General features: G+C 33.1%; 18 protein-coding genes across 75 annotated transcripts; 10 read left to right on the top strand and 8 right to left on the bottom strand.

The window, feature by feature from the left end:
- Positions 1–1,364: 1,364 nt before the first annotated feature.
- Pex14 (peroxisomal biogenesis factor 14) lies at positions 1,365–6,062 on the top strand. Of its 2 annotated transcripts, XM_080156291.1 has the most exons (8): positions 1,366–1,508; positions 1,694–1,792; positions 2,245–2,397; positions 2,613–2,702; positions 3,054–3,176; positions 3,961–4,061; positions 4,424–4,662; positions 5,235–5,388. In XM_080156291.1, the coding sequence occupies exons 1-8, from the start codon at positions 1,395–1,397 to the stop codon at positions 5,285–5,287; spliced, it is 972 nt and encodes a 323-aa protein (XP_080012417.1). In that variant the 5' UTR covers positions 1,366–1,394; the 3' UTR covers positions 5,288–5,388. The 2 variants fall into 2 exon arrangements, with proteins under 2 accessions (XP_080012418.1, XP_080012417.1); XM_080156292.1 differs by lacking the exons at positions 4,424–4,662; positions 5,235–5,388 and adding an exon at positions 5,662–6,062 and having other exon boundaries at positions 1,365–1,508.
- LOC145316021 (5'-3' exonuclease PLD3-like) lies at positions 6,060–14,125 on the bottom strand. Its single transcript, XM_080156290.1, has 14 exons — positions 13,978–14,125; positions 13,420–13,496; positions 13,073–13,196; positions 11,818–11,937; positions 11,361–11,419; positions 10,893–10,960; positions 10,488–10,590; positions 9,993–10,116; positions 9,492–9,640; positions 8,420–8,543; positions 8,088–8,311; positions 7,749–7,788; positions 6,825–6,964; positions 6,060–6,579 (listed from the first exon to the last, which is right to left on the bottom strand). Exons 1-14 carry the CDS (start codon positions 14,074–14,076, stop codon positions 6,516–6,518), a joined length of 1,515 nt encoding a protein of 504 aa, XP_080012416.1. The 5' UTR covers positions 14,077–14,125; the 3' UTR covers positions 6,060–6,515.
- Positions 14,126–18,774: 4,649 nt separating this feature from the next.
- On the bottom strand, positions 18,775–33,892 carry LOC145316019 (phosphatidylinositol 4-phosphate 5-kinase type-1 alpha-like). Of its 3 annotated transcripts, none has more exons than XR_013878264.1 (15): positions 33,766–33,892; positions 33,259–33,435; positions 32,391–32,575; positions 31,968–32,045; positions 30,677–30,794; positions 28,892–29,113; positions 28,044–28,593; positions 27,614–27,731; positions 27,155–27,289; positions 26,917–27,045; positions 26,299–26,594; positions 25,611–25,708; positions 22,082–22,171; positions 21,726–21,906; positions 21,236–21,367 (listed from the first exon to the last, which is right to left on the bottom strand). XR_013878264.1 is itself a non-coding variant. In XM_080156288.1 (14 exons), the coding sequence occupies exons 1-14, from the start codon at positions 33,793–33,795 to the stop codon at positions 21,850–21,852; spliced, it is 2,283 nt and encodes a 760-aa protein (XP_080012414.1). In that variant the 5' UTR covers positions 33,796–33,892; the 3' UTR covers positions 18,775–21,849. The 3 variants fall into 3 exon arrangements, 1 of the variants encoding a protein (XP_080012414.1); XR_013878262.1 differs by having other exon boundaries at positions 21,305–21,438; XM_080156288.1 differs by having other exon boundaries at positions 18,775–21,906.
- On the bottom strand, positions 33,781–46,504 carry Cog4 (conserved oligomeric Golgi complex subunit 4). The gene is made up of 20 exons (XM_080156289.1): positions 46,395–46,504; positions 45,869–45,936; positions 45,369–45,436; positions 44,919–45,039; positions 44,601–44,672; positions 43,779–43,920; positions 43,021–43,359; positions 42,578–42,646; positions 41,668–41,746; positions 39,042–39,118; positions 38,641–38,702; positions 38,122–38,191; positions 37,786–37,874; positions 37,438–37,519; positions 37,032–37,082; positions 36,545–36,691; positions 36,059–36,305; positions 35,669–35,815; positions 34,752–34,942; positions 33,781–34,307 (listed from the first exon to the last, which is right to left on the bottom strand). The coding sequence occupies exons 1-20, from the start codon at positions 46,473–46,475 to the stop codon at positions 34,242–34,244; spliced, it is 2,268 nt and encodes a 755-aa protein (XP_080012415.1). The 5' UTR covers positions 46,476–46,504; the 3' UTR covers positions 33,781–34,241.
- Positions 46,505–47,663: 1,159 nt separating this feature from the next.
- Positions 47,664–51,420, top strand: Cdc5 (cell division cycle protein 21). Its single transcript, XM_080156287.1, has 2 exons — positions 47,664–50,755; positions 51,083–51,420. The coding sequence occupies exon 1, from the start codon at positions 48,314–48,316 to the stop codon at positions 50,732–50,734; it is 2,421 nt and encodes an 806-aa protein (XP_080012413.1). The 5' UTR covers positions 47,664–48,313; the 3' UTR covers positions 50,735–50,755; positions 51,083–51,420.
- A 2,710-nt stretch (positions 51,421–54,130) lies between these two features.
- Positions 54,131–62,977, top strand: LOC145316014 (triokinase/FMN cyclase-like). Of its 2 annotated transcripts, none has more exons than XM_080156277.1 (18): positions 54,131–54,259; positions 54,844–54,940; positions 55,273–55,303; positions 55,491–55,634; positions 56,504–56,592; positions 56,909–56,966; positions 57,419–57,515; positions 57,821–57,879; positions 58,226–58,379; positions 58,707–58,809; positions 59,385–59,477; positions 59,657–59,794; positions 60,236–60,400; positions 60,739–60,891; positions 61,060–61,167; positions 61,387–61,425; positions 61,986–62,108; positions 62,765–62,977. In XM_080156277.1, the coding sequence occupies exons 1-18, from the start codon at positions 54,234–54,236 to the stop codon at positions 62,834–62,836; spliced, it is 1,749 nt and encodes a 582-aa protein (XP_080012403.1). In that variant the 5' UTR covers positions 54,131–54,233; the 3' UTR covers positions 62,837–62,977. The 2 variants fall into 2 exon arrangements, with proteins under 2 accessions (XP_080012403.1, XP_080012404.1); XM_080156278.1 differs by lacking the exon at positions 56,504–56,592 and adding an exon at positions 55,959–56,047.
- An 863-nt stretch (positions 62,978–63,840) lies between these two features.
- Positions 63,841–109,789, bottom strand: LOC145316015 (NAD kinase-like). Of its 50 annotated transcripts, none has more exons than XR_013878246.1 (15): positions 109,710–109,789; positions 109,304–109,395; positions 108,466–108,526; positions 99,556–99,639; positions 84,429–84,501; positions 83,799–83,889; positions 83,303–83,463; positions 82,128–82,211; positions 69,898–69,987; positions 67,831–67,947; positions 67,310–67,497; positions 65,603–65,711; positions 64,968–65,181; positions 64,526–64,846; positions 63,841–64,416 (listed from the first exon to the last, which is right to left on the bottom strand). XR_013878246.1 is itself a non-coding variant. In XM_080156284.1 (15 exons), exons 2-14 carry the CDS (start codon positions 109,374–109,376, stop codon positions 64,583–64,585), a joined length of 1,257 nt encoding a protein of 418 aa, XP_080012410.1. In that variant the 5' UTR covers positions 109,377–109,395; positions 109,710–109,789; the 3' UTR covers positions 63,841–64,399; positions 64,548–64,582. The 50 variants fall into 50 exon arrangements, 7 of the variants coding, with proteins under 7 accessions (XP_080012410.1, XP_080012411.1, XP_080012409.1 ...); XR_013878244.1 differs by having other exon boundaries at positions 64,531–64,846; XR_013878251.1 differs by having other exon boundaries at positions 63,841–64,396; positions 64,531–64,846.
- A 7,525-nt stretch (positions 109,790–117,314) lies between these two features.
- LOC145316013 (UPF0047 protein YjbQ) lies at positions 117,315–170,071 on the bottom strand. 3 transcript variants are annotated; one of them, XM_080156276.1, is made up of 7 exons: positions 169,911–170,071; positions 134,568–134,651; positions 132,751–132,878; positions 125,052–125,152; positions 123,890–123,971; positions 122,644–122,772; positions 117,315–119,415 (listed from the first exon to the last, which is right to left on the bottom strand). In XM_080156276.1, exons 2-7 carry the CDS (start codon positions 134,593–134,595, stop codon positions 119,329–119,331), a joined length of 555 nt encoding a protein of 184 aa, XP_080012402.1. In that variant the 5' UTR covers positions 134,596–134,651; positions 169,911–170,071; the 3' UTR covers positions 117,315–119,328. The 3 variants fall into 3 exon arrangements, with proteins under 3 accessions (XP_080012402.1, XP_080012400.1, XP_080012401.1); XM_080156274.1 differs by lacking the exon at positions 169,911–170,071 and adding an exon at positions 164,593–165,578; XM_080156275.1 differs by lacking the exon at positions 169,911–170,071 and adding an exon at positions 163,277–163,332.
- A 2,238-nt stretch (positions 170,072–172,309) lies between these two features.
- Positions 172,310–183,094, top strand: LOC145316012 (uncharacterized). Its single transcript, XM_080156273.1, has 15 exons — positions 172,310–172,410; positions 175,208–175,428; positions 175,846–175,914; positions 176,303–176,395; positions 176,907–177,006; positions 177,326–177,386; positions 177,824–177,876; positions 177,948–178,047; positions 178,319–178,413; positions 178,772–178,876; positions 179,167–179,231; positions 179,639–179,705; positions 179,982–180,031; positions 180,548–180,629; positions 181,324–183,094. The coding sequence occupies exons 1-15, from the start codon at positions 172,369–172,371 to the stop codon at positions 181,411–181,413; spliced, it is 1,293 nt and encodes a 430-aa protein (XP_080012399.1). The 5' UTR covers positions 172,310–172,368; the 3' UTR covers positions 181,414–183,094.
- Positions 183,095–184,025: 931 nt separating this feature from the next.
- LOC145316011 (uncharacterized) lies at positions 184,026–195,317 on the bottom strand. The gene is made up of 23 exons (XM_080156271.1): positions 195,175–195,317; positions 194,958–195,028; positions 194,594–194,693; positions 194,145–194,269; positions 193,576–193,741; positions 193,204–193,334; positions 192,528–192,621; positions 192,266–192,320; positions 192,002–192,056; positions 191,836–191,917; positions 191,320–191,459; positions 190,481–190,573; positions 189,364–189,432; positions 188,325–188,417; positions 187,226–187,337; positions 186,807–186,881; positions 186,503–186,579; positions 186,149–186,259; positions 185,809–185,933; positions 185,374–185,506; positions 184,920–185,076; positions 184,571–184,673; positions 184,026–184,276 (listed from the first exon to the last, which is right to left on the bottom strand). Exons 1-23 carry the CDS (start codon positions 195,181–195,183, stop codon positions 184,173–184,175), a joined length of 2,280 nt encoding a protein of 759 aa, XP_080012397.1. The 5' UTR covers positions 195,184–195,317; the 3' UTR covers positions 184,026–184,172.
- Positions 195,318–197,018: 1,701 nt separating this feature from the next.
- LOC145316008 (uncharacterized) lies at positions 197,019–206,631 on the top strand. 3 transcript variants are annotated; one of them, XR_013878215.1, is made up of 14 exons: positions 197,019–197,171; positions 197,635–197,730; positions 197,886–198,263; positions 198,361–198,472; positions 198,574–198,621; positions 198,769–198,856; positions 199,004–199,085; positions 199,398–199,507; positions 199,808–199,895; positions 200,542–200,688; positions 200,804–200,864; positions 204,600–204,763; positions 205,347–205,718; positions 206,168–206,631. XR_013878215.1 is itself a non-coding variant. In XM_080156269.1 (13 exons), the coding sequence occupies exons 1-13, from the start codon at positions 197,076–197,078 to the stop codon at positions 205,443–205,445; spliced, it is 1,569 nt and encodes a 522-aa protein (XP_080012395.1). In that variant the 5' UTR covers positions 197,019–197,075; the 3' UTR covers positions 205,446–206,631. The 3 variants fall into 3 exon arrangements, 1 of the variants encoding a protein (XP_080012395.1); XR_013878214.1 differs by having other exon boundaries at positions 205,347–205,930; XM_080156269.1 differs by having other exon boundaries at positions 205,347–206,631.
- On the top strand, positions 206,612–210,617 carry LOC145316010 (dynactin subunit 2-like). The gene is made up of 8 exons (XM_080156270.1): positions 206,612–206,745; positions 207,045–207,179; positions 207,309–207,386; positions 208,232–208,385; positions 208,505–208,584; positions 208,926–208,988; positions 209,804–210,112; positions 210,454–210,617. The coding sequence occupies exons 1-8, from the start codon at positions 206,656–206,658 to the stop codon at positions 210,610–210,612; spliced, it is 1,068 nt and encodes a 355-aa protein (XP_080012396.1). The 5' UTR covers positions 206,612–206,655; the 3' UTR covers positions 210,613–210,617.
- Positions 210,618–213,180: 2,563 nt separating this feature from the next.
- LOC145316006 (uncharacterized) lies at positions 213,181–215,530 on the top strand. Its single transcript, XM_080156267.1, has 4 exons — positions 213,181–213,372; positions 213,811–214,088; positions 214,419–214,582; positions 215,048–215,530. The coding sequence occupies exons 1-4, from the start codon at positions 213,191–213,193 to the stop codon at positions 215,528–215,530; spliced, it is 1,107 nt and encodes a 368-aa protein (XP_080012393.1). The 5' UTR covers positions 213,181–213,190.
- A 242-nt stretch (positions 215,531–215,772) lies between these two features.
- On the top strand, positions 215,773–216,573 carry LOC145316007 (uncharacterized). Its single transcript, XM_080156268.1, has 2 exons — positions 215,773–216,150; positions 216,441–216,573. Exons 1-2 carry the CDS (start codon positions 215,773–215,775, stop codon positions 216,540–216,542), a joined length of 480 nt encoding a protein of 159 aa, XP_080012394.1. The 3' UTR covers positions 216,543–216,573.
- Positions 216,574–219,732: 3,159 nt separating this feature from the next.
- On the bottom strand, positions 219,733–223,608 carry LOC145316002 (uncharacterized). The gene is made up of 2 exons (XM_080156262.1): positions 223,347–223,608; positions 219,733–223,053 (listed from the first exon to the last, which is right to left on the bottom strand). Exon 2 carries the CDS (start codon positions 222,701–222,703, stop codon positions 220,112–220,114), a length of 2,592 nt encoding a protein of 863 aa, XP_080012388.1. The 5' UTR covers positions 222,704–223,053; positions 223,347–223,608; the 3' UTR covers positions 219,733–220,111.
- A 77-nt stretch (positions 223,609–223,685) lies between these two features.
- LOC145316005 (uncharacterized) lies at positions 223,686–229,507 on the top strand. Its single transcript, XM_080156266.1, has 8 exons — positions 223,686–224,009; positions 224,365–224,457; positions 224,998–225,505; positions 226,489–226,548; positions 226,869–227,196; positions 227,384–227,470; positions 227,678–227,741; positions 227,964–229,507. The coding sequence occupies exons 2-8, from the start codon at positions 224,386–224,388 to the stop codon at positions 229,482–229,484; spliced, it is 2,640 nt and encodes an 879-aa protein (XP_080012392.1). The 5' UTR covers positions 223,686–224,009; positions 224,365–224,385; the 3' UTR covers positions 229,485–229,507.
- Positions 229,508–230,726: 1,219 nt separating this feature from the next.
- On the top strand, positions 230,727–235,754 carry LOC145316004 (uncharacterized). Its single transcript, XM_080156265.1, has 5 exons — positions 230,727–231,044; positions 231,165–232,736; positions 233,360–233,604; positions 233,820–234,031; positions 234,495–235,754. Exons 1-5 carry the CDS (start codon positions 230,810–230,812, stop codon positions 234,580–234,582), a joined length of 2,352 nt encoding a protein of 783 aa, XP_080012391.1. The 5' UTR covers positions 230,727–230,809; the 3' UTR covers positions 234,583–235,754.
- Positions 235,755–236,642: 888 nt separating this feature from the next.
- P5CDh1 (delta-1-Pyrroline-5-carboxylate dehydrogenase 1) lies at positions 236,643–251,269 on the bottom strand. The gene is made up of 12 exons (XM_080156260.1): positions 251,030–251,269; positions 242,954–243,173; positions 241,928–242,149; positions 241,354–241,481; positions 241,110–241,194; positions 239,877–240,064; positions 239,497–239,662; positions 239,010–239,105; positions 238,681–238,745; positions 238,004–238,190; positions 237,421–237,497; positions 236,643–237,160 (listed from the first exon to the last, which is right to left on the bottom strand). The coding sequence occupies exons 1-12, from the start codon at positions 251,068–251,070 to the stop codon at positions 236,926–236,928; spliced, it is 1,710 nt and encodes a 569-aa protein (XP_080012386.1). The 5' UTR covers positions 251,071–251,269; the 3' UTR covers positions 236,643–236,925.
- Between the last annotated feature and the right edge of the window lie 5,173 nt (positions 251,270–256,442).

The following is a 256,442-nucleotide window of genomic DNA, read 5'->3' as shown; positions in this document are numbered from 1 at the left end:
TTGGTGACAAATTCTCGATTAAAAGACATTTTGTCCCTGCACTAAAGATCAAGTGGACCTTATTCGTTTATCCATGTAGTGTAGAGTAGAACCAGAATATTTTTTTTTCAGTGTGACTGACAGACAAGCATCACACAAGACCAGAAAGCTGCAAAACCACTTTTCCTGTTTTCTTGGTGTTCTCACAAATCAGCCAGTTTTAAGTTAGCAAAAATATAGCTTATAATCCTACTATGCAAAGTGATAAGATTTAACATCTCACTAGCCACTGAAACGATTAATTCCTAATTTTAGGGATGCTTCACATAAGTCCTGGGATGGTTTTAGGCTATTTTTATGCCGTTTTCAAATAAATAGCCTTTGGATGCTAGGGGCACAATTTATAAAAAGCTACTCAATCACTGAGGTATCCCTAGTTTTATCAATTTCTTGTCTTAAAAAAATCCAACAAAGTTTTAAATTGAACAAAAGAATAACAGAGTTAAACGGATTATAAGAAATTAAAATTGCTTATTAACATAAATTTGTTCTACAATCGCGAGGAAATTAATCAAAATATTGCTGATTACTCTACATATAATTTACCAAATTTAGCTTCAATATATTTTAGTGGTTTTATTGAAACATACACATTTACTTTAGTTGCAAGCAGTATTGCTTGTGCAAGTTAATATTGACCAAAACATGAGAGATATTATTTATTCTCAGTTGAAGATAAGCGCACAATTATTTCATAGACGCAGTTCTCTTCATGTGACTTAAATCTTCTTATCTCTAGTATTATATTTTTTAATGAAAAGAAATAGTGTTAAAACTACAAAAGTTATTCTTAAATATTTAAAAAAGATTTGAGATTTATAAAAAACAAATTTGAGTCTTGATATTTTGGTATCATATGACTTAGTTATTTTAAAAAACGAGTTAAGTTGTTTGTCTTGACTTCTTATCACAAATTAACTTATGAAAGTTTATATTATCAGAATTCTATTACATAAAGTAGTAAGATTTTTTGTATGAAGCTTACGATTTATATGATTACTTGACCGATTGAGTTCTCCAGTTTAGTAAAGCTTCACATAGTTTCCGCCCGGGATGGTTTAAGCTATTTTAACTTTAGATTTAGGTGGTTGGTTAGTTTTAGGAAATTTTTAATCTTTAAATACGGGTCCTTTGGATGCTAGGGGTTTATAACTATTAAAATACAAAGAATTATCTAAAATTTCTTTATGGGGTTGTGGACCTAAAGATTGCAACAACAAAAATCTCCTAATTTTCGTCAGGCTAACATTCCCATTCGGCACGCCTCTCTTCCTATTAATGGTATATCCTTCTAACTTTCTCTGTTAAATTAATATGTTAGGTAAGAAAAAGAATTTTAAACTTCAGATATAAAAATGGGGACAACCATATCTGAAGGAGGAGAAGTTGGTAATGAAGATGTTACAAAAGACAAACTAGAGAAAGATGGTTCTATTGATGATGCACCAACAGTTTCAAGAGAGAATCTTGTAAGTAATTTCATATTTTCAGGGATCAAGGGAATTGAAACAAGAAAACTTAGCCTCGCGCTTCACCAAACTGCAGTATTTTGAGTCTACAATCACTACTTTCGCAAACAATAGACCACGCGCGCACACAAGAACGTACACGAAAAATGGTGTTCAGTATTTTTCTATTATCTGTTTTTCTTCAGATTGCAACTGCGGTAAGATTTTTGGAGAACTCTAAAATTCGTTCTACATCAGTAGAACTAAAGACAAGCTTCTTGAAAAAGAAAGGATTAACAGATGAGGTAAGGACAATGTTTGTCAAACACAAGCAAAAATCTGTTTTTTCCTTTGAGTGCCTTATTTATTACTTTTTGTCAGGTTTGGTTAGGTTACATTTAGTACTAGGTAGCCCTGCACGTTTAGGGCACTGCATTTTTAGACCTGGCAGGGTTATGTTTCTCCCCCCTCAAGGGTTAGGCACACAAAAAAAACTCCACAACCCCCTCAGCATTTTTTAAAAAGGGGAAGTGTTAGGTTCAGTGCTCGACAGGCACTTTTTTAAAAAGCACCATAAATCTTGTGTTATGTTTTTAGTAGGGCAGCTTCTTCATAAATTGAAATTATTCGTACTCGATATAAGAGCTAAGTCACTAAGAGGCCGTACTCCTTCAAGATAGATCCGAATAGCTATAATGGTTCCGTAACATACCGCTTAATTAACTTCAACATCCTTTTCAATAATATAACTTTTCAGGAAATCGCCACAGCATTTAAGCAGGTAAGAACACTTGAGGAGACACAATCAACCACAACAACAACAACCATGACAGAACCTGGCCTACCTGGATTACCTTTACATCCGAATCCTGGTTACCTGGCTCCATTCTTGCCAACAGCTATTCCACAGGTAGTTTCAAAAAAACATAAGTTACCTAAATATATTATCACCGTTTCATTTTGCTTTTTCTGAAACTTAGAAAATTGTTTTAATTAGATATATTCGTCAATCGAATTTTTTTATTTGTATGAAATAAAGTTTTTTTTGTATTTCTGGGCTTATTTCTTTAAAAGGTTTCATACAAGTTATGATTATGGTTCATAACTGGTTCATTTTGATTTTAGGGTTACCCAATATCCAAAAAGATTCGTGATATTTTGAACGTGGTCCTTTTGATTGGAGGATTTAGCTACGGGATCAACTATCTTTGGAGGGTAAGCATATGACTATAAATTTTTTAATGAAATATATTGTAAAGCTAATCAAAGGTTTAATTATATCAAAATTACAAAAAATGTCTTATTCTACAAAAGTCAAGACTTGGAGCAAATGACAACATTAGGTAACAAAGAACATTTCTCTTACCTAATTTTATCTTCAAAGTCAATTAAAGGCCCATCCAAAAACTAATTTATTTCCTTCACAATTTTTTTAAGGAATAAATGACTAGATGCTGACATCATATGATATTATAATTTTGCTGTAAAATCTACAAAGCATTTGAAAATGTGAATATAGCAGACACTTATTATTAAAGCCATTTCTAACTTGATTTTAATTGGCAGAAGTATATTCGAGCCTGGTGGTATGGAATTGAAAAGCCAAGTTCAGAAGCAATCCTGTTACAGACCAGCCAAACTCTTCTGTCAACAGTGCTCACCCTCAAAGAGGGCATGGAAAAACTACAGGTAAAGGGTGTTAAAATAAAAACCAATCGCTTCATTTTTTTCAATATAAACCTTACAGTTTTGGTCCAAAACTAATAAAAAATAATACAATTCATGCCCAAGCAATGACAATGAGAAAACAATATTGACTTTTGAATCGACTCACCCTTCCAGAGCCCTAGAGCTTAAGACCTAGCCCTTGCAGAGAAATTTGCCCTACGCCAAAAGTGGATATTTTATTACAAATTTGTCTTTTTAAAAACCAATCGCTCACAATTTGAACCACCGTAAGTACTTAAAATCTTGTAGATAGGCCCCATAATGTTTGTAAAGACCTTTCTTTATACACCTTAACAAGGTTTCTAACACAATCTTAGCCAATATGGCATCAAAAAGAAAGACCTGGCAATCAACAAGAACTAGGAATAGACAGAGCCGGCATGCCTCAAAGTTGGATGGGAATGTCTTTTTTTATGTCAAATTGGCATAGATTGAGTTATAAACCTTGTTAAGGTGTCTAAAGAAAGGTCTTTACATGCCCCATCAAAAACTCTAAACATTATGGGGTCTATCTCCAAGATTTGAAGTACTTATGGTGGTTTAAATTGTGAGCGATCGGTTTTTTTTTAACACCCTTTAAATTCCAGGATTATGTTTTACATTCACCTGATTTTGAATTAATAAAATAATGCTTACTAAGCGGCTTAATGGTGATTGCCTGTTCCTTTTATGACATACACACTAAGACGTCTCAATATTTTGTAAATATAACACGATATCATTATTAATAAAACAAATGTTTAAGGCTTCCTTGGATTCGATTACTGGTCATGAGACAAGGTCGAAGAATGAAGTATCCGACTTGAAAAAAGAAGTCATGTCACTCAAGGGTCTTCTACTCAGCAGGTAAGGAGAAATTTTTACACCCACTTACGATTTCAAAAACCTTAAAAAAAATTGGGTGGGGAAGGGAAGCTTTTAGAGTGGTGTAATGTTATCGTCAGGGGGTTTTGGCCTTGGGGTGTAAGACAGAAAGTGGTGTGTAAAACAAAATAGCCAATATGTTAACTAAAACAATTCTTCTAAAAATGCGGGAGGGGGGGGGGTGCATTTTTATAATTAACACCCCCTTGGCCGTATTCAGACGGTGTATACCTGTGGAAAGTAAGGAGGTTGACCCTAAGGGGGTGTATTTATGTAAAGCTAGTCAACTTTATTTTATACCACATGAAAACATACAACACAGAAACTGTTGTAAACCATTTCAGCCGATCCTTCCCTCAGAACCCTCCAATCCTGAGCTCACCTGGAAGCGCATCCATTCCCTCCTGGCAACTGGATGGAGCAGCAACACCCACTACACACAAGACAAAGTCCACCAAGAGCTCCTTGGACGAGGAAGATGAGGGCGAGGCAAGGGAGCATGGAGCTGCAAACTGGGATGGCAGCAGCGGTAGCAATAGAAGCAGCGGCAGCGAAATTGAAATGATTGGACACGAAAGCGGGGGTGAGTTCATTAAATCTAGTATACCTAAAATATGGTAAAATATATATGGTAGGTGAATTTAATAGGCAAAAATAACATCCTTGATAATCTGACTGTACTATGTACTGAAAACCTGATATAGAATACTAATTGGGCTTTAGAGTAATTCTGTCTCATTTTGTTAATAAATCACTTTTATATTTCCTTATAATAAAGTAATAGGATGTTTGTTTGTCTGTGTCTGCTTGTCTGTACCGAAGGATCTCGCTAACCGCTGAACCGATCTGGTTCTCCTTAACAGGGTAGCTTCTCATAGGTCCCGGGAAGGTTTATAACTATTTTGGGGGCGGGTACCACCATCTTAAGAAAAATCGCCCCTAGAAAAAATCAACCCCCCCCAAAAAAAAATTTCAAATCCAAAATAAAAATAAATGGGTTTTGGGATTCAACTCCCCCCTCTTCAAGTACCCCTAGAGGCATAGTCAATATGTAACTGAATACCTACAGTAATAGAAAAAATACTGTAATTTTTTCTTCAATCTTTGACCTTCTGTAGAAAATTTTTAACTCAAAGATACTTAATTTTTTTTAAGGCGAAGAACAAGTGCCAATGGAGAACAAGAATGCAGATGATAATTTGGATTAAATTCTAGACATAGTAGAATACCTTAACATGTGATAAATTTTGTATACATTGTCAATAATACACAATTTTAATTTTGTATAATAAAGATAATTGTGTATGAATAATTCTTAATCAAAGTGAAAAATAAGAACATAGGGATAACGGGGAGAAAAACCTTATTTTTAGATTCTTTCAAGGCTATGTAGTATGCAATATTGTACATATTGTCCAATTTTTATAGCTTAAACTTGCAAGAATTTAAAAGCATAGGATGTAAAGCTTGGAATATACGACTCGAATACGATTAATTTACGCTTGATAATATTTTCTTACGACCTGAAGGTAAAAGTTTCATAGAATTGATCTAGAAATTTTCTTGATAAATTTTGCTTAAGGCGCTTGAGGCCCCGTCAATCTCCCTCCACCTCCTCCTCTCTAATATCCAGAGGATATCTTGTGCAGAGTGAGCCCAGCACACCTGCCTACATGACAGGACTCTTCAGTCCATCTGGATCCAGAAGCCCTGCGGGGTCACAAACTGAAGAGGTCATGATGTCGCCAGAGCCTGAGTATTATGGCAATAATCCAGAAAAGGCAATGAAATTGATTGAGGATATTGATGATTAATCAATCAATAAGTAATAAGTTTGATTAATTGATTGATAAAAACAGTTGGAATTCCCTTTAAAAATGTGATTCTTTGTGAACTACTGTGATAATATAATCTCCATTTATGCTATTCAATTACTAGTGCATATGCCTCCATGCTATTTTATCAAATAAATATTAAAAATAATATTATGGTTTATTTATTAACAAGTTTTAAGACTTTATTTTATAATGAGTTGAATATATGTACAATAAATAAACAGAAAAATGTACCTACTAAATATTAGTCATAATGTCAATAATAAAAAACATAATTAGAGAAAAGGAGATAATTTTAAACGTGAATAATATAAGAAATTTAAAAAATAATGATATGTTTTATGGTATGAGATTTTTACTCTGATGATAATAATCACAATTTAGTTTTTTTTCTTCTCAGTAATATATTACTTTTATACGGTAGGAAAAAATATAAAGCCTTAACCTAAATCATAATTCTAAGGAAAAGTTTTAAAATATAAAAAATTTAGGTAAATAAAACTTTATGGATGAATGTGTTGGTTGATAATAATATATTTTACTCTTTGAAAAGTTCACAAAGTTTTGAACTTAAAAAATTTTTTTTTTCAAGTTAATATCTTTATTTTAAATCACTTGCATATGTACTGTTCCAATCCCTTTCAAATATATCCACCAGGTCTTGTCTGAAATAATAAAAAATATTTGAATTGTTTGACCAGCCCTATCATGTTAAGAATATTTTTAAGTGGAGCCTACATTGGTAAATGGTCAACAATTATGGGGTATGACATCTTTTAAAATTCTTCATTAAATGACTGATAACTTTCATGGGAAAAGAAATGTAAATGAAATAAATCATCATTGTCAGCTCCTTTACTGCTGAAAGTCAATTAAAAGGCTTTAAATTTGTGAACATAGAATTTCTAACCTGAGAGGTCCCTTGAAGACAAATCCAATGCCTCCAGTGGAAATAAAATAGTCAGCGGACCAATTCGAGGTGCCCACAAAACCTATTTGTTCAGTTACCAGGTACTTGTTGTGGTTCACTCGACCAAACGGAATTTTTGCCTAGATAATTAATTATTATGACAAGAAAATTATGTTTTACATTATCCAAAGAAAGAAATCAAAGTAAATAATAAGTTAGATAAAATATGGGGAGAAAGTAAGTTGAGTATGAAGAAAAGGAAGATTTAGCGTGAGTTCATAAGATCAGGACGTTAGTTAAAGATTTTACTTCTTGAGTAGATTTACATCAAAAACAAGGCATAATAACATTGTCTAACACAAAGAAGTTCAGTTTATGAAGTTTAGTATTCTCTATATTTTAAAGTTACTTGACTCTTCAACTTGAAACTATAAAATTTTAAGGACAATACATGGCACTATCATAAACAAAAAATTGTTGAAAAGTTTACAATAAGGATGAATAAGGATATATAAGTTGGAAGGAATTTTAATGTTAGAGGGATATTTAAAATCTGCATCAAATTTTAAGGATTTTTTATAAAATTCGTTTTTTGTATAATTTTTAATCTAAAAGCGGAAATACAATTTAAGTTAACTAATTTTGACCAATAGGATAGGTGGATTAGAAACTACCTGCGCTCTAATTGGGTGAATGATGTAAGACACTTAAGCTTCTCCAATAAGAGCGCAGATAGTTTTCAATCCACCAATCACAGATGTCAAAATTAATTAACTTAAATTGTATTTCCGCTTTTAGATACCTAAAGAATTATACAAAAAACGAATTTTATAAAAAATCCTTATGAGTTGATGCAGTTTTCAAATCTCCCCCTAACATTAAAATTCCTTCCAGCTAATATATCCTAATGAATATATTAAATACCTGGTCTGGTGTGAAGGAGGGAACTTTAAACAGTTTCACTCTAAAGTAAAGAAATAAATTATCTAAAACTTTTTACAAAAAAAACTGGTTAGCTAAGTTAAGACAGCTAAAATGAATATTCAATAACTTCACAACTAATCCTTTCATCATTAAATAAAAAAAAACTGTGCCCGATAATGATTTTAATTAGTAGTTTTCTGAAGAGCAAGGCTAGGCTTTCCTCCTTTTTAAACATATAACTCTGATTGAGCTTTTGGTGTCTCTAGTATGAAAAAAGCATTAGCAATGTGGTATAGACTGACTTGGACCAGGATAATCAGAGAGGGAAAATATACTTACTTGATGTTAACATGGGAGCTGATACCATCCAGATCCTGCAGAGATTTCAAATACTTGAACATGCTTTGTCTAGTGTGAGCCCACTCTGACATCAGTAACTCTACACGAACACCTCTCTCGATTGCGGCGCGGCGCAGTGCGTCATCAATTATTGGCCAAAATGATGTCTTCTTGTTATAAATTGTGGCGGGAAAATAGTCCATCACAGCAACTCTGACAAACTCCTAAAATAAAAGTTTTAGGTATCATATTTGCCTTTTTAAACCAATAAATACGGATAATAATCATGAAATGTGTAAAATAAAACCCCAGAAGTAAATTTAAGTTCCTACCTTAGCACTATTGATGGTATCCAAGATTGCTTGAATATCAGAATCTCTTCCATTAGGACAGAAAGGAGGTGGAGAGCTCGACAGAGATACAGAAAGGGAGGATTTCACCAACTCAATTGGAGTTCTGAAATATTTTTTTTTACAGTTAATTTTCATAAATATTTAAAGATTTTCTGGATTCATCTCTTAATTATACAACACGACATTGGACTGTTTCCATGATTAAGGGGGGGGGGGGGAGTTCTGACACATTTGCGTAAACTTGGTGTATAGGCTTTATCTTTGGACTGAGAGGATAGGTTGTTAGGGATAAAATCATTCTTATATGATGAATTTCCCCCAGATTTAAGATTTTTTGGATAAGCCTCCAGGTTCCGGAGCTCCAGGCCTCTAGGTGGTCTCTCTACAGGTAAAAATGAAAAAAAAAAAATTTTTAAGAGTTACATGTCAGCTTATGAGACAAAATGTGTATGCTTTTTCTTCAAATATGTGAATAACAATCAAAAAGAAGCATATTTTGTTTTATAAGTTAACCTCTAACTCTTCAAAAAAAAATCTTATTTTAAATTTTTACCTGTACAAAGACCACCTGGAGGCCTGGAGCTCCGGAACCTGGAGGCCTATCCAAAAAATCTTAAATCTGGGGGAAATTCATCATATAAGAATGATTTTATCCCTAATAACCTATCCTCTCAGTCCAAAGATAAAGCCTATACACCAAGTTTACGCAAATGTGTCAGAACTCCCCCCCCCCCCCCCCTTAATCATGGAAACAGTCCAGTTAATAACCTATCCTCTCAGTCCAAAGATAAAGCCTATACACCAGGTTTACGCAAATGTGTCAGAAGTCCCCCCCCCCCCCTTGATTTTGAGTACAACATTATATAACAACATAAAATACACTTTTCACAATAATGATAATTAAAACTGAAAAAGTATCATTTGTAATGTTATTTCATTACATAAAATATGACTAGAACCTTCAAGAAAATTAAATACCAATCTATCTAAAAATTATATTATAAACATACATAGGTAACTTGGTAAACTAAACAAAATTAAAAATCCTTACTTCATATTAATATTAGTTGAAAGTTGAGTTGGCCAGTTGTCAGGTATGGTTGCTCCAGGAGCTCCAAGATCCCAGTATACCTGCCAGATCTTGCCAATATCAGTTGCAAGACAAGAACAATTCTTTACTAGAACTCCAACTTCTTTTACCTTGAGAAAATAGAAAAGATCAGCCAATATTTAAATTAGTATCTTTACTAAAACGATTAGTAAAATATTCAAAAAACTCTTTCAGCCAATGAGAAATTAAGATATTAACGATTAATTTCTATCAGGGGAAAGTGAGCTAATTTAGAAAATACTTTTAATTACCTAAATAAAAGCAAACAGCACTAAATCAGCAATTTTCTTACTATAATTACTAAATTGTAAGATAGTGGAATACTTTTTCTCATTCTCTTTAGGTATACCCTACTTCAAACATACTTTGTTCTCAAACAAAGACTGTTTTAATCAACCAAGAGAACAACCAACTTGTATAAAATAATATATTCCTATTAACCTGCGTGAGTGACCGCCAGTCAAAATTTGCAGAGCCGACATAGAGATGCTTATTGTCAACAATCCATAATTTTGTGTGAAGGATCCCAGCTCCCATGAGGTACGTGAAGTTTAGGTTTCTCACTCTTAACAAAGATATTGTATTATTAAATCATGACTGTATTAGTTAAAATATTATCAGGTTAGGTTAGGTTACATTGGGTACTGGGTTGCCACGCAGGAATAGGCCCTGCAGGGGGCAGATGTTAGGGACTGGAGAAAAAAATACCAAACCTAACTTATTTTAAATTTATTTAAAAATAAGGGGGAAGTTTATCAATGCTCAATTGTTACTTTGTGTAAAAGCATCATACTTACTTTCTTTGCAGCAATAAAACAGAAAGAAAAGAAAATATATTTATGAGGCAGTATAAGGTATTTAGATACATCATCGTCACTTATCATAAATAAAAAAATGCTATAAAAAAAAGAATAGCATTATCATATCAAAACTTACTCAGCTCCAACAGTTTTTTGAAAGTCTTCAGTGTCTAGATTTGGTTGGTTTGGTGCAGGCTGATTCTGAGCTATTCGCAACTTTAACCCACGTTCTTTGGTTACTAAATAGTTTATTTATTAGATACTTAAACGCATTATTTCGAAATGGCAGCAACTGATGGACTTGTATCGCTTTTGTTCTCAGTTAAGCTGGGTCTGTGTAAGTTTTATATCTTTTTTTTACGGAACGCCACCTCCACCCTTCCTACATATATTATCCTTAAATGACTTCCTATACCATATAATTGTGCAAACACCATATTCTTTTTTCAGCTACAATGTTTTAAGATTGTTTTGCCTAGCCGCACTACAGATAAATCTTTCTAAATTCCTTAAGTTATACCTATCATAAAAAAATGCAAACCTGTTTTTAATTTGTTGAACACATTTTCTCCTTGATAGGCTGATGGGTGTTCATAAATATCGCTTCCTCTAAAATATCAAATTATTTAATAAATAACTTTTAGCTATTTTATATGATTTTTGTTTTATTAAAAAAAATTGCTTAGGTATAAAACTTGATGATCAATATGGTTATATTGGGCACTGTTTAACCCCGCAGGGTTTTAGCCCCCCACAGAAACTTAAACACAGAAAAACCAAAACCCCTCTCCAACTCCATCCCCATTGATTTTTTTTAATAATAATGTGGAATTGGGTGTTTAGATTGAGGGAAAGGAACAAAAAATCTTTTAAATATATACCCATAGGCATTCTATTTTTGTATTGAGAGTACGGGAAAACCTAAGGCAAAAAAAAAATAAGTGAAATCTTGAGGCAACGCAAGGAAAGAATTGGATATCTGTTCACTTCAGTATGTGTATATAATCACCTTAACGTCCAGTACATGCCAGCTTGTTCTATGCTTACTTCTGCTAGATCCATCAATTCCTTTGTAATAAAAAGATCAATATTACGAAAAATATAAACATTGTTTTTGAAAGCATATTATCTCTTGTACCTATAGATTTTTATCCATGTAAGTCTTATCTTTAATTTTTTTCAAGTTCAACAGAGGGAGTGGGGGTTTACTTAGAAATCTTTCGATATTAAGGAAATTTATTATTCCGTAGAAGTTTGGAAATACCCCTAGAAAGCTAAAAAAAATCTTTTCAACAGTAAATTAGTAACACCAGGTAAATTAACAAACTTTTTAATTTCTCAATTGTGAAGAAAAAAAATTGTATTTTTTTTACTTTTTAATAGCGTTAATGTAAAAATAATACTAAAAACGGATATTACGGAATCTCAACTTCCTTGATACAATGTATAAGTAAACTGTATCTTACCATCCAAGATTGATAGGTTGATTTTCTTGTGAAACTATTGTTGTACACCAGTCCTTCTGGTATTGACTCTACTAGTTCTATTTCGCATGTATCCATACATTTGGAGGATACTCCGCTCTTCTAAAATATACATAAGCATAAGATTAAGCAAGCACGTGGTGGTGGGAAGAAGGAATAGGGTGCAGATTAAAATTTACACTACTTAGATCATACCCTAAAGGGTTTATTTGCATGAGTGGGGGGGGGGGGGGGGTGCCAATTTTTCGGTCTAGCCAAAATTAAAGATTAACCAATTAAAATCCATTTAAGGATTTTAAAAAGGAACTGCTTCTTTACAGAGGAAAAAAATTATTTCATACCATTATCGTCTAAATAATTCCAAAAGTTATGAACATCAATATAGCTTACTTAATATAATTGAGTATAACAGGAAGGAGACTTTTGATTTTAAATTAATTATGATAGGTTTAAAGTTTTATAAATATAATCTCCTGATTTGTTGGCTAAAAATCTTAATTTTTCTATTTAATCTTGATTGGTTGGTTCTAATTAGCAGCGTCCAAACTTTTCAAAAAATAAGTTTAATTTACATAGAGTGTTAATTTTATGTATCATACTAGGGGATGCACATAAATATATCGTCAATTATTTTATCCCTTTAGATCCCTAGGATATAATAAGTTTTCATTTAGCTGGATTTGTCAAATCTCTGGCAGATAAAATAATGTAAGATTAATTATAACTACATATTATATAAACTTACATAAATTATCTTAATAAATTGTTTCCTAACTGCTTACCGTCTATCATCTAGGGGCATGGCATTTTAAGATATGCTCATAAAATAGAACAAAACCATACAAAAACCAATAGGAACGTTACAGCAGTGTGAAAGATCATTTGCTTGAAAAAAATAATATTACTCTTTTTGATAAATATCGTTAAGTCAAATGAAATCCCAAAACAAATTGAACGGGGCTTTCCCTCAAAGTGCATGTCGAGCACCAACCCCCCCATCAAAACGTTCATATTCTAAATTTAAAATAAGGGGAGCTAATTTTGATCTATGCCTAACCTTTCTGGGGCCTATGCCTGCGGTGCCGTAACACTGCAGGGCTACCCAGTACCCAATATAACCTAACCTAACTTCTAGCAATAAAACAACAAACGAAAAACTAGCCCCTCACCCCATTATTATTCAAAAAATAAGAGGGCTCAAGAAGGCACTATGAAGGAAAACGACAATAGCACTCACCGTCTGTTCATGCGCATTGTTGAATGCAAGCTTGTGGTTGACCAGGGGTAGCAGAACAATTATTACTATCAGGAGAAGGATAATAGAAATGGGGAAGTAGGACAACTTACACACTGATCCATGCCTGAAAAAAATATGATTCATTAAAATCAACACAAAATACTTCAATTGCCAAAATTTAAGCTTGTCATAATCAAAATTAAGAGTAGTACTTCTAGTCAGTATAGTACAGGATGTAAAACATTTCTTTGGAAATACAAGGACAGTGAATATAAATTATCCCATGTACAGTACAAATACAAAATATAAAGAAGCTACGCTACTTAAATAGGAAAATAAGTGAATACCTGGTATCAGTGAGACTAAATGTATCTTCCCATGTATCCATAGCATCCAGTGGTAGAAGACGATCATTTTTGCTCATCTATATAAGCAAAAAAAACTGTAATTATCTTTTACTAGACCAACTTGAAATTTTGAATAATGAAAATAATATATGGGAGTTTTTCAGTGCGTTATGCCTACGATTTTATCATAAAGGCTTAAGGTTTCGAACTCAAGCCAGGCTGTAACCAACGGCATTTTAAAAACCTTTAATTTTCATGATAAAAACTACAACAAAGCGTAACAAACTAGGTGTAAGGTACAACCACCAGTGAAATAAATCTTAAATAATATTTGGAGGAAAAATGGAGAGGTCGTCAATTTTACTATATGTTGCCCCACAACGACAGCTGAAAAACAGGTATAGGTTTCGTGATTTTTTCGAATCAATTTCGTTATTGGTATAAGCTGGTAACAAACAGTCATAGTGGGTGGGGCTAAGCTTAATAGAACATTTTGTTTGCTGATCAGCTTTTTTTGTTCAAATCGCAAAAATACTCCATAAGAATAAAAAAAATAACCTTTGTTGGAGAACCCTGATCCTTGGTGGTGGGTTTCTGAAACATTTTTCTTTCCTGGGCCAACATACTCTCCCCACCCACACCAGACTTTACAAACATTTCTTCCTATATTCTGAAACTAAATGGTGCAAATCAATATAACAATCACTGTTTATATCAAACTAACTTTAAGTAACAACATATTATTTCTATTTACAGAAGTAACATAAAACAAAATATGATAAATACAAAATGACTAAAAGTAAAAATAGATTACACGATAAGAAATAAGATAGTGTTACAAAAGATTATCGTTATCAAAACTTAAGATCGGGTTGGAAATAAGAAAAGGAAAATTTTTCTTAAAGAACTTCTAACAGCTAATCACATGAATGTGCTAACAAAAAAAGCCTACGATTATTAGGTATAAAGCCGAAAGTATAAAATAAACTTTTCTCGCTATGTTTTAACTAAAGTGCATAAAATTAGTCTTTTTTCGCGAGTATGCGTGCACTGCGCGCCACCAGTGCATTATTGAATCCTCCTACAATTTCGAATATTGATAGGCTTATTGTTATGGAAAGCAGTACAGCCAGTCGTTCAATAATTATCTAATGTAAAAGACTTTCCTTCATATTTCCAACTTGATCCAGAACTTGTAATAATTGCTTAATCCACAAAGTTTCGATAGTTCTACTTCTTGGAAAGACACCATGTCTGTAATTTATATTCTTAAAGCAATACAAGAATCATATTTTATCCAGAATACAAAAATGTGTTTATATCTACAGGTTAACAAAAAAGGTAGTGTCTTTCATTTGTACAGTAAAAAAAATTATTTAATGTCAGATCAAGACTTTGTTTAACATGTCACTGCGGTCATTAATCAGACTTTAAACTTTATTGTGATTAGAATCAATATTTTTAGCTCATCAAACTAAAAAAAACCTTTCCTGTAAACTAGTTGGAAAGTTATATATTACTAGATATTTGTATGTAAGTCAGGTTGGGAATGGACGATTATATTGTTCGACAGTCTTCTCCCCACAAATAATTAATAGCTAACAAAGGCAAAATTTCACAAACAATAATTGGAAGATGATTATTTTAGCGTCTATTCTCCTATCCCTGTATTTCTCATGCATGTAATTGTAGACACATAAATTATATTTATAGAAATTACTACGCATTTTAGTAATGATAACATAGATATTAAATATCTGCAGTACGCATTTGGTTTTACTACATTGACGCAATATTTGTAATCAGTCTATGTTAAGGGAAAACAGTTTTCATTAAAACAAATCAGCTCGTAATCTCTAAAAATAAGCCCAGAACTTATAATTTTAGTGTTTGGGGGATGTTTTACCCCACTAGCCCCTAGTAGGAAAGTGCCAAAATTCAGTTTTAACAGTTTTACCGGTAGATCCAATCATGTAAAATATTTTACAAGGATAATTAGGTTGATACTTATGACAATGAGCCCAAACATCCAGGACAAATTTTTAATCTTAATTTCATTTCCTGTAATTGTACATACTTACCTCCCCTCCCCCCTCTTCAATATAGGGTTGTGAATTCTTAGGAATGTTAGAGGGAGAAATTGCCTTATCCCAGGTTTTTATTTTGTTTTTATTAAAATGTTCTTATGTAGGTATAGTAATGAACTTTATTATCATTAATTACTTCAACACTTATTTTTTTAATTGTAAATATTTGCGTTTAGTTATTCTAGCTTGTAATAACAAAGCATTCTTTACCCGATAATAACATTACTGGGTTGATAATTATAATTATATTAACAAGGATAACTTTGTGCAAAAAGCACAGCCAAACTAGCTGACCAAATTTTAAGAAATATGCATATATTTACTTCTATAAAAAGAACAATAAACTACTAAACAGCACAATTAAAAAAAAATTTGTTGAGTATATGTTAGTTTAACTGGCAAATGTTAATTCAGTAAAGTTACTGTAAAAGTAAGCGTGTTAGTGTGGACTGGTCTGAAGATATTTATGTTCACAGTCCGCAGGATTATTCAGAGATCGATGTACTTTATAAACAAGCTCCACTTCAAACTCATAGCTGAAATATTCTTATAACAATTTTGAATAAATAATTCAGTAAGTTTATTTCTATTCGTAAAATAAAATTATGTGTTGTGATTGTAGGCATAATACATAAATAATTTAGGATTATAAAGAAAAGAAAATGATTTATGTGCATATTTTTTCTTTGGGTGGGTAGTAATTTTTATCATATCAATCATTTTTAATAATGCAGCTAAGATATTTATTAAGTCGGTCTAGACAATAAATCTATAAATATAGATGTATAACCCGATAACTTCCTGGATCCCCCTGTTGAGAACCTTTTTTCGTCAGCTCACAATTTGCTTTATGCACTTTTGTAGCGACTTAGCTGTGTTGATATTCCCGACGCTATTGGTTGATTTTCACGGACCCAATTGAAATTCGGCACAGGGTCCTTTGGATGGTGACATACAGTAATTTAACCCCTCCCAATCTATTGTTATACTCCCATGTCCAAATAGCTTGAACCCTGCTGAGACCATTATTCTGCTTACGTTATATCTATTGTCGTAGTAATAACTAACTTATCATATTACCTCGGACATCATCTAGAGAACCCAGGACATCATCTGCTAGTAATGTGGTAGTACGTTACTCTAGGATATTAGATTATGTAATATCCAACTGACAACCAACCATTTGATTGTACGACTTTTATCTTTAATTCCTAAAAGTGCATTCATGAAAGTTACGCCTGTTTACAGGCTAAGTCACTATAAGTGTCACGCGCCAAACATAGCAGCAATAGGTACAACACATTTTTTAACTTGTCTAGTATGACACGGTGAGGTCCAGACTCGAACCAAACACCCTTCGACAGCAAGCAGACACGCTAACATTTACGCGGGTTGTCTTAATCCTAATACACAACTTTGATCTGAAAGGGGTAGTTTCACGAAAGGCATTTGAACTTAATTTAGTGAACCGCATATTTTTTCCTGGTTAATTGATTAAACTACATTTATATGGCATATATTTGAAAGAATTTCAATTTTCTACCACGTAGTTTTTAAAATATCAAGACTTTAAAATCGTCTTTTTAAATTACACATATCACAAAAAGACGATTTTCAAGTTTTGATATTTTAAAAACTACGTGGTAGAAAATTTAAATTTAAAATACATGCCATATAAATATAGTTTAACCCATTAACTAGCAAAAAATATGCGGTTCACTAAATTAAGTTCAAATGCATTTCGTGAAACTACCCCTTTACTTTGTTAGTTTTGTCTAACCTAGTTTACTTAAGAAACACAATGTTTTTGTGTTAACTGTTATGTTAACTAGCATGTACTACTTGTAAAAAATATCTACTAGATAATTTGAGCTTAGTTATACGGGCCTCCAGTATTCCTTACTCTCTCTCTCCCCAGTGAACTAACATTACAGCAAAATCTATAATTTTGCCAAAAATTAAACTGCAGGAAAAATAATGTTAGTACCATTCTAAACTTATAAGCAGCAGGGTTTTAAATAGTCTCGAAATAATTTGCTGTGCTTTACAAACAAGCTTTATGTATGGCTATTGTCCTTTGCCCCTCTAACCCCCCCCCCCCCCCCCAATTATATATTTGGGCGAAACAATTGTTATATACTAAAACAGATTTGGACATCCCCACCCTGTTGCAAATTGTCTTTTTTATTTTCTATTTGATTGTGCTGTAAGAATAACAATGATTTTATTTGCTGTTTTATAAACCCTCCCCGTGTAAAAAAACAAGGATGACAACATCCATAAAAGCGAAGCACTGAAACGGTAAGACAAACGGACATTTACACTTGTATAGTATCTGAACTGAAAAATCGGAACATAAATGTATAAATGTCGAATCAAAATTGTAGGTAAATTTGTTGAAAAACTGCTTAAAAACAGGATAATGTTTATGGACATACTTACATTTTTGGACTTGATTATAGAGTTGCTTCGCTTATAATATTGTTCTTTGTTGTCCCAGGAATCAATATACCAAAAATCAGATCAAACGGATAATTAAAACACTTGAAAATTTGTTGTTAAAAAAAGTAGAAAAATCAACATGTTTAAAATGGACGTACGGACATTCTGGTAATGATTATAGAGTTGCTACGCTTTCTAAATCGTACCTAACTAGTACAGGAATCATCATGCAAAGTTTGAAATCGATAGGACAATTCTAACATGCCTAAATTAACGAATAAAAGCTATCTATCTCGGACGGACGTACGGACGGACGGACCGATCCTAATTATAGAAAAGCTTCGCTTTTAAAAAACTATTTTATCGACGGACAAGATGTGTATCTTTTGTACCAAAAGCAAACTTTATCAACTATAATAATGTTAAATACTTGAGAATGCAATGTATAATTAAAGCTTTCCTATAAACTGTGTCAGAATACAAAAATCCATTTTTGTTTTGCTTGAAAAAGCTAAATGCATTTTCTTATTACACATTAACGCAAAGCAAAAATCGGCAAGTTTATTTGAAGCAAAAGGAAAAGCAAGCGCAGTCACTGTTGTTCTGATTAGGGGTACAGAGATATATTAATTGGAAATAATTCAATCTCCCCTGTAACTAAAAGATTTTTCAGGGAGAAAGCTTAATACTAATAAAAAAATATGGATATAATTGCATTTTGAAGTTAAAACATTTTCATGTGTATGTAAAAAAGCTACAAAGAAATGGTATAAAGTTTAAATTTTTTATTAGTATACTACCTAACTATAATAGTAGAAAAGAAGAATTTGTTCTGGAAATAGACAATACTTTATTATTACACATTCTACATTTAACATTCTCCACAATGTCAATTTACTTTGCGCAAATTGCAGGGAAAATGAATGGAAATAACACAGCAAGAGAAACAGATAATCAGACAATAATCAGTTTATATAAATTATACAAAAGTAAAGCAATAACTTTATGGGAATCAATAAAGGAGTGAAGGGTGGGGGGCATTTCTCAAATAAAAGTGCCAAACTAAAAAATTTTCCTAAGTAAATAAAAAAAGAATTTAATAGAACTCAAGCATTTGTTCGTAGTTCTACAATATTTTTCTTGTGGTAAACTTATCGAGAAATGCTCCCCATTTTATCAATTTAAATATTACCTAATTAATCACTTTAGTTGACTGTTAAATACAAATATAAGTAGATTATTGTCAAGTATAAAGGATAGTAGATAGAAGACAATACTTGGTACATTAAAAAAAGAGTAAGTTATAGAAGAGATAGGACAATGAACGATAAATAAACCGCCATTTTCCTCTCCCTTCCTGAGTTTTGGTTAGTTGGCAACAAGAGTATTGAAAGCTTGCGACAGAGGTACCTAATAAATCATTATTCAAACCCTATCTAATAAAATTAAATTCAATGAGTATGTGTCATTTTCTGGTCTTAGCACAATTAATGTTTTTTTGTGCCTCTGTTTTTAAAATAAGTAGGTTTCAACTTAAAGGAAAATATAGTTATTATTATTTAAGAAAAGGTGATTTATGTAAAATTCTGAGTTCCATATTCAAAGGGATTACATGCATCTGAAGAATTATTTGTTGTATTTAAAAAATTCACATCAGTGACTGAAACATATTACTTGTACAGTAAAGTAGTTGTAATTTAAAATCATAATCAATTAAGCTTTAAAATAAGGAGAGATAAAAATATTTTTCTTCAAATGCAATATCCCTCAAATCCCGAAAATGGTGATTAGTGGCTTAGTATTTATTTTTTTTCCATTCAATAGATTCACAACAAACAAATCTGAAAAATTAAATTAACCGCGATACTTGATAAGGTGAGATAAAAATAATACAAACCCTAATTATTTAAAAGGATATGAATTATCACAGAGATAGCAAAAGAAGCATTATGTTAATGAGTATGAAAATATTTCCTTTTAAAGAGTAACTACCTATTTTAGCTCTTTAACAGAACTTCACTTCACAATCAATATATATTATTGAAGTACTGAAAAAGGCTTCTTGTAAATAATGTATATAAAATAAAATGGCTTCATAATTACACCCTAAAGATAGTGATTTCTTTAAAGATAGGACAAAAAGTTAACACAAATAAAGTTTAAAAAATACATATATCTCATACATCTACAAAATTGGAATATACGCCCAATATGAGCATTATAATCTTAATTAAACCTAAACTTACAAGGAGTATTCATGTCTTCCATTTCAATACTTTAAAACTAGGTTTTGGCAGTAAAAGGATTGTATAAATAAGATAGATAGATAATAACGAAGGATATGATTTTTGCACAGGTTTAGTTAATTCCAGTAAGGATAGTAAAACCTTAATTTTTGAGTTTAAATATATTTTTAAGTGAAATGAAATTTTATGGTTAAATCTATTCATTTTTCAACCAAACATAAAATTTTTACCTCAAAAAGGCTTGGACGTCATTCCTTGCAAATAAATTTGAAGAAATTGTCCAGTTCAAATATGAAAAACTGCTAAAAAGGTTTTACGTTCCAAATTCTTGGAAAAATGATTATATAAAAATATTTCTAATTTCATGATATATTATCTAATCTAAAGAAACAAGTTCAGCAAGAAATAAAAAAAAATACAACCCTCAACAAAAAGATTATTTTATCATATAATCTTACTTGAATCGTTGCATTGTTTTTTCCTAAATAAATATTATCAAAATTCTAAATAAATAAGAGTCTAAATAAAGTACAATAAAAAAGAAAAGTAGAGCAAGAAAGAAGAATATGAGACTAAGATTTAATAAGGTTAAAGCTTGAGTTTCTGTCTTTCTCACATTTTGGCAGAATTTAAATATTTTTTACACTAGATAACATGAAATAAAATCAAACTTATCCTTTAATTAATTTATAATAAAGATTGTTTAAGATTCAATTTTCTTACTTTGGTTTAAAATGTAAATAAAATAAAAAAGCTTACTTTCGCATGCTTTTAACTTTTATATCGAGAAAGTACAGATAAGTAGACATTATTTTTCTAAACAAACTAGCTGTCTTAGTTTTATACAATATTATTTTACAGTAATAAATTCTTATGATTTCTGAGGTTTATAACAATTAGGAACACATATTACACAGTTACATAGATACAGGGATTAGTCAATACAAGACAATTTATATAAAAATACTTTTTTTATTTCAGAGGAAGATTGATTTATGTACAATTTTGTTCATTCTGCTTTAATTTGAAAAAATATTAATTTATCTTTCATTGACCTATTCCTGCATTCCTGGTTACATATAATAATATAAATATTTGTCTTCTTTTAAATACTGGCAAGATCAATTGTCTATTGATACATGTGATAATACAGTTTTAATGTAAATTATCTACCTATTACATTTTAATTAAAATTTCTTTTTAAATTTTGTTGAGGACGAAATTTTCAGAGGTCACATCGGAAGCTCAAGAATAAGATGGGTAATATGTATTACATTATCTTAGACTATATTATAACTTTATTCATATTATTTAGGATTACAATAACAAAAAATTTTCTTTACACATTCTGATTATCAAGCTCATGTACTGTGTAAAATAAGCTTTTCTAATCCATTTGAAAAGAAGGTGTACTTAGTTTCATATTGACTAAGCCTTTTGAGACCGTTGTTTCCTTTAGTATGAATAAATTAGTCTAAGAATAATGCAATATTTTATCCTGTAAAACTTGGCCCATACTATGCTACGTTACCTTAGCTAATTACAGCTGATACAAATATACGCCGATAAAGGTGGCTCTCACAAAAATATACATGTTATCTTTTTTTCCTGCTCTATGTTGACTTGGTATAAAGGTTACAAAATATTTCTAGTTTCTACTGCTGATCCGTCTTCATTTCTATATACACTTGGGATATACTCACTGGTTCATCCTAGGAAAAATTTAATGTCAATTTCTTTTTGTTTCTTTAAAACTCGATTTCAGTTTAAAATAAATAATTTTTAACAATGTATACATGAAATAAATTTTGCTTTCAATTTAAGGCCAGCAGCAGCCTATCTACATCAAAATTAAACCTGAATTTGAGGCATACATTTTAATTTTACCTGTGAAGTGACTTGACTAGTTGTCATAGATACTTCCGTTTGGGCTAAAAATGATTCTTTTAATTCTGAGACGCTTTTTCTACTATCCATCTAAAAAGATATATTGGTCAAACGAAAAACAATTTATATGAAATGAAATATGAATTATATCATGCAGTTTAGTATTATCTAAATTGTCTTGTTTTGACTTTTGTTTTAATTAACATTTTTGTATTTATTCTTCAAATATAGTTTTCTATAGTAAGTCTTATATTTAGCACGTGTCCTCAAGCATAAAAATAACATATGGAAACAAGTAGTAACTTTGTACAAAATAATTAATGTACCTATATTATTAAACTAAAAGGGATTGTTGCACGAAGTTCACTTAACGAGTTGGGGTACTTGGAGTTGTGAACTTTTAAATGTTTTTGTACATAAATATAGGTAAGCATTGAAGAAAATTAAAATAAAACTTTCCACCAGGCGGTTTTTGAGTTACGTCCAAAAATGTCTAATACGTATGTATAGTTAAAATAACGATATCAAGACTTAATATTTTTTTAACTACGATGTAGAAAGTTATAATCCTTTGAAATATATGCCATTTAAATGTAATTAAAACCATTGAACAGGAAAAAATATGTGGTTCACTAAATTAAAGTTCAAATGCTTTTCGTACAACTACCCCTTTATATTTGTTACATCTTGATAGTATTATCCTTAAAAACTGTTGAGAATATATTTGTAAGACAATGGGTGGATGGGTTCGGCAGGCACATTACTTGATTCAGATTGTAGAAATAGAAGTATAACCCAGACAACTACCTGGCCTTAGTGGTGGGGACCTTTATCGTCTGATAGAAAATTGATTTCTGCTCTTTTAAAGCGACTTTGCTATATATATATTTCTGACGCTATTGGCTGATATTTAAAGACCTAATTGAAAAACAGCAAAGGGTCTCCAACCCGTGGGTAATGTTACATATAGCTTGTGCCTCCCCTATTCTTTTACTATAATATTGTATGGTTAAAAATAGAAATTCTAACCCATTTTGAACAAAACATTAGCTATGCTAAAGGTATTAAATTGAGTGGGGAATGAATACTTCACTCAAAAATATAAACCTGACTTTTAGAATGTAAGCGAGACTTTTGGTACATATACGATCAGACACCCTAACAATTGTTATAACAGGAAGAATAAAATCTATCTAATAATATAAACTTTTAAAATAATGATTAAGATTGTTTTCAATATGAACATAAACAACGCAAAAAAATTGTTGTGCAAAAAACTAAGCTATGTGCATGATTAGTTATATATTAACAAAATTTGCAATTATTGTCTAAACAGAAATATTATGATTTTAAGTTGAGCTGTCTAGTAAATCTCTATTTATAAAGCGAAAGAGGTTTAGTTTATCATAGCCCAAGTAAGATTTTTAACATGTTTTCTAATAAAATATTGAAAGATATTAAAAATAGGAATCTAATCGGTTCCAGGACAAACGCAGGAGTCCCAAACGTCGGAGTGGACAAACGCAGGAGTGTTAAAATATTAATTTTATTAAGTATTTCTATACAGATTAGGTTAGGTTAAGATATGAATGAACAAATAAGCCCCCCAGGGGTTAGGCATTTAAAAAAAACTTATAAGATGGTCTAAAATAGGTTAGGTTAGGTGTCCATTCCGACGTTATGTAAAGTTGTCATGGTTTTGTTATTAAAAGATCATAGTTTTATTATGAAAATAGACGAAAAGAATGGAGATAATTTTCTTTTTTTCTAAGAAATATTAAAAACAAGGGGTAACAAAGTTGAACATAACAATTTAACAGCAATATGTATTGTCATGGCAAGTGTTGTCTTGTTTAGAATATTTACCAAATATTTGTTAGTTAACATGATACTTTTGTCAATCCAGAAGAGGGATCATTGCTTCCATGTTTAACTACATGTTGTGGCGCCATCCCGACACTCATGTTTGTTGGCGGTTCAGGGTCCCCAGGACCATCAGATAAATTATCAAAGCAGTCATTTGCTGTATATATTGGAGTTTTACAATTTAAATAATCATCAAATTGGAAATTATTTTCTGTATCTAAGATTTCGAACTTGTTGTCTTTGGAACATTCTTCGTAAAAATTAATATCAACTTCTCCATTTTCATTAAATCCCATGAAATTAACTTCAATTTTATTATTGTTATCGTTGTTTTTATCACCTTTAACACTGTATAAAGGTACGCAAGTAGTGGTATTTGTAGTAAGCTGATTTTCATTAGTGCCAGTTTTGTCAATATCAACGTCACCTATTAATTCATCCACTTCTGGAAAAGTATTTGGATCTGAGTGTCTGTTTGATGAATTCAATTTAAAATCATTTAAGTTAATACATGAATTATTAAAATCAAAATATTCTTTTTTACATAAACTTTCTTTAAACCCAGGAGGAGTTTGATTATTATTTATTTGGTGAAGATTATTATATTCATTAACAATAGGAGTATTTAGCGGATCTTCTAAGAAATTGTTATAGTTAAACTTTGAATTGTTTACGCAATTGGCTTCTTTTGTATCAAAAACATTTTGTAAATTATTTTCTTTAAAATACCCGCTAGGACAAAGAACATTTTCATATTTCTCTACTTTGTTTTCGAAATTTTTATGGGTTAACTTGAAAGTCTTGTCTATAACTTTGATATAACTTTTAGATTCGAATTTATCGTCGATATTAAGACGTAATATTTTAGGAGGATTGTTAAAATTACCAGTAGGAGATGTCTTGTTTAAACTGCAGAAAGAAGTAGAAATTTGATTACTATGGCTAAGGCACAGAGATACAATAGAGCAGTCAATTTCAGAAAGTTTAGAACTTACGTCAGTGTTGTGAATCATACATTCATTATTTATAGAAATATTATCATCATTAGAATCATAATTAACCATTTCACAAATATCAAGGCAATTAACACCAGTAAAGCTCTGGTTAGCTGAAAAAGCTTGGTCGACCTCAAAAAATAGGTCCCGGGGACAAAAATTTGAAAATAAAGGCGTGTATTTGTGGCGGGGAGTTGTAACTGGCTGAAAATGGAGGCGTGGGCGTGGCGGGGTAGCTGTCAGGCGGGTGGCAAGGTATGGCTAAAAACATCAATACAGAATAAAAATAATAGCTCTTGACATTACTTTAATTAGCTATTGCAAGGTTCGGCAGCCGCATTCAAAGTCATTAACAAGACGACATGTAACTGCCGTTTGGCGGCTAAAAAAATATTACTGATCGTGTATATAAAACGGGGGTTTCGCGGCTGCTAAACACTGTCTTAATATTTTCTGTCATACTAAATTGATTTAATTCAAAATAGTTACTTCAAGGCTACACCTAATATGATTAAAAATCTGTTTTAAATCATCCTTTTCGATAAATGTATAAGTTAAAATCTAATATTTATTTCTTAATGTTGGTATACGACAAGCTTTATTTAGCCTTCATAGAAAATACTACATAAGTTATTAGTTAAAATGGCAAAAAAATTAAATTTGTTTACCTTTGAAGCGGTCTGTACAGAACTGATGGTCTCGTGATGACGGGTGTAATTTAACAACATGACTCCACTACGCTGACTCTCCCGCCCATCATGTTTACCTGTATTATTTATTTTCAATTATTGTTGTTTTAAAGGGGTGAGGCGGATGTGCCACTTTTTGAAACCAAAACTAAAAGACAACAAAGGAACTCGACTAAAAAAAGAGTTACAGGTCTGAGATTTTGCATGGCAGTTGCTATATAGGGGTACAATATGGAACTGTGAAGAAACGGCGGCGCAACCGCCGAAAACCGCCGTTTTCCGCCGAATTTTTTTTGCAATTTCTCGGCGGTTTTCGGCGGTTGCACCGCCGTTTCTTCACTGTTCCATATTGTAACCCTATAAAGCAACTGCCATGCAAAATCTCAGACCTGTATTTCTTTTTTTTAGTTGAGTTCCTTTGACTTTTAGTTTTGGTTTCAAAAAGTGGCACATCCGCCTCCCCCCTTTAAAAATGGTTGCGTGCATCACGACATAATAAGTCACTATTGTTACATTATTAGATGCCTGATATTATGAAAAGTTTGCATTTACAGTCGAAACAGTTTAACCAAAATTTCCATGAAAAGGCCTTGCAATTATGAGAATTAGCATGAGAGTTTTTAAATCGTGTAAACAACCAAAGAAAACAAGAAAATATTCTAATTACCTATGGTACTGTAGGGCGTAGTCTGCGGCGATGGCACATATATCTGGACCCGTTCATCACCACTCGTCACGCCGCCAATATCCGGCGGCGGCGTACAACTAACCGCCACAACATCGGCCACGTCCGGACGTGAAGATATCAAGGGCCGGGGATAATTGTCAAGCGGGTGGCTTATTGTTGTGTTTGTGTTGTTGCCATAGTGGTGGTGTATGTGTTGTGGTAGTTGAACTGGAGCTGTTGTAGAGGTTGGAGATGATACACCTTTAAAAGGGGTTGAGCTGATTCTTGGCTTGTCCCTATGGAGAAAATATTTAAATTATGGAAAAGTGGCAACTATGGTTCTTATATAAAAAATACTTTGGGTCTCCATAAAGCTTAATGCAATTTATCTAGTCCTACTTAATGTATTGACTTAGAAACAGCTAACACGCTTTTTAGTAAATTTTGTTGGGAAAGTACAAACCTTTAATAACTACCTAAACACTTCTAACAATAATTTACTTATGGGGTACATTTGTTTATCATGATTATTGGAAAACGTCCACTTATCGTTCCCTGTCTTACTTATTTATTTCTATAAATTATGAGAAAGCTACGCCACTAGAATTGGTCTTTTACCTGAGTACCGAGGGAAGTATGCCAACAGATTCCTCGCTATCACTGCCAATAGTGATGACAGTAACCCCTCCGGATCCTACGCACGGGGCTTCTCCCGTTGATTGGGTTCGGCGGGTAGGCACCTCGGCCCTGAAATTAAAAGAGTATAATGGTGTTTCATAATAACAGTTAGAATGTTTCATTTTTATGACGGAACCAAATACCACCCCCCCCCCCCTTAACCAAAAAAAGTATTTACCTGACTGGTGCCTTTGCTACTTCCTCGTCCTTGTTTCTAGAAATTCGTTTAGACAAGCTCCTGCGTACAGAGGTCGTTGGCTTCAACGGACACGGAGGTTTCTTGAACACGGAGTCAGACATGAAATTCTTAAACCTAAAAGAAGTGCTTTGTTGTAGCAAGAATCAAGAAATAAGAACATACCTTTGATAGTCAAATTTTAAAAAATGTTTGCATATTAGGTTGGCTTATTTTTATAACCGGCAAAAATAACAATAAAAATGAAATGCGGTGAAAAAAGTGTTTTGGCGGCAGATGCGTTTTCGCTTCCATTTCCCTACTAGTTCACATTTTACTACATTAAGGCAACTGATAGGTAGCAAATCTTTTAGATTTTTATAATTTTAAATGATTTTCAACAAGAGGCAACACGCCTACATATACTTAGTATTCATCTATCTTACTTTAAATATGCCTTACCTTGATGCATAGAATGATGGTCTATGAACAGAAACTGTATCCCCATCATGGATTAAAGATTTAAACGTGTGCTCAAGTTTCTTCGTTATTCCATAAGATTGTAATATATCGATGATACCTACAAAATTATATACTTAAATGTAAAACACTTATTTTGTTTAATCATCGATTTCCTCAAAGTGTCTGGACGAGCACAAAATAAAAATAACGGGTCCGGGAGTTTGGCGTGCGTAAGGTTAGGTTATATTGGATAGAGGTTAGCCCCGCAGGGTAAGGGCACCGCAGATAAAGCCACCTAGGGATAGGAAAAAACTACTCTATATCCTTTATTTTAATTCATTTCGGTGCTCGCCTAAAATCTTTAAGGGAAATTATTAAATTAACGATCAATTTTCAGAAAAATATTTTCAACAAAATAAAATAAAGTTACCTAGAAAAATAAGTAAATTGTCTCCATTCTTAGTTTTGGCAGGTATTCCTCCCCAGGTTGATATTTTATCTGCCTGTTCTGCCGTTCCATCCATAGAATAATGATCATCTACGTCTACTGTAATGGATTCAAGCGGCGTTGAATGGGCTATCAACCGTTGCTTCATCTCAAGCGGCGGTGGGTTGCGCCGTACACCCGCATCGGTGTTATAACCGCCACCGTGTGTCTCTCCGTTCTCACTATCATCAGTTCCGCTGGATCCCGCTGGATCATCACTGTACCCAACCAGAGAATCCACACCAGGTCCTGTCGTACAGATAGGAGCTGATGAGTCTTGACAGATATGTATGCCAAGTAGCAAGGAGTAGTCCATGATTCTGAGAGACTCGAGGGCCCTGCAGTCACGCTCTATTGTATCCATCAGTGCATTGTAGATGTCTGGATGTAGGAAAATGCCATCTGGATACATTTCTTTAAAGTCTAGGTCTTTGTAGGTGGGCTTGCTTTTTCGTCTCTCTTTTTTGTCAGCCTTACGACCAAATGTTGATCCCTTAATTATATTATATCATTAGGTATATATTTTATCATCAACTAAATAAGGGCTGGATCTTTAAATCATTTTAGTGGTGAGCCAGATCGGGGTGAGCCAACTTTCCACTAATGAGAGCACAGCATTTTATGAAATGCCGCGCTGTGATTGGCGGAAATTCGGCGCACCCCGATCTGGCTCACCACTAAGATGATTTAAAGATCCAGCTAAGGTAAATGATATCAAATCATTTTAATAAAATGGGTTTTATTTGGAAATTTATATTTTTGCTTATTATTAGAAGTTTTGTCTTATTTACCTTGAGATCAAACTTGTGATGTATTTCTAAAGCTGAGGGAATCAGATTTTTCATTGCAACTATTCTAACATTCTTGGTGTTACAAGAATAACAATAGAAGCCGAAAAATTTAGGTAGCAATGTTCTGAAATTCTGGTGAAGATTCAAATAATAGGCTGGTAAGATTTCTTGTAGGAATCTAGATTCTTTATGGGAAACAGTTTTACAGATTATCTCGTCATCCTAAATATTAATATTATTGTCTAAATAAATAGAATCTGGCTAACAACGCCTGAACGTCCTTAAAATGATTAAAATGTAAAAAAAATCACACACACAAACTAAAATTGTTCATCTAACCACACAAACTTTGTTTTATCCCTAAAGACTCATCATCGCATTTAATTTATTTCACAATTTAAACACCACAAGAAATCCAATACCTAATAACATAACTCTAGTGGCTAATTCATAAATTTAACCCTAAAGAATGATAGGGTAAAGCGGGGCGAACTCGGTGTTTTTTTCGGTTTTTTGAACCTGCAAATCGTAAAAATTATTTTTTTTAAATGGGACCAAGACCAGTAGAAAGATCTCGGAAAAGTCGATCAAGTCCTAAAAGGACGTAAACCTAGGACTTTGGGAAGTTTGTCAAAATTGATCTCTAAAACGGCACCGACTTCGCCCCGCCTTGAGGCGAAGTCGGTAGGGCATTTTCAAGCTTCGAAAAATCGATGACGTATTGATTTTATTACAGCATGCCCAAAAGGTAAAAGTTGCTAAATGTAATAAAGAGTATGCACAAAAAATTTTATTAAGATAGGTCAGTTTTTTCTACCAAAAAAAAAAATTTTTCCTAAGTACGCGAAATTTGACTTTTTTTTCAAAAAATGTTTGATAAAAAACATAAAAATACTACTAGAAAATAATAACTTTTTATGACTTTAAAGGCCTGATCCTTAAAATTCAGGCAATTTTGAATAGATTTTGCCAAAAAAAAATTAGTTCTATTAGCAAAATTTCCTAAAAAAATCAAGTTGAAAAAAAGAAAAGTTTGGCAAAATCTGTGGTCGATTTTCCAGCTTCAAAAAACCTATGACATATTGATTTAATTACAGCATGCCCTAAAGGTTAAAGTTGCTAAATGTAATAAAGAGCATTCACAAAAAAAATTATGAAGATCGGACAATTTTTTCTACAAAAAAAAAATAATTTTTTTTTAAGTACGAGAAATTTGACTTTTTTTTCTCGAAAATTTCACTTTTTTATATAAAATTGAAAAAGTTAGTATAAAAAGTGAAAAAACCGAATTCGCCCCGCTTCACTCTTAGTCGATTTAAGAAAAAACTATACAAGCTTTTTTAAAGTTTTAAACGGAAATGGATAGCCTGTTAGATTCTTAATAAGTCCCCTGAAGACGTCTAAGCTCTAGCTTACCCGTTTTTGTCCAACTTACCGTTTTTCCGACCGAAGCAAAAAAATCGAAAAAAAATTTTTTTGTCGTCCGACTTTAAGACCCAATAAGTACCCTAAAAATTCATCTCACAAAAATTTCATTTAATACTTTTTTGTAGGCAATTTAATAAGGAACAAATTTGATTTTATGTTTTTTTCTGTCAGTCGATTAGAACATGGAGAAAAATGTCATTTAATGAAGGTGGTCAAAAAAATACCGACTTCACCTCAAAACCGAGATCGCCCCGCTTTACCCTAGGTAACAAGCTTTTTAAAGACTAATAAGTATTATGGTTTTTATAACATACTGTCCTGCCACAACTACCAGAAGGATGAAGCAGCCAAGTTTACCTGCGTTCTGTAGAATATGGAGCCTGAAGCACCAGGATTGGATAGTTCTACCATAGGTTCTGCACACAGGGACACTAGAAACTTCTCTCGGTCGATTTCGAAAATATCTCGAAACTTCCTGTAAAATAGTCAACTTTAAGAAGCTGTGACATTTTAAGTCAGTCAAGGTATTTTTCTACATTTTGGTAAGTGTATTTTAAGTATTTTTAACTACAAAAGAGCGTTCAATCAGATTAACATTGCATGCTTTGTGTTCAATATACAAAACCAGCAACTAGTCGAAAGTAATCATTAAATGGAGAAAATGGGTATTGGAGAGAATCTAAGCATTGAAAGTTTTGCAGGGAGGAAGGGGACATTTGACATTAAATTATTATGAAACCCAAATTCTTAAATATTGATTAGAATTGTATTGAAAACTAGCAGTGTCCACCATACTTTCCACCAATTGTTTATCTTTACTACTAGCGGCTTCGCCCCTAGCCTCTAGGGGCTACGCCCTATACAGTTATGGGAAGTCAACCCTCCTTAATAGAAATATTCAAAAAAATTATTCTTTGTTTAATTACTCGGTGGTAAAATTAAACCCAGGTTGTGCGCTTTACGCACAAAAATTTTAATTTGTACAAATTAAACCCAAAAATTTCAATTCGTAAAAATTAAACCTACACAAAAATTAAAATAAAAAAAATATATTTAAATTTTCTTTGTTTTTTTTGGAGGGGGGGATTCGCCCCATGTTGCAGTGGGGTTCCCCCACCCCAATAACTGGTTTTTGTTTACAAAAATTTTGAAAAATAAAAAATTTTGGAAGTGGGGATTTTTTTATTTTTTGGGGGGTTGGGGTGTCCCACCCTCCAAGAAAATAGCTTAAAACCACCAGAGGACCAGTAGGTATATATTACCAGAAGGGTAGAGCCCAATTTGATCAGCAATTACTGAGATTTTACAAAAAATGAAGAAAAAAAAATTTTTGGGGGGTGGTTTTTTTTTATTTTTGGGGGGGTTAGGCGTGTCCCACCCCCCAAGAAAATAGCCTAAAACCACCACAGGACCAGTAGGTATATTCCCTGAAGAGTAGAATCCGATCGGTTCAGTGGTTACCGAGATCTTAAGGGACAGACAGACAGACAGACGGACAGACATCAAGCTACTTTGTATTATAGATAGTTTATTGTCTTATCCCCTAGGAGCCCTTAAAATTTCAAAATACACACAAGTTTATTGTAAACAGAGAGATATCTTGCTAACGATATGAAAAGATTAACGTATCGGATAACGTATTATTCACCTGAAAGCGAGAGGAGCATATGTTCTAAATTTAAAATTTGAATAATTATGAGCTGGAGTCTTGTGTTGAGATCCATCCCTGAAAATACAATGATTGTAAATAAAGGTTTTATAGGAATAGGAAAAATTTCTTACTGTTAATAAACTAACATTGAAAAGGTATTATACACACGTGACACTATAATATTTAACTCCTGCAAATTGGTCGATATTTTGTAATTAAAGTTCCGAGCATTTTAGACAGATTTCTAAAAAATCTTTGACATGCTAAAGGTGGCATTTGACCATTGGAAAAGAAACAATTCTAAGGGAAAAAAGACACAGAGAAAGCATCATGTGAATGATTTTAGACATCTTTAGATTCTCTAATTATTTTAAAGTTAGTAAGGAAACTCCTTTTTACGAAAGTTGATGAAATGTTTACCTGGAAAAGAAAACTGTCTCTATGGTGTAGAAGTCAGCATGCAACAAGTCTCTGTCCTCCTCCGAGTTAAGATTGCCCACACTGTTGTGTATGCCCAGCTGGATGCTTCCCATCAGCTGGGTAGTTTCAAACTTTTTGTACGTGACCTCACCGTCCTTCTCCCGCCTGTGTCCCAACTTCTTGCCCTAAAATAAAAAGTATTTTGTTGCATTGAAACATTTTTGGCATATCCAGTATTATGCTGTTTAAAATAACATCTTTTATTGACCGATAAAATAGAAACAAATCGTCAATTATTATAATTTTTTAACATAATCCTATCTTATTAATATGAAAAGCTATGAATGAATTTCAACTTTCTAGGATGTTTAAAGATGGACTACTTATACTTGGATTTTTGGATGAATTTTTCGAGTAGGTTAGATTCATTAAGGGTTGGAGGAACCCTTTGATCAATAAAACATGGTATTGAAAAAGAGGGAAAGGAGGAAGTATTGATGATATAACTAGTATTAAAATGAAAATGTCAGTTATTCTTGTCGGCGTTAAAAATATTAAAAATTCTAAGTAGCTCTAAATTCAATATTCATTCCTATTTCTATTTTCGGGTATAGTCCTTTCCACGACATCCCTCCATAAGGAGCGATTCTTCGTATTTTTAAAATGGCTTTTTATAGGTTATTTTAGGTTAGGTTAGGTTATATTGTGTTAGGTGATTGCCCCCACAGGGTTAGGTAATTGGCCCCGCAGGGTTAGAGCCCCCCGCAGGGGCTAGAAATAGGAGAAAAGCTACTGTGAAAAATACGAAGAATCGCTCCTTATGGAGGGATGTCGTAGAAAGGACTATACCCCTATTTTCTAGTCTTACCTTAGCAATTCCATCTCTGGTCTCATTGCCAGTATAGGACAGATGTGAAGTATTTCTGTTAAGGTTGAGACTTGCATCTGCCTCGGAGGCGGGATAATCCTCTTGGTCAGGCGGATCCGCCACGTTCACAGCTATAACCACGGTGTTCTCCGCCAGCTTATCAATATTCTTTTCGGGCTGAAATAGTATATAGAATAAAAATACCGTGCATTTTCTACATGTAAAAATAAAGCTACAATCCAATTAAGCAATGAATACGCAAAGATGTGTTACCAACCAACAATTATGGACAATCTAAGACAACTAGTTAAAGTTGTAGAGTAGCTTTGCTGCTAAATATTTCCATTAAATCTCATTTCTAGGCTTCTAAAGATAATTTTATAACAATTGGTTTATTAATCAAATTAAATAACTAAATCCGTGTTTATTGTTTGTTTAAAAAACAAAAAAAAACAATTGAATCATTCATCTTAAAAATATTTTGTTTTTGCCAAAATAAAATATTACCTCATGTTCAAACTGTTTAATTTCTTTCATTTTTTGTCATTTTTATCTGCAAAATTTATGCAATTATAAGACTCATTCTAAGCATCACCCACTTTAACAAAAATACTGTATAAAAGTTAAAATAAACTCATCCAAACAAAAACACTAGAATAAATAAAAACAAAATAGAACTCTGAAAAGATCACAGTAGTTAGGCACCAAGGAGAGATAGTTAATCTGTTTTACATCCAACTTTTCCGCCATTTAAACTGGATAATACAGCATATTTTTAAAATTACTTACATACCAAAAAACTAGATTTGAAATGTCTTTAAAATGAATTTGACTGGCGGGAAAAAAGCTCAAGCGAAACAGTTTATCTTCAGATGACCTATCACTCCCTGGTCAATATCACCCTATTAACAAGATATTTAATCACATAAGTTGACTTCTTATTGCCATAAACAAAAAATAATAAAATAATAATAATTTTATTACTATAGTTTTAGTTTTCTTATCTCCTCTTGTTTTAAATCCACTCGTAATGCTAGAACTTGTCGCACCTAAAAAAATAAGATTAATGCATTTTTATGAAAACAAAACTAAAGGGGTAGTTGCACGAAGTGCATTTAAACTTTATTTAGTGAACTGTATATTTTTTTCTATTCAATAGTTTAAACTACATCTACAGGACATATATTTGAAAGAATTTCAATTTTCTACCATGTAGTTTTAAAAATATCAAGACTTGAAAATAATATTTTTTGGATATTATTTGCAACATAAATCAAGTAGGATGGGATGGGGTAAAAGGGTGGATAGGTGGGGGAAATCGTTATTTTAGCCAGCTAAGAGTTTCACTTTTTTAGATAATCTGGTTTAAGATCCAAGTAATAATAAATACATTAGCGCAGTCGAGATACATTCTTTACCTTACTAATTTCTTTATATTATTAATATGATAATTTGATAGATACATGTATAAAAATCCATAGAATCCTCTTTACCTCTGCATGGCTGAGCTTCCAGGTACCACTTGACTGGCTCCCACAAAATTCAGTCACCTCCTGGACTGTCTCAACATTCAATATGGAGGCTATCTGGCTCACACGAGAAAACTTGTCCCTGATTGACCAGGTGGTCACAGAGGTCAGGAATGAGGTCAGTGACCTTAGCTCCTTGTCAAATTGGAGCCCGCCTGAAATAATTCCATTAGTGAAAAGAATGAAAATGATTGTTTAATTCGATCAATCAAAATAAAAGAAATTTTATATGGTTTATAATCATTAATTCATATTTTATCTGTTTAGAAAATTAATTTATACCCGCACCATGCACATGCAGACGAAATGAAAAAAACCTGTAAGGGGGGGGGGGAAGTTCTGACACATTTGCGTAAACGGTGAGTATAGGCTTTATCTTTGGACTGAGAGGATAGGTTATTAGGGATAAAATCATTCTTATATGATGAATTTCCCCCAGATTTAAGATTTTTTGGATAGGCCTCCAGGTTCTGGAGCTCCAGGCCTCCAGGTGGTCTCTGTACAGGTAAAAATGAAAAAAAAAAAATTTTTTTTTAAAGTTTCAGGTCAACTTATAAAACAAAATATGCATCTTTTTTAATATTATTCACATATTTGAAGAAAAAATATGCATATTTTGTTTTATAAGTTGATTTTTAACTTAAAAATTTTTTTTTTTTTCATTTTTACCTGTACAGAGACCACCTGGAGGCCTGGAGCTCCGGAACCTGGAGGCCTATCCAAAAAATCTTAAATCTGGGGGAAATTCATCATATAAGAATGATTTTATCCCTAATAACCTATCCTCTCAGTCCAAAGATAAAGCCTATACTCACCGTTTACGCAAATGTGTCAGAACTTCCCCCCCCCCCCTTAGTCAGTAAAAAAGAAATAAAGATTACCTAATCTACTAAAAGTTGACTTAAGAACTGCTTTCTCAAGAAGTAAAGTGACCTCTCCAGCCACAAGGGTCACAAATCTCTCATAGTTTCCAGGAGTAAGACCAGCCTTGAAGGTTTTCAATAATGTATCCAGGTTAAGAATCAGACCTGAAAATTATCAACAAAAAATAATTTCTCATGCAAAACAGAAAGAACTGCCTTTTATTAGTAAATTAATGCTTCTTTGTTAATATTAGATGGAACAAGCTTTTTATGTTAATTGGCCTAAAAGGGAACTTTAAAAATATGATTTTACAACAAAAAAACAAGAATTTGTAATAAACATTACTTTAATATTGCATTTCTTTAACTAAAAAATATCCAATTTTCTTTTTTAAACTTTAATGTTACCTTGTACAAAAGGATCATTAGCTTCATATTCAGCAAACTCAGCTTCGTTGATATCATGTGAGGTGGAGGAAAATCCCTGCATCAACGGTTTTAAACTTGGTTTCACTGCCGCTGTCCGCAGAGCGCCCATGCCTGTGTCCAGGACAATGCGCAGCTTGTCGGTCACATTAGCCAGGCCTGACACACAGCTCTCGATTTTTTCAGCCTGTCTTGGCTTTAACGATGATCTTAGATTACCAGTGTCATTCTGAATAAAATACAATATGCACTTCATTTTAATTATAACCAATTTATAAAGCTATATTCTTATTATCAAACAAAGATCACTTTCCTTCTATTTCTTTTTATTATCAGAAGGGAAAAAGTTGTAAAATTTATAGTATTACCCATAAGCTTCATTTGACACAAACAATTAAAGATAAAATATTTATATTTATATAACAGCTTTTATCATTTTAAGTTGGTGAAGTATCACGTATTACGTACCTGAATTGATGTTTGCAACCTGTTGAGGTACTCAGTGCCTGTTTCAGCATTGTTCAGATACGCCAGGAACAGCTGTCTTTGTTTTTCTGTGTCAGAGGCACCTCCTAGTTTACCCTGCTGCAGGGAGGATTGAATAACAGTATACGCCTGACAGTTTGTCGTATGGTTTATATCTTATTATAGAAAAGGTAGGGAGTTTGTGTATTTGAAACAGATGGATTGATTCCCCAACCAGCTAGTTTCAGTAGTCAAGAAATGAAAACAATATTTCCTCATTAAATAATATTCCATGCCACAAAACTATGGTTCTGTTTTATCTACTGCAACATTTAAAGGTGGCAATGTTAGGTGACTCCCTACAGAGAGGAGGCGAAGTTAAAAGTCATAAAATTTTCAATGAGATTTAACAGTAACATGATGGTAATACTAAACGTAATTAGGGCTTACTACATTAGTCTATTATGATTGAAAGATAAAAATAACATGCCTGATCTAGATATGTGCTTGGAAAGCCTAGTTTCATTTGATTCTGAAAAACCTAAAACAAATAAAAACAATTTAACATTTAATTGGAAAATGTTGCAGGTTGTATGGGAAATAATATTTCATTACAAAAAATATTTGCTTTACTCAGAGCACTAGCAATGATCATTTAAAGTTAAAAAATGAGCAACAACATGCTAGAAAACTAAAAGAATAGAGGGGTATAAGTAACTCTACCCACGGGGTGTGGACCCTGTGCCGACTTTGAAAAATGACCATTAGCGTCGGAAATATAAAAACAGCCAATTCGTTACAAAAGAACAGGAAGCAATTTGCTAACTGACGAAAAAGGTCCACACCTCTTGGGCCAGGTAGTTATACATCTATACACATTTATTGAAATATTGTACCTGACAGAATTCAGATTCCAGAAGTGTACATGCGTTGTTGATGACTGCACAGATAGCATCAACACTGTTGCTACTGATTGCCCTATAAACACAATGAATCTTATTTAGGAATAAATTATGAATAAGAAAACATCAAACAAACTTTGTTGATATTTTCTATAAAAAATTTATGAAAACCAAATAAGAGTTTAAAATATATGTCATCAAGACACCCAAGAAATTATGTTATAATATGACAATCAACTTAAATCAGAAAATATATTTAATCCCTCATTTTTCTTAATGACAAATCTTAGTCTTCGTGGAACTGCCTTTTAAAGAAGAAAAAAAAATAAATCTTGAACCAACCTGTTGACACACTTCTTGACAATGAAGAAAACGTCGTCCAGCATGGATGTTGTCTGCTGATCTGCCTCCATGGTATCAAGCTCAACAGCCTGAACAACAAATAAAAAAAATATAAAGGGGGATTCAAGCAAGCCCCCTTCCCCTAAAGAAACTAAACTTAAATTTTTTAATCTATTCATTTCTTGTTAGGTACCTACTGTTAAAATGAAACATTATTTTGGAAAAAACTAACGAACAAAATTATATTTTCTTCAGTGAGAATTATATTCTAAGAGGAAATCTTGGAGTAAAAAAAAACATTCTTCTAGTGAAAAAGCCCTTCATGATATGACCTACCTTAGAAATATTCTCTGACATAAAGAAGTGTTCTAGTAGTATATAATCACTCATACACTCTTGACATTCCCTAAATACAAAAATGGGTTTAAGAATTTCCTCATTATAGATGATTCATCTCATTGGACAAGGGGCAGGGCCGAGATTATAAGTGAAAATCTCCACAGCCCACTTCCTTTCTCCCTCCCCCCCCCCCCTTCTTACCCACTTTCCTTTAGTTTCAGAACAAAACAAGTTTTACGCCAACATTACGCAACAAAAATATTCAAATTTTCATCATTTCAAATGGTATTGATTTGCTGAATCACGGCCCCTGGATAAACCTAGCTTATTTCATGTATTATAATTGGAGATAGAATATGCCTTTTTTTGAAACACCCTAAAGTATACAAAGATTAATTTGTTAAATAATAAGGCACATGAAATTAAAATAATAGTTGATGTAAGATTAAGAAAGAGCAATAGGTTTACACTAGAAAAAATTGTTGAATAGGTACACTTCTAAAAAATTAACCTTACCTGTTAAGCTGACTTGAAATAAGCATGTTTTCAACATCTTCTAAATTTCCCTTCTCACTCACCTTAAAATATGATCATTCATATAATTATAATTCTGAAAATAAGATATATATTAGTTGGTTATATGCAGGTTCTTAAGGGATAGGACAAGGGGTGATAAACTGATATACATCCTCTACGATGATAAACAAAATTTCCTTTTCTGTAAATTAAAATTATTACCTAGTTGAAAAGTTTGGAAACGACCATTTACAATTTGAAATAGAAAATTTGTTGTTTATCAGTCCGTTTTAATGTTTACTACTTAAGGTCTACAAAAGGGCTTTATGAATCATTGATTATCTTTTATTATATTTACCCCTATCATCCCCCTTCCCCTCTAAAACTTCAACTATATTCACCTCAATATCCGCAGCACATCGTTTTCTTACAAATCTAAAATACATTTCCACTCTAGCTTGTAGCAAGGTCATCTCACCTGAAAAGAAACGTTTGTTATTAAATATATATACAGGTGGTGATTCTTCCAGGTCTGTGTACAACTCTTTAGGGGGAGAAATTATTAGGAAGGCAGTCCTACCATATTTCAACATTAAAGGGGGTGTTGGCACCCCCTAATTCACGCTTATGTATTTATTAGTTTTCCATTGCAAAAATATGTAGAGATATCTAGAGTAATTGGCGTTACATAAAGACAGACAGAACAAGACAGTTTTTTTATATTTTAGATTACACATATCTTGATAAAATCCGAAAACGATCTAAATAAAATGCATTGTTAATGTGCATTTCATCCAATTTAAAAACTTTTGAGGCATATAATTGGTTTATTTCTTTTTGCTAATCTATCATGAAGGTTGGGTTAAATAAAACCTTCTAATTTTTGCGTACACGGATAAATAACTGTCTGTATGAGATAAACAGACATTCTCATATTTTCAATTTAATATATTCTATTCATTGACAGGATTACTGATATGTTTCTCGGAGAAGAAATCCATTAAGACCTCTTAAAGCAAGAAAAAAATACATAGTACATGATAATGTTACTTAAACTAGAACATTCCAATGAAATTCCCTTTATTTTTAAAAACGAAGCTTTTCTATAATTAGGTCCATCAGTACGGCCGTCCATACCTAACAACGGTTAGCTCTTTTCGTTAATTTTGACATATTAGAATTATCCTATCGATTTCAAACTTTGCATGCTGATTTCTATAATAGTTAGTTACGACTCAGAAAGCGTTGCAATCTATAATCGTTACCAGAAAGTCCGTACGTCAATTTAAAGAAGGCTGATTTTTAACTTTTTTGATAACAACTTCGCTTTGCTTTTAAGGATTTTATCATCGTTGTCTTTTGTAGAGATGGATCACAATGAATGCAAATCTTCTCTAACTGATGTTGTAAGGATTCAGAGATAGTAATTAGGGAAAATGCAACATTATGTATTTTGTATAATAAATTATGTTTCTTTCACACGCAACCTTGTTCTAGTAAATAAATCAATATTAAAGGTTAGAATGTAAAATATTTTTAAGTTTTAAATTTTTGTAGATAATAGGTATAAAGTTGTTTTTTGTTCCACGATTTATATTATCATTTATTGCGATTTCCCTCAAATCTCATCTGGGTCACAAACGAAATTTTCAACAAGGATTTATGCTTATTTTAAATTAGAAAAGATTAAATAAATATAATTTAGAGCAGTCCTGCAGGTATTATAGCAACCCTGGCAGTCCAAAGTAGGTTTAATTTACGTTCATTTTTATAGACCTACTTTAACTTATTTAGGTAGTAACTTTCTAATCCTATAATATAAAGTAATAAGTTTTTTTGTCTGTAGCGAAGGATCTCGCTAACCGCTGAGCCGATATGGTCCTTCTTTACAATGAAGCCTCTTATAGGCTCTAAGATGGTTTTAGGCTATCTAATCATTTTTAAATAAGTCTGGGTATGGTTTTAGGCTATTTTTCTGCCCTTCGAATATAGAGCCCCTAGATGCTAGGGGTACAGCCGCTAGTATTAAAAAAATTAAATCAAAGAAAATTCATTCTTGAGTTAACACAAATATTACACAATTGAAATGGCAAATATCTTTCCTTTTCAAGTATCTATAAAAGATGATAAAATTTCTAGATAAAAGACGTTTACGTAAAAGATGCCTAATGAATAATTCTGAAAACTGCACAGCCTGGCTCAGTTAGGTATAGCAACCATCCATTCTAATCCTTTTAACAGATGGATTAGAGATATTGGAAGAATAAAATGCAAAAAAAAAAAGAAATATTGAACCTGTTTTCATCACGCAAATAGCCTTAATATTTTTAAAGATTAAGGTTTTTAGATTGATTAGTTAACATTCACAATTTTAAAAAATAATTTACATTCTATAAGAAAATACTACCTACTATTCTAATAAAAGCCTAATGTATTATATTACCTAGATATTATAAAATACTATTTTAATTTATTTAAATTTATGTATTTTATGTAGTAAATACATTTGGTTTATAGATATGTAAAAATTAATATTTGTGTAGTTGAATTATAATGCAATGTAGCTATGTTTATTATTTTATGTAACTGAAGAGTAAAGTGTATTTTCTTCCCTCTACAAGAATATTGGAAAACTTATTATTTTATTCAAATCTTATTCAACAGCTGTGCAAATCTCTTGTTTAAAGTCAAAACATCTAATTCTCTTTATATTGACATTATTCAATATATTTCAAATATTGAATTATCTGATACTTTACAAGGATGGAAATATCATAAATACGAAGATCGGCATATCAGATGGACAAACGAATATTGACCAACACAGAATGGCTACCTTTAAATTTATTTCAGGAATAATCATGCAAAGTTGGAAATAAATGGGACGATTCTTATTTGCTTTAATTTATTAACAGGGCTATATCCGTTACGGTTATAATCAACTAATCAACAATCTTCATAAAAAAAGTTTAGATGTATTTGTCACAACAAATTACCCCCCTCCCCCTCCCTTTAAAAAAAACTCACCTAACAAGGCATCGAGATCTCTTCCCTGTAGCTTGTGCTCCTCGGATTTTCCAAGTGAAATATCACGGATACGATTCACCTAAACACACAGGGTTTTTGATCTGGAAGTAAACCCTGCTACGGGGGGTGTATCCACCTCCTTTAATTTTGCCAGGGAGGGTGAATACAACCCCCTGAACCACCTTATGCACGCCATTACTCTAAACGTATTGGTTTAAACGAATGTATTTAACATGGTCACGGATCTCTAACTTACTAAAACATATGACAAATAAAATAATTTGATTATATTAATAATTTCTAGTTTGTTTTTGACGGCTTTCTCAAGTTGATTATAAAAATGTAATTATGACTCATTTTTGGTTGTGATTAGTAATCAATTCTACATGAAAGGATTTTTAATGACACATAAAAAAACTCAATTAAGTTCAAATCATTTTATGAAAGTACACATCCTATAAATAAAATACATTTTAGGAACTTAATATTGGTAAAAAAAATTAAAAATATTTATAGTCAATAATCAAAAGAACATTAAATGTCTTATTTTATACCAACAATCAGACAATTACCCCTTGCTTCAATTTTTTTTTGCGAAGAGAAAAAAAATTGAAAAATTTTGAATACATTCCAGTGAACAGCTTTAAAAAATCTTTAATACTTCCATTGCTCTTTAATTGCCTTTGGAAATTTTGAATCAGGTAAAAAAAAATTCATATTTTTCAACAATTATGCCTTATTTTTTACTAATGTAGATGATTTTTGAAATATGAATGGATTAATGCTATTTTACAAGTTTAATTAAATGATAAATGTTTCTTCCATCCCTACATAAAGAAGAAAAGCAACTTTATACAATCACAAAAAGTGAAGGAATTTTCACGCAATTATGTTATTAAAAACTACGTACCTTGTCTGCAATACCTCGTCTTTTCTTAAACTCCAAAAATATCTTACTAGATTGTTTATCACATTCTTCCTAAAAAAAAATATTTTCTTACTAACACAAGAAATAAGATTAATTCTTATGAACTTAAATCTACTAACAACCCAGCCTTGTCGCCAAAGTAGTTGCTAGATGCCGAAAAATTAAATCCCACAAATTGCTATTCATTTTAGTAAAAGCTATAAAAAAAAACATAACATAGAGAAAACATCCTATTCTTCATCTAAAATTTCAAAAAGAAATAATAAATAGTTTAAACTCTTTATTTTAAAACATTTTTATACTTATGTATTACTTCAATTCATAAATTAATTTCTTGAGGAAAGTGAAGATATACACGTGACTAAGAAGTATAAGCAGTTAAGCTAGCAATAACAAACCATAATATTATTTCAAACAACAAGTACCTGTAATAAAGTCATAACAGTTGGTATCCTACCAGGACCATAATACGTCTCTATCAAAGGTTGGTGAATATCTACAATTCTGGCAATGCCTTCAAACAGCAGCGTCAAGGTGTCAGCAAAGATAACATTGCTGCGCTTGTCTCCTGGTGCCGTGTCCAGAGCCTGTTTCAGATTGTCCTTGCTGGCAATGGCGAGCTTACTGCGCAGGTAGGACATAAACTTGTTCAATCCCTCGTCATGCATGTTGATAAGAGGGAATATTTTGAAGAACCTTTCTATTGATGCTAAATCTTCGGCCGCCACAGCTTCGTCAAATCGTCGGTTTACGATGCCGCGTACCTTAAAAAATAATCTATAAAACAAAATAGAATATATGTCCGTCCGTTTGTCCAATCCTTAGGATCTAGCAATCAACAGATAGTTTTCAGTCATTAACTTGTTCTTATTAAACAAATATAAATTATAATTATGTTTATCATGGTAATAAGCGTTGCATGTTTTTATAGTGGTAGGATAAAAATAAGTATAAGGGGGAGGTAAGTTGTGCTAAAATTCCGTAAACTCTAAAATTTGGTATGGTAGTTGCTCTAATGTAGTACACTATGGTACATATCCAGGTTATACCCGATTAAAGCAACTGACATGCCAAATTTTAGAGTTTTACTTCTATTAATTCTAAATTCTTAAAACTCACATTTACGGAATTTTAGCACAACCTACCTCCCCCTTTTTCGTGTATTATTTATATAAATTTTTACTTTATTAACAGCTTGATGAAGTGTAGCAATACTCTGATCTAGACTTGACTCATTGCTTGATTTGTTATCATCCAAACCGGTTTGTTCCTTCACCAACCCACGAGAAGTGAGACGCAGCACATTTTCGTCCATAGCCAGAAACCTATAAAATATTTGTTGAATTGGTAATGCATTGATGCAATACATACATGGTTACAATTAAACACACTAAGTTTTTGTTCAATTTCGTCCAGATTTTTTACGGAAATTTATAGTTTTCTGATTTTTAGCAAGAAATATTGCGATTAATTTTAACTACCTACCTATACATAGGTTAAAGGTAACAAACCCTTTTATGTAAAAGTTCAAAGTGCTTCTGGTTACGAAGCTAATTGGGTGTAATTGCCCCCTCCCAAATATTCGTTTAAAAATAATTGGAAGTGAGGTCAACTTTCACACCCTCATTCCGTCAAATGCATTATATGTTTAGGGGGTTTGTTTGGGGGTTTCCTTTTTTAAGGGGCCAACAAATAGGTACCTTATACTCAAGCTTAATAATGATTAAATCACTGGAGATTTTACTCTGAGTTATGTAATTACTATTAAAAAAAAACGTAACCCCTGGATAAGAAACATTTAGAAATTCTTCTTTTTTCGAAAATTAGTTTTGAACTTATTAAGGGCTGACACTTCACCCAGTCCAGGGAATTTGGGTGGGGCTAACAATCCTTCCCTAGAAAAAAACCTGCTCATGTTCAACCCGCACAAAAAAAATATATTAATGTTAGTTTGTTAACAATACTTTTTTATTCTGATATTAATAATATTAAAGATTTGTGGGACCTGTGAATATGAGCAGCAGCTTGTTCATAGTCTTCATCGTTTAGAGCTGCAACAACACCATCACTGCATCGTCTAAAAATATGTACAAAGTAGAACAGTGTCTGCCTCACCGTGAGTTGTCCTTCCGTCCGTCCGGATCAAGCTTAACAATAAAAAGTCATTTCATGATTATAGACTACTTTCTTGAGGAGTGGGACACACTTTCCGCTCCTCTGAAATCAAAATTAAAAGAAAGGAAATTATTTTAAGTGCATTAAATTGAAGAATAGTTTTCCATAAGATCTAATATCCATTAAAAAATTATATAAGTAATGTTACCTCAGGTCTATAAGATCGTGAACGCGTTGTTGACATTCCGCTACTCGACTCTTGGCAAGGTCTAGAACTTTAACCTTAGCACTGACTTTCTCTGCTAACAAAGCAGTATGACTGATTAATTCTAAAAAAGAAAAATATAGGTAACAATTGAATGTATTAGTTTTATGGAAATATCAGATACATTTTTTAAATAGGTACCTAGTCAATTTTTAAAACAAAAATAACAGTTAAATCCTTAGGTATAAAAAACTTCTATCAAAAATTTCTACTGTCAATATGTGCATTTTAAAAAACAATCTATCAAGAAAAAACTCAAAAGCACATCGTAAAAAAACTTTATTAAAAAAAAACAATTTAACCGAGGTATATAATGCATGAGGGAAAAGTTTTCCATATAAACCCCTACAAGTATAAAATGTTTTTTTAACAGTTTGAAGTTTGAAGTTCTACCTGATAATCTTTCTCCTTCAGATTTAACATCCCTGAGTTGCGGAGCTAGAGTGGTTACAGGAGCCAATCTAAAATTAATTTACGAATTATTATTATGAAATAAATACAATTGCTGTATATGTGAAAATCATTCAAACTTGTATTTTAAGAAGGTTTTGAATTGAAAAGATATAAGTTGTTTCGCCCCCAGACCTTGACAATTGTATCTACTATCTATACATGCTTTTCTGTAAGGTTAACCTTTTTTTAAAAGTATAGTAAGGTATCACCTACTTTACTTGAGCCATATATAATATATGTTCCAGTTGTGCTGAAGGCAATATTATCTGTGTACATGAAATGTCATATCAAACAACAGTTAATCGAATTATTTTACCGATGGAGAAACAAGGAAACTTACAAATGTACCTAATGAATTGTGAATTTATGTTTTGATTAATTCATAATGTTTCAACCTAAGTAGTCATGGAGTAGGATGAGAATGAGAAAATATATATTACCTGATTTCAAGTGGTGTCTGTTTATTGAGTATCTCATCAAGTTCCCTTTCCACTCTCTCCTCATCTCTTCAAAATTTTATTTTTGTTTATTTATAGTTTTAATTATCAAAGATTAAAAAGAATTATAGGGGATGAGGGGCACATTTTTAAAGTATTCTACACTGGGTCATTGAATGTTTAGACAGTGACATTGAGCACAAACAATTCAACCAATATGATTATGTAAAACACGATCTAATTCAAGACAAGATACCCCTAAAAGATCGAGTATAGAGAGGTTCCTTAAATATGCTTGCTACCATACCATTAAATCAAAACCAAGGAAATGGAGCATGATTCTAGATAAGGAGCAAGTGAAGGATATCTTTATTTACATTATAAAACAACATATCATCTACCCCATTTAGCTAAATTTTTGGCAAATTGGGGATGAAAAAAATTGCTTAATTACGGCCCCTGATACGTCACGACTAGGCAAAAATTTGTTATGCAATGATTTTTATAATATAAATAAAATATATTTCCTGCAAAGGTTGGCAAATGCAGCTTTAACATCTTGTATATTTTTCAAAGAATTTACATCAATCTGGGAATGTTTAGGCTGCATTTAATTCTGAAACAAAACAAAACACATCTATAATAAACAAAGAATTAAATAAATCCTAGGTATTCGAGGTCAACACATCTCGTAACAAATTGAAAAGATTTTAAAAAAAAAAACCTCTCATAATTAGGTATTAAATTGTAAAAAAATAGCTTAATAAATCTGCTTTATATATTGGGGAAAAAAATATAATTAAATTAATCTTAGTGTATATGGTTTTATTTTAGAAGTTGAATCTTATTAAATCTTTTGCATGCCTATAAAATCAAACAAAATAAAAAAATTACAGTTACATCTCTTATTTTACCTCTAACGCATAATAAGATAGAATTACAAAAAAAAGATCTGTTAGACGATATGAAAATTTCTGATATTGGTTATTATACAATACCTGTTGCTTTTCAGCATTAATAAGTTATATCTTTACTTGATATAAACATAAATATATACACTTATTTCAGCATTATATTAGACTTTTAACCTTTAAATACTAACATCTTTTTGTCACACTAATAATTAATAATTATTATTATATTCTTAAAATAATGTTTACATCAAATTCACTTTTAAAATTAAAATTCAAGAATTCCTTAATTTTCACTTTAATCTTTTTTACATGTTTTCACTTTTAAATACAATTATTAGGCATTTTTTCACTAAAATGATGTTTTAAAATTACTTTCAAAAAATTTCTTAAACACTTTTGGAATATCAAAATATTACTGATTTGATGATGAAGGTATATTTCTTTTCTGTGTGTTGTTGTAAGGACTCACCCACCCATCAACCTTTCAACTCTCTCATTTCCATTCTGCCTCCCTCTCTCCTTCTCTCTCTCTCTCTCTCTCTCTCTCTCTATCTTTCTTCCTCTCTGTCTATCCCACTCTCCTAAATAGAGCGAGAATTTCTTTCCCTTTATCCTTCTCTATTTTTCTTCCTCTCTCTTTTGTTTTGTAAACGGCTTATAGTAAACAGTACAAGGTAGAAATAATAAATAAAAATCTTATTTAGACAAAACTATTTTTCATTGTCAGATTTATTTTGGTAATTTATAGTATTCTTAGAATATTTTTTGTATTTTTATTCATTAAATTGTACATATTTTGATAAAAATATTTATTTATTTTTTTATTATTTACAAAATGCCATACAAATGAAAATAACGGCATTCGCGCAACAGCACTCCACAGCGCCGCAAGTTGTGATTATTTACCATTTTTTCATTAAAATTTTGTAATTATTAATTTATTAACGTGATTACTTTCGTTTCAATATCTAGGGATCTAAAGGGATGGGACAATAGACGAATAATTTATGTACGTCCCTCACGTTGATTAACAAAATTTCTTCATTTTTAGAGCTTGTAAAGTACGTTTGGACTTTTATAAAACTAATAGTAATTTTGTAAGTACATAAGTGGTTAAAATCGTTCAGTTTATCTAAGTTTTGAGATAATGGCTATTTATTTCACATTTTTTTATACATGTTTTCCTAAATTTAAATTCCCTATTAGAGTTAGGTATAAAATTGTATTGTTTCGCTCAAGTCGACTGACATTTCGATCTTTTGCATATTTATTACGAATTAGTTATTATTTCACAAACTTCATATAAATTGCTAATTGACATTTCTAACGTTTTCAATGTTTGTTAACTATAAGTTTTAATTTCAAACTTACAAACATTACATTTAAACTAATTAAATTCGGAGAGACATAATTGTGTTATTGCTACTGGTCGTACAAAGTTTGATTAAATATATATTAACTATTATTTACTGCCGTCTTATGATATTCTTACTTTCAATGCTTTTAAATTTCAGATACAACAAAATCCTTCAAGATGCCTCGTGTAATGATAAAGGGAGGTGTCTGGCGGAACACCGAGGATGAGATCATGAAGGCCGCTGTCATGAAATATGGTAAAAACCAGTGGTCACGTATTGCCTCGCTGTTGCACAGAAAGTCCGCCAAGCAATGTAAAGCCCGTTGGTTTGAGTGGTTGGATCCAAGTATCAAGAAAACTGAGTGGAGTAAGGAAGAGGATGAAAAGCTATTGCATTTGGCCAAACTGATGCCAACACAATGGCGAACAATTGCTCCTATTGTTGGAAGAACAGCCGCCCAGTGTCTAGAACGTTATGAACATCTGTTGGACATGGCACAGAAGAAGGAAGAGGGAGATTTGCCGGATGATCCTAGAAAGTTAAAACCTGGAGAAATTGACCCTAATCCAGAGTCTAAGCCAGCCAGACCTGATCCTAAGGACATGGACGAAGACGAGTTGGAAATGTTGAGCGAAGCAAGAGCTAGACTGGCCAACACACAGGGCAAAAAGGCTAAAAGGAAAGCAAGAGAAAAGCAGCTCGAAGAAGCCAGGCGCTTGGCTGCTTTGCAAAAGCGTAGAGAGCTCAGGGCTGCTGGTATTAAAACAGGACTTAAATATGGTACCAGGCGTAATAGAGTTATAGATTACAACAAGGAAATCCCATTTGAGAAGAAGCCTGCGGCTGGTTTCTATGACACCGCTAATGAAGTATACGATAAGAATGACCCAGATTTTAAACGTTTACGTATGGACCAAATGGATCTAAAGCGCAGAGATGAGGAGGAGAATAAAGAAAGAATTAAGGACAAGAAAATATTGAAAAATCGTAAAGAAAATGAGATTCCTCAAGAGTTATTGAATGACGAGGAGCCAGCAAGAAAACGTTCGAAGTTGGTCCTGCCGACTCCACAAATTTCCGACGTTGAAATGGAGCAAATTGTGAAACTTGGTCGGCACAGTGAAGCCGCTAGAGAAAGTGTGGTTGACGGTGACTCGTCTAAAGCTAGTGATACATTGTTAGCTGACTATTCAGTAACACCTGGAGCTAATCTCCGAACCCCAAGAACCCCCATGGGACAAGACAAGATCTTGCAGGAAGCCCAGAATATTATGGCTTTACAAAATACTGACACTCCTCTCAAGGGAGGATTAAACACTCCCTTGCATAATGAGGGGGGAGATTTTTCAGGAGTCACTCCACAAAGAGATGTTGTGGCTACACCGAACACAGTTCTCACAACACCCTACCGTACTAAAGATGGCCAGGTTGGGCTAACTCCCTCACAAACACCCACTGGAAAAACTCCTGGCATGACCCCAACACCCATAAGAGACAAACTTGCTATCAACCCGGAAGACTATGTGGATGATGGTATCCTAAACAGGAGTGAATATACTGCTGAGCTTAAGATGGGTCTTAGCTCCTTGCCTGCGCCCAAAAATGACTACGAAATAGTTGTTCCTGAGGATGGAGAGGACACTGTAGAGATGACAGATGATAACAATACCTACATCGAAGATCAGGCTGATGTAGATAAAAGAGCTGAGGAGATAGCTCGTAAGGCCAGGGAGGCTGCATTGGCCAAGAGAAGCAGCGCTGTTAAGAGAGACTTGCCAAGACCTGTCGAGATGAATCATACTGTCCTACGACCACTCAACAGCGATCCTCCTTTAAATGACCTTCAACGTGCTGAAGAGTTGATTAAAAGAGAAATGTTAGTAATGATGCATCATGATGCACTTGAAACACCCACACTAACCCAACAAGGCATGGGAGGAAAGAAAGGTGAGAGAGGTATTGTTGGCGAGGATGCTCACAGAGCATATCTTGAAAGACATCCTTACAGGGAATATGTTAAAGATGAGCTAGAGGAGGCTAAGCAACTATTGGAGGCAGAAATGGACGTTGTCAAAACAGGTATGCAGCATGGTGACTTGTCACTGGATGCTTATACACAAGTGTGGGAGGAGTGTTTGTCCCAGGTTCTTTATATGCCAGCAAAGAAACGTTACATCAGAGCTAACTTGGCAAGTAAAATGGAGAGGATTCAATATATGGAAAAGAGGCTGGATGTCAACAGGCAACACATGACTAAAGAGGCAAAGAAAGCAACAAAAATCGAGAAAAAGTTGAAGATTCTTACAGGTGGATATCAAAGCAGAGCTGCAGGATTAATCAAACAGCTGACAGACGCTGCCGAACAACTTGAACAGGCAAGACTCGAGCTTGATACCTTCAAGCAACTGAAACTGTCGGAAGAAGTTGCCATTCCCCGTCGTATGGAGAACATAAGCTCCGACGTGGAGAAGCAAAAAGAGCGGGAAAAAGAGTTGCAGTCCCAGTATAGGGACGCCGTTTTCAAGCTGGAGGAGGCCAAGCAGGGCAGATTCAGTGAGGATACAACTGGCGGAGATATGGAAATTTCAAATGATTAAATACTTTCGTTTAATACACAGGTAATATTTATTACCTATCACAATTAATTTATCATAATTAAAACTTTTTCTTTTTTTGCGATCTCGAACAATGAATTGAATTCAAACACATATTGGAGAAATAATCTAACCTTTTACATTAAAAAAATATTTATTTTACCTGTGCATTTAATATTTTGTGTTACTTTTTAAGTTTTAACCTTCATGTAAAACGAGCATTTTAGCATATCAATTTCAATTCGATAATTAATTTGAGAGAGCTTTTTTTCTTTATGGTCCTTTTTTAACATGAAATATCACTATGTAATTCAATTAAAACATTTTTTTAAAACTATAATTTTTTTTCAGATTTTACGGTTAATTGTTAAGTGGTGAAGAACTGTTCCATTGTTATATCAAATTAGCACCCTCACTTTTTATTATCAACCACCAATCTTAATACAAAGTTTTAATTCTGTTTTTTATAATACAAATCTTTGAGTGTTCAAGCATTTTTACGTCAGTTTTTCTTGACGTTAAGTCCTTTTCAAGTTTAACATATATTTGGTTTTTAATAACAGTCCTCAATCATTTTCTTTCATTAGTTTTTGTGTTATTATCATGAATATTTGAAATGAAGAAAAAAACATATTTGCATTGTATGATTATTGTTTATGTTTCTTTATGAAATAAAATATTGTAAAGACCCGGATTTGTTTTATAATTTTTTCAGATATAATAAATGTTTTTAAAATGGATTTAGAATATACGTGGACATAATTACAGGGGAAAAGGTTTCAGTTTAGGTTGCTAACAGGAACTCATATATTGGTCAGTTCGTTCATCTAGTAGGAGAGTTAAAGGGGTGAATAAGGGTTATTTGCCTGCTGCGAGATTCACTTAATTAGAGAACATGCAAATCTGGTGTAACATCCAAGTAGTAATAAATCCATACCTAGTTTTAAGATGATTTTAGGTGGTATGAAGATCTGTACCTAGTTTTTTAGTCCTTTGAAAAATAATGTCATACAGTTTTTATTTCTTTCAATTAGGTAAAAATTAACCTTTGAGTGTATGACCCTTGGGACCTCGATAACAGCAGTCTTAATTGAAGATAAAAAAATTTCATGACCTTAGGATGTAGATACTAGGGTTGGGCCGGATATCCGGTGTTGCCGGATATCCGGCCATTTTCAATATCCGGCCGGATACCGGATATTGAAACTATCCGGCCGGATATCCGGCTCTATAGTTTTTTATACTTTACACCAAAAATCTCTGCTTTTTAAAATCTTAAATGGCTATAATTTTCTTATTATTGAAGCTAGAAGAACATTTTTTCTGAATAAGTTTAACTTTATGTAAATTTGTATAAGATTTTTGAAGAAATTTTTTTTACTACTTTAATATCTGGTAATTTGGCCGGATATCCAGCCGGTTACCGGATATCCGGCATTTGAAAACAGCCGGATATCCGGTATCTGGCCAATAAAGTATCCGGCCCAACCCTAGTAGATACTATAGGTTTTATAATTTTCCATTACGTAAAATCCTGAAAAGGGTGGGAATATGCTATTTCAGGCGATTTATGCAGTAAAAGGATAAATGCCAAAGTAGTAGGATGTATGTCATCTGTCCAAATTAAATTTTGTGCCTCCTTTCTTGGGAATTTTTAGCAGATTTTCAGAAAATAATTTCTATATGTTCTGTAAACCTATAATAATATTTACATTAAAGTACAGTTTTTTTTTGCCTTTTTCAATTCTTCCGCCTATTAAAAAAAATTCCAATGCTTTTTTGTCATTTGTATGGCCTTTGGGACATTAAAACAAAACAATGGTCCCAAAAAAAGTTTGTCTCTCCGTTCGTTAGTCACGCTAATAGAAATACGCCACAAATAATCTAGAAACACACTCTTAATAATAATCAGCCAATAAGATAAGAAGCTAGAATTCTCTTATTAAAGAACTATGGGGTTATTTTATTCCAAAACGGCACCAGTTTTCAAGAAAACTCTTCTTGTTGTGGTATTGTTTTCATATCCAAAATGATGTTTGATATGATCGCACTTGCCTACCTTGTTAAGGCGGAAAATGCCCATACTTCATTTAATGTATCTTAAAAACTTTTTTTACATTGTTTTATGTGATACAGCTATCTTATTCATCTGGTTTTAAGTTACTGATTCCTAGGACTTTATTGTACAATGTTATAAGCGAAGCATTTCCATAGTCATTAATCAAGTCCTAAAAATGTATAACTAAGACCTAAAAGTTACTTACAATTTTGTTTCGACTTATGTTTGTTAAGTTTACACTCTACAAGTGTAAGTTTCGTTTTTTCTACCGTTTCAGAGCTTAGCTTTTATGAATGTTGTTGTCATCCTTGTTAATGTTGAGTTGTGAGTGTTATTTTAGTTATGATAAATAGTTTTATAAGTATAATTGCATGTATAGTCAGGGAGTACTGGCTTAAAGGGAATGTGCAAGAATTTAGCAGGTTCTGACTGACTTTGGGTACTAGTGCTTTTTTTCTTATTTTATAGTTTTCTAAATTTGATTAACATACCCTTTACAATTTTCTTCAATTTTTTTTGGATTTCATGACCTTTCAGTAAAACTCTTAAATTGAATTAATTGTCCCCTCCCTTACTCCCTGATATACAGTGTATGTTTGCATCTAAATAGGCAGTAAATCAGGCATGGGGTACAAACTTGTTTTGTTGGCAAGCACTTTATCAACATATCTTTCAATACAACAAATGATTATCAAGTTTAATAGCATATCAATCATATATTCTAAACTAGCGGCTACCCCCCCTAGAGGCCTCTTGAGGAGGGGGTAGTTGAATCCCAAAACCTTTTTTTTAAAGTAAAAAAAAGGTTTTAAAAATTTTGGAGGGTGGGGTCGACCCCCCCTTCCACCCCCCCCACCCCCCCCCCCGCCAACCATATATTTTTTTTTTTGGAAGGGGGGTTGGGTCATTTTTTCCTAGGGGCGATTTCTCTTAAGAGGGTTGTTATAAACCTTCCCAGGACCTATAAGAAGCTACCCTGTTAAGGAGAACCCGATCGGTTCAGCGGTTAGCAAGACCTTTCGGTACAGACAAAAAAAAACAAAGAGACATCCTGTTACTTTATTATAAGGATTATTTGTATGTTTTTGTATAAGAGTGTCTATATAATACGAATTTTATTTTTTTGTTTTAAAACAAAACATGAATAGGCCAGGATCATGCTTAAATAATAAACACTTTTTATGCAATGCCAAAAAGTCCATAGTGTTTGCTGAGTAATTGAATCCCAATAAAAAAAACTCAAAATATCCCATTAGATCAAATAAAGAATTTAATATTTTTCACTTTACGTGTAAATTTGCTGATATGTATTAACACGCTTTATGCGACAAAATTAAAACAGTTTCAATATACACTTCAAATATACAATACAAATTTTAGATATGGTTTGAAAAGTAAATATTTTATTGAACTTATTTTCTATCTTCAGATTTTTGTTTAAAAATGTCTGGCAAAAAGTTAATCAACAGGTATTCTACATATTTAAATTATTCATTTTTTAGTTTTTTCATGGATGACAAAATCCATGTAAGTGGAGCTGATTGTTAATTTATCTTAATTTTTAAATATGTGTTTTATAGTAACAAGGTACTTTAGTTATTGTTTTAGAGTTTTTATGCTAAATTAATTGTACCTACTATAATATGGACTAGCTTATTTTTATTGGCGAAGCTACTCTATAACCAACTTTATCGGCTTTATCCACTCGATTTGCTTTTGCTTTTCCGTCGGTCTGGACGACATTTGGATTCTACATTGGATATGTGATATTTCTAAGCTGTCATTAGAGATAGAAGGCTGTTTTTTTTTATTTCAAAGTTAGCTAACTGGTGAGTATCTCCTCTTAAGCTTGTTTGTTCCATCGGTACTTATAATTTTGTTGTGAATTCTGCTGACCCAAAAACTACTTTATAACTCACTTTTTTTGCGGCTGTTTAACCATCATACTGTTATCTTAGTAAATTGATGAGCTTCACTATTCATGGATGTTGTCATTCTTGTCATAAATATTAACTAACAAGAAAAATACAAAATTATACCTAAATACTTCTAGTGCTGAGAATGCAGTGGATGAAGCTTTGGATGGTCTGACTTTTATTCATCCTGGACTCAGAAGATTGGCAGGACACAGAGTCATTGTCAGGGAACAGGTTAGTTTTAATCTTTACTACTAAGTGAATCGTTGTCTGCTTGTATTTCTGGTTAAAATATAATATCTTTATAATTGGATCTGCTTTCTTAACAAAGGACTGCCATGAAAACATTCGACAAAAGTACAGTGATTATATTTTCGCCTTTGCAATCTAAAATCAAAATTTATGCTGTAAAATTCATTAAAAATAATTTTAAGTTTACTCCCCCTACCCCCATCAATAGTAATATTACATGAAAGTGACATAGGATTATTTTAGCTTCAATTTACTCCCTGCCTCCTCTGATAATGAAAAACTAAACACTGAAAATCTAAGTCTATTTTTTTCAGGTGGATAGAAGTAAGGTTGGCTTATTATCAGGTAAAAAAAATATCAATATTATATTAGAAAGATTTTAACAGATATCTCTGTTATATGAGATCTTACTCCCACCATACCCATTACCCCGAAGGTTTTTTTTTAAGTCAGGTACCATGCCTTTGAAACCCTTTTCATTTTATCTCTTAATGTAAAATTGTATGTAGTAAACCCTTATAAAAAATATTAGGTGGTGGCTCCGGACATGAACCTTTCTGTGCCGGGTATATTGGGTCAGGCATGCTGACTGCAGGAGTGGCGGGCAGCGTCTTTGCCTCTCCCCCAACCACATCTATCCTTGAGGGTATCAGAGCCATTGCAAAAGATAATAAAGGTAGAGTTAATTAAAAATATACTTTTTTAAGCTATAGGAATTACTAATCTTTAAACAAGTAACAGAATGTCTGTCTTTCTGTAGTAAAGGATCTCGCAAACCGATATGGTTCTCCTACACTTTTTAGCTTTTGATTACTCAACGGAAAGATCGACTCTATATAAATGTCACCTCGAGAGAGATTATGTAGTCCTTACTTCACAATAAAAAAAAGAAACCTTAATGTTTTCTCAGCAGTAAAATAGAGAAATATTTATTAAAAACATCCATAGTAATAAAAATCAGTAATAATGCCTGTGTGTAAATCTAGCCTTTTCTTTAAAGCTGGATGTTTTGTGATTGTGTTTAATTACACTGGGGACAGACTAACTTTTGGTCGTGCAGTTGAATCTGCTAAAGCTCAAGGATTAAAGGTAATGCTTAATATTTTTGTCTTGTACAATTGTCTTGGGATATGAGGTTTCTTTCTGGGTACTTTGTTTTGTCATGGTATTATTGTACATTTATTGGGGTTTATATAGTCTTTACTTTGCATGAAAATGTCCAATTTAAGTATGTCATAGGTAACATATTTCAAGTTTCATTTCCATGTTAATTAAAATTTACAAGGCTCGCAATTTCAGGCAATTAAACACAATCACAATTCTGAATGCTGTAACATAAAGTAGAAGAAAAAAGATTTTTTTTAAAAATCTATTTAATGTCGTTTTTTTGTTTGTTTAAGGTTTATATTTTGTGCACTTTTCTTATAACTTAATTTAAATCCTAAATTCGTAGTCTGCCTTTATTTAAAAAAATTCTACTGAACATTTACAAACATATAAATTATGAACAAGAAAAAGATAAAATTGTAATGAACCTAATTTCAGCTGGAGCCCTGATTATTGTGATAAATTATACTGGGGATAGAATTAATTTTGGACTGGCCGTTGAAAAGGCTCGTCATGAAGGAATGAAGGTTTGTGTGTGCTTGTAATTTTTTATATACCTATATATTTTTGAACATAAATTTTATAGATTGTGTTGCTTGTTTGTTTATGTTTTGTTCTTGTTCAATTTGAAAAAAGATGGGGGGGGGGGGGAATATGAGATACTTTTAAAATTGTTTAGATAAAAAATTCATCTTCATTTACTCAGCACCCGTAAATTATATTCGACTTTTGCAATGCATGAAAAATATGTTTATGTACATATTTTTTTAAAAATCATGACAAAAACCTACAGAACCAAATTATAGAAGAGCAGCTCTGCTAAAAATATTTATAAAAATTTAGGTTGATATGTTTGTTTGTGGAGAAGATTGTGCTCTAACCACAGCTGATAAAACAGCAGGTCAGAAAATAAAAGAAAAACTTTTCTACAAGTATTTTCTCCGTCTTTTGTACTTTTGATAAAGTATTCGGATTAGAAGTTTTTTTTATTTTGACTAGGTACAATTTTTACTTATCCATTTCCTTTTCTCTCCTATTTGAACTCAAGGGGGATACAAAATATTAAACAACTACAACCTTCCCCAAAGATTAACCTTTACCTGTATCCACCCGGAGCCTCATTAAGTAGCTGCTAGATTTAAATTCATCCACCGTCAGCCGCGCAGCCACTCTCTGCCTCACTCAGCTTAAAACATTTCAGTCGAAAACAAATGCAGTCACGCAGCTGCCTGGCCCGATTACAATTATAAAATAAAAGGATTCTCACTTCAATTTTTGTGTGAAACTAAATTCTAACTAGGTATAAAAGATAATACACATTATAACAAACATTACAGATTTTTTTTATTAAAGGGCGCCGAGGCTTGTGTGGAACAATGTTTGTATTTAAAATTGTTGGAGCTATGGCTGAAAGAGGCGTCTCTCTTGAAGATATTACAAAAACAGCAAGGTGAATTATCATTGAAAATTAAGTCTTTACACGCATCAAGCAGCCCTGAATTCGTCTTTTGCAGTTTACTTAAAGATAATGAAACAGTAAACACATTACTACTTCACGAATCTCATAAAATATAAAGTAATCATGTGTATTCCTCATAATTAGCATAAAAAGCAGGTGTACATCAAAGGGACTTTGCAAAAAGTTTTATATTGAACAGATTTTTTTTACTTTTTTTAAAATTTAATATTGCCTTTTCATATCTTTAAACCATAGACTAAACCTTAAAACAGTTTGTCAAGTTTTCTATTATTCAGAAATATTGCATCAAATATGGGTACCATGGGATTAGCTCTGGGTCCCTGCAGTCTTCCAGGTAGAAAAAATTATGATTAATTTAGTTTTGACTTATGGAAGATCAGCTGTTTTTACTGTCCAAATGTAATAAACTATAGCATGTAACCTTTTTCATTAAAAGTGTAGGATCATGGAAAGAAAACGAAGTAGTGGGTTTCGTCGTATATTCACAGTAGCTTTTCTCCTATTTATAGCCCCTGCGGGTCCAATTTCATAACCTAAAATAACTTATCAAAAGATACTGTGAAAATACGACGAAACCGCCTCTTCGTTTTCTTTCCATGATCCAATTTTTTTAGCCAGAATCCTAGTCTTTATAGTCGATTAACTATTGGATTAACTAATGTAATATATTTCCTTTGAAGGTCAGGGACCATTGTTCCAAGTAGCCGATGATGTGATAGAAATTGGGCTGGGTGTTCACGGAGAGGCCGGTGTTGGTCAGGCTCCTCTCTGCTCTGCACACGAGGCTGTCAAGAAGCTCTTGGATCACATGACCTCATCTACATCTGCTACAAGGCGAGACACTTTCAATTTAGACAGCCTCAAAAGAAACAATATTTATATCTTTTTCTGCGATATAAATATTTTTTCCTATTGTCTTATTAACTTTGTTGTTAATATGTTGATATTCCTGACAAACCTAAATATTTGAACTTGGAGCTTGGGGGAGTGGGGCGGTTCTTAACACTACTTTTCATTGAAATGAGCAGTATTGATCTAATTTTAGTACTTATGTTAGAAAAAGTGGATAAATTATATTATTATTTAGAATAGAAGTTGCTACCTTTTTATACTGTATTGAATATAGGAGTATTAGTTCCAATAAATTTGATTTTTTTAAAGGCTTGATATGGCACCAGGCGAGCAAATTGCGGTCATTCTGAACAATCTAGGAGGTACCAGCAAGCTTGAAGAGCTAATATTAGCCAGAGAAATTGTTTTACAGGTATAAATTTTCGTCTATGACTATTTTGCAGGAGAAAAGGCATACCTAGTAGTCAACTGAAAAAAATTAGAAAAAAAACACTTTCTAAATCTAAAATTCAGTTTCTGACTGTGAGTGTGCAGCTATAGTTTCTTAGTGTTTGGATCTAAGTAGTCATGGAGTAGGACGAGACACTTTTGTATAGCAAATATAGCTAGTCCAAGCTCTATAATCAAGCAATGGATGTAGAATATACGTGGATATTATGTGACAGGGGAAAATTTGCTACTTTGGTCAGTTCTTTCATACAGTAGTAGGGAAGGGGATGGGTTGAAGGGGGAATCGTTATTTTAGTCAGCTGCTTGTTTCACTTAATTAGAGAAAACATGAAAATCCGAAGTAAGATTAAAGCAATAGTAAATCCATATATCATTATCCATGCACATTATAATCTGACACTGTGTATTATGGGAGCTCCATTTTTTCAGATCAATCTCGCCGAGTTTAGTATTCTATTCATTTTCTCTATATCCTGACTTTATGAAGATTCATTGGAGATTATCCAATATTTTTGACCTTTCTAATTTTAATTTTAGTTGGAAGGACGAGGATTTAAAGTGATGAGATTTTACGCTGGACATATGATGACTTCTCTAGAGATGTCTGGAATATTGATCAGCATTTTGAAGGTATTAATTTCTTACTAGTGAATGATTACTGTACTACTAATCAACCATACAGTAAATGCCTTGCGAATAAATCTTTACAAAGGCCACAATCATTTTATCTTCAAAAAGACGACTAGAAGATTAGTGTTGTTTTGTTTTGAAAATGAATTTATGAAAATGCCAAAATAGTATCTGTCCAGGTGACACAAAATCCTGATTGGTTGGAGCTGCTTGACGCTCCCACAAGTGCCCCAGCCTGGCCAACACCCCTACACTCTGTTCTCAGCGGTCCTAACCGTTTTAATCCAGAGCCTCTACCAGTTGCCCCATCGGAACAGGTACAACATTTTAGCTTATATCAACGACTAAATTAATTGGAAAAAAATTACGAAACGTATATAAGTGATTTTCAGCTTTCGTTGGGGGTAAGACATAGTAGAATTGACGATTTTCTTACCTGTCCCCAAAATATTTTTTTCGATTTATTTCGTTTGTTGTCTATACCATAATCCAGACAATATTTAGCACTAAACAAGAATATGATAATAGCTTTATAATGGCGAGGTCGAAAGTGGTGCTTTTTAAAAACCAACACAAATAAACTTTGACTTTGCATTCTGGCCGTTGGTCTACATTGTATAGTAGGACTGTAAAAATGATGACTATTGTCAAAAGCAACTGCTAAAAATAAAGATTGCATTATCTCTCATTATAGCATACTCTTCTAGTGTTGTTTTTTAAGTAGCACTAACCCCAGGTATTATTTTTAACCATTTCAGGAAGCAGATTTTGCTATCAAAGGAGTTTCTCTATCAGACGAGGGAGCCAAAAAAGTAAAGAACATTTTATTGTCAGTAAGCAAGGCTCTGATTGACATGGAGGCTAAGTTGAACCAGCTTGATTCTGGATGTGGTGATGGGGACTGTGGGTCAACTCATGCCCAGGTACAAATGTATAAGTAATGTATAACTATATAATCCAGAAAACTACTTTGATCCAGGACCTTTTTCTGCTCTTTTGTAGCGAATTGGCTGTGTTAATATTCCCAGCGCTATTGGCTGATACTCAAAGACCCAATTAAAAGTCTGCACAGGGTCCACGGGGTGGGGACTTACAGTTATTTAACCCACACCCCCTCTATTGTTTTACTTTGATATTAGTACCAAGGAAGAATATGTGCTGCCTGTAAAACTGAATAGTAACGAAATATTAAATTATTTTTTTTAACCTAAAAAATACATTATTTTTTATTTTAACATATTTTTAACATTTGTTATTTTAGGGAGCAAGAGTCTTAGGAGAATCTTTAGAAAGTCTCGACACCGCCCACCCACGTGTTCTTTTAAGACAATTGGGGGTGCTGGCTGAAAAGATGGGGGGTTCTTCTGGGGGTGTCTACTCACTGCTATTTACTGGTGCTGCGAATGCTTTTATGGTAACGTTTTAATTGTGCATTTTTTTTCTACTGTTAAAAGCTATCCTATAATGCTTAATAGTCATTATTAACATTCATAAAAATCCCCAGTATACTGCCTATGGTTAAGAAAATTATTTTAAAACCTGTAGCTACAGTTTTCGTCATTCTAATTTTAATTGTGTAAAGGATCAAGTGAGCGGCGAGGTTGACCCCGAGGCTTGGGTTCGAGCTCTGCGCTATGGTCTGCAGACTGTTATGAAGTACGGGGGAGCAGAGCCTGGGGATAGAACTATGGTAATTATTTGAAAATTGAACATTTTTAAAAATCTTTTATAATTTACACTTTTTAAGCCAAATAAAACACTAAAATGTTCAAAAACTTACTGTACTTATTTGGTTAAGGATTTACTACTATGCTGAAATGTTAAATAATTTACCTAAATGCATATATTTTTATTTAATTTTCGTAATTATCCTTGACGAAGGTATTTAACTTTTATAATCTTTTTTTAGATTGATGCTCTGCACCCAGCTTTACTTGTTCTGGAAGAGGTAAACTTTTGGACTTGGTAACAACCTTTCTGCGCGTAACGCATCTACACCAACCCGCCCCCTTTACATCATCCTTAATTTTGTGCATTTTATTATTTAGGTTTTATTATCTGTTATTTATTGAAAAGCTCTATAGAAATAGGTTTTATAATATTTAAATTCATATGATATAATGGAGAGTAGTTCCATCTAACGAAAAAAAGTATTTGGTTCAAGTAGATATAAAGAGAAACTGCAATCCAACGTATTATAGATTTATGTATATTTTATAAATGTCCAATTTTTCTTTTTCAGCTTTTTTCCTTTGCATTAATTATAGTTTTCCTATATCTAGTTTTGCAAATATTTCTTCTTTTTTTCGGACAGACAAAACTTGAATTTATAATTATTGCTGTTGTGTTTTGTTTTATGTGCTTAACTAGTAAAGATTGGAGTAATTTCAGCCGCCATTCGCGACCAAACTTACCATTAATGTTCAATTAGCAGTTAAACAAAGCAATTTATTTTGTTTTGTTTTTATTGGTATTTAAAGACTTAAACCCTTCGCATGTTTATTAAAGGCTGGAGGAAACTTGAATGGTGAAGTGCTGAAAACAGCTGGCAAGTCTAGTATGGCAGGAGCCGAAGGAACAGTAACCATGCTTGCCAGAGCTGGTAGGGCTAGCTATGTAGACAGAGCTAAGGTAAATCTAGTATACCTGGAGGAGCTAAAGGAACAGCCACCATGATTTCCAGAGCTAGCTATGTAGACAGAGCTAAGGTAAATCTAGTAAACCTGGAGGAGCTAAAGGAACAGTCACCATGCTTGAAAGAGCTGGCAGGGCTAGCTATGTAGACAGAGCTAAGGTAAATCTAGTATTCCACGAGGAGCTAAAGGAACAGCCATCAGGCTTGCCAGAACTGGCAGGGCTAGCTATGTAGACAGAGCTAAGGTAAATCTAGTATACCTGGAGGAGCTAAAGGAACAGTCACCATGCTTGAAAGAGCTGGCAGGGCTAGCTATGTAGACAGAGCTAAGGTAAATCTAGTATACCCGGAGGAACAGCCACCATACTTGCCAGAGCTATGGTAAATCTAGTATACCTGGAGGAGCTAAAGGAACAGCCACCATGCTTGCCAGAGCTAGCTATGTAGACAGAGCTAAGGTAAATCTAGTATACCCGGAGGAGCTAAAGGAACAGGTAATTTAATTGCAGTAAATATTACTAGATATAAGTTTGTACCAAAAAAAAATTATTTTGAGCATATGAATTTCTTAGGTACCTTTCATTAATAAGAAATTTTGTTCGTTTAATTATAATAGGAATATGGTTGTTAAGAAGTTTGTAACATGTTTTAGGTGAATCAAGCTGACCCCGGAGCTATAGCTGCTGCCACTTGGTTTAACATCATAACTGATGCTCTGCAATAATAACCCAGTTCGAAGTCTGCTTGGCATTCTTTTACATTTTGACGATCAATGCAAAAATTTATATTTTTATATTTTAATAGATATTTTTATTTAATATTGACAATTGTGATTTTAAGCCTGAATAAATATTTTTTACATTTATTTACTTCATAGTATTTTCCATAGAGTTTTATTACGTCACAATGCCTTCGAAGGTGCTTTGACTTTAGTGTCAGAACCTAAATTGGGACATAGTGCATTTCATTACCCTAGGTTAGGTAACTTAATTTCACTTTTCAATAAAATCTAAAATGCAGCGGTTTTTGAGAAAATTAGATTTAAAAATTTCAAGATCAATTTTCACCCACTAGGAGTTACCGCATAATCATGACAAGAAAAGCAAAGATTGTTTATTTAAAATTTTGAACAACTTTGCTTTTATAAAGTCAGTCATAAAACCTCTCTATAAATGATTTATTTAAGGCTGAATTTCCGTGACCTTAGCAAAGCAATTGATAAAAATGGCCATTAATTAACTCACTTCAGGAGTGGTTTTATGAAGAACTTTATAAAAGCAAAGTTGTTCAAAATTTTAAATAAATAATCTTTGCTTTTCTTGTCATGATTATGCGGTAACTCCTAGTGGGTGAAAATTGAACTTGAAATTTTCAAATTTAATTTTCTGAAAAACCGCTGCATTTTAGATTTTATTGAAAAGTGAAATAAAGTTACCTAACCTAGCTAGGGTAATGAAATGCACTATGTCCCAATTTAGGTTCTGACACAAAAGTCAAAGCACCTTCATTTGCACTGTGACGTCCATTAAACTAGGTTGACAACATCTTTAAGTAGCAAAGAACTTAAAATATGTATAGACGAATGGGCAAAGTAAACAATTCTTTAAACCAAAGAATTTGTTCTTAAAAGTATATTTTACTTTACTAGGTATATTTATCGTATTCGCCTTCTATTTGAAGCTAAAACTTATGTTTAAATCTAGATTCTATATGAAAGAGAAAAAGAGATTATTTAGATTAACATATATTATAGATTTATAGAGGAATATAAAGTAAAAAATATACAATATATATTAATAATTATGACAAGAATATAAAAAATCTCATAGCTTGGCATTGGTACATACATATATAGTTGTCATAAAACTTTTACATAAAAACATTCTGTACAATAAAATTATAATAATTTTAAATTATTCATTCTTTTCAGAGGTCAAAATATGATCTAATAATTTGTGCCACAAACGGTCATAAAGTTGAAATATATTAGTCTTGCTTTAAGTTTGATATGAATGTGATAGAAATTTAACATGAAAATACAAAAAACCTTAAATTAGTATTACAGGTTCAAGTTTTTTATAATTAAATATATTTTAGGGTAATTGTCAAAAAAGCTCAACAAACATTTTTTAAAAATTAAAAATACTTCTTTGTATTATTTACAGCTAAGATTAATTTACAAAAACATAAAATTATTAATTGTGAATATCATTAATGTTTTGTAAGTTTTATATCACCTAGCTGTTATGTTTGGCACTATTTACAACACATTCTAGAATTCCTTCTTCTTTCAATTATGATCAACTATTTAACAAGAATTAATTTTTTTAAATTTAAACATCAAAAGCTTTAATACAGCAATATATGCTAGAGGAATGTAAAAAAAAAGACAATACAAGAATGTATTAAAAACCTTACTAAATAGTTGAATTTACACAGAAGTGTTATTTTTTCATGATTTATAGATCAATCAGTCATGATAAAATACTGGTCTAAACAAAATAAATATTAATAGCTAAAAAATGCAATGTTTATTCGAAAAAAGGCCCTATCTTTGGAAATAAAGGTAAATGTTATTGTGACAAAATTTTAAATTGGAATAAGGCACTGAATATTATTTTCTGAAGAAAAATTTAGTATATTACAAATTGAAATATATAGTTATATGGCCAGCCATGATAAAATTGTACTAAGAATTTTGTTTTAAGGCCATTAGTTTAGTTCTGCATATTTTCTAAGGCCAAATATGTACTATTTTGTATCTTAAATATCATCCATGGAATATGTGTGTAAAAAAGTTAAACTTAAAATGTAGTAAAGAGAAATTAAAAAAAAAAGAATATATATCAGAATACTTAATAGGCCATAAGAAACTAAAATTATAGATTTTAACATTATTTGTCATTGTGACCAATGCCGCGTTCAAGTAATTTGAGCAGACGACGACATCCAACCTCAAACTTACTTTCCATCAGTCAGATCGGTCAACTCGTCCAAATTCTTTTGTTTCTTCCTGACATTCCAGTGCAAACACTCAGCAAGAGAATCGAACCAGTCACTGATCTGATCCTGTATAACACAAAAATATAAGTTTAGAAAATCATAAATAAGTAGATACATTTGAACTTTTAAAATAATTATTTTATGAAATAACATTATCCTTAAAAAGGAGGTCATTTTTTGCGTGTTTTGGGAATGATTAATAATAATAAAAAAATTGGAAATTTGGAGAATTTATAAATAAATATCACAAAGGGGGTCATTTTTTTGCTTATTTTTTGTAGAGTTGTGTGTAACGGTTTAGTCAAATGCTCTTATTAAGTCACACTGTTCTTAACTATGACCAAACACTCAATATAAATTTGGTCATAATTAAGAACAATTTGACGTAATAAGAGCATTTGACTAAACCGTTACATATGTTTATTTATAAAATTAAAAAAATAAAATTTATCATTAAATATTCCCAAGAGACGTCGACAAAATTTACCTGTGCACAAATAGATGGGATAGGATAGATACTTGTGTTAACAATCAGACTGTCTCCATGACAAAGTTCCTGGCGCAATCTTCCATCAAATGACACCCAAGCTGTATTTCTGAAGAAGAAAAAAAGTTAGATTTTTAGTCATAATTTGCTTTACTTGGAATTTGAAGGAAAAAAAAGATTAAAGGGGCTATGCATATCATTAACAAAAACATTTTCAAACTTGAACTGTTTCTGTTTAATAAAGAACATAAAGTTAAGGTAAGAAATGTACAAACATAAATCATGCTATCGTTTGCTGAACATCAACTTAACCAATTGAAACTAACTCCCCTCATGATTATGTAATTATAAAAAGAGTGACCTTGCTAAATTAAACGTGTTTTTATTGAAAGCTATGATAATTACTTCTAAAAGGATCATGGCTGTTTCTAAGTCATTTCTATATTCGTAAACTGGCGGCTTCGCCCCTAGCCTCTTGAGGCTTTGCCCCAAGAGGTGACAGACGGACATCATTCTACTTTGTATTATAGATGAAGCAACTTTGTATATTGACTTCTTTTTGTTAAAGCATTCTATTTATTCTAACTATTACTAAATTCAGCGAAGTTAAGGGATTACAAAGGATTATAAACTTGTACATATAAATCTCTACCAATGATGATAAACAAAATTACATATACTGCAGATGAAATTAATGGTACAAAAGTTGTTTACTTCATCTAGCTTCATAATAATGTTTGCATAATACATTTGAGTAAGAACTGCCCAAATGTGTGAATTTCAAGTTAAAAATCTAGCGGTTTCAAAAATCAATTATTTTCTCTACACAAGGTAAAATTTAGTCATTGAGGTCAAGGACGTCCAAGGGAGGGAGGGGTAAAGGGGTGATTACCCCCAAAATATTTTTCATTTTACCCCCCCCCCCTCCCATTTCAAATTTACCCCTACCTTGGGGGTAATTACCCCCCTCTAAATAAAAAAACCTTGGACGCCCCTGATTGAGGTCCATATAAATTTATCTCCTTTGTCCTTTTCCTATTCTCTACAAGTTTGATCTATCAAATACATGTTTCGAAAGTTTGCATCCCTGTAATAACTATTTTTCAAGAAATATAATTCAAATCAATTTCCCACTTTTTGATTCACAGCCACTAACATTAGGGAACCTCCTTATTCATGTACAAGATGGAATAAAAGGATATAAAATTATTCTACCAAAAGTTTAAGATTCAGCCATTCCTATCTAGAAAACATGCAATTGAAATTGCTTTATTATCAATTTTGTTATAACTATTACATGATTTAATCTTATATAAAAGGGGGTTGGCTGTATTGATTACATATGTTGAAATTTGTGAGAATTTTGCAGTGATGATGCTTACATGATGATCAATTAAAATTTGTAAGCAAATCAGTTTCTATGTTTAGAAATGATTCCAAAGCACTTTATACAGAATTGTGTAAAAGCATGCATTGTTTATGTTTAGAAACATAAGGATTCCATGTCTTTAGAATTTAATTTATCTTAAGGGATAAGACAATGGCCGATTGATTGATGTAAAACCCCAATTACATGATACAAAATTCCTACATATTAAAATTACTGTTGCAAGTTCAATCAACCCAATCAAGATTTTTTTAGGTGAAATAATTATTTCTTTTCTGATTGAGGTAAATTTTGATTCCATTGACCTATCTTTTACTGACCTGCTGTCTGGGGACACTGTGACCTTGAGATCAATGCCAGCAGGTACCACAATAGGTCTGAAGGACAGGGAGTGCGGGCAGATAGGCGTGACCATGACCGCGGGTACACTGGGGTGGATCATGCTGGCCCCAGCGGCCACTGCGTAGGCTGTGCTGCCAGTAGGAGTTGACACTATTAGTCCATCACCCTGTTACAAAAATATATATATTAGGAAATGTTAAATTAATTTTATCATGTTCGAAGCTTCTAACATTTGTTACTTTTCAAGAGAGGACCAACACAATAGATGTCACGTGGCTTTGTATTGAAGTTAATTTGATAATTTTGTAAATACTATGCAATTGCTTTTAAAGTATTATTTTGATAGTACCTAAATTTAAATAAAATTCTTTTTCACTTTTTAAAAAGGCACTTAAAGGAAATACACCGCTAATCTTCTTTGCCGCTAATTTAATCTTTTAAAAGCGGCTCCATTTTTTAATGATTATTACTATAAACTTGCTCTAGGCTGGTGGCATACCTGGACTGATGTGATGAGCTTTCCATCCAGGTACAAGTCAATGTTGGAGAGGTAGGGGGAGGGTCCACGATCTATCACAACCTCGTTCAAAACCAACTGATTTGTTGCAGGGGTAAGCTAAAATATTGAAAGTTATTTGAGGAGTCCAATTTTTAAAATATCTAAATTAAATGAAAGTATTGCATTCAATTTTGGCTGCAAAAAATACCTAGAAAAATCACTGAATGGATTTTTTAAAGTATTCTAAATACTTTAAGTATTTCAAGATTTATTAAAAATTCAAACAATACATATATCTATCGTATGAGGTCCGAGGGTGCAAGCTTTTCCGCAGTGGACCTATCCGGGGAGGAGGAGAAGAAGATGTACACCCCCGGGCAAACCTGCACCAAACCACCTGTTCTGACAGCCATGTCTCCCGTCCGGGTTTCCCCCACGGGGCTGGCCTAAAGGGCTTTTAAGTCAGCCCCTGTCAGCTCTGGAGGCCTTGGAGGCCTTTCAACTCCAACCCTCCATAACCACATCCAACATCACCCCCCCTCCTCCCCTCATCCTCTCTGGCGACATCCATCCAAATCCTGGTCCCAAATACCCTTGCTCTACCTGCTCCCGCAACATAACCCGCTCCTCTGGTGCCTTCCTCTGTAACTCCTGCCAACTTTGGGTTCATCCTAAATGTTCCCTCCTCTCATCCAAATCCGAATACAATTCTAACTGGTCCTGTCCACCCTGCATCTCTGCCTCCCCTACCCCCTTCTCACCCATTTCCCCCCAACAATCAACACCCCCACCTAAATCCCGTGGCCCCAAATTTCCATGCCCTATCTGTTCCTTAGGTGTTACAAAATCCACTGGCTCCTTCCAATGTAACTCCTGCCTCCAATGGGTCCACCCCAAATGTTCCCTCCTTCCATCCTCCACCCACTACTCCCCCTTCTGGTTATGCCCCTCCTGCTCCCCCCAAAATTCCCCCCCTCCCTCACCCTCCACACCCAACTCCCCGTCTCCCCCACCTTCCCCAACAGCACCTCCATCACCACCACACCCTCAATCACCCCCACCCCCTCCTCCCCCCACCCCTGCCCCCCGCAAACCTCCTGGTAAACCTTTCATCCTCCAATTCAACTGTAATGGTCTCCTTACCACCCAAGATGAACTCCACAACCTTATTTCAACCCTTAACATCCCAATTACCTGCCTCCAAGAAACTAAACTCTCCTGCAAATCCAATCCTAAACCCCTCCCTGGCTATAACTTCATCAGGAAGGATCGACAAGACCGACCTGGTGGAGGAATAGCCTTCCTCATTGCCGAAGACATCCCCTTCACACACCTTAACCTCAACCACCTCTCCAATGGCCCCATTGAGGTTGATGGCATCCAAATTTCCCGCAATGGCTCCCCTCTACAAATCATCAACCTTTACCTCCCCCCACACTCCTCCTGCCCCCCACAATACACCCCTGACTTTAACCTCCTTTTTGAAAATCCAAATGACCTTATCCTAGTCGGTGACTTCAATGCCCACAACCCTGCCTGGAACTCCAAAAGCAGCCAAAACAACAACAACATCTATCGTATGTCATAATAGAATTTGACAGTTATCCGAGGGGAGAAAAATATAACTCGTATGGAATTTGTGTCAAACGATGCATATTTTTTTTTGCAAGATTTAGAACCAGTTTTTCAATGAAAATAAAGGGGGGAGGCGGATGTGCCACTTTTTGAAACCAAAACTAAAAGCCAACAAAGGAACTCAACTAAAAAAAAGAGTTACAGGTCTGAGATTTTGCATGGCAGTTGCATTATAGAGGTACAAGAAACGGCGGTGCAACTGCCGAAAACCGCCGTTACCCGCCGAATTTTTTTTTGCAATTTCTCGGCGGTTTTCGGCGGATGCGCCGCCGTTTCTTTACTGTTCCATATTGTAACCCTATAAAGCAACTGCCATGCAAAATCTCAGACCTATAACTCTTTTTTTAGTTGAGTTCCTTTGACTTTTAGTTTTGGTTTCAAAAAGTGGCACATCCGCCTCCCCCCTTTAAAATAAACTGTTTTTCCTCTTACATTATTTAGTTCTTCTTCTTTCTTGATAAGAATACACCTTAATCTTGAGCGGAGGGTGAGTGCAGCATGGCCCTCCAACACATGCGTTACCTAAATTAGACAGCTATTAAAGTTCAGGGTTTTATTTATTATAATCATAGTTTAATTCAAGATAATGTGTCCAAAAATGGTGATAAAACATACATACTAAGAAATTACAAAATCTAAAAACTAAATTCAAGTTGTAAGCTATTTGAAAGAAAGTAAAGGTTTAATATCCGTTGGGTGGCATCAAGGCTTTTGACCTTAAATTATTGATAAGTTATATAAATTAGAAGAGCGTACCCATCAAGTATCTTGCTCTTAACCATTAACGTAAATTGTAACGTGTTGGCGTGCTTTGGTGGTGTCGCAGCATACTAGAGACGTTAAAAATGGTATCTACTGCTGTTAGTCGCTTGTCGTGAATAGTAAGAGCAGGAAGGAATACATTGTGATATAGACAGACTTACATAAGTTAATGATAGAGTAGACTTAATGTTCAATTCAAAATGCAAACAGATTTTTAAGTATTTATTATATTGGATTAAATGCAGTTTTTGAGTAAATAAGATTATATATTGATACTATATTTAGAAATGATTAAATATGTTAATAAGTCAAAACTACTGATTATTCAAAGCTGGATAGTTCTGAAGTAGCAGGATGTCTGTCTGTATATCAGGACACCAAACAACAGGATGACTGTCTGTTTAATTAATACAATGTATTAATTAACTATGCACTTTGAAGGGGTAGAATATCTGCCTATGCAAACTATCTAAAGTAGTAGGATGTCTGTAAATAGCTGTATTGGTCTTAATAAAGACTCGAACCCAAACCAGATAATGTTCTGTGTTAGGACTCTCAATATCAACTGACTTAAATATATTTTCTCTTTATTCTTTCTGAGAGCAATTAAAGAGCAATTAAGAGTAACAATTAACATATGGTCTGCAAGCTTAAATATATGACATCACAACATAAATATATGACATTTACCCCCTTCTGAAACCATCCAGCTAAGCATGGTTTCACCATCCATCAGGTTGATCCAATAAACTAGGATCAATGTCTTCACTGGGTGAACCTACATCGAAATTAACCCCGGCCTCCAGTCCTTCCTCTCCTTCACCCACTGGAGGAGAAGTGTTCAGCGCCCCTCCACCAACCTCAGCCGAAACGCCCACTGTTGCCGCTATGACAGCATTACTCGCTGCAGCAGTTACAGGCCCTCCTACAGCCACCATCACAGCATCATTTACCGCTGAGGCGGTATCATTCGCAACAGCCACCTCTGCAGCAACCGCTGGCCCATCTGCCGACATTGCCACCTCCATCTCAACGCCACCAGTGACCTGAACACCTCCCGAAACCATCATCACTCCGTTGCTAGCCCCAGCACCGTCAGAAGTTCCAGCCTGCTGCAACTGCCAATATGACGCCGCCGGTAAGTCATTGTTTATTCTGCGCCGGATCTCGCTAAGCTCACTAAAAATATTGGACAGGTGCCTTTGCACTTCAGCCTCTTTCTTAGCCATCTCAGAAATAGCCTCTTGAACCTTAGTTCCCTGTCCTGCCAAAACACTTTCCACCTGTTGGCTCACCTGCTGTCCCAACTTGGCTGAACTACTTTCCCAATTATCAGTCATTGCTGTCTGTACACTTTGTACCATATAAGAAGTCTTTTGCTGTGCAGTAGTAGCCACCATTTGCTGCATCTCTGTATCTACCTTCCTTATACAATCCATTAGATCCCTCTTATGCGAGGCCAACATATCTTTAATCCGATTATGACTGTCCGTCTGCCAAAGTTTCTGTGCAGTGTTCAAACTTTTGACCGATTCTCTTACAGCTTCACGAATTTTTTCTTCAATCATAGGCTTTAGAGTCACAGCAACAGAATTACTGATTTTACCTATATCTTCATCACTGAGCGGCGCCAAGCCACGTTTGTCATTCTTGCGCTCAGCCTTATTTCTCTCAACCTCAGCACGTAAATCTGGTAACTCCCTCTTTTGTTTAGGCCCAAGAGAATCTGCCCCAGCAGGCCGCTTGACCACGCCCCTTCTGGAAGTACCTTCCCCAGCATCATTATAAGCATTGCTGGCTCCCCTTCTGGAAGTACCTTCCCCAGCATCATCATAAGCCTTGCTGGCTCCCTTAGACCTGACCGACCCAGCAGCCTGATTTGGCACAAACTTACCAAATCTACGCCGTCCCTCACCAGAACCAGTATCTGCCACCTTTTCAGGCTTGTCCGTAGTAGGCTCAGTCCAACTGTCTATCTCCGAACCACTCTGTTCACTGGGCAGACGATCCCTGGAATCAAGCTCAACTTCAAGACTCACGTTGCCAACATCGTCCTCATCATCATATCCAGGCTCATACCTGGGGGATTCCACATCATACTGCCTCCTGTCATCTCTTCTATACACAACATGCCGCCGATTAGATCTACCAGCTTCCAACATCTCAACAGACGGTTCACGCTCCTCCCGCCGACCAGACGGCCGCTGATACCGCCTTTCGTTTCCATCTCCATTTCCTGATAATAATCAATAATTAAATATTAACATTTTAATATTTTAATATTTTAACATTTTTCATATATAAGACGACATTCAAAACGAAATACTTTACATACATTATATTTATCAGGGATGCCAAATTTTAATTACTGTTTTCCCGATAACGCGAAAATTTGACGCAGTTACACAGTCTGCCTAGACAACCAACACACAGCAATCCAATAACCACCCCAGCAGCACCCATCACAGCCATAACAAAATGCTGCCAACTATTAGTCAACCAATCAATTGAGGAATTATACAAATGTACAAACCAATCTTCTGTCACCTCTACAACAAACGCATTTGAATTAGCAGCCAATTCCGAAAGTTTAGCCTCTTCCACAGACTCCAACACCTGTCCTTTCTCTCCCTTATCCAGCAGATGCTCAAAATTCAATGGTACCTTCAACCAACTATCCTCCAGCCGTTTAGTCTGAACCAGCTGCATTCCTGCCCCCTTATTGCCTAGATATAATCCAGGTTTAACTCTCACAAATACTGGATTTTTCCTACAGTCGACAACCATTAACAAGGAAACATTTTTAACTAATCTTGTGAATGGTTCTACAGCAACAATTCTATCATCCATAAACAGAGAAAAATGACCAAGATAACACGGCAAATTTGCTCCTATAGTCACATTCAACCATCTTTTTTTACATACAGACACAAGCTCCATCTCCCCCAGATGTTGTACCAACAAATTTCCGACTTGCTTGATGTTGGAATGAAACAAATTATTCTCCCAACACCCCTGTTCTGCCTGCAAAATCCTTTCCACTTGATGATAGGAAGAAGTTAACTGTAATAATAAAGCACCATCCTCCTCTTTTTTTCGCATCCAAGGAAAGAAATTCTTTTTAGCAGTTGTAATCCACAAAAATACATCAGGAACGTTGGTATGAAAATAATGCAAATCAGTCAGAAAGTCAGAAAACTCCACTTTTTTCCCCAGTTTTAATCCCAACGAAAACTGTGGAGAAATCGCCAACCAACTTTGGCCACCCTGATTATTAGCATCATCCGCCATATTAGAAAATGTAAACAAAGTTAAATTTACAATTTCAACAGTCCGAAAATAACTAAAATAACGTCTATCTTCCTGTGATCTATTGTGAACTATCACTCGATCAAGCCCAAGCCGCAGATCAGACTCCAGACAGTGTGCCCCAATGAACTGGTCCTCAAGAAAACAACTGTTATCAGGTAACATTGAAATTTGTATATTTTTCAAATAACTTGTAATCTGAACTTCTTGAAAAGTATTAGGCACAAAGGTATTATTTAAATAAATACCATCTCCTCTGCACTGAGGGTCAATCCCATACGTCATCATATCATCATACAGGATGGTACCATTTATGAAATAAGTCAGTGACCGGTCATAAAACGCTACAGGCAACCGTCGTCCATCTATGTCTAACACCCTCTGTTCCTCCATCCTTTTACAATCTTCACTAGAAATTAACTCATCACTACTAACAACAGCTGGTGCCCCTAAATGTAGATGGCTATATTTGCCGCAATACCAGGTGTGAACCGTTCTGTCGACGTGACATTGTACCGCGGGCAAAAATCTCACTCCAACTTTTTTTAACAGATGACCGCTGACTGTTCCATTAAACTCATGCTGACCAAATACTGTACATTCTGAAGCCCTCAACTCAGGACCGTCGCCAACACACTTCTTTACAAGCACAGGTATCACATCAGCACCACAGGGTAACAAACACAATCCCCAAATTAAAAAATATTTACCTGATTTGAATTTATTATTATGACCAGACATTATTAGCTGATAACTGTTCACCAATTCACCCGCAAATATCAACTGATTTAGCCTTTCATTGCAGGGCAACTTTCTACCTACTAGCTTTGTCAGCACATATTTGTTATTAAAATAATCAAATAACAATTCATGAACTCTTATTATAATATATTTTTTTTTTAAATATTTATATGTATTTTAATAATATTTTTTTCTCAAAAATAATTATTATCAGCTCTCCTTTCCCTACTTTCTCCGTCCTCGAGTTCCTATCTGAACATGTACCACAGGACCCCCTACCTGAGATCTTAACCTCCTCCCAGTGTCCCATAAATATTTCGCCACCCGTGATCCACTTTTCTTAATTGTAACTAATCTTTCAGGTGAAGATTGCGGCGGCGCCGTAGTCAAAAACGACTGTTCCGATGGAAGCTCAACCTCGTCAAAATTACCCTCAGCTACAGGAGCAGGCACCACAGATTCTTCTGTCACTCCCACCTCTACTCCTTCACCTACAGGTATAATTTCTCTATTCTCATTCTCTGAAACTCTGTCATTATCAACCTCAACCTCACTCTCCTTCTCCTGAATCTCGTCACTCTGTCTTTCCTCTGCCAACTCAAAACCATCATTTTCAGATGACAAATACACAACATCTTCACTCTCTCTCTCCTCTACAGTTTCTTTCTCTACAGGCATATTGTCAACCTCCAAAAATATCTCATCGGACGGACAAATTTCAGGTAAAGGAAAAACGTTAAAATTAACCTCCTCCCCTAGAACTTCCGTTCGAGCATGAATTTTTCGAATTTTATCCCTAGCTACAACCTGATTTTTCTTGATGGGATTATTCCCAAAAGGTGCCAACTCATACAATGCATCCGAAAATTTCTTAACTACAATAAAAGGCCCTCCATAGAAAGACTGTAATTTCTTGGACACGTCAGTTTTTACAATATTAAAGAAAGCATAACAAACATCTGTAACTCTTAATGCTTCCCTCTGTACTCTGTGTTTATTTTGAACCTCTAAATATAACTTGGATTTTGTAGAAATTCTCTTAATTACATCCTCCATATTTTTCAGAAATTCCAAATACGACCGCGAGGATGAAGATTCAACAGACGGGACTGGTGATAGAAAATCGAGAGGAATACGTGGCTGCCGACCAAAAACTAGAAAAAATGGAGAATATCCAGTTCTAGTACTCTTGGAACAGTTAATCACCAACGTAGCCAAAGGTAATTTTTTAGCCCAGTCCTTTGTTCCATGATTTTCATCTACTTTCAAAGCAGCATACAAACTTTGATTTTGCCTCTCTACAGGATTCGAATTTGGATTCCTGGGGGGAATTAGGACAGTATCCACCCCCAATCCTTTCATCACGCCTTTAAACACACTGCTTGTAAAATTTGTACCTCTATCCGATCTCAAAGCTCTAAATAAACCATAGGTAGGTACAAAATTTTCCAATATAGCCTTTACAGTTGTTTCAGTTTTAGCATCAACCAACGGACATGTAAAAACATATCTAGAAAATAGACAAACCATGATTAAGACAAATTTAACCGTCTGTCCCTGATGATAACATGGAGTCCAAGGTCCAACCAGATCTACGGACATATTAGCAAAAACTTCACTACTTTGAACAGAATGAGTTATAGGTGAAACATGTTTAGGATTACTTCCAGCCTTTTTCAAACATGTAATACAACTTCGTATTCTTGATTCCACAAACTTGTTCACGCCAGGCATAAAAAATCTCTCATTTATCTTACGTATTGTCTCCTGCACACCTCTATGTCCAGAACCATATCCACCATGAGCTGAATCAAATATATCATTGTATAAAGAAAGAGGCACTACAGGCCTCTCGACGAAACCCCCTTCGGCCAAAGGCTGTCTGAAAATTACAACCCCCTCTAGCACATACATATGGCCAATAAGATTGTACAATAATTCTTTTCTGCCCGATAACTCCGCCCTCTCATAAGACGACAACTGTCTCCTTTCCAATATCCATAACCTTATTTCATTTAGGATCTCGTCCTGCTGAAGACTACTTTGCCAGACAAACTCAACATCCGCCTCATCCTCTGCAGAATGTACCTGCATAATAGAATAGATTTGATCCAGAAATGGTGAATCATCCAGGTAAGGATCCAAAATTTTATTATCTGTCTCTCTACACTCCTGACAATCCTTCAGTCGATGATCCTTACAATCTAACTCAGTTCTCGACAAATAATCTACGTTCACATGCTTAGTCCCCTGTCGATGGATAACTGTAAAGTCAAAACTTTGCAAGAAAGTTATCCATCGATAGGTGACACCGTTTATTGATCCTTTAGCCCAACGTTTATAATGCACTAGTGAAATACTGTCTGTCCGAACCAAAAATTCACGAAACCTACAAAAGTGTAAAAAATTCTTTAATGCATATACTAATGCACCTAATTCTCCTTTATAGGAAGGATAATTTTGTTCTGCAGCATTACACTTTTTACTACAGACACCAAACACTCTCTCTACACCATCCTGTTCTTGCGAAATAATCCCTGCAAAATACTGAGAACTATAATCTACATCCACAATAAAAAGATTAGGATTATCCCATTGAGGATAGCCTTTACACATTTCAGTCTTGAACATTTCCATAAATTCAGTCCATACTCTGTTCAACTCTTCTGTCCACTTTATTATAGTGTCATTCCTGTGACTATCCAACATGCACGACCTCTTGGCATAATCAGCAAAATATCCTCTGTAATAATTAGTAAATCCCAAAAATTTCTGCAACTCCTTCCCTGTTCTAGGCTTGCCCCAATCCTTAATCCGTTCCAGATATGCAGGATTCATTTTCAATCCATCGGCACTAATAATATGTCCCAAATAATGGCATTCTCTAGTCAATAAATCACACTTATCTAAATTTAATTTCAGGTTGACCTGCCGAAGAACTTGAAACAGTGCCTGCAGATGCTCTACATGTTCCTCTGGACTTGATGAAAACACGATCAGATCGTCCAAGTAGCTGATACAGAATCCATACATACCTGGCAGGATAGACAGCACCTTATCCATCAGAGCACAGAACAGGCTGGGTGCATTACACAACCCAAATGGCAACCTGTTAAACAAATACATCCTGTTTGCTGCACTAAAAGCTGTCAACGGTTTAGAGTCTTCATCCATAGTCATCGAATGGTAGGCAGCTGTCAAATCAAGAGTACTGAACACCTTGCCAGAACCCAGCTTCGTCAGATTATCCGAGATCAGTGGCAGCGGCCACGCCACCCGCTTAGTCACGTTGTTGAGGTTGCGGAAATCGATGACAAACCTCAACTTAGCCTCTGCTCCAGGTGCAGCCTTCTTTTTCACAGCAAAGATAGGACTGGACCAATCCGAGAAACCCTCCTCAATAATGCCAGCATCCAGCCATTTGGTCAACTGTTCCTTCAATTTAGCATCGTACTCTGGATTCAAAGGAATATTTCTGGCCTTCACAGGTTTAGCTCCAGGTAACAATTCTATATTATATGTCATTAATCTACAATCACCAATATCTGAATCATTCATTGAAAAGATATCAAAATTTTCCAAACAAATTTTAATAATCCTGGGTTTCAATTCTGGATTTTCCTTAATCATCTGGTTTTCATCTAACTTCAATTTTTGAATAATAAACTGTACCCGTTCATGCATTTTTTGCCCCGACAACTTTTCTGGCTTATCCAATTCATTAATTGTTTTATTACAGGTAACATCTTGATTATCCATGATGAAACAATGCCCCATCTTCACATTTCTCAGCAAGGTAATAGGTTTTATTGACGCATTAACCACATTAACCACACAGGACCCATCTTTCCGTGGCTGATACACCCCCTCAATAATCATAATCCCATTGCCACTTGTCATCTTAGAAGAATTAGGGGACACGTACCAAAGCCCATCATTCTTTAATCCAGTCACATGCACCACAGCGGTAGATCCTCCAGGATAAAAAATAGTTTTATCCAGCAACTTCACATTATACTTCGTTGAATATAACTCTCCAAACCCACCCCCCTCCTTTATCCCTGGCAAGGTAGGTTTAGATGGAATTTCAGAATTCATTCGTCCGGACAAAATAGGAATTTTCTGTATCTCTGCCACCACCTGTTTCTGTAAACAGGAATTAATAGGAACAGATTCCCCACAAAATTCAAACTTATCTTCATCCAAACAAATATTAATTTTATTCTTTTTCAGGAAATCAGATCCAAGATTTACCAACCTACTCGTCACCTCAGGTACATAAAATATCTCCGTAAACACAGCTTGAGTTCCAGCAAATCTAAATTTCAACTCAACATATCCAATAATATTAACTTTCTTTAAATCTACTGAATATGCTGATAATTTAGCAGGACAAAACTCAACTCCATGTTTATCAAGAATTTCTCTAGATATCAAAGAATTAAAATTATTTCCTGTATCAATAATTCCTAACTCCTTCACCGGAATATCAGCCCCAGGCACAAGAAATTCTAAATCCGCACAAATAGGCATTTTCGTTATCTTCAAAAACTTCACAATCTCTTGAAAACACTAGTCATTATAATTAATATATCCATATATTTTAGATATACATCATTCCACTACACAGCAGTCAGCCCCTCATCTGTCACCAGCCGCCAACATACTGTTCAATTTATGAAATCCTGTACATCTCCCCGACTACCAGCATCACACAGCTACACTCCAAGCCTTTTTTTTTTATACAGGTAAGTATCTCTCGAAGTATTCAACCTTGCATAGGTACTTATCAAAATATAATATATAGTAGATATATATATATATATATAAACATATATATATAATGTTTTCATTAACACGATCACACCTTGACTGAAGAATAAACAAGACAGTAATGCTTTATAAAGTTGAAAGCAATAATGTAAATACAAAACAGCAAAATTAACTATTTACAGTACTATAGCCTATATAATGAATATGAATAAAAGAACGATCTATAAATTTCATCCTAGAATGAGATTTATACATCAAATCAATCATATCCATTACATAGGATATTGCTGGAAATTGTTTCTGGCTATGTCAGCAATCATAGCCTCATACTGTTTCTCATCTCTGCTCTTTTCAGAATCCACAACAGGCCCCACCTGATTGCCCCACCTATCCACAACAGGCCCCACCTGATTGACTGTCTTCTTCAGAAACTGCTCAGGTATTACCCTATTATTAGGCACTCCAGGACCCTCTTTCTTCTCGCTACCGGCTGAGAAAAACTTAGCTTTGGTCTTTCCTATGCGAGAATCAGGAGCTGGCGGCTTGCCATCTCTCTTCTGCCAGCAACTAGCCACTACATGACCTTTTTTCCCACAATACCAACAAATCATAGTTCTAGCCTTCGAATTCAGAGCCCCAATCACGTTCTCAACCTGATCCCAAGGAATATCATCATCCCCTTCAATCCACGCATTATTATCGCCACTCTCAGTCCTGCCCTCCATATCAGATACATGCACTTCACTGATTACAGGCCTAGCTTTCACCTCCCTAGAATCCTCTAGCCTCAACCCTTCCATAGCCTGAGAATAACAGGACGTTACATTTTCAGGTGATACGTGTCCAGAACGAGCCCAGCTTATATAATGCTGACCTCTGCGAATCAAATAAGTCAAGAAAGCACTGTAATCTTCCAGGTAATGCATAGATTCAATGAAATTAGCCATATCTCTAGCTAAATCAGAAAACAGCAAATTCTTAGCCACATTATTATAGAAATCACGCCAAGATTGTCTAGAAATTTGACCAGGATGCATAAGCCTAAACAGACGCAATTTAGCATTGAAAAACACATCCACATTCTGACCACTCTTTTGTTTCAGGGCGTAAAAGAATTCGGTAGCCGACTCTGTATCAGCAAAGGGTATCACCAACCTTCTTATCAACAGGTAATAACCTAAAGCACTTAAGGAAGCATTAGCCTCCGGCGTAATCAACCTCCCCATCTTCTTCCCTTTGCACTCAAAAATCCTATTGTACAGGATGTCCTTGAAAAGCATAGGATCCTCCAACTTTGCGAACCTAGCAACCCTCCATAAGGATAAGAAATAATCCTCAAAATCAATGTTTCCATCCCAAAATGGAGCATCCCGCACAAAATCACTATCCCACTTGACTCCTCTTACAAGACAAAACTCCTTAAACTGCTCCTCTACAGTCTGTTGGCTTACACTACCGCCGGCCACCTTTTTATAGGCCTTAAGCACTTCAGCCCTTTCCTCAATTAAAGGAAATATATCCAACAATTGATTTTCATATTCGGTCAGACAACTCTCACGAACATTCATCCAATTTCCATTCCCAACAGGACCTAAAAACTCAATCTGCGAAAACTTCAAATGTCCAGGAGCACTTTTCCCTCTTTTAGCCTCAAAATTTGTAGAATCCAATTTAGCCTCCACACTCAAACGATTAATGAAAGATGTATTAAACGAATCATCCCCCGTCGCCTTGACTGCAGATACACTAGCCCCCATACTTGTCTCATACAAAAAACCGCTAATATCCCCATCCACTGGCAATTGCGCCACCTTTTTCTTAATAGTAGCCAAATCAACATCATAACCTAACTTCTTATGCTCATCAGAGTTCTTAAACTCTTTCACCTTATTCTCCAGCCGTTTATTCGCCGCCGTTAACTTATCCACCTGATCTTTGACAGTCGTATGCTCCTGCAACATTGCCCTAACATATTTTTTTATGCTTTCAGGCACAACGTCATTCTCCACCTCGCCCAACGCCAACTCCACATTCGCATTGGCACCTGCACCAGCATCCTCAGCCGCAGCATCCTCCTCCTCCCAATGTTCGGGAGTTCCATCATCATCCTGACTGTCATTCTCCCGAGGACGTTTAGGCGGCCGTCCACGCTTGCCTTCAGTTTTACCCCGCTCTCCTTTTTCTCCATCAGCCATATCCGAGCACTGGAACTAGATCCGCCGTGAAATTTAGATCAAAAGAGTTAAAGAATGAAATTCCACAGAAACCTGAAATATAAATCAAGTTAGAAATATAAAAATTAAAACAAAACTGTGAAAAATCCGAGATAAAAAAATATCTCAAAAAGTGAGTGACTTCAAATTAAACACCACTTCCCCCACCCTTAACTCAGCAGCAGGTCTAAATAACACGTAGCACAATAAGACTGCGCCAAATGTGATATAGACAGACTTGCATAAGTTAATGATAGAGTAGACTTAATGTTCAATTCAAAATGCAAACAGATTTTTAAGTATTTATTATATTGGATTAAATGCAGTTTTTGAGTAAATAAGATTATATATTGATACTATATTTAGAAATGATTAAATATGTTAATAAGTCAAAACTACTGATTATTCAAAGCTGGATAGTTCTGAAGTAGCAGGATGTCTGTCTGTATATCAGGACACCAAACAACAGGATGACTGTCTGTTTAATTAATACAATGTATTAATTAACTATGCACTTTGAAGGGGTAGAATATCTGCCTATGCAAACTATCTAAAGTAGTAGGATGTCTGTAAATAGCTGTATTGGTCTTAATAAAGACTCGAACCCAAACCAGATAATGTTCTGTGTTAGGACTCTCAATATCAACTGACTTAAATATATTTTCTCTTTATTCTTTCTGAGAGCAATTAAAGAGCAATTAAGAGTAACAATTAACATATGGTCTGCAAGCTTAAATATATGACATCACAACATAAATATATGACAACATATTACCATACTTATTAGACAATGGTCACGAATCAAAGGGTCGGTAATCTGTCACTTAGGGTAATAAAAAAGGTCTTCATTAAATACTACTATACCTGTGTCTGGAAATCTTGGAATTTGAATGGTGTGAGAAAGCCAAGGGATCCCAGATGGAATGCCATTATAGGAGGTACTGACATCTAAAAAAATAATGATTATGGACATACTTACATTTTTAGGACTTGATTATATAGTTGCTTCGCTATTGTACTTTGTTGTCCCAGGAATCAGTATACCAAAAATCAGACCAATCGGATAATTAGGTCACATACAAATTTGTTGTTAAAAATGTAAAAAAAATCAACATGTTTAAAATGGACGTACGGACATTCTGGTAATGATTATAGAGTTGCTACGCTTCCTAACTCGTACCTAACTATTACAGGAATCACCATGAAAAATTTGAAATCAATAGGACAATTCTAACATGCCTAAATTAACGAAAAAAGGCTATTTAAAAAAGTAAAAAAATCAACATGTTTAAAATGGACGTACGGACATTTTGGTAATGATTATAGAGTTGCTACGCTTTCTAAATCGTACCTAACTACTAAAGGAATAACCATGCAAAATTTGAAATCGATAGGACAATTCTAACATGTCTCAAATAACGAAAAAAGCTATCCGTGACGGACGGACGGACCGACCCTAATTATAGAAAAGCTTCGCTTTTAAAAACAGGACAGGATTATTGTAAAGATCTCATAATCAAAGTATCTAGTGCATAAACTTTTAGTCAACAAAAATGTATACATTTCATGACATCCTACAAAGAAAAATTTTCTTATGAAAGTTCCTAGAAACTTTTCTCAAAAACAGAATTGAAATTAAACTCAGAAATTAAAATAAATCATAATAAAATTAAGTTTATTTCTTTTGTGCTTCTATTAACTGTTTATAGGGGGCAATATATTTAATTTTGTATAAACTTTATTCATATTGGTCACAATTAAAGCAAAAAAATAAGCGTTGAATGGGTAAAAGTAAAGGAGAAAGAATTGGGAATAGAATAAAAATAGGAGAAATGCTACTGTAAAAAATACGAATATCGCCCCTTAAGGTGCGTTGCCACGAAAGAGACTATACTCGAAAAATTTAATATAACATTGAAACATTAAATGCTATGCAAAGATCACTTTCTAAATCAAAGAAATATAACTGGAAATCCAAAATTCTTATTTATTCCAAAAAATTTTCTGTCTGTGTAATATAATCATTGATATGTCTTTACCTGAAACAAAGAACTGGCATACAGAAGAGTTCCATCTCCGCCCAGACAAACAACAAAATCAATCTTGTCAGTGAGGTCATCCTTGTTCTCTGTGAAGGTCATCAGCTTCTCCTTGATCCTTCCGAAGGCGGGATTGTTTATCAACAGAGGGTCGTCCATCACTTAAAATTAAGATTACAACAGATTACAGAGACAGACATCCTATTAGTATGACATCTTACAATAATTTACAATCAAATCTCCAGGCCAATTGCATGAAAACTTTAATACAAAAAGCCAAGGACTCGGCGGCCACAACAAACCACACTGATTCGAGAAATTTGGGCGTCTTAGATTAAGCCGCTCTAAGCTGTAGACACAAAATTTTAATTAAGCCGTAGCTACCCAAAATTTAATCAACACGAAGACGCACACGCAAATTTGCATTCAGCCGTGCGAATTTTTTTTATTCCTGCTGAACACCATGCAGCTTACCGAATTCAAAGACTAAATTTACCTGCAGATTCAACAAAGACGACCATACTCTTCTCAGATATAAACCATTCAACTAATTGAATAAAGGGAGGAATTACAGCGGCATCGCGCACCTAGACAGATATTTAAACTAATTAGGAAAGTACATACCTTTTTTTTAAATAGTTACATCGCTTGAAGAGTTTTGATTCTACAAGAAAAGGATATTTCTCCAGAAAGTATTATATTATACTAAATAAATTATAGTAATTGTTTAAATGTTCACAAAGAATTTGTGAAAACAAGAAAAAGCCAGATTTATATGTCAGATTTATTTTAATAAAATCTTGAAATATTCTGAATGATATGGTAAGCATCAAGGATCTCAAGGCATACGACACTTGACCATAAATCCTTATTTAATGATAAACAAGATAACATAACGCCTTGTGTAGATTTAAAAGATTGAGTTTATGAAATTGTGGCCATTAGTATAACTTACAGTCAAATGTATCATCCCTCCCTCGGTAAAAGTCGGAGGTAATTCCATTCTGTTCCTTTCCAAAAAAACAAAAACAAAAATTTTTCAGATTAGGCGTGTACAGGGAAAAGGCGTGTAAAGTCCATTTTTAAGAGAGTAAATTTTCAAAAACATAGAAGATGAAAGTTTTACCTTTTTAATGACAAGAACAGAAAGTGGGGGTTTGTACCACGTCAACCTCTGTGAAGCGGGATCTTGAATTGTCCTGGAAATACAAAATAAATCAGCTTTTCCTCCAAATGAAATTAATTTTTATATAGGGAGGGTGGGCAAGTAATTCTCACAACCGTTGTGTATTTTACACAAGGAATTAAAAAAAAATTTGAATTAAACAAAAATTCAGTAAGATCCGCATGCCAATTTTCGGGTATAGTCCTTTCCATGACATCGCTCCATATGGAGCGATGATTTTAATTGATCGCCTCTTATGACAAGGGGCGATGTATTGGCTCCTTGAAAGGAGCGATTTAATAGCCCCATATAACAAGAGGCGATGTTATGACTCCTTGAAAGGAGCGATTTAATAGCCCCTTGCCCTAAGAGGCGATTAAATGATCCTTTATCGCTCCTTTATCGCCCCTTCTAAAGAGGAGATGATATGTCCTCTTATCCCAAGGGGCTATTTAATTAAATATCGCCTCTTCATGGCCCCTTCACTATTATATATATCTTAGTCCCTTGATGGCCCCTACATCGCTCCTACATCGCTCCTCCATCGCTCCTTCTCCAAATTTATATTAGATTGTACTTTGATGGCCCCTACATTGCCCCTCCATCGCTTCTACATCGCCCCTTCATCGCTCCTTCTTCAAATTTATATTACATTGTACTTTGATGGCCCCTACATCGCCCCTCCATCGCTCCTACATCGCCCCTCCATCGCTCCTACATCGCCCCTTCATCGCTCCTTCTTCAAATTTATATTACATTGTACTGTGATGGCCCCTACATCGCTCCTACATCGCTCCTTCATCGCTCCTACATCGCCCCTTCATCGCTCCTTCTCCAAATTTATATTACATTGCAACTTGATGGCCCCTACATCGCTGCTACATCGCTCCTACATCGCCCCTCCATCGCTCCTTCATCGCTCCTTCATCGCTCCTTCTCCAAATTTATATTAAATTGTACTGTGATGGCCCCTACATCGCTCCTACATCGCTCCTTCATCGCTCCTACATCGCCCCTTCATCGCTCCTTCTCCAAATTTATATTACATTGCAACTTGATGGCCCCTACATCGCTCCTCCATCGCTCCTTCATCGCTCCTACATCGCCCCTTCATCGCTACTTCTCCAAATTTATATTACATTGCAACTTGATGGCCCCTACATCGCTCCTCCATCGCCCCTTAATAGCCCCTTACCTTAATTTATATAACAAAGCTCCTATATGGCCTCTCTATCGCCCCTTAATAGCCACTTACCTTAATTTATATAACATAGCCCCTACATAGCCTCTCAATCGCCCCTTAATAGCCCCTTACCTTAATTTATATAACATAGCCCTACATAGCCTCTCCATCGCCCCTTAATAGCCCCTTACCTTAATTTATATAGCATAGCCCCTACATAGCCTCTCCATCGCCCCTTAATAGCCCCTTACCCTAATCTATATAACATAGCCCCTATATAGCCCCTTCATCGCTCCTTCTCCAAATTTATATTACATTGTACTTTGATGGCCCCTACATCGCCCCTACATCGCTCCTCCATCGCTCCTTCATCGCTCCTACATCGCCCCTTAATAGCCCCTTACCTAAATTTATATAACAAAGCTCCTATATAGCCTCTCCATCGCCCCTTAATAGCCCCTTACCTTAATTTATATAACATAGCCCCTACATAGCCTCTCAATCGCCCCTTAATAGCCCCTTACCTTAATTTATATAACATAGCCCTACATAGCCTCTCCATCGCCCCTTAATAGCCCCTTACCTTAATTTATATAACATAGCCCCTACATAGCCTCTCCATCGCCCCTTAATAGCCCCTTACCCTAATCTATATAACATAGCCCCTACATAGCCTCTCCATCGCCCCTTAATAGCCCCTTACCTAAATTTATATAACAAAGCTCCTATATAGCCTCTCCATCGCCCCTTAATAGCCCCTTACCTTAATTTATATAACATAGCCCCTACATAGCCTCTCAATCGCCCCTTAATAGCCCCTTACCTTAATTTATATAACATAGCCCTACATAGCCTCTCCATCGCCCCTTAATAGCCCCTTACCTTAATTTATATAGCATAGCCCCTACATAGCCTCTCCATCGCCCCTTAATAGCCCCTTACCCTAATCTATATAACATAGCCCCTACATAGCCCCTTCATCGCTCCTTCTCCAAATTTATATTACATTGTACTTTGATGGCCCCTACATCGCCCCTACATCGCTCCTCCATCGCTCCTTCATCGCTCCTACATCGCCCCTTAATAGCCCCTTACCTAAATTTATATAACAAAGCTCCTATATAGCCTCTCCATCGCCCCTTAATAGCCCCTTACCTTAATTTATATAACATAGCCCCTACATAGCCTCTCAATCGCCCCTTAATAGCCCCTTACCTTAATTTATATAACATAGCCCTACATAGCCTCTCCATCGCCCCTTAATAGCCCCTTACCTTAATTTATATAGCATAGCCCCTACATAGCCTCTCCATCGCCCCTTAATAGCCCCTTACCCTAATCTATATAACATAGCCCCTACATAGCCTCTCCATCGCCCCTTAATAGCCCCTTACCTAAATTTATATAACAAAGCTCCTATATAGCCTCTCCATCGCCCCTTAATAGCCCCTTACCTTAATTTATATAACATAGCCCCTACATAGCCTCTCAATCGCCCCTTAATAGCCCCTTACCTTAATTTATATAACATAGCCCTACATAGCCTCTCCATCGCCCCTTAATAGCCCCTTACCTTAATTTATATAGCATAGCCCCTACATAGCCTCTCCATCGCCCCTTAATAGCCCCTTACCCTAATCTATATAACATAGCCCCTACATAGCCTCTCCATCGCCCCTTAATAGCCCCTTACCTAAATTTATATAACAAAGCTCCTATATAGCCTCTCCATCGCCCCTTAATAGCCCCTTACCTTAATTTATATAACATAGCCCCTACATAGCCTCTCAATCGCCCCTTAATAGCCCCTTACCTTAATTTATATAACATAGCCCTACTTAGCCTCTCCATCGCCCCTTACCTTAATTTATATAGCATAGCCCCTACATAGCCTCTCCATCGCCCCTTAATAGCCCCTTACCCTAATCTATATAACATAGCCCCTACATAGCCTCTCCATCGCCCCTTAATAGCCCCTTACCTAAATTTATATAACAAAGCTCCTATATAGCCTCTCCATCGCCCCTTAATAGCCCCTTACCTTAATTTATATAACATAGCCCCTACATAGCCTCTCAATCGCCCCTTAATAGCCCCTTACCTTAATTTATATAACATAGCCCTACATAGCCTCTCCATCGCCCCTTAATAGCCCCTTACCTTAATTTATATAGCATAGCCCCTACATAGCCTCTCCATCGCCCCTTAATAGCCCCTTACCCTAATCTATATAACATAGCCCCTACATAGCCCCTTCATCGCTCCTTCTCCAAATTTATATTACATTGTACTTTGATGGCCCCTACATCGCCCCTACATCGCTCCTCCATCGCTCCTTCATCGCTCCTACATCGCCCCTTAATAGCCCCTTACCTAAATTTATATAACAAAGCTCCTATATAGCCTCTCCATCGCCCCTTAATAGCCCCTTACCTTAATTTATATAACATAGCCCCTACATAGCCTCTCAATCGCCCCTTAATAGCCCCTTACCTTAATTTATATAACATAGCCCTACATAGCCTCTCCATCGCCCCTTAATAGCCCCTTACCTTAATTTATATAGCATAGCCCCTACATAGCCTCTCCATCGCCCCTTAATAGCCCCTTACCCTAATCTATATAACATAGCCCCTACATAGCCTCTCCATCGCCCCTTAATAGCCCCTTACCTAAATTTATATAACAAAGCTCCTATATAGCCTCTCCATCGCCCCTTAATAGCCCCTTACCTTAATTTATATAACATAGCCCCTACATAGCCTCTCAATCGCCCCTTAATAGCCCCTTACCTTAATTTATATAACATAGCCCTACATAGCCTCTCCATCGCCCCTTAATAGCCCCTTACCTTAATTTATATAGCATAGCCCCTACATAGCCTCTCCATCGCCCCTTAATAGCCCCTTACCCTAATCTATATAACATAGCCCCTACAAAGCCTCTCCATCGCCCCTTAATAGCCCCTTACCTTAATCTATATAACAAAGCTCCTACATAGCCTCTCCATCGCCCCATAATAGCCTCTTACCTTAATTATGTAACATAGCCCCTACATAGCCTCTCCATCGCCCCTTAATATCCCCTTACCTTAATTATATAACATAGCTCCTACATAGCCTCCCCATCGCCCCTTAATAGCCCCTTACCCGAATTTATATAACATAGCCCCTTAATAGCCCCTTACCTTAATTTATATAGCATAGCCCCTATATAGCCTCTCCATCGCCCCTTAATAGTCCTTTACCTTAATTTATATAAAATAGCCCCTATATAGCCTCTCCATCGCCCCTTAATAGCCAATTTATATAACATAGCCGCTACATAGCCTCTCCATCGCCCCTTAATAGCTCCTTACCTTAATTTATATAACATAGCCTCTCCATCGCCCCTTAATAGCCCTCCATCGCCACTTAAAAGCCCCTTACCTTAATTTATATAACATAGCCTCTATATAGCCTCTCCATCGCCCCTTAATAGCCCCTTATATCCTCCTTCAAAACAGTTATACACATTCCCAGGATCTATTGGAAGCTACCCTATAAAGGAGAACCATATCGGTTCTGCAGTTAGCGATCTTCTTTGATACATACAGACAATGATCCTGTTACTTTTTATAAGGATTAAAAATAAAATGGCCTAAAGCCATCTCATTACCCATAGGAAGCTTCACTGTAAAGGAGAACCATGTCGGTTTAGTGGTTAGCAAGGTACAGACAGACATACATACAGACAAAGATCCTGTTACTTTATTATAAGGATTAAAATAAAATAGTTATTAACCTCCCCAGGACCTATGAGAAGCTACCCTATTAAGGAGAACGATCTCAGGACCTATAGGAATCTTCACTGTAAAGGAGAACCATATTGGTTCAGCGGTTAGCAAGATCCTTCGGTACAGACAGACATTCATACATACAGACAAAGATTCTGTTAATTTATTTTAAGAAATACAGATAAAATTGTTATAAACCTTTCCAGGCCTAAAACCATCTCAGGACCTAATTTCTCGACAACTCGAGTTAAGTTACTATATTATTTTTACAATGTTTAACTTATCTGTTATTATTGGCTGACGAAAAGTTTGGGCAAAAAAAAAGATTTATTCTTCAATGAAATATCTCTCCAGTATAATTTTGGCAAGTGCTAATTTATTAAGAATAAAGTTTGCCACAAATTTACCAAAAAATCTCATTGTCATTTCGCCAGGGAGGATTGGGATAGTTCCCAAAGTGTTATAAGTTGGCTTATCCAAGAGTGCTGTCTAGTCTCCAAAGTTTTATAATACCGTTTTCTTATTCGTTAGATTAACAACCTTGGGGACTTTTTATTGTTTAGTGATTGTTTAGTTCATTAAGTTGAGTGTCTAAATGTTTCAACCACTAATTCTAAACTAAAGAAGGGGTAATTTTGTGAATCATCAATGGGAATAATTAATATATAAACATACATATATATAAAGTGTTTTTTTTATGAGAACATTTTTGAAAGCAATTTTACCCTACTTATAGTTATCAGAATTTAATGGCTTATTCTCTTCGTTTTTTATAACCATTAACAGAAAAGCAAAAAAATATTTCAGTTTTTATTTAAAAAGTACAGTAAATTCAAAATTTCAAAACATGGGTGTCAACATCTAAAATAGTTATTTCTCGCATCGTATTATAAACGGCTTTCCGCGGATATAGAAAGTACAATTATGAGATTAAAACTAGTTTTTTTAGCCCCGAGGTGCCGAAGGCACCGGCTAAAAAAACTGGGTTTAATCTTATGATTGTACATATCTATATTCGTAGAAAGCTGGATATAATACGATGCTAGACATAGTTTTTTCGTATGGATGAGAACCGGTTCCTATCCACCGGATTCAAATGAATACGAGAAATGGTTTTAGCGCATTTTTTTAATGCTCAAATCTTCTACCCTTTCCAAGAATGGAGGGAGTACATTGGGGGGCCAGTATTCCCTCCCTGGTTGAGATATGGCCTTCAAATTTCAAAATGTTCTAGTACATGTCACAAATAGTATCTATATAAATTTTTAGCTCTATATCTCAACTTTGAAGCGTTTTGCAGCCATTCTTGCAAAGGTAGATTATAAGAAAAATGCACTAAAACCATTTTTAGATGTTGACACCTAAGATTTAAATTTTTTAATTTACTGTACTTTTTGAATAAAAACTGAAATATTTTTTGCTTTTCTATTAAAGGTTATAAAAAAAGAAGAGAATAAGCCATTAATCATTAAATTCTGATAACTATAAGTAAGGTAAAATTGCTTTCAAAAAAGTTCTCATAAAAAAACACACTGTATATATGTATATATATCATTTTATCGACACTCGTCTTATCCCTGTAGATCTCTGATTATCAGAGCATTTTTGAAATATTTGCTGCTTATTTTTTGGCTGCCTTTGGCAAAATAATTTTTTTTCATAAAAAATGTATACAAAATTATCGTATTAATTTGGTAAATATATCATTGCACTTGAATTATTTTTAAGTCACTAACGGCTAATCCCATAGATGACCCTAGGAGTACTTTAATGAATAGATGTGGTGGAGAGGGGGGGGGGGGAGGGGGAAGGTTAAGAATTTAAGGGAAGTGATACCTTCCGGGGGCTGAAAGTGTTGGTCCCCTCCCCAAAATGAAAACTTTTCCTGCGAGTAAAATAAGCTTCAATGTAAAGGAGAAGCATATCGGTTCAGTTGATACTGATAAACATCCTGTTACTTTAATGTAAATATTAGTTTAAGGATAGTCTGTATAATCTCAGGGAGAAAGGAAACATTAGGCAATTTTTACAATAGTCTCCAAAGTTTTATAATGAAGTTTTCTTATTCGTTGGCTCAAAACTTTGGGGACTTTTGTCATATTTTGGTTGTAGTGTTGCAATTTTGTGTATCGTTATTAGGGAAGGATAAAAATTTATCGGCCATTGTCTTATTCCTTTAGATCCTCGGTATAATCAACTGAATAACAGTTCCAACAACAAAAATTAAGATATTGCTTCGCTTTTTATGGACAAATATCCTGTTATTTTATTATAAGGAAAAAAAATAAACTATCTTAAAATCATCTCAGGACTCAGCGGTTAGCAAGATCCTACGATATAGACAGACAGACATACATCATATCGGTTTAAGAGCAAACGAGATCCTTTGCTACAGACAAAAAAAAACTTTGTATATCGACTAGCGGCTACGCCCCCAGCATCTATTGGCTCTGTATTCAAAGGGGAATGAATAAAAGCCTAAAACCTTCCCAGGACTTAAAATAGAATAGCCTAAAACCATCCCTCGACTTAAAATAAAATAGCCTAAAGCCATTACAAGACAAATATTAAGCTTACCTGAAATAGAAAGCGCAATCTGTTTAGTAGTTATTGAGATCTTAAGTTTCAGAACAGAAAGCCTTACTAACGTGGACAAACGCAGGATATTTCGGACAAATGTCGGAGTGGACATTATATAAGTAAAACGCAGAAGTGTCTATAATATCTTAAAAATTAGGTTTCAACAACATTTGTTTAGTTATTTCTACACAGGTTAGGTTAGGTTAAGATATAAATATACAAATAAGCCCCCTGCAGGGGTTAGGCATATAAAAAAACATATTTGACAGTTGTAAACAATGTGAGAAAAAAATATGTTTTAGTTTAATGAAATGTTCTATCTGTTTCAAACCTTTGCCTTTCGATAGAACTTACCTACTTTGGAAAACTGTCAGACTGATTTTAAAATTTCAGTCTGTGAGAAAAGATATTCAAGATTTTTTTTTTGTTTTGAAAGATTTTTATCTTATAAATAAAATTAAAGACACTCCTGCGTTTTACATAAGCAATGTCCACTCCGACGATTGTCCCATTCCTAGGTTTGTCCACTCCAACGTTTGTTTATGTTTTACTACTTTATATAATAGGATAATATGTATTCTTCTTTTATATTTCTCTTTTCTTATTCACTTGCAGCTGCGCTCTTTTTAATGTAAGGAGGCAGAAAAATAGCCTAAACCAATTAGGGGCTTAAATCTGAAAATGAAATAGCAAAAAACCATCCCATGACCTATGTGAAGCTTCCCTTAAATGGAGAATTTAGTCAGTTTATGAAATTTTTAAGCTTCAGACCAAAAAAAATACTTTTTTTGTTAAAAGAGAAAATTTTCTACAATTAGGGTTAGTCCTTTCGTCATTGCTCTTCTCATTAAGTTAAGCATGTGGTTTTCTCTGCTATTGTTAAAGATAGACTGTTGAGATTTTTAGTGAATATTCCCATGACATATGTATATCCAGTCTATAAATTATTTTGTCTGTCTCTCAATTATGCTTCAAAAGACTTAGGTTTCGTGATAATCTTTGAGTAATAGCATATTCTCTTAAAGTCTGCTCTATAACTTACTTTGTCTGTTTGTCCATTATATGATCCTTATTCAATATTCTATTTAACTAAAAAATTTCATTCTCTTAGTTTATTTTTTTTTCTTTATTTCATTATGTTATTATATTATTTATATTTATTTTATTAATTCATTATATTTTCATTATAATTTTCCTTTTTAAATGCGAAACTTTTCTATAGTAAGGATTGGTTTGTCCGTACGTCCAAACGGTTAGACGACATTTTCTTTAATTTAGACATGTTATAAATATCCTATCGATTTCAAACTTTGCAGAATGATTTCTATAACAGTTGGGTACAATACTATATTCATTACTAGAAAGTATGTACGTCCATTTTTTTTGTATAATATCATTGTCCCATTCATCTGGGTTTTGGAGTAATGTTTCTTAGGACAACAAGGTTTAGTATTATAATCAAATACTAAAAATAAAATTATGCCCTTTTACTATATTCTATACTAGCAGATTCGCCCCTAGCCTCTAGGGGCTTTACCCCAAGAGGTGATAAAAAATTTTTTTGGCGAAATTCGTAATAGGACCAAGAAAATCTTCAGCAAAAAAAAAAATGGGGGGGGATTTTTTTGTTTTTGGGGGGGTTGGGGGTATCCCACCCCCCAAGAAAATAGCCTAAAACCACCACAGGACCAGTAGGTATAATCCCTGAATAGTAGAATATAATCGGTTCAGTGGTTACCGAGATCTTAAGGGACTGACAGACAGACGGACAAACAGACAGACAGACGGATGGACAGACATCATTCTACTTTGTATTATAGATTTACGCTAATTTTAACAAAATTTATGTTTGACCTCCTGATTTTAGAGCTTTGCTTTTGTGAATGTTGTTATCCTTGTTATCTTGCTTTTTTTTCCCTTTTCATAACCTATTATATAAAGTAGTAATCTTTTTTTGTCTGTAGAAAAGCTAACCGCTGAACCTATATGGTTCTCCTTTACAGTGAAGCTTCTTTTAAGTTCATAGAGGGTTTATAATTATTTCGAGGGAGGGTATCTCCACCCTCCCAGAAAATTCACCCCAAGAAAAATATTACCCCATCCCCTCAAAAAATCTTTTTAACTTTTTAAAAGCAAAGCTTTTCTATATTAAGGATCAGTCCGTACGTCCGTAACGGTTAGCTATTTTCGTTAATTTAGGCATGTGATTCCTGTAGTAGAAAGGTACGATTTAGAAAGTCTATAATCATTATCAGAATATCCGTACGTCCATTTTAAGCATACTAATTATTAACTTACAACAAATTTTTATGTATCAAAATTATCCGATTAATCTGATTTCTGGGATACTGATTCCTAGGACAACAAAATAGAATGTTATAAGCGAATCATATCTATAAACAAGTCCAAAAAATGTGAGTACGTCCCTAAGCATTTTCCTGCATGTAAGCAATTTCTCAATAAATTTACTTACAATTTTGTTTCGAATTTTAAATTTATGTTCTGACTATTCAGTTCTGACATTCTACATTATTAATGTTCATTAAACTTTTTTCTACCGTTTCAGAGCTTTGCTTTTATAAATGTTGTCATCCTTGTCATCCTTTTAAAACTTAAATTTAAAACTGTAGAGGGTCACATTCCTTCCTTACCTTAATGCCCTACCTTCTATAATGAAGGGGCAATACAATTACAGAGGCTGTACAGGAGCCATAAAGGGCCTATGTTATATAAATTAAGGTAAGGGGCGATGAAGAGGCTATGAAGGGGCTATGTTATATAAATTAAGGTAAGAGGCTATTAAGGGGCGATGGAGAGGCTATGTAGGGGCTATGTTATATAATTAAGGTAAGGGGCGATGGAGATGCTTTGTAGGGCCTATGTTATATAAATTAAGGTAAGAGGCTATTAAGGGGCGATGGAGAGGCTATGTAGGGGCTATGTTATATAAATTAGGGTAAGGGGCTATTTAGGGACGATGGAGAGGCTATGTAGGGGCTATGTTATATATATTAAGGTAAGGATTATATAAATTAAGGTAAGAGGCTATTAAGGGGCGATGGAGAGGCTATGTAGGGGCTATGCTATATAAATTAAGGTAAGGGGCTATTAAGGGGCGATGGAGAGGCTATGTAGGGCTATGTTATATAAATTAAGGTAAGGGGCTATTAAGGGGCGATGGAGAGGCTATGTAGGGCTATGTTATATAAATTAAGGTAAGGGGCTATTAAGGGGCGATTGAGAGGCTATGTAGGGGCTATGTTATATAAATTAAGGTAAGGGGCTATTAAGGGGCGATGGAGAGGCTATATAGGAGCTTTGTTATATAAATTTAGGTAAGGGGCTATTAAGGGGCGATGGAGAGGCTATGTAGGGGCTATGTTATATAGATTAGGGTAAGGGGCTATTAAGGGGCGATGGAGAGGCTATGTAGGGGCTATGCTATATAAATTAAGGTAAGGGGCTATTAAGGGGCGATGGAGAGGCTATGTAGGGCTATGTTATATAAATTAAGGTAAGGGGCTATTAAGGGGCGATGGAGAGGCTATGTAGGGCTATGTTATATAAATTAAGGTAAGGGGCTATTAAGGGGCGATTGAGAGGCTATGTAGGGGCTATGTTATATAAATTAAGGTAAGGGGCTATTAAGGGGCGATGGAGAGGCTATATAGGAGCTTTGTTATATAAATTTAGGTAAGGGGCTATTAAGGGGCGATTGAGAGGCTATGTAGGGGCTATGTTATATAGATTAGGGTAAGGGGCTATTAAGGGGCGATGGAGAGGCTATGTAGGGGCTATGCTATATAAATTAAGGTAAGGGGCTATTAAGGGGCGATGGAGAGGCTATGTAGGGCTATGTTATATAAATTAAGGTAAGGGGCTATTAAGGGGCGATTGAGAGGCTATGTAGGGGCTATGTTATATAAATTAAGGTAAGGGGCTATTAAGGGGCGATGGAGAGGCTATATAGGAGCTTTGTTATATAAATTTAGGTAAGGGGCTATTAAGGGGCGATGGAGAGGCTATGTAGGGGCTATGTTATATAGATTAGGGTAAGGGGCTATTAAGGGGCGATGGAGAGGCTATGTAGGGGCTATGCTATATAAATTAAGGTAAGGGGCTATTAAGGGGCGATGGAGAGGCTATGTAGGGGCTATGTTATATAAATTAAGGTAAGGAGCTATTAAGGGGCGATGGAGAGGCTATGTAGGGGCTTTTTTATATAAATTAAGGTAAGGGGCTATTAAGGGGCGATGTAGGAGCGATGAAGGAGCGATGGAGGAGCGATGTAGGGGCGATGTAGGGGCCATCAAAGTACAATGTAATATAAATTTGGAGAAGGAGCGATGAAGGGGCTATGTAGGGGCTATGTTATATAGATTAGGGTAAGGGGCTATTAAGGGGCGATGGAGAGGCTATGTAGGGGCTATGCTATATAAATTAAGGTAAGGGGCTATTAAGGGGCGATGGAGAGGCTATGTAGGGCTATGTTATATAAATTAAGGTAAGGGGCTATTAAGGGGCGATTGAGAGGCTATGTAGGGGCTATGTTATATAAATTAAGGTAAGGGGCTATTAAGGGGCGATGGAGAGGCTATATAGGAGCTTTGTTATATAAATTTAGGTAAGGGGCTATTAAGGGGCGATGGAGAGGCTATGTAGGGGCTATGTTATATAGATTAGGGTAAGGGGCTATTAAGGGGCGATGGAGAGGCTATGTAGGGGCTATGCTATATAAATTAAGGTAAGGGGCTATTAAGGGGCGATGGAGAGGCTATGTAGGGCTATGTTATATAAATTAAGGTAAGGGGCTATTAAGGGGCGATTGAGAGGCTATGTAGGGGCTATGTTATATAAATTAAGGTAAGGGGCTATTAAGGGGCGATGGAGAGGCTATATAGGAGCTTTGTTATATAAATTTAGGTAAGGGGCTATTAAGGGGCGATGGAGAGGCTATGTAGGGGCTATGTTATATAGATTAGGGTAAGGGGCTATTAAGGGGCGATGGAGAGGCTATGTAGGGGCTATGCTATATAAATTAAGGTAAGGGGCTATTAAGGGGCGATGGAGAGGCTATGTAGGGGCTATGTTATATAAATTAAGGTAAGGAGCTATTAAGGGGCGATGGAGAGGCTATGTAGGGGCTTTTTTATATAAATTAAGGTAAGGGGCTATTAAGGGGCGATGTAGGAGCGATGAAGGAGCTATGGAGGAGCGATGTAGGGGCGATGTAGGGGCCATCAAAGTACAATGTAATATAAATTTGGAGAAGGAGCGATGAAGGGGCTATGTAGGGGCTATGTTATATAGATTAGGGTAAGGGGCTATTAAGGGGCGATGGAGAGGCTATGTAGGGGCTATGCTATATAAATTAAGGTAAGGGGCTATTAAGGGGCGATGGAGAGGCTATGTAGGGCTATGTTATATAAATTAAGGTAAGGGGCTATTAAGGGGCGATTGAGAGGCTATGTAGGGGCTATGTTATATAAATTAAGGTAAGGGGCTATTAAGGGGCGATGGAGAGGCTATATAGGAGCTTTGTTATATAAATTTAGGTAAGGGGCTATTAAGGGGCGATGTAGGAGCGATGAAGGAGCGATGGAGGAGCGATGTAGGGGCGATGTAGGGGCCATCAAAGTACAATGTAATATAAATTTGGAGAAGGAGCGATGAAGGGGCTATGTAGGGGCTATGTTATATAGATTAGGGTAAGGGGCTATTAAGGGGCGATGGAGAGGCTATGTAGGGGCTATGCTATATAAATTAAGGTAAGGGGCTATTAAGGGGCGATGGAGAGGCTATGTAGGGCTATGTTATATAAATTAAGGTAAGTGGCTATTAAGGGGCGATAGAGAGGCCATATAGGAGCTTTGTTATATAAATTAAGGTAAGGGGCTATTAAGGGGCGATGGAGGAGCGATGTAGGGGCCATCAAGTTGCAATGTAATATAAATTTGGAGAAGTAGCGATGAAGGGGCGATGTAGGAGCGATGAAGGAGCGATGGAGGAGCGATGTAGGGGCCATCAAGTTGCAATGTAATATAAATTTGGAGAAGGAGCGATGAAGGGGCGATGTAGGAGCGATGAAGGAGCGATGTAGGAGCGATGTAGGGGCCATCACAGTACAATTTAATATAAATTTGGAGAAGGAGCGATGAAGGAGCGATGTAGGAGCGATGGAGGGGCGATGTAGGAGCGATGGAGGGGCGATGTAGGGGCCATCAAAGTACAATGTAATATAAATTTGGAGAAGGAGCGATGAAGGGGCGATGTAGGAGCGATGAAGGAGCGATGAAGGAGCGATGTAGGGGCCATCACAGTACAATTTAATATAAATTTGGAGAAGGAGCGATGTAGGAGCGATGGAGGGGCGATGTAGGGGCCATCAAAGTACAATGTAATATAAATTTGGAGATGGAGCGATGAAGGAGCGATGGAGGGGCGATGTAGGAGCGATGGAGGGGCGATGTAGGGGCCATCAAAGTACAATGTAATATAAATTTGGAGAAGGAGCGATGAAGGGGCGATGTAGGAGCGATGAAGGAGCGATGTAGGAGCGATGTAGGGGCCATCACAGTACAATTTAATATAAATTTGGAGAAGGAGCGATGAAGGAGCGATGGAGGAGCGATGGAGGGGCGATGTAGGAGCGATGAAGGAGCGATGTAGGAGCGATGTAGGGGCCATCACAGTACAATTTAATATAAATTTGGAGAAGGAGCGATGAAGGAGCGATGTAGGAGCGATGAAGGGGCGATGTAGGAGCGATGTAGGGGCCATCAAAGTACAATGTAATATAAATTTGGAGAAGGGGCGATGGAGGAGCGATGTAGGGGCCATCAAGTGGGATGTTATATAAATTAAGGTAAGGGACTACGGAGGGGCGATGGAGAGGCTATGAAGGAGCCATCATGGGGCTATAGTATAGCCTCTTATCATAAGAGGCGATATTAACGCCCCTTCAAAGGAGCTATTAAGAGGCCATGAAGGAGCTATAGCATAGCCTCTTATCATAAGGGGCGATATGAACGCTCCTTAAAAGGGGCTTTCACATCGCTCCATATGATAAGAGGCTATGCTATAGCTCCTTGAAGGAGCTATAGAAAATCATCGCCCCATATGGAGCGATGTCATGGAAAGGACTATACCCCAATTTTCTTTACATATGTAGCGCACTTAACAAATGCTTGTGTTTTTTAATTTAGAGAAAATATGGCGACAAATACTCTCCCTCCCCCCAACCCATTCTTTAATAAACTAAAAGGCAATTTTAAAAGTATACCTTTATCCTTTAATGAATTTAAATTAATGACAAATAAAATGCTGGATTATGTAATGAAAACAAAGTAACGGGTTTCGTCGTATTTTCACAGTAGCCTTTCTCATATTTCTAGCACCTTCAAGACGCTCTAACCCTGCAGGGCCAATTTCCTAACACAGCAGGCAATTCTTGACATTTACCTAACCTAAAATAACCTATCAAAAGCTACTGTGAAAATAAGACGAAACCCGCTATCTAGATTATTTCCTTGATCCAAAATGTTACTTACATGACCATGGCCGAATTCTTCATGATCCTGCCACAAGGGCCAAACTGCTGCACTGGACTTGGAGCATTCAGGGACCGAGTCCTCCTGAAAAATTACACAGATGTAAAATTTTATTATGGATTTACTTATTTCTGAAATAAATGAAATTATTTGTAACATATGCTATTACGCAATTTTATCATTTTGTATGATCTAAAAAGATCAAAAAATAAATTATAAACACATTTCCTAATTTAAAGAAATTTCATCATCAATATTAACAATCCAACGAATATCATATATTTCTACTATCTAGCCCTTAGGAAATTAACCTTTATGACGCATAGCTACCAAGCCTAACAAATAAAAATCTTTAACATAACCAAACATAAATATGTAAATTACTTTGTCTGTCTACTCAAATATGATAAAGAAACGAATATATGAAATATTTCAAACTAAACTGGGTCTAATAATGCATAAAACTCTTACTCTCTATGCCTTCTAGAGATACGAGTTATATCTCTCTGATTATTAGTATCAGTATTTCCAACCACTTCACTAATAACATCCTCATATATAGGTTTATCTAAGCTGATAAAGTCGACTAGGGAACAGTTGGCAGCAAAATTTACTTTGGAATCACTCGAACTTGTCTCACTTTTTATTACAGGATTTTAAACAAAATATTTGATTTTTAATACTTTTTTATTTACGTCAGAATGCTATTAATATAAAAATTGAAAGTCAACTTGTTGTGGTGTTGAAACTTACTAATATTTCACAACAATAAAATTGCACTGTCGGCATGTATCTAATAATTCAAAAACAGGCCCCAATTAGCTAAAAACAAAATTGTACAAGCTATAAATTTTTACAAAAAGATCAAATAAGTTTTTTTATATATTTTGTTTGTCTCTCTTCCTAACGTGTCTCGAGCTTTGACTATTATTTGTTTGATCACTGATGTCACAGGTTCGATCCTTCTCACCCATCTGAATGCTTGTTGCTTGGCAGAGTAGTTGCTACTGTCTCCAGTTCTCTCTGGAAGGCAGACAGCATGGTGATACTCTCCCTCTGGGAGGCAAACAATATGTTGTGTTTCTTCACTCCGACATACTGGGAGAAAGAGAGGGTTAGTTAAAGCGCTTAATTACTTGTCTCCAAGGTGTAAGGGATGTTGCGCCACAACTTTTTATACAATAGATACTTCTTTGGGGTCGTTTAATCAGTCTGTCCAGCGCAGAATAAACCAATTATCCTCAGTAATACTTATTTAAGACTAGTTTTAAAGAAAGCATTCCACTTGATTTTTGTACAAATAATTGATGTGACAAAATGTGCAATTATTTAAATGTAAATATGCGTTAATTTAAATGTTGAAAAAATATCCTTATATCCATGAAGTTGATCATTCACCGCAAACTTGATAACACTGGAAAGTCGCGCTTTAGTCCACATGAAAACCCTGGTCATTACAAATTGTGTCTGACTAATATTTAAATAACAGATTAGGTGTAAATAATTTGTTTTTAAACACAATTAAATTAATCAAAATAGAATTAAAACACATGCTTATAATAATGTAAATAAGGTTTATTTTCCGTAATCACTGATTGGAACTATTTCTATTCTTAAAATTTCAAAGAAAATTTACTAAAAAAAAATACCGCCATCGCAAAACTTTTGGTGTTTTTTTTTATTAACAAGGATGACAACATCCATAAAAGCGAAGCTCTGAAACGGTAGGACAAACGGACATTAACACTTGTGTAATGTCAGAACTGAATGATCAGAATGCGAATGAATAAGAGTCAAAGCAAAATTGTAAGTAAATTTGTTGAAAAACTGCTTGATACAGGATAATGATTATGGACATACTTACATTTTTAGGACTTGATTATAGAGTTGCTTCGCTTATAATATTGTACTTTGTTGTCCCAGGAATCAGTATACCAAAAATCAGACCAATCAAATAATTAGGTCACATACAAATTTGTTGTTAAAAATGTAAAAAAAATCAACATGTTTAAAATGGACGTACGGACATTTTGGTAATGATTATAGAGTTGCTACGCTTTCTAACTCGTACCTTACTATTACAGGAATCACCATGCAAAATTTGAAATCGATAGGACAATTCTAACATGCCTAAATTAACGAAAAAAAACTATTTAAAAATGTAAAAAAATCAACATGTTTAAAATGAACGTACGGACATTTTGGTAATGATTATAGAGTTGCTACGCTTTCTAAATCGTACCTAAATACTAAAGGAATCACCATGCAAAATTTGAAATCGATAGGACAATTCTAACATGTCTAAATTAACGAAAAAAGCTATCCGTTACGGACGGACGTACGGACGGACCGACCCTAATTATAGAAAAGCTTCGCTTTTAATAATAACGAACTACGTCAAGTTGAGTGTAATTAAGAATTTTTAAAATTAATCATTTATATGATAACTAAATTAAATAAATAAATCAAAAAGTGATTGTTTTAAGAACATGCAAAACTAAAAAGTTTAATGTCCTACAAAAAAGTGTTAAATAATAAAAAAAAATCTAACTACCTTACCTATACCTTTTACACTGATCTAACGACGCAGAGGTTCTAATGGATCTCCGGAAAGGTGGGCTATCCGCCAGCCCTCCAACCCCATTCTCACTCTCGTCAATAGAGCCTTCTTCAGAGAAAACTTTTAGGTGTCTTCCGACTGTTACAGCTTCACTTATTGTTACAGAGTTTCCTTGCCTGCTCGGGCCAGATTCATCTTCATATACATTCTCCGTATAGAGAGATCCTTCGGAATAAACCTTGATAAGCCTGGTACCGCTGGTGGATGGCTCATTGTGAGAAACGCTGCCACCAGAATTGATCCTAGTTTCGGAATGTTCACTTGATATCACAGTGGTTTCAAAATCATTTCTTAGGTCGTTTATTTCGGCAGGTTCTTTGATTATGATTGGTGTTTCAGCCTCGCTGTATTTTGGCATATTTCATAGAAATATTAAGTATAGCAATTATTAACATGAATAAGTTTGTAGCATAACAAATCACATCATTTTTGTTTGTAGAAAAGCTTAAATCTCAAGAATGTATTTGTACATGTATATATAATATTATACAAACTAATTTAACATTCTTACTACATTTTTTTCAGTATTTTTTTCATTTATATTTTTTTTATACAAGGGTTTGATAAGTATAACATTTCATGATTTTCATCTGCTATAACGTTCTCTTGATAAGAAAAGAGAATATTTTTGGTTATTATAAAATGTTTGTTTTTGTGTGATATTTATCCTTAAACAGATGATTACCATGACAGCTTTCTCATGGGCTTTCTGCAACAAACTCTATATACTACGACACACAAACATTCACAAAATAATATACACATACACACACTCATTTACACAAAATAAAACAGGACAATTTGATATTCATTCTACGTTAGGGCCTAACATATTAATTAACCTAAATTTGTTTTTTACTACATTAGCAGCTGCGTTTCTATCCTATTTAATGTCAGAGGGGCCGGAAAATAGCCTAAAACCACTCAAAAACCTATATGTAGTATAAACTAAATCGGAAAATTGTCGGATTCATATGTAATTTGCTTTATGACTCATTTAACACAATAAGGAAAATAATGTTCTAAAAGAAGCACAGCAAAATCAAGCAACTTTTTTGAGAAAAAAGAATAAGAATAATTAATATAAACAGAAATTAAGTTTCATGGTGTATTACAATCTTAATTGACAGGTAAACGAATAAGTCAAAATTTAAAAGAGCTTCGCTATTTTTTAAGTGCAAAGAAGACTTCTTGAAAAAATGAAATTAAAAATGATTCATTTAGCATCAAAAGTTTACCATCTTCATATAGCTAAATATATTTAATTTTGTTGCACTCAACGGCTGAACAGACATTTTTTTGTGGTTGGCACTTGATATAAATAATGAATATTGGGCTCAAGTTATCTGAACAATTTATCTTTTATTATCAACAACCAGATAGATTGTGCGGCGCCTGTGTATCATGCAACACTGTAAAATAAGCAAAGTACGTCTACAATCAACTTGAATTCATAATCATATTTAAGGGAAGAAGTTGGTATAACCCCGCATAAAATATTATGGGCCCTCCTCCTTATTTGAAATCTTTTTCTAGCCATGTATTGCGAATTCCTATCACTTTCGGCATGCGAGGCTCTCTCCGTTAATATCTTAACCTAATTAACCAAATAAAACATCTAACACAAGTTTTTTTCTTTTGATATATGTTTGTGGTCCACTAACTGTTTAGAGGGACATTGCAAGGTATTTATGAATCTGATAAAAATGTGGCTTTAAACCTGCAGAATCAATTTTATGAAAAACTTAAACGAAAAATGATTGATATAACTAGTTTTGAGCAATACTTTTCATTAGGTGAAAAATGAACGCATGTATTAATTGAAAATCTTCTTCCCCCTACCCCCAGAATTTTTTTTTAACTGCACAAAAAGAAATATTTAAAAAAAGGCGGCTTCCCTTATAGTGCCTAGACGAAAACACCTACCACTCCCTCTTATTTTGAAAAAAATTGAACATGAAGGGTAGGATTATTATTTACCTGAAGATGCTAGGTTAGGTTAGATAAGATAATGGGGAAGCAAGGTGGGGTAAGACACCACACGTATAGATCCCGCAGGGTTAGGACCCCCAAGAGTTAGGCTTAAAGAAAAAACTACCCGCTTAATTTACAATTTATATATAAAAAAATCAGGGGAGCCACTTTAATGGAAACCCCTTAAAAATATGTACTAATAAAATGTACAATGAAACAAAACTTTTGCATTTGGGAGAAAACAATTAGACCTACTTAAGTTTAGCTGGTGTTGTATCTGAGTGTCTGTGTGAAGGTTTATCTGAATGTCTGTATGGAATATCGTCTTCCTGCCAGCTGACTCCATTCATGGGCTCTGCAAACACGACTCCACTCGCCATGGCAGCATGTCAAATTTTAACTTTGATGGGTCTACTTTTGTAAGAAACTTTGGTATACAGAATAACAAGTGTAATTTTAGAATCAACACTACTAAAAAAATATAAGTGAAGAATATTGTTGCTCAATATATTTATTTCTATATTCATAACAATTTTACGTTTGCACAATTAATGCAGGAAAATAATCCATATTTTTCCAACTGTAGACAAAATGATAGCAGACCATCTCAAAAATTTAAGTTGAAAATAATTAGTTTCTATTCTGTATACCTTTTTTCCCTGAACTTTAATGTGAAATGGTGCCAATAACTACAACTTTTTCACAAATTCTTTTATACGATGATTTGAATATTCAAATGATTATAGAAATAATTCTAATGATATCTATTCACATAATTGGATAACCTTTCATTGATAATAACATTTTGTGACTACCTGTAACATTAGTATTTTCACAAATTATTATACCCACAATTCAATATTTCAACGAGAAAGCTGAATACAATAAAAACAAGGACAATTATATTAGCAGCGCAGCAATGGCTATATAAATTTTGTAATAAAAAAATAAAAGGTGTTTTCAAGTAATATGAGATCTTTAAAAAACGTGAAATTGATTTTTTGATTCATGTAATTTACTATTTTAGCCTGGGTAAGTGTGTGTGCCACTCATTTGTACAGATGAGGCATAAATTACATTTAAGTTTAGACTGACGGACTTACAGCATAAAACACAATTTATATAGTAGCTGCGATACTAGAAATTAACACAAAGTTGCGTACAACTGTTGATTGCACATTAAAAAAAAATAACACAGATGCAAATTTTAATCCAAACTGTCCCAATAAAGAATTACATAATACAGTTTTGTTTAGCTAAATTATCTAACATTTCTTGAAAAAGCTATTAAACATTTCTAAATAATTGTATTTTCTATTAAATGCTTGAACTTTGTGTTATTTTGGTGAAAGTTCATAAAATACAAATGAAAGAAAAAGTATACAGTTTATATTAATAAAGAATGGGATTTCCTATGGTATTTCTTTACGTTAGAAAACCCAAAAAACACTAACTCACATTAATTATCTAAATTATCAAAAAAATGTCAACTGTAATTTTTCATTTTACTTTAATAGTCACTACAAAACTGTTATATAAGCGATTATATAATAACATTTACAAAAGAAATTAAGCTGAAAAAAAACAAGATAAGATGTTGTCACAATGACAGTAAAATTGCAACTATGTGAGCTATCTGAAAGACCCAGTTTTTAAACAAGATTCTTATTAATAATTACAAAAGATTTCTTTTGGTTTATGTTTTTTTCTTTCAAATGATCATTTGTAATTTTAATAATTAAAAAATTAGGATTAATTTTCAAAAATGAAAAATCGTTTAGTTTAATTCGTAGAACAAATGAAGCACATCTACCCCTCCCCCCCCCCCCCTATTTTGAACTATAAAATGTGTCTTAGCCTCTATGAAAAGCTTTCACCCTGCGGGGCCCTGACCTTGCTTTATTACCCTAACCATTTCTTAACACTAAATAACCTCAACAGTACGTTTAGTTTTGTTTTTTGTCCCTTTTCAGTTCGAGAGATATTGCCAATTATTGCTTAACCAAACTATTACAAGCTTAGAAGACAAAAAACCAAATTTAAAAGTGTCACTGAGACATTTGAACTGAGCCCTTGACTTGGTGTAACTGAATTATCTCTCTGTAGACATGATCAGAAATATCATCAATCATTATAACAATGTCAACATTTTTAGAATTCCTAACATTCCAATCTATTTAAAGGCCCAGAAATATATGTATATAAAAAATCAAAGTACTTGGTGTCCTCAAAAAAACTTTAAAAATACAAAGAAAGGATAAATTGTAGCCACCTGTACAGCAGCTCCTTATTCTTTTTTCTAAAATATTTTCTCGTATTCATTCGAATCCGGTGGATAGGAACCGGTTCTCATCCATACGAAAAAACTATGTCTAGCATCGTATTATATCCATTTTTCTTCGGCACCACGGGGCTAAAAAAACTAGTTTTAATCTTATAATTGTACATTCTATATCCGCGGAAAGCCGTTTATAATACGATACGAGAAATAACTATTAAAATATTAGAAGTTATTTGTAATGTTCGGTTATTTTAATGAAAAGCTTGAAAAATCATAAAAGAATAAAAACGTATGAGCATGTTTAGTTATCCTAATTTTCAACCAGTACATATGTATAATGTATAATTACATGTATGAAGATGTAATTATTTATATTTGTGATAAATCAATTCATTTATTACGTTTTGCATGATTTGTAATGCAACTTATTTAGTGGACACCCTGTATGTAAGAGGCCTGACGAACCAGCCATACCAGTTGATGGAACAAGGCCCGAAACATGATTTTCTTTACAAAGGTGGATCTTGTCTATTTGATTGTGGATTTGTGTTTGTTGAAGAAAAAAAGTTCGTGTTTTTATTGTCATAAAATAACAAGGACAACTTTGTCCCTAAAAAAAGGCAGCAATAACTAACTGTAGATTTGGGGCGAAAATTGACAGTAGACTATTAAACCAAATTAATAAAAAGATATTAAACATATTTAGTTTAAAATCATTCAAGAAAAATAAAATATACACCCAGGGATCGAAAGGGATAAGACAATGGCCGATAAATTGATGTACATCCCTAATGATGATACACAAAATTACCCTACTGTAGATTAATATTAGTATTTTAAATGTTTGGACTTTCAATCTACTAAACAAACCAAATTAAATTTAATTAAAGTCCCTAAAGTTGTTAAGACAACGAATATGGAAACGTTATTTTATAACTTTGTGGACTAGTGTAATAATAGCCAAATGTCCACTCCCTCCCTGCTTACACCCAAGGTCAAAAGGACAAGCTATAAAGTTAGAGTAGCTGCGCAATTGTATTATAATCTCTATGATGTTGACTCATTTGTACTTTGTTCCTTATCTTTTTACATATTCAAAAATTAAAATCTTATTCAGGATTAACTATTCAGTTCAACAGTGGAGCTAATATCATATGGATACAAAGTACAATGTACAATATAGATTACAGTCTAATGTTCTCTCCTTTTCTGTAAAAAGTGTACCAGAAAGGATTACTTTATCTTTTATTTAAAAATCTCTATATCCCTGCGTAAGACTTTGACTACTGTTGCGGTTAATATAATATAAAGCTGAATTTCAACTTATTTTGAAAAAATAAACAACAACATCAGATATAGGTACAACTTTTTTTTTCATAGAATCCAAAAAGGTTTTTAATAATCAAATAATAATAAATCTGCGTGTTTATGTAAAAACATATAAAAACTTGCGAAAAAAATGAAACTTAATTTTTAGATGTATGTTAAATCAACAAAAAAAAACATTTATAAAGATAACAAGAAATAGCATGCTAGCAAAGTTAATAATTATTTACAAACAAAGTCTAAATTACAAAACCAATTTTATTTTTCACACCTTTACTTCTTTGATCTCACATGATCATTTTAACGTATTGTCCACATTATTCCAAACTTAAATCTTGAAATTTAAAAGATATGTTGTATTTTAATTTGATATTATATACCCAAGTAAAATTATTAGTTCAAAGGCTTACAGGTACAACTGTCTTCAGATTATCAATGAAAAACATCTTTAACAGCGACACCATAACCACCACCAACAACAATATTGAAGAAGCAGACAACATCAACACAGAAAACGGAATCGACCTTGCCATAAATCCGACAAACCAGTACCAATATCATACTTTTAGTTAGCATGTTCTAAATAAATTATCTGATTATTGGTTGAGATTTCTACTTAAACATCTATTAATTTATATCGACAACAAAACCTTATGTCCTAAATACTACGAGTTACATCTACTCTTACTCTTGATAAAAATTGTCCTACCTGAAACCTTGTATTTTATCTTGAAGAATTGAGGCATGAGTTCGTCCAGATTTTGGAGATCCTAAACATTTAAAATTATAACAAGAACAATCACGTATAATATGAGCAAAGCTTTCTATGCATCCTTTAATATAAAGTAGTATGAACTTATTTTTCTTATTGAAAGGATATCTATTTTTCGCTGATGCCTTAGTCCGTTCCTGTAACTGCAGTGGCATCGTCTAAAACATACAAATCACGTGACAAATAATCGTAAGGTAGCTTTTCTTTATGAACCAAATTATTTGGCTTGAACTTTATATCTAACACTAGCGGCTTCGCCCCTAGCCTCTAGGGGCTTTTCCCCAAGAGATGATAAAAAAAAGTTAAGGTGAAATTAGTAAAAAAAATAAGAAGGACCAAGGAAATCTCCTGCGAAAAAAAAAATGGAGGATGTTTTTTTTAGTTTTTTTGGGGGGGGGGTTGGGGTGTCCCACTTCCCAGAAAAATAGCTTAAAACCATCACAGGACCAGTAGGTATAATCCCTGAAAAGTAGAGCCCAATCGGTTCAGCGGTTACTGAGATCTTAAGCTTCAGACGGACAGACAGACAATATCTTATATCCACTAAAATTATTTAAATTTTAAAAATGCACAATATTTAGAGTAGGGGTAATGTCTTGACCCAAAACAGGTGCAACTCATTACCCTCCATAGTTACTATTTTCAGACAAAAGGGTCGTGAAATCAAAGGGTAGATTGGAATGTTAGTGCCTAGGGATTTGAAATAAAGGCTTTGCTCTATCTTGTTACGACCTATTATAAGAAGAGAATATCGGTCAGTAAATCGGTAATGTACCTGGTGGTGAGTCTGTGGAGAGAGAGGATTGTCTGGCCAAGGATTGAGCCAAAGCCAAAGTCTTCTCTTCCATTTTAGTTCTGTACGCCTATCTGAAAAATTTACATGATTTTAGGAAAAAATCAATAATATTCAGCGCGTGCACAAGAGATCGACTAGCGAAGGCATGCTACTTGGGTGTTGACATTCTCCCTATAAAACAAGCCATCTGCCTTAAGATACGAAATTAATATCATAGTTTTCCACAGTTATTTATCAACACCTTAAGAAACCCAAACAACCTATACTTTATAGAAAATACGAAAAATATGATTGTAAAGATATAGATTTTTACATTGAATATATTATTTCAAACATATTATTTTTAAAAATACATTTTTACAATCATGAGAAGAAAAAAACATACCATACGTTTGCAAAACACATCTTTAATGTTTTTGTTTTTGATCCTATGTCTTGAGTCAGCTGATTTTGCGTATATTTTGTACATAATGTATTTATTAAAAAGATAACTGTAATTCTTCAAATTTAGTATTGATTAATCGTTAAAAATATTTTTTAAAAAACATTTAGTATACCTTACAATAAGGTTTGAATTTTTTTTGTAATTGTCTTGGGTATGAAAAAAGCAAAGAGTTTAACGGCATAAAAATGCAAAGAGTACAATAAATCAAATTATGGTGAAAAATCTGCAAATTTCTTGTCAACAATAACAAAGCTGACAAAAAAATAGGTTAATTTTGTAGCTTCGGCATTAAGATAGATTCTGATTTATAAGTTACTTTTGGCTTAGCCCTTGGCCTCTAGGGTCCTTGCATTAATAATGGGGAAAGGGGTAGTACCCACATTTAAATGTATAGTTAAAACATTTCGAATTATTGTCTTCGTCTGAATCTTATTTTTGATGGATTGGGGTAATATTTCTTGAAGGAGGTGACGTTCACCCCCCTCTATCTTGTGATATCTAAAAATATGCTATGACCAGCAGATATTATTTCTGAATAATAAAATCCTAATCATTATAGCGTTTTCAAAGATATGAAGCTCGTCCTACTTTGTTTTATAGATAATTTTAACAGTTGGTATCATGAATAAGGTCGCATAAATTTACACTAAAAGATATATTAGAAATTCACACCTTGGTGTTACCCAGCTAAGTTAGATAGATATGCTAATGGGAGAAAAATAATCCTAATCTAATGGCATAATATTTATTACGTCACAGGGACTGGTTTTATCTATGAATGTTAAATAACTTTGCTTTAAGTTTAACATAGCAGGGCAAAGGCACTCACTTATAGCTTAAACATATATAACAAACGATTTTAATCACATAACTCGTATGATATTGTTCACCTAAATAACATGTTGTAAAAAATGAAATAATAACGAAACACATACGCCTTAAGACAAATTTTGAAAATAATATGGTTGATATAAAGTATATTGTACATTCATGTATTGTATAAAAGTTGAAGCATACATCACGACATGGATATCACACACCACTGCACCCTGCACACACACACACACACACACAACTGTGCTCGCGCTCTGACACGCGCGTACTTGTGTGAATAATATTAATGATATGTGTCTGTGGCAGGGCTGGTATACTAGTGGTCAATACGGAAGAAGTTGATAGGAATAACTGATGTGAGTGTGAATAGTAAATCCAACAACAACAACAACTTGAGTTGTGTTGTATGAAACTTGAAGGTAACCTTGCTGGGCATGTTGTTGTACATGTACAGTAGAATTATAGGAAGGCGCACCCTTCCTTCAACCCCACCAACAACCCCTTGAACCCCACGGTTGGTGTTTTACCACAGACATAAACTTACACCCCCTCACACAATCAAACTTTCTTGGAATTTTAAAGAAAAATATTAATCAGATTAATTTCAAACCCTTTTAAATCATTGGAATTTAGCATGGTAGTTCTGATATTGAATCTGTACCACAACCATACTTTTTGTGAAAATAACTTTTGTTATGCCTGTTTTAGGCTAGGTAAAGAACGGGTAGATCTTAATAAAAATAAGGGTAAGATGATGGAATTTTTTTAAACTAAATTAAATTTGTCATTGGTCAAAAATATGCTTGAGATTTTTTCTTTGATCTGCATTTATAATTAACATTTAACTGATATATTAATTTGACATTTTCTTAATTAATTGTTACAATGTTCAAATATTTTCCTTATAATTTCATTATTTTAACTTACTTAGGATTTAATTCAAAATTTACTTTTTTCTTTAAAAAAAAAATATTTTAGAAATATATTTTATTTAACTGTGTTTGTCCCTTCCTAGTTTAAATCTCCCTTTAGTTCTCATATTACAAAGACAACCGCAAACATTTTTTTCAGTGTTTGTTTATTATTGTATAGTGCAATACTTTTCTCAAATTTTTGTTAAAAGCAGTTGTAAATTTTCCAATAACAGGGTTGGGTAATTTTTTTTTAACTATTTATCTTAAAGAGATAAAAAAATGCATAATACCTACCAAAAAGATTCTATGATTGAAAGAACCAATTAACCTTTTGTGGTAATTTAAGGGCTTAAGAAATATTTTACGTTTTTAAGATAAAAGTACAAGTTGCACAAATATTATAGATGAATGTTGTATATCTGAATGTCCAAGAGCAGCAACTACATGCATATGTGCGCGTCTCTTCCCTTACAACATCAAACACCTACACCACCGCCGTTAGGCAGTTAAACAGCAACACGTATATTCCACCCACGGTCATGGAAGAGTATTCTGAAATTTCATATCAAAAATAAAAATTTGGATATCTCTAAAGATGTACCATACTTTTTAGTGAACTTGTGATTTTTTTTGGTAGAACTGTCCGGTAAAAATGACATATAAAATTATTAATTCCTGAGGGTAAAGGCGAAGCCTGTAAAATTGTATTGTCTGTGCCTCTAGCATCTATGGGGCTCTGCATTCGAAGTGATAGGGAAAGACAGAAAAATAGACTTAATCCATCTAATATCTAAATATAGATTTAAATCACACAGGGACCTCTGTGAAGCTTCTCTAAAACAGAGAACTCAATCGTTTCAGATGTTATCAGACAAAAGACTTATTTACTAAGTATATTTGCGATTACTTTTATTTAATGAAATCTTCCAATTTTTAACATGTACAAAACGGCCTGCGGTATTGCATCAAGGTCCATGACAGATCTATATAGGAAATAAACGTCTATAATCGAGCTCGAATCTTCCAAGCTTATGGTGTATAAAACTCATAGTGCTCCAATAATCCCTATTAAATTCTCATTGACCAGAACGTTAAGACCCATTATTCTATTTTTTGCATCATAAATGTATTTTTTATATTCATGTTGCTATTTAAATAACATTGATGTATTTGATTTGTATTCATAAAACAGAAATCTTAAGTTTATAATATAGTAAACGTAAGAAAACTTAGTTTTATAATAAATTGATTCGTGCGACACTCCCCGTAATGCGGTCAGATATTAAACTAATCATTTTAACCCTTTCAGGGCGAAAATTTGAAATGAAAAATATTAGGATTTTAATCTTTAAAAAATTATATAAAAATGAAGCAAAACGTTAAATCGTGTATTGTTACATTGTTATATAAAACATATTACTGAATAAATCAGTTCACAGATATTCTAATACGTTAAAGTTGTAGAAATCTTTACGTGTAACAGAGAGAGAGAGAGAGAGACAGAGAGAGACAGAGAGAGAGAGAGAACGGGGAGAGGGAGAGAGAGAAAGAAGGAGAGAGAGGGGGGGGGGAGAGAAAGAGAACGGGGGGAGAGAGAGACAGAGAGAGAGAGAAAGGGAGAGAACGGGGAGAGGGAGAAAAATATTTAGATTTTACCAAAAAGACAAGATATTTTATTTTACATACTAACGTCATGGTGATAGGGCAACTATGTAAAGCAATAGTAAAAAATTAAGATTTTTACTTTGACTTCATTGCAGGACATAACAATTTCAAGAATTTTATTGTAGAGTTTAAATTCAATAGGACAATTCTAATATGCCTAAATTAACAATCAGAACTATCTGTTAGAGACGTACAGATGGACAGACAAACCCCCACTGTAAAAAATTTTTGCTTTTAGATCATTAACAACATTATACAACCCTTTTACCAAATTTCCTTCCCTCTTACTGGATGAATGAACTGAACAATAGTATAGGCCCATACTGGCAAGCTATGTAGGGAATATTTACAGAACTTTTCAGCCATTGAATAGCAAATGAGAAAATCACATTTTCCTCTAATCATAGCCAACAGACAAACAGAAGGACATTTTGAATTATAGATAATCTTCGCTACTAAATGAAAATGAATTTTGCAAATGTGTCATTATAATCTTAATTAAAAATTTAAGCCATCTAATTTTGATAACATATGAAAAAACAAATATTTTAGCTATTAAAATATTATGTCTCGATCCAAGAGACTAATGGACCATGTGATTATAGAGTAAGAAGGATAGTTTCAATACCAAAATTTCGTTTGCTTAGGGAAGGAGGGGACATTTGACTGTAAATAACACTGTAAACCAAAGTTTAGTAACCACTTTGACTAAAAAACTTTATCTGTGTTTCGTCACTTCTAACAAGAACTTTCAATCAACAGAAGGCTTACCTTTATTTATCATCATCGGGGATGTAAAATAAATATAGTACATTATCTCCTAAGATCCCTGAGTTTAAAAATCATCAACAAGGATTATAATATCCACATGTAGCAACGTTCCTAATTGTAAAAGTAAAAACACAAAAGCAAAAAGAAGGAAAAGGAGCATAACCGACAGAATGACGAACAATGATCAGTGCAGTGGTCATACAAATCTTCACACAAAATATTAGCAGTCTTTGATATCATAAAATAAAGTTGTGTTTATGCAGTACTGATGATCGATGGTTAGGCGGGCAGAAGTGCATTGGTCTCAAAAAAATTCAATCTTCTATGTTAAAAAGCAGAAGGGAAAATAAACATTTCCCCCACATTATTTTTATTAATTCCAAAGCCCTATAGACAGAATAACGAAGAAGGTGAGGAATAAAACTTTTAGCAGATAAATAAGGATGACAAGATCCATAACTATAGAAGCTCTTGAATTAAAAAAATAAAAGGAAAAGCAAATGAAAGCAAAAATGGTGCACAACAGACAGACATAGTAAGTAATGATGCTTAGTGGTATTTGAATATTTACACAACATTTAAAAGTTTATCTTTGATAAAAGCTGAAAAAAAAAATATTTTAGAGTATTAACGATAGATCGACGGACAATTTTATTCATAGAGTAGAGGTGCTATAGGTCAGCAAACATAAAAAAGCCTTCTGTCTTATCCGTGAAAGATCAGGCCCTCTACGAATTCTTAATTGACCGGATTTTATACTATAATAATTGCATCAGCCTTCTACATTTTCCCTACAGATATTTAATGTTCTCAATAGCATTACAGACCAGCGAACAACGTGAGCTGTAGGCTAGTCTCTTTATATAAGAGAATAATGATGTTTGTTTGATTTACAACAATTCTACGCAATTAGATCTTCTTAGTTTTCATAGACCTGCTCTTAATCCCTGACACTTCCAGGGTGCAGGAGGAGGGTACCCGCGCCGCCGTCATGTAGGAAAAGAGTTTGATTTAGAGCAACATTAAGACTACAAACTTGCCATTCTTAGTTCTAACACGCCAAAAGCACTAAAACTAATAACCTGAAAATAAAATAATAATAAGCCAACAATATATGCAATTTTCGTTAACCATATTTAATTTGAGCAATTCCTGTTATAAAATTTTACAATCTAACGTACATCAGATGTTAGATATTTTTATATGTCATATCAAATATGTTGTAGAATTTTTTTAAAAAGGACGAAAAAAGGCTGTCCAGAATACTAAATAAGGACTTTGTCAAAAATCTGCTAAAATTAACTCGCTTAAATGATTGTATCTATCACTATCTTCTTACGAAATTCTTTTGCTATTGAGCATAGTTTGATATCGTGATTCTGTTGATTGCCCAAGTTAATAAAAAATATTTAAAGTCTATACACGTCGCAAGGATAAATTTAAAGATGAGAGGCATATAATTATCATACCAGGTCGTAGACTTAAAAAAAAACCTTCTTAAGGTTTCTCAGTTTTCCAAAAATAACCTGTCTAAATTTATTTCTTATGAAATCTTTTTGCCTATTGTTCAACCTTCCCCTTCCCCCTCTCAAAATCATGTTCTATTCTTTTATAGAAAATCTTTAAACGCTAAACATACAAAACAATTAGGGTTTTTCAAGTTAGGTTAGGTTAGCACCAACTTTGAGAATAGGGCTATACATATATCTTAGATAGTTAAGGGTCGCGTAATATTTATTCTTTAAATTTTGTTCTTTTATATAGTTGTCATAACACCTAACTAATGAATTTGCTTTAAAGAACACTAGGAGGAGGACAATACTAAAGCACCTTGATAATCTATAGTAAAATATCTATTGTTGTCACTCTATTTCTCACTCTCGCACAATTTAAAATGACCATTACACATATGGAGGGGGGGGGGGGAGGGGGAACCAACCTAAATAGGGTATTACACATTACATGAGGTCAAGCAAGCTATTTAAATGTATATTATTATTAAATTGTAATTAGGCTGTTTAAAGGACCAATTAATTTCACTTGACTGGTCACCTAACTGGTTTTATTACTGTAATAAGTAATTAGGAGAGTGAGGTTAATGTCATGTAGTAAGGGTCACGGACAAATGGATAGGTCAATAGGTAACAAATTAAGATATGTGTTGCATAATTTTAAATTTACAATATGGAAACAACATAATGTATCCTCCTTGAACAATCAAGATTTTAGAAATATAAGATAAACAAATGATTTTAATCATGATATAAAAGTAACAGGATATCTATCTGTCTGTCTTAAACAAAGGATCTCACTAACCGCTGAGTCGTTATGATTTTACTTTAGTGAATCATTCTATAGGCCCAGGAAAGTTTTAAAACAATTTTAAGGAGAGTAATTCTTCCCTTCACCCCTAATGAAAAGAGCTCCATTCACAGAAAAAAAATTCTTTTCAATTATAAAATAAAAGGTGAGGGTCGACTCCCCTTCCCTTAAGTGCCAATAGATCCTCTAGGTGCGTATCCGCTAGTTAATATCTGTAGGAAGCATTTATAGAAAGAAATTAAATTGGGCTCAATCTCCTATTCCAATCACTATTCCAAAAATCTAGATAAAAAGATAGTTACATAACGTATAATAACTAAAAATCTTAAAGTTTTAAGTCCATTAGAGTGCCCTGGGATACGCCATAAAGGTGGGGGTGGGGGAGGTCGTAAAGTCTCGTGGGAATAAGTAAAGGTGAAGGTTGTCTTCCCAAATCTCTCAAAGGAGGTAGTAGGACTGTTATTTTTTATGTCCTGTTTGTTGAGTGATCTATTGATGGCAAAAACCTACTGGGCTTTTCAGATTGCAGGAATCGTCATTTACATCTATACAACGATTTCAAAAGAACTATCCTTTACCAACCTTTCGCTTTTTAGTAAATTGACAACATCCGTAAAAAGGGGCTCTGAAATCAAACTGTAGGACAAATGAGCTTCAACAATTATCAAGTGTCAGAACTTAGATGCAGAATATGAATCAACAAGTATCTGCAAAAATGTACATAATTTGTTGCAAACTTAAGTAAATGAAGGATACTTTTAAAGGTTATACATACATTTTTAGAAATTAATTGTTGAGATACTTCGCTTTTAATATTGTGCCCTGTTGCCCTAGAAATGATTAGAAGTAAAGGTTAAAAATCAGAATTTTTGAAAGGTTCTTTATCTAAATCGTACCTAACTATTGCAGGAATCCTAATACAACGATAGAACAATTTAGCATGCCCATGATAACTGATAAGAGCTATCCGTTACGTACGTACGGAAGACACTTATTATAGAAAAGCTTTTTTTTTCAACAACAAAAAAGAACACATAAATTGCATAGTAAATCTTATATTTATTTATAAAATATTTTAGATGATCATTGCACATGAACGACCCAAGGGAATTACAATAATGGCTATTTAGTTAGTTAGTTATTCCTCTTTTAAATCAAAAGTTAATCCATAATAAATTTCTAAATAAGTTACAATTTTTGTATTTTGCTTTAATTTTGTGCTAATATGTGTTTGCGTGTGTTTTGTGTATATTAGGTGTTTTCTTGTGTTTTAATGAAGAGATAATAAAATTATAATTTTTCCTTGCTGAAAATATAATAATAAACAGAATCATACTGTATCACAGGCCAAGACACACATATTTCAAAGTTAAACGTTACAAACTTGAAAAATTAGTTTTTATAAGTTTTAAAATAGAAAGAATCAAAAATTTTTTTTAGACTTTTAAGTACAGAATTTGAATGGTCTGTGCGTCTGTAACGATAACTCTTTATACTGTATACTGCATAGTAAACAAATCACCTTCGCACTGCAATTTTAAACAAAGGAATAAAATGATGAAAGAAGATGTTGAAAATAATGCAAAAGCAAAACACAAATCACAAGAAGATAAAAGATTTTATAATAAACCAAGTTGTCATGTTAAACATCTTGTTAAAGTCCGGCAAGGAAAAATTAATTTTTGTGCATTTTCATCAAAGTTAAATTAATGTTCTTAAAATTTAAACTTTTATAAACATTTTTTTGAAAATAAATTGAAAGAGGCAATTTCAATATATGTTTGGAAAAAAGGTAAAAATCATTTTACAAGGTTTTATTTATGCATAGTTTTTGATATTTCAATTTTTAACTTTGATTAACTAGAATCTTAAAATTTTATGTATGTATGTATATAGTGTATCAAAAAAGGCCAGAAATTATTATCAACATGATATTTGTATAATATTCAAGAACATAATTATATTTTGGTTCAAAAGTAATTTTAAGAATGCATTATCAATAGTCAATATTTTAATTTCAAAGGATAAAAATGAAGGAATCGAATGTGTTGTTTGAAAACTTAATTTTTATGCATTGGCTTCAAGATGCCGTGTTTTTTTTTAACAATCTTTTATACAATTCAGAAATATTACATCATCTTACATCCAATATCAAAGCTTTTTAATATTTTCTATTCATATATAAAAACTGAAAGTTGCCGCATATACAGATTATTAATTAAACTATTTAGACTACGAGGATCATGTTTCATCTAGATGTTTAATTTAGCCTTGCTGCTTTACAAGTAGGCCAAAATAACAGAAAAGAAAAAAAAGGACCAATTGCTCTAAAAGTGGAAGCTTGTCAGTCACGAGCAAACAGGTGAATTTGTCACTGTCTTCATCTTTCAAAAAATTATTTATGATTTTAAGTGCAAAATTTGGTGATTTTAATGATTTATTTAAATAGAAAACAGGATTGATGAAGGGAAAAAAGGGAGTTTGATTAGAGTCATTTGTTTGTAAAGCACTTTTTTCGTAAACGTAAATTGCCTATGGTTTCATTTTTGAAGACAGGGCATATTCAAAATTGAATAGTAATGACATTTTTGTATCAATACATCATTCATAAAATAAAATTTGAAAATATTAATTTATAATTTCCAATTTTTTTTCAAATCTCGGTCTTCCCGCATAAAATTCCATCTGTTTCTCTCACCAAATAATCTTGCTTTAATTATGTTAAAGTTATTTGATCAACAACAAATTTGGAAGATGTTATGGAAGACGACTTCTTTAAGTGTCACTCCACTTCCAACACAAAAACATCAGCGGCATCGGTGCGCATTAGGTCACATTTATGCCGTGCTTTGGTGGCCATTTTTTTGGTTCTTCCCTGATAGTGATGCACCTGATTAATTTTAAAGGGTAAATGTTTTGAAGTTAGCACTCACAAGATGTACAAATCTTCACATACACCAATTTTAGTCAATTTTACTAATTGTTTTTGTTAAATTATCACTTTGGTCTTTTTAACTGCATGGTGCTGGTCTGGCAGCTGCGAGCTCGGGGCTCTAGCTGCTTGTTGATGCTATGGGTGAGCTCGGAGATAAAGGAGTTCTGTCAGGATCTTTCAAACAACCATTGATCGTCACAAGAACCTGAAATAAATTCATATATATAAGTAATTTGATGAAATACTTTGAAGTACACCAACGCATTACAGACAGACAGAGTGAGTTACAAAGCAGATTCTTTTGTTCTGCAGAATATTCACAAAAAAAAGTATATTTCAAATAGCAGCCGAGTTATTTTCCTTTTAGAACCGAAGGACAGACAATGTTAACAATAGAGTAGCTTCGCTACGAAAAACATGTATGAATATCAAGTAGAATAACCACGCAACCTCTCTAATATTTTCAGCTTATTTAAACAATAGGTCTATGTACATGACAAAGAAAAAGAATTTATGCATTGGTCTCTGTGCCAAAAGAGTTACTTTTCTCTCTTATATATTCAAATAATAGGAACGTAAGCTTCTGCCGTTTTAGAGTAATATCAAAATACTTATAAATATGAAATTTATAGCCTTAATTTAAAATTGAAATTGATCAAAGTAAAAAGACTGATTTAAATCAATTTCTCTTTTCCTTTGACTTTATTTCTTTTCATATTTTTATCTCTTTCAATTAAACAAACACACACACACACACACACACACACATTTTTCTCTCTCTCTCTCTCTCTCTCTCTCTCTCTCTCTTTCCTTTTCTTTTAGTTTTCTTATATTTAATAATAACAGTACAAATGGAGACATAGTATGGAGAATAAAAAGCAATACCAAATTAGAAGAGATAGGGAAGGATATTTGTAAAGAGAGAACGCATAAATTATCTGGATATCATTATTATTACTTCAGAGACATTAGACAGACATAAAAGCACAGCCAACCCTTACTCTCATGCTCTTGTTCTTAGATCCCTCGTTTTATCAAACATTTTTCTGGGTTTTTTTTCTTAATCTTATTGATCTACTTTTTAAAAGGTTAGGTTTTGTCATGTTATAATGGATACAGGTTAGCCCCGCAGTGTTAGGACTCCTGTAGCAATTAAGTAAATAGAAAAAACGACCCCTCCTTGTTTTACATTTATCTGAAAAATAAAGGGAATGGCTCTTCTGTGCTTGCGTGGTACTTTTATCGAAACCTTTTATGGGACACCCGCCTCATTCAATTCTCATTTCTAGTGAGACCCCAAATCCCCTTAGTAATGTCAAAGGGTGTTTTTTTTGTGTAAATTATAGAAAAAGTTTGGTAACCAAAGTTCTATAAGAATTATTGCGAATTTGCCACCAAAAAACAAAACACTTGATTTTTATTTGCCTAGATATTATGAGAACTGTATTAAAGTTAGGTATAGAAGACGTTAACTTGATAGCAAAACAAATTGTAGAGAAGCTGCACTATAGATAAAGACAGAGGAATGTGAAATGTATCTGACACTCACACACAAATAAATATGCACACACACACACACACACGGTCATGGAAGATTGAGAATTATCTAGAATCGATATTATAGCAGATATGTATCGTATCGGATACCTCCTCTCAAATCCCCTCTCTTATATTCCTTTATTTTCAAAAGATAAAGAAATATGTAATAGAACCAGAAATTCATATATAATAAAATTATACTAAATTATATTCATAGTTACAAAGCATTAAAATTGCTTATAGATTATTGAAATGAAGTAATAGTTATATCTCGCATCGTATTATAAACGGCTTTCCGCGGATATAGAATGTACAATTATAAGATTAAAACTAGTTTTTTTAGCCCCGAGGTGCCAAAGGCACCGGCTAAAAAAATGGTTTTAATCTTATGATTGTATATTTTCATATTCGTAGAAAGCTGGATATAATACGATGCTAGACATAGTTTTTTTCGTATGTATGAGAACCGGTTCCTATCCACCGGATTCGAATGAATACGAGAAAAAGATGTTAATATTTTTAAGATATACCTCTAATTCCCTTATCCTTGAGTTATCCTTCTAACTAGGGGAGCAGCTTCTCTTAAACTATTCTTGTCTGCATATAATCAAAGTGAATGCGGATCTCAACAATAAGTAAGACAATATTCTGTACTTTTCCTCAAACTACCTATCAAGCACTGACCCGAACCGCCACCTTCTCTATTTTGTTTTTAAAAAATAAAAATAACTCCACCAAATGACCATAAACTAGCGGGGCCTATACCTGAGGTGTCATAACCATGCTGGGCTACCCAGTATCAAATATAACCTAACCTAACCTGACCAAAAGTAAAAAAAAAACCGAAAACTACCCTCTAATTAAATTTGTAAACTTATTGGATTGTGTATTTAAAGATTTAAAAGGAACTAAAAGGTCCCTTTAACTCTATTCTAAATATCTTTTCTAAAAAGTATAAACTACTTGCCTTTAAGAAATAAACTAAATACTATAAATCATACCTACTTATATCAAATATTGTGTTTTCGTGACAAGAAATGATGAATTCTTAAATAATAATATGACATTATTCATATTATAGTTAAATAACTACCTTCTCAGTTCTTTAATTTGTAAAGAATTATTGCCTAGGGTAAAACTAGAATGATGTATATGCGCTTAAATAAAATGTTTGCTGTTAAGCAGGTATTATGCGGCATTTATTCCAACAAGAACAAACATTATACAAACAGACATAGCTATAATCCCAAGGAATTTTTGTGAATATTTTTCTTAGAATCAAAACTAATATTGAAAATTTAAAGAAACTTTAAATATCATTTTGTATTTTTTTTAGTTTGAGTGAGGAACAAATTTGAATTTAGTATGAACAATGAATTCCACTGCACCAAGCAAGGTACTTGTAATTACAATTCTCAAAATACAGTTTCATAACTAAAAGAAATTTCACATTTTTGCAAGGAGTTGACTACAAATCATAAAACTTTTTTTGTTCAATGTGTCTTTCTTCTGGACTTTTTAGATTTAATTTCATAGAAAATATAAAGCTTGATTTACATATTTAAACGTAAATAAGGCATATCGTTTGTTTTACTAAGGTCAAGATGTATGAAATTATAACTGAGAATTATAAAACATTGGAGCTTTGTGTTGGAACAATAACCACACATGGATGTCCAAGATTTTTTTAAGGGGGGCAAAGTGAGGGGTTTAAAAGATGTGATGGGGTAACTTTATGTATTTTTTAAAATCTTGAGGTGGATAAAATGAGGAGTACCCACTACCCACATATGTTTAAAATTATTTTTTTTCCGAATGGTTTTAAAAGTATGATTTAAAATCATATTGAAAAAGATCCCTTGCTTAACAGGTGTAGCATATTATGTTGTGTTACCTTTCTGGAACCAGCTCGGTCCCTGTGTTCACACAGCCAGACTCCCTGCCAGGTCCCCAGGTTCAGTTTACCATCGGACACAGGCACTGTCAGGTTTGACCCCAGGAAACAGGCTTTCACGTGGGCCGGCTAAATAAAAAATAAAAATTGAAAGGAATTATGAAAGGAAGCAGCTTGTATTGCCTAATAAAAAATGACGCATACAATACAAATGACAAATGATAGGCTAGTGTACATTGTAATTGAACAATTGTAAATTGTATAGTGGCCTTTCATGGTTATTTGTATTGTATGACGTCATTTTTACAAGTCACTATGAGCTGCTTCACAAAAGATCCACTTTATTTCTCCCATAGATGTACACATAGTTGGGTTGACAGTCTCGGTAAAGTTAAATTATATGAATGATAAAAATAAAAATCTAAAGTGTATAAAAATTCCACATTAAACTTCTTATTTTATCAGGGTTCTTAAGGGATAAGACAATAGACTTTAAATTTATAAATACTCTTTTTTATATCTTTTCAATTAGAAAAAAAACATTTTCATTTTTTAATTTACGACATTCAAGGGAAAATTAAACCTATTCATATTTGATGAGAGGAGTGTTAGTAATCATTTCAATAAAATAATACAAATAAAGTAAATGCTTTAAGCAAAATTTTAAAGAAATTGTTGAAAAAATTAGTCTATTTTCAAACCTTCTCAGTTTTAAAAGCTTTTAGTCGATATGTAAAAATACATTGAAAGTTTTTTTTATATCTGAAAGAAGTATTAACACCCATTTGTATTTTAGTCTGTGTGTGTCAGGCAATGATGTGGCTCATTATCGGATGCTGAGCCAATTATTGAAAAAATGCCAAGCAGAGGAAGAAAAAGTATTTTTCTCACCAATTATTATACACATTTTTATTATAGGTTATACAATAATAGGTTGTATAATAATTTGTTTCCTTCATTTTTCCTTTTTTTTGGTTATTTTCAATAATTATGCAAAAATCATCGAAATTACATTAAACACAAAAATTTTAAAAGTTTAAACAACAAATATTTGGATTTTAAAATCTAAAAATAGTTAAATTTAATATGATAAACCAAATGATATCTTTTAAATCTTCGTTGTTTGGATTATAAAGTTGATGTAAATGTGACCTAATCCTCGTATGTTGGAAATTCCTTTTTAAATTAGATGTATAACTGTGTGAGATTGATCATCTGGAGTAAATAATCTATTGTTTGAACTTACCATATCATCCGGTCCCTCGCAGCTGTGTCTGAAGGGCATGTCCTCGGGAACTATCCGGTTTAACATCATCTCCATATCATCCCTGAATATAAACAAATATTATAAGGAGTATATCATCCCTGAATATAAACAAATATTATAAGGAGTATATCATCACTGAATATAAACAAATATTATAAGGAGTATATCATCACTGAATATAAACAAATATTATAAGGAGTATATCATCCCTGAATATAAACAAATATTATAAGGAGTATATCATCCCTGAATATAAACAAATATTATAAGGAGTATATCATCACTGAATATAAACAAATATTATAAGGAGTATATCATCACTGAATATAAACAAATATTATAAGGAGTATATCATCCCTGAATATAAACAAATATTATAAGGAGTATATCATCCCTGAAAAGTTTGATCTCTTTTCATGATTAAATTCACATAAGATATAACAATTTATATAGGGTATATGATAAGTATTTGGATGTATCATGAACTTATTACAAAAGGTAAATATTTATTTAGAAATTATCAAAAAATGAACTTCAGTATTTTGAAACCAGACAACGTTATCAGAATTGGTGTAGAATGTACTTTGATATTATGCTAGGGGAAATATTGTTGCTAATTTAGGTTGCTATTTCACCATTTATTGGTCATTTCGTTTATCCAGTAGAAGAGATGGGAGAGGGATGAGGGAGTATTTTAGCCCGCTACAAATTTCGTTTTATTAGAGTACATAATCTGGTGTAAGATCCAAGTAATAGTAAATCCTTTGTTATCAGATGCCTTTCATTTCTTTATCCCATTTAAACTCAGTAAGGTATACTGCAATTAAATCTAATTAATACCTCTGGGGGCGATTGATAACAACGTAGGGCCAGACCTTTATATTAGTAAAGGAAAGTAATGGGATGCGCCAAAGGCAAAGACATTTCTCTTACTGTAACTATTAATGTCTTGCACTTGACATAGCAGCAGTAGGGAAACGTTCAACGTCTTTATCATTACGTGGTTTGGGCTTCTATTTCTATACTTCTCCTCTCCAATGAGTGGAAACGCTACGCTTTAGGCTACAGTGGTGGTTTAAACTGCCACTACAAAGAAAAACTATTTTGAAACAACCCTTTAAAATCTAAATGGTCACTTTACCTGACGTCAGGATCCCAGTTCTCGTTGATTGCGAGGCTGGCAGATGTGTGAAGTAGCTGGATGTGCATCAGACCAACTGCAAACTGGGATAGCTCAGGCAGCTGAAAAATAGATATTCATTAAATTTTTTTCACAAATATGAAGTTTATCGTGGTTGAAATTAAAGAAAATAGCTTGAACTGAAGTCTCTAAATTAAAATTGTGAAAACAGGAGTAAATTACAACCTCAACGGTCATACCTGAAACCAAATAGTACTTTAGGTGACCAGTTGTACACTAGTAAGACTTTAAAAGTCACATCTTTTAGATAGATAAAATAGATAGAAAACTAAATTATCAGTTACTGATCACTTAGGAAAGCTTCGAAGTGTCAATGGGTTGGTGACAACTCTTTATCGCGCATCCATATTAATAAAGAATTTCGTGTCGTTCTTTCTTTATCTAGAATGGTTGTTATTGTCCTTGTTTATATTAAAAATATGTATTTGCATATAAATGTTGCAGCAGCTCTATGTATAAATGTATAATATTATGTTGCATATCATATGTATATATAGAGCATTAATGTTGCTTTAAAATTAATGTAATTATTCATCCAGAGCTTATTTGTATGTGCAGAGAATATAGAAATTATGAGACATTAAGAATACCAATATTATACATATTATGCTAATGTTGTAAGAATATCATTTAGGCTTCTCATATATTTAATTACTATACCACTAGTTTTTAGTACTTTAAACTGAAATTAGATTTTATTGGAGATGGTAGTATAAATATACCAATACATATTTCTCAGCCATACTCAGCAGCTTAAGATTAATTCTTAATATTTTTTTAATTAGCAGGGTGGCAGGGGACAGTAAACTATAAACGCGGTCTTTACTCTTTACAAAAAAAATTTGAATCAATTCTATTTAATCTTGATTTGGGTGTACAAACCAGTAGTACTCAAATTTTTTTCTTAAATTATAGAAGTGATTATTACTACATCAATTTATCCATTTAAGTTACTCTAAAGCCCAAGGCAACAAATCAAGTAACACCTATCTGACAACAAACCGAAGTTTTTATCTTTTAAATGAAATTATTTTTTCTCATGACATTCCAGGTTATTCTTTACCCTTAAGTCTCTAAAGTCAAATCAATAGTAAAGTTACCTTTGCAAATTCTAAAAAAATATATCTTAAAAAATATTTTTTATATCCTAAAGAATTAGTCAGTTCAATATAATTTTGACATTATGCTAATGATAATAATTGGGCGCAGAGCTTAACCTTTCTCCCCCCCCCCTTCCCTCCCAACTCTCACAATCCAGACATGATTCTATTCTCAAGTATAATAAAGCATTTTGTAATGAATAGAATTAAAGTCCAATTACTAAATGTCCGTATTCCCCTTGATAGTATATAATTTCATGCAAATCTAGGATTACTGCATTGTGTGTATGGGTGCCTGGTAGTGGGTGAGTGGTGTGCCTGCCCAGCAACACTAAACTTAAACAGGAGAGGATTCTCCCCCCCCCCGGGGGGGGGCGGAAGTATCCTCTTTTTTTCTAACCTAACCCCCATTCCTTGATTTAGTCTCCCTGCGGACCCCTGAAGTTGCCACTTTGTATCCCCATTATGGCATAGTGTAAGGAAAATGCGGAATATAATATACTATAACTATTCCTCCCACCACCTCCCGAACTATGATGGTACCCTTCCCTCTGGCTATATATTTTTATATAAACAGGGTGCTTCTTATAAAATTGTCTAATTTAATGAGAGATAATGAAAAACTTGGACATTTCCTATATCGCCTACTAAACAAACTTTTTAAAAGGCCTATTTTAGGTAAGGTGAATTTCAGTTCCATAGGAATAATATTATCCCAAAGGGACCAAAACCCGCAGGAATAGAAGAGATAGAAACAGGGTTCTTTTCCACAGTAGTAGGGTGTTTTGATGGTTCATTTATAAATATAAATAAAAGCATTTAAAGTTTTACTTGTCTGACCTTTGAATCAATGTTAGGATCTTCCATGGTAAAGTTATAAGAAATGGTCACAGCCTCCAGGGTCCTCAAAATCCTCAGACAGCTGTGTGTTAAGGATTTGGATTAGATGCCTTTATTCCTGTTTTATAAAATTAGACAATTTATGTGTGTTACCCTGTATAAATATGTATATGTATCTGTATAGTTATACAGTTGGTTGGTGGTTACCTGGCTACAATCATAAAGTTGTAACTCAGGTTGGTTGATGGTTACCTGAATACAATCATATAGTTGTAACTCAGGTTGGTTGGTGGTTACCTGGATACAATTAATAGTTGTAACTCAGGTTGGTTGGTGGTTACCTGGATACAATCATGTAGTTGTAACTCGGGTTGATTGGTAGTTACCTGGATACAATCATATAGTTGTAACTCAGGTTGGTTGGTGGTTACCTGGATACAATCATATAGTTGTAACTAGGTTGATTGGTAGTTACCTGGATACAATCATATAGTTGTAACTTAGGTTGGTTGGTGGTTACCTGGATACAATCATATAGTTGTAACTCAGGTTGGTTGGTGGTTACCTGGATACAATCATATAGTTGTAACTCAGGTTGGTTGGTGGTTACCTGAATACAATCATATAGTTGTAACTCAGGTTGGTTGATGGTTACCTGGATACAATCAAATAGTTATAACTAGGTTGATTGGTTACCTGGATACAATCATATAGTTGTAACTAGGTTGATTGGTAGTTACCTGGATACAATCATATAGTTGTAACTTAGGTTGGTTGGTGGTTACCTGGATACAATCATATAGTTGTAACTCAGGTTGGTTGGTGGTTACCTGGTTACAATCATATAGTTGTAACTCAGGTTGGTTGGTGGTTACCTGGATACATTTATATAGTTGTAGCTCAGGTTGGTTGGTTGGTTACCTGGATACAAATCATATAATTGTAACTGAGGTTGGTTGGTGGTTACATGGTTATATATAGTTGCATGTCATGTACAGATACAGACTCAAATCTTTTTGTAGCTACGCTGTTAAAAATCATGAATGTTTAGGCTTGTGTCATAATGACATAATGGCAGAAAGAACAAAGACATGTTCTTCTTAAAGTGAGAAAAGTAATAGATTTAAGTTAACTAGAAGAGCATATATAGAAAAGAAAATCAATGGAACATCTAAAATAAGACCTGTTAATGGGGGATAGGTAAAGAAATTATTCCCCTCCCCCAAAATTTTTTTGGAAATATATTAGATATTACCCCTCCCATAAAAATATTTACCCACAAATAGGAGGATAAACCCCTATCATTATTGATTGAAGGTAAGGTAACCCTTCGTTACAAAAGTAATTAACTTATTATTTACCCTTTAGAATGCAAACTTTGAGGATATGATAGCCATAATAAACAGGGATCTAAAGGGAAAAGACAAAGGCCCATAAATTGATGTACATTCCCAATGATGATACACAAAAATACACATACAATTAATGGTTGAAAACTTTGGACACTCAACTTATTGAACCAACATATTAAAATTCAATGAAAGTCCCCAAAGTTGATAAGGCAACAAATGAGGAAACCTTATTATAAAACTTTGGGGACTGGTGTAATAAAAAGCACAAAGTCCCCTCACTCTCTGTATAACAGATAATTTTTTAAAGAATTAATCTCGAAATATATAAAATCTATTGTGTATGACCATGATGATGTAAGTTGTTCACCATCAAAACTAAACACAAACAAAAACTCTGCAGATAAACATGGCTGAGGATTCATCAAGGTTGCTATTAGAAAACAAGGTTGACAATATACATATATTAAAATATTGATTTGGAACCTGTTTCTAATAATATCCATTATCTTGATAATTAAAGAGAAAAAAAGACATTAATGATAGCAAAATAGAGAAAAATGAAGAAACTAACATTTCAGAAAAAAATCAACATTATTACATTATTAATCCATGACAGTTATCATGTGGTTGTAAATTAAATTTTATTTTCATAAAATTCATCTCGTTAAGATGAACAAAAGCCGTGCCGATTACAATACGATTTGTTTGTTTTTATAAATGGTCCAGAACCGATTTTTATTCATGGGAGACGAATCGGGTTCGGACAGGTGATAGAATAATGGTGGCATTAAAAGGGAAAATTTGAACAAAAAATTCTGATAAAATTTTGATATTTAATCTTTTTATCTGTTTCTGTAAGATGTTCTTGCATACCCTTGTAAAATGTTTCTCCTAACTGGCTAATATACAATCTACCCCCCCCCCCATTTTTAATTTACCCCCATCCCCTTCCCTAACCATGGAGGAACTAAATGACAAATAACTGTCTGAGGACTTTTTGAGCAACCTAAATTGGCGAGAAAAAAATCTCCTGTCACAATATCCACGCATTCTATATCCATTTTTGTAAGTATGCCTTGGGGCTAAATCGCATTAAACACCTTTTACACCCTAGATATAAATTTTACATTGAACACTATTAAATGCACTAAAAACTTAATACATATGTTTTTAAAAAGCTTTTCTCGTATTCATTCGAATCCGGTGGATAGGAACCGGTTCTCATCCATACGAAAAAACTATGTCTAGCATCGTATTATGTCCAGCTTTCTACGAATATGGAAATGTACAATCATAAGATTAAAACTTTTTTTTTAGCCGGTGACTTCGTCACCTCGGGGCTAAAAAAACTAGTTTTAATCTCATAATTGTACATTCTATATCCGCGGAAAGCCGTTTATAATACGATGCGAGAAATAACTATTCTGTATTTAGAATATGTACGGCAGTCTATCGACAAATAAAGGACAAATATTACATCTATGTAAATAGTTGATACTTCAATTTAGGTCTCATGCATTTTTATCCATCGAGGCACTAGATGGAATTGACAGATTTATAAGATATATTTAGTCTTCTTAGTTACAGTGTTGGTTATAAAAAATGTCCTAATTCAAACTACACTAATATATGATTTTTAGAATAAAGTTTAAATGTCAAGGTAAACTTGTTTCAATAAAAAAAAAGAAGTATGTCTTTAATGCTACATATTTTAAATAAATATCCACGTAATATTTTAGCTAAGCTATTTCAGACTGAAATGTTTGCCTTTAGGGTGTTAATTCTCTATAAATACGCATATGGAGTATATATATGTAATAGATAAAATTTGTACAGTCTCTAGTCAAAATTAGTTTGTACTGCAACCTTTATTTTTGTCTGTGGCTTAAGATCTCCGAAAATACTGGTCCGAATTGGTTGTACTTTTCAGGAAAGCTTTATAGATATCTTTTATAGAAGTGCCTTTACTGGATAATTTTCCGTTTGCCACATAAAACATTTCTAGTGGTCTTTACTTAACCTAACCTAAGCCATTAACAAGTAATGTGGACAAGTTAGCGGGTATGTAAGATTGAGATGTGCAAAATCTATTGAAAATATATCATGACAAAATATCCGTTTTGCAACCCATTTCTAAAAGTGTGTGTGTGTGTGTGTAGATGCAGGTTCAGGTACACAGGCAAGCACCAGAACATAATCCTCAGCAATTCTGGACGCCACATTTTAATCCTTATCAAATATATGCAATGCATTATTATCACCCATTCTATTTTACATCAATTGTGCGGTGTCTCTATAAAATGTAGGAAATATTAGGGCACTAAAATTAAGAAATATTGGAAGCACAAAAGTTGTAAAAAAAATGCAAAGAGAACACAAAGATTTTAAAGATGTTCATTGTTTGGTATAAAATGAATATTGAAAGTCACAACAAAATAAGCAGATTTTTATGTTTTATATTGATATAATCTTTAAAAAAGGTGTTGGATTTGGAAGTTATGAATAGAATGAATAGAATTTATTAACTAAAAGTTAAAATTTAAGTAACAATCTTTTTGGGCCTTCTACATTCCAATAGAACATTTTAGTTCTTTTATTAATCAAAATTGACAATATAATTATATAGTTTAAAAATATAAATAATTTGACAGACAGAAAGAGGTATTTTAAGATGGTCAGCAGAATTCAAATAGAAAATTTTAACCATCTTATCATTTATAAAAATGAAAAAATACCCTTTTCTAAATAAGCTTGAAGTCCTCTTTAATAATACATAGATTTCCAACGCTTTAAAAGAATTACCGACAGGTTGACGGATTAAGTAACTTATATACTATTAGCTCATTGGCAAGGGAAAATAAAAGCCAAAAAAAGTAAATTTTCCCCATGGCGTTAAGGACTGACGGACAGACAAGAAGTTAACAAGAGCAACAACATCTTATCCTTGTCATCTTATAACCCTTTCTGTATAGAGATACTAAATTGTTGGTTTATTGTTATAAGAAAAAGTTAGATCAATAATGTTAGTACACCTAAATATTTGTTGCATAAGATCTCTTAAATGTCTATATCTAAAGCTTTTATTTTATGGCAGGTTTTAAGCTACATCCTTTAATTCATTTTTCAACAAGAATATCTGTGAGCATCACAAAAAAAAAATATTTTTTTTGTGACAAAGTTATTTAATTAAGTCTGTGTGTAGTGTGTGTGTGTGTGTGTGTGTGATCTTGTCTGTGTATGGGTTTATTTGTGTGTGTGTGTCTGTGTGTGAGCAGTATTAATTTGTAGATTGTGATGCTGATATTATATTTGTGATCTAATGCGACCTACGAAGACAAGTCACAATAATTTTTATATTGGCGGATTAAAAAAAGGGTCTTCAAAATATATTTTTTGTATTTTGCTTCTAACCAGAAATCTATGGCCGATAGATTTATGTACATTGTACATCACCAATCATGATACACATAATTACCCATTCTGTTTATTACAATTAGTGGTTGAAACTTTTAGACACTCAACAAAATGAACCAATCCATCAAAACTCAATAAAAGTCCCCAAGGTTGTTAAGCCAACGAATAATAAAAGGTTATTATAAGACTTTGGGTACAAGTGTAATAAACAGCCCAATGTCCCCATCCTCCTTGACTTCTAACAATTCAGTATGGATAACGTAATTATCGGTAGCGCAGCAACATCAAGTTAACAACGTGTTTGCTATATATATGGAAGGTTTTAGTCCATATTCAGTAATCAACATACTCATAGTTTATTTTTTAAAATCTGTCTTTTTGTAAAAAAAAAAAAAAGAAAAGAAGTATACTTTGACTATTTTAGAGTGATTGTTTGTCAGACGGATGTACTTACAAGTACAACCCAAATTATAGAGAATATGCGTTATACAAAATAAAATTTAATCATATAAATGTTTTATCATGAAAAAAAAACCTAGTGCGACCATTTCACTCCGTCCAAATCTGTATAAATATTTGTGTGTGGTGTCTGGCCAAGCGTAAACATCCAATCTTTGATTAAATTCATCACATTTCAAATGTTGATAGGCTTCAGTCTTACTTTTTTTATAAAAAGAAAATGTTTTATGAAACTTTAAAAGTTTTATTTTAATGTCAAATTATAGTTAATATATCATCAAAAGTATGTTAAAATAAGTTAATTAACATAACGTTTTGACGACCACCCTTAATATGAAGTCAATATGATTAATATCAATGATGTAATTTGAACGGCAGCATGTGGATAATGTGTCAGCCATGATCACCTTAATTCCATCCCATTTTGTCAACATAAACCCATAAAATAAGTCTACCGGGTAAAAAAAGACTCACCCCTCTGAGTATTTCCTCAGTAACCAGGTGAACGCCTCTGTGTTGAGGTCTCAGGTGAACTTTGCGTTGAAGCCAAGCGTTCGGACCAACTATTAGTCCAGAGCCGTGCGATGACCCTTGGCCGGAACCTAAACAAAAGAATATAACAATAGGCTTTCATTAAAAGAAGCATGGCTTGGCAACCGCGAATAAGCCTACAATTAAAACTCGTTTGGATGCTTTGAAAACAGGGATTGCCATATCGGGCCTGGTTTATACTTCCAGCTGATTTATTAAAAATGTAAACGGTTAATTTCCCTAGGACAAACAAGCGGCTGGCGCGCAGCTGCCGAGCCCTGATTAGAAGGTCGTTAATTTAGAAACGTTGATTCAAACATTTAAAGGAGATTCGGTAACTATTTGGCATACACTAGAAAGCGTAGCAACTCATAAGGAGTTACTAGAAAGTCCGAATGTCCCTTATAAATATGATGACTTTTTAGATATTTTGACATACATTCTGATAATATGTAATTATAACCTTTTAATAAGATATACACATTATCACTTTAAATTTTTTTTTGCATTCAGAAATTTTTCACTTATGTAAAGTTTATCTTTATTATTCATAACAGGAAAAGATTTGAGTCTGTAAAAGTATAAAAGACTAATGTCTATTATAAATAATCAGTTAGCTTGCATGACTTATAACTATTATCAATACTCTTTACAAAATGATAAACACAATTGTTGTTATATTTTTAGTGACAAAGCTTTTCTAGAAATAGCATGTGTCCGTCCTACTAAAAATATGCGAATTTAACAGACCAAAGTTTAATGAACACAAAAAAACGCTTGCGATAGAGAGGTAATAAACAAAATTTTTGCCATCAATAATTTTCTACCATTTTCTGAACTAACATAAAATTTGCTAAATTATTATTGTACCACCATTGCATTGGCTATTATTTTCAAATTCTAAATTACTATTAGCTAGTTATTGTTACACTACTTATTATCATAATGTACTTGTTGTATATTATCCTCACAGAACATTACTGAAGCATATGTCCGCATCTTTTATATGCTAAACAATAAATAATAAACAAATAATAGAAAAAAAGGATTTCCTTTGATAACAGAAAATATGTCTTGGCATAGAAATGAATTTATGGTCAGTAAAATTGGTTACCAAAGATTTGAGTAACTAGTGTCACCCCCCTCCCCTTCCACCATCCAACAATCCTTCCTCCCCACCTCAAAAAATCTTTTAAATTGCTAAAACACCCAAAAAACATATTTAAAAAAAGATGGAGATTTAGAAAAATATTAAGCAGTTGTTAAATCAGAGTATCTTTATCTTTAAACTGAGGGTTCTAATGAGATAAGACAATAGCCGAAAAATTGATGTACAATGTACATCCCCAATGATGTGACACAAAATTACCTCTTATGTAAATTACAATTTGAGGTTGAAATATTTGGACACTCAACTTAAAAAACCATCCAATCAAAATTCAATAAAAGTCCCCAAAGTTGTTAAGCCAACGAACAAGAAAATGTTTTTATCAAACTTTGGGGACTAGTGGAATAAACAAATAGCCCAATGTCCCCTCCCTCCCCAGATAGAACTATATCAGCTTCCGTTACACTGTAAGATTAATCAAACACTATCATAAGGTCAAGCTGCTTCTTCATTAAAATTTCCTCTATTAAGTCTGATTATTTAATTTGCTTTGTAATTAATCTACATAGCTTTTAATAAGATTACAATTCCTGCATAGTGAATCTGACAGGCAAATTGATTGATAGAGTAGCTTTTTAATATAAAGACTTACCTTTACTATGTGTGGCGGAACAGGCCATGGATCCAGAAACCAAGCCAAACCATCAAGAGATACCACCCTCCCCCTTGAGCACACCTGAAAAAAAAACAATATCATATTATACAAAGGGTAGGTAGGATCATGGTTTATGTGAGTCTATCTTTTTAATAATTGTAAACAACGCTTTTTGGTTGTTATCATTTTGTCATTTTGACAAATTAAAAAAAAAATAAGTCTGCCCGTCCGTAACGGATGGCTCTGTTAGAATTGTTAGAATCATTTAAAACTTTGTATGATTCTTCTAGAAGTTTCATACTATTTAGAAAGCAATTCTATAATCAATACAAGAATCATATAAAGGCTTGTATCATAATTCCTCAAATAAGTACAACTTATTAGAATAGCAACACTATAATCAATACAAGAAAGTCGGTATGTCCATTTTAAACAAATTGGATTCCTCAGGCCATAGGTTCAATGATATAAGCAAGGCATCCCTATAATTAAGTCTTGAAATGTAAGTGCACAAAGCATCCTATATTTTAGTAATTTTGATTTATTAAGAATTTTTGTTTAAACTTCTAGAAAACAGTGGAGTTTAAGATACTACTCTCCATATAGGTTATTTAAAATATGTAAAAATATAAAAGTGTATATATAATCATTAACTATGATGGAACACCACATTTTATTTAGACATTAATATTTATTATGATAATAATATGTATCAATATAAATTTTCTTTTTCTGTTGTACATTAAGATATATGAAAAGGCTTGGCTCGTTCTTAGGCTCTATGGTATTTTCATTTGTATATGATGTATGCCTACAGTGTAAAATAGCTTTATGCCAGTTAGATTTAAAAGGCTTATGTATATCTACAATGTATAGAAAATGGGGGGAGGGGAGAATTGATGAGTTTCAATTACCAATATAAAACTATAACAAGAAAAAAATATATTATTCCTGATTTTAAGTTTTTAAAGAAGAAAGAACTAGAAAACTGTAATGTAGATTTCTAAATGAGAATTTATGTAGACAGAGATGAAAACATATTGAATAAAAACTTTGTTTTTCCATCCAATTTCCTTCTTTCCACTCCATAGTTTCTAGAGTTTTGATAATTTTAATATTTTATATTAGTTTATAATTCAATATTTCTTATTTGTAAATTTACTAGCAGCTGATCACCTAGCATTTAGGGGGCTCTGTATTTTAAGAGTTAGGTGACAAAAAAATAGCCTAAAACCACCCAGTAACCTTGTGTTATTGAAATCTTATCTTGAAACAAAAAACCTTAGTACTTTATATAATAGAATAAATTACTTTTTGCATAGATATATTTATGTGACCTCCCATCTTTTAAAGTTTAATTTAATACACTTACAAAATATGATATCTTCAAATGAATATATCAATATAATTTTTACTTCCTTGGTTGATAGATAAAGATAATATCCCCTGAATCCATGATACTAATAATCTAAGGCATGACAGCCGCCAACCAGCTGTCCGTTTTGCAGCTCAAATACTTGCAGCATTCAAATTAAAGGGTAAAAAATCTAAATGATTATTAATGAATAGATAATTTTTAAGATTTTATGGCGGTTTGTTGGCAGGAGTTGCATTGCGGCTGCAGATCCATAATCAATATAGTTTTTGTTTGGCAAGTGGACAACTAAAGTTTGACTCACAATATTATCAAACATTTGATTAATTGTTCTTACATTTATTTACTAAAGATTATTATTATACAAATATTTACTACATAGTTACAACTTATATTATATCATATTATCCAATATATACGTATTTCTATCTAAAAAGATAGGTTTAACTGTGTATATAGCTTGATTATTATTTACTGTTTTACATCTGGAATTTTATATGAAAGAGATAGGTACAAAACGTACGTATTATCAAAACGTTTGTAAATATGTAATTTATAACCTTTAATTAGGCATATTACATGAAGCGTTTGAATGAATAATATTATAGATAGTTGTCTATACTCTATAGGTAAATTTGCAATTGTGACGGTATAAAAAATTTATTAAAACAAGATTAGTTTTCATTAAAGCTGATGCATATTTGAACTAAAAAAAGACTGCCTACTGTACTTTCGTGTGAAGACATCCAAACCTATTGTCCTAGATTGATTAGTCTTAAGTTTAATGACTATAAAAGAACCGTAGTTATAGCCAAGTCAGAGTTTTTTGGACGGACTGACGTACAGCCGGACAGACGGCGAACGTCCGTAGTGTCCTATATTGATTACGTTCATTTAGACAATCTAAAACTGTATTTTACATCCTTTTTATAAATTAGAGTATTTTGTTAACTTACTGGGATGGACATAGAAATGGAAAGACATACAAACAGACAGGCGGCATAAAGAAATAGTGTTCACGAAAAGTAAATCATTGCCTTAATTGAACTAGATATGAAAGAAGCAGTCTTAAATTTCCCTATATGTGATGTTTGTAATAATTTTTAACCTGTCATTCATGCTCAAAGGAAAGTATTGTCTAACCTAACCTATATTTATGAATGGTCCCAGCTCCAATATTTCAGGTCTTTATCCATGTAGTGTATCTAGTTTTCTACTAAATTTGGTTAGGGCCATCATGACCATTAGTCACGGTCTTTAAAAGTAATCTTGAATAATCTATTTTGCCTCGAATTTCTTAACAAACTGCTTAAATTTCTTTTTACTAGAGTGAAAAAATTGAAGTGAAATGGTCTTAATGCATTAGAAATTTTAAAATATTTTTAATACTAAAATCTATTATCTTTCAAAATTATAAGATTCTTTCTAGGTTTTAGAAAAAAAAATTATCTTCAAAAAAAAATATCAACAAAATCTTTTAATCATTCCAAACATGGTGCAAATTACTATTCTATTTTTACGTTTGCCCAAAGATCCGAAAAGGTTTTTAACAATCTAGATTTTGTGTATGGTCATTTGAAATGAAGTGGATATTATTATAGGAAAGTGTGAAAGATTGTGTGTAACCTTGGAAAACAAATGGTTCACCCACTTCAAAACAAAAGAGAACTAGAGAAAGAAGCAGCACATATCATTAGGCAAGAACATCCTTTTTTTACAAGTATTTACCAACAAAAAAATCTGTTTATATACTATAGAGTGTAAATCATGAAAGTAAAGCTAAAATTTTACCATACATATGTATATATTTCAAATCTTTGTAGTTAGACAGGGATCTAAAGGGATAAGATAATGGCCGATAACTTGATATACCTCCCCAATAATGATACACAAAATAACCCCTTCTGTAGGTTACAATTACTGGTTGAAACGTTTAGACACTCAACTTACCGGACCACCAATCAAAATTTTATAAATGTCCCCAAAATTGTTAAGCCAACAAAAAAAAACTTTGGGGGCTAGTGTAATAAACACTCTAATGTCCCCATTTAATCAATCTATTATTTTTAGAGAAGCTTCGCTTTTGTGATTGGTGTATAAATCTTAAATTTGTATTGTTTGTTTATTTAGAGAGAAGTAGTAAGACAAATCAGGATTATAAGGATAGGATAATGAACGGTAAATTAATCTTCCTTGCAGTTTTTAATTGTATATTATGCTTGTAAATAATAGGGGTTAGTAATAATTCTATATAAATATACCCGACATTGCCCTCTCCCTCCCTGGAGGCAAATAAAACTGGGTCTAGACCTATCTGACTTTACAAACAATGCGAGCTTTTTATTATTTTACACGGCGGGGAAAGTAAAAGTTGAATTTGTTATTTTTTTGACGTGTTTTCAAAGTTAATTATTTTTTTAGCAAGTAACGCCTCCCCCCCAAAACCCAAAACAGGTTAGGTCCTCTCTGTCATGCATTTTATGATATATTTAAATGGGGTTGGATATTATGGAACGAGGGGATAAGACGTTATTCTACTAAATTAAACTAAAGTTAAAGTATACTTGATTTAAAAAGGTCAATGATGGTAATAGGTAACACAGCAATAACAAGGTAGCAAACAGGATTTTTTTTAAAAAGTCGGTGAGCCATGGATGTTATATACTTAAAAACACTCAATAATACTGGGAATGCTGTCAAGAGGTCTAGCTTTAATAGTTGCTGAATATATCTCATTTTCCCCTTAGCATTAAAGAATGACGGACTGGCGGGCGGACAGACATAGTGAATTATAGAGCAGCTTTGCTACTTAAAAGAATTTTTAAAACTTTCACTCGGTATGAGTAACGTAGAAACATAAAGACAGGTATTAATTATAAAGTAGTTGCTGTACTAAAAAAATATGTTGTAATATTGTTGAAAAATATGTATTGTTTTGCTGCATTGATTAAAACTATTCTTAATATTCCCCTAGTAATCTCTGTCTCAGCAATTTACCTTTTTTTGTGCTTATATAAGCATTTTTGTCAGATTTAAGTAGGACGTGCTCACATCGGGAAAGTCCGCACTTTACAACAAAAGTGGCTTACTTAAATCGGACATGTCGGACTAACGAGCCATTTTCGTAGGTTAATTGCTTACTTCAAGAACTATTATTGCCCTATAAACCCCTAAAAATCCCCAAAAATAAGGGTGGCTGATAAGAATCAGCCAAATCGGACGCTTTTGACGTAAATGTCTTACAGATTAAGATTTTAATCCGGATTATTTTTCCTCAAAATTTAATCCCTTCTCAGCCATTTAGGCTATATTTGTAGTTGATTGCTTACTTAAACAAGCCATTTTTGTGATTAATGTCCTACTTATATCTTCCATTTTTGCTACAAAATCCTTACTTAAACAAGCAATTTTTGTGATTAATGTTCTACTTATATCTTTCATTTTTGCTACAAAATCCTTACTTAAACAATCCATTTTTGGGGTTGATTGCTTACTTAAATCCTCCATTTTTGCTGCAAAACCCTTACTTAAGTAAGCCATTTTTGGGGTTGATTACTTACTTAAATCATCCATTTTTGTTGCAAAATTCTTACTTAAATAAGCCATTTTTGGGGTTGATTACTTATTTAAGTAAGGATTTTGCAACCAAAATGGATGATTTAAGTAAGTAATCAACCCCAAAAATGGCTTATTTAAGTAAGGTTTTTGCAGCAAAAATGTATGATTTAAGTAAGCAATCAACCCCAAAAATGGCTTATTTAAGTAAGGTTTTTGCAACAAAAATGGATGATTTAAGTAAGTAATCAACCCCAAAAATGGCTTATTTAAGTAAGGTTTTTGCAACAAAAATGGATGATTTAAGTAAGCAATCAACCCCAAAAACGGCTTACTTAAATCATCCATTTTGGTTGCAAAATCCTTACTTAAATAAGCCATTTTTGGGGTTGATTACTTACTTAAATCATCTATTTTTGTTGCAAAAACCTTATTTAAATAAGCCATTTTTGGGGTTGATTACTTACTTAAATCATCCATTTTTGTTGCAAAAACCTTACTTAAATAAGCCATTTTTGGGGTTGATTGCTTACTTAAATCATCTATTTTTGTTGCAAAAACCTTATTTAAATAAGCCATTTTTGGGGTTGATTACTTACTTAAATCATCCATTTTTGTTGCAAAAACCTTACTTAAATAAGCCATTTTTGGGGTTGATTGCTTACTTAAATCATCCATTTTTGCTGCAAAAACCTTACTTAAATAAGCCATTTTTGGGGTTGATTACTTACTTAAATCATCCATTTTTGTTGCAAAAACCTTACTTAATTAAGCCATTTTTGGGGTTGATTGCTTACTTAAATCATCCAGTTTTGTTGCAAAACCATTACTTAAATAAGACATTTTTGGGGTTGATTACTTACTTAAATCATCCATTTATTTATTTTATGCTTTCTTTAATTCAACCTTTTTACTGTGAAATATGTGCTTGAACACCAGCTATTTTATGTTTACTTACCTTTCTTTTGAGCTACTAAAACCTCACATAAACTTGCTCAAACATTTTTAAAAATTATTTTATATATTTATTTATAATATAAAAGACTCTGATGAAAATTTATTCAAGTTGATACAAATTAATTTGATGTTTCTGATTAAATGAAGTCTATAGGAGTTCCAGCAAAACCACTCTAACAACAGACTGAATTTAAAAAAACAACAATCTATTTTTAAAGTGATTCTAAATGCCCCCTATTATTTTTTCAGGTGATAAGTTTCTGTTCTTCACTGAAGTAATCTAATGAAAATTAATTACAGACAAACAAAATATATTCAAATGTACTAAATAGGATTACATAAAAATATTTCCTAACAATTTCCAATTAAACATTCAAGAATTTTTATCAACATTTAATAACAATAAATACTAATAAAATATATCAAATATAGAAACAAATAATATTCCAATGCCTGTTTGTTAATAAACCTGAATAAATTTCAAAAAAAGTATTTTAATCTAGGGTAGAACTTTTATAAGGAAACTTTTAAACATTTTGATTATTATTGTGCCTTGAATACCATTTTTTTCAGCTATTTGTAGTTTAGGAGCTACATTGAAAATGTGAGAGAAAAAAATGAAAAGTTTTAAGTAAGGTAAAACATTTTACCATGTAGCTCCTATACTAAACTTAGCTCAGGAATAGTTCTTACGTATCTAAAAACTAGAGCTTATGACAATTCACAAATAGCTATACAATTGAATGTGTGGTAACCAACAGTTTTTAGACTTAAGATGAATCAAATTTATCCAGAGGTGTATTGTACAAATCAAGTGCAAGTTCCTGCTTTGGTGTCAGATAAATTGCCAATATGAACCCACCCTTATAAACATAATGAACAAACTAACAAACAAACAGACAGACAAATTTTGAGATGTCCCAAAGACCAGACAAAATGACATGAAAGCATTGAAAAATATTTTAAATTGGTGGAATTGAAAACTTGGATGACTTTTTTTCTAAAAATTATAAAAAATATTTATTTACCTTACACAGAAAGATAAACAGACAGATGGACAGACAGATGTAAATATAGACAAACATATCAACAGACATTTAGATAGACTTTCAAACAGATAGTAAAACTGCCCCCCCTACCCCCAATTTATTAGTTAATATTCTTGTTTAAGAAGGTATGCTTGTTATGTTGCCCTACTTATATTCTAATTATTCTTGTATTGGAAGGTATAGCTTGGTATTGCTGCACTACTTATAAAATAATTGTTCTTGTTTAAGAAAGTATAGAATGTTATTTTGTGCTACTTATTGTGTTCCTTGGTATTGCTGCGCTACTTATAAAATAATCATTCTTGTTAAAGAAAGTATAGAATGTTATTTTGTGCTACTTATAAAATAATCATTCTTGTTAAAGAAAGTATAGATTGTTATTTTGTGCTACTTATAAAATAATTATTCTTGTTTAAAAAGTATAGAATGTTTTTTTTGTGCTACTTATTGATATAATTATTTTTGTTTACAAAGGTGTAAATTGTTATCGTTGCACTACTTAAAAAATAATTAATCTTGACAGAAGACTAACAGACAGACAGAAAAACAGATTAAATACAAATAGATGGACGGACAGACAGATGGACAAATAGATAGATGGAAAGACAGATGGATATGCAAATAGATGGACAGTTAGACAAGACTTCAAGAAAGATGGATAGACAGACAGAAAAATGGATAGAGTAACAAATAGACAGATGGACAGAGAGATGGTTGGACATATAGACAGACAGACAGACAGACAGACAACAGTCTGACATACAGACTGACAGACATGCAGACAGACATGCAGACAGACATGTAGACAGATTGTCATTTAGCTAGTCCAGACATACGGATTTACATATAGACTTACAAGAAGAAATAAAGAAGTGCAAATAAAAAATTGACAACATCCATAAGTAGTGAAGCACAAAAATTGTGGATGGGAATACCTACAAGTAGAAAGAAAGAGTATTCTTTAAAATCAAGAATAGATTTAATTAATTGGAGAAAATAAACACAAAACCTTTTTTTATTTTTTATGATGACTGACATACAAATGTTCAAAGTAAATTACATACTGGATATATGCTCAGAACAATAGGAAAAATTATTATGATACTGTCATCTTAAAAAAATTTGAAAATTGGACCAAAAACACCAAAGATATTGGGAAATATGTAAAAATATAAAAATAGCCAAAAACCTGCTAAAAAGCAGTCAAACCGCCATGGATCTGTGAAAGTTAATTATAATCCTTAGTGATGGGAATATTGTCATAAAGTTTCAGCCTTCTATCTGTCATAGGAGCTGAGAAATTTATGTTTTCCCACTTTTTCTCTGACAGACAGACAGACTGACAGACAAACAGACTGACAGACAAACAGACGGACGGACAGACATTTCGAATTATAGAGTAGCTTTGCTACTAAAAAGTAATCAGCTATCAATATCCAATTTATTAGGGTTAATATTTTTTTTTAAGAAGCTATGCTTGTTATTGTTGTCCTACTTATAATCTAATTATTCTTGTTTAAGAAAGTGTAGATTGCTATTGCTGCACTTCTTATGAAAAAAATATAAAGATTTAAAAAGGTTGAATTGTTGCCCTTCCTATGATCTTATTATTCTTGATTTAGAATGTATACTTTTCATTGCTGCGCTTCTTATGAAATGACTACCTATTCTTATTTGCTTATTTTTAAATTTATAACACAGGAAAAGGTTGTTTTGATGACAATTAATAGTGCATCAACACCATCGTTAAATGATATAATTTTCAGAACTATAGACTATTACTAACTCTTTCCATTTACATTTACTTTCATCATGCAACATCCTACTTAAATATTAAATTCATTTACAAAAATTTAGATTGCTAATATGACAAAACAATATTCAGAAGTGAAAGCCCACCAGAGTTGGGCATTTTTAAAATTGTCGACAGGGAAGTAACACAAAAATAAGAATGACAACATCCATAAGTAGCAAAGCACAAAAAATTGTGGATGGGAATACAAAGAAGTAGATTTAAAGTGTATTTATTAAAGTCAAGAATAGATATATTGGAGAAAATAAACACGAAACCTTGTTTTATTTTGTATGATGAAGACGGTTAAAGTAAATTACATACTAGATGCACATAAAAATGAGAAAAAATATTTTGAAACTGTTAATGCAAAAAAAAAATTTAAATTGGACCAAAAATACCAAAGATATGGGGAAACATATAAAAATAGCCAAAAACCTGCTAAAAGGCAGTTTGGCCACCATTAGTGACGAACCGGCTTTTAACGCCCGGTTCCAGAAAATGCCAAAAAAAAACGGTTCTCAGTTTCAGGATTGCATCATTCTCAGTATGAATCCCCCCTCTACTACCCTGGTTTTGGGCCAAATAACCGGGTATTTAGGACAAAACCGGGCTTTCCTGTGCATGCCACTAGAGCAAAACAAAAAAATTGGAATTCCGTTTTTACCATAACAAAGCTTCCCTGAAATTTTCAGCTCGATCGGTCCATAAAAGTGGCGCTCGGCACTAATGGTTTAAAACGCCAGAAATTTAATTTTAATATCTTTAACTCAATAATTTTTTTGAAAATTGGATTATAAACACCAAAGATATGGGTAAAAATGTGAAAAATATAAAAATAGCCAAAAACCTGCAAAAAGGCAGTCTGACTGTCATTGTTGTTTTCTTCAAACGACAGGAAATTTAATTTTGATATCTTTAACTGAAAAAATTTCGAAAATCGGACCATAAACACCAAAGATATGGGGAATAATATAAAAATAGCCAAAACCCTGCAAAAAGGCAGTCTGATTGTCATTGTTGTTTTCTTCAAATGACGGGAAATTGAATTTTGATATCTTTAATTGAAAAAATTTTGAAAATTGGACCATAAACAGCAAAGATATGGGGAATATTTGGAAAATATAAAAAATAGCCAAAAACCTGCTTAAAAGCAGTCAGACCGCTATTGATTTTTTATAGTTAATTGTGCTGCTTAATGATGGTAATGTTGTCAAAAAATTTAAGCTCTCTATCTTTTATAGGAGCCGAGAAAATCACGTTTCCCCCACTTCATTAATTACGGACGGACGGACAGACGGACGGACGGACATTGTGAATTATAGAGTAGCTTCGCTACTAAAAATGTGAACAAATCTTTATGAACTAAATTATGTGTTTAGCAGCCAAAGGTTATTTTATTGTGTTTGTTTATTATTTGTTTAGCATTGCTTAATGCAGGGATCTAATGGGATAAGAGTAAGACGAAGGCCAATAAATAGATTTACATCCCTAATGATGATACACAAATCACCAATTACAATTAGTGGTTGAAATGAGTGGACACTCAACTTAATGTATCAACCAATCCCCAAAGTTGTAAGGCCAACGAATAAGAAAACGTTTCTATTAAACTTTAGGAAATTAGTTTTGAATAACTCATGGTCCCAGTCTTCCCTTGCTTTAATAGATTTTATTTTCGATTTTAACCTGAAGGGATAGAACAATGGATGATAAATTAATGTAAGAACCTTAATTACAATCAACAATTTACTCATATGGTTCTAATGTATGTTACTCAAATAGTTTTAACAGTAATTCAGTTATAAGACAATTAATAATACGTTTTTAAATATCCCCAATGATGAGAAACAAGATTACCCTTCCATAGAGATTTAGTAAAATTACCCAAAGTGTTTAAGCAATCAAAATAAAACTTTGGGTACCAGCGTAATTAAGAGCCAAATGTCCGATCCCTCCCTGATATAAAAGGAGAGGAGACAATTGACTCTTTTTTACAATTATAATAAAGTTTACTAGCACGATTTCTCATTTGTTGGCTCTAAAACTTTGGGTAATTTTTAATAAATTTGGATTGGTTTATTCATTTACTTTCAGTGTCCAAACGTTTTACCCAATATTTTTTTTGTTTAAGAGGGTTAATTTGTTCATCATCATTGAGGATATATGTTCTGTATGATACCTTTAGATCGCTGGTCTTATATAAAGTCGACTTCAGATAAAAAAAAGATTATTTCAAATGATACATTATTTCAGTATCATAGACAGATTTCCACGGATAGAATAACATACACTAAGTTTATATTGTTTTAACCTTGACGGATTTAATTCAATTATGATTTTTTTTTGTGGTAAATTGCCTATAAGTCGACATGAAGGGTTGAAATACGATTCTAACACAATAGAAATAAAAACAAAACTGGTTTTAATATTCTGATTTTACATTTTTATATTCGTAGAGAACTGGAAATGATACAATACTTGCTTTTTTCAGTATGGCTTAGAACCAGTTCTAATCCAGCGGATATTAATCGGTTTTGTTGCCATACAGGAAACATATTTAACACCTTATTATAAAGTTTCAGTGTAAGTAAAATTGAATAATATAGTTATATATCGCAACGTATTATAGTCAGCTTTCCGCGGATATCGAAATGAAAAATTAAAACCAGTTTTCTTAACCCCGCGTGGCCCAGGCCAGGAAAATTTATTTTATGTTTATGATTTTTATTTTAATTTACGTGGAAAACTGTCTGTAATACGATCATATACATAATTTTTCAGTATGGCTAAGAACTGGTTCCAATCCAGTGGATTTTAATCGGTTTCAAAGCCATAATAGAAATTTCGTTTTAACTAGGACATTGTCTACATAATAATGCATATTTTTCAGGATACATAAGAGTCGGCTCAAAGATATGCATCATATAAATAAAACATTTAAGTAAAATGCCATCTCCCCCCCCCCCCTCCCCGCTTCTTTTACTACCTAACCTAACCTTACCCCAAAATTCAAGGTTTCAGTGCTCAACAATGTACTTCAAATGAAAGCGCCAATATTTTATTTTTAAGCATTGCATTTTTGGATGTATTTTTCTTGTTTTGATTGCAAACTAAATTTTCGTTTTTAATTGGAATCTTAAGGAATAAGACAATGGATGATAAATCGATGAAAATTCCCCATTTACGATAAGAAATTCATAAATTGTTGATCAAAAAGTTTTGACATTGATATTCTGGAACCAAGCAATCAAAATTCAATATAAGTACCCAAAGTTTTAAGGCTAACCCTTGAGCGAGAGTTTTTCATGGGCTGTTTATTACACTAGACCCCAAAGTTTCATAATATCCATTTCTTATTTTTTGGGTAAACAACTTTGAGGAATTAAAATTATTGAATTTTGATTAATAACTCTAGTTTTCAAACGTTTCAATTCCTAATTGTACTCTACAGAAGGGGTAACTTTGTTTACCATCATTGCCAATGTACATTAATTTATCGGCCATTGCCTAATTCCTTTAGTTTCCTGCGATAATAAAACTTTATTATACATACCAAAAGCTTTTGGGCCAAAAAACAAGATAACGTGGTTATTAAACATTGTTTATAAAACCAACAGTCGTGGTTCCATAACGAATCCGCTCTTCGTCGGGCAGGTGATAGATTTGTATCTCGGCCGGACACTGCGTCATAACTTAAGACGTTAAAAGTGTTTCCTACTGCTGCTATGTCAGGTGCGCGACATAAATAGTTAAAGTAGGGGGAATGCCGTGACCCATAAACAGGCGCAACTTGTTACCATGGAACACAGTAATAGTGTCTGACTGATTATGACGTAACAAAAAAAATTAGCCAATGAGAGGCCGTTTTTGACCAATGGTAAAATTTATAGTGGCCTCTCATTGGCTAATTTTTTGTTACGTCATAATCAGTCAAACACTATTACTGTGTTCGTTACCATGCACAGTTAGGTCTTCTCAGACAAAGGTTATGCAATCAAAGGGTTGGTTGTATGTAACTTAACTTAGAGTATCACATCCCATTACGTGCGTAGTTATAAAACTTTGGGTACCTGTCTCCCCACTCTTTAATTCTAATTTATAATATCCAAAGTTTCCTTCCTCATTTGGTATATATCTACAGGGATGGAACACTGGACGAAAAATGAACTAAATTCTGCCAATAAGAAAATGGGACAGATAAGAAAATGACAGTAGAATCATCCAAGGAGAGAGGGGGCATTTGGGCTGTTTATTACATTAGTCCCCAAAGTTTTATTATTCGTTGGCTTAACAACTTTGGGGGTTTTTATTGAATTTTAATCGGTTGGTTTATTAAGTTTATCAATTTATCCGCCATTGTCTTATCCCTTTAGATCTCTGATAAACATTAAAGAAGCAAAGATGACAACATTCATAAAATCAAAGTTCTAAAATGAACATTAACAATTGAAGAGTGTCATAACTTAATAGTCAGGATACTGTTTAAGAACATACTTATATATCATACGACATATATCATGAATATCGTGGCTTCTATTACAGCTAGAGACTTATAATTTTTTTTGGTAAATCCTTGAGCAATAATAAACTTCCGCGAATGGTAAGGTCATGACCGTTTGACAACTCCTTGACCAATTTTTTGACCGATTTTCTAATTCCTACCTGTAATTTTGCCGTTTGTAAGCTGCAAGCCGCTGAATTTCAAAACAGTTCTAGACCAGCCAATTTTTTATCTAGTCTCTTATTGTGATAAGAAACAGATAACAATATTAATTGGCGCCGCCAACCGCCGTTTTACCGCCGTAACCGCCGAACATAGCGGTTTCCGTTATTTGCCGTTTTTCGGCGAGGGTCAGAAAAAGTAATTTTTTTGTTATATAAAATAAAAGTTCGTCCTAAAATTTGGTTATCCTAGCTTTAAAATTGGCCGCTCTACAGCTGTTTTAATATTTTGCGGCTGGCCGCTAAAAAGCGGCTAAGGAGCGGTCTGACCGCTATGACTAGAAAAAGAAATTTTCTCTAAAAATATACATGAACCATCCGAAAAAATTTCACGTCTCTATCTGTAACAGGAGCTGAGATAGAGGGGGAGCTAAATTAGCCCCCCCGGCCCCCCCCCTGATCTATAATCTATTAAGGTGGGAATTTGGGCCCGATCTGTAAGGGTTAATCATACCTTATTGTTATACATAAAAGTTTGAAATCAGAATAACAATTATATCATGTCTAAATTAATCAAAAGAGCTAACCAATATGGACTTACGAATGGACGGACCGACTCCAAACATAGAAAAGCTTCTCTTGTAAAAATATATCAAATATCCAGAAGACTTTAAAACCGATTAATATCTGCTGGATTAGAACCGGTTCTCAGCCATACTGATTCATGTATAGCATCGTATGACAGACAATTTTCTATGAATAATAAAAAATAAAAAATCAATACCAGTTATGTTTTATTCTTCTGTATTTTTCATTTTAATATCCACAGAAAGCTGCCGATAATACGATGCAATAGAAATAAAACTTTTAAAAAAATAATGGTCTAACCTTATATTATTACCAGAACTGCCATATTTTCCTTTTCAATTGTTTGGCTTGCTTCATTCATTTAATGCGTAGTTTTAATTTAACTTTACGATTTTCTACAATTCAAATATTCTTACAAGTATTATTTAATAGTTAGAATATTGTTATTGTTGAAAATGTATAGTTAATACAAAATATAATTCACTTGAGAATGTTTCATTTTTTGAGAATTTATCAAAACACTTTCACTATAAATAAAAAGTACATTGCACATATACATAACAATGACATGTTTCTCTTCCAATCACCTTGGATGTACTGACTCGACGACGGATCAGCCTAGAGTTGACCCTCCTGCGCCTACCACACACACACACACACACACACACACACACACACACAAGCTTACACACACTCACAATTAAGCACTTATTCCCGCATTCAAAGTTTACTTGGGAGAGTGGAGTTAACCTTCTTCAAAACAAATAAAAACATTTGCGATAAAAAAGCTTCCCTGTAAAACAAACTTCGGTTCACCTGCGGGATTGTTTTTTACATACAGACATCCTGTTACTTTTGTATAAGAATATAAAGATCGTTCATAGTTTTTTATTTTTCCGCCCAAATGTATAACATTTTCAAATCAAAACCTAATTATTTTTACAGTACAAAATGACTTTCTAGTAGTGAAGCTACTCTAAAATGCACTTTGTCTGTCCGTCCGTAACACTATGGGGGAAACGTGATTTTCTCTCAAAGAAAAATGAGAAAGACAAGAAAAAGACAGTATAAATATCTAAGAAAAATTTTGGGTATAGTCTCATTTGTAGCAACGCCTCTTAAGGGGCATTTCGTCGTAATTTAACAGTAGCTTTTCTCCTATTTCTAGACCCTGCGGGGGGCTCTAACCCTGCGGGGCAATCACCTAATCTTACTTAATCTCTCCAAATCTACTGTGAAAATATGATGAATCTCCCCTTAAGAGGCGCTGTCATGAAAGGGACTATACCCAAAATAAATTTTCCATGGTCCAATCCCTTGCATAGTTTCTCTATGACTTCTGTTAATTCATAAATTTTATCATGTTATAGATTTCAAACTTTGGGTAAGGATTCCTGTAACAAAAATAAAACTTGGAAAGCAAAGCATTTCTATTATCGTTATCAGAAAGTCTTTATATCCATTTAAAACATATGGCAAAACTCTTTACATTAAAAATTAGTATAAACGTGGGTCCGCATATCTGGATTGGGTGTCCAAACTTTCAACCAATCAATATAATAAAAAGTAACAGTTTTTAGTAGCAAAGCTACTCTATAATTCGTAATGTCCGTCAGTCCGTCCGTCTGTCTGTCTGTCCGTCCGTCCGTTAGAGACAGAGTGGGGGAAACGTGTTTTCTTAGTAGCAAAGCTACTCTATAATTCGTAATGTCCGCCAGTCCTTCCGTCTGTCCGTCCGTCTTTTAGAGACAAAGTGGGGGAAACGTGATTTCTTAGTAGCAAAGCTACTCTATAATTCGTAATGTCCGTCAGTCCGTTCGTCTGTTAGAGAAAAAGTGGGTGAAACGTGATTTTCTTAGTAGCAAAGCTACTCTATAATTCGTAATGTCTACCAGTCCGTCCGTCTGTTAGAGACAAAGTGGGGGAAAACTTGATTTGCTTAGTAGCAAAGCTACTCTATAATTTGTAATGTCCGTCAGTCCGTCCGTCCGTCTGTTGGAGAAAAAGTGGGTGAAACGTGATTTCTTAGTAGCAAAGCTACTCTATAATTCGTAATGTCCGCCAGTCCGTCCGTCTGTCCGTCCGTCCGTCTGTTAGAGACAAAGTGGGGGAAACATGATTTTCTTAGTAGCAAAGCTACTCTATAATTCGTAATGTCCGCCAGTCTGTTAGTCTATCCGTCCCTCCGTCCGTCCGTCTGTTAGAGACAAAGTGGGGGAAACATGATTTTCTTAGTAGCAAAGCTACTCTATAATTCGTAATGTCCGCCAGTCTTTTCGTCTGTCCGTCCCTCCGTCCTTCCGTCTGTTAGAGACAAAGTGGGGGAAACGTGATTTTCTTAGTAGCAAAGCAACTCTATAATTCGTAATGTCTGTCCGTCTGTTAGAGACAAAGTGGGGGTAACGTGATTTTCTCGGCTCCTATGACAGATAGAAGGCTAAAACTTTTTGACAACATTCCCATCATTAAGGAGCATAATTAACTTTAACACAACCATGTCGGCCGGACTGCTTTTTAGCAGGTTTTAGGCTATTTTTGTATTTTTCACATTTTTCACCATAACTTTCTTGTTTATGGTCCAATTTTCAATTTTTTTAAGATATGGATATCTAAATTAAATTTCCTGTTGTTTAATGAAATATCTATGGGGGTTGGACAGGTTTTTGGCTATTCTGTATTTTACATATTTCTCCATATCTTTGGGGTTTATGGTCCGATTTTCAAAATTTTTGTAGTTAAGAATATCAGAATAAGATTTCCAGTTGTTTAAAAAAAATATCTGGTGATCAGACTGCCTTTTTGCAGGTTTTTGGCTATTTATATTTTTTATATAGTTCCTAATATCTTTGGTGTTTATGGTCTGATTTTCAAAATTTTTGCAATGAAGAATATAAATTTTTTTTATTTTACTTATTTAATACTGTACACTATCTTATCCCTTTAGATCCCTGAGCAAAATAAAAAATCATTTTTAGGACCAATTATTGAAAAATATTTTATTTCACACCCTAGCAGCCAAGATTAGTTATTATCGCAGCATTCTATAATTAGCTTTTTGCGGATAGTCAAACGATAAATTATAAGATCAATTCCGGTTTTGTTAGTCCTGAAGGGCCGAAGGCTTGGTCCAATGAAAACTGGTATGAATATTAGGATTTTAATTTTACTCTTCATAGAAAATGTCTATATTTTGATACGATACATGATTTTGCAGTATGGTTGGTAAACAGTTCTAATCCGGCGGATATTAATTGATTTTGTAGCCATACTGGAAAATCAAATAAATTACAGACTGAATGATGAGAGGCAGAAAAGTGAATCATAGAGTAGCTTTGCTTTTTATTCTTTCTTGGTTAGTATTTTTTTCCAGAGGGAGAGCGGAGACAATTGGCTGTTTATTTCAATAGTCCCCAAAGTTTTACAATAACGTTTTCTTATTTGTTGGCTTTGGAGAGTTTTACTGTATTTTGATTGGTTTATTAAGTTGAGTTTATAAACGTTTCAACCCTTAATTTTAATCTACAGAAAGGGTAATTTCGCGTGTCATATTTAGGGATGTGCATCAATTTATCGACTATTGTCTAATCTCTTTAGATCCCTGATTTGTTTCATAATTTTATTTTTTATCCTTGCTTAAGTGAATGCTTTTTATAACACGACAACAACATAAGTTTTAAGTATGTGTACTAGTGTAGTAACATATATTATAGGCTAACGTTAAACTTATTCTTGGAGGGATAGGACAATGGCTGATTGATTATTATACATTTTTACATTAAAATGAAACGGTTTGGCAAGGATAATTAATATTCCATCGTCCTTCTCCAATATCCCAATGTTAATTAAATCTACAGACCTTTGAATCTAATTAATTAAGCTAGGTATATGAAGTTTAAAGTTGAAATCTATTTTTTTCCGTTTTAAAGAATAATAAGATAATTTCTCTAATTTAAATGAAAACAATATTTTTTAATGTTTTGTCCTAATCCTCATATAACAGTAACAGGATGTCTGCCTGTGTCCCTGTATGTCTCTATGTCTGTCTGCAATGAAAAACTTTGCCAAAAGCTGAACAGATATTGTTTTCCTGTATGGATCTTTAATTGTATATTCTCATTGGTCCTAGGTAGGTTTATTACTATTTTATAAGGGTACCACACTCCTCAAAATATAAATAGTTCCTAGAAAAATCGTATCCCCCCTCTCTAATTTTTCTTACTTTTTTCTCTTAAAACTAATTAGGGGAAGGTCAATTTACCCTTTTTTCCGACTTCAAATTCATCTAGTGGCCTCTAGGGTAAGCCAAATAAGCAATAAATGTGATTGATTGATTGTAAGTAATTTGTGAAAAAATAACATGATCTGGTATATAAGCCAAATAAGCAATAATTTTCATTGATTACTTATAAGTAATTTATAAAAAAATTGCATGATTTGGTTTATAAGCCAAATAAGCAATAAATGTGATTGATTGATTGTAAGTAATTTGTGAAAAAATAACATGATCTGGTATATAAGCCAAATAAGCAAAAATTTTCATTGATTGCTTATAAGTAATTTATAAAAAAAATAGCATGATTTGGTATATAAGCCAAATAAGCTATAATTTTCATTGATTACTTATTAGTAATTAATAAAAAAATGGCATGATTTGGTATATAAGCCAAATAAGCAATAATTTTCATTGATTACTTATAAGTAATTAATCAAAAAATAGCATGATTTGGTATATAAGCCAAATAAGCTATAATTTTCATTGATTACTTATACGTAATTTATAAAAAAAATTGCATGATTTGGTTTATAAGCCAAATAAGCAAATATTGTGATTGATTGCTTATAAGTAATTGATCAAAAAATAGCATGATTTGGTATATAAGCCAAATAAGCAAATATTTTCATTGATTGCTTATAAGTAATTTATAAAAAAAAATAGCATGATTTGGTATAAAAGCCAAATAAGCTATAATTTTCATTGATTACTTATAAGTAATTAATAAAAAAATTGCATGATTTGGTATATAAGCCAAATAAGCAAATATTGTGATTGATTGCTTATAAGTAATTGATCAAAAAATAGCATGATTTGGTTTATAAGCCAAATAAGCAAATATTGTGATTGATTGCTTATAAGTAATTGATCAAAGAATAGCATGATTTGGTATATAAGCCAAATAAGCAAAAATTTTCATTGATTGATTGTAAGTAATTTGTGAAAAAATAACATGATCTGGTATATAAGCCAAATAAGCAATAATTTTCATTGATTACTTATAAGTATTTTTATAAAAAAATTGCATGATTTGGTTTATAAGCCAAATATGCAAATATTGTGATTGATTGCTTATAAGTAATTGATCAAAAAATAGCATGATTTGGTATATAAGCCAAATAAGCAAAAATTTTCATTGATTGCTTATAAGTAATTTATAAAAAAATAGCATGATTTGGTATATAAGCCTAATAAGCTATAATTTTCATTGATTGATTGTAAGTAATTTGTGAAAAAATAACATGATCTGGTATATAAGCCAAATAAGCAATAATTTTCATTGATTACTTATAAGTATTTTTATAAAAAAAATTGCATGATTTGGTTTATAAGCCAAATAAGCAAATATTGTGATTGATTGCTTATAAGTAATTGATCAAAAAATTGCATGATTTGGTATATAAGCCAAATAAGCAAATATTTTCATTGGTTGCTTATAAGTAATTTATCAAAAAATAACATTATTTGGTATATTAGCCACAAAAAAAAAAATATGCAAAAATTTAGATTAAATAAAAACCTTAACATTCTATTTCCAATTTGTAGACCAACCATTCCCATGGAACATTGATCTGTAAATTATATTTATACCCAAGGTGGGAGTGTAAATTTGACTGTATTTACACAGGTACCCAAAGTTTTATTACCATCCTCGCTCAATGGTTAGCTTAAAAACTTTGGGTACATGTAGTGCACTCGCTCGTCGTCAGGGAGGTGAAAGCTATATCATATCTCTGCCTGAACCCCGTGTCATAACTTAAGATGTTATAATGGTTCCTACTGCTACAATGTCAGGTGCGCAACAATAATAGTTAGAGTAGGGGGAATGCCTGGGCCCAAAACAGGGGCAACTCATTACAAAGGTTGTGCAATCAAAGGGTTGGTTTGGTTGACTGATTGGTGAATGGATGCTTTACACCAAACACATGAGCAGAGTATGTTTTAAGGTGTTTGGAGAGGTCTAGAACCCAAAACAACACCAAGCCACCTACAGTTTTAACTCTTACTTTCCTTAGGAGGCTACTTTGTCCGAGGCTACTTTGTCCGGAGGCTACTTTATCTGAGGCTACTTTATCTGAGGCTACTTTAGTTAATTACATTAATGTCTGAAACATCCAGCATAGAAGAATTTTTGGGGTCCCTTTCATGGCAAGCCTCCTAAGAGGTGTTTCATCATATTTTCACAGTAGCTTTTATAGGTCATTTTAGGTTATTGCCCTACAGGGTTAGGCAATTGGCCTCACAAGGGACAGAAATAGAGGAAAAGTTACTGTGAAAATACAACAAAATGCCCCTTAAGAGGTTGCCACAAAAAGGAATTTTCTTCTACAATTTCTATTTAACTATTGACTGATTGAATACAAGCCTATGCTCAGGTTTTTTTAAAGGGGGTGGGGGAAAGGGCATTTGCCAGAAAAAAACAGCCTAAAACTATACCTAAAGGTAAATTTGTAATTGCAGTAGCCTAAGGGAAACATCTCCAAAATGGAAAACTCAAATAATAATGCAATAGAATTTATCTGCTGAATGCATATAAAACGTCATTCAAGAGAAATGATTTAAAAAAAAACTTAATTATGCATAGAAAATAATTATGTCCAATTATTCCAAAGACATTTATCAAAGATTTGTGGATTTCAAGGTTGTGCCAAAATATTCACATTTTTAAAATTCAAATTGTACTACTTGTATTAATAGTAGAAAAATATTACTCATACCATTAGAATCCTCATAAGCTCTAGTTTTTGATAATATAAGGACCATTTTTGTGCTATTTGTAGTTTATGAGCTATGTTGAAAAATGTGAGAAAAAGGTTGAAGTTTTCAGTAATTGGAACATTTTACCACGTAGCTCCTATACTATACTAGCACAGGAATGGTTTTTATATATTAAAAAACTATAGCTTATGACAATTCTAACGATATGCATAACATTTTTCTACTATTAAAACAAACCGCATAATTTGAATTTTAAAATTGTGCTTATTTTTTTAACAACCTTTAAATCAATAAATCCTCAAAAATAAGGCCTTTGGAAAAAATGGTTTTTAGCGCATAATTTGATGAAATAATCCTGTTTAGATATTTGAAATGTAAATGTCTCATAATAGGTTTTCCAAATATATAAAGCATTTTACATAATTTTATTTTCTATGCATAATTAAGTTTTTTTTAAATCACTTCTCTTGAATGACCCTGTAATACAAAAGTTTTTTTAAAAAATCATTTCTCTTGAATGACCCTGTAATACAAACACCATAAGATTTTTTTTGATGAAAATTACTCCATAACACATATTACTTATAAGCAATCAATCACAATAAATGGTTATTTGGCTTATAAACCAAATCATGAAATTCTTTGATAAATTACTTACAAGCAATCAATGAAAATGATTGCTTATTTGGCTTATATACCAAATCATGCAATTTTTTGATAAATTACTTATAAGCAATCAATGAGAATTATTGCTTACTTGGCTTATATACCAAATCATGAATTTTTTTCATAAATCACTTACAAGCAATCAATCACAATATATGCCTATTTGGCTTATATACCAAATCATGCAATTTTTTGATAAATCACTTATAAGCAATCAATCACAGTAAATGGTTATTTGGCTTATATACCAAATCATGCAATTTTTTCATAAATTACTTATAAGCAATCAATCACAATGAATGCTTATTTGGCTTATATACCAAATCATGCAATTTTTTCATAAATTACTTATAAGCAATCAATCACAATGAATGCTTATTTGGCTTATATACCAAATCATGCAATTTTTTGATAAATTACTTACAAGCAATCAATCACAATAAATGCTTATTTGGCTTATATACCAAATCATGCAATTTTTTGATAGATTACTTATAAGTAATCAATCACAATAAATGCTTATTTGGCTTATATACCAAATCATGCAATTTTTGATAAATTAATTATAAGCAATCAATCACATTTATTGCTTATTTGGCTTATATACTAAATCATCCAATTTTTTGATAAATTACTTACAAGCAATCAATCACAATAAATGCTTATTTGGCTTATAAACCAAATCATCCAATTTTTTGATAAATTACTTACAAGCAATCTATCACATTTGTTGCTTATTTGGCTTATATCAGCCAAATCTTCTCTTTTTTTCATAAACTGCTTACAGGAAGGAAGGGATTAATTATTACTCCTCCTTTTTTTTCTTCAGTTCAACTTATATAAGCCACTTTTACTGTAAATGACTGAGTATTTATTTACTCCACCCTCTTTTAACTCACAAGTAAGACCAAATTGTTGTTGAATGCTGATATAAGTAAGCAATTAGTATTTTTATGGCTTATCAGTAATTTACCACAAAAATGGCACAATGGCACATTTAAGTAAGTCAAAAAAAATGTTAATTGCTTACTTACACGTTTTGAGATTACTAGGGTTCCCTTTCAATTATTACTTTCATTATACCTGTAGTCTTACAATTAGATACAAATAAAATAAATAAAAAAAGAAGAGGGAAAAAAATATATAAAGCTTTTTAAGGAGTTAAATCAATCACGATACGAGTTATTTTCAACAAAAGTGAAAGCATGATCAAATAGAAATAATATCTATTTGATATAATCGCTATAATCGTTCCCCTTTCCTACTATTTCTCAACCATGAGGGAGCTATAACCCCCAAAACATCACTTTAACTCACTTTTATTGTAAAATCTCTAAAAATCTAGAGATAACTTACAATTTTTATTGGAACCGAACAGGTTTTAGGCTATTTTGTTAAAAAAAACATTACAAAATCTTCTGCCAGCCGACTCCTTTTTTTTAAGTCAAAATTTTTAAAGGTTATGTTAATTTCTTTTATAAAAATTTGGGTATAGTCCCTTTCGTGACAACACACCTTAAGGGGCGATTTTTCATATTTTTCACAGTGGCTTTTCTCCTATTTTTAGCCCCTGCGGGGGGCTCTAACCCTGTGGGGCAATCACCTAACCCAATATAACCTAACCTATAAAAAGCCATTTTAAAAATACGACGAATCGCCACTTAAGAGGCGTTGCCATGAAAGGGACTATTCCCAAAAATATTTATATCACAGTTAAAGTTAATATTTGAATTAGAGATATTTTGACACTAACAACAATGTTGAAACAAAGTTTGTCAATTTGGACAATTTTCAACAAACTATAATAATATTTGTTAGATTAGAATAATTTAGTCCAACCAAAAGACATGATACTCATAGACTAAATTAAATATGAAAAAAAAGTAAATAATCATTAGAAATTTTTTCCATTAAAACTTGTGCTGTTATTATATCAAAATAGGACATAAGTAATAATGTTAACATTGGACTGAATTAGATGAAACAGTATTGCTTAAAACTGACCATAATTTTGCTGTAATTATTATTCCAGAAATGTCGGTACTTTTTCAGCCATTAAAAAACTATTATAAGATATCATGATAGTGTATTTAAAGTAAAGCTTAAACTTTTTCACAAAAAACCTTAGTCCAATTTGGTTTCTTTTTTAATCAATTTATCCAGCCAGCGCCCGGATGCACAGCCTGCACTGTCCTATGCCCAATTACATAACAATCCATTCAAGTATCTAACTGTCCTGTGCACACCTGTCCTTTTCTTTCTACCTATTTATATTCCACTCTCACACTATATCATGCACACAAATTCAAATTATGGTCGTACAAACTTTCAACAACAAAAAAATAGCATTACCTTAGATACAAAAATATTATTATGCTTATTTAGGTTAAATGTTATAAGCTACAGGTGAAGCATTTTCTAAACTATGAGGTTGTAAAGCCTTTTTTTTTGTATCATCAATGTGTTTTATTTTGTTGTTTTGTAAGGAATGCTCGACTCCTACCATGTGCTGAAACAACTTTTTTTTGCAAATATAACGAATAGAACAGGTAAAATGCAAGTTCTGAATGTTCGGGTAAAATAATGATACAGGAAAAAGATTCTATTAAATCAATGCTATAATGTTACTTTTTGGTTTATTTTGATTTTACACAGTGTCTTAATTCAAAGCTTGAATAAATAAAAATATTTTGAATCTGTGTGCAAGTGTTTGGAGTGTTTTGGCGTGTGTGTGTTTGTTTATGTGTGTGCGTGTGTGTGTGTGTTTTAGTGTAAGGTGTGCATATGTGTTTGTGTGAAGTGTGCAAACACACACAATATTCATTGAATGTGCATCTCCTGATTTATATCGTCTTTCAGTTTGTTTAATCCCCTTCATTCAACTCTTCCTCTTAATTTCATATCCTTTCTCTCTCCTTTTTTCCCATTTTCAACCCAAATTACTCCCTCTCCCATCAAATCCCATATAGTAACACAAAAGTATGCACGCCATGAAGGCAAAGTATTATTTTTCCTATTAAACTATAATTTTTTTATAAAAAATTTGCACAAATTAACTTTTTTCAATGATCATCCATTTGCTCATATTACATTCAAAATATTAAATAAAAAATGGAAAATTAAGCACATAACATTTTGGCCACTTTTTGAAAACACAAAAATTGAGGACAGGATAAGAATTGAAATGGTTTGGCACATACAAATTTTTGCAGCTGAGAAAGTAATGAACACTTGAAGCACAAATCATAAACTTGTTTGCAAAATACATTTTTAAAAATATTTTTAATCCAAATTTGGGTTAATTTTATAATATTTGAGTATAAATCCGATATATTATATTTCGATTAGTGCCGCTGGATTAAAACCAGTTCATCTTAAGAATTTGTCGTATTGAATAATAGATGTTTTTTTTCCATGAAAACATTTCAGAAATTAATGCAATGATATTCTACATAAAATACGATGCGATACTCATATATTCTTTCACTTAAAAAAGAATTAAATTAATATTGTTTCCAAAACAATGACAAAACTTTTTACCGGTCCTTACCTGACTAAATAAATCAAAATTACCAAAAATCTATTATGGCTAATTTGTTTGGTGGGTTTTAAATATCATTAAAATTCTAGGTATTTGATAATTCTATTTTTTTGTCTGAAGCTTATGATCTCAATAACTACTGAACCGATTGAGATCTCTTTTTAAGGTATGATTCCTGTGATGGTTTTAGGCTGTTCTCTTTTCAGATTTAAGATATTTTAAAGCCAATCTCTACCTTTTCGATTAAAGGGCGGCTAGAGGTTGGTGACGCAGTTGCCAGTATAAGTATATTATAATAATAAAGTTATAAGATGCCTGTCTGTCTGTTTGTTTATTTGTTAGTCTATTTGTACCAAAGGATCTCGCTAACCGCTGAACCGATGTGGTTATCCTTTACAGGGTAGCTTTTCATAGGTCCTGGGAAGGTTTATAACTATTTTGGGGAAAAATTGGGTTATCGAATTCTAGGGGCGTATCCGCTAGTGTACATTATACTAAGCCGTTTCATATTTTTTACCAACAATGTTAAAATGCAAATCATTTCAAGAATAAAAGTACAGGAACAAATATAATTGCAGAAATAAAGTGCAATATAAAGGATTATATAAATAAAGTACAAATATGAATACATGTACATATTTTGATTTCTGAGGCTTCTGAATATATTGCATGTAACACAAATACATATATCTAAATATATATAACTTATTGTGTATAAAGTGGTTAATAAAATGGCAAATGGCATGGCGAAATAACATTTTAAAATAAGAAAATACATTTTGGACTTTTAAAAATATTTTATTCCTTATGATAACAATTCCATTAAAGAACTAACTTGATAAATAAGGCGGGCTTTTGGGTGTCATACGAGTTATAATAGAAAACATTTGTCATAATAGGATTTAGGTTATAGAAAAAATTACTTTTAAAATCATAAGGAGGTTGAAAAAAATACTTTTAAAATCATAAGGAGTTTGGGGATAATCTCCCAGAGGTCTTTTAACTTATTACTTAGGTAGGATCATTTTAAGGATTAGTAAATAGATTAGTTGTTAAGTGATTAAATCATGGCAATTGTTAAATTAGTATGATTTGGAAAATTTCGTTCATCCTTAAAAAAATATTATAATCTTAACAAAAACATTTATTAAACTACAAAAGACCAAAATTAATATATATTGTTGTTAATTTTTTAAGGCTGCATTTGTTTTTTGAGTAAAACTTAGTTCAACAATAATGCCTTAATAAGTAATTAAATGTTAATCATATAAATCGTCAAACAATGTAATTTATGATATGAAATGAAAATATTGAAACACCTGGAACATTAAATGTATCTATTTTAAACCAGGAATATTAAATGTACATATACATTTTCAACCTGAGGATTACATTTGTGCAAATGAGAAATTTTATATGATATGGCTGCAATTTTACGAAAAATGTTGTCATCATCATTTTAATTCTTTCTTTCTTGGTCAAAATTAACATAGCATTTTAACAATGCTATAATTTTCTTTATTATTAAGTGTAACTGCATATTAGAGTACACTAATACGATGGCCGACAATAATTTTTTTTGTGATTTAGACTGGTGGATAATATACAGGCAAAATAGTTACCTCAGATTAATTATATTCTCATATTTACTTTTGTATGAATTACAGATATCTTAAAGGTCCATCGCGGTTTAGTAGTTATAAAATAGTAAACTCCAGACAAAAAAAAATTTATATGATATTGACTGTTTTAAATAAACACAACATTTGATAAGACTTCTAGTGCAAATTTTAGATTTGGTTACCTTTCATTTCACAATTTAAATCTACAATGTCCATACATTTACAATTCAATATGAATTATTTAATTGTAGCACAGTTACTCTTGAATTTGTACACTCCGTCTGTCCGTTTCAAGCTCTTATTAGACTTTGGCAAATCAGGAATGTGTCGCCTGGGAAGCATCTCATAGTGCCTCATAAAAAATGACGTCATGCGATACAAATGACCAATGATAGGCCAGTATACATTTTACCATCGGTCAATTACATTGTATACTGACCATTTGTATTGTATGACGCCATTTTTAATTAGGTACTACACGCTGCTTCGTCGCCTAGAGAAATTTTAACTTATTCCTTAAATAAAGTAGATAATAAATTTTTAAAAACTTTATAATATTTTTTTGTGTTGATAACAATTACAACATGCTTTGTTCATTAAGTTGCAGGTGATTTTATTTTGATCATTGAAAATAGTGATATTTTTTTGTCAAATGATAATTTTTTGAAATAAGTTCATCAAATTTTAATACTTAGTTTTTGAAAACATTCAAATTTCTAAAAACAAATTTTTTTATATGTATTATTTATCTAAAAGCTATAACTCGTAATAGAACCTATATGCCATAAATTTAGCTGAGCAGTTATGCCCTAAGTATACCGCATAATTGCTTTATAATTTACACAAATATTCCTGCAGCCTTAAATTATGCTTAGAAAGAAAATTTATATTTTCAAAAAAAATAAAAATCTGGGTTTTTTTTAGAATTAAAAAGGTTTTATATACAGCAAAACATTTTTTGTTGGGATCAAAATGAAATAAAATTTCTGTCCCAACTTAGGGTTCTGAACTGTTTCAATTTTGTGTATCAAGAAAAGTACATTTGAACAAGAGCAATTATGAACATAAGTAGCGCATCAAAGAAAGTCAACAAACGCTAGGATGAAAATCAACTGCAAATTGTTTTTAAAAAGAAAAGAGAGTTAAGACCATAGATGAAGTAAAATAATTGTTAAATGCTATCATAAGGTTAAGAATGCATAAATATGAAAATTAAAACAATATTTTTTCAAATGTGGTGATTAAATTCAAATATGTTTTTTCAATCGTAAACGTAAGTGTGACAGTCTAATAATAAGTATCATACATTTATTCTATATTTTACGCAAATAAGTAGAGTTTACAATAAAAATAGGTGAATAATAGAAAAAAATACAATTATGACAACATCCATAAGTAGAAAAGCTCATAAACCATTTTTCTAATATAACAACACAGGTAAAATACAAAGTTTAGTTTAGTTGTGCATCAAAATTCAGCCAAGTATCTTTTGTAACAGTGGAGAAAAATATATTTCTTTAAGTTTGATGTCATAAAAAACAATTTAGAATCAAAGAAAACTATAGAGTTGATGCTCGATGCTCAGTGAATCAGATTTCTTGAACAATTTCAAGTTTCATTAGAGCATTACAGACAGACCGACGGTCCAAGTAGTTGTATATGCTGAATGAACATTAGTAAAGGAATCCTTACACAAAATTACAACCGTCTATATAAAATAATAGCAGAGAAAATCAAATTTCACTTTTTTCGGACTATTGGGACGAATTAACGGAAAGCATTATAGAATAGAACGTCATTGTGTAAATACAAAATACAATTTTATTTTTTATTAACTTTTTGCTACAATACCCTCTTTATTTGTGGCTTCGCCCGTAACGTAAGTTTTAATAAAATATTTCTAACCTGATAAACATCCAAAATATACGTTTACATTCTTTTTCAAGACTACACTAATTTCTGAAGATATAGGTTTATAGTAGTAATGCATACTGGATGATGTTAACGTAAATATTAACTAAATCAAAGCATCTTAATTGATATGATATATCGACACTAAAATAGTAAGTTAAGTGCTTTTATGTCATCAGGGTTCTATACAGTGGCGTGCGGAGGGTTTTTCCAGGGAGGTGGAACTCTTAATTTTAAGGGGGGTTTGCCCCCTCTCGCATTGCCCATGGTCTCATAGCTTTTAAAGACACTTAAGATATAAATACAACAATTTTTAAATCTTTAAAAATCAAACAAAGGGATTCTATTCTACTTATGAGAAGTTTTTTTTTATATACTTGATGTGTATTATATAAATGATATATAAGCAATAGTAAGTGATCTATATGAGAGTGGAATATGTATGTAAGTATGCATTACAGTTACACACACATACAAACATATATCTGAGATAATATCACATAAAACAGATAAGTAGAACATAAGGAATATATATTAAGGATGAATGGATGGTAACTACCAGGAGTCAATAATAAAAAGGGGAAATCAAAGGAATAAACATCAAATGGGGAAAGACTAGGAAAAGGCGTTTAGATATAATATATTTACTCTTCTTAATATACAAGAACTAAAGAAAGAAAACAGAGAAAGAAAGAATGAGAGAGAGAGAGAAAGGTATTACTATATATCTCATGTCCGAATTATAACCACTACATGTCAAAATATCACTACACTTTTTATTTTTTTAGTTTTTCAAGTCTTACCTAATTGTATAAAAAAAATATTTAGTTTTGTAAATAAAAATATATATAAATGCGGGAAATGGTATGAAAAAGTACATAATTGGAACATCTCATATCAATCCAAGAGAATGTCCTTGATCTTTAACGTGGTGAATACATCCTCTGGATGTTTTCTATACTATATAATATATGAAATATATATGAACATATCATTCTATACTATATACATATATATATATATCTATATGGATATATCATTCTCTTTTATTCTTATCTCTTCTGCTATGTTCCCTATTCTCTGCAGGCCTTTCTCTTCTCCATCATGAAGAAGGTCTGTCAGATCACAGCATCACCCCCCCCCCCCCTCTCAATGAGACACCCCCTGCACCCCTGAACATTATAACACACACTCTTTTATATCACATTCAGCCGCAACTTCCGCGATATGCCGTACACTAGTGTACACACACACAAAAAAAATAATTAAGATCAGCTGCATCAGATTATTTACTAATGTACAGCTCGTACCTTTCTAGATGGCCGTACTGCACAAGGATTACATGCTAGCGCGGTGTACGGGCTGCCAGCTGTCAGCATTATATTATGTATAGGATATTTTGTGTTTACAGGGGGTTAGCATACACTTTTAGTCATAATAATAATGATGAAAACTGTATGAGATTCTCCGCCGTGTCATCACTCTGCCTTCCAGCACTAATAGCCTGGCCTCACTAACTAACCTCTTCTCTTCCTCTCAAATATTTCTTCTCTCTCTCTCTCTCTAGTTTCACTCCACCCTTACCCTTTTTTCTTTCTCCTTATAGCATGATTATGTGTTTGTGTGTACCTCCATCTTTCCTTATATCTCTATCTCTCTTCCTCTTGTCAAGATATCGGAGGCTGTCCAACTCCGGAGAATTTAGAATCCTGAAGAGACATGGAATATGCTCTCTCACTGGTTGAGGGAGAGATGTACAGCTGTGAGGGCGGGGAGAGGGTAAAGAGGAGATTGGTAGCAGGGAATATGTTTATGGAATAGAAAAGGAATTTGGATCTGTCAACAAATTTTAATCAATTTCAATAAAAATTATAATATTTTTTTTTATTTTAAATAAATGGAATTTATAACAATCTTAATTATTGTTTGATAACACTAAAAAAATTTTACATTTTTGTTTGGACATAAACATTGATATAAACTTAAAGGGATGAAGAGGGGAAAAAGAAGGAAAGGAATAGACTAGGAAATATATATGCAGAGAAAAGGGGTACACACAAATAGTTTCACTTGTCAGAGAGAAAGGAACAAAATTAAGAAAGAAAATGATACACCAAGTTTTATATATAGAGGGAAAGAGAATTACACCAAGAATGAGAGAAATGAGTAAAATAAAAGGAGAGTTATAAATAAAGAGAAATGTAGAAAAAATTGGAGATATAATGTAAAAAGGGGGGGGGGAGACAGATTAAGAAAAGAAGAGGCTTTACAATGTGACAACTACACTTAACAAACTAAAACTCATGGTGCTCTAAACCTTCTCTTTTCTTAAAAACAAAATACCTAAACTCCTTCACTTTTTCTTACCTCTAATAACATATTTCCCCCCTTCTTTCCTATGATGTCCCCCTTCTATGGAATGGTTATCCTTTCCAGCTTTATAGAAATGAGCGCGTTGGCTGTTTTTTTTTCTTCTTACCTCTTGCATAATCTGAGTCATGGTAGAGACAATAAAAACTTGTTTTTGCCGTCGCAAAAATTGTTGGATAATAATAATAAAAATTTACAGTTTTCCTTTTTTTAATCGATAATTTGCACCAATTTTTGCAGTTAACTTTTCCTTGATAATTTTCTAGCAATTGTACAATATTTCATCTCGTTGTTAAAGAATGATAATTTATAAAATAAATACTAAATCTATAATTAAATCAAGAGGAATAAAGATAATTATAAATCTAAAAAATGAAATACAGAAAACAATGCACAATGAATTAGAAATCTATAGATATTAATTAATTACCAAAATAAATTTTGAACATGGAATCAAATCTCAAAAATATAAATAGTTATAATGAAATTACATAGTTACTTAGTTACAGACATATAGTGAGAGAAGCGAGGCTTTATAGAAAACTATTTACTTATAGTAAGCAAGTCATGCCTAAATGAATGTTAAGGCGTTGATGAGCCAGTTAATACTCGAATCAAAATATACTAATATCCTAGTATATAAAGTAGAAAGGTTTTCTTTGTCTGAAGCTTAAGATCTCAATAACCACTGAACTAATTTGGTTCTTTCATTTTTTAGCCCATCTCTGTCCCTTAAAATACAAAGTCCCTAGATGCTAGAGACGTAGCTACTTGTAAGTATATACATGAAGAAAGAAAAATAGCAAAATGTTGAACAGGTCTAGTGTTTATGTTTGTATCATTACTATTCTCTAGGTGACAGGTTAATGCAGACTACTATGCAGATCATATTAGAGAGAATAAATAGAGTAATATTATGTTACCTACTATAAGTAATATAGACATGATCATATTTTAGAGATCATATAGAGTAATAATATGTTACCTTCTATGGTTTATATACAAGATCATATTTTAGAGATCATATAGAGTAATAATATCATATCTTTGTGAGGTATACAGGGTTAAAAACAATTAAAGCTAACTTACAAGAAAAGCGTTTAAACACTCAAATGCCATCTAAAAGAACAACACTTTCAAAAGTGAAAATAGCGCACCTTTTTTTGGTCTTAATGGACATAAAAATGTGTTGACATAAACACATACAACTTTGCATTTCATATTTGGTAAAAATCGTTTTATTTATCCTATAATAAAAACTTATAAGGTCTGAAGCTAATGATCTCGTAAATGGCTGCTCCGAATTGGTTGTACTTTTAATTTAAGCTTTATAAATATTTTGCGGGTGGTTACAAGCTAATTTGCTAAGCCTCCGCCTCCCTGCCCTAGAGGTTAGGAGCAAAGCAATATTTCAATAAGATCTAAAGTTCTAAACCTATCTATTCGTAATTAACAGGAAAGCTTATTAATGGTTCTTGCCATGTTAGCAATTATTTAAATGGGAAGTATGTAAAATCTGCTGAGTGAAATAGATCTAAGAAAATAATAACCTATAACCTTCTCAAAAAAGATTTTTCTATTCTTTTTTTATCAAATAAAAAGAAAGGTGAGTAGAGTTCTTCACGCTAGGGACGAAGCCACTTGTCCTTATAAAAGTGTCAATTATCTGTAAAGTAACTTTGTAAAGAGAACTTTGTATTAAATGTTAATTGATTGGCACTAGTAACAAGTCATTCATCTTATCTTAACAAAACTTTTTATCTTAGCAGTTTTTATTTCTCTCACCTTACACAACCTTTTATTAATATCATATGGATTGGAAATAGTTGTGACAGGAGCGTGCATGAGGGGGGAGTAGAAGGTTGGGGACACCCTTAATACCCCTTTATGAACACCGACAATTACTGTGCACTCGATTGAGAAATATATTGAGTGACATTTTTTCTTATAGGTTATTTACTAAATCCCCTAAAAATTGGTATTGTTGATTTATTATCTAAAATTTCAACCGTTTAACTTAAATAGCAGCAGAGAAAATCACCTTTCCCCATAAATGCCTGATGCCCTGAAGGAATGACAGACTGAGAGATATTTCGAATTTTAGAGTAGCTTTGCTACTAAAAAGAACATTTGTAAGAAAAATACTAAATATAATTTTACAATTAATCTTTAAAATCTGCAAAATAAATGTTCGGTCAGTCATACAGATGCAATGGCTTACTCTTATGTGCTTCTAAAAGTGGTTAATTTCGAAATTATAACAATTATAGATTCAATCGAACTATAATTAAAACTACCGATCTATGTAATTCTTGACTTAATTAAGCAGTTTTACTTAAAAGAAAAAAAACTTACTCTTAGATATACTCCTTCAATAGCGATAATTGTAATAAACTATTTCTCTTACATTTTTATTATTTTTAAGCTTTAGGGATATCTATCCGGTTAGTATTAAAAAAAAGGGCTCGGCAGCCGCAGCCACAGTTACTAACAGCCGCGCGGTTTTAAATACAACCCAAGATCCTCTGTTACAGACAGACGGACGGACTGAACATAATATTATAAAAGCTGCGCTATAAAAAATATATTGTTATAGATGTAAATATTTATACATAAGTGATAATACTACAACACAATGCGCAATATCGATTCTTTTCATAGGCAAAGCTTTTCTATAATCAGGGCCTGTAGGTCAGTACATCAGAACGGGGGGTGTAGTTAATTTAAAAAAAAAAAAATTGACATACATGGTTGTTTTTTTAAAAAGATTTGGACAGTTTTAGTGGCAATTTTACTCTTACAAAAACGTCTGTAAGTACATTTTAAGTCACGCACTTCTTATACTAGTTTGATGCGAAAAAAGTCTAGAGATTATTCTGGAATCTTTAGGGATAAGACAATGAACAATAAATTCATGTACAATGTACATTCCCATTATAAAAAAGACACGAAATAATCCTTTCTGTAGATCAAAATTATTGGTTCAAAAGTATAGACACTACTGCAACCAACTAATTAAAATCTTTAAAGGGGACCAAAGTTTTAAAGCCAACTAAGAAGATAACGTGGTCATACAACTTTGGGTACTCCATGGATTTTTTTAGGATTCTTGGTGGGGTTATGATTATATTTAATTTGACAATATATGGAGCATAGCTCCTCTATTGTTAAATCACATAGTATAATGTATTAAAAAACTGTCAATTAATAAAAATCATCAGATTTTAAGGTGTTCTTAAAAACTTGTACTAAATAATGAGTTTTAGAATTTATTTAAATAGTAGCCACTATTTAATTGTTTTTGATTTCTAATTTTTTTAGCTTCGCTTTAACGGATGTTTTCATGCTAGTGATATTCTTCACAACAAAAGAAAGCACAAATAGTGCAAAAAATTAGATTTTGTATTTTTTTATATAGAAAAATTTACATTTTAATATTTCCTTTGTGGAAAGCGAAGCTATCAGAATTAGCCAATATTACTATTCAGAGTATTTTTAAAAAGGATAATTTTATTCATAAGTAAAAAAGCAACGGTCTGAATTAAAAGTAATAACAGTTTTTAAAAATTTAAAAAGACAAAAATAATTTATGAAATGTAACCAATCTGTACATTAAAATTTTAAAATCCTTTAACAAACAAGGAAACAATAATTTTCTCAATTTACCCTAACGCTTAATGTAAATATAATAAAGTAACAGGATGTTTGTCTGTCTGTACAAAGAATCTCGATTACCGCTGAACCGACTGGGTTCTCCTTAACAGGTTAGCTTCTCATAGGTCCCGGGAATGGTTACAACTATTTTGGGGGAGAAAAAAATTACCCACCCTAAAATATTTTTTTTTCTTTTAAAATTTAAAACTTAATAAATTGGGTTATCAAATTTGACTCTCCCCTCCTCAAGTGCCCCTAGAGGCCTCTAGGGGCGTAGCCGCTAGTGTAAATATATTATATATGCAGTGCAGCAGTGTAATATAGATTAAATGTATTTCCAGTATGGCTTCGAAATAGCATCGTATTACAGAAATTTTCTTCGACATTTGAAATAAAAATCATAAGATTATTACCAGTTTTGTTAGTCTTAACAAAACTGGTTTTAATCTTATAATTTCCCATCATAATATCATCGGAAAGCTGTCTATAATACGATGCGATAAATAACTGATATAGCTGAAGTCAAATAATAACGGTTGCATTTGCCATGGATCATATAGACAAACAAAGTAAATCATAACAAATTCATAAGAACAAATTTTACCTTTCAAAAAAATTGTTACATCATCTTTTATTTTTTTAAATATTAAGCCTTTTTCACAATTATAAGCATACACTCTAAACTCTCGATATCTAACTATTTCACTATATTTTTGTTTTGTGTTGGTTTTCCAAATAAAACTGATCCATGGTTTTGCTTTCTTCATGCTTTCAAACCATAGCGTACTCAGGGCGGATGTGTGGAGAATTTTTCATGTAGAGGGGGTAAAATATCATGATAATAAAATATGATTTTAACTTTTTGACTGTTAGGGAATCACATAACATTTATTTGGTTTTAGAACGAAAGAAACATTTAAAAAAATAAGATTTTGAATATTTCTTAATATTTTGTAATGTATAGTATAAATGTATGTGTTACTCCCCCTAGTTTAAATTACGTAGTGTGTCTTATTTTAACATCCGGTGAGTAATTTCCCGTAGACGCAACAGGTATTGCAAGAGGTGGTTGGTAGTGGGGGGGGGGGGGGGGGTAGGATAGGGGTTAAAGTTCTTTTAAAAGGAAAACTAGAGTTATTGTAGACTAAACCCAACCACTTTTACCCTTTTTATAACTTTTATTTCTACATTAATTCAATCTTTTATGATGCGTTTAAGAAACGGTTCTTCATGTTCGCCTGTTGAATTCAAAACATTAAAAGGTAAAAATTACCTGCCAAAAATCCTAGTACATTTTAAAATAAATCATTTAATCTTATAATTTCATGGCATATACCGCCAAATACTGTTATTTTTTTCCTTTAAATTGTTAAAAAGGCTTATTAATGCGCTTCATACAGTTACCTCACTTGATTTGACAAATTAACAAATCTATTGTCTAAATAGGAAGTCCCCCCTTAAGATTAGGGGCTATAGGGACTTAAAGGTTGGTTTTGGTATGAAACCTATGGTAAGGGGAGGAGGGGAAGGGGTCAAAAGTAGGGAAAGGAGGAAGCCAAAATTGTCCGATTTAAAATGAGATTAATACCACTTCAATTTTATTGCAATCAAAAGTTCAAACCAAAGTCAATTTAATTTAATATTTGTAGATCGATTATGTAATACTTCTGGCAAACTCACGCGGGATTGCTTAAATTTCACATAATAGCTATGACATAGGTTAGGATAAGTTTACGTTAAGCTTTATCTACAGTTACGATTAAGATCATCCCCATGTAGTAGTTGGGCAACTGCAAGGCTCAACCTCTCCGTTTGGGCACAGAGCTGCCTTTAAGGTAGTTTTTGGGAGGAATTCCCAAACTATTATAAATAACATAGCCATTTGAATTCAGATCTTGCTTAGGTGTCGACACTTATAGAAACAAGACCGAAAACGGCCATAGATGCATAGATTAAATCTTAAATTTATAATATGAAATTCTAGGAATCGATCTAGCACCACAAAGAATAAGCAAATCTTAATGAACGAACGGACATTTCAAATTTTTGAGTAGCTTCGCTACTAAAAAACTTTTATACTAATGAACGTTTAAAATTTTATCATGAAATGTTTTATTCAATCATTAAAAAAACACTAAAATTTAGGTATGTCCAAATGTCCATTTTTCTCTCTTTTTTTCATTTAATTTTCTCTATTTCTTATTGTCTCTTTTTATCTATTTCTCAATTTTCCCTCTTCCTTCATCTGGCTTTCTTTTTATTTATCTCTCTCTCTCTATTTTTTCTTTCTATCTCTTTCTTCTTTCTTTATTTCTATCCCTCTCTCTCTCTCTCATATGAGAAAACATGGATTACAACATATCGTGTTTCAAATGGACGTATAAATTTTCTGGAATTAGTTATAGAGTTGCAACAGTTTAAATTTTTTTGTTTCTGGATAGCTCGTGCAAAGTTTGAAAACGATAGGACGATTCTAACACGGTAAATTATAATAAGTTATGAACATATGAATAAAAAAAACTTTGATGTTGTCATGTTGCAAGTCATTGTTTAAATTTCCCCTTTATCAACCCCACTCCCTTCTCTACCTCCTAAACTTTCCCCAACCCCTTCTATCAGGTGGTAAAAAATATCAGTGGTGTCAAACAAAACAGCAAAGAATTTTTAGATTCATATTTTTAATGAAAAAATAAGTGAATTTTTCACAAGAGTATTTTGTATTGATATTTTATAATGGATTTTTTTTGCTTTTTATAAATTATAAAATCTAAAATTTAAGGTAAAAGATGGGAGAGGATAGGATGCCCCTCAACACTTATTCTGTTTTAAATGGAAGGAATATTTTTTCAAAGCCAAGTAAGGTGATCTCTCTATCTCTATGGATGATCATTGAGTAGAAAATATATGAAAGACAAACTGACATACAAACTTTAGTGTTGTGGATGATTATTGCTAAGTTAAAATATAAAAATCTACTGTTTTTGTATGAAATTGACATGGTAACTAATTTCTCGTAGTGAACTTTCACATAGTATGATCACATATAACTAAGGATAAACAACATGAATTTACAATTCTTTTTAGTTCTGTGTTTTTCATTCAAAGTGAGGTTTTTTTTATTATTTTTTAATAAAATTGAAAGTTAGTTTCTTACAGCATGGACATAGTGATTATTTATTTTTTTTAATTGATGTTCAGAAGAATATTTTAAATGATTTAACCATGGGCTAGCTTTTGGATGCAGGGAAGCTCTTTATCGTGCCTATAAAAAGATGACGTCATACAACACAAATGACTAATGATATGCCAATTCACAGACTAAATTACCAATGGTAGGCCATTATGACGTCATTTTTTATAGGCACTATAAAAAGGTCGGGTGCAGGAAATTTATGTTTTGTCCGGTGGGGGGGGGGGGGGGGGTAGATATACCACACTTTTCTGGGATCTTGCTGAGTCAAGTATCAACTGTTGGGAATATCAAAGGATGACTCCATGCAAAATTTGAGCCGGATCCGGCCAAAACCGGCCGTGAATTTTATGAAAAACCGGTTTTTTCCGGTTTTTAAGGGGTATCTGTAAATCGATTCAGCTGGAGCAAAACCGGTTGGAGGTACAAAAAATTTTACTTCACATGAAATTTATCCAATGCAATTGCCTACAAAAATGTACTTTATCATCAACTTGATTGGACAACTCTTTCCCCTCCTAAATGTCCATTAAAACCTCGGAAACGGCAAAAATCGCCAAAAATCACGCCTTCGGCGGCGAATAACGGCTAAACGGTCAGCCAGAGGCGAATGAAACATAAATAAAGAAATGTCCGCCTCAAAAAGTTGTTCAACATCAAAGAGATGCTTGAAGTCTCTAAAACGACTCCTTCCCCTCCTTTAAGGGGATAAACTGAAAAAACGTGATTTTCAAAAGTATGCCCACTTCGTGGGTGTGGGGGGCACTGAACCCGTCACCCCAGGGTCACCAAATATAAAGTCTAGGCGGCCCACAATGCTGAATTTTCACCAAGTGAAAGTCTTGTGTCATTATCTCTTATGAGAAAAAAGTTATTAATTAATTAAAATTTCAAATTGTGATTTTTTGATGGATTTCTTTGATGAAATGATAGGCTGGTCAATTTTTAGGCCATTTTTTGTGGTTTTTGGGCCGTCACGCCCAAACGGTTTGAGATAATCTCACGGGACTTTTTGCCCGACCTAAGTCTGGTTATTTGTGAGGTCTAAGAAAAAAAAATCCCGGATTGGATGAAGCACACCATCGCTGTGCGCCGTCAAAAATCGCTGGTTGGCTCATTTTGCCCCCTCAAACCCTCACCTCGTGCCATTTTTCTGTGTAAAGATTATAATTATAATCTTTTGCATAAGTCTGATTTTTTTTCCTAGACCTCACAAATAACCAGACTTAGGTTGGGCAAAAGGTCCCGTGAAATTATATCAAACCGTTTGGACGTGACAGCCCAAAAACCGCAAAAAATGGCCTAAAAATTGACCAGCCTGTCATTTCATCAAAGAAATCCATCAAAAAATCACAATTTGAAATTTTAATTAATTAATAACTTTTTTCTCATAAGAGATATTGACACAAGACTTTCACTTGGTGAAAATTTAGCATTGTTGGCCGCCTAGACTTTATATTTGGTGACCCTGGGGTGACGGGTTCAGTTCCCCCCACACCCACGAAGTGGGCATACTTTTGAAAATCACGTTTTTTCAGTTTTTCCCCTTAAAGGAGGGGAAGGAGTCGTTTTAGAGACTTCAAGCATCTCTTTGATATTGAACAACTTTTTGAGGCGGACATTTCTTTATTTATGTTTAATTCGCCTCCGGCTGACCGTTTAGCCGTTATTCGCCGCCGAAGGCTTGATTTTTGGCGATTTTTGCCGTTTCCGAGGTTTTAATGGACATTTAGGAGGGGAAAGAGTTGTCCAATCAAGTTGATGATAAAGTACATTTTTGTAGGCAATTGCATTGGATAAATTTCATGTTCAAATTTTACATGGAGTCATCCTTTGATATTCCCAACAGTTGATACTTGACTCAGCAAGATCCCAGAAAAGTGTGGTATATCTAGGGGGGGGGGGGGGGGGGGGTAGGAGGGAGAATAGTACACCCTCTCTGAGACTTAATTTGCAAGGAAGGGTAATAATTTGCAGGGATTGAGTAAATATTTTTATTTGCCAATTTTCCTCCCTTTCCGCAGTCGAAATCGTGTGCACGCCCTAGAATTTATGAATCAGAGATTTCAACTGCATTTCAGCGGCTGAAGGACTGAAATACAGAATTTAAAATGTTATTACAAAAAAATATCGTAAGTTTCATATATAGGTTATTTTTAAAAGAGAAGCTTTTCTATAATTAGGGTCGGTCCGTCCGTATGTCTGAAATGGATAGCTTTTTTTCGTTAATTTAGGCATGTTAGAATTGTCCTATCGATTTTAAACTTTGCATGGTGATTCCTGTAGTAGTTAGGTACGATTTAGAAAGCGTAGCAACTCTATAATCATTACCAAAATGTCCGTACATCCATTTTAAAAATGTTGATTTTTTCCTTTTCAACAACAAATTTTTATGCGATCTAATTATCCGATTGATCTGATTTTTGGTATTCTGATTCCTGGGACAACAAAGTACAATATTATAAGCAAAGCAACTCTATCAAGTCCTAAAAATGTAAGTATGTCCAGTCCTTAAAAATTATCCTGCATCAAGAAGTTTTTTTAACAATTAACTCACAATTTTGCTTTGACTCTTATTCATTGATATTCTGATCATTCAGTTATGACACTATATAAGTGTTAATGTCCGTTTGTCCTATCGTTTCAGAGCTTCGCTTTTATGGATGTTATCATCCTTGTTAATTTGCAAATGTTATACTTCTTTATTTTAGGTGTTAAGTGAACAAATTGAAAATAATATCGAAGAAGATTTAAAACATATTATTGAAGAAGATTTAAAAAGTATTATAGAAGAAGATTCAAATACTATTATAGAAGAAGATTCAAATAGTATTATAGAAGAAGATTCAAATCCTATTACTGAAGAAGATTCAAATCCTATTATTGAAGATACTTCTAAAATCGACTTATCTAAACTTGAAGTCATTTCAAGGTAAGACGTATTCATTTTAAAGAACACTATTTATTTCATGCCTGAACCCAAGCGCATTGAAATTTAAACATTATTTTCATATAAGTTTACTAACCATTACTCCTCCCCCCCACCCCCACATCTATTTTTAAAAATGAATAGAAAATAAGGGGCGGTGAGTTTTTTTTCCCCTGTTTGTTTATAATTTAGGTCAGGGGTTAGATTAGCTGCTATATTGGGTTCTTGGTAGTAATGAAAGGTTAGGACACTGCAGGTATAAGCCCCGCAGAGCTGGGTTAGACAGTGGTTAACTGTGGTAAGACATGGATAAACTTTCCTACCCCTTTATAAAAAAATAAGAAGGTTGGAGTCTCAGTGCTCGACAGCACATTGATGGAAAATGCCAAAAGCTCGACATCTAATAAAATTATAATTTAGGACAATTCGACTTCGACAAGATCTTGGGTTCGAGTGCGAACACTTGAAAGAAGAGGAAATAATTTACAGGTAAAAATATAACAACAATCACATCATCCATAAAAGAATTAATGTATATCTAAATATATATCAAACTAGAGGCTATGCCCCTAGAGGCCTCTAGGGGAATTGAAATGTTGAGAAGGAAGGGGGAGGGGGGCTATTGATTGACAGACTTTCAATTTTATTTAGAAATAAAAAGATACAGAAGGTTTTTTTTCTAAGGACTATTTTTCTTGAAAGGGTTGAGGTACTCGTCCCAAAATACTTAAAACCCTTTCATGGGACTATTAAAAGCTTAACTGAAATGAGAACAAAATTAGACAGAAAAACAAACTTTTCCTTTCTTGTCTGTTGGCGCAAATTTACCATATTTTTTCAAAGTACATCTTTACTTCATACTTTTCCTACTACACAGGTATGATGCCCTGACAGCCTCTGGTGAGAGGGAAGAAGTGAAACTTGTGGAAGTAAAACAATTACCCGTAGAGGTTATTTTCTCCTCACTCAGGTAACAATTAGTTTTCCATCACCTTAATTCATCAAATACTTTTTACCTTCCCTAGGTTTGCTACGTCAAAGTGGTAGAACGACAAATAAATAAAGAAAATTCGACTACTATTTGAAAATCATAAAAATACTTTTCATAAGACAATTTTCTGTGCACGCACAATGTTCCCAATCGATATATTACTACTTGGATGTTGTGCACCAGATTTTCATTTACTCTTATAAAGGGATGCTTGCAACTGGCTAATTGAAGACCCCTCCCCTTCTCTACCCCATCCCCTCCTACTGGATGAACGCACTAACCAATAAATGATGTCCAAATAAGCAAGATAAATTGACAACAATTTTTTTCCTTTCAATATATTCACGTATATCCTAAATCCATTTTGTTTCCAAATTAAATCATAATAAGATAAATTAAATATCAATATTAAAGTAAATATACAAACAGACATTCAAACAAGTAAGAAGTTTGAAGTAACTGCGCTACTTATAAAATTATATTTTCTTAGTAATGTAGATGATCTAACTTTGGTTGGTAACAAGACCGTTGTTCCGTATTATAATTGTTTCACAGAAATGGACGATCCATACCTGCTGAATGAAATTGAGGTAAGCCAGACAGACGCCCAGAGGCTAGTTTTATAGTAGATGCGCTACTAACAGTTCATAATATATTATTATCTTAACAATTTGTTTTATACTAAATTTAATTATTAGTAGTGCAGATACTCTACAGCCACTCCCAAGACAATGTATGTCCGTCCATGAACAAATTGCTTTGACTTCATTAGCTACAAATCATTCCAGCACACGTAGCAGATTTACATCCGCACAAAAAAGCCTTTATCTAACCTGTACTAAATTTGACCTCAAAATGTATATAAAAATTAAGTTATAAGTTGGATTTTTGAGTGTTTCCTTTTTTAAGAAAATGATTTATCCACCATCCACAGAAGAATACAATTTCAAGGATTTGGATTATAATATGCGTAAGTAAAATTAATCTAAATAATTTATTTGGGAAAAAATATTCTAAATTGTATTTCTATATTTCTTAATTATAGGCGAGGGAGTGTATCAATTTACAACCCTTTCCTTCCCCACACAATCATAAATATCATCAGCAAAATTTTAAACACAATATTGGAATAAAAATATTATTTTATACCTCAATTTCTTTATAAATATCAGGTATAGGTCAATGAAAGAAAAATCTCCTAAATCATGTTGTATATTTGAATGAAATGCTCATTTTTTTTTAAATTTACCTCTCAATATCTTATGTTAAAATCTATTCTTTATTTCAATCTCTGATTATATGGATTCTCTATCAAAACTAGCTCCATGTTAACAAAAAAAAGTTAAGAAATCAAAGAATTTTAATTTTGCAAGTTTGTCTTGTTTGATTGTATTCGTCCTTGTCTAGATGGAGAGACAGATCATCCTGGTGACGTTGACAGGATTGTTTTCGGTGGACAGGTTAATTTATAGATCATTTTCAATAGCAAAGATAATCTACAAATCAATATATTGATTATTTTTTGTTTTAGTTGCGAAATGGATTCTTTATAGAGGCTGGGAGTGTAGACAGTGAGACATATAGCGACACTTTATATTTTGAAATTAAATATAATTGGACAGGGCTACTAGGTAAATAATATAGTGAGACATATATAGTGACACTTTATATTTTGAAATTAAATATAATTGGACAGGGCTACTAGGTAAATATTATTTATAGTCAGACATATAGTGACACTTTATATTTTGAAATTAAATATAATTGGACAGGGCTACTAGGTAATTAATATTTATATCCTTTTTTTTTTTTACATAAATTCAACATTTAATGATATTTATGCTTAGCACATTGGATTTCTGTAGAAGAATTGTATCTTATAAAATATTATTTTTATTTTAGTTGAACCAATGCCATTAGAGTTTGCTGAAGGTCTAAGAAAGCACAGAAAAGCCTACAGCATTCAAACTTGCTTTTCCACTGAAACTAAACCTCAGGTTCATTTTTGTAGTACAAACAACAAGAGGGGTGTCATTTTGTTGTTAGTTATGTGATTGCCCCCCCCCCCCCCCTCCTTCTAAATTAAGTATTTTTCACATTCTCTTTCAATTTAAGAGGTTGTAACTTTTTAACTTGGCTGTTTTGGGGAGTGTAGCCCAAAACCACCCCCTTTAATTCTACCAGTCATTTGGATACACTTTCCTTATGCACACTTCAGATTTTAAGATAACAAGGAACCCATAATCGCTTTAAATTTTAGCAAACCTAGCTTCCAATGTAAAAATTTTGCCTAAATACTATTAAACTGTTATTAACGAGTGTGCAAAATTAGTTTAATAAAAATCTAATTTTCAGATTGTTGAATTCGACCCTGAGGCAGTTTTACGCGATGCCTCGCATTCAGAAATACGGTTGAGTATGGGAGGGATTGTTCTGGAGCCTAGAAATACATCTGAACAGGTATGACCGCGGCATTTGTGCAATGGTAACAGTCCGGCTTGCTGTCGGGTTTGCAACTGGATCACTCTGCGTCATACTAGAGTAGGTAAAAACACCGAGTAGTTAACCGACAGGAAAGTTAATTTTAAACTTGAAGTTGTTTCGTATAGGAAATCTCTAAAACATATTGAGCCATTTACCTTATATAGCAGCTAAACAATTTTCCCCATGCCGTTACGCTTGACGGACAACGTAAATAAAGAGTAGCGTCCCTATTTAAAATCAAAATTTTATCCAGTTTTTTTTTTCAGTTTCAATGTATGCCGTTCTATTCTGTTTTACTTGCCATTGGAAATCCAACTGTTCATTGGATAAGGTAAGTTTAAATAAGCGAAGCAAATAGATCTCTGAACTAGTCAAATTCGACTACATCATAATCTTTAGGTCAAATTATTATCATATCAGCCGGGACCACTTTAATGTAATTATATTATTAGTCGATAATATGTCAGCCATGGTTGGCCATATTTATTTAAACCAACATAAGCCATAAAAATGTCGACGCAACTTTCCCTTTCTAGTTCAGTTGAAGTCACTACATTGAACTTATTCATAAACTCGTTTTAGTGTTAAAAGTGGCTTCCCCCCTTGTCCCATCTGGTCTAGTCGTTTCATAAATCCTTAAATATATTTACGGAAAAAATACAATTCCAAATACTTCTTTTTTATTGAGCTCAATGTTTTAGAATAGTTATAATCACATCTTTTATTTTTAAAATTCAGCTTAGATATTGAAGGTGCTGAATTTGCGGTGTTGAAAACTGTTCCATGGGATAAAGTTGATATCCAGGTAGGTATTATTTCAAGTTTAAAAAAATGAAAATACTTGCAAATAAAATTCTTAAAATCCAAATTTTGCTAGTCTTCAAGTAATATAGATTTATTATTTTATGTGCACTATTTATAAGCCATGGCATTCTTCCTACTCTGTTTATTGTTAATAGAATAATTTTAATATTAGTACATTTTAGTGTAGAACTTCCCTTGACACCAAATCCGCCGTTATATTCTAGGCAATATGATTTATTTTTTCATCACTAGAAACCAAATTATTTTATTTTTTTAGTCCATGACAGTTGAGACACATATGCTCGGATCAGTTTTTCCAGGGGACAGGTAATAGTTCCATCAATTCCTAGTTGATTGAAGAGTTTTTGTTCTGTTGATTTTTCCAGGTTTTTAAGGCCTTTATATATGCAAGACCAGTTGCTGCGATTGAGAAAATTATTTCTATTTGAAATTGGTGAAAAAAGAAGGGGGGGAAAAGATGAAAGTGGGTTGTGGGGAAATTTTCACTTAGAATTGTTTGTCCGAATCCTTTTCCCTTGTCCCTGTGCAACATTTTGAAGGGCTAATATGTCGAATAATAGCTAATGCCAATTAGAATTTTAAGTGCAGAAAATTAGCTTTTCCCCTTTATTCTCATCCCTTTTTTATCTTACCACTAATAAAACTAATGTCACAGGGACAGGGATTTTCATCTGACAGAACAAAAATTCCTCGAATTTTGCAATGCATCAACCCTTCGCCAGTTAAAAATATAAAAAAATTTTGTTTGCTTTATATAGAACAGCATTTGTAAGTATTAACAAAGAATGAAAATAAGACTTTTAGAATCGATTATTTTTTTAGAAAAGAATTTATAGCATACATGGATAGTGTGGGATACAGACATATTCAGAATGCACATCAAGGAACAAATGAACTTAGAGAGGTAATTAGCAGGGATTTCAAGGGATAAGCAAATGGCCGATAAATTTATGTACATCCCCAATGATTATACACCAAATGATTACAATAAGTAGTTGAAGCGTTTAGACACTCGACTTAATTAACCCACCAATCAAAACTAAGTCCTCAAAGTTATAAAGCCAACGAATAAAAAAACGTATAGGACTAGTGTAACCTCCCTGAGTAATTCTTGTTCTTTAGTAACATAACCTTTGTCTGTTTGCCCTAACAACATAAAAGGTCTGTGATTAGAACAGGATTGGGACATTTAACATTATTTAAATACATTGTCATGCCAACAGATTTCTAGTATATACAGATAACTCACTCTCTCCCTTTTTCGTCTGCTACCAAATTGTTTTCTGCTACTTGGCTGTGTTAATATATAATCAATGACCCAATTGAGAATCGGCATAAGGTCACTGCTATGGGTGGGGAGATACAGTTAATAAACCCCCCCCCCCCCCCTAGTGTTTTACTCTAATGTCATGCCAATGCAAAAATGTCCAAGTTAACTAATTGTTTACTAAATAATTCTTTTGAAAAATATTTGTAGAAAACCACAAATAAACAAATTTGATCCCTGAATTGGTCACCTTTAACTGATTTAAGCTGTGTGTTTTTTTTTTTTTTGCAAAATTTCCTTTTGTTTTGATTTAATATTTGAATATTTTTAGAAACTTGGAACAATTGATGATCTATTTGTAAGAAAAGATATTCCATTAGCAGAAGAGAGACTTTCTACTCCAGAAAAAACTGAACTTTAAATTTTACTAAAATATTCAGAAAATTTAGCTCAAGGTGTGATAACTATTTCTTTGATATGCTTAACAATTCATTTCCAGTATGGATTCGAAACCGATCAATATTCGCTGTGTTAAAAACGGTTCTAGGCCATACTGGAAAATCATGTATAGCATAAATTTTTTTTAGTAGCGAAACTACTCTATAATTTGAAATGTCCGTCTGTCCGTACGGTATGTCTTAGTTTGGGGGAAACGTGATTTTCTCGGCTCCTATAAAAGATAAAAGGCTGAAATTTTTGACAACATTCCAATTATTAAGGAGCCCAATTAACAATAAAACATCAATGGCGGTCGGACCGCTTTTTAGCAGGTTTTAGGCTATTTTTGTATTTTTCACATTTTTCTCCATATCTTTGGTGTTTATGGTCCAATTTCCAAAATGTTTTCAGTTTTAGATATAAAAATAAAATTTTCTGTCATTTCAAGAAAACAACTATGACGGTCAGACTGCTTTTAAGCAGGTTTTCAGCTATTTTTGTATTTTTCACATTTTTATCCATATCTTTGGTGTTTATGGTCCGATTTCCAAAAAATTTTCAGTTATAGATATATATCAAAATTAAATTTCCTCTCTTCAAGAAAACATCAATGGGGTCAGACTGCCTTTTTGCAGGTTTTTGGCTATTTTTATATTTTTCCTCATATCTTTGGTGTTTATGGTCCAATTTCAAAACTTTTTTAGTTAAAAATATCAAAATTAAATTTCCCGTTGTTTTGAGCATCCAGTATGTAATTTACTTTGACCGTCAGTCTGTTAGTCATAGTACTGATATACAAGTATTAAAAAATTAAAAATAAATGTTGAAAAGGTTTCGTGATTTTTCCCCATTATAAATGTTTTTGACAACTGATCTTTAAATTCTTATACATAATTTTTGTGCTTCGCTACTTATGGATGTTGTCATCCTTGTTTTAATATCATGTTAAATTATCTATGGTATAACAATAATACTCATCTATCACATCGTATTTTAGACAATTTTCCACGAATATTAAAATAAACTATTTTTGTTTTACCATAGACAATTTAACACGGTATTTAATTTTTTTTATATAATTTAAAAAGTATGTACCGTTTAGTTTTCTTATAGAATTTGATATTTTATACATTTGCAATTTATCCAACCGTTATAAAGATATTTACAAACACGGGTCATTATGTGTCCATCTTAATCTGACAATGCAATATGTAAAACTAGCGGCTATACCCCTAGAGGCCTCTAGTGGCACTTTAAATGTTTTTTTTTTTGGTTCAAGTCTCTACGATACCTATCTATGTTACTTTCAAGTCTCTACGATACCTAGCTATGGTGCATTGAATTCTCTCTTCGTAAAAAAAATTCCTCAAAATAGTTAAAAAACCTTTTCGGGACCTATGAGAAGCTACCCTGTTAAGAACCCGATCGGTTCAGCGATTACTCAGATCATTCGGTACAAACAAACAGACAGACGCACAGACAGACAAACACACATCCTGTTACTTTATTATAAGGATAGTAGTTAAAGAACAGTCAACTTTTAATAAATATTTATTAAAAAAATTAGAGATTTTATTAATTTTTATTTTATATAATTTGTGATTTAAACGCAAAAACATACCTACCTGATAATTTATTACATTAATAAAGTTATTTATGGCCAACATCTTGAATTTTTATTCCAGTATCGCATTTAAACCGATTAATATCCGTTGGATTAAAACCGGTTCTCAGCCATATTGAAAAATTATGTATAGCAACGTATTATATCCAGTTTTTTACGAATATAAAAATGTACAACCATACTAAGAATACAGCCAGTTTTTTTTAGCTCGTGCCTTCGGCATCTCGGGCCTAAAAACTGGTTTTAATCTTATAATTGCACATTTTTATATCCACGGAAAGCTGTTTATAATAAACAACTATTTTATAATTAAATACAATAATTCTAAATTGAATTCTTTCTTTTCTTAAAATCAAAATTGTGAAAAAAGTTTTTTAAACTTTCATCTATATTTTAATTAAATTCGCACTGAAAATCTTTTGTTTTGAGTGTAAAGAGGGAGACACCGTAGGTTATTTCACAAAAATAAAAAAGAATTCTAAAAAAATGTGTTACCTAATTTTGTATATATATAACAAGCAAACAGATTAATGTAACAAAACTAAAATGATAATTATAGCACTTCTTTGGTTACATAAAAATGACAATGTTTAATAATTTATAATAGCTGCCAATGGAAATAACAAAATTCTATTCTATATAAAAAAAGGAAGGGAAGAAACAATTCTCAAACTGTACAGATACAAATAAAAAGCAAAAAGGGCCAAAGAAAGACTCTCTGATAGCAGGTGGACAATACAACATGTCAGAGCAGAATTTCTAACTAAAGCTTACTCACTGTTACCTAACTCTGACCTGAATATTGTCTTACTATGATCCACCCTAATGAACTGAACCTACCAGTAATTAAATTAATAGATCTAAATTATGGTTAGGTAAACTCTAATAAAACCTCTAGAATTTTATTTTGGTACAATTAGTGAGAATTGCCCTTCCATTCTTTAAAAGAAAAGAAAATAATTCTATTCAGGGGTGGTTAAGAGCATTTCACAGGGTTATTGGGTCACAGGTGTAATTTAATAGTATTCCTATTAAATATTTAAAAAACTTTGGGAAAAAATCTGTAAAAACTACCTACCAAATTATTTGTGATGTAAAAAAAGAAATTTTAAAGTTATTTAAAGAACAATGTTTCTGATGACCTTCTCAACAGTTCTTTTACAGGCTGGACACCTGCGCTTCTGCTTCCAGATGTTCTTCCCACAGGGGTAACAACAGATCTAGTATCAACCATTTTGTCATTATCAATTATATATCAGGTTGACATAAATAAATGCAAGAAAGGTTTTCAATTCCAAATGAAACATAACTAAACAATGATATACATAGGTATTACACAACATACAACATATTATGATCTTAATTCTTTGAAGTTTAGTAAAACTAAAATTTGGTTTCTTGAGATAAATAAATCTCCAGAAATGAGGTTAATACCAATAAGAAGTAAGCTTTCCTGTTGAATAAGAAATATTAATGTTTTAGTAAATAAATATTAAAATTGGTATGACAAATTCCTGATGTCCGGTGCGTCCATGGATGAGGGAAGCATCCTTCTGGTTGGTGCGACAGATCAGACAAATAGAACTTGATATTGCTTCCACTGATCTACCCGTGTTTTCCTAAATCATTAATTACTTTAAAATTAAAGATATTGTTTTTAAATAAAAGGGGATGACAATGTTTTTCTGTTAATGGGATAGATTATTAGATACGCCATTTTACTATCATGAAAATATTCCAAATCCTACCAAAGACTAATATGAAGCGTTTTAAAAATCACAAGCCTAATGTTTTTTAGATATTTCGAAGGGAACTTAAGTAAATGAATTCGCAGATGAACACTGCTGTAATACAAAACTTTTTACCTTAGAAATGATATTAGTAAACTTGTGAGTCTCCTTTTCAACTGGAATCTCTTTGAGAATATTGTTATGTTGAGTGGAGCCACCATCAACTTCATCCACACCTTCTTTATCCTCTGCGTCATAAAGATCAGCTCTCACTTGCACAAAGCTGTTCCTCCTGATTAAATATTACAATTTTAAGTTTATAAACCATACAAAAAATAGAGTGGTTTTGGGGTATTTAGAGCTACTTGGCATTAATAAATTTCCTTAGGTAAATGAAGAAAAATAGATTTTACCATTATAGTAATAATATACAAAAATGTTAAAATCCAGTATGTATGTAAATTTTTTATTGTGAATGGAGATAATTAAAGCTAGGGTTAATCAAAAATGTATCTGATAACATTTGATAGGTACTATGATAATAACTTTAACAAAAGAATATAAATATGTTCTAAAAATTTCTACTTACCTACTATTAGCTGCCATATCAAAAGTATCACTGCACTGTGTTACTGTGGAACAAAATCCAGAATCAAGCTTAGCAACAGGTCCTGAGGTTGTCTCCAACCTCTGAGTTTCGGGTAAAATCTCTTCAGATTCAACTAAAATCAATATCATATTGATAATTAAGATTACTTAATATTTTGCTATGTACGTACAATGTTATAACTCAATTTAAGGCGGAGAAAAAAGAATAAATTGAATTCCCTTTTACACTGCATATTAGATTGCATTCCCTTTATATTATTATTTGAACACCTGCCACATTCCGTAGTAACAGCGCCAATAGTTGAATCAAACATCAGATAGAAAACTCAAGGAGTCAAGAAAACCCCTCTACATTGTTTATATACATGAAAACATTCGGTTATGTAAGTTATGAATAAAAAAATCAGGCACTCACCCGCAGTATCAGGAGTTGTGGGTCTCGCCTCAATATTATTTTCACTTGTAGCAGTTTTGTTGACAGTATCAGCATCTTGCTTCACATCTGAGAGATTGCAATCATCTGTCTGGTTGCTCTGAATCCTAGTAAAATCAATAAATCATCTATAAGGTTTCATAAAATAAAATACTCATCGAATGCTTAGGTACCTAATGCTAAATACTATTCCAGAAATGTATGAATCCTTACTCTAAAATCAAGTACGAAGTATAATTATATATTTTAAGACAGAACTTTGATCATTAGGAATGACTTAATATTTTAAATTACTTTAAATAGAAATTATAAAGTAAGTTACCCTTTTCTGGAGTATCTCCATTTTGGTTTAGGTCTGGCTGATAGCTGACGTTGGTGCTCTCTCCAGCAGGACAGGCAATACTTCATACCTGGTTTTATACTTCCTGTGCATCTAAATACATGTCATAAATATTAATATGTTTGGTATAAGTAGAATCAATCGGAGGCAAGTTCATATTCATATATTACTTGTTTGTTATAACGATGTATACATTTTTTTTAGTATTATTACCTATTGCTTTAAAAGTTGATAAATTAACTTTTTATCTAATTAACTAAAATAAAATAAAATTTAAATCCTGAATTTATAGAGTTCGTAAGTTATTTAATTGGCTAAATCGAAGAATATCTTTACCTATGACAAGTAGAAGATTCGTCAAAGTCGCTGCTGTCGTCATCACAAATATTCATTGCGGTCGTCGGAATTACATCCTAAATATTAACATCATTATTTAAATCAATTAATAGGAAAAATGCTTTACAAATTCATAAGTGTAAATGGTCAGAGTTAGAACATTTGAGAACAAATAAACCTTTCATTTGAGTACGTAAAGTTAAAAATCAGCCAAAGGTACATTAGAATAATGAATTTAGGCGTAGTAATTTACCCCACAAAATATCGTCATGACAAGACTAAATAACAAAAACTTAGGCAATACCTGACCACTACTCTCAACTTTTTCGTGACTTCCTCCATCAGAGTCCTCGTTAAGTGTATCCTCATCTGTTACACTCTGAACACAGATTCTTGATTTAATTTCTAGTTTGAAATTTTTTTATCGATCTACATTGGATAAAGGTACCTAGATTCGCCAGGACAAATGGGTATTTAAGATTTAAAGCATGTCTTAAAGAGTTCGTTTTTGTTAAATGGAGTAGGGTATGTAGAATATATCAAGGATGACAAATTCCATAAAATTAAAGCTCTAAAATCAGAAGGAAAACGATAAGTACAGTTTGCAAAAGCTAGTAGGTATTGGGTCACGCTATACAAAATAAAAAAAGATGGGGAGGCTGGGTAGTCCAATATTAGGTTTGAGGGGAAGCACAAAAACTTCGTTGACAAAAAATGTCTTACCTTGAGACAGATTGCTTTATTGGTAATTATTTTGGTAGCTGCAGTGTTACTGGAGGATTGTAAAATCTTGGAACAATTGGCCAACAGTTGTATAGGGTCTCTTTTATCAATCCTAGAATATGAAAGACAGCTGAAGACAGGTCCAGTATTAAGGGGGGGGGGGGGGGGGGGAGTTTGTACAGTTATAGGAAATGAAAATTCAGTATCAAATTTTGCCCTGGCCGTTTGGGCTTGTTTTTATAGTTATCAACCTAATTTTTTTTGTAAACTCTCTTATATGATTGGATCTACCTGTAAAACTTTGAAAATTGAATTTTGGGACTTTCCTTCTAGGGGCTAGTGGTGCAAAAGACCCCCTAAAACACTAAAATTTTAAGTTATGAGCTTATTTTTAAAGATATCGAGCAGATTTTTTAAATGGAAGCTTTTATTGCATAAATGAGTTGATTAGCCACCCCATATTTCACTTTTGCACTTTACTTCTAGGGGCTTTTGGAGTAAAACAACCCCCCCCCCCCCAAATACAAAATTTATAAGTTTTGAGCTTACATACCCCTAGAGGTAAGGTGCAGAAATGAAATATGGGATGGCTAATCAACTCATTTATGCAATAAAAGTTCCATTTAAAAAATCTGCTCGATATCTTTAAAAATAAGCTCATAACTTAAAATTTTAGTGTTTTGGGGGGTCTTTTGCACCACTAGCCCCTAGAAGGAAAGTCCCAAAATTCAATTTTCAAAGTTTTACAGGTAGATCCAATCATATAAGAGAGTTTACAAAAAGAATTAGGTTGATAACTATAAAAACAAGCCCAAACGGCCAGGCCAAAATTGGATACTGAATTTTCATTTCCTATAACTGTACAAACTTCCCCCCCCCCTTACATTTCTCAATAAAAAGTAAATTTGATAGAAGTTAATCCATATGTGTTAATTATTCATGATTTTAATTTTTTTCTCTCAATATTAGTAATGATCGACTGGCAAGACTGTTGTAAAACGAATCTAATCGATTTGATAAAATGACTTTTAAAGTTTAAATCCCATAAAGTAACCGAAAAGGGATAGGTATAAAAGGTTTTAATTTGAAATCCTCTTACCTCGGGACCTTAGCAGAATCAGTTTCAATGTCCCCAGAATTAGTTCTCTTTCTTCCAAATCTATCCAATAATTCAACAACAGACGGGGAACTCCTTCAAATATTTTTATTTCTTTATTACGATTAAAGATGTTAATGGCAGTATTTAATAATTTGATTTAATCTAGGAATCTATCTTGTGTTTATTTGCATTTATTTAATGCTTTGTTTTTAAAAATATATATAGTCACTAATAAAAAAAATTTATTGAAGATTTTCAGACTCCTTAGGACTAAAAGAACTTTTTATAGATAATTACAATTACCTTACAAAAAAATACCTAAGTATTATTAAGATCTTGCATGGCAATATTCCTTTTTTTGTTTACTTTTTGTACTTTTGTTTATTTATAAGTTGATAAAACTTTATCAAACTAGAATTTTATCTAAAAAAATAAACATCATGCAATAAAAACTGGGAGAATAATTTCGTCATTGTAAATCATTTATGAACATATACAATATTCATAACCTAACTAATTAATTCCTTAAGTATTGTAACAATAAAGCAGCGATTAAAAGAACAGTAAAGTGATATATAGAGAAAAATGTAACCATACAAAAAATAGTATTGATAGTTAGATTCTTAGCAGTCATTGTCCATAATTTAAACTGACATTTTATTACATATTTTTTCTCGTTTCAAGCAACCTATGTTTTAAATCTGTCAACGAACAAAAAAGTTTCACTTTATTTACTAATTCACTTGGCCAGATATAAGGACGATCTCTAGTTATGTAGTAGCTGCATTACTAAAACTAATACTAAGTTACAAATACATAAGGAGGTGGGGGACATTGGACTGTAAATTAGGTTTCATTAACATACTCTCTCATTTGTTGGCTGAAAACTTTGGGTGCTTTGTATCTTTTATTAAACTTGATTTGTTCTTTTAAACCACTTATTTTAATCTTATATAGAAGGTCAATTTGTATAACATCATTGGGGGTGAATATTAATTTATTGTTTATTGTCATATCTCTTAAGATTACTGTAAGTTACCTCGCTGGTAGAGAGATAGATTTGCTCAATCTCGGCGGTACAGATTCAGATTTTCTTTCAGTACTTGAGCTAAAATATTAGATCATTTGTGATGTAACAGCTTTATTAAAACAAGGATTACAATAACCATGAATACAAAGCACAATAAACTGGACTTTTAAAGATACTGTGGATTAAGCCGACTCAGAATTACCACTTTTTTAAAAATTCAATGGGCGCGCTATTCCAACCCATTCCTTTTATGATATAATGACCATTGATACCAAAAAAAGTGTTCTGGTAGCTTTTTTTCAGCAATATGTCAATTTTGATTTTCTTAAAAAAGGGGAAGGGTCCCCCCTGGGGGAGAAATTTTTTTTTCTATCAAATCAGGGCTTTATATACCTTCCTAAATTCGTCTTGAAGAGTAGATTCAGGATCAAAAAACGGTTTTTCAAAATATTGAACCTGGCAAAAGTTATCCTTTAATAACTGTCAAAATCAGCTGATTTTGCTAAAATGGCCAAAATTGTCAGTCTTTTGAGGATAACTTTTGCCAGGGTCAATATTTTTAAAAATCGTTTTTTGATCCGTAATGTACTCTTCAAGACGCATTCAGGAAGGTATATAAAGCCATGGTTTGAAAGAAAATAAAATTTCTTCCCCAGGGGGGACCCTTCCCCTTTTTCATGAAAATCGAAATTGACATATTGCTGAAAAAAAGCTACCAGATCACTTTTTTTGGTATCAATAGTTATTATATCATAAAAGAAATGGGTTAGAATTGCGCGCCAAAAAATTTTGCATTATGAGTCGGTCTACTGTGGATTAATGTGAATAAAACATTCCGAATTAAACATTTCGTCAAAATTTATGCACATATCTATAAAAAAATCAAAATATTTAAAATGTTTATACGGACTTAACTGTTCTTGAAACAGAGAGAGTCTTTAAAAAGTCAAGTTTCGCTGAATCGGCTATAGCAGCAATATCAACAAAGTTATTGTTCAACAAATCTTCCAAAGTTAATTGAAAATCTTCAAATCTTATATGTCAGTATACCTTCTCATGATTTCAAAACACCTCTCTTTAAATTTATAAAAAAAATTCTTTTTAAATTTTTAAAGAAAATAAATACCTAGATTCTTGTCCCATACAATTAGATTTGGCTTGGGTAACTGTTCTATTACTATCAGGCTTTACTAGTGTCATTGATTTACTCATAAACTTTCTAAAAATATACAATAATTTTAACAACGTAAACAAAGGGGGGGTTTTTTAATGCAACCATCTCGTAATCAATGATTAAATGGCACTTAGAATTCGAATTTTGATCTGAAATTTTTCATGAGTAATCCTTGGTAGGTCTAGTTTCCCTAAATCGAACAAAAAGTTGAAAAAATAACGGCTGGCGGCTCAGCCGTTTAGCCGTTTTTTGCCTATTTTCATTGCAAAATCATCATTAATTACTTAGGAATCAACTTTTTAAAACATATTTTTGGTTTAGTTCATGTTAAATGATAGCAATAACCATTTTTTATATTTCTAGTACCAACAGCTACCGGCTAGAACCGTTTGATAAGGTTTTTGAGCCACAAAATGTATTATGTGGAAATAGGTTTCGTGACTAATTTGCTTTTAAGATATCCAAAAAATGGCAAAACGGCTGAGTTGCCAGCCGTTAGCCGTTACTTTTCCAACTTTTTGTTCGATTTAGGGAAAATAGACCCACCAAGGATTATTCATGCAAAATTTCAGATCGAAATTCGAATTCTAAGTACCATTTAATCATTGATTACGAGATGGTTGCATTAAAAAAAAACCCCTTATATTGTTTTATTTTCAATATTTGCCATTTTTGATGTAATTCTACAAGCAAGTTTGGAAAAATATAAAAAATTTTTTTAATGAATTTAGTACACATATAGGTAATGTATTACAGCCAGTAATTTAAGACAAAAATTGAAATTAACTTACTTAAGCTGTGGTTGATATAGTGTTCTTGCTCCAAAAGCATCTGCCAGAATGTCATCTCCGAGAAGAAGAACTTCTGGATTGCTTTTTAATAAAAATTTATCCTTCTTCTGTATTATGTACAGTCGTAGGTAATTGTTAACCTAAAATTAATATAAAAAATTCAACATGTTTAAAACTGACGTACGGACATTTTGGTAATGATTAAAGAGTTGCTACGCTTTCTAAATCGTACCTAACTACTAAAGGAATCACCATGCAAAGTTTGAAATCGATAGAACAATTCTGACATGCCTGCCTAAATTAATGAAAAAAAATATCCGTTACGGACGTACCGAACCTAATTATAGAAAAGCTTCGCCTTTAAAAATATTTTTACAGATGAGTTTCAAATAATCAAACAAATGAAGCGTATTAAACATGAAAAGGATGATGAAATAAAACTAGGAAATACAAAAAATTTAAATTATGTAATATTATAGATTCTAAATGCACAAAAGCTAACTGTATAATATATACCTCTGCTACAGAAAATTCAGTTTTGTTGCTTATGTCAACCACGGCTGAAAAAACTTGTCGCAGATTATCATCCAAAGTAAATCTGAATATTACAAAATAAAAAAAGATTTTTAGAACACTATGCATAAATTAACATACAAAAATTTGTTGCTGCGTATTTTTGTACCTTGAATTTGGATTGCAGAATGCCTTAAATTTCTCAGCTGTTTCTAGATCGGTTACTAAAAATTAAAACAATAATAGAACTCAAATTATTACTGCTTTAATAAACAATCTTAAATATCTTATATTATCTTTTAGAAAAATCATATTTTTGTAAAAATTGAGTTATAAACATCACATTAATCAAATGTCAAATTGTTAAGTTAGATCCTGTGATGAAGAAAGATAGACCTCCTTAATCTTTATAATAAAAATCAATAATTAAAACCTGGATTAGAAGTAATTGGTGAACAAAGGTAAACTAAATCAGCCTTCTTGAAGTTCTAAAAAAATAAAAATATTTTTTATTTTTATGTTACCTATAAACACGTAAAATTAATCGGCCACAGAATCACCATCGCCTTTTGGTAAACTTTACAAAAAATATATTTCTAGCCCTAAATTAACATTGCCTACCCTTAACTAAAAAAATTCAATGAAAAAAGGCTATTCAGTGATTCGTTTGTGGTCCAAAGAGTTATATTCTTTACCTTTAAATCTTCTGGATGGATGAAATCAAAATTAATTTTGCCAGGAGAGTTACAGTTCAGAGGCTCCAACACAACACATCTCTTGATAACATTACTAAAACAAGAAAATATGTTTGTTTTGAATAATATTAGCAGCTGCAACACTAACCTCAACGAAAGAGGACAGTAAACTACAAGGGCACTAAGGGTTAAAATAAAGCTCCCCTGTAAACATGAAACCAATTGGTTAAGCTAATAGCAACAGATAGATACTTCTTACCTATGTCTATAATAATATTTATATATATTTTATAGATTTATGCAAAATATTTATGTGAATCATTGCGTTTGACATAACTTTTTCTTACTGTTGCATTGCTTAATTTTACTCAGAATATAAATTTTGAGTCAGGTCAAATCATATATATATTTGGAAATTCGATGACTTAAAATCTTTTTAAAATCCGTATTATTTTACAATAAATAAATCCTTTTATAGACATTCAAATTCAAATTTATTAGTGGAAAAGGTTCTTGAATTAGATTATCAGTTATTTAAAAAAAAAAAAAAAAAAAAAATAATAATCATTTAAGGTAGGATGGAGAATAAAAAGTTTTTTTAGTGTTTAATTAAGTTTATGTAAATAATAACCCTTTTTGTCTGACATCTTCCTAGATTATAATATCTATTACTTACCAAATCTGTGACACATGAAGAACTTGTTTATCTAAAGCTTTGAACAGATCATTGTTGCACGTGATAATACTTGGATTAGTTCGGTCATACATTCTTTCTCTTTTTATCATCTCCATAACTGTTTCAATTATCTGAAGAAAATATTTTGTTAATTGAAAATTTTTGTCCACAATTTACTGTTAAAACCATTCCAATAGAAACCTCAGCGCGACAAATTTTAGAGTGCTCAAATCTCCCCCTCTCTTAAAAACATGTTTATTGTTCCCGAGGAAACTCTTAACTTTAACCCTATGAGGTTGGTATGAACCCCTATTTTAATAACGATCCGCTGCATTTCGCCAAAAAATATAAATTTTACAAAAAGCAAATTACCTTTTTAAATGTCAGTGAGTATCCAAAAATGTTCTTTCCCAAGAATGACATGAGCCTTTGATTAATGAATGAAGATACTTTAGAATTCATATGTTCATCCTCCATAGTAAAATATGTGTCCACATTATCCCCAGCTAACATCACTATTTGTCCTTCCAGGTGACACCTACAAAAAGTAAAGGATTATGGAAAGAAAACGAAGTAGCGGGTTTCTTCGTTTTTTCATAGTAGCTGTCTCATATTTCTCCTCCACGGGGGGGCTCTTACTTACCTAACCTAACCTATCAAAAGCTACTGTGAAAATATGACGAAACCCGCTACTTCGCTATCTTTCCATGGTCCAAAATAAAGTCTATTTTAAAAAGATTGATATGTTCCCTCCATTCTATGTTGATACTGAAGCAGTATCGTGTACACGGATTTTTTCATCATTAAAGGATTGATTTTTGGGTATGTTCTGTTTAAGTCTAGGTTTTAGGCCATCTCTGGGATGTACTAGTATAAAAAAGTTACACCCCGCTTTTTCCATTTTTAACCAAGTTGAGAAAGATGAAATCAAAATAACTTACAACAAATCTTTTCTCATGATGGAGCTGCTTCCAAATACGCGTTCAAGTTTAGGTGAACATAGGAGCATGTCTGTCCCATCAGGTCCACAGTAACGGGTCAATCCTTCCCGTAACACCTTCCATATCTAAATAGAGTGAAAATTAGATTTTTATACAGAGATTGTTTATTTCTTTTTCTGAATTCTGTTGATTTTTACCATTTAGAATTAACTCATACAGTATCCAAAAATGAAATATGGTGAAAAAAGCAAATAAACTGTATAAAGTCTCGTAAATAATCATAAATAATTTTTCTTATCTCAAAAACAACAAATTGTAAAATACAGAATAAGGATTTCTTGTTTAGAGTTAAGTAGCAAATTGCTTAAATAAAAAATTAATCATTTCTAATATGGTACCTAAGTCTGGCATGCCAAAACCCTGCAGGGTATTCATAATAATATACTCGCCTCTTGTAAGCTAAACTCTGACATAGTATATCCATTACATTGCAAAAACTGAGCTAATGGAGACTCTTTAATTACTCCAAACTTTATGAATTGCTGGGTTCTATAAAAATTAGATTGTGTCATGAAAATATATCTACCTATACTTAAATAGATTTGATTAAAAATTTCAAGATATATATTTTTGCTATCAAAGTGTAATTTAAAGAGAGTAAAATATTTTGAACATACATATTTAAATATGATGATTAGCTAGAATGTAATAAAAACAAAGAAAATCTAAAAATAAATCAAGTAGGTAAATATGATTGTTATCTTTTAATAAACATATGTTTTATACTAAAAAATTGACACAATCTGTAAATGCCTGAGTCTTGCCATCACATCCTGCTGGTTAGCTGAGCTTGGCATAGATGTGCTCCGTGATAAATTTGGCCTGTTAGCATTAATGTGTGGTTTATTGTACATAAATAATTTATGTTCTAGAATATCTTTTTATAAATAAGTGTAAATATTTACTTTTATGTTTTAAATGAACGAAAATGAAATTATGAATAATAATAAATTCAATAAACCACTTTCCTCTGTTCCATATTGGAAAAATCAGGTACAATATAAAAAAAAGTTCTATGAGGTAGTTTTTTTTTACAAGTTGCAACTCATCATTCTTTTTCTAATATCTTATTAGGTATTGTTCTTTAATTTAGATTCAAGTTTTTAACAATCTGACATTTTTCAAACCAAATAAATGGCCTAAACACAGTAAAAATTGTTAATATTTAATATAAATAGAACGCAGTTGTCAAACTTATATATAGGTTTATAGCAACTGTATCGAATTTCGTAATGATTTTATTTTAGAAAATAACTAGCCACGCTATTTTAACAATCAAGTCTCCCTTTAATACACAAAATTGCGTAGTCATGGAAATTTACAATATTGTTTCCTATGGAAAATCTCTTAAAATGAACAAAAACCTAATTTCGTAATTGAACAATAGTGAGGTCCATAATATAGCCGTCTATTTTTATACCGAAGCAAATCTAAAATTTGAAAAGCTTTTTTTAAATTTTCTTCTGATAATTTTGACAATTAATTAATTTTGTAACGATTCCCTTGATCAATGAGCATCACGAAACCAAATTACTTTGAACGTTGGTCTGTCAAATTAAATATCAACACATTTAATTTCTAGATTTGTGACGATGGAACATTTGCCCTCTCTAAATCTTAAAATATCCGCATGTTCGTCTTTTATTTTTTTTTGTCTTTTGATATAATGTATAACCTGGGTTTGAAAGAAAATTTTTTCGGTCTATATATTCTTTTTGTAGTCTAAAACACACCCACTTTTTGTCAAAAACACAGTGGTTGTATTTTTGCTATTGGTGTAATAGTGGCACCACCCCTTAAATTCCACAATAAATCTATGTTTTAGTGTCAAATTATATTTATCCCTTTAAAGCTGTCACATTAAAAAATAAACGATTTATATACCTGTATAATATATTTAAAAAACGTTAAAATGGGTAAGTATGTAAATATAAATAGATATACATAAAAATACTAAGTATCTTCTAAAATAATATCATAGACACTTCGCACTAGCTTGAGGTAACTGACGCTTACTAGATTCAGGCAAAGACACACGCATAAAAAATTAGAAAGGAAATGTTCAAATTGAATTTCGTAATTACAAATATTGAAGGAGGGCTAGGACAAGGGGGAAGCGAAGCCTATTTTACTGAACAAAATCAACAAAACATTCAAGAATTACGTCACGGTTGCAGACGGATATTTGGTACAAATGGGGCTGCCAAATCTATGAATTTTCATTTTTCTAAAAAAAACCTGATTTCATTATTTCACTTTTTAAATGTTTTTATAGTGTTAAAACAAGAATAATTCTTGAAGAGATAGACAATATTACAATTTTTGGCAACTCTGATTTATTTCGTCATGTTTAAAATTAATGGCCAAATTTACGTTAAAATCACTTTAATGTTTTCTTTTTTTTGTTATTAAAGATACTTTTACTTATATTATCAGAATGATAATGTGTTTTTTAGTTCCATAAAGCTTCTAAAATATAAATATTTACAAAAATAACTTTTTTATTTAATAAGTTGGCAACCTTTAAAACATTTATTATAAAAAAGAAAAGTTGTCAACCCTAGTGCGCATTATTGGCAGAATGCCGCTAACAAATCTTAAACGGGGCGGCTCTACTCAGCCGAGCACGGTCGTAGATAAGTTTCGCCAATTTTTGCCAATTTTTGCATTTATTATTAAAAATAAAGAATATTATAATATTTTCTAGGAAATTAATTTAAGATTATGTGATAAATATAAGGTTTCTAGATGTTTTGATAATTTAATTTAGCCCTTTTGAATCGATATTGACCAGAGCCGGCAAGTAACTTTGTGTCGCGAAACTTTTTGAAGTTCAATTGGCGATAAAATAATTAATTTTTTCAGAATAGAATGGAGGGAATAGAGATCAATGGAAAGATTGACCTTGGCGTGAGGAGGCTTATTGTTGCTCATGTTGAAAATGCCATAACTTTTTACGGATATATGGTTAGTTTTACTCGATTAAAATTATTTTCGATTATCGATATGGATCGACAATCCTTATTTTGCGGAGCTCTTGTCGTACTTTATTCTTCAATACAAAAATTCAATTGAACTATCTTAACATTAGTTAAATTTTCAGCGTTTCATATAAATATCTTCTTCTAATTGGCTTGATTATAATTATTCAAATCCAGGAAAGCTATAACAATTCCTGAAATGACGTTTCATGTGTTAGCCAACTATAAGTTCTTTAAAGGTTTCCATATATCTGATATACCTGTCATCGTCATGTCTAATGTTTGTATATAGGCTAAAACCATTTGTAGTAAATCACATATTTGCTCGGACCATTTTTCGCCCGTACATAATTTATTCTTTACTCATTTACCTCACATTTGTGTTCTTCTAAAGTAGCAGGGATCATGTAAATTAATTTTAAGCTTAATATTTTTTGGGCCATTTTCAGGAGGAAGACAAAGATTATATGGATGAGATCAAACAGCAGGGAGCAAATCTTTGCAACAATAAACCCAATCTTACCGAGGATCCTAAAGAGGAGCAGGTTGGTTAAAAGTTTATTGTGTGATTAAGATTTCTTTAAGTTCCTCATTACTCAGTCTAGTACAAAAATTTATTTTTAGTTAGATGAAAAAACTATTAAAAATACTTGTATACCTACTTAGTTTGTAGATACTTCATAATTTTTTACTACTTTAGATGGTATGCTTTTTCAACAAATCTGACAACAGCTGGTATCGTGGTAGAGTTGAGCAACTCAACATGGGCAAAAACAAAAATGAATTTAGAGTCAGAACTGTCGACTTTGGCTGGAATGGCTTGTACAAGCTAGAGGACATGGTCGACTGTCCTGAAGCTCTGAAGGATCGTGAAGTTAAGCTCGAAAAGTACAAGTTTGTCGATTTACGTGCCAAAGGCCGTGATCATGGATACTCAGCTGATGACCGCCAGCGTGGCGGTAACTGGCTGAAGAAGACTATTGGTAACAGGATTGTGGTGGCATCATGCTACAAACAGAAGAACTATGCTGGGGGTATCATGGCTGACTGTATGGTTGGAGAAACTAATCTCAATAAGGTTACAATCATTATAAATTCCCTTAAAGAATACACAAAGATATTGAGTTTCTTTTTTATGAAAAGAATTATACAAGTTGAGATCTTCTTTATTTTAGGCATCTTTGAGTCAAGGCCATGCTGTATTCGCGCCATCAATTATGGCTGGATACATGAAGAGAGGACCTCAGATGAAACCCATGAGACCCCAATCCGCTCCATTCCCTCACGGTAATTGATATTCTATCTATTTTAAATTAGATAATTTTAATTCTATCAATTGTTTTTCGTTAGCAAATTTTTATCTGAATTAATTTCAATTAATAACTTAGGAGGTATGGGAAATGGTTTTGGTCGTCAAATGATGAATGGTAATGGTGGTGAGTTATAATTTATATTATTATCGGCGAATTATTTCAATTCATGATGAATGATCATTTTTTAATATAAAAAATGGCTCTAAATCCATCTATTTGACAAAAAGCAAACATAAAACTTTATTTTAGTTAACAGCTATTTTTTGATAGGCAAAAAGAAGCCACAAGACAAGAGAGACAACAAGAAGAAAACAAATCTTGATCAAGGCATCAAAGATCTTTCAAAGTTGCTGGATAGGTATTGTAGTTTTTTTTCTCATCATATTTGTAATTTTAAATAATTTTAATTTAATACTTATTTAATAATAACTGAAAATCAAGGAAGGCTTAACATTTTGTTGCTTCAATATTCTAAAGACAATTTTTATTAGCCAAGTTATTTCAGAGTAAACCAAGCAAGAGGACAGAATCCAGACAAAGAAGCCAAGGGAAACAATATTGTCAATTGTCTTGTTGGCGTTTCTCAGGTATTTTATGCTCATATTCATAATGGTTTACACAAATAGTATCATCATAAGTATATTTTTTTATAATATAACACTTTAATAATGTCAAAGTTCATTGTTAATATATTTTCAAGGTCTTTGGATTGGCAAACTAATCCTAGAAGTAAAAAGTTTTAGTATTCGGATTCCAAAATCCTTAACTTAATGACTGTTAAGTTGCATAGTTTTAGGTGTAGGATTTTCTTACAATGATTGAAATTGCTAGGAGGATTATAACAAGATAACCTTGTAGTTTAACGAACACAATGATTTATTATTAATATCATTGTTAAGACTATTGAAGAAGTATCCGAGGTAACAGAGAAGTATATGGCTGGTATTGAAGCAGTTAAGAATGTTCAAGAATCTGAAAGTGGAGATGTCAAAAGGGCACAGCTGAATAAGTAAGATTACAGGTTTCTTAACAATACGAAATAAATGTTAGATAAATTAATCTTTCTCCTAAAATGTTAAGCTGCCATAGAAAGAATCATGAACACACACAAATAGGGAATTTATTTAATGATAAATGTCTATGTGCTTGAAAAGAAACTCGATATAAAGAAATACTATTTGTCACATAAATACAAACTTCGAAGCTAAGATTAATTTGAGCATAAATAGGCTTCAAAATAGAAAACTTGTTTAATATTTTACTTAGTATTAAAAGAACGTAAACTTTGATATCATTTTATCTTATTTAGGTGCATCAACCAGTACAGAGATCTGTACAGTGAACAGGTTGTTGAGGATGAGATCAGCAGAGTAGCTAATCAACTCACTGCAATGCAGGTATTTATTTGAACTGTAGAAAATAGTGTCAGCCTCAGGTTATATTTGAAGACACAGGGAGGGAGGGGACATTGAGCTGTTACACTAGTCCTGAAAGTTTTATAATAACGTTGTCATATTCGTTCGCTCAACAATTTTGGGGACTTTTTTGTATTTTGATTAGTTATATCATTTAGTTGAGTGTCCAGACTTGTGAACCACTAATTGCAATCTACAGATGGGACAATATTGTGTATAATCAATGGCGAATAGGATGTATATTAATTTATCAACCATTGTCAAATCCCTTAGATCCCTAAATAATTTGAGTTAGTAACAGTTGTATTTTTCATAAATAGAGTCTGTACATTCAGAGAAAGTGAATGTTTGATCGTCTTATGGGTCTTGATTGATGCTAAATCTTAGGTGTTATAATGAGTGGTCACTTTGTAATTGATAACCCAACCTTGATATATAGCTTAACTGGCAAAGAGAATACAAACAATGTTCTTTGAAAATGTCTAGTGAGAGGTTAAGCTTCGGGTTGGAATAATCAAGTTGAAATATCTTCTGATATTGGGACGTTAGATTTATTACAAAAAGCATTCCTATTGTTGTATTTCAGTAAAATATACGGTAATACCACAAACAATACTTCATATTTTAGTCAAGCATTCCAAATGGGTGGAAGCTGCCCAACTTGAAGGTGGAGACCATTACTCGCGCCAACATGATGGAGGTGGCCGACAGTGTCAAGAACTGGATCGAGGGAAGTGTCTCCAAGGAGGCTGAACTTACTGCTAACAGCAAAAAGGTTATGATAACGTTTTTAATGCTAGATCTGGACAATGAAAAATCATTTTTATTCTTATAAAGAATAGCTTTGAAGAAAAAGAAAGAATATATTTCAAATCTTCAATTTATTTTAGGAGATGGAGTCTTTTTGCAGAAGCTTGGATCTTCTCTCTCGTTCTCTGGCTGCACGTGACGGTCAGGATTTATTAAGATTATTGTATTTTACACTGACTTAAAAAAAATATTTAAAAGATGTCAATTTATAATTTGTCTCTCTTAGTATGAATATAATAATATATATTAACTAGCGGCTTCGCCCCTAGCCTCTAGTGGCTTTGCCCCAAGAGGTTTGATTAACCAATTTTTTTTGTATTTTAGATTTAAAAAGAAAAGGTAAAAAAAAAATTTTTTGGGGGGGGGTAGTCGACCCTCCTTTTTTAATTTTAGTTTTAAAAAGAAAATTTTTTTTCGCGTGGGGAGTATTTTTCATTTTTTTTGGGGGGGGGATGTCCCACCTCCCAAGAAAATAGCTTAAAACCATCACAGGACCAGTAGGTATATTCCCTGTAGAGTTAAGCCCAATTGGTTCAGTGGTTACTGAGATCTTAAGCTTCAGACGGACAGACAGACATCGTTTTACTTTGTGTTATAGATAGACCTGCTACTGACGGACAACCTAACACTTGAGTAATTGGAAAATGTAAATGTTAAAGCTTCACTACTGAGACAAACAATGAAATATTACCTATAACTTAAATTATCTATTTGTTTTTAAAATACATCTAAAAAAAATTATAAGGGGGGGGGGGAAGTTTTGACACTTTCGCTTACTCCGTGATTATTGGGCTAGGTATTAAAGTTAGACTATAGGTTATTTGGGATAAAAGTTTACTTTTGGTTAGTACTTCACGGATTTTTAATCATTTTTTGGATAACCCCACCCCATAGCCCCCCGGGGCTCAAAAAAACCCTAAAAATGAACCTAACCTTAATTTTCTCAGGAACCATTTGACTAAAAGAGATGATTTCTTAAACTTAAGCTTTTATGCTTATAAACTAACTTCTGATTTAGAAGTCACCCCCCTGCCACCAACCCCTAGCCCTCCGGGGCTCAAAAAAACCCTAAAAATGAACCTAACCTTAATTTTCTCAGGAACCATTTGACCAACAGAGATGATTTCTTAAACTTAAGATTTTATGCTTATAAACTAACTTCTAGTTTAGAAGTCAGCCCCCTGCCACCAACCCCTAGCCCTCCGGGGCTCAACAAAACTCTAAAAATGAACCTAACCTTAATTTTCTCAGGAACCATTTGACCAACAGAGATGATTTCTTAAACTTAAGCTTTTATGCTTATAAACTAACTTCTAGTTTAGAAGTCACCCCCCTTGCCGCCAACCCCTAGCCCTCCGGGGCTCAAAAAAACTGTAAAAATGAACCTAACCTTAATTTTCTCAGGAACCATTTGACCAACAGAGATGATTTCTTAAACTTAAGCTTTTATGCTTATAAACTAACTTCTAGTTTAGAAGTCACCCCCCCTGCCGCCAACCCCTAGCCCTCCGGGGCTCAAAAAAACCCTAAAAATGAACCTAACCTTAATTATTCAGGAACCATTTGACCAACAGAGATGATTTCTTAAACTTAAGCTTTTATGCTTATAAACTAACTTCTAGTTTACAAGTCAGCCCCCTGCCACCAACCCCTAGCCCCCCAGGGCTTAAAAAAACCCTAAAAATGAACCTAACCTTAATTTAAATTTCTTATTTGTAGAGTTAGAGGTACACTTATTAGACCAAATATGCTTATTTTTGGATGTTATTGACATATCTCCTGAAAAAATTAGAATCGGCCTCCAAATTCAGGTGCTGCAGGCCTCCAGGTCCACTCAGGAGACAGGTAAAAATTTAAATTTCTTATTTGATGGTTTAGAGGTACACTTATTAAACCAAATATGCATCCTTTTGGATGTTATTGACATATCTGCTGAAAAAATTAGAATCGGCCTCCTGGTTCAGGTGCTGCAGGCCTCCAGGTTCACTCTGGAGACAGGTAAAAATTAAAATTTCTTTTTTGAAGAATTAGAGGTAAACTTATTAAACCAAATATGCATCTTTTTGGATGTTATTGACATATCTCCTGAAAAAATTAGAATTGGCCTCCAGGTTAAGGTGCTGCAGGCCTCCAGGTCCACTCTGGAGACAGGTAAAAATTAAAAGTTATTATTTAAAGATATGTGTTCTAGGCAGGGTCTAGGTGACCTCCAGGCGACTGCTGGATAGGGAAAATTAAACAAATTGTATTTTCTGGAGGCCTATTCTAATTTTTTTCAGGAGATATGTCAATAACATCCAAAAAGATGCATATTTGGTTTAATAAGTGTACCTCTAAACCTTCAAATAAGAAATTTAAATTTTTACCTGTCTCCTGATATGTAAAGATATGTGTTCTAGGCAGGGTCTAGGTGACCTTCAGGCGACTGCTGGATAGGGAAAATTAAACAAATTGTATTTTCTGGAGGCCTGTTCTAATTTTTTCAGGAGATATGTCAATAACATCCAAAAAGAAGCATATTTGGTTTAATAAGTGTACCTCTAACTCTTCAAATAAGAAATTTTAATTAAAGTTAGGTTCATTTTTGGTTTTTTTTGAGCCCCGGGGGGCAAGGGGTTGGCGGCAGGGGGGCTATTTCTAAACTCAAACTTAATTCATAAGCATAAAAGTTTAAGTTTAAAAAATCATCTCTATTGGACAAATAGTTCCTGAGAAAATTAAGGTTAGGTTCATTTTTAGGGTTTTTTTGAGCCCCGGAGGGCTAGGGGTTGGTGGCATGGGGGCGACTTCTAAACTTAAACTTAGTTTATAAGCATAAAAGCTTAAGTTTAAGAAATCATCTCTATTGGTAAAATGGTTCCTGAGAAAATTAAGGTTAGGTTCATTTTTACAGTTTTTTTGAGCTCCGGAGGGCTAGGGGTTGGCGGCAGGGGGGTGACTTCTAAACTAGAAGTTAGTTTATAAGCATAAAAGCTTAAGTTTAAGAAATCATCTCTTTTGGTCAAATGGTTCCTGAGAAAATTAAGATTAGGTTCATTTTTAGGATTTTTTGAGCCCCGGAGGGCTAGGGGTTGGTGGCAGGGGGGCGACTTCTAAACTTAAACTTAGTTTATAAGCATAAAAGCTTAAGTTTAAGAAATCATCTCTTTTGGTCAAATGGTTCCTGAGAAAATTAAGGTTAGGTTCATTTTTAGGGGTTTTTTTGAGTCCCGGAGGGCTAGGGGTTGGTGGCAGGGGGCTGACTTCTAAATCAGAAGTTAGTTTATAAGCATAAAAGCTTAAGTTTAAGAAATCATCTCTGTTGGTCAAATGGTTCCTGAGAAAATTAAGGTTAGGTTCATTTTTAGGGTTTTTTTGAGCCCCGGAGGGCTAGGGGTTGGCGGCAGGGGGGTGACTTCTAAACTAGAAGTTAGTTTATAAGCATAAAAGCTTAAGTTTAAGAAATCATCTCTGTTGGTCAAATGGTTCCTGAGAAAGTTAAGGTTAGGTTCATTTTTAGGGTTTTTTTGAGCCCCGGAGGGCTAGGGGTTGGTGGCAGGGGGGGTGACTTCTAAATCAGAAGTTAGTTTATAAGCATAAAAGCTTAAGTTTAAGAAATCATCTCTTTTGGTCAAATGGTTCCTGAGAAAATTAAGGTTAGGTTCATTTTTAGGGTTTTTTTGAGCTCCGGGGGGCTAGGGGGTGGGGTTATCCAAAAAATGATTAAAAATCCGTGAAGTACTAACCAAAAGTAAACTTTTATCCCAAATAACCTATAGTCTAACTTTAATACCTAGCCCAATAATCACGGAGTAAGCGAAAGTGTCAAAACTTCCCCCCCCCTTAAGATAAATAAAAATCTCTCCAGTTATTTGATAATGTTTTAATATTTTACAGGTGGTGAACTGACTGCGGAGATTCCTACAAGCCTGGATTCTCAACTGGGCTCCCTGCGCCAGGCCCTGGCCTCTGAACTGTCCTGCAGAAATGGACCAAAGATTACCAACAATGGGAATGCAAACAACAAGAAAAAGAATCCTAATACTGAGGATGCTGCTAAGGTGAGTTTTTTTGAGTAACAGGTTTAAGCCGCCTCGTCCATATTTATATGTTATCACGCCACTGTAGCGGACTGCCATTTACACATCCAGCAAATTTACAGTGGATGTGTATTTGCCAGTGCAATGGATGTATTTATGACAAACTGAATTTTTACTGTACAAATGACAGTAATAGTTATTTCTCGTATTGTATTATAAACAGCTTTCCGCGGATATAGAATGTACAATATAAGATTAAAATCAGTTTTTTTTTATCCCCGAGGTGCCGAAGGCACCGGCTAAAAAAACTGGTTTTAATCTTATGATTGTACATTTTTATATTCGTAGAAAGCTGGATATAATACGATGCTAGACATAGTTTTTTCGTATGGATAAGAACCGGTTCCTATCCACCGGATCCGAATTAATACGAGAAAATTGATTATCTTGCCATAAATACATTTTTTGGCGATTATTTGGCTAAGTCCTAAATTTATATTTTCAAGTCTCCCCAGAGGTATTAATCAGTTTTTATATTACACATTAAACCTAGTAGTTATTTTTAAGTGTGCTTATATAATCTTTAATGCTAATTACTATTTAGGTTTTGCGTTCTGCTTGGAAAGCATTGAACGCCCTGAAAGGCCAGCTCGAGATTGCCAAGACCAAAGCTAACGAGTTCGACGCCCTGCTTTCTGCATAATTTGTGCGTTAAGCGACAGTTTTCAACTTTAAAAATCGGATTTTACATGGTTGAAATTAATATGGCTTTTGGGTAAATTTGACCATTGTTATAAGAATGTTTTATTACATTTTTCACTCATTCTATTCTCTCTCGTTTTGGACTATTTATAAGAATTAACTTAACCAATAACATGAAGACACATGATCTAATCTTGATCCTGTTTCACTTTGATAACTTTTTTCACCGTTTTCGACAATTTTTAACGTTTGTTTATTTGCTTAGTCGATTAAGGTTAACCTTGAAAATTGTTAAAATGATTATATTACAAATAATTAAAAAGATGAAAATTAATCATGCTATCCAACTTTTTATCCTGTTTATTTCAATCCAAAAGCTGGATGTACTCGCACACATTAACTTGTTGTCTGTTACATCTTGTCAATATCATCTCGTCTTTTATTAATATGTCATTGCTGTTTTTTTTATTTATTTGATCAAAATAAGTCTGTATTAAAACCCTACATACATATTAGCTTAATAGCATTTTAAAAGTTAAAACTACTGCATATTTTTGTTTGACAAAATAGTTAGATTAGTTGACAATTCGCATTGTTAAATCCATTTTGTCAATCTTTAATTCGCAATGCTTAATTTTGATTCTTTAATTACAATTTAGGTTTTCATTCATTTTTATTCAGCGATTTCTTAGGTTAACATGTATTTATTCTTGTACTGAAAAGCTTGGTATAAGGAATGTTTTAACTTTTTCTAAAGTTAATCAACCTTACCTGCTTATAGTATTTGTTAAGTTAATTTTGTACGCATTTGTTTGAGTGTCATTTTTTAATGGGAATTATATTAGACAGCAATCTTGAATTTAGTATCTTTATTTTATTACTTGAAAAGAAATGTTTTTTTGTCTTAACTTTGCATAAAAAACTTTTCATATGCCTATAAAGTTTTGAGTCTTAAAAACATCAACCATTAAGCATTAAAACTTAAAATATGAGACTAATTGATCAAGTATGAATTTGTTAGTAGTTCAATAAAACAAATAACCTAGTCTTGGTAAATTCAAGTATATATATGTGATACCATTCTGTCTTATGTGTAACCCCTTTAATTATGTAAATGACACACTCGCTCTAAGTTATTATTGAGCTTTAGTTTATGTCTTTTGAAAATTTTTGATTTGTTTTGATAGTGTTACAGATTATTTAATAACAGAATGGCAGACCCAAAGTACGCTGGTCTTCCGGGGATTGCCACAGATCAGCCAGATTTCTATGAAACATTCAGCGATCGAGATACTGACCCGGTATAAACCTTTTTTAAAAAGTTTGTTGGGATGGAGGGAAGGGGGGCTTCTTAGGTATCCACAATCCAAGAAGAAGATTTTAAGACCAGTAGGCATACTCTTTGAAAAGCAGAACCCAATCGGTTCAGCGGTTACCATGTTCTTAGGCTTCTAACGGACAGACAGGCATCGTTCTACTCTGTATTGCAAATACTCACTTTCTGCATTATACACAACCCTTTAAAATCTCGATAAGTTTTTGTCTTGGTTCCTGATTTAATAGGAGACAAGTAACTTATTGATTATAAAATTGTTTTTAGGAGGATGAAAGTGATAGTGAACCCTCTGAATCCCTTCATATGTCCAGTCTCAGCTGTGTTGGTGGAGACCTGGAGATTGTTGAGCCGGGGGAAAAGGAAACACTTATACAAAAGTTTACACGCCTTCACTGTGAGGTATTATAAATTGAATGTTTATTTTATCAATAACATACAAAAAAAGAACACTACCACTTACTTTGATCTTATGGGACTGACACTGTAGTACTTTTATTACTAAAATTCATTCTTTTAAATGTCGTTTAGGTAAATGAATTTTCTGAAGATCTGAACAGTATGACCGAGTCAGTCAGGGATGGAAGTTTAACAGGTTTACACCTCCAGGTTAGTAGATATTTTCTTGTAGATAAAATACTCCCAAACTCGAGTACCCGTTTGTTTGCCTTTCTATCTAAGTTTCTTATGAATTCCGTCCCAAATGATAGAAAGAACATCAATCGGTTTATTTGCAAAAAAAAACCTGCTTTGCCCCAAATGTAAATACGCTATCGAGTTAAAAATGAGATCATATAGGATTTGAAATAAGTTCTTTCTTTAAAAAATAATGATCGAGTCCAGTATTTTGATATGAAACATACAAAAGTCTACCTATATCTTACAAACGGCGTTTTTTTGTCATCTGATTTTGATATATTTATCGCATCATATTGAAGACTGTTTTCCATGCTAACTTAACAGGAGTTTATCTTGTGATACTTAGTTTAACTGAATTTTATTTATTTATTCAACTATGGTTAATAAAAAAACGTCACTTGCTCCCTATCGTACATGGTACCCTTAATTTCCTACTGAGGGAAGCATTTATTTTCCACTTTGTCCGATCAATAGAAACTGAAATGGGAAAGGGGATAATTTAAAACCATCCTTTTATCTATGAATAAAGGGGTAGTTGCAAGAAATGCATTTAAACTTTGATTTAGTGAACTGCATATTTTTTCGTGTTCAATGGTTTAACTTTAAACTACATGCATAAGGCACATAATTGAAAGAATTTAAAATTTCTACCACGTAGTTTTAAAAATATGAAGACTTCAAAATCGTATTCTTGTGATTTATGCAATTGTTTGTTATTTATTGCAATACTAAATGATATATATTTGATGGTATACTTGAAACTTATGTTTTAAATCTTTTTTCTGAAATGCACAAATGCAACTATCCCTTTTCAGGTTGACAGACTTGGAGAAGAATTAGAAAGAATATCCAGTTCAGGAGAGCCGGGGCAGGCAGATCAAAATTACTCTGTCGATTCTAAATGTGATATCTCCAATCAAGCCAAAGAAATACAAAAATTAGAACAACAAATAATGAATCTTGAAAGGGGTAAGATTATTTTGATATGCATTTAAAAAACACGTTTTAAAAAGGTTTTCTTTCGGAGCATTAAGAAAAAACAAAAACAATAGTATGAATAAAAACAATAAAAAGTTTTATTTTTTTAGGTGATCCAAATGCAATACCATTAAGATATGATTTTTACTTGAGAAAATGTGGACCCCCTTCCGCGGAATCTATTTCAAGGAAATCAAAATATTGATAAATAAGATTACAAATTAATATTATTCTTTTCGACAACTTTACATTAAAAAAAATTCTAAAATGTAAAGAAGTAACTTTTTTGTTGTTTTCTTTTTAATAATATTTTGCTAACTGTTCCGATTGAGCTTTCACTATTATGGATGCACTCGGGTTGGGGTATTTTTTCAGATTAAATTCTTAGGTTAGCTTTGTTCTATAATCTTTTTACTTCTGATTTACAACAAACAAAAAAATAATCAACCTTATTTGCCAGCCATATTATATCTTTGTTATGGCGTCTAATTATAAGCATTTGTTAACTTATCATATTTTGATACTTGAAGGTTGGATGAAAGACTTGCAAAATTAGAACAAATAGTTGGTTCACAAGATCAAGTCTCGCACAAGGTTCGTAAATATATTTTTTGTACAGAAAATTCCAGGAAATATAAATGTTCAAAAGCATATGTTTAACCGAGAATCAGGGGTGTATATTTTGCACAAGATAAATATTTTTCCCCCTGCTGCAAAATATTTAATTTTTTCCCCTCCTAGCTTTTTTTCCCAGAAAAATGGGGGAAAATGGAAAAATGTTTCCAGTTCTCCTTATTTTATTAATTTTTTTACCCATCCCACATATATTTCTAGTTTTTTCCCCTCAAGGATGGGGAAAAATGTGTTCTGACCTCTTAAATTTTCATTTCTTTCCCCTTTTCACATATTTTTTTACCCCCCCCCCCCTCAGCATTGTCAAATTTACAGAATATACACCCACTCGTGAATAGTTTATTAAAATTGTTATGCGACACTAGATAAGTGAATGTCTAATTATCTTGATAAAAACTAATGTTCTTTTGTTAAAATGGGATTATAAATAAATGTAACTATTAGTTTTTAACCTACTAGTGGATGTGTCACTAGCATTAAGGAGCATTGTATTGAAAGGGGTAAGGAAAGCTTAAAAATAGCCCAAAACCATCAATAGACAAAACTAATACCCTATAACCGTAGCGGGATATATCATATGTGAAGCTTTCATTAAATTTAGAGCATAATAAACGGAGCAGTAGTTAGCGAAATCTTAAGCTACAGACAAAAAAATCTTAGTACTGTATATAATAACCTATAAAAGCAATTAACAGTTAACAATTTTTTTTTTCTTTTTTTGTTTTGTTAAAAATAAAACAAATAAAAGTTTAAGAACTATCTAGTAATATTTTTAGGTGCTTTCTGTTAAAACAGACAATCTGCCCCTAGTTGATGCAGTCCAGTACTTACATTCCAAGAAGCATAACCTAAGCACAGATCACCTCACCCACATTGAAGGTCGTCTGTCTGCCCTCACTACAAAGCTAAACTCGCTAAAAGAGCAGAAGGAACGGCTCAACACTGCCAAGAGTGCGTCTCAGGTTTCGCGCATTTTTAACTCGCTGGAGGCAAATGTGGGACTTATGTCTGTGATACCAGAAGTGGAGGCGAGGCTCAAGGATGTGGATAGTTTGAATAAACAGGCGCAACTCTGGAATTCAAGGAATCATAGCATATATATTGATGAATATTAAAGACAAGAAGATATTAGTTTAAATTTATGCGTTTGAGAAACCTTAGTCCGCTTGAAAAAATTGTTATCTACCATTTGCCATTTCTTGAATTATACTCAAATTATGTTATTTTTCACTTTGCATTTTTTAATGTTTTAAATACAATAAGATACAACCAGAATGGCTTATAATCGATTATAAAAGTGCAAATGAATCCGTTTTTAGTCATACTGAAAATCAAATAAAAATGTTGTTTTTTTACTTCGTAATGTCAAGGGTGCCTATAGACTTTTTTGGCATAAGTTTTATATTAATGCTGTGATGTATACAGGTTAACTGAGGTCAACACAGATCAAGAAAAAACAGAAACTTTATTAGCAGACAATTCTGCGAGGCTAGAGGCTACAAAGAAAAAGCTCGGTGATAGCCTTCATGGTGTTACAGCTAAATTAGATAAATTACAAGCTGATCTATTAACACTAAAAGCTTAGATTTTTAAGGAAAATATGTTTTTATTTTATTGCATTTTATTCATCTTTAAATTAACATATTTTCTCATGAAACAATCAAAACTGTTTTAATTTTATACGTAACACAAAATAACCAAATAGGCATAAATCTTTACCTTGTCATTTCATACCACAAGTTGGTTAAGATTGAAAAATATAAAAAATAAAAATTATGTTATATAGGTGTGTAGGTATTAAATTTGGATTCGCCATAAATTAACTTCAATTTAACTTTACAAAACATTTTCATTATTGTGTAATTTATTTTTGGCACCTAATTTTTATATTTGGATGAACTTGCCAACTAGGGTGCCTTGTAAAGGATCTTGGACAAAGTATCTTCGGACAAAGTAGCTTCGGACAAAGTAGCTTCAGGACAAAGTAGCTATGGGACATTTACTTATGAAAAGTAGCTTCCTAAGAAAAATAGTCTTTAATAGTAATAAAGATCATGGCCGCAGCGCTCGGCCCCCTGGCCTGTCTAGCCGCGGGCGCTCGGCCCCCTAGCCTATAACCTAACCTATGTTAGCCTCAGAACATTTATTTAAGAAAAATACCATCAACTGATAATACATAGGTGGTATAGAATTTCATGGATTTTACAAAAAGTGATTGGTAGGAGATTTTTACAATTTTAAATATTGTTTTTACGATTTTTAATAATGTTTTTACAATTTTTTGGTTAGGTTTGGTTAGGTTATAGGCTAGGGACCCGAGCGCCCGCGGCTAGGCAGGCCAGGGGGCCAAGCACTGCGGCCATGACCTTTATCAACAGTGGAGGCTAAGCTACTTTGTCCTGAAGCTACTTTGTCCAAGATCCCTAGTGAAGATTAAGTGCTGATTGGTTAATGTTATATTTGTTACTTATATTTATGTCTTGATTGTGTCTAGGGAAGGGCATGATTGTAACACTTTCTTCCATTCCTATTCATCTTAATATAGTTAGGAACTTGAATTAAACTCTTATAAAAGGGATGTTTATTATCAACTGAAATTTAAAATTTTGTAAATTATCATCTTTGTAAGATGGTTGCTGTTTCTGATCTTCTCTTTATCCCTTAACAATAACATTTTAATGACTACAAGATTAAGCAACATTTTATTTTCTTATATTTTAGTCGTTATAAAGGGGGAGGTAGGTTGTGCTAAAATTCCGTAAAGGTGTCAGTTTTAAGGATTTAAAACAACAGCAGAATGATTATATTCACTAAATATGTGTATTCCTTATTGAAAAGAACTATAGACAAAAACATTTAGTGAATATTATCGTTCTACTACTGTTTTTATGCCGTAAAACTCACACCTCTACGGAATTTTAGCACAACCTACCTTCCCGTTTTTCAATATACAAACAATGATTGTTTATCTTGAGATATTTCTCCTTTATAGTTTGGTTAAAGATTATTTGATGTGAGCTTTCTCACAACCTACACTAAGTGTATGCTTTATAAAAATATTAATCTAGCTTCAATTTATCATAAAATAAACCAGTTGAAATATTATATTTATCCTAATTCTTTATTATATTTGAATAAACTTGTATTGAAGAATGTTATTTTTTTATTATTTCATTAATGACAGTCTCTAACATCTACGGTATTTGAAAGGGTTATAAAAGGATAATTTTCGTTTAGGATAGAGAAGTATTCGAAAAGATGTTAATATTTTAAGGATAATATTTGATTGATCGATTGCATCTACTAAGCCAAACCCAACTATTTCACTGAAAATGTACGAAGTTTCGTGATTTTGTTGAAACCTGTATTTAGTGAAGAATCTCTCTATTATTTACGCTTGTAGGCATGCCGACATTTTCATTGACTTTATTATTTTTATCAAAACTATCATTTCATTACAGTGGTTTTATTATTTATTATAGGATAAAACTCGTCTATAGATTTTAAAATTTGCAAAGATATTAATTTAAATGTATTCTAAGTGATTTTTAGTGAGCTTTGTAACTATTAAAATTAGAAAGTGTTATCAAAGATATTTTAAAAAAATACACAGAAATTATCTCGATGCTTTAAAGTAAAGTATATAACCCAAACAAAAAAAATATTCTTTTATATCGGGTCTTGTTATCAAAAGACGTTAAGAACAAAACGTAGATTATTTTTTTGTGAGTTATTCGTTATGATTAAAATAACCTAAATTGTAGTTATAAAATGAAAACTATAGGAACTAAATATAAAATGTTGAAAACAATCACTCCTTTTACATAAAGTTTGAAGTTAAAAAACTTTCGCACTCATCTATTTTAGGGAAGTTATTAATAAGTCCCAGGTTTTAATTAACCTGCGCATGTATCATTAAATCAATCTAATTCTTGGGTTTTGCGTTATTTATCCTTTTATATCATTTGTATAAGGTTTCCTTTCTGTATTTTATTGACAGGGAGGGATATGCGTCACGTCGGATGCGGACAAAAAAACCTTTAATAAGTTTTAATAATTATTAAGTTTTACTTTTGAAGCTTAAAAATGTAAGTAGTCCTCTCTGCCAAAAAAAAAAACATTTTTTAAGGTGCATCGTTTTTTTTTCAGAAAATAATGTCAAAATGGACGCAGTCGACACGGAGGATTTTGCAAGTCTAGATGATATCAACCCAACTCTGCACGAGATGGCTGATCCTCCCGTACTCACACACACATTCCCAGATGCCGCCAAGTCCATACCGGACAGTTTGGATGAGATAACACAGTCGTTAAAGCTGCTGGATAAAAAGAATGATGAAGCTAGGCACGTATACTTAATTAACCTTCAAGTAATATTAAGATTTTAAAATGTTACCTAATGAAAATGATACTTGATTGGAAGTAATTTAATATATATACGAGTAAATGGTTAAATACAACTGTAACATTACTAATATCCATAATCAGCTTTTTTTGATTGGTTTTGTTCATTGTTTACTAATGTATGGTACGAAAGCAGTAAAAGTGTATGATTGTATTACAAGAGATTATAAATTTTGTCTACAATCGGAAAAAAAATTTTATTCGTACAACCAATGTAGGCAAGTCAATTACAAAACTCTTTCTTTCGAAGGCATAACAAAAGAGTATATAAGAAAAATGTACCTAGACAATGTATATATTTAAGATAGGTTTGATTTGTAATAAAAAACAAAATAAACTTAAAAATTTACAACATATAGTAATTAAGTATCTTGTACAGAGACTGTGAAACTGAGGCTGACCTGGACAAATCCCTGTCCACCATCACCATGGCCTTGCTACAGGACACCTCCAGTAGGTCCTCCAGCTCAGACGAGGACGATATTAATGATATTAGTTTTAATGAGGTCATCGGTGCGGATGGAACCTCGGCCCCGGTCACCATGGGCAGTGAAAGTCCTTTAAAAAGCTTGGCTGTCCCCGAAGATATTGAAAGTGTACATCCTCCCTCGATTCCAGCTCAAAACTTTACAGATGCACCTTTAGACAGTTTTCTAGGTATTGAAAATTAAACATGCATAGCTATTATATAACTAGATTATGTTTCAAATTATTTAATTGCTACTAGTTTAGGTCATTTCCTTATACCTTTCGTCGTCGCAGTCGTCTTTAATCTCAAATTTTACCCTAAAATATTATACTTTTTTTTCCATTAAAAATTTTTTTCAGCTTATATTTACTGCGCTCGCTACTTTGCTAGTAACTTTTTTAATCAAAAAAGCTTCCAATCTTTGTTTATCAGAAGCTTTACATTAATCTAAGAGATTACCTAGATATTAAACTTTTTCTTTGCATGATTTAAAAAAAAATAGAAATTATTTTTTTTAGATGTAACCGAAGCTCCTCCAGTAATGGTTGAAGAGGATAACTGTGATGAACCTAAGGACATTGAAATAGATTATGACGACACGGCGGAAGCTGAATCAGCTGAATCATCTCTGCAATGTCTCATCAAGAAATGTGGTGTTCTACTGCCAAATTTTACTTATGAGGAATGAATTCATGATTTAATTGAATGATTTAAGACTTAAAGCTATTAACTATACTATTTATAGCCGAAATAGTCTTACACTGAATTTTTACTCTTGAGAAATATTTCATATTTTTTTTTTTTTTTTAATTTTTCACCAGGTATAGGGTGTTCTAAGGTGAAAATCTGTCAATATAAAAAATACAAATTTGAAAAATTCCCATTCTTTAATTTAATACTAGCGGCAACGCTCTTAGCATCTTGGGGTTCTGTATTCGAAGGGGGCAGAGAGGGGCTAATAAATAGCTTATGACAATCTTAAATCATTAGTAAATTAGCCTAGAACCATATAGGACCTATGTCACGTGAAGCTTAACTAAAATGGAGATCCCAATCGGTTTAGGAGTTATCAAACTATTAAGCTATAGACATAAATACCTTTCTACATTATACAATATGTTAAAACTAATGAATTCATGTTTACCAGAATAAGCACACAAATAAAGCTGGAAGATTTTCAATATCAAAACTGTCTCAAAGTCACCCGGAATTTTTTAACAAGAACAAGAAAAAGAAAAAGAATGGAAACAATTTTGTATCTAAATCAATGGGGGGTGGTTTTAGCGCTAAGATAAAAGCACCTGCCGCTGCTAAATCTCCAACAGCTGCTAAATCGTTGACCGCTGCCAAATCCCCGGCCAAAAAATCCCAGGAAACCAAGGGTGGAAAGAAAAAGGGAAAGACAAATGACGTTAAAAAAGAAGAGAAAGAAAGTGAACCAATTGAGACGCCTAAACTTACAGAAGTTACCATCCGGGATTTACAAGTGTCTGTAGAAAGGAGAGTTTTTAATTTTATTCATTTAATAAAAAATATTTATAACATTAATACCAAAAACCTTTCATTTTTCATTCATCATTTTCTAGGTTTGAAAAAAATATCTAAAAATAGGTATATCTCAACTTCTTAAGTTGGTAATAAATTGAAAACTCTATTTAATTCAGATTGCATAAAAATATCGTATCTTTTAAACACAAGCAATACCTCGACTTCTTAGAATATCAGAAAAAGAAAAGTGAAGGGGACACAGTAGCCCCAGGAACTCCTAAGCAGCAAAAAGGAAAAGGACAAACCAAGACTAAAGAGACACCCAAGTCCAGCCTTAAAGTAGAAGAAACTAAGCAGACAAATAGCAAGGGAAAATCCAAACTAATGGAGAAATATAAAGATCTTCTTTCATCTGATAGCAGTGGTACAGATGATGAAGCGCCAACTAATACCAAACCTCCACCTGCTAAAGCTAAAGTTAACAAGAATGAACCTAAAGAAGTACAGAAAGCTGCCACAACTGCATCAACTGAAAGGAATGGTAAAAAAGAATCTAGAAGTAGAAGTACTTCATCTACAAAGGATATAAAGTCTGATGTTAAAATTGCGGCACAATCTCGTAGCAGATCAAATTCAACTGATGTCAAGTCCATAAAAAGTCCGGCTAGTAAAAGAAGAGATAGTCGCAAGTCATCGAGCGAAAGTGTTGGAGATAAGAAAGTTTTCCAGAATCCTTTGTGGCAAAATCAAGAAGAAAAGAAGGTACCTATGGTTTTTATTTTATTTACTGGTATTGTTCATCTACAGCTTATCCTGATTTCTGTTATAAAAAAGAGTTGCTTTCCATAAAAAAAAGTGAGGAGGATCAGATTTACATAAAGATCTTGTAATTCCAAAATTTGAATTTTTTGCTTATGTTTTTAAAAAAATATACTACGTTATCTTAAAGACATTCCAAGTCAGATTCTCAAAAAATGGAAATTTATTCCCTAAAATATTCAACTTAAACTACACTCATCATATTTTGGTAACTTTTATTTTTTATTTTTAAGGACGAACAGCATAGCGAAGATGTCAGAGAAAAAGATAAAGAAAAACTTGTTGAAATGTTATTTTCCCTAATCAAGGGATCTAAGGAAAGTTTCATATTTTAAACCTGGGATAATGGAGGTTATTGAAACAATTTTAATTAAGTTTTCTTTTTTGAAAAAAGATTAAATTACATAGGTAAATTAAGGGGGGCGGAAGTTTGTATGTACACTTATAGGAAATAGAATTTTAGTAAACAGTTTTGCCCTGGACGTTTAGGCTTGTTGTTATAGTTATCAATCTAATTCTTTTTGTAAAATCTCTTATATGATTGGATCTACCAATAAAACTTTTAAAATTGAATTTGAGCAATTTCCTTCAAGTGGCTAGTGGGGCAAAACACCACCCAAACACTAAAATTATAAGTTCTGAGCTTAATTTTAAAGATATCGAGCTGATTTTTGTAATAGAACCCTTTTTAACATAAATGAGTTCATTAGTTACCACATATTTCATTTTTGCACTTTACTTCTAGGGGCTTGTAAGCTCAAAACTTATAAATTTTTGTATTTGGGGGGGGGGGGGGTGTTTTACCCCAAAAGCCCCCAGAAGGATATTGCGTAAATGAAATCTGTAGTTACTAGGTACTTGTTTCAGTCATGTGAAAATAGTTTCAAATACAAAAAAATCAGCTCGATATCTTTAAAAATAAGTTCAGTACTTAAAATTTTAGAGTTTTGGAGGGTGTTTTACCCCACAAGCCCCGAGAAGTGCCAAAATTCAGTTTTTAAGTTTTATAGGTAGATCCAATCATATGAGACATTTTACTAAAAGAATTGGATTGATAACTATAAAAGCAAGCCCAAACGTACAGGGCAAATTTTTTTACTAAAGTTTCATTTTCTATAAGTGTACAAACTTCCGCCCTTGTCTCAACCATGACACTTTGGTTGAGCTTGACTTCCGAATTAGTGGGAAGTTCACGAGATCAGTTGGCGAACATACAAACCCCCAATACCAGGAACCATCAAGTTTCAACAGCAGGTTTGAATATAGATTTATTGATGAAATTATTTCAAAGACCTGAAATTACAATATCAATTAGTTCATAATTCCAGTTATTTATAACCACGTAATCTTATTTGCTTTTTAAAAATCATTTTTCTCTACGGTAAAAATCTTTGGAAACTTTGGCTTTAAAGGAAAATTATTTGGTTTAATAAATCATTGTTAAATGCAAAAATAAAGGCACATAAAAATTACTAAAACATATATTAATCATAATTAAGTTTCATGCTTAGCTGGCTAAAGCCTTTTTAAAACTACATATAATCGTCCTATACACCATACTTCCCAATAAAATTAACAAATTCTACCTGAAGCTCTTATGGTTTCAAATCCCTGGTATACTAGGGTCGTTCACACACTATGAGACCAATGATAGGCCCAATTTTGTTCTCCGAAATCTTCACACCCTCATGTCTCATTCAAAAGTGAAAAACGTGGGCGCATATAAACAATCCTTGCTGCGTCACTTTATGAAGGGAGAGTCAAAAAAGACGACATTTGCGCTTAATTCTAGGATTAATGATAAGGAATTAATTTCGTACTTGATAAACACAAAGCTTCCTCGAAAAGAGGTTAAGACACACCCCCCGTTTGAAAGTCAAATTAACTTCCTTAACGAGATTCAAGGTTTTTTTTGCGCTGAGCACTAGCAACATTTCTCACTAAACTCAACTCACCATAATCACATGAGAATGGCCACATCCCGAAAACGTGACAATTTTGCTCCTAACTAAATGAAACCCCGTGAAATGCATACACAATATTATACTCCTCACTAGGACTCATAATACCTCACATTTTAGGATAGAAGGATGGGATTGGTTTGTACCATACAACATTCCATGCACATGACAATCACAAGATCACATACACAAATCCTAAAATAGATAATCCTATTAATCATGATGTTGTAAATATAACAACTATACTAATAATAATCATTTCATAATCAATAGGTAATAAATCATTATTAATAAATCAATAAGTACCTACGAAATCAGGTTGAAATGTAAATGTAAACAATAATGGTAAAAATAAAACGAAATAAATCTTAGACAAGAAAATTAAGATTTATAGGTACTTAAAACTAAATTTGTTAAGCATTAAAAAGAGTAGTAAGAAAAAATTTTTCAAAATCCTTGGGCAGAAAGTTTTTCAAACCTAATGAATAAGAACTGTAATATCTTAATCAACAATAAAACTTTTTAATACTTAAGAATAGCAAAATAATAATATCTTTGTTAGAATTTTCATCGGAATTATAAAAAATACCAATTTTTCTTTGTAAAAAAATATGAGACTTTAAATATGAATTTTCAATCATTCCTTGATCTGAATAAAAATGTTTTGCTTGATTGAAATTCATATATAATTTTAAAAAAAATCTGCTAAAAAAAATACTTGATTTTTTTCTTAGAATAAATACCGAATCACGCAACCTCAACACATTTATTCTTTTTGTTAAACTTTTCAGGTAAGTTTTAAAATGAATTGTACTTTTGAAAAGAAATTAAACTCAATAAAATTAAATTTGAGCATATGAAATAGAATAAAATTTTATCGCATTTCATTTGATTCTTATTTTAGGCATAAAAATAGGCATATGAAAATGTAGCTTTTTACTAAAAAAAATGTTCTTAGTTTTCATAAAATAAGAATCAATTATTAATCATAATCTTTAATAACCGCTTTTATTTTAATATCTGCGATAAAAATGAAGGAAAGGTTAATTTAAAATATGCATAGTTTATCTTAAATTAATTCTGTGATATTCATATAAATAATAATCAATAATTTAATAATATCATACATCGTGTTCATTATTATAAATGCTTATCTCATAGAAAATAGAGTTTATATTTAAACATGAACGAAAATATATGTACCTAGGAAATAATTGCTATAAATACTTCTCAAGGTTTAAAATTGCCTTGTCCGAAATCGCTAGGTACATATATTACTACGAATCTCTGCTCTCGGAATGAAGAAAAAATCTTTACGCGTGGATTGTTAGGAATCCTTGCCTCCGGAGTGAAAGAAAAAACTTTATTTGCTTACAAATTAAAACAAATATCTTGATTTTTTGCGATAATCTTTTTAAAATAATAATAAGAAATATTTTAAACATTATCATAATAATTTTACATGTTGTGTTCTTTACTTTAATGCATTATCTCATACGAGAATCTGAGAATAAACATTTTTTAAGCAAACGTGAACCATGAAAAAAAATACATCGAAAAATAATTCTTAAAAATCTATTTTTCTCAATCTAAAAAAAATCTGCAAAATCACTTTGTAGTTAATACACACAGACTTTTGCTTTTCAAAATCATACTTAAGAAACAAAATCTTTTAAAATCTGCTTTAAAAGTCTAAACAATTTTGTAGAATTTTTGTGCTTAAATATGAACAATAAAATTAGTTGAATAATGAATACTTATTCTTTGCAGAACCTTTTTAGGTTCCCTTCACAACTTAATATACAACTTGTAATATTTTTTCTTTAAAGATCATTTTCACATAAATAGTTTATGTTGTAGATTAGATATGTGTGGTTTGAAATTTTTCAATGACTTTCTGGCGGCAACACCCGCCATATTTCCACCCGCCATTTGCAGGCCTCTTACCCTGTGTCGGGCGGCAAGGTTGGCAGCAGCCAAGTCGATTCTTGATTCATGACAACACCAGGGCAAGTAATAAAAGTGTGACTGTCATAAAACTTAGAATCATCTACTGGCTTTTGTCCGGCCGGAACCGAAACTCCCGTCGGCTCTTGTCCGGCCAGAACCGAATTTCTTATTGGCTCTTGCCCAGCTGGAACCGAAACTCCCGTCGGCTCTTGTCCAGCTGGAACCAAAACTCTGATCGGCTCTTGTCCAGCCGGAACCGAAACTCCCGTCGGCTCTTGTCCGGCTGGAACCGAATCCTTCAGCGGCTCAATACCCGCCGTAACAATATTCTCAACGGCTACAGTATCGTTACCAATATCATCAGGAATAACTGCAGCACAACTAACATCATTATCAACAGCTACGGCAGTACCAACCGGCTCATTATCAACAGCTACGGCAGTACCAACCGGCTCATTATCAACAGCTACGGCAGTACCAACCGGCTCATTATCAACAGCTACGGCAGTACCAACCGGCTCATTATCAACAGCTACGGCAGTACCAACCGGCTCATTATCAACAGCTACGGCAGCTTTATATGCAGATTTCTGCTGACCAGCTCCATAGTCAGCACTTGTACAGATAAAACCACTACCAAAAATGGTTCGCCACAACATAGACTGGCCCACTTTCTGGTAGGTTGATGGAAACACGTCAGGATGTGTATTTCCAATGATGATATCTAAGCCTCCACTAATATATGTAAATCTTTCTGGGGGCATCTTAAATATTTCGGCGGCGGTTTCCGGATGGACCGAGCGCATCTCGTTGCCACCTCCGAGGTTAGGCATAACAGCTGCCTCAAATTCTCTCAAGTTACCATCCCTGTCCTTCAGATAGAACACCACATTGCGGCAGGATGATTCACTACCGTCAGCAACAGAAATGTTTGTATATCTGCCGGTAGATTTCAGCTTCAACTTGTGGGACATCTTCTCAGATATAAGTGGTAGACTCGCACCAGAATCAAACATGACGGCGGCATGGCAGGCGCCGCCGCCAGGTGCTACAACTGGAACTATTTGCAGCAGGAAGGTACAGGTGCTAGGCGCAGAACTTGATTTGTAGACTGTATTCACACTAGCACTAGCCTCATGCAACATACGACTATGATAACCGTCGCAATTATTGGTGCCACAGACACCAAGCTTATCCGATTTATTACAATTGTCAGCAGCATGACCATCACACAAGCAGAGTTCACACAACTTATTCTGCTGGACAACTTTTTTTCGGTCAACAACATCCATCTTCTTAAATGTGGGACAACGGAAAATAGGATGTTTATCCTCGCAATTTTCAACAGGACATGCACTGTTCCACTTGGAAGCCTTGTCCTTTCCAGCCTTTCCATTCTCATTGTCACTGCGGCCAGACACTTGCGCGGCGGCAGCTCTATCACGATTTCTCTTGCCGGCGCCATTGTCATAGGACATATCACCGGCCAACATGGCACCCCTGGTCCTCTCCAGCAGTTCTACAATCTTCTGGATGTTTGGTTGGTTCATGCTACCTAGCTCCATCATAATTTTGTCTCTCAAATTTTCAGGGCACTTGTCTTTAAAAATATGAATAAGAGTTAGGTGATTGTAATCCTTAGCTGCAGAACCAACGATGGCTTCTACCTCCTGCATCATGCTCTTGAAGGTAGCAATTGCGCTAACCATGTCCACAGGTTTATCCACAGGTTTCATCTTGTTCAACTTAGTTAAAATCCTCATGAACCGGCGAGTGTTTGATAAAAACATCTGATCAAGAAACGCCCATTGTTCATTATGATCTCTAATCGCTGACACTTGCTTGCGTAGTTCCGGGTTGGTTATCACCTTCTCCATACACAACATCAGACTTAACCTCTGGTCAGCAAATCCATAACCAGAACATAGATCTTTAAAGACCTGTTTAAAGTTTGGGTAATCCGTGTCAGTACCGTCGAACGACGGCAACAAACTGTTGTCCCAGCGCCCATACTGCGGGTTGGAACTCCGAATATCCACGGCAGACATACTTCTGGAGAGCATGGCAGGTGTCCCACTCTCATCCAGGTTAGATGAACGACGTTCCATCTCTCTAAGCCTTCGGTACATATCACGTACTTCTTGGCGCAACTCCACGGAAATTTTAAGCACTCCCATGTCCATCTTCACCTTCTCAATGACGTCGAGGTTCCTGGCGACAGTGCTTGACCTCGCGTCGTCTGAATCATTGTCAAGCCAGTACAGAATTTTTGTACACTGCTCCAACGACGCATAAACTTTATCTGCAACAGATTTCTGCTCACTAGCTTCATCCAAATCACGCTTGAACTCGCGCAGCTCACTAGTATCCACGGCAGGTTTTAGACTTTTTACTAGGTCAGATTGGTCCTTGACCTCACTAAAAATGTCACGAATTGATTTTAAATTCACATTTTCACATGAACTAAAACTTTGGCAGGCTTTTAGATTTTCATAAAACACTTTTATCTGTTCGTCAAACACCTCTAGCCTTTCATTGCCAATAGCGATAGCTCGCTCAATTTTCTGCTTTTTAGTGAGCACCATATTGATTCACTAGGTAATTATTTCACAGAAAAATTGTCAATGTTTTTTCCATCAATACACTATATGCTATTGATTTATTGAAGAATGCTAACGCCTATTCTTCAGAACCATTTGAAATTGCTTGTGCAGCGCCTTCAACCATCATTCATTTGAAATTCGCTTGTGCAGCTCCATCAAACTTTAAGACTTTGAAATTGTCTCAACCATGACACTTTGGTTGAGCTTGACTTCCGAATTAGTGGGAAGTTCACGAGATCAGTTGGCGAACATACAAACCCCCAATACCAGGAACCATCAAGTTTCAACAGCAGGTTTGAATATAGATTTATTGATGAAATTATTTCAAAGACCTGAAATTACAATATCAATTAGTTCATAATTCCAGTTATTTATAACCACGTAATCTTATTTGCTTTTTAAAAATCATTTTTCTCTACGGTAAAAATCTTTGGAAACTTTGGCTTTAAAGGAAAATTATTTGGTTTAATAAATCATTGTTAAATGCAAAAATAAAGGCACATAAAAATTACTAAAACATATATTAATCATAATTAAGTTTCATGCTTAGCTGGCTAAAGCCTTTTTAAAACTACATATAATCGTCCTATACACCATACTTCCCAATAAAATTAACAAATTCTACCTGAAGCTCTTATGGTTTCAAATCCCTGGTATACTAGGGTCGTTCACACACTATGAGACCAATGATAGGCCCAATTTTGTTCTCCGAAATCTTCACACCCTCATGTCTCATTCAAAAGTGAAAAACGTGGGCGCATATAAACAATCCATGCTGCGTCACTTTATGAAGGGAGAGTCAAAAAAGACGACATTTGCGCTTAATTCTAGGATTAATGATAAGGAATTAATTTCGTACTTGATAAACACAAAGCTTCCTCGAAAAGAGGTTAAGACAGCCCTCCATATGATATTTTAATAAAATAAATGCCCAAAAATAATATATGGATCTTTGCTAAAGGCTTCTGTTGCAACAAATGATATTAAAACAGAAACACCCGCCGAACCCACCGTTAAAAGTACACCAGCTGAGAAACCTAAATCAGTGCCAACTAAAGCAGCTCTAAAAGAGACCCCTTGTCTCCCTAGTCAAGATAGTCAAGACTTGTCAAGCAAAGATGATGCAACTCCATCTGTCAGTGACTGTGATAACTCTAAAGAAAATGACAATGTAGATAAGGTTAATGATAAGGATAAGAAGAAAGATATTAGTGGTGATATCTTTGATCAGCTTTTGTCAGGAGAAAAATCAACGACTGAAAAAGAAAGTACTGCGGAAAATCAAGAGGTAAATAAATTATTAAATATAAACATTCTTAATAAAGTGTTATAATTTTTTAATTAAATACTTTCAAATTTCTACTCCTAGAATATAGAATATTATCTCTACCACCATTTTTTACATTAATATTATAATACACTTACCTAGATTTTTTAACTTTACAAATGTTATTTAAACTCTTGTGCAATTTCAACGAAACTTGCAACGCAACATCCATTTGATTACATAGAAAAGCTTAGAGTTGAGTATATTTAAGTTGAATTATAGGTACCTAGGTATTACTTTGAAATGATCTGTGCTGGAACTAAAGTTTTTTTCAATTTTTGTATTTAAATTATTTATTTATAAATATTTTTTATAGGATTCAAACCAAATTACCAGCATGCAAGTTGATTCAGACCAAGATGATATTGGTGGCCTTGACAATACTGACTCACACTCTATACATGATCAGGTAGTTTTTTCCTTCACAAACAGGGATTGTTTACAAATACTACTTGTAAAAGGTTCTTAAGAACATTTTATTGTTAGGACATTGCATCCTATTTTTTTTTTGATAAAATAAAAAAAAACCTGTAAATTAAGACAAGTAGGTAAGTAGTTAATTTGGATGCTTATTTACATAGGTATTAAACTTAGGTTGTCTTAAAATTCTTATATTTGAGAGAAAATATAAATATTTGTGTAACAAGTTGCTTCGAACCCTCCCCCCCCCCCCCCTCCCTATGCCTCTAGGGGCTAAGTCACATTAGATGAGAAATCAAGGAACGTTTCACCACTTGTTGTATAGTTGCTACCTACAGTTTTTATCTTTTTACATTTTTTCTTTTTTGGAGGGAGGTTGGCCTGTGGAGATTTAAAACAGCCGCAGGACCCGTATCAATATTCCTTGAAGGGCAGATACCAATAGGTTCATCTGTTACCGAGATATTAGGCTTCGGACAGACTGACAAACATCGTTCTACTTTGATTTACATAAATATTGTTGTTACAGGACGAGGAACCTGAAATATCTGTTGCTCCACAAAGCCCGCCAAAAGCTACATCAATAAATAAATCAGATCTAATAACTCGCCAGAAATCATTGCCATCGGATATATTTAAAGTAAACGATGACATGAAGCTGCTCCATGACCTTATCCAACAATTTGTCTGGCAGAAGAGAATCAAACCTGATACCTTGGGGGATTTAGAAGATCTTGTCGCAACAGCTATGGAGAATGTCAATAACATGCAACCCGATCGAACGCGTGACAAAGATGATGGTAAATTTTTAACAGAACATAAAATACTACGGTCTGTACGGGTAAACGTCAGTCATGCGCACAAACTAAACAAATATCGCGAGCTTTACGAATCTGCCATGAAAACCTATAATATGGAGGAATTAAGAGAGAAGAATATTTTGTATTGGAGGACAGAAAAGATGTTTGAACATGCAAATGAATGTCTAAAAGAAGTTAAAGAGAAGCACACAAGAGCAAGGTCTTCCAGCAGTTCAGGTATAATTAATTTTTTTAGTAGCACAGCTACTCTTTTTTAAGAGTATGTCCGTCGGTCCGTTTGTAATAAAAGTAGGTTGTGTCTGTCCCATGGTCCGTCACAATCAAATCATCAATATTACTGACTACAGTCACTACTTACATTTAGTTTTTACACAATCCCTTTTCTACTAGAAAACGTACAATGCACTCACGCGTTCACAAGCTTTTAGCAATTAAAGCATTTTTTTTTCATTATTGTATATCTTAATGGTTTTTATTGTTGTTTTTCTATAAAGCAAGAAGATAAATAAAGTTTCAATGAACTACTTATATTAACCAAAATATCTTATGATCCTTTATTGGAAACTAGCGGCTACGCCCTCCAGGGGCACTTGAGGAGTGGGGAGATGAATTCGATATCCCAATATTTTTTATTTTAGATATAAAGAGAAAAAGTTAAACGTTTTTTTTGTGGGGGTGGGTTTTTTTTCCAGGGGCGATTATTCTTGGGAGGGTGGTGGAAACCTCCACCAAAATAGTTATAAACCTTCTCAGAACCTATGAGAAGCTACCCTGTAAAGCAGAACCATATCGGTTCAGCGATTAGCTAGATCCTGCGGTACAAATAGATAGACATACTGATAATCTTCATGTTTATTAAAAGGACTAGCGGCTACGCCCCCTAGAGGCCTCTAGTGGCACTTTAAATGTTGCGTTCAAGTCTCTCATGTATTTAAAAAAAAAAAAAAATATTTTTTTGTGATTTCTCTTGGGAGGGTGGTGGTACCCTCCCCCAAAATAAGTTTAAACCTTCCCGGGACCTATGAGAATCTACCCTGTTAAGGAGAACTCGATCGGTTCAGCGATTAGCAAGATCCTTCTGTACAAACAGACAGACACACAGACAGACAGGCAGGCAGGCACACAGACAAACACACATCCTGTTACTTTATCATAAGGATATATGTGATATTTACCTTTCAACAACTCTATTTTTTTAGACGAAAGTCCTGTTAGAGAAAGGTTATCTAGTCCAAATCCAGTTGCAAGGAAACGAAAAGGTATTTTAGTCTTTATATGAATCTAATATTTTTATTTGATGAACGTTCATAAATATTAGCATTACTAGGCACCTTAGGGAAGGGGGGGGGGCTTTCAAAGGAGAAAGTTATTGAAAATTTGGGAGTGGGGTAATTTTTTTCTAGGAGTGATTCCTCTTGGGAATCACTTGTAGAATACTTGTAACACTTTTCTGGACCTATAGGAACTTTACATTGAAGGATAACCATATCGAATCCGCGATCAGCTAGTTTCTTCGCTGCACACATAAAAAAAGAGAGGCTTCCTTTTATTGTTATATAAGATCAACCCTATTGTTTAGGTCAAATAGAATCAGACTCTGAAGATGAAACCTCATCAACCCGGGACAAATCAAAAGCAGACAGAGATTCATCCAGCCACAGTCAGAAAGACAAACACAGTGATAAAAATGATCGTCATAAAGACAAGCGCAGCAAGGATAGTCATGACAGATCCAGAGAAAGGTCACGTGACAGACAGGATAAGCAGGGGGATAAATCTTCCAGGACACCCCAGATCCAGCGGGCAAGGGATGAGAATAGAAAGCCCAGAGATCCTAACAAGTTTGTTATTCCCAAGAAGGATAAAAGCCAAGAATCTTCGACGAAGCCGACTCCAACGAATATGAGGTAAGCGTGTTTCAGCAAATTAAGCTTGTTAATAGAAATTAAATACCTAAAGAAAATATGACGCTGGCTTATCTCATAAGTTGTGGAGTGGGTTAATTTTATTTCAATCAGGAAGGGTATTTATAGGGTCTTTACCTGTATGTCCGGGATTGTTTTTAGCAGTTTATATTTATTTTTATGCTTACAGGTCCATTCTTGAGGAGGGTCTAAAGAAAGCTTCCCCAGGAGGTTCTAACCAGAAACACAATCAAAACAGATACAACAATCAAAGCAGGTTTGTTCGATTACCTTTTTTTATATGTTGTATACCTATATTTTTGTACATAATATAGAATAGAAGTAAAACAGTGGAAATTTATAATTGAAATAATGGCATTGAGAAAACGCTAGTGATTAATTTTGGTTATAACGTTTTGAATTGTCTGTTTTGTAATTATTACAAACGTTATAAAATTGAGAATCAAGCTAATTTTAAATTAAGGTACCAAGATTGGAAGAAAGAAAAGAGAATTAAAGAAGCAAAGAAAATAGTAGATTTGAAAAAGGTAAAGAAATGTTTTTTTTTTAAGTTTTTGTGTATTTTTATTAAAAGTATTTATTTAATTTACCTTACCAGTTGGAAACTGGTACCCAGAAGTTTTGGTTTCGTCCTGTGGTATAGTAAGAATGTATGGTATAAAAAGTCACTTATTTTTAGCCTTAAATCTTTTATACACTGAAAATAAGATAGAAAACATTATATTTTAAAAATATTTTTCGTATTCTAGATTGAAGTGAATTGCGCAAATGCTCCCAACTTGGATTCAATTCTCAGCTCTATGGATCAGATCACCAAAAAGCCGGAGAAGAAACCAGAAACTGATAAAAAGGAGGACAAAAAAGATGGAGGGAAGCCAGGACCAAGCCAGGAAGAGCTCAGACGAGCACGTATGGAGGAGGAGGAGCAGCGGGCCAAAGAGAAGGCAGAGCGTGAACAAGAACGTTTACGTCACCAAGAGCTGCGCCATGCAGAGGTTGTCAATAATAGACTTACTGAAAACAGAGACGTTGATTTGGTGTCGGACGAATGGGGCCAGCCGAAACCAACCATCCCAGGAAAAATGGCAAGTTTCTCCATAGCAAAACCCAACCTAAAGCCACCAATTTTAGCACCATCAGTTGATGATTATGATGAACCTGCTCAGGATGATTATCTAGATAATAATGATGATGATGACGACGACGATGATTTCGACCTCCCTGCTCCAGTAGCCGCTCTTCCTTCTGCAGAGGACGAGCTTAAAGTTTCTCAGAAGATAGCTCAGGCACAACCTGAGCCATTACAAGAGGAAATAGAAGATAACTTTGATGATTACGGAGGAGGAGGAGATGACGCACCTGACAATTATTCTGATGATGATTTAGATAACATGGATCAAACTCAATCAAAAACACGGGATGAAAAATTGAATTCAAAAGAAAGGCCAGTTAAGGAAAAAAATGAAATTCGCAGTCGAACGCCAAGTCCGTTTTTGAGCACAAATCGTTATTACCCAGAATTTTATGCCAAAAAAGCAGAAGAAGAAAGGGCTGAGAAAGAAAAGGCAAAACAAACCAAATTGTCAAAATCAAGTCCGAAGAATGATAGCAATGATTCAGCAGAACATGAAAAAGAAGATACATCCAGTAAACATACCTCAGTTAAGCAACAACAATCAGAAGAATCCAATAAGAGAGATAGTAGAATTGATAACATTAAATTTTCCACTGATATTGACGAGCGGATAGCAAGATATTTCAGAGAACGTCGGTCAAAGAAGGAGAAAAAGCACAAGAAAAGTATTATTAAAGATTTTGAAATTGATCCTAATAGCTCGTTTCTTGATGCAGCTGCTAATAAAAGTGAGAATGCGATATCTCGCCTGACCGGTGACGGTTTAGGATTATTTATTAACAAAGTCATAACAAGCTTAAGTAAATCCAAATCAAGCCCAGATCCAAGCAGTGTACCCAAGCCGTGTCCACCTCCAGCACAATCCTCAGAATCGCCAAGCAAAATCCCTCTTCCAGTTGCAGTGCCTCAGCCTGTACCACCCCCACAACCATTTACGGGGTTAACGCCACAACCAGTTCCTCATCCGTCCGCGCCAAGACTGGGTATTTTACCTGCGCCTCCTCCCCCACCCCTACCTCCACCACCGCCTCCGCCAATAGAGGAAGGCGAGAAATTGCCTGTTGAGCTAGAGCCTGGCGAATTACCTGACTCGCCTCATCATTCACTTCTCTCTCAATCAGCTGAAGGAACATAAAATTTTTCACTCTTTTGTATTGTCTAAACAAAAAGGGCCCTTTAATTAAATATCTTTGGTAATCTTATTCATAAACAAATGGGAAAAGTCAAAGTTTAATTCCGCGTTGTGGAGCCGGGGGCCGTGGAGTTGCAATATTTTGCTAAAGCCGTTATTTTCGTTCAAAAGCGGCTCCGGCTCCGGGTTAGCTTAAAAAAAGAGATTTTTACTAGTTATAATTTGGTAACTCTGTTGTGTCGTGTGTAAATGCCCCTTTTAAGTTTTTCAAGTTCATTTATATCAAAAATTGAACTTTTAAAACCTTCAAAAGTTAAAAATACACTTGGCAAAAAAATATGTTGAGTTTTTCTTGATTTTAGGGTGGACCCTGAGCCGCACCAAAATCAAACGCTGGTTTAAAGGGGGGGGGGGGGGTTAATGCAACCATCTCGTAATTAATGATTAAATGGCACTTAAAATTCGAATTTCGATCTGAAATTTTTCATGAGTAATCCTTGGTAGGTCTATTTTCCCTAAATCAAACAAAAAGTTGGAAAAGTAACGGCTGGCGGCTCAGCCGTTTTTGCCTATTTTCAGGGCAAATTCATCATTAATTACATAGAAATCAACTTTTTAAAACATATTAATTTTTGGTTTAAGTCATGTTAAATGATAGCAATACCCACTATTTTAATATCTAGTACCAACAGCTACCGGCTAGAACCGTTTGATAAGGTTATTGAGCGATAAAAAGTATTATGTGGATATAGGTTTCGTGACTAATTTCTCTTAAGATAGCCTAAAAATGGCAAAACGGCTGAGCCGCCAGCCGTTAGCCGTTACAATTCCAACTTTTTGTTCGATTTAGGGTAAATAGACCTACCAAGGATTATTCATGCAAAATTTCAGATCGAAATTCGATTTCTAAGTGCCATTTAATCATTGATTAAATCGTTGCATTAAAAACCCCTCCCTTTATTAGGTAATGATTTTTTCAAATCAATGTACTGAACTTATTAAGTAATGGAACAAACGCTACCGTCGTTTTTTTTTTTTTGTCATTTATCGCCACAATAAACCAGTAAAAATCAATTAAGATTTTCCCTTGATAACTACGCGTTATATTTCAAATTGACGAATTCAGTTAGAAATATAAAAAATGGTGACATCGGTCGTTCCAACGCCGTTATCTTCCCAGTTTTTAATAAACCAATGATATTCAATAAGGTAAAAGATGTTTACAAATAATGATAAGATAAGTGAAAAATTTATGGCTTATCTTAGATGATGATGACACCGCTAGTAACAGCACAATTAATTTCAAAGATGCGGATATTGATGACTCAATGATTCTTGAAATAGTAGCAGAGCTGGATGATACTTTGGAAGAAGAGGAACAGCTTGCCAAGGCCAAGGAGAAGCTAGCCAAGCGACTGCTCAAGAAAAAAGCGCAAAGTTTCCAAAAGATGATCAAATCCAAGCCAAGTCTTCAACCACCAGTTGATGTTGAGCCGCCTAAACCTGATATTGATAGGCGGCAGAGTGTTCGCAAACAAATGATGAACCAATTACCATATCCAGGTGCGTAATATTTTTGTTTCTCTGAAAATGTATGGAGTCGATGTAATTTATCGTCATCGTTATATCCCCGACTTTGTTTCCTTATATTAAAGCGAAATTAATGATATAAAACTATTTTAGATGATTTGGATCCATTCCAAGATAACGTGGTGCAGCCTCCCCCTCCACCCCCAGGACACAGACCCAACGCTATCCCCCCTCTTATGCCACCTTCTGTTAATTCATCACATGGGACTGAATCTTCTAGAGGAACTGAGTGGAACGAGAACTCGAAATTTGAAGCCAGCGGTAGAACTCCATTTTCTGATGAAAACCTGGGCGAGGAAGCGATCAATGACTTTGCTTCTGATTGGGGAGTTGACACTGGTGATAGTTACAACAATGAATCAAATGATTATGATAGGGATGGTCATAAGGAGGAGTATAGTAGTGCTTTAACTAAACTTCGTGGACAAAGAATTATGCCTGGCGGTCCAATTGACGGACATAAACCTTCTTCAATGCTATCGGCGCTCGAAAAATTAAGAAATTTTAATAAAAGAGGCTTTAATGATACAGCATCTCCGTTTGGAAATAAACGGTTTAAGTTCGGAAATCAAGATGGTCCGTGGTTTGGCTCTCGTGATAACTCTGGCTATGATGAAATGTCTAAGAACGAACAGGATGATATTAACAGTACCTTAAACCTGCCATTTAGGAAAAACAATGAAGAAACCTTTTTTAACCAGGCTATTCAAAATAACAGATGGAACTCAAATAATCTTGATCATGGCGTTCAAAATAATTTTAACCGATTTGATCGAACAACACCTGACAATCGGTCGATGGGTCCTGGTGGTTTTGATAGAACAACTCCAGAAGATAGATTTATGGGTCCAGGTGGCCTCGATAGAACAACCCCTGAAGGTCGATTTATGGGTCCTGGTGGCTTCAATAGAACTAATCCTGATGGTCGATTTATGGGTCCAGGTGGCGTCGATAGAACAACTAATGAAGGTCGATTTATGGGTCCTGAAGGCCACGGTAGAACAACTTCTGAAGGTCGTTTTATGGGTCCTGGTGGTTTTGATAGAACTACTCCTGAAGGGCGATTTATGGGTCCTGGTGGTTTTGATAGAACTATTCCTGAAGGGCGATTTATGGGTCCTGGTGGTTTTGATAGAACTACTCCTGAAGGCCGATTTATGGGCCCCGTAACCAATTTATCTGAGAATGACAATAACATGATGAATCAGCTGGAACCTGGAGAAGAGAGAGACGAGCCTGTAAACTATAAGGATGTTCCTGATAAGGACCTGCTGCCTATCTTGTTGAAGCGCAACATAACGACCGAGTGTGAACGATTGTACCTGGAAAATCTGGTGCAACAGTGGATAGGTATAGTTTCCACAGATTATGACAACCTTGCTGATCAGTTCAAGCGTAACCTGGCCGATAGAAGGGCGGACAGAAATCGTCGCCTGGATAGCCTAGTCGATCTTGGAACCCTATACGCTGATTTTAGACTCAACATGAAAGTGTACGATCTAACGTCAGGAGAGGAGAAATCTGTGTTTTCAAGTTTCAAAACTGATGGAATTATGATGTTTAAATGTGAGATTTGTTCCATCACTGTGAATTCAAAGAAAAACTTGGAGACTCATTTTATGGGGAAAAAACATGGAAACAAATTGTCAGAGTATTCTATCGTAGGTATGTGTAATTTTTTTTGCATCTAATTAAAACCTGGTATTATTTGTCTGTCTATGAGTTCAAGTATTTAATATTTCTTCATAATTATATTTTTGGTTTAAAGCAATTATGATTTGTCAATTTAAATTGTAAATAACACAAGATTTTTAAAAAACAACATAATAGTTATTTCTTTCATCGTATTATAAACGGCTTTCCGCGGATATAGAATGTACAATTATGAGATTAAAACCAGTTTTTTTAGCCCCGTGGTGCCGAAAGCTGGATATAATACGATGCTAGACATAGTTTTTTCGTATGGATGAGAACCGGTTCCTCTCCACCGGATTCGAATAAATACGAGAATAGTTATTTCTTGCATCGTATAATAAACGGCTTTCCGCAGTTATAGAAAGTACAATTATGAGATTAAAACTAGTTTTTTTAGCCCCGAGGTGCCGGAGGCACCGGCTAAAAAAACTGGTTTTAATCTTATGATTGTACATTTCTATATTCGTAGAAAGCTGGATATAATACGATGCTAGACATAGTTTTTTCGTATGGATGAGAACCGGTTCCTCTCCACCGGATTCGAATGAATACGAGAAAATAATTTCTATGCTTCAAAATTAATTTTGATTAAGAGGGTTCAACTGATCCTGTAGAAGAGAAGAAGACAAGCTTGCTGGATATGCACGAGACAAGTGTTCTCTCCCAGCTCCTGGAGAAGTACAGGGCCGCGGCTCTGGTGGGTCTAGAGTTTGCTGTTGAGGTCTGGTGGCAGGGAGAGAGGGATCCTAGACATCATTGTTTGTTGTGTAACTTTCAGTGCGGCATTATGGAGTTCATGTTTCATTTACTATCTGCTCAACACAGGCTTAATTATATGGTAAGATCCTCTAATTGGTTCATATTATTTGGATTATTATAATAACGTTTTCTTATTCGTTGGCTTAACAACTTTTGGGACTTTAGTAAATTTTGATTGGATGGTTAATTAAGTTAAGTGTCCGAACGTTTCAACCAATAATTTTTTTCTACAGAAGGGGTAATCTTGTGTATAATCATTGGGATGTACATAAATTTATTGGCTTTTGTTTGCAGGAACGATTCTTTCCGATTGCCCACGCAAAGTTCAACCGGGTAATGAACCGTGGCTTCTGGGAGCAGAGCACATACGACGGCCTCGACTTTGTCATTAGCAGGATTGAGTTCAAGTTTAAGAGGATGAAACCTCTGGTGTCCGACAATGGAGAGGACTTCATGGAGAATAATTCTGCCTTCTACAAGGCTGCGGAGTCCGTTCAACATGCCAGGTAGAAACATTTAACTCTTTTATACAACATATTAGGTACAAAACATTTTGTATAAGAAAAAAAATATTTCATGGTTTTCAACAAATTATTCCTTAAAAACCGGTTTTTCCAGAGCACCTTTTAAAAATGACCAATTAAAAGGTGAGAAAGGTTAAAAAGTTTAAAGTCAGTTGGAACATTTTACCACGTAGCTTCTGTACTATATGTACTGAATGGTTCTTTTATTTCCAAAAACTAGAGTTTTGGATAAGCTTTGGAAGCACTTTGGAAAAACCGGTTTTTAAGGCATAATTTCTTTGAAACCCATAAATTTTTTTCCTATACAAAATGTTTAATAATATGTTATATAAATGATTTACATATTAACTGTTTTTTGGACCTTATTTGAGCATTTACTTTATTTCAGTAATATATGATCATGCTGTATTATTTATATTAATCAAAACTATTTTTTTTCTTTCAGAGAATGTCCGTCGTTGAATTTTGCCAACATTGCGGATCCATTCAAAAATTATATTCACAGGTTACCAAGAGCTGTGATACGATCATAATTATCATTATTAATATGTTAAATCTGTGTTATTCTTTATTTACATGTTTCTATTTTCTCCTCTAGATTATTATAAGAAATTGTGCATAATGTAAAAATGCTCCAAAATTTACAGACATTTTTTATTTAAACACAAATTTTGTCTTGCGTTTTTGTTGCGTGATTGTTTGGATATATTACTAGAATTAACCTAAATTTAATTAAAATGCAACAACCAAGTCAGCAGTTAATATTATGTTCACGATTTTAGCCATATAGCATTTTTAAAACTGGAATAAATAACTTAAACAATCCTTAATACTTTTTATCAGGCCTTAGTTTAGCTTAGTTTGGAATAGAATTATAATAATGGATTTAGAATATACGTGAATATTTATTACAGGGGTAAAATTGTTGGCAATTTAGGTTGCTAACATGGACTTCATTTATTGGCCAGTTTTTTTTATCTAGTAGAAGGGGATGGGGTTGAAGGGGTGGGGCAATTGTTATTTTAGCCAGCTACAAGTTTCACTTTATTTGACTACATGATAGTCTGGTATAAGATCCAAGTAATGATAAATCCATTATTAAAGTTGATTTACAAATGGACAACGGGCGATTAATTTGTCTTGCTTAATTGCAATTCTTCTAAATTAGATTATGCCTTTGGAAGCTTATATTGAGAGGTATAAGGATGCTTCTTTTATCACCACACATTTTTATATTCCTTTTTACATACCCAATTTTTTGTCAAATATATCTTATTCTAGAAAACTCTAAAATCAGCGGTAGTTGGAGTAATGTTTGGAGTAGTTTTGCTTCAATTTAATGCGCAGAGTGTTAGCAAGGTAAATCTGGAATTAGTTTCTGGAGATGACTGGTTCTTATTTTTATTATTCTACTTTTAATTTGTATTAACTCCAATAATATATCGCAAAAATTTTTGTTCCTTTTTAATTTTTTAAGGTTTGCATTTAACAAGAAAATTCAGTGATTTTTTATGTTTTTTTTTATGAAGAGCTTTGTTATATTATCTCCAATACGAATAATGGCTAAAAATAAGCCTTACATTAGTTTTAGTCTTGTATGCAATATTTAGATATAATTGTTGATTATTATTTAACAACTTTTGAAAAGTTATGTTATTGTAAAATTTTTGATTCTAAAATTTGTATATCAATAAATAAAAAGAAATTGATATGTTTTTATTTCTTTCTAGAGGATTTTTAAAGTCCGGTTAAAAGTTGGATAAACGTAAACTATTAATGTAAGGTCAGGTCATGATTTTGAATTCATGGTACGCAAAAACACTTTAAAAAATAATTAAATCTTGGTAGTTCAGTACCTAGTGTAGAGGTTTCAGGTAAAATAAGGATGTCAATCCCAAATGTTCCGTTTAACTTAAACCATTAAATCTTGTAGATCAAGATCCCTTATCTGTGAATGGGAAGTGAAGGAAACTCTGACCAATTATTAGTCAATAACTTGGTCACGTTTTGTTGTTGAAAGGCAGGGATATACACATAATCAATGTAAAAAGCCAACAACCAAAATAATTCAAAAATATTTGGTAAATTCAGCTGAATTGGGGGTTGCTTTATCGTAGTAAGACAATCTTTTTATCTGCCCCTGAATATTATTTTACATCTATTGAACTTGTTGGCTATGCCTTATTCCTGGCTATAAACAGTTGAATTTTTTAGAATACAACTATGCTTGAAAAAATTCGTTGTCCAACAGTTACGTCAGCTTACGTTAAAAGTTAAAGAGAAATCTATGTATTCTAAAATTACCTTATTAAGCTGGACGGATTAATGTGTCTGATTGTCCATCTAGGGTATTATATCTATTTAATAAACCAATGAATTTATAAACCGACGTAATGGCCTTTCAAAACTTTGGATAGAATGTACAAACTGAGTGATATTGGCCTTGTTGGTTAGTCCTTCTTTGGAAGAGGTATGGATAGGTCATCATAGGACCTGTTCTTCACCACAGGATGACAGTGCAGCAATTACTGAGATAATTTGCAACAGGTACAAACAACCCATTACTTTGTACTATTGAAGGAAACATAAAAAGGAACATCAAATCTTTATTTTACTTGATGCAAGTAGTCAAACATTAGTTTATTTAACAAGGATTGTTAAAATATCATTTAATTCATATACAGGCAACTGTTATAATTGCATAATATTAATACTTTTATTAACACAATTTATACAAGTTTTTAAAGAAAGTAGAAACAAACTGGACGGCTATCTAATTTTAATTGAAAAATATTTTTGTATTAATGAATATAATGCCGTTTTTATATAATAATTTGATTTAATATAAATTTGCGCAATTTAAATAAAACTTAAATTTAAGCCTTCATGTAGGGATACCCAACATCGTGGAGAGGTACAAATGTTTGCTTAATAGACTGAGCACTGGCCCACTTCAGCATGTAGTGTGGCCCACCGGCCTTGTCGTTAGTGCCGGACAGCCTGGCGCCGCCGAACGGCTGCTGGCCGACAACGGAGCCGGTGGATTTGTCGTTGACGTAGAAGTTTCCAGCGGTTCCCTTCAAAATATCAGTTGCACGGTTGGCAAATTCCCTGAAAACATTAAAATTATATTAATGTGTTAACACAAGGCTATGAGTGACGTCACCTACAAATAAACCAAAACAAGTATAAGAGTAAAAACTGACAGAAGATAATCAGTGTCGGTTAGATATTTCAATTTAGATAAATAGGTAGTCAATGAAATTTAAAATGGCCCGTATTGGGAGTACGTTAAGTAAAAAAATTCAAAAGCGTTTGTATTACTATATTAGTTTCGCAAAGAAATAACATGCAAAAATAATTTTACTTACTGGTCATGGCAATAGATGGCACCGGTCAAAGCGTAGGGTGTGTGGGTACCAATAGAGTTCATTGTAGCTTCAACATCCTAGGTAAGAAATTAGTTCAATGATTTGTCAATAGATGGCACTTATGAAGGTTAAAAATCGAGTTATTCTAAGATACCCATCAAAACAAGAATGATAACATACGAAGATTTTTTTGTAGAAAACGGGTAATTTTGTTTATCTTAATTGGGGTTTCAAACATTTTAACATCAATTGTCTTATCCCTTTAGTAATTAGAGTACCTACAAACCGTTCCCAAGACTTAGAGTATCTACGCTACTAGTAATTTCACCTGGGATGAAGGGGACATTGGGCTGTTTATTACACTAGTCCCCAAAGTTTTGATAACGTTTTCTAATTCGTTGGCATAACAAATTTGGGGACTTATATTGAATTTTGATCGATTGGTTCATTAAGTTGAGTATCCAAACGTTTCAACCACTAATGGTAATCTACAGAAGGGGTAAATTTGTAACAACAACATTGGAGATGTACATCAATTTATCGGCCATTGTCTTATACCTTAAAATCCCTGAATTTGACGTACCTGGTCAGGATAGACATAAATGGTGACAACAGGACCAAATATTTCCTCTCTGAATATTCTGTCCATGGGAGTTGTCGTGTGAACAATGGTTGGCTGGACAAAGTATCCTACAGAGTCGTCATACTGGCCTCCAGCCACGATAGTTGTGTTGGGGGAGCTCTTGGCGTGCTCAATATATCCAGTAATTCTAAATTAAATACAATATTAGGAAAATTTCTATAAAATATTATAGACTAGCCTCGGAGTTTGAGTTGTGAGGCTAAAGAAATCCTAGCCTAAGAAATTGTATAGAATTTAACAAATTTAATTGAATTATATGCTCTTGAAGACTGTAAGTATTTTGTTTACATGTCGATCTAAAGAATTCGTTAAAAGATTTAGTATTACTGGTTTAATTGCTAATTGTGACACCATGATTATATAAACCTAACTTAGATTAAATTGGGAACTATCTCTTAAAAGGGAGGGAGGGGACATTGGGCTGTTAATTACACTAGTCCCCAAAGTTTTATAACGTTTTCCAATTCATCAATTTAACAACTTAAGGGAGTTTTATTGAATTATGATTGGGTGATTCATTTAGTTAAGTGTCAAAACATTTTAACCACTAATTGTAATATACAGAAGGGTGGCGACACCCCCTGATCAAACTAGGCAATACAACAATTTTTAAATACCTGTCGAATGATTTTTTGTCAATGACAGCAGACATGAAGGAATCGAATTCAGTCACTGATCCAACCTAAAAAAATTATATGTCTACTGACTTTTATAAAAAAAAGGGATGATAACTTAAATAAAAAAAGCCCAACAAAAGAGACAATTGGACTAACGAACATTAAGAACTTAAAAAAATGCAAACATCCCTTCTGTTTAGCTGATAAGGTGAAGAGCGAAGCTGTTAGATAATATGGAAAGAAAAAAAGTAAGCTTTAAATTTAGATAATTAAAAAACTTTACTTTCAGAGTGGGTGAACCAAATGCTCATATAGTACCAAAAATTTACCTTCAAAGTCTTGTGTGTTTCAATGAGACCCTCCTTAATTTTGGGCCACAAAGATTCAGGAACATACACTCTGGAGCAAGCAGAACATTTCTGGCCCTAAAAATAAAAAAATATTATTATTCATTTTATTTAAATTTTCAAACCATTTTCATTCTAATGAACAAAATTATCACTTTGGAAGTAAAAGTGTTAGAGGAAAAATCCGGAGAATAATACATTGTCGTCTATTTTCTAATCCCTCCATCCCCAAAGAATTTTATTCTTGCAAATGATATAATGAGTTTATGAAGTCTGGGGGGAAGACTCATTTATAGTCTCCATTCTTTCTTTGGATTAAGTATTTAACAAAAATTTACTCTATACCCTCAATAATTTCAGTATTTCTTGATGTAAACTTTGATTTAGTTAATTGGTAGTGAACGTGATTCTATATGTTCTAAATTAATCAATTAAAATTGTGTTTTTATAAACAATTAAATAGTCTGACCTGATATTCAAATGCAGATCTGATGGTTGAAGCGACAACAGTCTCAACCTCAGCTGTTGGATGAACAAAATGATAATTCTTGCCACCACACTCTCCCACAAGCTTAGGGAATCCTGTGTAGTTCTGGATGTTCTCTCCAACAGCCTTCCACAGCCACTGGAATGTTCTAAGCAACAACAATAATAATTAAAGTAGTAAATATACATTGTTAATTGCTCAATTATATTAATACTTTGAAATCTTTTTGATAATGTAATCTACTCTACCCTTAAATGTATCCATCTGTTCGTTTTTTAAAACAAATTCAGACAAATGACGCATTGATGTTATTTTCTTTGTTATCTGAATATAATGTAAAATACTCGATGAAAAAAACTTACGGTACGGATCCAGTGAAGTTGACAGCCGCCAGCTCAGGGTGAGCAGTCACAGTCTTGCCAAACACGGGGCCGTCGGAGGGCAGGAAGTTGACAACTCCGTCGGGAAAGCCAGCATCACGGAAGATTTTGTAGATGAGGTAGTTAGACAGGATAGCTGTGTCACTCGGCTTCCACAAGGTTACATTACCCTAAAAATACATTCACTTTATGTTTACAATATTTTTTTCTCCAATTTCGGTCCTTTACTTTAGGATCAAGTAGTCGAAAAGGCTGTTAAATGTAAAACAGCTGGCCGAACTAAGGCCTACTAAGTCTTGAATAACAAAGACACAGTAATGCACGAGCAGCGCGTAAAAATTGGTCTTGACAGATTTAACTGTAAAATTAAATTTAGCTTACCATGAAAGTTGGGATGAAGGCAAGGTTGCCAGCCCTAGCTGTGATATTAAATAGCTTATCATAACATTTGGGGTATAGGCAAGGTTGCAAGAAGTAACTATGAAATCAATATATTTTACCATAGTTGGAGTATAGGCAAGGTTGCCAGCAATAGCTGTAAAAAAAAATATAGCTTACAATAACAGTCGGGATATAGGCAAGATTGCCAGATGTAACTGTGAAATTAAATATATTTTACCATAGTTGGGGTATAGGCAAGGTTGCCAGCAATAGCTGTGAAATAAAAATATAGCTTACAATAACAGTCGGGATATAGACAAGATTGCCAGATGTAGCTGTGATATTAAATAGCTTACCATAACAGTTGGGATGTAGGCAAAGTTGCCAGCGATAGCTGTGAAGTTAAATAGCTTACCATAACAGATGAGGAGTATGCAAGGTTGCCAGCTGTTACTGTGAAATTAGATATAGCTTAGCATAACAGTTGGGGTGTAGGCAAGGTTGCCAGCGATAGCTGTGATATTAAATAGCTTACCATAACAGTTGGGATGTAGGCAAGGTTGCCAGCGATAGCTGTGAAGTTAAATAGCTTACCATAACAGTTGAGGAGTATGCAAGGTTGCCAGCTGTTACTGTGAAATTAGATATAGCTTACCATAACAGTTGGGGTGTAGGCAAGGTTGCCAGCGATAGCTGTGATATTAGATAGCTAACCATAACAGTTGGGGTGTAGGCAAGGTTGCCAGCGATAGCTGTGAAGTTAAATAGCTTACCATAACAGTTGAGGAGTATGCAAGGTTGCCAGCTGTTACTGTGAAATTAGATATAGCTTACCATAACAGTTGGGGTGTAGGCAAGGTTGCCAGCAATAGCTGTGAAATTAAAGGGAGTCACAGAAGCAATAAATCCCTCCAAAGATCTGAAACATTTTTTTCATTATTAATTTCATACTATTGTTAAAAAAAATATTTAAATGGTCCATTATACTTATTGAAAAAAAAATATTTATGCGCATAGATTCTATAATTTATACAAGTTTTAAGATTTAACATAAGGTATTAAATTCTCTATTTTGTACCTGTATCTCATAAGATTAAGAGTTTGTTCGGGATTTTCACTGATAGGTTGCCAGTTGTACAGCTCTTTGGCAAAGTATGTGTTGAATCTGAAGAAATCTATCAGCTCAGCTGCAGAATCAATCTCGGCCTAAAATTATGTAAATAGTTTGGTTCTCTTGTAGAAGTTAATCAAGCAATAGAAGCTTGGTCGTTTTAGATAAGCGAAAATATGTTGATCTATTGCAAAGCCACTCAGTAAACAGTACCCTTTCTTGGTTACTTAGTTTACAGTCTCTATGCAGTTATTAACACTGATTGAATTATTAGGCCCTTTTTAGAAATATGTTTTCCTTAAAAAGGCCCTAATCTAAATAGTTGGGAATGAAGGGCGTTAGATCCCTCTTCATTACCCCAAACAAATTTATTGTCAAGTACTTTAAATGCCCCCCCCCCCCCCAAAACCCAAAAGCATGGAATTCTTAGACTAGCCTTCGAAATTGTATAGGATTTTGCCTGACATCAAGAGAGGAAATTTTTGTTTTGAAAATAAGTTAAGCAAATCTGTATGAACTAAAATGCTGATGTATGACTAACCTGAATAATTGTTTTAGCTTGTCCCAGCATGGTTGTGGCATTCAATTGAGCGCGATACTTTCCTGACATGTCATCAGACACCTTCCTAAACATGTCAATCTTCTCGTCGATGGGAACTCTCTCCCAGTCAGCCTTTGCCTTCAGGGAGACATCGATGGCCTTGTTGACGAGCTCTGGGGTGGCCCAGTAGAATTTGGCCACCTTCTTCTTGTGGTCGTGGGGCTGAAATATAGTGGAGAAAAAATCAAATCTGTTTTAATTCTATAATATTAAGTAGAACGATATCTGTCCGTCTGTCTGTCTGATTCAGGGTAATTTTGGATATAGCAGAGTTCGGGTCTAGACAAATCTACAATTTTCAGTTAATTAACTCCTTAATGGGCAGGATATACATAAGAAATTCGTAACAGGACTCCATATGAGTTTTTCCTTTTTTCGTTCACTTTTTATATGAAATTAAATACTTAAAACAAAACATTGACCAACAGACCAAATTTTAGACAGTTTCATTATTTGAACTTTTTATACACCATTAGATTAGGTTTATCATTTTTTTCCAAGCAAAAGTTTTTTGTAATTATATGGAAAAATTTTAAAATATAGCAAAGGTTTGTTGACCTCTAACTTTATAGTTAACAGGTGTCTTTCATTTTATACTTTTAATAGAAAAGATTACATTTAGTGCATTTCTATATGCCGTGCCACGATTTTATTAGCAATTTTTATATGCAAAGCTACTCTATAAGTGATCGTATCTGTCAGTCTGTGGGTATGTCTTTCAGGTAGGAATGATTCTCATACTTATTATCTTTCCTTCTTTCTTCATTACTAGCAGCTACGCCCCTAGATGTATCTACTAGGGGCACTTGAGAGATGAAGGAAGTCAAGCCTTACTTTATTTTTAGTGTTAAAGATTAAAGTAGAAAAAGCATATCGGTACATCAGTTAGCAAGATTCTTCGCTTCAGACACACCAGACATCCTTTCAATTTTATACAAGGATAACATATCTATATGAACTGCTTACCATTGGTTGATACTGAACATTATCAGTCCTGTACTCCTTGCCACCAATGACAATGGGAATATCCTCTGTGACACCATCCAGAGCTGACAGAGCCGCCTCCAGGTCCTGTCTCTCCTTGCTGCCGGGCAGGTAGCTCAGCACTGGCTCATTGGCGATCTTGAAGTCCTTCAGCTCGATGTCTGTCTTGGGAACCACGGAGGAGATGGTGCGCACGCCAATTCTAAATTAGTTGAAAAATAAAAAAAATAATTTTTTATACTTTATTTTCTTTGTATTGATATTACCATAATATCCATCTTTTGCAGAGATAGAGAGAGAGAGAGATAGAGGGGGAGACAACGGGCTGTTTATTACACTAGTTCCCAAAGTTTTATATAAAGTTTTCTTATTCGTTGTCTTTACAACTTTGGGGACTTGAGGGAAGCTAGTAAAAGTGGCTGACTCAGATTATGACGTCAAAAAATTAACCAATGAGAGGCCAGTATACACTGTAATTGACCAATGGTAAAATTTATAGTGGCCTGTCATTGGTTAATTTTTTTGACGTCATAATCTGAATCAGCCACTGTTACTAGCTTTGACTTGAGGGGATTTTGATTGGTTGTTTCTTTAAGTTGTTCAAACGTTTCAACCACTAATTTTAATCTACAGAAGAAGTAATATTTTGTGTCTCATCATTGGGGATGTACATCAATTTATCGGCCATTGTCTTATCCCTTTAGATCCCTGCATCTTTTGTAACTTAGAGTCAATCAATGCAGGTTGCATATCCTTGAACAGACACTAGACGCGATCGAAAAATTAAAGAATGCAATTGTTCAAATTAAGATTTTCTTGAGATATATAACAAAATCAGTATAAAATTAGAACTTTAGAATTTAAAATAAAATTTGTCCTGATTAATTAGATTATTGAAACTAGCCAGACCAAGGACTAATTTATTGAAAGCGTGGGAAGACGAGTATTTTTGTAAATACACAACAAATGTTATATTTTAACAAGGGTACAAAAAGTGTAATCCAACCATGTACTCCGATAATGTACACAGGTTGGTGGAAAAAGTACAAGGGCAAATAAGCACATAGGATGAATTTAAAACATGAATTATTTCTATTCAGTTGTTAAGATCTCGTTGTCTCATACATTTTTAGAAAATAAATCAATTTAAAAGTATTTGTAGAAATGTACTGTACAAATTCTGACCCTGAATTAGGCTGCCATTTTATCTTTGATTATATTAGAAAGTAAATTAGAGCAAATATTTGTAGCTTCCCTATAACTATGGTACGTATGTCATTATCCGAGCGTCACTTCATCTCAGTAAGTTTAGTATTTTCTTTTAAGTTATATATCTACTTTAAATACAAAGTAGAACGATGTATGTCTGTCTGTTTTTTTGTCTGTTTGTAACGAAGGATCTCGCTAACCGCTGAACCGATCGGGTTCTCCTTAACATGGTGGCTTCTCATAAGTCCAGGGAAGGTTTATAACTATTTTAGGGGAGGGTACCACCACCCTCCCAAGAGAAATCGCCCCTAGAAAAAAATTAAACCCCCACAAAAAAAATTAATTCAATTTTTTAAACTAAATTTAAAAAGTAGGGGCACCCCAACCCCCAAAAAAATTTCTCCCCACCAAAATTTTTTTTTTTACTTTTTCTTTTTAAATCTAAATTTAGTGCCCTCCTCAAGTGCCTCTAGAGGCTTCTAGGGGCGTAGCCGCTAGTATACATATAAAGTCAAATCTATTTAAAATCGAAATTATGCTTTATTACCATTTATCTAGAGTTAAACACCAGAGGGGGAAGGGTTTAAATAACTGTAAGTCTCTTTCATTATTCATTTTTCTTAATTAACAAGTAAAATGTTCAATTACAAGAAACGACATAAGAAACAAATTTTTTGACATTCTGTCATAAAATGTCAATAAATTACATATACGGAATAACGGACGCGCCGTGTATGCATAGGAGATTTACTTACAATAAACATGTGATTTTCTAGCTCCTTAAAATCTGTTAAATTGCTAATGGCATTACTTCAGAGTACACATTTAAATAAAGGAAAGCCGTTTTTTAGCCGTCGCGCGCTTTCTCTCCTGCATGAATTAAACTAAATATTTTGAATGTCAAGAATTTTTCAAATTTTCCTTTTATATTGGACTCTTTCAACCCTTTCATTGAGAACATTAAGTTAAGACCATGAAAAACTTGCATTCACCTTCAGGTATAAACTGTCAAATCATGTAGTTATAATTTCACCATAAGAATGTGTTATATATCAACCTTGACAAACTTTTAAAAAGTTATTTAGTCGATAATGAAATCTAATATTAACAAATTGCAGTCAGTTTAACAGATTACCAAGTAATAGTATCAGGATTTCATGCTTTTTGTTACTATTTCTTTAAAGAGAGGGTCTAAAAACTGAGGCTGTAAAGTTTTAACCATTACACGAAGCAACCAAACATAGTCTGGATTTCACAAAAAAATCAGATGAAATTACCAAATATTTTTTCGAATTTTTTCAGTTGTTGGTTACAGCTGCTTTGAGGCGAGGGGGTGAGAATAGGTTCAAATAAGAGGATATTGTTAAATTTAATGTTACTATGCTAAGCCTACTTTTGTACACGTGACACATATTACCTAGACCATGGTACACTGTAAAGAAAATAACTACAAATTTGAAACTTTAATTACAAAGTTTTACTCTAAAGTTTATGGGTAGAACTGTTAAACCAATTATGTTGTCATAGGTACACTTATTTAGAAGATGGGATATCTAAATAGATATATTATTACTTGGATCTTACACCAGAGTTTCATGTTTCTAATAAAGTGAAACAAGGAGCGCGCTAAAATAACGATTTCCCCTTTTCACCGCCTTTACCCCACATCCTCCCCTCCTATTCGATGAACGAACTGACAATTTTTCCCCTGTCATAATATCCACGTATATTCTACGTTCATTTTATCTACAACATATATTGGAATAATTATTAAAGCGTAGTAAATCAGGGAGTAAGGGAGGGGACAATGGGCAATTAATTCAATATAAGAGTTATCAAAGAAAGGGCATGAAATCCAGTTTAATCCAATAAATTTGTAGGAAATTATAAAGGGATTGTTAATTAAATAATAGATTTCCATAGCGTCATGTAAAGTGAAATCACAACTTCTTTTGATGAAATATATTGAGGTTTTTTGGTGTGATTTTTATATTAAAAGATTATTGGACCTGGCCAGCTCCTAGCAAGAATATGACTGCCCCTTTTTATTCTGTTTATTTCCCTTGCCCCTTTCCCCCACCTCCCTTCTCCCCGTCTGCTACATTCCAAACTAACACAACGAGTGTTTATTTCCCTTCCCCCCACTTCCCTTATCCCGTCTCCCCGTCTGCAATATTCAAAACATACATAACGAGTAGCGGCATTCTATGCGCAAGTCCCCAAACTCAGTCAGAAACTGCTAAATTCTTGCACATTCCCTTTAAGCCAGTCCCCAAAGTCTGAGACTCCTAAAAATTGAATATTCGATCCATTGTCCCCTCCCTTACTCCCTGGTAGTAAATACTTTAATATTCCTTTTAAATATTTTCACTTGGAATACATATGTACTACCCTTCCAAAATTTTCCATTAAAAAACATTTTTACTTACTTTACAAGTGCATTGGAGAACCCCTTTTTTCACTTAATATTATTTTTTGACTAGTAACACGTCTTATTCCCTGCTTTTTAAAAGCGAAGCTTTTCTATAATTAGGGTCGGTCCGTCCGTACGTCCGTCCGTTCGTAACGGATAGCTTTTTTCGCTAATTTAGGCATGTTAGAATTGTCCTATTGATTTCAAACTTTGCATAGTGATTCCTGTAGTAGTTAGGTACGATTTAGAAAGCGTAGCAACTCTATAATCATTACCAGAATGTCCGTACGTCCATTTTGAACATGTTGATTTTTTTACTTTTTTAACAACAAATTTTCATGTGATCTAATAATCCGATTGATCTGATTTTTGGTATACTGATTTCTGGGACAACAAAGTACAATATTATAAGCGAAGCAACTCTATAATTAAGTCCTAAAACTGTAAGTATGTCCATAAACACTATTCTGTATCAAACAGTTTTTCAACAATATTACTTACAATTTTGCTTCGACATTTATACATTTATATTCTGATTATTCAGTTCTGACACTATACAAGTGTTAGTGTCCGTTTGTCCTACCGTTTCAGTGCTTCGCTTTTATAGATGTTGTCATCCTTGTTATCTTAAATGATTACCATGGGTTATAATTATAAAACCAACCAGGGAAATATTTTTTGTAGCTGCTGTCAAACTAAAATGCAGGGTTTCGGATCCGCATTGATTGTATGCGGATCCAGATCCGGTTCCGGATCCTTGACAATAAAAATAAAATCACCAATTTTTTCAAAAAAATTTCATTCTTTGATTCGAAGTCAAAAATACTTTTAATTTTCAAGTCTGAACCTAAACCTTCAAGATTGGCTCTCATCAAGAGAATGTCTGAGATTTTATATAAATTTAGGTAGATTTTTCCATTTTTTTAAGTCCAAGGATCCGGATCCGCATTTTTTTGCGGATCCGGATCCGGATCCGGATCCTTGGACTCAAAAATATGCGAATCCTTGCGGATCCGGATCCGGATCCGAAACCCTGCTAAAATGCATTTAAAAATATTTTCTATTCTTGTGTTCTGTAAAAATATCCAACTGAAACTATTTTTTTTTGTGAAAACAACAACAAAAAACAAACGGTGATTTTTTTTGCAAGAAAATGTGCCTGGATTTTTTCATCTGCGGTAAGAAAAATGTAAATTTAAACATATCTACGTACTATTCCTAATGTATCTAGTAAAATGTGGAAAATCAAGTAAAAGTTGACAGACGAAACTTAATTGCGACGGTTTTGGTATTGGATCTAAGAACTATGGAGTAAGTCTTTTAAAACCCCTATTTATATTTATGCTTTTAACCATGTTAACAATTTGAATAAGTGAAAGGTTATACCGATTAAACATACTTTTAGAGAAGTTTTATAAATTGACTTTAATATATAATTTTTATACAAATAAAAAGATTTTTTTTTATCATGATTCTAAGCCTTCAACAAAAACCCCCTAGAGGATAGGGTTAAAATTTCTAGTGAATGATAATGAATCCTTTTAAAATAAATTCTTAGATAAAATATACATTTTGTATCAATTAACTTAAAAGTGTTGACTGTAATTAGAAGTAAAACCAAAATGTACATACCTATAATACAGTAAACAAAAAAAAAAAGTTTTTGCTAATTAAGATTTTTTTTAAATTAAAAAATGAATACAACATTTAGTGTTTTTTTATATGTAAAATATCCATTTAAAATTAATTAATTAATGATTTTTAATTTTAAAAATTTTACTCTTTCGAGAAAACACTTTTTTTGTTTACATCTTTAGAAATATAAATTTAAAATAAAGATAAAGAAGTTGTGTGACAAGTAACAACTCCTCCCACACAGGAAGGGAGGAGACATTGGGCTGTTTATTACACTAGTCCCAAAAGTTTTATACTAACCTTTTCTTATCCGTTGGCTTTTTAACTTTGGGAACTTTTATTGAACTTTGATTGGTTGGTTATTAAGAAATGATCAAACTTGCCCACCACAAATTATAATGTACAGAAGAGGTAATTTTGTGTATCATCATTATGGATCTACATCAATTTATTAGCCATTGTCTTATCCCTTTAGATCCTTGCCCCCCACATTATCAACCAAATAACCACAGGTAGGGATATCTCATCTAAAGAAAATGTATCTCCCACAACTTTTTTTGCTAATTATTGAAGCAAAATGAAGCGTTTATTTGCATTTTTAGGTAAATGTAGACAATAAGATATTCACAAGTATAAACTTAAGAACTTTTCGCGCCATGTTAGCCTTAACCCATATGACTATAATGATATCTATAATACAAAGTAGTGTCTGTCTGTCTATCTGCCCGTCTGTCTGTCTGTCTGAAGCTTAATATCTCAGTAACTACTGAACCGATTGGGCTCAGTAATTGAAAAATCCCCCCCCCCAAAAAAAAAAAATTTAAACTAAAATCTAAAAAATGGGGGTTCGACTACCCCCCCCCCTCCCACACACACAAAAAATTCCCCCCCAAAGAAATGTTTTAAAACTCCTTTTCTTAAAAATCTAAATAACACAAAAAAGGTTGCTAAAACCTCTTGAGGCAAAGCCCCTAGAGGCTAGGGGCGAAGCCGCTAGTAATATATATTAAACATACATGACAACATCCATAAAAGCGAAGCTTACCAGACCAGACAAACGAAATAGACAAAACTAAAACATAAATACAGATTTATTGATACGGGATGCTGTGAGTATTGATGCAAAAAATATGACGTAACAAAAAAAATTAGCCAATGAGAGGCCACTATAAATTTTACCATTGGTCAATAACGGCCTCTCATTGGCTATTTTTTTTGTTACGTCATATTTTTTGCACCAATACTCACAGCATCTTGATACGGACATACTTTAAGACTTGATTGTGGAGATACTTCGCTTTTAACACCGTGCCCAGTCGTCCAAGCACCTTAGTAATTTCAAGTGATTTAGATTATATTATTTTAAAAACTGTTGCTATTAAAGCTGAATAATCATAATGAAAAATGAATATAAGAACTTTTAAGTAATAATTATAGTAGAGCCTATCTTACTACCTAAATCTTACAGGAATCATATTTCAAAGATTAAAGATGATATAACGATTTTAATAAGCCTATAAGACAAAACAGATTTTAATACCATAACAGAATATTCACAAACATAATCTGTGACATTAATAATGTTTTTAAGATAGTGAAAATAAACATAGGTAAAACGTTTCGTGCACAAATTGATGAAACAAGAATTGAATAATTATGGAATAGCTGCACTACAATTTACAATACACATTTTTAGACGGTTGGGATGTTGAAAATATTTCTCCTTCTTAAACTTGTGAAGAGTAAACATAAAATTAATTAAGACAGACAATGAATAGTTGAAAATAGTATATTATAAATTTTAGCTTGATTTTGATTTTTTATTATCCTTTTGATTGACTAATAAATTGTCTTGGAATTTCCCTGTGACAAAATACAAGATACAATACTTCTAGTAGCTTAGTAGACAATCCATAAAAATTTGAAAAAACTTTTCTGGCAACTGCGGAAACTTGTGTCCCTCATGGCTCCATTAAGCCCTACTTAATCTAATCCAACATTAAAGTAGATTCACTAGCAAGCCCCACATATAAAAAAACAACAGTTAAATAGGATGGATGTTTTGCTTCCTCTAAATGACTTGTAGCTTACTAATTAATAAATTATTTTATAATATAAGTTTCTTCGTTTAAGACAAATAATAATTTCTTTATTGTTATTGTTAAATTGTAATATTATCGAAAATATTCTTTTAAGTTGAGAGAAAGATTTTTATCCTCCCAATTAAAATACTGGTGAGATAGGAGGACAATTAGAAATCCTTTGATTTTAAATACTTCTTGTCACAATGAACAATAATTTGGAATAAAGCCAACTCTTTTAAATTTTATTCATTGGCAACATTTTTTTAGGGGCGAAAAATGCCTTTGACAACTGCTTGACTAAGCTATAAAACACTATTTATATAAAACAAACTAAAAGCCTTTAATGTTTGTGTTTTTAAGTCACAAATCAAAAAGAATTAAATAACACAATAAAAATCTTTATCTATATGGCAACAAATATATTGAAAAAAGGTAAAAAAATATATGATTTTTTCAGAGGAAGAAAAACAAAAATAATATAGCAAACGTCATTTTTAAGTACATTATCACAAAAATGTAGATATCTTTTGTTTAAAATCAAACAGAACATTCGGTTTGATCTTAAAATTATTTTTACCTTGAAGAGTCTTTTTACTACAAAAGGATTGCTTAAAAAAAATAGTAGGAAAAAAGTTAGGAAATTTCCGTTACTTTGAAAAAGTTTTTTTTTCTCGAAACGTTGTTCTTTTTTATATTCCAACAGCCAAAAAAACTTACTTGTGACATCCTCTAGAAATTGTTTTAGCAACAGGCAACATTGTGGATAATAATCTTCAATAATTTATTTTTAAAATCACAAATATTAATTGGTTTTCTTCTATTTTTTCAGTATTTACACCAACACATACAGAGCCGAACAAAAATTTGACTGCGAAGCCTTCGTTTGTTCGTGTTGTAAAGGTGATCTGATGATGGAATCACACGCACAGAAACTAACACACACACACAGAAATACACACGCACAAACATACACAACCACACACACCCACACACACACCGCTAAACAGATGTGCAAAAAGGGAAATATTCTTATTTATTTAATTTTTTAGTCTATCAAAAATTGTATTCAATTGAATTTATTTGTTTAAAAAGTTTTAGTAAAAATAATATTGTAGAGAATATTTATTTGAAAAAAAGTTTAATGTTACTTTCTTTTCGGCTCTCAGAGCTTTCCACTAGCAAGCACATGCCTCTCTCTCTACACCATTTACAGACGGAGGTAAAGAGGTATAAACGGTGTAATATTACTCCAGGAGACGTGGGGGGAGGGGGGAGGGGGATATGAGGGGGCCTTGGAGTAGGTTAAGGAATATAACAAAGAACAAAATGGGAAGGGAATAATATTATTATTTTGGAAATTTCCATTTACAATTTAAAAAAAAGTATTATTATAGGTATATTTTTGTATCAACTTATTAAGCAGAAATTCCTAAAATATTTACTGGATCTAAATAATTTTCCCGTAGATTTTTATCAATCTGGTATTATACGTATTTGTCACAGACATTAAAAAAGAATAATTTCAAAATTACAGATTTTCGCGCGCTAGTTAGCTAAATTTTTTAGAAGGATTTTCCACAATGTTTGAAAACGTTGCTCCGCTTGTAATACTATACATACCTCGCTGTTACCAGGCGCGTGTATTTAGGAAAATATAGGAGCTGCGTGCGGAGTAGTACTAGTAATGGGGGTGTCATATTAGATAGTGCTCAACCAACACAGTAAATTAAAATTTATGATTTTTTTTCTAATTTATATGACTGACATTTAAAAGTCAGGTCTATGTGAACATGACCTGGCATTTCAAAGTCATTTCTATAATAATTTAAATCGGTGCCATTTTAGAATGGAGTTGAATCTGACGTATCCCTGACGGTCATGTTTCTGGAGCGATGATTTTGAATAAATAGGTATAAGAAAAAAAATGAATAATAGATGAAATTAAGCCCAAGTTTGCGTTACTAACATACAGACAGACATAGGGAGTTGTTGAAGCGCTAAGATTCATAGAACATGCTGCGTGTTTAAAATTGCGGGTAATTTATTTGAGTATATTCCATTAAATTGAGTGAAAGGTTTGGTGATTTTTTTGTAAAAATTTCTTATTAAAATTTAAGATCAGCATTCTATTTTTTTGACCGCATGCTATCTTATTAAAAACAAAAATAGCAACATTCTTCAATACAAAGCACAACAAATCAGATTATCAGATATTAAGAAAGAGAATAATTATTTAGATAAAATTTTATGCTATGTTTTAAAATTACATGATGCTTTATATATAATGGCTATACTTACATTTTAAAATGTTGTTATAGGGATGCCTTACTTATATATCCCAAAGTTAAGAATAATATTGTGGCTTTAATGATAATAGAGTTCCTAAACCCTTAATATTATTCATTATTGTTACAAGAATCATCATGTAAGAGTTGAGAATTTTCTAAATTTACGAAAAGGTTGCGGACGAACACAGTAATAGTGTCTGAATGATTATGACGTAACAAAAAAAAATTAGCCAATGAGAGACCGTTATTGACCAATGGTAAAATTTATAGTGGCCTCTCATTGGCTAATTTTTTTTGTTACGTCATAATCAGTCAGACACTATTACTGTGTTCGTTGCGGACAGATAAACCCCAAACATAGAAAAGCTTTACTCTTAAAAAGAGATATAATTCGAATAATAATAAAAAACACGTAGCACAAAATACAGACTTTATTCGGCATAGACGTAAATGAGATCAAAAAATAAAAATAAACATGATAAAATATTTGAATATATAGCTAACAAATCTAAACATTAACAATGATCAACTTACAATTATAAATATTATAATATACATAATTTTGTCTTATTAGTATATTCTATCACCATTTTTCTAATTAAGTTTGAAATAGCGTGTGTACAACCGTTAATAATAGTGCCCGCCAGCCAGCTACTAGTAAGCCGCCAGCCAGCTACTAGTAAGCCGCCAGCCAGCTACCAGCAAGCCTCCAGCCAGCTACCAGCAAGCCTGCAGCCAACTACCAGCAAGCCGCCAGCTAACTACCAGCAAGCCGCTAGCAAACTACCAGCAATCAGCCATTTAATCTATGTTTTATAGTTATACCCTGTCAGGCGATCCAACCATCAATAAAAATTCTAAAGCAGCAAATAGTGGTTGATTGGCGGCGTCAGAATAGCAAGCTAAAAACTATATATATAATCGCTTTGTAATCTAGACAATTTTCCGGTATACTAAAATAAAATGAAATTTTTTAGTTTTGTCTTCGGGGAAAATTGTTTTTAATGCAATGCGATACATGCTTTTTCGGAATCGAGGCCATACTAGAACAAAGTTTACAATTCTTAAAAAATGAAACTGGAAAATGTATCTGAAAAATAGGTGGAACTGGAAACAGATATACCTAATAAAATATACAGTGGGATGCTTTTAAAATGACCGAATGCTAAATCCAAGTTTTGACTTTGCCGAATCACCAGGGGAGCTACATTAGACCAATTGTGTATAGAAAGCTATTATCAAAGAGAAAACTCTAAAGGAATTAGGGTCTATCTCTCGCCCAGCTCCCACAAGAAGGACGAAAGTGACATCAGTACGAGAGAAATCGGCCAATTTAAAAGCATTCCACTATATGCATGATTATGCCTTTCTACAAAATTGGAAGTTTTTTTTCAATTATCATATCAACATAGAAAAAGAGATTAAACGTTTAATTTTCATAGGTTGTACACACCGTTTTATTGCATAAAAATAAACTGAAATATAAAAATTATTGATCCAAGTTGAACTAATTAACATATGAGGGAGGTTTTTCCATATAAACACCCCAAAATTTTGTGGTTTGAAATGTTCATCAATATTTAAAAACTTGAATTGAAGTTGCAGTTTTTGTATAAAAAAATGAAAATTTAATAAAAATGAGTTTACAATAAAACTTTAATACACGACTTGAGCTAAATTCACAAAACAATTAAACTTTCAATATGAAAGTAGAATTAAGAGCAAAGTTTTTATAAAAATTAATTAACAATTTTTTTTATTTACATATTTTTGTACATTTTTTATATTCATGATCTTTTTTTAAGTTTAAAAACAAGTTCCTTATTCTATTATTTCAATTTATTCCTCTTGATCATACAAAAGGATGATTATGGTTTTCCCTCTGTTCTAAAGAAAGATTCTATAAATTTTGAAATATACCATTAACATTTGAAGATTTAATTTAGTATTAATATTAAATGAAGAAAATAATATTTTGTATGAAGGGTAGTTTTTAAGGACTAAAACCTGCCGTACAGTAATTAAAGGAACACAGTAATAGTGTCTGACTGATTATATATGACGTAACAAAAAAAAAATAACCAATGAGAGGCCGTTATTGACCAATGGTAAAATTTATAGTGGCCTCTCATTGGCTAATTTTTTTTGTTACGTCATAATCAGTCAGACACTATTACTGTGTTCTAATTAAAGTTTCTTTAATGCTAATACAGACTTTATACAAATTAAAACACATGTCCTAAAAAATTAATTACTATTTAAAGTGTATTTAAGACATTATTGATGTTTCTTTTTTATTATGTATTATTTGTAGAATGATTCAAAATTTTCATCATACTTTTTATTAGGAAAATGAAACCGTAATCACGGATGTTGTGTTTAAAAAAGTGGACTTGAATTTAAACTTCAAAGCAATTAATCAATGGAATAATAATTTTCCATTTGGTACATTCACTTTTCTCCATTTTAATAAAAATGAGGCAAGTTTTAAAATGAGCTTTTTATATACATTTAAGATGAATATATATAAAAATAGATAAATATATAATGTCCTAAATATATTTTTAAGTCTTTAGAGAATTTTAAGATTTAACTTGATTAACTGAGGAAAAGTTTCAATAATTTTCAAAGTTTTTAATATCATTAGAAATAATAAAATTTTGAAAAATGAATTATTTGGGCAAGTACAAATATTAATTCATTTTACGGAACAATTTTACTGAAATCCCAAATGTTTACAATTTTTCACCAGCCAAAAACACCCTTTTTTAGGAGTCCGCAACAAATATGCTCCGCCTAAACCAATGGCGTACACAATGATTTGCCAGATGGAGGGGGGGGGGGGAAGGGGGGCATGTGAACGAAGCGCGTCTGAAAATTTAACACTCTGGTACGATTTTTGACACCTTCCAAGGGGGTAAGACAAACGTTCAATGGTGTGTAAAAGGGGTGTGGACTTAATCAACACACTTAAATCAAAAGTCACACAAGCGCGGTGTACTTTCCTTATATGTATCATAAACGCAGAGACACTATTTGATGAACCAAAAACTTAATTTTTGGAGGTGTAACCCTTTGCCAAGGGGATAATGCCCTTGGCGGTTGTATCCGCCCCACTAAATGTTGGCAGTTGGGTGGATACACCCCTCTCCTCACTCGATGCGCCACTGGTCTGTTCAACAGATTAATTGCAATATGCATAATCGTTTTAATCTTTTAAAATTTCATTTCATTTTGGGTTGTTGGCCTGTTCCCTATAAATTTGACATGATTTTCTTTATTGGCAAATGTTTACAACATGCTATTTAAAGTACGGTGCTATTTGACTGGCGAAATTTTTTTTAACAAGACATCTGCTATACGTAAATCTTTTCAAGTAATAAAAGAATGATATCATTTATAGTTTTCAAGTAAAATTAAAAAAAGATGAAATATGGAAGGTTATTAATAAGAAGATTAAATAATCAAATCAGTCTTGTTTTTTTTCCATTTGGAAGAATAAAATGTTTAATGTACATTTATTTGAAGTACAGGATTTTATCTTTAACAGCAATATCTCTCATAAAGAATTAGCTTGCAAAACTTTTGGATCTATTTAGAAGGATTTAAGAAGACTGCCTTTTCCATTTGTTTGGCTTGTAATGGCTAAACGGCTTGCCGCAAAGTTTCCATTGACTAAGATCCACTACTGAACAAAGAGCGAACGACCAAAGAAATGCGAGTTAAATCGTTCTTTTTGCGCATTTTTGGGCTTTTACGCTCTCTGTGCATTTGTTGCATCTAAGCTATTTATAACACTTTTGGACCAGTATGATAGACAGACTTAGTCCAATGTCCCCTTC

Source organism: Acartia tonsa, chromosome 4, assembly GCF_053477335.1.
Source record: "Acartia tonsa isolate MP-2025a chromosome 4, ASM5347733v1, whole genome shotgun sequence".
In the NCBI taxonomy this organism is placed as follows: domain Eukaryota; kingdom Metazoa; phylum Arthropoda; class Copepoda; order Calanoida; family Acartiidae; genus Acartia; species Acartia tonsa.
The sequence above is the reverse complement of the archived record's forward strand: the minus strand, read 5'-3'. Positions and strand labels throughout refer to the sequence as shown.

Excerpts from the sequence above, each read along its gene's own strand:
- Cog4 (XM_080156289.1), bottom strand. The coding sequence starts at position 46,475 with ATGCAGCCTAAACATTCCCAGATTGATGTAAATTCTTTGAAAAATATA. Across the intron at positions 45,437-45,868 it reads CAGACACCACTTGAAATCAG|ATTGGCTCCTGTAACCACTC; the intron begins GTAATATATATT and ends AATTAATTTTAG. Across the intron at positions 42,647-43,020 it reads CTGTTATGACTTTATTACAG|GAAGAATGTGATAAACAATC; the intron begins GTACTTGTTGTT and ends ATTTTTTTTTAG.
- LOC145316008 (XM_080156269.1), top strand. The coding sequence starts at position 197,076 with ATGGAGGGAATAGAGATCAATGGAAAGATTGACCTTGGCGTGAGGAGG. Across the intron at positions 198,264-198,360 it reads GAGAAACTAATCTCAATAAG|GCATCTTTGAGTCAAGGCCA; the intron begins GTTACAATCATT and ends TCTTTATTTTAG. Across the intron at positions 199,508-199,807 it reads AAAAGGGCACAGCTGAATAA|GTGCATCAACCAGTACAGAG; the intron begins GTAAGATTACAG and ends TATCTTATTTAG.
- LOC145316010 (XM_080156270.1), top strand. The coding sequence starts at position 206,656 with ATGGCAGACCCAAAGTACGCTGGTCTTCCGGGGATTGCCACAGATCAG. Across the intron at positions 207,387-208,231 it reads TAACAGGTTTACACCTCCAG|GTTGACAGACTTGGAGAAGA; the intron begins GTTAGTAGATAT and ends ATCCCTTTTCAG. Across the intron at positions 208,989-209,803 it reads AAGATCAAGTCTCGCACAAG|GTGCTTTCTGTTAAAACAGA; the intron begins GTTCGTAAATAT and ends TAATATTTTTAG.
- LOC145316012 (XM_080156273.1), top strand. The coding sequence starts at position 172,369 with ATGAATTTACAATTCTTTTTAGTTCTGTGTTTTTCATTCAAA. Across the intron at positions 175,915-176,302 it reads GAAGAGGAAATAATTTACAG|GTATGATGCCCTGACAGCCT; the intron begins GTAAAAATATAA and ends CCTACTACACAG. Across the intron at positions 177,387-177,823 it reads GGATTTGGATTATAATATGC|ATGGAGAGACAGATCATCCT; the intron begins GTAAGTAAAATT and ends GTCCTTGTCTAG.
- LOC145316005 (XM_080156266.1), top strand. The coding sequence starts at position 224,386 with ATGCAAGTTGATTCAGACCAAGATGATATTGGTGGCCTTGACAATACT. Across the intron at positions 225,506-226,488 it reads AAGGTCTTCCAGCAGTTCAG|ACGAAAGTCCTGTTAGAGAA; the intron begins GTATAATTAATT and ends CTATTTTTTTAG. Across the intron at positions 226,549-226,868 it reads AGTTGCAAGGAAACGAAAAG|GTCAAATAGAATCAGACTCT; the intron begins GTATTTTAGTCT and ends CCTATTGTTTAG.
- LOC145316004 (XM_080156265.1), top strand. The coding sequence starts at position 230,810 with ATGATTCTTGAAATAGTAGCAGAGCTGGATGATACTTTGGAAGAAGAG. Across the intron at positions 231,045-231,164 it reads GAACCAATTACCATATCCAG|ATGATTTGGATCCATTCCAA; the intron begins GTGCGTAATATT and ends AAACTATTTTAG. Across the intron at positions 234,032-234,494 it reads GAGTCCGTTCAACATGCCAG|AGAATGTCCGTCGTTGAATT; the intron begins GTAGAAACATTT and ends TTTTTCTTTCAG.
- LOC145316006 (XM_080156267.1), top strand. The coding sequence starts at position 213,191 with ATGGACGCAGTCGACACGGAGGATTTTGCAAGTCTAGATGATATCAAC. Across the intron at positions 213,373-213,810 it reads AAAAAGAATGATGAAGCTAG|AGACTGTGAAACTGAGGCTG; the intron begins GCACGTATACTT and ends TATCTTGTACAG. Across the intron at positions 214,089-214,418 it reads ACCTTTAGACAGTTTTCTAG|ATGTAACCGAAGCTCCTCCA; the intron begins GTATTGAAAATT and ends TATTTTTTTTAG.
- LOC145316015 (XM_080156279.1), bottom strand. The coding sequence starts at position 102,533 with ATGCCAAAATACAGCGAGGCTGAAACACCAATCATAATCAAAGAACCT. Across the intron at positions 83,890-84,428 it reads CTGTTCTTGTCATTAAAAAG|GTGCGCGATGCCGCTGTAAT; the intron begins GTAAAACTTTCA and ends ATATCTGTCTAG. Across the intron at positions 65,182-65,602 it reads TCCCATCTATTTGTGCACAG|GATCAGATCAGTGACTGGTT; the intron begins GTAAATTTTGTC and ends TGTGTTATACAG.
- LOC145316014 (XM_080156277.1), top strand. The coding sequence starts at position 54,234 with ATGTCTGGCAAAAAGTTAATCAACAG. Across the intron at positions 55,304-55,490 it reads TAAGGTTGGCTTATTATCAG|GTGGTGGCTCCGGACATGAA; the intron begins GTAAAAAAAATA and ends AAAAAATATTAG. Across the intron at positions 56,967-57,418 it reads CACAGCTGATAAAACAGCAG|GGCGCCGAGGCTTGTGTGGA; the intron begins GTCAGAAAATAA and ends TTTTTATTAAAG.
- P5CDh1 (XM_080156260.1), bottom strand. The coding sequence starts at position 251,070 with ATGTTGCCTGTTGCTAAAACAATTTCTAGAGGATGTCACAA. Across the intron at positions 242,150-242,953 it reads ATGTTCAGTATCAACCAATG|CCCCACGACCACAAGAAGAA; the intron begins GTAAGCAGTTCA and ends ACTATATTTCAG. Across the intron at positions 241,482-241,927 it reads AAGCTAAAACAATTATTCAG|GCCGAGATTGATTCTGCAGC; the intron begins GTTAGTCATACA and ends ACATAATTTTAG.
- LOC145316021 (XM_080156290.1), bottom strand. The coding sequence starts at position 14,076 with ATGTTTGTAAAGTCTGGTGTGGGTGGGGAGAGTATGTTGGCCCAGGAA. Across the intron at positions 11,938-13,072 it reads ACAATGCGCATGAACAGACG|AAGAGCGGAGTATCCTCCAA; the intron begins GTGAGTGCTATT and ends TGTATATTTTAG. Across the intron at positions 10,961-11,360 it reads GGCATGTACTGGACGTTAAG|AGGAAGCGATATTTATGAAC; the intron begins GTGATTATATAC and ends TTGATATTTTAG.
- Pex14 (XM_080156291.1), top strand. The coding sequence starts at position 1,395 with ATGGGGACAACCATATCTGAAGGAGGAGAAGTTGGTAATGAAGATGTT. Across the intron at positions 2,398-2,612 it reads TGCCAACAGCTATTCCACAG|GGTTACCCAATATCCAAAAA; the intron begins GTAGTTTCAAAA and ends TTTTGATTTTAG. Across the intron at positions 3,177-3,960 it reads AGGGCATGGAAAAACTACAG|GCTTCCTTGGATTCGATTAC; the intron begins GTAAAGGGTGTT and ends CAAATGTTTAAG.
- Cdc5 (XM_080156287.1), top strand. The coding sequence starts at position 48,314 with ATGCCTCGTGTAATGATAAAGGGAGGTGTCTGGCGGAACACCGAGGAT.
- LOC145316019 (XM_080156288.1), bottom strand. The coding sequence starts at position 33,795 with ATGAAAGAAATTAAACAGTTTGAACATGAG. Across the intron at positions 29,114-30,676 it reads CCATATTCTACAGAACGCAG|GATGACGAGATAATCTGTAA; the intron begins GTAAACTTGGCT and ends ATTAATATTTAG. Across the intron at positions 27,290-27,613 it reads CCATCATTCTATGCATCAAG|GTTTAAGAATTTCATGTCTG; the intron begins GTAAGGCATATT and ends CACTTCTTTTAG.
- LOC145316011 (XM_080156271.1), bottom strand. Across the intron at positions 190,574-191,319 it reads CTATATCAACCACAGCTTAA|AAAGTTTATGAGTAAATCAA; the intron begins GTAAGTTAATTT and ends GTATATTTTTAG. Across the intron at positions 187,338-188,324 it reads GATTCTGCTAAGGTCCCGAG|GATTGATAAAAGAGACCCTA; the intron begins GTAAGAGGATTT and ends TTCATATTCTAG.
- LOC145316007 (XM_080156268.1), top strand. The coding sequence starts at position 215,773 with ATGGAGAAATATAAAGATCTTCTTTCATCTGATAGCAGTGGTACAGAT. Across the intron at positions 216,151-216,440 it reads AAAATCAAGAAGAAAAGAAG|GACGAACAGCATAGCGAAGA; the intron begins GTACCTATGGTT and ends TTTATTTTTAAG.
- LOC145316002 (XM_080156262.1), bottom strand. The coding sequence starts at position 222,703 with ATGGTGCTCACTAAAAAGCAGAAAATTGAGCGAGCTATCGCTATTGGC.
- LOC145316013 (XM_080156276.1), bottom strand. The coding sequence starts at position 134,595 with ATGGCCTGTTCCGCCACACATAGTAAAG. Across the intron at positions 125,153-132,750 it reads CTGAGGAAATACTCAGAGGG|CTGCCTGAGCTATCCCAGTT; the intron begins GTGAGTCTTTTT and ends TCTATTTTTCAG. Across the intron at positions 122,773-123,889 it reads GCGAGGGACCGGATGATATG|CCGGCCCACGTGAAAGCCTG; the intron begins GTAAGTTCAAAC and ends TTTTTTATTTAG.